This window comes from Equus asinus, chromosome 29 (assembly GCF_041296235.1).
Source record: "Equus asinus isolate D_3611 breed Donkey chromosome 29, EquAss-T2T_v2, whole genome shotgun sequence".
Lineage (NCBI taxonomy): Eukaryota > Metazoa > Chordata > Mammalia > Perissodactyla > Equidae > Equus > Equus asinus.
In genome coordinates, this window is record NC_091818.1 from 31,737,377 (window position 1) to 31,981,169 (window position 243,793).

Sequence of the window (243,793 nt, forward strand, 5' to 3'; positions counted from 1 at the left end):
AAGTGTATCAGGTCCAAGGAAGCAATTCTTTCTCTTGACCCACAGCACATCCACTCAGCCAGGTGAGAGGCAAATAGTGGAAAGTAAGTGAGAAGAGGTGAATTTAGGTGATTAAAAATTTTGTAAGTGAGTTCCTGGTCATGGTGAGTCCATATGCTCCAAGCGTATGGACGTATATCACATGGACCCAGTCTGCCTCTTAATCACCTGATAGACGTAATACAAGATGAGATGGTCTAATCTGAAATCCAATAGTTTGCAAAATTTTACATTCTCAAATGAAAAAATTATAAATGTATGGGCAATTAGATGTTCTGAGAGAGACACAGAAATTGTTATGCGTGTGTACACGCACACAAACATACTTCCTCATGTGATTTATACCAGTTACGAAATACTGTTGATTCCTTTCAGTTTAACAAATATCGATTAAGTAGTTAGGAAGGATGGAAAGAAAGAGAAGATAAAAATGATTTTGAAACATTCTTCAATGATTAACTATTATGGAATGACAAAAAATAATTATGAAGAGGTATGAAACATAGAGAAACATTTATTGCATTAAATGTGAATAAAAAATCAAAAATCCTCATAAACAAGTGAAATTATGTAAAATATACATATATAAGGACAAGGAGATCATATCAAAAAATAAAAGTTACAGTAAATTACATATACATTTATTCTTTGACCCAGTCATCCTATTTTAAGTAATCCCAAAGATACACAGGCCAGAATAGAAAATGGCATATATTTAAGGATATTCAATGTGCTCTTATTATAATAGCAGAAGACCAAAAACAACCCAAATGCTCAAAAAGAGAGGACTTGTTGAATACACTTTGGAATATCCTCAAATTAGAATATTAGGCATCTGTAAAGGGAAAGGCAGATGATTACATTGATATGGGGTGACCCCCAAAATGTGTTGTTAAGTGAATACAGAATAGTGTTCATAATTAAGAAATTGGGGAAAGATCAATATATTTAGGTATAGGTATATTTTGCTTATATTTTTCAAAATTATCACTGTAAAAAATAAAGCAAAAACTGATAAAAATGGTGACCTACATTGGGAGAAAGAGAACAGGATGGAGGTGACAGAGATCGAATCAAGACTTCTATGAAAATACTTTATTGTATTGGCTTTGAAATCATGTAAATGTTTTATACAATTGCAAAGAAAAAACACAACAAAATTGAAAGGAAAGAAAAACAATTCCTAAATATCAAAAACAAACTGAAAGAAATTATTCTGTACATATAAATAATATATAAAGTTGATGGGATAGCCACCCTGACAATTGAATTTCTTCAACTGACTTTAAAACATAACATTTTGAGTGTATATTCTTAATGGAATATACTCTAAAGGCAAAAGAGCTACAAAGGAATCAAATTTCACTTAGTATTTTATTATTAGCAGTAATATTAGTACTGTTATATTGAAATTTTAAGACTATATTATAGGATAAAGCAAAACCACATGTTAATGTAATTAGGAGCCAATATGATCAACATATGAGAAGACATATAGGATAAAATGAAATATGTTAAGTCAAAACACTGTAATTTAATTGTAAATATCAGTATGGGCTCATGACTTATTTTTCTCCTTCTAATAAAAATATATTTCTAACTGTCCCCTATCAAAATGGCCTAGAAAGGTAAGCTAAGAGCAACAGACACTAGACATAGAGTTAAGGGAGTTTTCTAAGTGTTCTCAGAAGATGATCATTCACAGCTCTTCAGTCCGAGTTCTGGAGACGTTGCATGGAGCAGTGTCTGATCTACCATGACTGCTCCTAAAAATAATTTTTGTGTGACTCACTCTTAGTCCTTTCATTATATAAAGCACAAACTTCATGAACTCCTAAAATAAAACACTCAAGAAATATTAGAATAATTTGAAGAATAGGAAAAATGCATTTGGGTGACCTTTTGTTAGTGTTTCTTTCAGAAACTATATAAAGAAAAAAAAAGTTAAAAAAAACTGTTACTATTTTCACACAGTGGGCTATTGTATTTTCCTGTAAAAAATAATTCTCATATTTAAGTACACTAAAAATTTTGCCTTACAGGGGTCGGCCCCATGGCCGAGTGGTTGAGCTCGCGCACTCCGCTTGGGCAGCCCAGGGTTTCGCTGGTTTGGATCCTGGGCGTGGACATGGCACCGCTCATTAGGCCACATTGAGGTGGTGTCCCACATGCCACAACTGGAAGGACCCACAACTAAAGTATACAACTATGTACTTGGGGGATTTGGGGAGAAAAAGCAGGAAAAGAAAATGTGGCAATACCCCACATTAAATAAAATTTATTAAAAAAAATTTTGCCTTATGTTAATTCCTCCTTAATCCAGTAAGAAATAAAATTAAACATCAATATCAATATTAATGGAGCAGTAAGAAGAGTCATAATTCAACTCATAACTGCCCAAATTAGATGGTCATTTGGAGTTTTAGATATAACTTATTGAAAAAGTCATTTTCAGTGTTCTTCTGGAAGCTTATTCCTTTAAGAATCACTGTAAGTGTTATTTAAAATAATTTGTAAATAAGCCTTCAGCATCTGTGCTATGCTCTGCCCAACACTGATGTTCTAACATGATTATTTTGAAACATTATATAAAAGAACAAATCAGTTCTTGAAAATATACTTTAAAAAATAATAAACCAAGATAAAAAATTTTTTAAAACATCCAAAAGAGAGAACAAAAAAGGAGAAAATAATCATCCAGGTTTATGGTAAAAAATATCAAACTGATCTTTCAAGACAATGTCTAAAACCAATATAAAACATAATCAATGTTTTGGATTATTAAAATTTTTTGCTCAACAAGATCATTAGTTTAAAAGCCTGTGAAAGTTTCTGATGACTATGGCTTTAACAATTCAAAATTTCATGGTTACAGAAGCTAGGGGCCTTAAGGTAAATGATCTAAGTGTATCCCTGAACTAAACCCAAATAATTTGAGTTCTAAATAATGTCACGATGTAAACATCTCCTATTGACTTGGTATCTAGATCATTACCTTACAAAACAAAGCAAGCAGCCCCCTTTAAAAAACAAACAAAAATTTTGGCTTCTCAACACATTTAAAAATTCAAATATCTGCCTAACGTAAGCAGAAAAGAAATTCATTAAAAGGACTGTAAGAGACGAACAATAGGTAGCCCAAAGTATAGCTAGGAGGACTGAAAACCCAGGTGTGAGGCTGTGCGGTCAGGAAAACAACTGAACAATTTGGTGAGGGCATTGTTGCTGAACTTCTGACGCCTCAAGCTCTGAATCCTCTATGCTGCCGCTAGCACCACGGGTCTTTAATTTCAAAACACACCCTGGCGAACTACCCATTTAATTCTCATAGTTCTTTGTAGCTGAGAAGCAGTACGATCCAACTGCTGCCACCACATGGCCCCCACCTCAAGCTAAATGATGGAGGCATCCAACTGGAGGAGCCTAGATCATGAGCTCACAATTTGTCTGCAAGAGAGGCTGGGAAAGGAAAGATCCAGCATGTTTAACCTCTACAGGGGGAGACAGGCTCTCCTTCCTACCAAAACTTACAACAGAAGGATTTCAGATGCTGGGCTGACAAAAGGAATGGCAAATATCCATTTCAAGAGGATTCTGGCAGGACGATGGCAATCACCTAGATGGAACGTTACAATAGTCTCTTACAGATTGTATTGTATTATTATCTATTCACCTGTGTTTCCTACACTAAGTGTGAGCTCCTTGAGGGTGCCAGCTATGTCTGAATCACATGTGTTTCTTTAGTGCTTGGTACAGAGTCTGACATTATCAACAATGCTTGTTGAATAAATAGGGGAATGGATGAATGAATGGATGAATGTTTATAACTAAGCACTCTTACTTCTCAGTGGTAATAGGGCTGGGTGGACTGATGATATCTAATTAAATTTCTCAGTAAGCTTCCTTGGCATGGTTGTCCAGAGCAGAGGTTGAGCCTTGAAAATAAAAAGACATTTTGGAACACTTAATGGTTATAACTGTCTCTTCTCTGATGGGACAGAAACTCTGGGATATGAGCCCAGAAATTTAGACATGGAAGAATAAGAATCAACAAGATAAGGGCCTCTTGAAGCTGAAAGATTCTGGAAAATATATGGATCATCTTTCACTTCTGGTAGAGCCTGCTTCTTGTTATCCCTTCCCCAATGATCTGTCCCAATTTGTGTCAGAGTTGGCTCTTTGATAAAAATTAATGATCAATTCAAAAAATGATTCATTACATGTCCAAACCAAAAGTTCTGATTAGCATGTGACTAATTGGTTCCATTCTCTTCAAAAGAAAAATCAGGACGCATAAATTGTACTTTTGGGGTCAAAGAAAGCAAAACATATGACTTTGCAAATTCATCTCAGAAAGTTTTCTGAATATTTTGATTAGATATTTTCAAGTATTTCATCATTCAAGATTAGATAGGCTAAAAATAAGTATTCAAAGGTGTCTCATGGGTCATATTAAGGGAGCTTGAAAAGGGAATCTGTTTCTCATAAGTTTTAGAAGATACATAATTCATTAAACAAAGTAATTTGCAAATCATGTAAGTTTAAACCTGTAGAATTTTAGGAATAAGCATAGAAGTGTTTTCAATCCAGAAAACTGTGTGTTTACTTAGTTATCTTGCTGTAGCTGAAATACAAACAAAAAGGCATGCTGTGTAGAGAATACAGCTACCTGTACAGTCTATGCAACTTACACAGTGAAAATATTTAAGCACACAAATATAGCCTTAGCAAAATATTTGTCAGTCTTTTATTTTAAAACACATCCTGGTGAACTACCCATTTAATTCTCTTGTTTCTTTGTAGCTAAGAAGCAGTACAGTCCAAAAATCTCAAAAATAAACTGGAGAACAATTTGTACTTGCAGCCCTATCCTATGCTTGCGTAATTTTTGTAAGGTAAGTAACTGTTATTTTTCCCAAATTGAATTTGTATGACTTCATAATTTACCTCATGACCAAAAGGGAACAGAAGTTTGGAGAAATATGTTACGTGGGATTTATTGTCTGCTTGAAGAGTCTACTCCTGGTTCTGTCCAGCAGAAAAGTGTAGGTCAGTGGCCTTAAAACTCTGACTCAGGCACTGACATAAGGATTCTCTCAATGGTAAGAAAGCAGGAAAGGAAGATCTGGGCAGGGGGTTAGACAGGCAGCTGGTATTTATTAGGATTGGATTTAAAAAGATAGGAGTCCAGTGAGTGTGACTTGCAGATTATTTGTCTATCTCTCTTCTTTCTTTCTTCATCCACTTTCCTTTTCCTGTGATTGAATTCCAGCCTTGGAAGATTTTTCAACCAACACCAAAAGACATAGGAAGAGAGAAAGTGAAGGCGGCAAAGAGATTCAACTTTTCCAAGGAGTTTTGCTGCAAAGGGGAACAGAGAAAGGGGCATTTGCAGTGAGGCGTGCAGAAGCATGGGAAGGTTGTCTTTTTCCAAAGGAGAGAGAAGACTGTTGTTGTGGTGATGTCTTTGAGTAGACAAAAGAGAATCAGATCCAAGATACAAATGGGGAGGTGTTGGCTTTAGGTAGGAACCCAGACAATCCATCCATGGAAAACAGGAGGTAAGACAGGATGAGAGCTTGTGGAAGCTCTGTTCATATTGTTTCTGTTTTGTCAGATAGATAGGAAGCAAAATCATCTGAATAAGTGAGAATTGCTAAGGGGTTGTTGAAAGTTTGAGAAGAAATGTTTAAGTATAAAATCATCAGTGGAGATAAAAAGTGAATGGACTGGGCAATACAGCATTTTCAGGCAGCATTTGAGGTTGGTGGTCCAGTTAGCGTAGCTGGGTATTTTTCCCCAGTCAGGTTCAGCAGCACAGATGTAGGCCTTAAAAAGGCTAAGTTTGATTTTAAGCACAATTGAAGTTTTACTATCAAAGACAATGGAATGGAGTAGGGGGCATGCCGACTGAGGGTGTAAGTAATGGAGTTATAATGATGGACCATGGAATCCAAGTCAGGTAAGAAGGAAGGTGAATACAAGAGATGGTTGGGGGACATTAGAGAGTTAGTAGGGCTGTGAATTGTAGGATCCAAGTGGGTTGAAGGATTATTGGACAAAGGATGCTAAAGAACATGAGCTGCAAAATTGAAAGTGGTGGTAAAACAGTGGACCCTTGACGCTGAAATTATGGAGGCTGTGCGGTTACTGGTAATGATGAAGTCTAGGGCATGACTACTGGGCCCTGGGATGGGGGAGGCGGGAAACAAGGCCATTCACAGAAAGCATATTAGGTAACTGAGAGGCCAGGGTATTGGAAGGATCATCTATTTATACACTAAAATGACTATAAATCATTAAACTAGTATTAGAGACAGTAACAAGGATTCATAAGCTAAAATCCTCAAGAAATGGGAGTAGAAACCTGGAAGTCTATAAATGGTTAAAACAAGGAGGGTTTAAGTATGTAATATGCACTCAGACTATGGCATGAGTTTGAAAATGGTGAGCATGGGTAATTATGGATATGGAGGGAGAATGATTTGGGAAGAACAAGGAGGCCCATCTGTGCAAAGAATGTAAGAGAGAAAACAGCCACCTTCTGAGGGCTGCAGAGAAACAGTGCCCTGGAGAGGAGCATGAGAAGTTTAAGGGAACATTTGGAAAAGAGGTTGAGGGCGTCGAGGATTTGCTGATGATGGACTGTGAATTACAGAGGGCACAGTGGAAGGGTCTTGAATGATGGAAATGTGTAGAGATGGAGTCAGATTAGAGAACATACAGAAACATACTGGGGATAACAGTCCAGATAACAAGGGAAGATGTGGGAACTTTGAGTCCCTTGTTGTGATTGAAGTAAGTAGATGAGAAGCGTGATAGAAATGGTCTTACCATGTGTTAGCTAGTAAAAACTTGAGTGCTAGAAGAGTGGAGATGGCCTCTGCAAGAGCGTGAAGGGCTTTGTGGAGCCACCTTACTCCTGCCATTGGCAATATAATGGCTTTCTGTCCACCTTATGCTTTCACTGGATATCATCTCGAGCTAATAAATTTATGACATCACACTGGTTACCTCTGGGTAAATAGTAAGCATCCTGTAACATGTATAGGATTAGAAGCTACAGCCTTAGTGACATTTATGGAGATCCAGTGGGGCATGTAGGAATTTTACCTCCAAGGAAAAGAACAAATTGACATCTTGAACTCTTTACCCATGACCTACTGAGTAACTCTGGATTTTGAAGGCAGATTGTCCCTTCTGGGAGACTTTCTTTGACTCATTTACCTTTCCAAGGGAGCCAGGAGCAGTGAAAGGCTCTATAAGTAACCCAGGCTATACCATTAGCTGGCCTGCCGCCAGTCCCCATGACTCAAGGAACCTTAGAGTGCTTGTTCTCTTTGTATCAGACCAAATGCAGTGTGCATGCCATGGTAAATCCAATAAAGTATTATAATGGGAGCTACTGGATTTGCGAGAAAAAAACCAAGACCTCTTCAATGCATAGCTACCATCATTTGGATAAAGAGTTCTTGCATGTGACTAGGCTTTGCTGGAAACTGAATTACTGCCTGAGAGATACCTGGTGTTCGTGCAAATTGGGCAGTGCATCATACAGTGTGAGCTTTCTCCATTTGCCAAGCCTCAAGTCTAGTTGTACCCAGCCGCATTTCCTTGTTAAGTGAAAGTGGTATTTATGGGACCAGGCACTCAAGGAACCTGAAATGCTAAAGTATATTATCTCCAACTTGCTTCTCCATCAAGCTTCCTTCCAGTCATCCTCACTCAAGCAATTTTGGGGGCTCTTTATGTTCATTGACTGAGTAAGAGTATTGACATGGTATAAAAAGATTTGACCTATGTTCAGTGAGGACTCCAAAATCTGGCTCCATCTACCCTGTAGTTTATGAAAATTCCTTCCAGACTCTAGAAAATGGTTAAGTGTTAGCCTTAATTCCATATTCTGTTGCCACATTTTCATCTTTTTATGCACCTTCTTGGATAACTTAACAGAAACTTGAAAGAAGCTAAAGTAGACTCTTATTGTTGGTAGTTAAATTCATTCTATAAAGTCCCCACAAACACTAAATTAGTGAATAATGAACCATTGCTCCTAGAGAAAATACACGTTAGGTTCCTGTGAACCTCTGGTCATGACATTTTCATCAACCAATCAATATACAGCTTTGGTTTTATGAGTGTTTCTGAATAAAGACATCTTATTTAGAATATATCATTAATTCATTATCTTCTAGCTCACAGCCCACAGCACTATAACTCGTGCCTTAACAAAGCTTATCTAACACACATATTTTCTCTGTCAGCCCATCACAATCTTCTTGTGCTAAGGAACACTAGACAGTACTTTAACACTACACTTGGAAGCCATTTTAAACAGCAAAGTCACCAAGAAAAAGCACAAAAATGCAAAAAAAAAATGTGGCACTAAATAGACTGTGAAAAGGTAACTTATTAATGGTATGAGAGCTGAAACAAGGAGGCAGGCATTATCCCGTTGACCTCCAGCTGGTAATATGCATGACAACTTTTTCGCCACTCTGCAATGGTCTGTAAGTGACTGTGAAAGCATCACATTTAATTTTGAGATTACAAATAAATGTTAGTGAGTTGATGAATTCACAAATGCAGAATCTGCAAATAATGAGAATCAATGGTATTTTGGAAAGAGTCCCTGGCCATGTTTGCTGCTGTTTCAGATGTCTTTGAACAAGCTAGACTTCAACCAAGGTACCTTCTACAACTGTCCTCCAAACTACCCACACGGGAAAAATGATGTGAATACTCCTAGCATCACACAGATAAAAAAGGTGGGGCGGGGCGGGATAAGCCTATTTACCGGTTATTGGACAAAGATAAAGGTAAAGGAAATTGGTAGCACTAATTCTTGTGTTTCCTAATTTCCTGCCATGCTGCCAAACTAAGACATTCTCAAGATCCTCTTCCTTAGGTTGTGCATGCTTGGAGATGGATGTAAGTTGTTTGTCTTTTGCACATCGACTTGGCTAGTGCTAGGTCCTCTTTAGTTACTTGTTCTAAAGAGAAAGTGATGGACTGGAGTCTGATCTCATCATTCAAACAAATAGTTGTACCTTAGAGTCCAGCCTCAAGCCTCTGATAGAATGTGCTTCCCACCCAAACACTTCTACCAACTTGTGTCCATCAGAAAAGGGTATATTCCCTAACTGTCCTCATTATGATGGTAATAATAATAGCTAACGTCTAAAGAGAGTTTACTGTGTGCCAAGTGCCACGCATTGTTTCATTTAATCGTTATAGTAACCCTATGAAATAGTGTTAGTCTCTTCATTCTATGAAGGTAAGGAGGCTGAGGCTTATAATTGCATTTAGATAATTTACTCAAGATCACAGAGCTATTTAGTGGAATAGCCAGGATAAGGAGCTAGATGGATGTGTCCCAGTAGACACTAAGCTTGTTACTTCAGAAGCAGGGTGTATCAGCAAGGATAGGCTGGGTCCTGCAGCAGTAACATGCAACCCCAAATCTCACTGACTTAAAATAACAGAGATTTCTTTCTCATGAATTCTACGTATCTATCCTGGATCAGCTGTGGGCCTGCTCTGTGCTACCTTCGTTCCAGACTGCTCCAGGCTGATGGAGCAGTCACCATCTAGATATTGCCAGAGTAGAGGGAAAGAAGAGAGTGCATCAACATCACACTGGGTTGGAAAGCTTCTTCACGGAAGTGACATTACTGCTTCTATTCATATATGATTAGCTTTAGAAAATCACACAACCAATCCTAACTGCAAGTGGTCAGAGAAGTATAATCCTACCAAATCTAAAAGAAGCGGGATATGTGGTGAATAGCATTAATGACCACCATACAGGAGCTTGCATTTTACCCATTTTATTGCCTTATTTAACCTGAACATTTCTCAGAGAAACAAGGTTTCTCATTTCTGGCTCAACTTCTTTTTTATTCTTCAAAGATGCATTCCATTTACCTAAGAACAGGAACAATTTTATGGCAGATCCTGCTAACCGTAATGTGATTTTAAAATAGTGAACACATTTCTAAATCCTTATCTAAATGGTTGCATAGTATTCCAGCATATTACTATCTCATTACTCATTAAACAATCCCCTACTGTTAGACATTTCAGTTGGTGTCAATCTTTCACTTTGTGTGTGTGTGTGAGACAGATTGGCCCTCAGCTAACAACCATTGCCAATCTTCTTCTTTTTGCCTGAGGAAGATTGTCCCCAAGCTAACATCTGTGCCAGTCTTCCTCTATTTTGTATGTGGGACTCTGACTCAGCATGGCTTGATGAGTGGTGTGTAGGTCCACGCCCATGATCCAAACCAGCAAACTCCGGGTGGCTGAAGCAGAGCACGTGAATTTACCACTATGCCAGTGGGCCAGCCCCAATCTTACAAGTTTTTTTTTTAACACAGAGGTGTTATAAAAATTTTCTATCAGGGCAATATATGTTTTTTCTTATTGGTTTGAATATTTGATGTGTGGTTACTAAGAGGCTTTTTTCTGTCATAAACGTTGCGAATCATTTTCATGGTTTCCTCTTTGCTTTTTAAGGGTAATTTGGTATTTTAGGAGAGGGAGGTTTTCAAGAAGTTTGTTGGGACAGCCACAAATGGGTAGATGAACACTCCATTTCCATCCTGTGCATCATCTCAATAGTCAAAGCAAATGAAATCTGATTATGAGCTTTGGAGTCTTAACACCCCACAGATGTCCTTATCTTCTAGGATTTCTGTTTGATTATTTTTTTAATTGACTCCTTGGATGTTCTGATCCGTATCTCTAAACAGTAAGGGAAAATAAATGAAACATAAGAAAAAACAAAATTTACTGTTATTAAAGGAAAAAAGAGATCACTAGATTAGGAAGACAGATAGGGAGAATGGATATCCCAAAACAACGCCAGAGACACTACGATAACAGATCATATTACATTTCTCCAGGTCATTTCTTTAGTTTCTTTATTTCTCATTCCTTATCCTCTAGCATTCAAGTATACTTGTGTTTCAGCTTCAAGGCACAAACTTCAAATGCTCGTATTAGCTCACATTAGATGACATCCAAGTACAAGTCTAACATTTCATTCTTTGGTGAAAAAAGCAACTTCATTATCTTACACTCTCAACATATCCGTCAAACATTGAGATGTGGAATTTAAAGAGACTTCGCATGTTAAATATTTTACCTGATGCACTATTATACCACTTGAATTTTTTACAAGTGTTTGCAGTTGTTACGAGAAATAATAGTATGTGGTTAAGATATATAAATGACCTTAGGAAATAGTTTTTAATTGAAAGCTTAATATTCTTTTTTTTTCCTAAAGATTGACACCTGGGCTAACAACTGTTGCCAAACTTTTTTTTTTTTCCTCCTTTATCTCCCCAAACCGCCCCTGTACATAGCTGTATATCCTAGTTGCAGGTCCTTCTAGTTGTGGGATGTGGGACGCGCCTCAATGTGGCCTGACGAGCGGTGCCATGTCCGAGCCCAGGATCCGAACCCTGGGCCCCCGCAGCAGAGCACGCAAACTCAACCACTCGGCCATGGAGCCAGCCCCAAAAGCTTAATATTCTTAACTATTTTGTGTGATGCTAGGAAATTTATAAAGATAAATACAATGGCTTTAAAGTATGGTGGTGGTTTGGAGCAAAGTGGAGAAAATATTTTTATGTTACTCTAAATGATATCGTTAAAGGGGTTTCAAAGTTAAGTGGAATCTTGATTTGACCATAATTCATACGACTTCTTTGAAATACATTACTGAGCACTACATTGTTCATACTTTTTCCTCTAGAAAGCAAAACATTGAATTGATCCAGAGGCTTTATTCAAAAATTGCAATATAGTTTAAAAGTAAATTTGATTTAAAAGAACAAATTTATTTGAGGACTTGAAGGAAATAAAGTCATTTATTTACAAATCACTGATGTCAACATGTACCTTGCAGATATATTACCACCAAAGGAATTTATTAGATATTATATTCTTATAGCAAAAAGTGCATTTTATTGGAAAAGTGAAAATAAATTATGTTTCATCACAGGATGTAGGAGAGAAATATTCCATAGGTGTCTTGAATGTTGCTCAACAGAAAACTTTCTGAATCATCTCATGAATAAGAAAAATCTGTAAAAAAAAAAAAAAAGGTTGGGGGATAAAATAAGTCATCTCCTGAGAACTGTTTCATTACTAGATTCAACTTCTCTTGACCTTATGCTGATTATATGATAAAGTTTTATGAGAAGGTATAAAAGTGTGTAGTTGCTACCTCTGGTGGGGGTGGGGGGAGTCAACAGCAAGTTGACTGCTTAAACTACTCTACTCTAAATAGTAGCACAAAATTATGGCAAAGGGTTTCCAAAGGATAAAAATCATAAATATTTTTAGGACGCTGATTGATGAACATTTTGCAGTATTTTGAGATATTTCAAAATGGGTAGTATATTTTTCTCTAGATGAAAGCTATAACTTAAAGTTAAAATGACCATAGTCAGCTCTGAACCAAGTTACAGTGGTATTAGGTTAGGGCATTTTAAAGAACCATTTCTTTTTTGTGTGCCACCCCTAAAATGTCGTGTACCCTTTCTTTTAATAGAGACTCATTTATTACATAGCTTAACTTGACATATCCTAATGAGGCCTCTTGAGACAGAACTGACCATCTGAAATAATAATACAATAACACCACACAGACTCAGAAGTCATTTATCTAGTAACTTCTGTTATCAAGAAAACAACAAATATCAGATAATAAAGATATTTGACTAGCCAAAATAGACCACATATAGACCAAACTTTACGAACTCTATCCTCATGGAAGAAATCTTTGGGCCTTTACTCTCTGGACCTAACATTAACTTTAGACATAACTGCTTTGTTTATTTGCTTTCCCTATCTATAGGAAATGAGAAGAAATAAATTAGAAGTCAAAGGCATTAAAGGCAACAAATTGACAACAGGAGGAACTGATAACATATAGCCTGAGCATAAGGCATGAGACAAAAAAAAGATTAACGCATAGATTCAAGAACCAACAATAACAATAATAGTGATAGTAATCTGTCTCCATTTAGTATATCTTAAGTGGCTCTTGTGTCTCCCATGGTATAAGTAAAAGAAAGGCGGAGTCTGGGGTGGGCAAGTATTCCTATATGAGAGACACATCATTCTCTATGGAGAAAGTATATCTCCATAAACTTTCACCATGAGACATTACTGAAGGTTTTCACTCATCTGTGATGACCATGGAAATTTCTCCTTAGCTTCCCAGGAATCTTGACATTGGGAAAAGGGATGACCTAGTCAGGAGATACATGCATCCAGTCACTGGAGCTCCCACATTAAAATTAATAAATTGACCTGATTTTTTATGTCTTGTGTAATGTAAGTCCCCATGAATCAAATTATCTCTGATTTTACTAATGAAATCCAGTTTTTAGACCTCAAGTCTAGAGAAATGAACCTTAGTTCCTAATAAAATTACTAAACCACACCACCATGCTACTGCGTCCTCTGAGCACCAGCCTTCTCCTGCGTCCCTCAACATAATGATAATTTCTCTTGAAGCAAAATTTCAGCAGAAGGATTCTGATTTAAAAGCTTTTGCTATATTTCCTTGAGGAATGCTTCATTTTCTTAAGGAAATCTTAAGAGTACCTCTCCATTTGCATGAGGCAAAAGCATTCTTTAGTAAATCACAGACTGTGATATTTTTACAAATGACCCAATTATTCCTCTTTTAGAATCTTTAAACATTCACCATTAAAGAATGTGAATGTGAATGTTTAAAATGTTTATAGTCACACATACAGACATCTTTTTATAATTATGGAGAAAATCCAAAAAAAGCTGCTAGAAGCAAAAATAAAACTTTTAACTCACAACAGAAAAAAGTTATTTAGGATTTACAAGTACTTTTGTGATTTTTAAACCAGCTTTTGAGGAGGTAAAATTCTGAGGTAGCATTGCAAGCACTTTGTCCAGAATAACCCTGTGAGCCTGAAACCTATACCAGTAAACAGAAACCACCTGAAGTGGAGATTCTAGCAATCTTCTAGCATTACAAATATTAGTTAATGGGCTTCCGTGATTTTTCCTTCAGAGTACAGTTCTAAGCACTGTGCAAAGTTGCTTGAAATAGTCATGGTTCCTCTGTATCACCTCATACGTAGTTTACAAACACAATCATACTTTAAAAGCACACCTAAAGAGAGATCAAGAACAGATCTGCCTATCTTGTTTATCTCTAAGCGTACTTATGAGAGCAGCATTTTTACGGAGTCAGAGCAGTGGTGTGGTCTTCTCTTTTCTGATTTATTAGACAAGACTTCATGGTGATGTTAAGAAGATAGGAAAGAAGAGTGACTGTTGAGTAAATTGCTTGCCATTTCTTCTTTATATTTGACTCTGTAAGACATTCAACAAAGATATGGTTGCACAGAGCTACACGCAATGAGAGGCAAAGAGTGGGTGTCATTCTATAAATGTGGGTGTACATAATCACACCCACAATATCAGAAGATATGCCGACTCAGACAACCACCTAAGATGTGGGCCCTACACTCGAGGAAATAAAAACTAATGAAAAAAATCAAGTGCTGCCTCTTCCAACAAAACCCCCCCCAAAAGTTTTCACTCATCAGAAGCCATGTTTAGAAGTTGATCCCATGCATGATAATTTAAATGGGTCTTATAGACAGAGTGCTGGACTGCAGAACTAGAAACTGAGAGCCAATGACAACCCTGCCGAGGGCATGGCAAACTGTTGGAAGCCCAATGTCAGTCTCCTTTGAGTTCCTATTAGTTCTGCTTCTTTGTCAAGCCTCTGTTCGTTAGCAAGAGAAAGTACAACGTGGTTTGTTCAGATCATTTTTAGTAACTAATAAACTATTACTTGAATCTTGGCTCTGTCCTTCACTAACTGGATACTTAACCTCAATACGCATCACTTTTCTCATCTGTTAAGTGGGTATGGTCATACATACCTCTCCAGATTGCAGCCAGTACTAGAGATAGCGTATGTAACGCACCCAGTGTAGTATCTGCCATAGTAGGTTCTCAACAAATGGAAGCTGTCGCTAACAGCATTTTAGTAAGAATTCATCCCTACCTGTTTTTTGTTATCTGAACATTCTATCCTGACTTAATGAACACATAAAAAGTCGCTAACTTTCCTTTCTAATGGTTACCCACCTGTAAAATGAGGCTAGCAGGCCAGAGAGCATTTTTAAATCAGAGAGAAAAATTACATTTGTAAACGGTTTGGAATCACTTGAGAGAAAGACATTCTGAATTGCATCCTTGGTACTTTAGTAGAACTCAAATGTTGCCTTGAGATGAAAGTTTCTCTTCATTTATATAATATAAAATATTCTTCTGTAAGCTTTAGTGTATTCCCAAAGGCTTCCTTTATTGCTGAGAGATTGTTAAAATAACACACAAAATCTGTGGCAGAGAAATAAACCATGATGCTATTCACTCGTGACTTCCTAGAAGGATCCTCTGAAGAAAACCTGTAAGAAAGTTCCAAAATCAAAGAACAAGAGAAATAAATAGCTCAGAAATAAGTAGTTTTCTTCATCGTATGCTTCACTGTTTCTTATACAAGGACTCAATGATTAGACAAATTTATTCATAAATATCTATTTTTTGAGCAACTATATGTTGCCAGACTGGATATCTGTATAAATATTCTTATGGGAGAAGTTAGTAAAAACCAATGGTTATAATAATGAAAAGAAACTCAATAACAAAATTATTTTATAGTCAGTATTCTTATGATGTCAATGGATTATTTTCTAAATTTATGACTCATAAAAGTATTTGAACTCTTCAAAATACACCCAGTAACTTAATTTCATAAAAACCATTTCAAACACATACAGAACTCTTTCTAAAAATTTATTTTAAAATATGAAGAAATAAAATTGATATATTAAAAGATTTGGGGACTTGAAAATCAGAAGACAAAGTCTGCGTTTCATACTGTTTAAATGAAATTTAGAGACAACTAAAGGGAATTTTCCACCTTATCTAGCCCAAATAAGAGGACAAAAGGGTGGATAGTCCAGACTACAAGCAGTGACCTATAAGATTAAAAAGAAGTCTCTTTGTCGCAATTTTATCATCACTTGTAAGTGATAAAGTGCCAAAAGACAGGCTTGTGGCAGTAGCAATACATTTTCTTCAAGGCAGTAAAATCATCAACAAGGTGTCTGTATATGTGTATCTCTGCTTGAATATGAAAGCAATTTTCCAAAGCCCTATAGCTTAATTCTATTGTTTTCATCAAGAACAAATATTCTAGATCACAATTTCAGTGACTGATTGTAACAGACACAGCTTGAAAAATGGATGAGGAAGCTCCCCAAATGATTACTGGACAAGGGTCCAATACCATTAGTAGCAATATTTGCATTTATCTAAAAAGAGATTAAACGCTAACAGCACTGCTGCACATTTGTCTGCATAGCATCCTTGCATGCTTTTTCTATTAAAGCAGAGAAAGGGCAAGATTAGAATAGAACAAAAAAAAGAAAATCTAAAGAAAAAAAAGAAAGAAAATCTAAATAAAATAAATCTAAGTAAAAGTTTAGGAGAATGTTATACAGTAATACAAAAATTAATGTACATGTTAACTAAAACACTGAATTTTTTAAATATTTCATTATTTAAAAATAAAACACCTCTGCTAAAAACACAAATGTCGTTTAATTATATCATTTTCAAGAGCTTCCTTTTAAGCGACATTTTCAAGTCTAAGGCAAATCCAAAGTTGGAAAATATTAACATATCACCTTCGAGTATTTAATCCAGTTATGACCAAAGGCAATTTTAATTATTTGGATTCTCAACAGCTTTTATGGATAATTTTATGGCCAATAATTACTTGTGTAAGATTGTTGCTTAGAAAAGGGTAATAACTTTTATGTGTGAAGAAATAAGCAGTTTGTCATGGGTCAAAAATTAATTGCTCTCTCTGTTCTTTTGTACTACTTAGTGTGATTTAGGCTTTGGAGGTTTTCTTATCCTTGGAAGGGTCTTTTTGGCTGGCAGTGCCACAGTGGGGCATACATAGAAGATGATTTCAAATCAGGGCTTGATGATCCTCATTTAAAAACATGCATAAGTGTGTGTACTTAAGAAATTGTCAAGGGTACTTGAGTGGTTGTTTTAGACACACACAAGGGATAGAAAATGACAGGCAAGTTAAAAAGATTGTAGTTCACAAGGGAAAAGGAATAGCAGAATATTGATGGCCTGACAACTTTAACTCAAGTACTTTGGAAGATACTAGGGAGAAAATGGTGGTATGGAATTTTCAGAAAATACTGTGTTTCAATTAATTGAGTTTTTAGAACAATTTTAAGAAAGACCTTCTTATTTCAATCTCTAATTTTGAAGATGTTTCTAACATAGGATGCTTTGTTTCATAAAGTAGCATGTTAAGGAATATAGTCCCATATTTAGTTTGCTCTATGATGATTTAGATCTTGCAGAAGCTCATTTGGACATCAAAAATTAATGTAAAAATTCTATAAACGTATAGAAAAAGGTATAGAAGATTGGATTTAACATGGGTAGACCCAGAACATCCTTAAAGAGTTGATTATGTCATAAACCCCTAGTGTTATCTTACTTTTTGGAGATTTGCTGCCTGATTTTTAAAAATGGTATTGGGGAAACATTCTTGTTCGTTGAGTGTTTCTATCTTTCAAGGTTTCACTTATTTAGAAAAATATGATATGGAGAAATAGCAACTTGGTTTTTTGAAGCATTACATTAACCACACATTTGAAAATTCTTGTTTACATAAGTAACAGGCCCTAATGGTGAAGCTGAAACAATAATCGTGGTTTTTCAAGACATTATCTGAAAAGCTATAAAAATCATATAAGTGATTAGGCAGGAGCCTGGCTAAATGGTTTAGCAAAAAGTAATCCCAGAAAGAAAAGGGTAGAGTAGAAGAAGCTACAAGTACTCTCTCACATCCAACTCTATGAGTCTATCCTTCATACAACAGAATTTAAATGCCTTTCTCTTTTGGGAAAAAAAAATGCTTCTAAATTCTCCATTACTCTACCATCCTCATACCAATTCCTCATACCCACTCTAACTCTGACTGTTAAGAGAAATCACATTAAAATATAACGCAAAAGTTGGAAATAAGCCTGTAAGACATTTTTTCTATCCACTTCATTTTATAATAAAAGGAACTGAGGCAGACAGAAATCAGATGATTTCTTCAAGACCACATCAATAATTCATTGTATAGCCAGAAACGGAACCCCAATCTGTCTCTACTTAGTACATGAGTTTTTCATATTTAACAAGGAAAATGGTTCTGAGTTAGTCTATGACCAAACTGTATGTAATAGTTTAGGCAAAATCTATGAAAGTGTTCCTGCATTATGGGCATATACCGCTTCATATTATGGTTTTCTTATGCCCTCATCTATGCATCCCCTACCTCATGAATGAGGACGAATAGCCCAGATTCCAATATATCAATAAAGGATTTGTCTCTCTAGATCTAGATGACACTCTGAAAGGTGAGTGTGTCCCTGGGAGAAAAAGAATGTTATTCCTGATACAGGAAATGAGTTCAACCTTTAGACTGGAGTAAGGAGTGGATTACTTCTCTCTAGTTTAAATATTCTGATGTAGAACTTGCTAATGTGTGTTTATTTTCATTTATGAAAAGCCAAATGTTATTTTAATTGATTTTTGTTTGATTTAGTACATTAGTCTTAACAGTTTGAAAAATAGCATACTTAAGAAGATAAGCTGGGTCCATTGTAAAATAATAAATCATGCCAATAAATATATGTGATGTTTTTATTTACCAGTCAGTAGAAAAAGTGATTTTAAAAAAATCAAATGTTGATGTATGAGCAAATGTCCCAGGATTTCACAACCTGAAATGAAGTATTTCATTTAGTATCATTAAGAAATCTGGGATTGTGAGTAGGGGGAGACTCTGCGTGCTACATGTGTCCCAGATTTGAGTTTATATGCCTAACTGAGCAGCCATTTGATAAACATACACTGATAATCTCTATATAAGAAAGATGTTTTCAGAGACTCTCTTTTTCTATTAAAAAGATCAGATTCAAGGCAGAATGAAATGGGTCATTTGGAATAAAATTAAAAAGAATCACTTCTGGAATGCCAGAGTAAGGACCTCAGAAAAACCTGCTCCTTCGTAAAACCAATGAGAACCCCAGCAAAAATTGTCAAAATCAACTTTTTCAGGACTCCGAAAATCAGCCAACGTGTTGGAACAATCTAAGGAGCATTTATTCAAGGAAAACAGTGCAAAGCAAGCTTTGTGGCATTTTAACTTCCTTTTTCCAGCTCCCTCTCCCTAGTTCTAAAATCACCCCAAAGACCAGCAACCTTACAACCATGCTAACTGAAGAAACAAGCAGCCCAGCAGCTACTGAATGAAGCCAAACAGGTTTAGAGCTTCCCAAAGGCCCCAGTCTCAGATAATTGTGACTATTTCACCTGTCTGGAAGCTCCCTGGAAAGGGGACAGCCATTCATGGGACTTGTCTTTATTTGACCTAAAGCAGAAATCAGTGAATGAGGAAAGTCCTATCCCCAGTCGTTAGTCTAAAAAAAAGCAATTGTTTAACATCACTGCCTGAAGTGATGATGCCAGATGGGGCAGCAAGAGGCTGGCCAAAACCCTTAAAACGAAAATCTAGGTACTAAGATATCAACAGAGGGCAAGCTTCAAGATATTTCTTCAGATCTAGAGGGCTACAAGCAGGTACAGGAAACACATAAAAAGGCCTAATCTCTTGGCTCTGGCTGACCTTGAGTTCTGCACAGACAGCAGGTGAAGGCTGAGGCAGAGTGATAAAGTGCCTGAATGCTCCAATCACGCTATGAGTCAAACACAGAACTCCTCAGTAAAGGCTGGGAAAGTTATTGGGCCAAGAAACTTAAGGAAACTCTGTCCAGACATTAGCTGACCAGGAGAGACTTCAGTGGCTACGCACTTTACAAAATTAGTCCAGGAAAGTCACTAAACAAACAAATGGTAGCAACACCAGCAAACTCTAGAGAAGGAAGTGAATCTAATTTCAAGAGTATCCACCTTATGCCCAGAATTCAACAAAACTTATGAGCTACACAAAGAAATGGGAAAGTATGGCCTGTACACAGGAGAAAAAAACAGTCAATAGAAACTGTCCCTGAGGAAATTCAGATGTTGGGTTTATTAAAAAAATAAGCTCATATAAATATTATCAAAGAACTAAAGGAAATGATATCTAAATAATTAAAGAAAAAGATGAAGACAATGTCTCACCAAATAGGTAATATCAATAAAGAGATAGAATTTATTTAAAAATCCAACCAAATAGAAATTCTAAAGTTTAAAAGTATAATCACTAAAATTAAAAATTCACTAGAGGGACTCACCAGTAGATCTGAGCTGAAAGAAAAAAGAATCAGGAAACTTGAAGATAAGTTAATTGAGATCACCCAGTTTAAGGAATAGTAAGAAAAAAAACAGCTTCAGAGACCTGTGGGATACTATCAAATGTACCAATATAACCATAATGAGAGTCCCAGAAGGAGAGAAGAGAGAGAAATAGCATAAAGATGATTTTAAAAAATCACAGCTGGAAACTTCCCAAACTTAATAAAAACATTAACCTATACATCTAGGAGCTCAACAAACTCAGATAACTCAGAGATCCATATCTAGACATATCATAGTTAAACTTTTCAAAGCCAAAGACAGAGACAGAATCTTGAGAGCATCAAGAAAAAAAATTATAATATTAACAGCTCAATTTTCATCAGAAACCATGGAGAGCAGAAGGCAGTGGGACGACATATTCAGAGCACTGGAAGAAAAAACTGTCAAGCAAGAATTCTATATCCAGAAAACTAGCCTTTAAAAATGAAGGAGAAATTAAGACATTCCCAGATAAATAAAAACTTGGAGAGTTTGTTACTATCACACCTGCCCTGCAAGAAATATTAAAGGATGTCCTTCAGACTGAAATGAAAAGATACTGGAGAGCAACTCAAATTCACACAAAAATAAAATCACCAGTAAAGTAACTCCATAGGTAATATAAAACACAGTATAAATGTATTTTTGTTTGTAACACTTTTCTTCTCTGATTTAAAGAGCAGCTGCATAAAACTGTATTTGTAAAACTACATTGAAGTGCCCATAAAGTATAGAGATGCAAATTGTATAACAATAATAATATGAAAGGTGTGAGGGAAGGGATAGAACTATATTTAAGCAAAGTTTTTCTGTACTGTTGAATTTAAATTGGTATTAATATGAACTAAATTGTTTTAAATTAAAATGTTAATTTTAAAATTACTAAGAAAATAACTGAAAAATAAAGTAAAAGAAATAATAAGAAAATTTAAACGGTACTCTAGAAAATATGTTTTAATGAAAAAGAAAGCAGTAATAGGAAAATAGAGAAAAAAGATGTGGCATAAAAAACAAATAGCAAATGGCAGATGTACATTATCAGTAATTACATTGAATGTAAATAGGTCAAACACTCCAATCAAAAGGCAGAGGTTAACAGAATGGATGAGAATATATGCTGTCTACAAGAGATACACAAGATTCAAAGACATAAATAGGTTAAAAGTAAAAGGATGAAAAAATATACTATGCAAGCAGTAATTAAAAGAAAACTAGAGAAACTATATTAATATCAGACAAAATAGACCTTAAGACAAGTTATTATTAGAGACAAAGGAGGACATTTTAGACCAAGTAAAAAAGTTCAGTCCATTAGGAAGGCATAACAATTGTAAACATATATATACCTAACAACAGAGCCCCAAATATATGAAATAAAAACTGATGTAATTGAAAGTAAATATAGACAAGCCAAGAATAATAATTGAAGACTTCAATGCTCAACTTTCATTGATGGATAAAACAATTCGACAAAAGATCAACAAAGAAATAGTAACTTGAACAACACCATATATCAACCAGACCTAACAGACACCTCCAACCAACAGAAAAGACATTTTTCTCAAGTGTCCATAGAACTTTCTTTAGGATTGACCATAACTTAAGGCCATAAAATAAGCATGAATTAATGTAAAAGGATTTAAATCATACCATATATGTTCTACAACAATAATGGAATAAAATTAGAAATCAATAACATTGGGAAATTCACAAATATGTGAAACTTAAACAGTATACTCAATAATCAATAGATCAAAGAACAAATCACAGTGAAAATTATAAAATACTTTCAAATAAATGAAAGTAAATTTACAACATACCAAAACTTATGGATGTAGCTAGAGCAATGTTTAGAGAGAAATTTATAGCTGTAAATGCCTATATTAAAAAATAAGAAATATCTCAAATAATAACCTAACCTTCTACCTTTAAAAACCATAAAAATAAGAGATAATTAAACCCAAAGCAAGTAGAATAAATGAATGATAAAGACTAGAGCAGAAATACATGAAATAGAGAATAGAAAAACAATAGAGAAAAAATAATGAAACCAAAAGTTGACTCTTTGAAAAGATCAATAAAAATTATGCACATTTAGCTGACATTACAGAAATACAAAATGCTACAAGAAAATGCTAAAAACAAATTTATGTCAATAAATTCGATAACCTAGATGAAACGGACAAATTCCTAGAAAGACTCAAACTATTAAAACTGACTCAAGAGGAAATAGAAACTTTTCATAGACCTATAATTAGTAAAGCGTTTCAATTATTAATTTAAAAACTTCTCATAAAGAAAAGCTCAGGCCCAGATGACTTACTGGTGAATCCTGCAAAATGTGTAAATAACCAATACTAATTTTCCACAAACTCTTCCAAAAAATAGAATAGGGAACTCTTACCAACTAATTCTGTAAAACCAGTATTACCCTGACCCTGAAACCAGACAGAAAACTTCACAAGAAACCATCATAAGAAAACTGCAGACTAGTATCCCATATGAATACAGATTAAAAAAAACTCTTCAGCAAGATATTAGCAAACTAATCCGGCATCATATAACAAGGATTATGCACCATGACCAAGTTTGGTATATGCAAGGGATGTAAGATTGGTTTAATATCCAAAATTCAGTTACTGCACTATACCATATTAATAGAATAAAAGACAAAAAAATGATCATCTCAATAGATGGAGAAATAGAAAAATGCAACCCTCCATGAAAACAACACTCATCAAACTAGGAATAGGCATTGATAAAAAACCTACAATGAACATCATACTTAATGGCAAAGGACTGGATGTTTCCCCTCTAAGATCAGGAATTAGACAAGGATGTCTGGTCTTACCACATCTATTCAACATTTTAATGCAGATTCTGTCCAGAGAAACTAGGTGAGAAAGAAATAATAGATATGCAGATTGGAAATGAAGAAATAAAATTATCTCTATTCACAGACGACATGATCTTATATATAGAAAATTCTAAGGAATCCACACCAATAAAGCTACTAGAACTGGTAAATGAGCTTAGCAAGCTTGCAGAATACAAGATCAATTCAGTATACTAGCAATAAACAATCTGAAAATGTAACTAAGGAAAAAATTCCATTTACAATAGCATCAAAAAAATAAAATACTTATGAATAAGTTTAACAAAAGAAGTACAAGACTTGTACACTGAAAACTACAAAACATTGGAAAATTAAAGACAAATAAATGGAAGGAAATTCCATGTTCATGGATAAAAAGACGGTATTATTAAGATGGCAGTGCTCCCCAAATTGATCTACAGATTCAGTGCATTTCCTATGAAAATTCTATCTGCCTCTTTTAAAGAAATTGATAAGATGATCCTAAAATTTGAAAATGCAAGGGATCCAGTAGTCAAAGCATTCTTGAAAAAAAGTTGGAGAAACTACATTTCCTGATTTCAAAACTTACTACAAAGCTACGGTAATCAAAACAATGTGGTACTGGCATGAGGTACACATGTAGTTCAGTGGAATAGAATTGAGAGTTTAGAAGTAAACCCTTACATTTATGGTCAATTGATTTTCAAAACATGTCAAGATAAATCAGTGGGGAAAGAATAGTCTTTTCAACAAATTGTGTTTGGACAACTGGATATTCACATGCAAAAGAATGAAGTTGAATCCTACTTCACATCATATGCAAAAATTAACTCGAAATCAATAAACCTAAATCTAAAGCTTCATGAGTTTGGGTTAGGCAATTTTTTCTTAGATATGACACCAAAGGCATAAGGGACAAAAGAAAAAATAAATTGGACTACACAAAAATTTAAAATGTTTGTGCTTCAAAAGACACTATCAAGAAACTGAAAAGACAGCCCACAGAATGTGAGAAAATACTTGTAAATCATGTATCCGACAAGGGATTTATATCCACAATATGTAAAGAACTGTTAAAACTCAATAATAAAAAGAAACATAACCCAATTGAAAAAATAGACAAAGGATTTGAATACTCTTTTCTCCAAAGAAGATATACAAATGGACAATAAGCACATGAAAATATGTTAAACATCATTATAACTGAGGAATGCAAGTCAAAACCACAATGAGATATCACTTCACATCCAGTAGGATGGCTATAATCAAAAAGACAAATAAGTGTTGACCAGGATGTGGGGAAATTGAAATCCTTATACATTGCTGGTGGGATTGTAAAATGGTGCAGCCATTTTGGAAAATAATTTGACAGTTTCTTAAAATGTTAAAAATTGAGTTACCATTGACCTAGCATTTCACTCCCAGCTATACACCCAAGAGAAATGAAAACAATACATCCACACAAAAACTTGTACATGATTGTTTATAGCATAATTATTATTAATAGCCAAAATGTGGAACAACCTAAAAGTCCATCAACTGATGCATGTATAAACATAGTCACATGATGGAATATTATTTCTCAATGAAAAGAAACGAAGCACTGATACACGCTACAAAATGCATGAACTTTGAACATATTATGTAACTGATACAAGCTAGTCACAAAAGACCATATATTTGTGATTTCATTTATAAAAAATGTTTAGAAAAGGCAAATCCACAGAGATAGAAAATGGATTAGTTGTGGCCAAGAGTGGGAGAGAAAGGAGAGTGACTGCTAATGGCTGTGAAGTGTTTTGGGGGGGGGGGTTGTAAATATTCTGAAATTAGATAGTCTTGTTGTACAACTCTGTGAATGCACTAAAAGCACTGAATTGCACACTTTAAAATGGTTAGTTTTATAGTATATGAATTGTATTTCAAAAAGCTGTTATTAAGAAAAAAATCTTGAAAAATTAAACTCCGGACCCAGGGCCTAAGTGAAAACAAAACAAAAAAATAAATTGGGCAGTGGAAAATTTAAAATATTAATAAAAGGCATGCATCACCCCCAAAACAACAAAATATAGTAAAAATATAACATAACATATCATAATATAATGTAATACGTGCAGAATGTAATAATATGAGTATAGTAGAGCATGACCTGACAAGACATGACATGACTCTGGGTGGATACTGAAGATGTAACTAGGAAAGGATCACACTAGCCAACTTGGAAATCAAGCTCATAACCAGTCTTCTGGGAGTCAGAAATGTAAGAACAGTTGTCTGTCTTCTGCCCTACTCTGATTCTCTTCCTTGATGTTATCATGGGATGAACCTATTTAGAACTACCAGTAATTCTTCTGTGAAAGCTCAGTTCTTGCGAAGCTAAACATGGTGAGCTAGAAGCGTAGGCTTTGGACTACCCTCCAGTGTGGGTCCAACAGCTCTGACAGATTACCCACAACAGAATGGACACACATGCCTTCAAACCCAAACTAGCACTTTTTTTAAAATGACGGATAACAGTAAAATTAGAGTCTACCTAAAATACATTTTGTATTTAATTTCCTTACTCATATATAAATATATGTACATACACATAATTTAGAATATCTACTATACATTCATATACTCCATATACACATAATTTTACATAAATGCACAAGCATGAGCATACACATACTTATGTCAAGAACAAATTTTTTGTTTTTCTCTTCTGCTTCGTTCCTCCTTCCCTTATGCTTCCCACTTTATTGACCTCAAATACCCTCCCTCAAATAATCCGTGTTAAAAATCGAATATTATTCATGTTTTTTGCTCTATGCCTGTAATCCTATATAGTTACGCATAGTCACGCGTTGGGGATTATCTTGGTTTTTAAAAGTGAAGTCATGATGCACTGTTTTCTCTACATCTTGATTTTCATTCTAAAATACCTTATGGAAATTCTTCCAAGTCATCTGATACGGCTTTAATTCATTCTTGTAAAGCTACATAATAGTCCTAATTGTCCATGCTGTGACTTGCGCTGTAACACTTTCAGCTATTACCTCATTCATGGACACTCACTTTATTTCCACTTTTTTGCTCCTATGAAAAATGCTGTAATAAACAACTTCAATTCTTAGAAATATATGTCCTGTGTATGTTTTTGTTTCTAAGGTGTAAATTCCCGGGAATAAAATGAATGATATATGTATATGCCATTATGTGTGTATATAGATATATATACATAATTTATATTTATATATAGAAATACTAATGGATGTTGCCAGAAAGACTGCAACACTTTATATTTCTAGCTCAAAGCATTTACAGATACTTTTCCCACATTCTCACCTATAATAAGAACTGTAGTTCGTTTTCATTTTTGCTATGTGTATGTTATCTATTGAATTAGTTAGCATTCTGTCCGTTACAAATTTAAAAAGAAAGCTACCAGACTGCTTAAGCAAGAAGGGAATAAATTTGTTCACAGAGTTACACAATACTATCAAGACTTGGTTTCTCACTCTTTCTCTCTCAGCATTCCTTCCTCCCTGCCAACCTCATTCTCAGATTGGCTCTCCCTTTCTGGTCACAGACGGTAGCCAGCAAATCCTGGAGCTACATTCTTCCAGCTTGTCATCCAGCAAGAAAGAGACAGAGCCTTTCCTTAGGATTCCTATCAATAGTTCTGAGGTTCATTCCTACCGGATCAATGGTACACGTTGTTGAACATAACACTGTGTGGTTGAAAAAATGTGATGATTTGATTCGCTTAGGTGTGGATCACACGCCCCACCCCAGGACTAGAGGCAGACCCTCAAGCAGACTGAGGCAGCGGGAAAAACAGCTCCCCCCAAAACCTCAGTGTTTTGCCAAAAGAAAAGAGAATAGCAACACAAACGTCCGCTACATCTTTCTTAGTATGTGAAGTACGATTTTATCTTGTTCATATTGCAATTGTTACAAAAGGACATGTTCATCGTAAGTTAATTAAGGTTAACCCCTTTAAACAGCTGTAAATGTCAAAACTACTTACAATTTCAACCTTTTGTTGAAAATTCTGCTAAAGTATATTTTATCTTAAACAATAATCACATCATCTTGTATGTTCTTATTACTTCAGAATGATCACGAGGAGACTCTGTTCTTGTAATATGCTACATTCCAATATAATTTGAGCCTATGAGAAATATTGAGCTATTGGCTTTTGATGATCTTTTCTTAATTTCTTAGTCTTATTCATGTCTTTCTTCATTTCCCCTTTTTCATGATATTACTGTACCCGTGTCTGGCTTTTTCCTCTCCAACTCTCCCGCCCTTGAAAACTGCCACTTATAATATGCAAGTTGTCTGGAAAATAGGAGACAAGGGAATAATATGCAAGTTGTCTGGAAAATAGGAGACAAGGGAATAATATGCAAGTTGCCTCGAAAATAAGAGACAAGTTTGTCTGAGTGAGAACCTAAGGAGGTCCTCCGTTTGGAAAGTATACTAGCTGTAGCACAAAGGCTCAGGGTCAGGCTAAGTCAGTTTTGATCACAATTGTGTACGAGTATCTATAGGCTCACTTATTTATGGAATGAATAAAATTATTCAGGGTACTCAGAGCTCTTTTGTTGCTCACTCTTTGGTCCTTAGCTCTATCAAAGACAGTTAAGTTTGTCAAGAAACTAACTTAGGATAAGTGAGGTTTTAATGTATGTGTGTGTCTATATATGTACGTATAGACACAGAGAATATATTGTATATTATAAATATAAAGACATAATAGTCAGGAGCAGAGGCTCTGGAATCTGTCTAGGTTTAAAATGTGGCTCCAGCACTTACCAGCTCTATGATCTGGAGCAATACGCTAAACTGCTCTGTGCCTCATGGCCCTATGTGCAAAATGGCAATGATAACAGTGTCTATTTCAGAGGGCCGTTGTGAGTAGTAAGTGAGATCATCTTTGTGAAACCCAGCAAGGTTCCTGGTATGTAATGTGTTCAATTAGTGCTAGTTGCTATTATTCGTTCGCTTTTTTCTCCCCACTAGATTGTGAGCAATTATATTCCCAGTACCTAGCACGGTGCCTGGTACATGATGTGTTATACAAAAACACTGAATAAATTACTAAGATCTGCAAGGTACTTTTCCTTTATGCACAGAGATATGTACCTGCATATCGATACCATCTCAGACAGGGACTGCTAATCTTAAATATTACAGGAAGAGGAATCAGCAGGTATAAAATGAAAGGAAACTATATATGCCTGGGTTTATAACAAAGCCATCATAATTCCTGAAAATTGTGCCTAGAAATTCCTGAACTGGAATTATGTTTTTCTGTTTCCTTTTAACAGGCTACTCATTTCCCTTGTCAAAAATTCTTCTTATAGCAATATTTTACATAGAGAAACCATAATTTTCAACAAGGTAAAGCAATTAAGAGAGGAAAGAATGTTTAATAGGTTGAACAAAGATAGTGGAGTTTTTCTTTTTTAAAAAGAAATTCAGATTCTGTTTTGAGAGCTGTTCAGATTTTACATAACATCGCACCAAGTTACCTGGGGAATCCTTCCTGAACATGCTGACCCGGGAATGTCTTTGGGATGTCTCCACTGCATTTTATACTGCACTTTCTCCCCCAATAGCTACACTCCCTCTAGCCCTCAGAAGTAGCAGACTGTATTTAAAAAATCAAACAAAAAGAAAATCAAGATTATACAGAAATGTTAAGAACCAAAGCTTTGCCTTCAGCTTTCAATCCTCTTATTAATACCCATGTCATGACTCTTCTTGAGGAAAAGGTTTAGTGTCACTGTCCTCAATCAGTGTTCCTTCATTCACTTTCATTAGGAGCCATGTTTTCCTGACAAAGGATAACAAATGGACACTGTTGGTCCCTAATGTGCTTTTGACTACAGATCCTGCACCATTTCTCTGGGAAGCAATTGCAATTATTTGTCATTTTAATATGACTTGGCAAGGAGGTCCAAAAAACATGGCTATTATTCATCAATATGTATATTTTGTACTTACATTAATATTAGAATATCATTATTACTCGTCTCACATTGTATGAGCAAGATAAAATTACACCATGTAAAAAATGCATTAAATTCTCTTCAGCTGCACTTACATAGCAAAAGTAAAGGTAATTTAAGAGCTTACACCATTTATATGCTAAATGCTACCATTTATTATTATTAGTGGGGAAATACTTTTACCTTTGCACTAATGGAAAATATATCAATGTTTCCACTGTTAATTGGAAATAATATAGCTAATACCACAACTCAAACCTTTTAAAGTGTATCTATTCATCCTTTTACATCCTGAAATGTTCTAGTGCCCAGTTTTTCTATCATGTTAGCATAATGTAAATGTAATTTTGATATTAGACTATAATTCTTTAATTCTGCATTCTTTTGGAGGCTTTTGCATATAGGATTAGTTTTGAAACCATTAAAATTTAAGAACTAGCTTTGCAAATAACTACTAATAATTTATCAGCCAACATTCTCTCAATGGATATAGTTAATATTGTATCATAATTGTAATGAAACACGTCGAATTCCTATCCAATTCTGAGTATTTTTAAGTTTTTTCTGTAATTTTATCAATCCTTTTTTCTAATCCCAAGCTAGAGTTAAGTAAAATTCAAATGTGTTGCAAATAAATACATGAATAATTTTTTAAAATTGCTACATGCCAAGCAAATGGGAGGAAAGGGCAAGTTTACTAGAATCTGTTTCTCTGCATTAAGGGCGGCACACACACACACACACACACACACACACACACACTGCAATAAGAACCAGACAAAGGCTGATCAAGTAGATTTTCATGCATCTAACATGAATAAGATCTTTATTGTCACAGCTCAAAGTAAAATTAAACTTTTATTCATTCAACAATTATTTACTAAGTTCCTTGCAAAAGACCAGGTACATTTTTTAATCACCTACTGTGTACAAGAGACGATACCAGGGCCTGATTCCAGTTCATAAAACTTAGAAACTTGGGGAGCCAGACAATGGCCTCTTAGCTGAGAAAGTAAGCTAGGGGCAAAAATTGAGGCAAACATCACACCTGTTTGTCTGGATGGGTAGGATGGGCAGAACGGAATAGGAAGAATAGAAACATTTGAGAGAGCATTGCCAAAATTCCAGTTATAAGACAACCAGAATGAAGTAAATTGAGCTAAAGAGAAATATGTATATTCAAAGATATGCATCCCATTCTTATTTATAAAATAAGAAATTTGTTAAACAAAATATAGATTACCTATACAACAAATTATCTAAAATTGTCTTCAAAAAAAAAACTGTAGCTATGAAATCACTTAAAATCATGTCTTAAAAGTATTTTTTTTAGGAAGATTAGCCCTGAGCTAACATCCACTGCTAATCCTCCGCTTTTTGCTAAAGAAGACTGGCCCTGAGCTAACATCCATGCCCATCTTCCTCTACTTTATATGTGGGACACCTGCCACAGCATGGCTTGACAAGCAGTGCATAGGTCCGCACCCAGGATCTGAACCAGCAAAGCCCAGGCCACCAAAGTGAAACATGTGAAGTTAACTGCTGCGCCACCAGAATAGCCCCTTAAAAGTATATTTTTAAATGCAGAGATGTAAAAATACATCAAGAGAAAACAGATTTTTTTAAAGGAATGTACACATATGTATAAAAACACGATATATACATGTTTTAACAATATGCTACAAAATATTTAAGTGACAAGATTATGGGCAAGTTTAATCTTCTCTGTACATTTTTCTATAACCCACATTTTCTGCAATGAATGTATTACTTTGTCAGAAAAAAAGTCATTTAAAAGGCATACTTAAAATATTAATTAGAAGATTATTTTTTAATGTGTAGAATTTAAAACTTTTCTTTTTATAACTCAATACTGGATTAAATTATGGGTGTCTATTGAATTTACTAGAAGGCTTAAATCTGTGCTAAGTAAAATTTTGGCCCTTTTTAACATTATTTTAAATATTGACAATATATTTAGAAATATTTGTATGAAAGGCTAAGCATTGTGGGAGGTATATTAAAAACTTGCTCGCATCCTAAAGAAATCACAATCTCTAGAAAATACAAAAACAACTGTTATTTTTGTAAGTAAACATTAATAATGTAACCCAGATTGAAGGAAAATATTGGGCCACTCAATGACAGCTTTATCCTAGTGTCAAATCTGAAAGAGGGATTCAGAGTAATGAAAAGTGATGTGAGTTTTTACTGAATATCTCTTGGAGAGACAATGAAATATGAATTACACTACACAATACATGGTAAAATTTACCCCAAAATGCTCGTTGAGCATCTCTTCTTCTCTTCAAATTTCCACCCCTGGGTTTCTCTTCTCCTACAACTCTTTATGGCTTTCTGCTTCTCTACATAATCCCTCTGCCCTATTTCCTCCAACCGTCTCCTTCCTCTCAGATCCTTCCCCTCCTATCAACTCCATTCCATTTCTATATGAAGATCAGTTTTAGTCTTGCTTGGATCCTTCCAGTTCTCATCTCCACCATTTTTAAAGTAGTCAAAATATAAGAGGATGCATTAAGAGCCTTTCTAGGCCACTATCTTTTGTGAAACAAAGTGCAAACAATAATAAAAACAACCAAGAAAATTCCGATTTCAATAGAATAGGATATGGTCACAACACTAAGCAAAAATTCTGAAAGGTAGCTAACAGATTCAGTAAAATTGGGAAAGAATTAAGGGAGATACTGAGTGGAGGCATAGATCTTCGATATCACATGTATCTTGCTTGCCAAAATCTCCTCTTATAGGTGAAATTGCAATGAAGGGCCCAGAAATGATCTTTTTCTTAAAACAGAAAAATGTTGAGAGAGTTTTAGGAATCTCCACATATGTTCTATCCAACACAAAAATGCCAGAAAAAGTAAGGCTGAGAGAGACAGATCTTTCATACAAAAGGAACATGAACAAAATCCTTAAATAAAGAAGGTGTGATCCAGGGCTGGCCCGGTGTTGTAGCAGTTAAGTTCACACACTCTGCTTTGACTGCCTGGGGTTCAGTGGTTCGGATCTCAGATGCAGACCTATACACCACTTATCAACCCATGCTGTGGCAGCATCCCACATACAAAATAGAGGAAGAGGGGCACAGATGTCAGCTCAGGGCTAATATTCCTTGAAGAAAAAAAAGAGAAAGTGTGATCCAACAACTTAATACCAAGCCAAAATGTCACACACAGTTAAAAATAATAGACAGGCATAAATTTTCATAACCTTGGATTAAGCAATGGTTTCTTAGATATGACACCCAAAGCACAAGTAGCCAAAGAAAAGTAATAAATTAATGTTAAGTTAAAATTAAAAACTTTTGTACTTCAAAAGATGCCATCAAGAAAGTGAAAAGACAACCCAAAGAATTGGAGAAAAGTTTTGCAAATCATATATCAACACAATGAGATCCCACTTCACAGCCACTAGGATTGCTATCATCAAAAAGAGGTAATAGCAAGTGTTAGAAAGGATATGGAGAAAACAGAACCTTCATACATTGCTGGTGAGAATGAAAAATGGTGCAGTCGCTTTGGAAAACACTGTTGCAGTTCTTCAAAAGGTTAAACATAGAGTTACCAGATGACCCAGCAATTCCACTCTTGGAGTATACCCAAGAGAAATGAATACATATGTCCACACAAAACTTTGTACACAAACCTGCATGGCAGCATAACTCATAAGAGCCAAAAGATTGAAACAACCCAAATGTCCATCAGCTGATAAATGGATACATAAAATGTGGCATAGCCATACAACGGAATATTAGGCACTAAAAGAAAAGAAAATACTGATACATTGTTACAACATGGATGAACCTTGAAAATGTTATGCTGCAGTGGAAGAAGCCAGTCACAAAGGACTACATATTGTGTGATTCCATTTGTATAAATATCCAGAATAGGTAAATCTACAGAGATAAAAAGTAGATTAGTGATTTCCTAGGGCCCAGAGATGATGAGGGGCTTGGGAGTGACAGCTTGGAGGTGTGGAGGATCTTCTAGGGGCGATGAAAATGTTCTAAAATTGGTTGTGGTAACATTTCCACAACTTTGTGAACATGCTTAAAGACAATTAACTGTATGCCTTAAGTGAGTGAATTGTGTGGCATGAGAATTACATCTCAATAATACATCTGTTACAGGAAAAAAAATGGGTAATTTCAATATCTTGAAGATAGATATTGACCTTTCAGTATCTTGGGGACCATAGCAACTACAAGGCTTTCTTAACAAAAGAGAAAAAAAAAAAAAAACCTTTGTGACAAAAATCCCTCAATTGCTGTTTTACATGTGTCATTTCTGTTGTCCTTCCATTCTACCTCAAGATCCCTCCAGATCTAGATTTCTCTAACAGTTCAGTGCCCTCGGATATCAACACATCATTCCCGAGTCAGGCTTGGGCACAGGAGCCGCTGCCCTGAGTCTCTCTCTGGCCCGGAAATATCATTTTGCTGCCCTCACACCACACTGTGAAGTGCTTTCAAGTCTTCTGCCCCAATTTAGCCATGCAAGCCCTTCCTCCTCTAAGTTGTTTGTTTTTTATTTTTGCTTCTCAGACCTCTACCTAGGAAGAGAAAGGACAAGTACTCTGTGCGTCTGGATTTCCCCAAACCTATCAGAATTTTATTTCATTTATTTTCCCTCCCAAAGCCTTAACCAGGTGGCCTACAAAAAACAGATTCCAGGACCCCATCAATCGCTCAACACTCCTTGCTTTCCCTTCCACACTCCTCTGCCCATTACCCAAGGAATTATTATTATGTATCAAGAAAATGAAGATTAGATGTTTACATGCCCAGACATCTATCCCATAGAAATTCTGAGATGATAAGTGGATGTTGTTTTAAGCTACTACATTTTTAGTAATGTGCTATGCAGCAATAAAAAGCTAATACAGTATTTTCCCTTGAATTGTGCTAATTGTAGCTCTTCAGATACCTTCTGTGCTCCCTTGACTTACCAATTTATTGCTGAAACTTCAACTCAGCTCACAGTCTAGGGGCTCTAGAGTCAGTCCTTCTGCCACGTGTGTTGATGTTTGGCACAGAATCCTGCTAAAGCTCGAGGATATAACAAGACCAGACACATTTCTCCAATTTCTCTGAAGAGATGAAATTATGGCTCCATCTCAGGCCAAGAAAATATTTTCCCACCTGTACATCATAAAGGCTGGGCTTGTACATTCAACTAAATGACATTAGGAAGTAACCCTAGGCTAGATGAACTCAATAAAATAAATACGTAATATTGGAGAGAAATAAGGGAGTGATGTTCACAGGTTAAAATTTTGAGTTGTGCATATTAGCCTTTTCCTCAGCTAAATGACTTAAAAAGCAACTTCTTAAAAAGATCTCACTGTCAAAAATACCATCATCAAGGTAACATCAGCAACATGGAAAAGAAAGCTGTTCTTTTGTCTCTCTCCCCCTGAATTAGAACTGAACAGACATTCATTGGCCAACACAGGATACCCACACAGCACAATAGGATGCCTGAGAGACCCATTCAGCTATACATCTTGAGGTGTATGGAATAGGTCTTTGGGGAGTAGAGGAGATGGGTGAGTGCTCCCCTACCTATTGTTGGCAGCAGTGAGCCAGGTCGTGGATCCTCACACAGGGGCCAGTGTGACTCTAAGAGGAAGCAGAGGCAGCCCAGCCTGTGCATGAACACCATCCTGGCCTATGGGAGCACTCACCATGCCCAAGCAACCCTACCAGTGCCAACTCTCCCCACTGAGCAGCTACAGCTTGGCCCCCATGAAAGGGCTCCTCCTACCAAGCACAGCAGCTTAGCTAAACCAGCAGTGAGCACAGTGCCAACCTGTGCCTGCACAGCCTGCCCATTGAGCACAGAGGCACAGAGGGCCCACCCCCACAAGAGTAACCTGACAAGCAGCTATGGCCAGCCCACACAAACGCAGGGCAGCTGTACCAGCACAACTTCCAGCAGACAGGGCAGGATTAGAAACACAGCTCCTGCTTCCGCCCCAGCAGTGGCAGGTGGAATCTGTGACCTGATATCCTCCAGCAAAGGATCAGCTCATAAAACAGTATGAAAAGCTGCAGTAACACTTCAGAGCAGAAGGAAAAGGACAAGTCTGTAGAAACCAATCCTGAACTCATAGAAATTTACAATCTAAATGACAGAGAATTCAAAATAATTGTCATAAAGAAACTCAACAAGTTACAAGAAAACTCGGAAAGACAGTTCAAGGAGTTCAGGAATAAAATTAATGAGCAGAAGAAATACTTCACCAAAGAGATTGAAACTCTAAAGAAAAGCCAAATGGAAATTCTGGATATGAAGAACACAATGAATGAGATTTTTTAAAAACCTAGAAACCTTAAAAAGTAGAGCTGACGTTATGAAGGACAGAATTAGTGATTTAGAGGATAGAAATACAGACATGCTTCAAGTGGAGGAGAGAGAACTAAGATTATTTAAAAAAGAGGAATTCTTTGAGAAATATCTGATTCAATTAGGAAAAGTAACATAAGGATTATAAGTATTCAAGAGGGAGAAGATAGGGAGAAAGGAGCAGAGAGCTTGTTCAAAGAAATAATAGCTGAGAACTTCCCAAACCTGTGGATAGAACTGGACTTACAAGTACATGAAGCCAATATAACTCCTAATTACACCAAGGGAAAAAGACCTTCTCCAAGGCATATAATAGTAAAACTGACAAAAGTCAATGACAGAGAAAAAATGTTAAGGGTAACAAGGCAGAAGAAAATAATCTATAGAGCAATCAGGCTTTCAGTAGATTTCTCATCAGAAATCTTACAGTCTAGGAGAGAATGGAATGATATGTTCACAATACTGAAAAACAAAAACTTTCAGCCAAGAATGCTCTATCCAGCCAAACTACACTTCAGACACAATGGAGATATAAAAGTGTTCCCAGATAAACTAAAGCTGAGGGACTTCATCACCTCTAGGCCCTTCTTACAAGAAATGATGAAAGAAGCGCTCATACCTGAAACGAAAAGACAAAGCTTTGCAAAGCTCTGAGCAAGGAGATAAATAGACAGACAAAATCAGAAAATTGCAGCTCTTTATCAGAACAAGCTAACAAACACAATTATAAAATAAAAGATAAAGAGAAGTAAAGCATCAAAAGAAACTATAAACACTTCAACTTAGTCACAGACTCACAACACAAAGCAGAAAAATTTGTGACAATAACTCAGAAGGGGAAGAGGAGAGGGATGGAACCTGCTTAGGCTAATGAAGATAAGGGGCTATCAGAAAATGGACTATCTCATCTATGAGGTCTTTTATACCAACCTCAAAGTAACCACTAAACAAAAAATCAGAGCAGAGCCACAATTCATAAATAAAGAGAGAACTGAGAAAACCATCACAGAAAACGACCAAACTGAAATGGCAGTCAGAAATACGAGGGAAGAGAAACAATGTTAACATAGAACAACTGGAAAACAAGAAATAAATGGCAGTATTAAGCCCCCATATATCAATAATCACTCTAAATGTAAATGGATGGAATTCTTACAATCAAATAACACAGAGCAGTGAGAGGGATTAAAAAACAAGACCCAACAATATGCTGCCTGCAGCAAACACATCTCAGCTCTAAAGACAAGCTTAGGTTCAGAGAGAAGGAATGGAAGATGATACTCCAGGTAAATGGCAAACAAAAGAAATCAGATGTTGCCATACTTATATCAGACAAAGTAGACTTCAAGACGAAACAGGCAATGAGAGATAAAAGGGGAAGTATATAAGGATAAAAGGGACATTCAACCAAGAGTACATAACAATTATGAATACATGTACACCTAACACAGAAGCACCAAAGTATATAAAGAAACTATTAACAGACCTAAAAGGAGAAATTAACAGCAAAACAATAATAGTAGGGGACCTCAACACCCCACTTACATCAATGGCTAGATCATCCAGACAGAAAGTCAACAAGGAAATAGTGGACTTGAAGGAAATACTAGGTCAGATGGACTTGATAGATATATACAGAAAATTTCATCCCAAAACAACAGAATACACATTCTTCTCAAGCACACATGGAACATTCTCGAGGATAGACCACATGTTGGGAAACAAGGCAAGCCGCAATAAATTTGAAAAGATTGAAATCATATCAAGCATCTTTTCTGACTACAGGGCTGTGAAACTGGAAATCAACTACAACAAAAAAGCTATGAAAGTCACAAATATGCCGACACTAAACAACATGCTACTGAACAACCATTGGATAAATGAAGGAATCAAAGGATAAATCAAAAAATACCTGGAGACAAGTGAAAATGAAAACACAATTTACCAACTCTTATGGGATGCACCAAAAGTGGTTCTGAGAGGGAAATTTATCACAATACAGGCACAACTAAACTAAACTGACAGAACTAGAAAAAGAAGAACAAACAAAGCCCAAAGTCAGCAGAAGGAGGGAAATAATAAAAATTAGACCAGAAGTAAATGAAATGACTAAAAAAAAAAGTAGAAAGGCTCAATGAAACTAAGAGCTGGTTATTTGAGAAGATAAACAAAATTGACAAACCCTAAGCCAGACTCATTAAGAAAAAAAGAGAGAAGTCTCAAATAAATAAAATTAGAAATTAAAAAGAAGCAATTACAATGGATACTGAAGAAATACAAAGGATTATAAGAGAATACGTTGAAAAACGATATGCCAACAAATTGGACAACTAGAAAAAATGGATAAGTTCTTAGACTCATACAACCTCCCAAAACTGAATCAAAAAGAAATAGAGAATTTGAATAGACCTATCACAAGTAAAGAGATTGAAACAGTAAGCAAAATCCCAAAAAACAAAAGTCCAGGACCAGATGACTTCTCTGGAGAATTCTACCAAATATTCAAAGAAGATTTAATACCTATCCTTCTCAAACTATTCCAAAAAATTGAAGAAGACAGAATACTTCCTAGAATACTTCCATTCTACAAGGCTGACACCACCCTGATCTCAAAGCCAGGCAAGGACAACACAAAGAAGGAAAACTACAGGCCAATATCACTGATGAAAATAGATGCAAAAATCCTCGACAAAAATTTGGCAACTGGAATTCAGCAACTCATCAAAAGGATCATACATCGTGATCAAGTGGGATTTATACCAGGGACACAGGGATGGTTCAACATCCACAAATCAATCAGTGTGATACACCACATCAACAAATTGAGGAATAAAAACCATGCGATCATCTCAATAGATGCAGAGAAAGCATTTGACAAGATCCAACAGCCATTTATGATAAAAAACTCTTAACAAAATGGGGATAGAAGGAAATTACCTCAACATAATAAAGGTCATATATGGCAAACTCACAGCCAATGTCATACTCAATGGGCACAAACTGAACGCCATGCCCCTGAGAACAAGAACAAGGCAAGGATGCCCACCATCACCACTCTTATTCAACATAGCATTGGAGGTTTTGGTCAGAGCAATTAGGCAAGAGAAGGAATAAAAGGAATCCAAATAGGGAGTGAAGAAGTGAATCTTTCACTGTTTGCTGACGACATAATCTTATATATAGAAAACATCAAAGAATCCATTGGAAAACTAATAGAAATAATTAACAACTACAGTAAAGTTTCAGGGTACAAAATCAACTTACAAAAATCAGTTGGTTTTCTATACTCTAATAAAGAACTTACAGAAAGAGATCAAGAATACAATTCCATTTACAATCACAACTAAAAGAATAAAATACCAGGATAAAATACTAGGAATAAATTTAACCAAGGAGGTGAAGGACTTGTACAATGAAAACTATAAGATATTACTGAAAGAAACTGATAATGACATAAAGAGATGGAAAGAGATTCCATGCACATGGATTGGAAGAGTAAACATGGTTAAAATGTCCATACTACCCAAAGCAATCTACAGATTCAATGCAGTCCCAATCAGAATCCCAATGACATTCTTCAGGGAAACAGAACAAAGAATCCTAAAATTCATTTAGGACAACAAAAGACCCCGATTTGCTAAGGCAATTCTGAGAAAAAAGAACAAAGCTGGAGGTATCACAATCCCTGATTTCAAAATGCACTACAAAGCCATAGTGATCAAAACAACATGGTACTGGTACAAAAGCAGGCACACAGTCATTGGAACAGAACTGAAAGCCCAGAAATAAAACCACACATCTACGGTCAGCTAATATTCAACAAAGGTGCCAAGAACATACAACGGAGAAACGATAGTCTCTTCAATAAATAGTGTTGAGAAAACCTGACAGCCATATGCAAAAGAATGAAGGTAGACCATTATCTCAGACCATACATAAAAATAAACTCAACATGGATCAAAGATTTGAAGATAAGTCCTGAAACCATAAAACTCCTGGAAGATAATAAAGGTAGTAAACCCATTGACATCAAACTAAAATGGACCTTTTTGAATACCAAGTCTTCTCAGACAAGGGAAACAAAAGAAAAAATAAACAAGTGGGAGTTCATCAGACTAAAGAGCTTCTGCACGGCAAAAGAAACCAGAATCAAAACAAAGAGACAACCCACCAATTGGGAGAAAATACTTACAAATCATATATCTGACAAGGGGGTAATATCCATAATATATAAGGAACTCACACAACTGAACAATAAAAAACAATCTGATCAAAAAATGGGCAGAGGATATGAACATTTTTCCAAAGAAGATATACAGAAGGCCAATAAATACAAGAAAAGATATTCAACATCACTAATCATCAGGGAAATGCAAATCAAAACTACACTAAGATATCACCTTATGCCTGTTAAAATGGCTATAATCACTAAGACTAAAAATAACAAATGTTGGAGATGGTGTGGAGAGAAGGGACCCTCACACATTGCTGGTGGGAATGCAAACTGGTGCAACCACTATGGAAAACAGTATGGAGATTCCTCAAAAAACGAAAAATAGACCTACCATATGACCCAGCTATTCCACTACTGGTTATTTACCCAAACAATTTGAAATCAACAATCCAAAGTAACATATGCACCCCTATGTTCACTGCAGCACTATTCACGATAGCCACGACATGGAGGGAACCCAAGTGCCCACTGACCGATGACTGGATAAAGAAGATGTGGTATACATATACAATGGAATACTACTCAGCCAGAAAAAAAGACAAATTCATCCCATTTGCGATAACGTGGAAGGACCTAGAGGGAAGTATGCTAAGCGAAATAAGCCAGACTGAGAAAGACAAACACCAGATGATTTCACTCATATATGGAATATAAACAAGTACTGGGACGAAGAAAACAGTTCAGTGGTTACTACAGGAAGGGGGGTGAGGGGGGCACTGGGGGTAAAGGGGAGCAGTTATGTGGTGACAGTCAACAAATAATATACAACTGAAATTTCACATTGATGTAAACTATTATGAACTCAATTAAAATTTTTTTAAAAAATAGAAATACCATACGATCCAGTTATCTCACTATTGGGTATTTATCCAAAGAACTTGAAATCAACAATTCAAAGAGATTTATGCACCGCTATGTTTATTGGACATTATTCACAATATCCAAGATGTGGAAGCAACCCAAGTGCCCATCAACGGATGAATGGATAAAGAAGATGTGATATATACATACAATGGAATACTTCTCAGCCATAAAAAAAGACAAAATCAGGGACCAGCCCCATGGCAGAATGGTTAAGTTTGCACTCCCTTTGGCGGCCCAGGGTTTCGCCAGGTCGGATCCTGGGCATGGACCTAGCACTGCTCGTCAGGCCATGATGAGGCAGCATCCCACATAGCACAACCAGAAGTATCTACATCCAGAATATACAACTATGTACTGGGGGGCTTTGGGGAGAAAGAAGAAGAGGAAGAATAAGAAGGAGGGGGGAGGGGGAGGGAGACGGGGAAGCGGGGAGGAGCAAAAGAAGAAGGAGAAGAAGAAGAAGATTGGTAACAGATGTTAGTTCAAGTGCCAATCTTAAAAAAAAAAATCGTCCCGTTTGCAGCAACATGGATAGACCTTGAGGGTATGATATTAAACAAAATAAGCCAGACAGAGAAGGACAAACACCACATGATTTCACTCATGTGAAAGATAAACAAACACATGGATAAAAAGAACAGATTAGTGGTTACCAGAGGGGAAGGGGGTTGAAGGGTGGGTGAAAGGGATAAAGGGGAACATATGTATGGCAACTGATAATAATTAGACTATATTGGTGGTGAGCACAATGCAGTATATACAGAAACTGATAAAAAATAATGCGCACCTGAAATTACACGATGTTATAAGCTATTATGACCTCAAAAAAATAATTGGGAAAAAAATTAAAAATAAAGAACATCAGGCTATTATTACAAAAAAAATAGCCATCATCAAAAGAATTCTTATCGTTATCATGTGGCTCATATTTCAGTGCTGCTTGTTTTGAGAGGTCAAAGGAGAAGAGCTACAGAGGAATTTTTATTTTCCGTTTTATTTATTTTACTTAATTTTTTAAAGTTCAGTACCATAAAAAGAGTTTTACTACCTGAATGTCCTGTTCTCCTCTTTAATACAATGCAAAATCATCTTAGCTTAGTTTTACTGAAATTGCTCTACATTCTTGCTGAAGTTCTTCAAATCCCCAGGAACTTTTAGTTTATTTTTTTAAATCATTTTATTAAAAGCATAACACTTTATTTCTACAAATATTTTATTTGACTCCCTATAACACTTCCAAAATCAGTATTGTCTAGAATTATTAATTAATGTATATAGTACAATAACATACATGCCAGTTTGTTTTACTGTATATGCAACTCTGAAATCACATTAGAATAATCAGAGCCAAACATTGAATTCTGCCATTTTAAGGTGATGGTTTAATAAATCATTCAGTAGGTATCATGTTCTCACAGGGTACAACACTGTGGCACAAAGGTATACATGTGCTTATAATTATATGGAACAAAGTTGTTAGTCTTAAATATTATCTAGAGTTGACAAAGCAAATACAGAAGACTAGATGAGATGACGTAAGTGAATAAAAGAAACTCACTGAGCTCCTGCTTTGTTTATATATTTCATAGAGACCCTGGAACTGAATCAAACTGTCATTGAGTTAAACAATAATGTTAAAACAAAGGATGTTTTCAGATAAGCTCAAGAGTTAAATATCTTTCTGCATCAGTCCAGAAAATGGTAACCAGGAAGTCTGAATAAATTATGTTTCTCCAAGCATCTTCCTCATGACCGGAGAGTAGTAACGACTTTGGGGCATTTATGTACAGAGTACACAGTGAGTATACTGGTTCCCAAAATAGTGATCTGCAGAGCACTGTTAAGGAATAAAAGAATCCATGGTCAAACAAGTCAGGGAACTGCTGCTTGGTGTACCTCTTGGCGTTTCACAATACATGAAAATACATTGGCATTTTAAAGATGTTGAGAAGTCCTGTAATAGACAAACCTCCGTGATTTTGTTTAACAGTATTTTCAAAACCTTTTTGAAGAAGGCACACTTTGGAAGGCACATTTATTAACAAGCTTAATAGTGTGGAAAGACCAAACAAGCTTTAGGTCCACCATGGTGTAAAGTTAAAATTAGCTTCTCACTAAATTATTATAAGAGTAGAAAAAAGAAGAATACCAAAAAAATGAAGATAAGAATTCAAACAATGAAAACTAAAACTGACAATCTAATTTCAAGGTCTGGGAGGAATTAGTCATTGTACAGTCAAGTAAGAGCATAGACCAGCTTTGAATACTGAAACAGAGACCACCTGGAAAATGGTAACAATATGTTCCATGTCTTTCACACCAATCATCCCAAGATTCAGATTCTTAAGAGTCTTAAGACTCTTTCACAGTTAGATCTAGCGATTGTACCTTTCTACCTCTGGGTGCTGTGCTTCATGATAGATTATGATCATTTCTCCTCTCTTACCCTCACTCTCACAGCCTCCCTGTCCACCAACTTTTCCCATCCTTGCAGAAAAATTTCATGATTTAACAGGAGGTACATGTCTTCGTACTGAAATATGTATTCAAGCTGTATAGCCAAAGCAACATTTTGAAGGCAGCTGAAGGAAGAATTCTAGTATAACTGAATACTAGAAATTAGAGTTTGATGTACCCTATCAGAGTCCCTAAAAACCAGGGAGCTGGGTAATGCTGCTTCTGTTGAATAGAAGAAAAATTGGGCTGGAAACTAGAGAATTGACCACAACTTGTGAGTTTCAACCTACTCTACAAATAGAGATCTAAGAGGAATTAAATTACCAAACAATTGGGCAAAGAACATGATGGAAATCAATTCACCCATAAGATTTGTCTACAAATATTGAGGCAGGAAAGATTCCTCCACTTGAGTATGAGTATAAGGTGAAGTAATGTGGGGGAAAGAGGAAACTGAATTAAATACTTCAGAACAAAAGGAAGGAAGGAACATCCATGTACCTTTGAAACTGATGAACTATGTGATCCATAAGGAAATTCTGCATCGAAGGGCGAACCTGTTTGGTAGCCCCATAGAATGCAGGAAGATATATCCATTACGAAACAAGAATTGGATGTCAGGATAGCCTGCGAATAAAACATAAGATGGTGGAAAAAAGAGGCTGAAAAAGAAAACAAAAAAAGAAATGAATATAGGGCTATTCAAAATAAATAAAAGTAAAAAGCAAAACTCAGGGTGCAGAAAATCAGAACAGTGATGTAGAGAACAGTTATTCCAAATGCAATGGGAAAAAAAAAGTGCATATAATGGGGGGAAAAAACGCAGTAGATATGAAGGACAGATGCAAGCAAGCCAACAAACAGAGGGCAAGAGGGTTGGAGGAGGCAGAGCCACTTCCCCTTCCTGCTGTTGTCCCCACACGGAAGAGCTCCACTCACAGAACACCCTGGCCTCTGCTCCTCATTCATTCCCTGCTTCCCTGATGAAAGGGACCTAGCTGCCCACAGGAAGCTAATGTTCCACTGTCTCATCCAAGCCGTAACATTTAGAGCATTCAGGTCCATAAATTCAGAGCATCTTCCCCCTGATGGGGAAGAGAGATAGTAAATTTATCTTAATGGTGGTATTGTTATCAAATGCTTTGGGCAGTGAACCCTGAGAAATCGATAAAAACTTGAAAGCAGGGATTAAAATAATACTATGGAGAAGACAAATTGCGCCAGGGAATGAAGCCTCATCTTTGGACTGCAGTTAAGCACATGGACCTTGGCAGTTTGTGGAGACTTTTTTGGGCCACATGCCTGCTTTTTACAGTTGTGGATCTATATTTCTTTTATGTCTTCAGCACAGTACCATGGAGCTTCTGCATTTTGAAGTCACTGAATCTTATGATGGTTTCATCCACAGGCATGGACTATTGTGTCGAGGCAAGGTTGCATTTGCCAGACCATAAATATATGACTCATGGGTGTGACCTTCCTGAAACAATATCAAAGGCCTCAGAAAACACATGGGCTCTAGAAGCAGCATAGTCTGAGCAAGGGTTCTGGACACAGTGTGGCCTCAGCAGATGTTTCCCACTTAGGTATCAATAAGCAAACACCAGCTACACAGGGTCAGTAGGCAAATGCCAGCCATAACGGCTTCAACTGAGGTTCAGGTAGCCCTAGAGTGGAGGCTGCTGCAGCCTGGACTTAAAATTCATAGGTACAACTTGACCTGGTACTAGAAGTTAGACTGAGACAGGATTAGATATTTCTACTGTGGGTGTAGGCAAAACAATATTTACTATAGGGCAGCTGAGTTCTACATGTACAGTCATGAGCCATACGACGTTTCAGTCAATGATGGACCACATATACAATGGTGGTCCCATAAGATTAATATTATATAGCCTAGGCATGTAGTAGGCTATACCATCTAAGTTTCTGTAAGTACACTCTATGATGTTCGCACGATGACGAAATCGCCTAACGATGCAATTCTCAGAATGCACCCCCATTGTTAAGCAACGTGTGACTGTACTATGAAACATTTCCAGACTTCTAGGTTTAAACTGTTACTGTTGGATTTGGGGGGTATCTGGAATTCCTGAATAGATGAGTGAGGAGCTCACCATAACAAAAAGATGGGAAGCATCACAATTTCTTTAACAAAACAAGAATAAACTTGTGTTATAGACTGAATGTTTGAGCCCCCCCAAATTCATATATTGAAATCTTATCCCTATTGTCATGGTATTTGGAGATATGATCTTTGGGAGATGTGAACATCAAGAAGGTGGAGCCCTCATGACTGGGATTAGTGTCTTTATAAAAGAAACCACAGAAAGCTCTCTCATCCCCCTTTTACCACATGAGGACACAGCAAGAAGATGGCCATCTATGAACCAGGAAATGGGTCCTCACCAGACACAGACTCTTTGATGCCTTGATCTTGATCCAGCCTTCGGAATGGTGAAAAATAAACTTCTGTTGTTTATAAGGCACTCAGTTTGCTGCAGTCTATTACGGGAACCCACTGATAAGACATCTTGCTATTAAAAAAAGACAAAAACAGATAAAGGTAGAAACAATAAATAAACAAATATCACCTGTGAATAGCATGCAAAACCTTAAGTAAAATATTAGCAAATTAAATGAAGGAATGTTTAAATATGTATATAGCCATATATGTATATGCATAAGTGTGGATATATATACATGCACACACACATACGATGGCCATGTAGGACTATTCTCATAATGCAAAGAAGATTTAATGTTGGGAAATCTACTAATATAATTTAATACGTGAGTGGAGGAAAATAATAAGATCCATTTTTACTTTTAAAAACAAACACTTCCAGTAAAATGGAATTAGGGTAATTTCTCAAAAAGATAAATAATATCTGTCTGAAGGACTTTTAATAAAAATAGTGAAAAGAATTCACATGGAAATCTTACTTGCCCCCAAATTCATAGAAATGGTAGATAAAGCAAATATTTTTGAAACTCAAAAGACATAGTTCCCCTAGAAAAAATATCTGTACCAAAACCAATAGCACCAAGTTGTAATTGGGGGCTAAGATTGAGTATCAACTGATCTCAGGGACCCCAAAGTGGCAGTGGTTATTTGGAAAGTCAACTCCTTCAGGGAATAGGGACCAAAAGTGCTTCTACAAAGTACAGGCAAATCTCTTGTGCTGAAGAATTCCAAATAATTTATGTAGACATCTCACCCTCAGGTAGCGGGAGCATAACTTCCCACTCCAGAAGGGTGGGCTGCACATAATGACTTCCTTCTAAAGAGGACAGTATAGAGAGGACATAAAAGAGCAACTTTACAGTAAAGACACCTGGCAAACGCTACCTCAGCCCAGTGATCGAGGTCAACATCAACAGTGATAAGCCATATTCAGGGTATGTACTCTTGACATAATGTGATGAAAATAACGCATTACCTCTGCAGTCTTCTTCCCTAAAACCCATAACTCAGTCCAACCATGAGAAAAACAGCAAACAATCTCAACTGTATGCTGGGAACATTCTACGAAATACCTGACAGTGCTCCTCAAATTTGTCAAGGTCATCAAAAACAAGGACAGTCTGAGAAACTCTCACAGTCTAGAGGAGCCAAAGGAAACATGATTAAAGATAATGTGCTATCCTGGATGGGATCCTGGGACAGAAAAGGCACATTAGGTAATCTGAATAAACTATGTACTTCAGTTAATAATAATTTATCAATATTGTTTCATTAACTGTGAGAAGTACACCATACGTGTAAACAATAGAGGAAACTGAGGGATATATGGAAAATCTCTGTATTATCTTTGAAATTTTTCTGTAAATCTAAAACTATTCTAAAATAGAAGTTAATTTCATAAAAGTTCCCCCACAATTTGGGACAACTGAATAACCAAATAATAAAAAAATAAAGAGTGATTTCCCCCTGGATAACAAACTGGCACTATTTCTAGGAAATTAAAGAGTTAAATGTAAAAATTGAAGTTGTATTTTAGTAGGATAAAATACACATGGATATTTGTATTATGTGGGAAAATATTTTCCAAGCATAACACCAACAATATTAATAAAAAGATTAATTTATAAATATTAATAAATAAATTTGACCATATAAAGAATTAAACTAATGTATATATGAAATTACAATAAACAAATTTTAAATATTTGCAATTTAGATGCATTAATATACAATGCACTCATGAATCAGTAAGAAAAAAAGACATATTCAAATAAGAAAAGGGGTAAATATCAGAGCACAAATATACAATTTACTGAAATAGAAATCCACGTGACCATTAAGTATACACTGAAGATTAGCATCATAAATAGTTAACAAAATTTTAATTACAAGAGCAGTGAAATTTTTTCCACTTATATTAGCCAGGATAAAAAGAAGGGTGAACTCAGTGTTAGCAAGGATGTGAAGAAATAGCCATTCTCATACACTGTATGAACAGAATGCATAGGCTTTCACGGTTATTATCATAGTTAATCTGTGTGAAACAGCATCATTATCTCGTTTTACTTCATGCAATTACGTGACTAAAACCAAGTTACAGAGTGAGTTCTGTACCAAATTCTTAACATCTAAATATTTATAAAAATCTGTTAGAGAAAAGTGCTACTGGGGCTTCAACCGGTTTACTTTAAATAACAATGCTAAGTATATGCTTAATGAAGGTATTTGCTCTCAAGAACGTGTACACTTCCCCTCAAACAAGAAATAAATTAGCTAACTTCCATACTTTGTGTTTTCTTTCTTCCAAAATTACTGTGCATTTCAGAGTTTTCTCTTGTTTCTATTATCAAAGTCATTTGCCAGAAAAATAAAAGTGCCTGTCATAACAGGGGCTCAAAAACATTGGATGGATAGATAGATGGATAAATGAAAGGGTAGATGGATGGATGCAAGGAACATTGAATGGAATGCTGGATGGATGGATGGATGAGCAAATGAATCAATGCACCAAACATGTTTCTCAAAAAAACCACTATGTTCACATCCTCACTCAAAGCCATTATCTTCTAATTGTGACATCATAATCATTGAGCCACAGATAATTGGAAAATTCTTACCAAAAAGAAGCAGCAAAAAAAGCAGAAGCAAACCATTAGCATTAATTTTATTATAAAAATAATTTTAACAGTACCATTTTCTGAAACTAAATGAAAAATATGATATTCTTAAAGAGAAGTTAATAATAGCTGTGCTTTGCATTAAACATTAAAATGCCTTTCATGGTGAAAGTAGTACAAATATTTTTTAAAACATAAAGGCTTTACAATTATTTAAGTAGGATTCCAAATAGATTTACATAAATCTTTAAATTGATTTACGTCTCAATTCATAATGCATCTAAACATAATATGACAGGTTTCAAATATTTTGAGGAATGTTTTATATAATAAAGGAATTTAAAGTTTACTTTAGAAGAAATCATCAATACTTTCTAAAATAGACCATAAAAATCACACAGGCATCCTTCTGATCCTCATGGGTATACTTTATTTGTCCTTGAAAAAAACATATCCAATGTACCTTTCAGAATGATTTATTAGATGTTATTGTTGTGGTGTTCAATATTGTTCAATACTGAACTATGGTGCTGATTACCACTCTCCACTCTGCCTTAGTTCCATCATGTGCTTTTATTTACCTCCTGAGGCAAAAACATTTTAATTGGTTCACAGAAGCTTGAACTCTTATCAATGACAGATTTCATCAAAATGGAACTAACCCAGGAGCTGTAGTCACAGGGCACAAAAATCGTGATCTACTTTGGGTTTCAAAGGTTTAAGACTTATAAACCAACAGTTAAAAAGAAAAAAAAGGGAAAATAAAGCCTCTTTGTAATCTAAGAACTTTTCTCATGAAATGCATGTATATATGCATGTACACACACACACACACATATATAAAAATGAATGCAGATGTGTATAATTTTACAGAAATGTTAAGAAATGTAAAATATATTAGATGTCTACATAAGGCTGTAATGTGGCAAAAAATGATTTATAAGTCTAACTTAGGGAAAGTAGATGAAACAACTTAGTGCTTCTCCTATTTTGTTTTGTTAATGTACTGCTTGCCACATTATCCACACATTAAATTTATGGAACACTGCAATCAATTTTGAAATAATTTACTGTTATAGTAAATCCTGCCAACTGCATAAACTTAGAAAAATAGTGCATTATTTTAATAGGTCTATATTTCTTTAAGTATTCATTTCACAGTGCTTCATTATTTATGAACAATAGCACAAGAAATACTTTGCTAGTTGCACAGAAATTGTATTTATTTAATAGATTTTAGTCCCAGACAGATTTCACCAATTCCAAAACTGAAGCTAAACAGTGATTTGCACAGAGCCAACCATTAACTGTAACACACAGGCGAAACAAATACTAACCACAGTGATAGACACTCACTTTTGGCTGTCACTTTATTCTATTGCAATAAGAACTCTTAACATGAGATCTACCCCCTTAACTAATTGTAAGTATACAATACAGCATTATCAAAGGAACAACAGATAAGTGTTGGCAAGGATGTGGAGAAATTGGAACTCTTGTACACTGTTGGTGGGAATATAAAATGGTGCAGCCACTATGGAAAACAGCATGGAAATTCCTCAAGAAAATTAGAAATAGAACTGCTAGATGATCTAGCAATCCCACTTGTGAGTATTTATTCAAAAGAATTGAATTCAAGATCTCAAAGAGATATTAGTACGCCCACGGCCATAAGTTCGTTACAGCGCTCTTTACAATAACCAAGATATGGAAACAACCTAAACGTCCATCAATGGATAATTGGCTGTCACTTTTGCCAAGCAAGATGGGAAAAACCGTAAGCCACTAAACACAGAAGCACCAACAGAGATAAACTCAAGTTCTCCCAGCATTTCTTTCATTAAAGTCTACCAGTTATCACTGTGCAAGTCTTTCACATCCTTGGTTAAATTTTTTCCTAGGTATTTTATTCGTTTTGCTACAATTGTAAATGGGATTGTTTTCTTAATTTCTATTTTTGATAGTTTGTTATTAGTGTGTAGAAACACGGTAGGTTTTTGTAAATTGATTTTGTTTTTTGAAACTTTACTGAATTTATTAGTTTGAACAGTTTTTTGGTAGAGTCTTTAGAGTTTTCTGCAAATAGTGAACATTTATTTCTTCCTTTCCAATCTGGATGCCTTTTATTTCCTTGCCTTGCCTAATTGCTCTAGCTAGGACTTCCAATTGTATTCTGAGTAACAGTGGGTATCCTTCTCTTGTTTCCAACCTTAGAAGAAAAGCTTTCAATTTCTCTCTATTGAGTATAATGTTACCCGTGCGTTTGTGGTATATTATCTTTATTATGTTGAGGTATATTCCTACTATAACTGATCTGTTGAGGGTTTTTACCATGAAAGGATGTTGTATTTTGTCAAATGCTTTTCTGTATGAGCAAGATCTTTTAATGAAGTCCATTTTATCAACTTTTTATTTTAGGGATGTGACTTCTGTGTCCTCTTCATGAAAACTTTCCAAACCAATACCACAATGGAGTTATATCAAAAGAACCCAAGAGCCAGCTTTAACAGTTTTCCACTGGCCAATACTGTGACAGTTTTGAGCATTGAAAAGAATGATAATATGATTGTTGAATGTTCAATAAACCATTGAATCAATAAAAATCCATGGATCCATAATAATACCCAAAAAAGAAAAAAAATCAGACAAAAACTCATTGTTTCCTTTTACATTGGCTACTAAATCAATTTTTCTTTGAAAATTGGAAATCAAAGGGGAAAATTAGATGCATGTATCTGTCTTTCTAATAGGAACTGTATTTCAGAATAACTGTAAGACCCGGTTCATGAAAGAAAGCTCTACTTTACATAAGACTGCTGGATAATAATCATGGAAGAAAGGAGAAAATTAGAAAAGAATCATCACTTTGCAATGTCCAATGAAAATTATGTATCTAGACAATAATTACAAACTGATTTTAAAACCATTACACAAATGGTTGATGAGAAATGGATGTGTATATTGTGACAAAGTGTACAACACGGATCATTACCTGGTTGTAAAGAGAAATTTTAAGGTGCAGTGAAGGGATGAAGCTGTATTTTCCTTAATCTGGTGGCCAATTTTTAGTTTCAATGATGGTAGAACAACCAGATATTTGTGTTTCCAGATATAACGGAGTATGAAATATTCAACATCACTTATGATGCATTCTATCTAAAAATGTTTAACTGGTATCTAATCAAGACATTGGAACTAAATTATAGGTTACAGAAAATACAAGGTATTGAGTTATAAAGTTAAATGACACTTGAAGAAATGAGGTAGTCTCCAAAACATAGAATATTCCACAAGACAGTTGGTCAATTTCCCATGTCAGGAAACTGTTTTGATCAAAAGAGACTTATGAGACACCACAATCAGATTCAATATATGACTCTGGATTCAATAACGTTTATACAAATCAACTGTGAAGGACGTTTGGGGAACAATAGAGAAAATTTAAATATAGATTGGCTATTAGATTACACTAAGGAATTGTTAATTTTATTAAGTATGATAATGTTATGTAATTTTTTGTCTATGTGATAAAATATTCTTTTTAGAAATCCATGTTCATATTTTATGTGTAGAATGTTATAACCTCAGTAAATTCCTTTTAAGTGTCTTAGAATTACTATAATTAAAAAAAAAACCTGCTCCCACTCCAGCTACGCCACACCCTCCCATGCTCCCATCCCTGGCCCATTCTCTAGCACACGTTGCATTGTTTTCTCCATGACAGTTGTCATTAACTGGAAAGACTCGGTTGGTTGTTTGGTTGGTTGGTTGCCCATCTACCTACTCAGAATGCAAGTTCTACAAGATGTGGAATCTTGACTGTGGTCTTCACAACTGTACTCTTAGCCCTTGAAGATTACTTGGCTCATAGTAGATGCCCAGTAAACATTGTTAAATGTAAAAAAAGGCACAGTTGTACTAAATCACAACTAACTTTTTATTTTTGAAAATCTTCTTTTGTAGATTTCCTTTGCTTAGTTTGACGTGTGGTTTCCTTTGGAAATATGTGGACAAAATTGGGAAGGAGATGCTTTTTTATTTAACGTATGAATGGAGCTTACGTTGTGGACTTCCAGTTAACAAACAAAGTGGGGAAAAGATGGAAAGACGTAGGGTTTTAATTCAATGTTCTTTGAAATCACGTGTGAACAGCCTGCTGTGCGCTGCTGGAAGACAGTCCTATGAAGTTGAAAGAGCTGAGTGTTCTAGCACCTGTTTCTGAGCTGTAACCTGTTTACACTTTTCATAATAAGATGAAACTCAGTGTTTTCGGAAAGCCAGTACATGAGAGTTCTAAACATATCCTGTTGGAATTAAATCTTCAGTCCTAAAAATAAAGCCTGCAGTGCTCAGATGGAAGAAAATTAAAACATTTTATTTAAAAAAATATGACACTGAAAATCATAATCCAAAGTAACAGTACCAGTGTGAATAGGAAGATCTTTTCTATCTACAGGAGGCATATATTACATTCAAGATCAGATTTAAATTTATAGACTGCAGACTCTTTGGCTCAAAAAATACTAGTAACAGATTTTTGTCATATATAAAGAGACTGGATTCCAGAAAAACTAATAATAAGACCATATGCTTATCATTTTATGACTTGACATGGAAAAATCTGCCTTAAATAATAAAGCCCACCCAAAGAAGTACACTAGGTGATGTGATTCATGGCTTATTCTGTATCTTTTACTCTAATCAAAGCATGGAGAAGTAGGAATTAACATCAGTGACACTGTCATTGCAACAGAAAAGCACTGTTGCACAGCCATGTTTTCACCAGGTTACAATTTCTTATAACCAGAATTCTGCTTCTCTTCTAGGTTTAGTTGTCATTGAAAGGGAAGATCTAAGGAGAGTTATTGAAACACTGAGGCTAAGATCTAGTCAATAATGAGAAGTAAAATCTAGTTTTCCCCCAAACCAGAGTAACCGAATCTATTCAACAAATATTTAGTGAGCTTTTACTACTTGCTACATACTATGTTAGGAACTGAGAATACAAAGAACAAAACGAACATGGTCCTTGTCCTCAAAGCATACATTGTAGTGAAAACTTCCCTGTTCTCATGGTGTGCCCCAGCAGAAGCCACATGGGTGGGGCAAAATGTATTCTAAATCTATGCAGAAATAGATGAGGAAGTTTTTAATATAAGTGCTTTTCTTAAGAGGCACAGGGTAATCCATTAAATAACCTGTTAATGCTATGGTCTGAATATTTGTGTACCCCCAAAATTCATATGTTGAAACCTTAACCTCCAAAGGGGAGAATATCCCAAAGGTGAGGGCCTTTGGGAGGTAATTAAGTCACGAGGGTGGAGCTCTCATGAATGGGGTTAGCATTCTTATAAGAGAGATCCCACAGAGCTCCCTAGCCCCTTCCACCATGTGATACAAAGAGAAGTCTGAAACCCGGAAGAGGGTTCTCATCGCAACATAACGGCGCTGGAGCCTTGATCCTGGACTTCCCAGCCTCCAAAGTACCAGCCAGTGATATCTGGTTATAGCAGCCAAATGGAGTAAAATAGTTAATATGCTAAATGTGTGTATCACCTGGAGATTGATGAAGCAATGTAAAAGAAAGTGTTTATCAAAGTTTAAAGCACTACACAAAGACAATGAAAATATTATTAGAATCATCATCCAGCTTATTCATTGATGTCAGTATAATTTTGATCAAAAGTGGACAGCTTAAAAATACCATACACCTGTCTAAAATATGCAAATATATCAAATTAAAATTAAGCAACTAACATATCAACATCAAATAGAGTTTGTTCCAGGAATACAGAGACCTCAACATAACGTACTATAGTAATATAATTACCTATATGGATGCCAAAACGTTTCTGAGAAAATTCATCATCCATTCAGAATAGAAAAAAATTTTCTTGACTTGATAAACAGTATCAGAAACTAATAGCAAACTCCATACTTTAACTGTGTTCCCTCCAATGTTTCCAATATGAAAGACAGCACCTACCTCCTAGCTCTTTTGTGAGGACTACATAATTTCATGCATATAAGGCACTTATAAAAGTGCTTGATGCAGGACCATCTTTTTTACCTTTTACATTTAAAAGTGTTAAAACTTGGGCTGCTCCGTGGCCCAGTGATTAAGTTTGCACACTCTGCTGCGGTGACCCAGGGTTTCACCGGTTTGAACCCTAGGCGGCAACATGGCACGGCTCATCAAGCCGTGCTGAGGTGGCGTCCCACATGCCACAACTAGAAGGACCCACAACTAAGAATATACAGCTATGTACCAAGGGACTTTGGGGAGAAAAAGGAAAAAAACGTAAAATCTTTTAAAAAGTGTTAAAACTATTTTTAGTTCACGAGTCACCAAAACAGACCATGGACCAGATTTGGGTCATAGTTTGCCAACCTCTAATCTAGAACTCTATAACCAGCAAAAAAAAACTCCACCAAAAGTTAAGGGGAAAAAAGGCATTTTCAGACAAGAAAGTCTCAATAATGTTCAAAGGATTGAAAACATACGAAGCAATTTTCTGAAAGCAATGGTATTAAGGTAAAAGTCAAAAACAAAAATATATTCCCCAAACCACAAACATGTGGGAATTAAACAATAACTTCTAAAGAGCCATAGGTCAGAAAAAAAAAGTAAGAAAATTAGAAAATATTTAAATGATAAAGAAAACTTTAATCAGTAAGATTTGTGGGATACGCCAATCTTAGAAAAGAATTTTTTTCATTTTTTAAGTGAAGTATAAATGAGATAACATTATATTAATTTCAGATGTACAGCATAATGATTTGATATTTGTATATATTGCAAGATGTTCACCACAATAAGTCTAGTTAACATCTGTCACCATACTTAGCTGCAAAATTTTTTTTCTTGTGATAAGAGCATTTAAGGTCCACTCTCTCAGCACTTTCAAATATGACATGCAGTATCATTGACTATGGTCACCGTGCTGCACACTACATCCTCATGACTTATTTGTTTTATAAATGGAACTTTGTGCCTTTTGATCCTCTTCACCCATTAGCCCACCTCCCAACCACCAATCTGTTCTCTGTATCTATGAGCTTGGTTGGGTTTTGTTTTGTTTTGCTTTGTTTTATTTTTATTTAGATTCCACGTATTAGTAGATCATACTGTATTTGCCTTCTCTGTCTAACTTATTTTACTTAGCATAATGCCCCCAAGGTCCATCCATGTTGTCGTAAATGGCATATATATGTATGTGTATATGTGTATATACCCATCCTCTTTATCCATTCATCCATCAATCGACATGTAGGTTGTTTCTTTATCTTGGCTATTATAAATAATGCTGCAGTGAACATGAGGGTGCATATATTTTTTCAAGTTAGTGTTTTTGTTTTCGTAGGATAAATGCCCAGAAGTGGAATTGCTGCCTCATATGGTAGTTCTATTTTTAATTTTTTGAGGAACTTCCATATCATTTTCCTTAGTGGCTGCACCAACTTACTTTCCCACCAACAGTGCACAAGGGTTCCCAACACTTATTGTCTCTTGTCTTTTTGATCATAGTCATTTTAACAGGTGTGAGGTCATATCTCATTGTGGTTTTGATTTGCATTTCCCTGACAGCGATTTGAGCATCTTTTCATTTACCTGTTGGCCATCTGTAGATCCTCTTTGGAAAAATGTCTATTCAGATCTTCCACCCATTTTTAAGTCAGGTTGTTTGTTTTTTTGCTGTCGGGTTGTGTGAGTTCTTTATATATTTTGATATTAACCCCTTATCAGATATACGTTTTTCAAATATTTTCTCCCATTCAGTAGGTTGCCTTTTCATTTGGATGATTTCCTTTGCTGTACAGAAGCTTTTCAGTTTGATGTCGTCCCACTTGTTTATTTTTGCTTTTGTTGCCTTTGCTTTTGGTGTCAGATCCCAAAAAATCATTGCCAATATCAATGTCAAGGAGCTTACCACCTATGTTTTCTTCTATGAGTTTTATGTTTTCAAGTCTTACCTTCAAGTCTTTAATCCATTTTGAGTTAATTTTTGTGTATGGTGTAAAATATTGTTCAGGTTTCATTCTTTTACATGTAGTTGTCCAGAAGTCAATGGATTAGCTTAATTAAAAAGCTTAAATAAAATAAAATCTATCAGGGCTAGCCCCATGGTGCAGTGGTTAACTCCAGCACTCTCTGCTTCAATGGCCCAGGTTCATGGGTTTTGTATGTGGGTGGCCAGGTCCTTCTTCCAAGTCTATCTTAGTCTGGAAGTTCCACTGAACCTGTCCACCATAGATGACTCTGGGTACTTGAAATATTGATGGCAGAGCTTTCAGCATCACAGCAACACGCAGCTGCCACAGTATGACAACCAATAAGCAGGTGTTATGGTTTCCTGACCAGGATACGAACCCAGGTGACAGTGGAAAGAGCCTCAAATCTTAACCACCAGACCACCAGATGGAATGGAATAATTCTTTCCAAGATACAACTTATCCAAATTGACACAAGAAAAATTTTTAAATTAAGTAGCCCATATCTATGAAAGAACGTTTATGTCATCATACACTTTCCCACACAGAAATTTCTAGCCTACAATGGCTTAAATGCTGAATTCATTCATACATTTAAGGAAGAAATAATAAAAATCCTACGCAAAGTTTTTCAGGAAATAGAGGAGGCAAAAATTTTCCCAACTCATTTCATAAAGCCAGTGTATTCCTAAAAAACAAAAACATAATAAAAACATTCCAAAAATATAATTACAGACAAATATCCCTTGTGATTATGGAAACAACAATCAACAAAATATTGGTAAATCAAACTCAGTAATATATTAAAAGATTAATACATCACAACTAAGTGAATCCCCTATCCAGGAATGCAAGGTCAGTTTCACATTCAAAAATTGATCAATGTAATTCAATACATTAACAGAATAAAATAGAAAAAACTCAGATGGTCACTTCAGCATATGTAGTGAAGTATTTGACAAAAGTCAACACCCTTTATTGATTTTTTTAAAAAACACTATTTCTACAATCATACTCATAGTGAAATATTAAACTGTTATGATTGGGAAAAAAGCAAGAATAACCACTTTCACCACTTTACACAATAATATAGTAAAGGTTTTAGCCAGTGCATTAAGGAAAGAAAATGATTTTAAAATTTCATAAATATTGGAAAGTAAGAAGTGAAACTTTCAATTTTAGCAGACAATATGATTATGTACATGCTATGGAGAACTTAGCAAGGTTTCAGGATGCAAGATCATCGTATAAAAATCAGTTGTATTTCTAGATAATAGCAACAAATTGGAGAATGAAATATAAAAATAGGATACTATTTACAATTGCATTTAAAAAAATCAAATACCTAGGAATTAATCTATCACAAGCAATGACAGATCTGTAAACAGAAAACTAAAATCATCGCTGATGGAAATGAAAGATCTAAACATAGAGAAATAGATTAAGTTGATTGTATATCTTGTTAATATATCTGTTATCCCCTAATTGATCTTTGGATTCAACATAATTCTAATCAGAATTCCAGCAGGCTTTTTTGAGGAAATTAATAAGCTGATTCTATAATTTATACAGAGATGCAAAGAACATAGACTAGTAAAGAAACTCTTAAAGTAGTAAAACAAAGGTGGAGGAATTACACTATCTTATTTCAAAAGTTACCAATATTAATTAATCTGTATATTAATCTAGGCTGTACTATAAGACCATAAGAATAGATCAATAGATCGATCAGCCAGAATAGAGAGTCCAGAATGTCTCCTATGCATGTAGAATCAACCAATTTTCTACAAAAGCACGAGTCATTTCAATGCGGATGGTAAAGACTTTTCAAGAAATGTTACTGGGACAATTGGCACTCCATACTCAAAAATTAATTTGAGATAAATTATAAACAAAAATCTGAAAAGATACTGGCACAAAACATAAGATGTTCACAATCAAGGATAGGCAATGTTTTTTTAAAAAAAAAAAAACATAAGTATTAACCATAAAAATATGATTATCTAGACCTCATTAAAACTAAAAATGACTTTTTATCAAAAGACACCATTAAGAAACTAAGTAGGGGGGGCTGGCCCCGTGGCCGAGTGGTTGAGTTCGCGCGCTCCGCTGCAGGTGGCCCAGTGTTTCGTTGGTTCGAATCCTGGGCGCGGACATGGCACTGCTCATCAGACCACGCTGAGGCAGCGTCCCACATGCCACAACTAGAATAACCCACAACAAAGAATACACAACTATGTACCGGGGGGCTTTGGGGAGAAAAAGGAAAAAAAAAAAAAAAAGAAACTAAGTAGGGAAGCCCATGCTTGGAAAATATATTCTCAGCACATGTAACTGGAAAAGAACTCATACTCAGAATATCTAAGGAATTCCTAAAATCAATAAAAATATGAGCACCCCAAATTTTCTAAAAGAGCAAAAGATTTGAACAGACACTTCACAAAAAAATAATATACCAATGACAATAAGCACATGAGAAGTTTCTCTAAATCATTAGTAATCAAATATAAAACAAAATCACTATGTGCAGATGCATTGTACAGGAACATTGTGAATATATTTAATACCAGTGAACTGTACATTTCTGAATGGTTAAAATGACAAATGTTGCATTATAAATATTTTACTACATTAAAAAATATGTTGTACAAGAAATAATCATGAATTCTTACAACACTGATATAAGTGGTCACAATGGAAAGTAATTTTGAAGGATGGGGGCACAGGAAACCACCTTTAATCTACAAGCTTCACCATTTACCTGTGAACATCCAATTTTCTCATTTGTAGCACTTTATTTACCACAAGAAAAATACAAAAATAATTATGATATGACGAGCAACCCTTGACCTCCCCACCTTTCAACCCCTCTGTCTAGTCATAGTAAAATATTCCAACAGTGAAGTCTATATCTGAGTTAAAAATATTTCCCAATCTTCCATCCTGCCCCATCCCCATCCTTCCGCCCCACCCCCTTCACCCCAGCTCACTTTACCCTCATTACAGCGTCTACAAAGGAGTCCCTAGCTCATTGTACAGTCATCAGAAAGTTGGAGAAACATTTTCTGTAAAGTTTGGCCAATGAGTTTTCTGGAGAAGGGAAGGGTTCTTTGTATCACTTAATGAGCTTCAGGACAGAACCAAAGTCCTTGCTTCTATTCATGGCTCTGGTGTTTCCTTGACCCAGGTTCCCCAGAAATATAGATTCTTTTATTGGCCTACACTCCTTCAAAGACAGAAACTTGTCTTATGCACCTTTTTCTTTCCTTCCTTCATTCCTCTTTTCCTCCTTTTCTCCTTCTCATCTCCCTCCTCTCTCCGCCCCCTCCTCCACCTCCTCTCCCTCCAAACCACTTGCTTCTCCTTCTGCTTCTCCTCTCCTCCTCCTCCTTCCTCTTGTTTTTGAGGCCACTTCTCCACTAGAAGTACCAGTGATTCCAGAGGGAGCAGTTGAAAGGCTGAGAAATACTTTTGACAGCCTTGGGGACAAGGGAGAGGGACTGAGCATGGGATCCTCACACTGGGGAGGAGCGGCTTGCTCTAGGTTGGGAACCCAAAGTTTGGCGTTCCTGAAGTAATGGTGAATGGGGAGTTAGCAGGCCCTCGCAGAAAGCACAGTCCAGCTTCAGAGCATCTCAGTCTCTGAAACTAAACTGAGATGAACCCAATTGCTAGGGATCTTAGGGACCTGGCAAAAGTCCATGTAAAGCCCTCTCTAGAGGAAGAGAAGAGCATCCAAGGCCTCAAGTTATTTCTATAAATGATTCTGAAACATCCAGCACAAACTAAACAATAGCTAAGCACTGATGGAGGCATGAACACATGAAGGAAAAGGAGCAGAAATGTCACACAATATAATTAGACCCAAAGGAGCTCCAGACATTAGTGCCAACAAAACAGATTTTAAACTAAGAATAAATCAATCAAATAAATGGTAATTCTTTTTATAAAAATCACCTGTAATAAATTGACTTAGGAAGGGGACCCTAGGAGAAATGATAAGTGAGGCAAGAGTCTTCAAGCCTTGTTCCTAGGTACTGAAGGGATCACCCTCACAAGGCCTTGGGGTGAGACAGTCATGGGGGCAGGGAGGGTGAAGGCCGCTAACTGGAATGAAGAAGCGTAGATTGGGATGTGGAATCTCACGTTGCCCACACCCCGCTCTCGGTGGTGTGTCTAAAGAGGGGTTCTAGTATCTTGTGCCTTCCTCTGGATACGATTGAGGATTATTGACCCAGAGCTTCAAACCTTGAAGGGATCTCCAGGACTTGAAGAATAAGACAGGACTTCCTTGACAACTTGGAGAAATATAAGATTTACAAGACAGCCTTGGACCTAGAAGCTTCAGAAGATGGCAGTTTGGGCATCTCCCAATATTCAGACCCAACAATTGCACCACGAGCTTTACTCATCAGAGTATCATCTTTGCCTGCTTGACTGTGACCTTCATGATATCTGGAACAATGTCTCTCTTACTATGCTTTTCCCAATATTTATCACAAGTGTAGTATGGAGCAATAGCTCAATAAACTTTTGTTGCATGAATATATGGTCACAAAAACTTTAAGAATTAGGTGAAGCTCCCATTAGCATACTTTGATGTTAATTAAATTGAACTGTACTGAAATTAAGTAACCTATGCAAAGTCACTCAAGACAGTGAACAAAGTGGTACTCAGTTCAATTCAACAATTAATAATAATAGCTACTACTTATACAACATGACTATATACCAAGCGCTCTTCTAAGAATTTTACGTATATTAACTTCTAAGGCCCATTATAATCCTATTTAGTAGGCCTTTTAGGATCTTCAGTTTAAAAATAAGAAAACCGAAGCACAGAAAGATTAAGTAATTCTTCCAGGCTTGTGTAGCTAGTAAAGGGTCAAACTTGTATTCAAATGCAGGTGGTCAGGCTCCAGAGTTCAAGCTACTAACCACCACTTCCAATTCAATGGAAAAAATGTTAAGGACTCAATCCTAGATTTCTTCTTTCTAGATGGGTTCCATTATACTATGCTGTCCCCTTTCTAAAATGCAATCAGTTCAGTTGGAACTATGTCTTGACTCTAAATCTTGTTCTCGTTGCAAAAGGCTCATCTTAAATATTTTTGTTTCCATAACTATTTAGTTAGAAAGTTAAGCACTGTATTTTTTTCAAAACATATAGAAGTATTGATGTGCTGAGTCAAAGTGTGCAGTTACCTAAATGAGTTGCTTTTTAGTGAAAACTAGTCAGTTCCATCTTATTCAACTGTGACAAAACCAACTAAACAGACAATACTTTCTCACTGCATGAAATTTTACTTAAAATGTGTTTGATTAACTTGCTAGCTATGCTAAATAATCTTTTCCAAAGGACTTCAGATTTTTCAAATTTAAATATAGTGCATTTCACAGTTATGGGACACAATGCTCATGATGACATACAAGTTTGACCCTACTATTTTTGCAAATGGTCTAGGGACATTTAAACCACTAGTTTCAGTCAAGAGTCCACTGCCTAAATCAGGTGCTTCTCCTGTTTAAAGGTCATTGGCATGTTTGTAAGAAGAATAAGCTGTGCTTTCTATTTTATGCATAAATATTTTTAAAGACATTAATTTGCTATGTCAGTATGCCAATTTCAGGTAAGCATCAAATATACACTTCATATCTGTTGTTTGATGAAACCAATATGTATAAAATCTCCTATTCTGAAACTGTTTAGAGATCAATATTATTTTTAGCCAGATGTGTGAAAATTATCTACTTAAATCCAATACAAAGGATAAAGAGTATTTTCACAGAATAAAGCATCATTATTCAAATTTAATTTGAAGGAGGTAGACTAAAATAATACAGTATTTGAAAAAACTACATATTGCAGGAAATACACAGTGAACCCAGTTGGAGAAATTTCTCCACATTATTAAGAAGACTAATGCAAGAGGAAAGCATTTTAGTGCATAGAGAAACGTATTCCCTTATGGGATGAAATATCCCATTAGTGCAAATGTGGCCATGGAGTCTATATGAAGGCGAACCTGAGGTCAAAAGCAATGCGATCTGTGCTACTCAATTCACCCCCATTCCAGCTAATATTGTACAATTGAAAGCTTTCATGGGCTCATCATTTCTTGTCACCCAGTGCAGTTCCTGAAGGTTAGGATTGCTTTAATTGAACTTAAAACCAAATACAAGGCAAGCACCACTACACTGGGCATTTGTTTGCTGATTTTATGGCTTCCTTTAAGCAATATGGATATTCCACAGAGAAAGTACCTACATTGTAATAAACAGTGATTACCATGCCCTTATCTTCCATTCACCCTCCCCATCTACTGCCCATTGTTCTCCACGGATGCAATAGGAGGTCAGCCTGTAAGGACCACAGCAACGTGGTTGCTTGCTCTGTGGCTTGCTGTGGGGTTGGCCAATTGGGAGCCCCCATAGGAGATAATAATGTAAGGTGACAGTTTTCCTCAAAACACATGATTTTCTCCTTTCAAGTTCCAGTACTCCTCTCTCCTCTCTTCTCTTTGGTCCTGGAGGTGGCTGCATCCCTGCTGATGTTAGCCCCAAGGTACTGCACTATCTCTTGGAATTTCTCTACACTCTGATCATCCCTTTTCTATGAAACATACGCCCCAGTAAATGATTCCAATTTGAGTGTGCCATCAGGTTCTACTTAGGGTCCTAATCTATAAAATTAACAATATAAGAAAAAATGTTTTGTGGCCGGCCCAGTGGCGTAGTGGTTAAGTTTGCAGACTCCGCTTCAGCAGCCTGGGATTTGCAGGTTCAGATCCGGGATGTGGACTTAGCACCACTTGTCAAGCCATGCTGTGGCAGTGTCCCACATAAAACAGAGGAAGATTGGCACAGATGTTAGCTCAGCAACCATCTTCCTCAAGCACAAAGAGGAAGATTGGCAATAGATGCTAGCTCAGGGCCAATCTTCTTCACAAAAAAAAAAAAGAAAGAAAAGAAAAAGTGTTTTAAGTTCTCATATGTGACACCATAGCATTTAGAAGTTGTGTTCAAATTCTTCTGTGGGTCAGGAATGTATAACCTCTCTTTTGCTTGTAAAATACTTTAAAACATTTTAACTAAAATGACAAAAGAACTTACTAAATCCTTCCTTTAGCCTTTCCTGGACAACATAAAGGACTCGATATAAACCTCTGACTTAAATGGCTAGCCTTCCTTCTTTATTGAGCACCTATTATATACTAGGGGCTCTGCTAAGCCACACAGGTACAACAATTGATAAACAGCCCCTGCCACTAAGGAGCTCAGATGTACAAACTGGTAATTATAATGCCATGTGACAAGGATGATGATGAATAAGAGGAAGACATTACAAAAACTCAGCCTGGGAATACCAGCGAAAGGAAGAGGGATTTTTTTTTTTTTTAAGATGGAAGAAATTGCATCCTTTTATGGCCTGGAGGGAAGGAGCAAATTCCTGGAAGAGATGCCAGAGTAGTGAATTAAAAGTAAGAACACTATTGGTGGTGAACCTGATGCAGTCTATACAGACATTGACATATAATAATGTACACCTGAAAAAAAAAGAGAACAAAATTAAGATGTCATAAGCTAATTACACATCTTTTTTTTTTTTTAAAAAAAAAGAAATACCTAGCCAAGAGATCCCTTTTGTTTCCTTGGAAGATGCAAGGTAGAGCATTTTTAATTACTAAAATCAGTTCCAGTGCTGCAATCCAGAAGGACTCTATCTCAACCTGAGGATTTACTATCACTTAGCCATCTGTGACCAATGGTCCCTACAGAATTCTTCCAAATTTATTCTCCAAAGTTAAATCTATGATAGAAAAAATAACTGGCACTCTTTCAGTGGGTGAACATCTGGATTCATTTTGAACAGGTAAGAGCCAGATACCTGATATTTTAAAATTTTAATGACCATAAGGAATACCGTGAAAATATATCATTCTATGGCAATGAAGTAGAAAAAATTAATTAAATAAACTGGAAGAATGCTGAAATTGGGTGGAATGCCAAAAGGTCTACAAAATTGTGGAATACAGTTTTGAAGACTTATTTGTAAAACAGCAGGCCGTGGAAAAAAAGCGAAGTTCAATATAGGAATCATAGTCCTCAAGTTTGTCTAAATTGAAAGAACAGTAATATAAAAAATTTTCTTGAAAATGCATTTCAAATTTGAATGTCTGCAAGTTAGATAATATGCATATGATATAGTTGGCAAAGGGGTGGAGTGGACCTCATTTTCAGAGAGCAAAATATTATTATAGAAAAATCATTTATTATAGCCTCCCTCAGACCAAGGAACTAGGAGCGTGAGAGTTGTCAGAAGTACCAGGTTGGATTTACCACCAGCAGCCTTGAACACCGAGAAAATCTGTCCAAATGTCCGCTTTATCATGGGCCTTCCTCTCAATCCACTGTAGGAGTCAGTGCAGATGGACATGTAGTTCCTAATCTCTAAACCTCTTTTATAACTAACAGTGATTACCATGCGCTACATCTTACATTCACCCTCCAGATCCACTCTCAACTGTTTCCTGCAAAAGGGGTGGAGGAAGAGAGTCTGTCTGCATAGGCCGCGAGAATAGAAACAAAGCAAGCCCCTCCCAGAGGGCACTAGAGACTGAATGCATGTTTCTCCAAAAGTCGTATGCTGAAACCTAATTCCCAATGTGATCATATATGGAGGTGAGAGCCTTGGGGCGTGATTAGGTCAGGAGAGTGGAACCCACATGAATGGGATCAGTGCCCTTTTAAGAAGAGACCCCAGAGAACTCTCTCATCCCGTCTGCCAAGTGAGGACACAGCAAGAGAAAGGATGTCCGTGAACCAGGAAGCAGGCCCTTATCAGACACTGAATCTGCAGGTGCCTTGATCCCAGACTTCCAGCCTCCAGAACTGTGAGAAATAAATTTCTGTTCTTTATAAGCCACCGAATCTATAGCATTCTGCTATAGCAGCCTGAACTCTTATAAAGCGCTATGACCCCTGTGAGGTCATCCACACAGGAGGGCTAAGGATTAATATGTGAGGGGAGGGGAGATCTCAGCAAGAGGCAACAGCCGGTCTAGAGGTGAAGGGTCCCATGAGAAAACGCAAACTCTGGGCTCATAGCACCTAATAACCAGCAGGGGGAGCTCTGAGAGTCACTTCTGGCCTTGCCATGGAGAGCTGTGAAGGTCCCTTCCTTGTTCAAAATGTAATGGAATTATCTGCACATTTGCCTTTGTATAAGTTTCTGTATATTTCCTCAGCAAGAATTTATAAAAGGTCTCTTTCCAGGTAAAGCGTATGAACTTTTTAAAGTCTGTAATATACATAAACACAACTAAAGATCTTTTCTGGAGAGAATGGACCAATTTTCACTCCCACTAACGGTCTATGAAGTGTTGCCAACAGTGACTAGCACCATTTTTTAAAATTGTAGCCAATAGGTGACAAATTGTGTCTCATCGTTATTATAAATGGTGTATCAATCTAGTGAGATTAAAATTGTTTTCAACTTTCAGTCACTTGTGAGAGAGTGTGTATCAAACAATTGTTGTAGACAGCTTTTCTTTAAGCTGGCTATATCAGTATAATTTCACCTCTTTACATACTAATGTCACGTCATCCTGAGTACAATGGAACTTAGTCATAAGGTTATCCAACTGTTTGAAGGAGGCGTTAGAGACTGTACAGTATTTACATTTTGATAGAGGAAAATTATGAATATTCTCTTTTCTAGATTAGTAAGTCAGAAAGCTTAAGAAATTTGTGGAGAAATGCCCTAGGTTTAGTTTAAGATAGCCAGTCTTACAGATATTCTAGATTCAGTGTACAAAATTCATTTATTCAAACAGGGCAGTGTGTGTATAACACTGTTCCTTTCCTTTTCAAAGGCAAAATATGGGAATAAACTCATTATTCTAAACCATGAGCAGCACTGATACCATCTTTTTATGACTTGTCTTGATTCAACACATAATACATCTTTAAAAATACTACTTTCTTTTTCCTTGTAAGGGATCCATAATCATTTTGCAAGAGAATTTTCTTAACCACATAATGTTTCTTAACAACTCAAAGAGATATTTTAAGACACTTAAATATCTTTCAAATGTTCCCTCCAATTTTTCTTAAATCCTGAAGTTTCTAATTAACACAAAGTTCTTTCTTACAACTATTTTCTTTCGTTTTTACAATGAATAAAAATTCACTGTCAACATGAGTGCGATGCTAATGTGGATAATTTCAAAGCCATTATTGCTTTGCTCAAAAGTAATAGTCCTTCATACTCTAATAACTTAGCTACGTATTACATTTTGACCTTTTCATTTATTGAGCAATCACTTTGAGTTGACTCTGTGCTCTGTGGTTATGAGTATGAACAACACAAAAACTCTATAATCAAAGTGTTTATAATTAGGGTTATCAGATTTAGCAAATAAAAAACCAAAATGCCCAGTTAAATATGACTTCCAGATAAACAAATAATTTTTTAGTATAAGTATTTCCCAAACATTTCATGGGACATACTTATACTAAAAAAAAAATATTCGTTGTTCATCAGAAATTCAAATTTAACTGGGTATCCAATATGTTATCTGGCAAGCCAATTATGATATAATGGAAGAGTAATTAAAGCCATTATTTCTTCTCATCAACGTAGACAGTTGTATTAGTGCTATAAAACAGGAACTTAAAAACCATGCTATGCAAGTTGAGAGGTGGGAGATCAGAGAAGGATTCATTAAAGAGTTGTTCTGAGCTGGGTCTCAAGTAAGCCAGATTTAGATAGATAATAACAATTGATGTTCCAGAAAAGGTGGAAAGCATGAATAAAGGTGGATGGGAAACAAAAGGTCAAAAATATCCCAGTAATGTAGTTTATTTCAGCTGGCAAAGAAGTTCATTCTGGGAAATATGTTAAAATGGGTGTCACAAACAAACTATGCAGAAGTCTCAAGTTACAAATTATGGAGGAAATACTGCATTACATTTCTAGGATATTAATTATAAATTCTAGGGTACAATAGTTCAATAATATACCATAGGTTGGTAGTGTTATTTCTGCCTTGAAAAAAAAAGACTGATATTTATATCAAGAGTTATAGTTCCCTCTACTGGTCAAAAGTAGAAAAAATACTCAGTTGATACCAAAGATAAATGTAATGGTTAGACAAAGACTGGACTTTCCATTCTAAACCATCTAGTGATATTGGCAATATCTTGGACTACCTTCTTTCAAGCTAACCAGGAGTTTTTTTTTTTTTTTCTATATACCACAATTCACAAACGTATTAGGGACAGAAAAGATTCAATAAGTTGGGGGAATTTGTTTAAAGCCATTAAATGGAAAATGCCAAATGACATAAAAGAAGCTTACCAAAGTACTTTCTTCCTCACCACGGTTGTCTTTTCTGCCTAAGCTGACTGAAAATCAGGGCAGACACTAAATCTCTTATTAAATTCATTTGCTAACTATGCATAAGAAAGAGCTATGCATAAATAAGACTCACTCTGCGAGCTTGTAAAAATACTGTTTCCATCCCCTATCCTTTGAAACATCAGCGCCAGAAGAGGATCTCTCCAATCTGTGCTTTTACCAATTGCTCCCCAGTGATTCTTCATAGACTAGTTTGGGAAACACTTCTCGGAAGCAAATCTTCCTTAATAAACTAAAACTCTTCAGCTAACTTGTTGCTGAACGGCTGACTCCTGATTATCCTCAATTAATTAGCACCACCTGTTTAACAAAAGTGAATCGCTCCCTACTGTCTATTAGATCAACTCTAAAACCTCTCTCTGGCAGGAATTCAGGCTCTCCACCAGCTGGTCTCGTCTCGTCTGCTCACATCCATATCCGAAGCCCGATTCCAGCTAGGCTTGTCTCTTATTGGTCCCCACTCTGCCATGCATCCCCCAGCAGAACAATTACCCCTAAAGGAAAATGTAACTTTCCCACTTTTTTCAAGGCTCCGCTCAGGTCTCAATATCTACTGACGTCTGTGCCCTCCGTGGTCTTAACGCTCTGAATCCCACACATTGTTCAGGTTTTAGACTCGCTCCTAAATGCTGTGTCGTATTCACTGGTATCTTATCAATTTATGAGCCAATACATGTGTGGGCATCCCCCGCAGGCTAATAATTTGGCAACCTTCTAATTCATACTAGTTAAATATTAGTTCAACCTTTATGTAAAGGAGAGGCTAACGTGGTACGGGAGGAGGACACGGGAGGACCCCACAGTTCAGCCACTACTGCACTGGTTCCAAAACTTTCCTACCCTGCTCCCCCAAACACCAGCCCTGAAGCAAGGCACGCCCTCTAATGATCTCACCGCTCTCCTCGCCAGCACCAAGAAATTACTCAAAAATCTTTATTCCAATCGCACACAGAGCATACTCTTAGAAAAGTGTTGGTAATATGATCTTCTGGGTCTTAATTTTTCTCTGATGCTTAGCACACCCTACAGACATGATAGTGCAGTTGTGGGGTCGGCTGACCCCATGGCCAGCTCTCTGTATATTAGAGGTAGTCTTGGCTACTCAACTAAAATGTTTGGAAATTTTCTTTTAACCTTTTGCAGACTTCATGGGACCTATCACGACTCAGTGTACATTAAAGCTCTTTAATAGTTATTGGAGGAGTTTACCACAATCATGAGCATCAGTATCAAACTGCTCCCTACTATTCCTAGTCCAAAGATATTCAGCATTTTGATAATGTTATGTTAATGTTTTCAGGCTGCTAGGGTACGACTCTTTTTAAAATATTGCTTCAATCAAAGCATGCCTTACTTAACATAAAGTCACTTTAGCAATTCCAAACCTAAAGAATTCATTAATACTTCCATTCCTAGCTACCCAACTGACTAGCTAACCTGAAAAAAATACTAACAACTAAAGCATTATAAATGCTATATAAATATTAGCAATCATTTCAGATACATCAAAGACAATCTTTTTTTAAAATAACCTGTCATGTACCCATCACCCAGCCCAAAACCATCACACCACAGCCAATCCATGGCCCCATCCAAACTCCCATCTGCTTCTATACATCCAGTATTATTTGAAAGCAAATCCCTTATATCATCCATATGTATTTACATATGAATCTCTAAATGGAGTGACCTTTATTTAAACAAAACTATACGCCAATATTACATCTAAAACATTCCTTAATATTATTAAATATCTCGTGTTCAAATTTCCAGTTGTCTAATAACTACCATAAATAGAATTTATTTAAAAAATTCAAAATCTATTTCTTAAAAATAAGAGAATCGGGATATTACTCAAAATTTTTTTTAAATGTAATGCCAAAAAATTTAAAATGCCAGGCATATTTGACACAGAACCAAACAGTACTTCAGTAATTAAAAAGTAAATGTACTTGCTACAGCAGAAGTCCCCTGAATATTCACACACAATTATATTCACTTCTTGGACATAAAATTTCTGTCTGAGATTATGTCCCTGCTATTGTGAGCTAGAACATCAAGCTGTTCTATGTGTATTATATTCAGGACTGGACTTCAGCCAGAGCCCCGCCTAGTGCATGAAATGTGGACTATATCCAAAAATAATTTGTTACTTGATTTGAGCACCTATTATCCATTAATTAAATAAACACATACACCAAAATGGAGCAGAGCATATATAACCACTTTATCTGATGAGTTCGTACCCTAGTTGCACTAGTTCTTTTAATTGCTATAAAGCAAATTAGTACCAGCTTAATGGCTCTTGACAATACCCGTTTGTTATCTCACAGTTGGGTAGGTCAGAAGTCTGGGATGACATGACTGTGTTCTTATGGTCTCACAAGGCTGAAATCAAGGTGTCAGCAGGCTGTTATCTCAAGGATCTGGAAGAATCCACTTCCAAACTTATTCAAGATGTTGGCAGAGTTCAGTTCCTCTGCAGCGGTAGACTGAGGTCCCCATGTCCTTGCTGGCTGTCAGCTGGGAGCGGCTCTTAGCTCCTGGAGGTCACTTGCATTCTTTGGCACATGGTCCCTTCCATCTTCAGAACTAGTAATGATGCATCGAATGTCCCTCCAGCTTTGGATCTCTGACTTCCTTTTCTTCCAGCAGTCACTTAAAACTCTGCTTTTAAAGGGCTTATGAGATTAGACTATGCCCACCCAGATCATCTCCTTTTTGCCATCTAACATAATATAATAATGGGAGTGGTATCTCTTCATAAGCAGAGATTTCAGCACACTCAAAGGGGAGGGAATGATACAAAGGCAATGGTTAGAGGGGTCATTATTAGGGTCTGAGTACCATATGTGTCAAATGTATGACTTAGTAGTTATGCTTTATTTTAAAAAAAAGTATGGAGTATATACTTATTAATTCAACAAACACTTATGACACAGCAACATTATACTATGTATAGCTCATACCAAAAGATACCGTAAACCATGGCTGTGCCCTCAAGGAGACTAACTTATGAATAAATCTTTACTGTGAATGCAACACACTCTAGTAGGCACAGTGGTGGCTTAAAGGAGGGAGGGATGGGTCTGAATCGTGATGTAGGATTTAGGTGGATAGAACTATAAGATGATGATATCTAAGCACCAAACCAGATCACAGAGGGCCATGCATATCATGCTAAGAAAGTTTTACTTTACTCTGTAGTTGAGATACAGTCATGGATAGTTACACAAGAAAATGATGTGAGATTCCTCTAAATGACTGACACCCAGACTATGAAATTAACTGGTTCCATCATACCCAGACTGACTCACTGTTATCATTACTGCATTTGAGAGAAGTGAATGCTAATGACCTAGTGGCCAAAAATGTTAGCGCAATTTTCAAAGGAACCTAATTTATAACTGGATTGTTGCCTAGGCACTGGGAAAATCTGATTCAGCCTGGGATCTCCTCCATCACCATTCTGTGATAAATTTCTAATTTACCGTAAGCTACTATGTCATACTTCCAAATTCCATGACTCTCCTGCCCGCCCTCTACCAGACTTTTCAACTACCCACAAAAAAAGGTTTTCTTTTGTAGACTAGAATTAAACCTTTGCACACATAAAAAAAAAAAAACTGCACATTTTATACCTGCTGTTGCTTCCTGAGAAAAGGTTACAGGAACCTCAAGTAAATTTTAATGAGTTAGATTCTTAGGTCTCAGAACTGATTTACGTGGGGAAGCATTTGAGATTTTGTAGTAAGTGCATGGTTGACATGAATTATCACGTAGGTGTACACTGTTCTACATACATCGTGCTCTTACTTTAAAGACTCGCCAAGTTACAGAAATGGAATAATTTTTAAATGTCACCGTTGGATCTCTGCGAACTATAAAGAACTAAGTATTTAGAAAATCAAATGCCTGCTTCCTAGAAGCGACTCATCATTAAGTGTCTTCTTGTCGATGAAATACATTGTTTAAAAAAATAGAAGGGAGGGAGGAAGGAGTATTTCCTGATTAAGATGAGAAGAAAACAACTGAATAACTCCCTTCCCATTATTTTCTGTACTTGTACATCCATCCTCATCTCTCTCATGTTACCAGACATGTGTATGACTCATGAGATTCTATTTGAAGTTTCAGCTCAGCTAGTCTTCCCCCAGAATAGTTTTCTGTCAAAATCTATGAAGTAGAGAAAGAGAGGAGACTGAGCATTCAAGTGTCCTGACTTACAAGAAGACAGGGCAACAGTATTGAATAGAAAAGATCAAAAATTGAAATATTAGTAAAAATGTAAAGGAGCCTAATGTCATCTTCCCAATGGATATAATTTCAGAAATTCATATCACTGTAAGGTAATGGGAAATTTAGGACTTCTAAAAATTAACTTCTCAAATATCTAAATTTCTCAAAAAGAATTTTATTTTATTCAACCAAAAAAGATATTTTCTGAGTACCTACTATGTACCAGCATTATACTAGGCATGGGAACTACAACAGTGAACAAGATACCTCATTAGATTCTATTTTAACCGTGAGGTATTAGGAAACCTGTCCAATTTTCAATACCAACCAGCCATAGAAAGCTTTGTTGTTTTGCTTTTGCTTTATTTTTTTCAGTTTTATTGATATTTAATTAATATTTAATTGTGGTGAGAACATTTAAGATCCACTCTCTCAAAAGCTTTCAAGTAGGGGCCACCCCATGGCCGAGTGGTTAGTTTGCACGCTCCGCTTTGTTGGCCCAGGGTTTCACCGGTTCAGATCTCTGGCATGGACATGGCACCACTCATCAAGCCATGCTCAGGCAGCGTCCCACACAGCACAACCAGAGGCACCCACACCTAGAATATATAACTATGTACTGGGGGACTTTGGGGAGAAGAAGAAGAAAAAGAAAAGGGGGAAGATTGGCAACAGTTGTTAGCTCAGGTGCCAGTCTTAAAAAAAAAAACTTTCAAGTATATAATACTGCATTATTAACTATAATTATCATAACGTACATTAGATCCCCAGAACTTGTTCATCTTCTAACTGGAAGTTTGTACCCTTTGACCAGCATCTTCCCATTTCACTCCCTCCCGCCCACCACCACCACCGCCAGCCCCTGGTAACTACCACTCTACTCTTTGCTACTATGAGTTTTGCTTCTTTAGATTCCACACATAAGTGAGATTATATAGTTTTTGTCTTTCTCAATCTGATTTATTTCACTTAGCATAACGCCCTCAAGGTCCATCCATGTTGTTGCGAATAGCAGGATTTCCTTCTTTCTCATACTGAATAATGTGCCATTATATATATGCATATACCACATGTTCTTTACTCGTTCATCTGTTGACAGACACTTAGGCTCTTTCCATATCTCAGCTATTGCGAAAAAATGATCTTCCCAAACAGATGCTATGTCTTCTTCCTCTCAGGAATCCAATTCATTTTTGCCTTTTTTAGAGTCCTTAGCCCATTCTTCCTTGTATTCAAATTACTTATCTAATTGTCCTTTTAATCACCATTGTCATACCAACTCAGTTTACTATACCATACCCTGTCCCAACATAACCTTTTATGAACTAAATCTCCTGAAACAAGGACTCTGTTTCTGTTTCTACTGTAGTCGTCAGCACAAGTGTTAAGGAAATATTTGTCAAATTGAAATGTTTCAGTTAATTACATTTAATTGTCTACAACTTCAGTGACTCGATGAAGATTCCAAGTGTATGATATGAGGAGAGAGTAGAGCTATGAAGGAGCTTCACATTGTTTCATAGCACCCAATTCCTGTGGTCTTGTAGAGTTACAGAATTTACAGAGTTTCCTGGGGTTAGCAAAATTACCAAAAAACATAAAGCTCATTGAATAGTACAAAGGAATGATATATTACTTTCTGACATAATATTAGAAAATGGATTTTCTACAATTTAAGGGATGTCATCTCCTATTCCAAGAATAACTCCCAGAGTCAGCTGGTATCCACAAAATAGGTCAGACAAATTTCTATGAGATAAGGTACCTGTGCAATTTGACACATTGAAAAGTCAATCTCTCCTTGCCTCAAAAAATACAATAAGTGAATAATTTTTCTCAACATATGTAAGAGTATTTAAATCTTCATTTCAATATCAGCTAAGATATTAGATATATTGGAGAATTTGGAGAATTAACAAGTAGACACTTTCTGGAACTTTGGATAATTAGCAAATAATAGTCTTCAAGAATAAAAATAAAATTAAAATTTAATCTACCAACAGGGTCTAAATGCACAAACATTTGGTGCAAACTAGAACACCTATCTTTTGGCTTGAGGTCTGCTGATTGGCAGACAGCCTCTACTCTTTCTATGGGAGATGGTTTAGGAGTGATTTTTTTGGTGGTAAGTACCAAAACTTACATTTTGCATGAGAAAATAATAATAATATCATTCCCACTCTGAACCACACTCTTCTTCTAACACACACTCTCTGAGATCAGATAGAATCCTTGTTGCATCAGCAAACATTTTAACAATGTCCTCTTTTAACTTAATTCCCTGAATATTTATAATTATTCATATTTTGGAAGAAACTCTACCAGAGTACTGTCAGCCTAAGCCTTTATTCAACAATGCCCAGCGGGAGAAGGCTCCCAAGTGGTACCCTCTCTTGGGAAAGGAGGGTGGGATGTTGCACAGAGCTCTACAAGGAGAGCATCTCCAATGTCAGCTAGTGCAGCTAGTGCTGGGAGTAGAGGAATTCTCCTTGCGTGTTAGCAACCATTGTATGGGCAACTTGATTTTATCAAGAGGGGTGGAGAGGCACAGTTACCAGGGAAAGTAGAATGAAAGTGAGGATGCAGAGGCACAACTGTCAGGGACAAAGACATGCAAATGACTGTGGGAAAGACTGATGTCTCAAGTCCTTCAGGGTTTCTTACAACATTAATAAGCATGTCAAAAGCAAAGTCTAAAAGAAAATAAGAAAATCAGCTTTTAACAAAATACAACAACAAAACTTCACAGTAAGTAGATGGCTTCTAGCTCAGTACATTATATTTATTTCTACCAGTGGATTTTGTTAAACTCTTATCCAACTCCAGCTGAATAGAGGATATTAATTTTTGTCAACATTTTGCAAAATGATGGAGTTACTGCTTGTAGAAATCAATTTCACATAATGGTTACACTAGATCTTTTTATGATTTGAAGCAATCTCAGCCTTGGTTACATGATTTTCATAGGTACTTCCGTTTTGGTTGCCATGTAAACTACAGAAGTAACTTTTATTTTATGCATTTGAATATTTACTTGCTCATTTCTTAAATAAATATCTATTAAACTACTTTTATAAGTAAGATGTTTTGGTAGGATATTATAGAAAATGAAATATTTGGGAAGCTTTGATCTGCTTGGAATGAAATAGAGATAAAATAAAAATATGTTAGCAATATTAATGCGAATCATTGGCACAAGATAAGCATCTTTATGTTTATTTTCCATATTGTGGATTTTAATTTATTTTACAATTAATACACTTTTATCATTTAAAAAAACTAGGAAAACAGATAAAATGCATTTTAAAATCCATAATCTCACATGCTGATAATAAAGAGCATTAAGACTTCATTTTATATCTTTCGATCCTTTTCCCATACATATAAATGAATTATGTGTGGCAGGATAAAATAGAGCATCCATGGTTCTGTGCTGGCTCAGAAGAATACTGTGTCTGGCAGCAGAGTCCTTTGGTGTTTATAGTGCAGAATGCAGTTGTAAGAGATGGGGAGATATAAAAAATAAAGCAAAACTGTAGGACTACTTGCCTTTTTTCTGCTTTTGTTGCTTGTGCTTTTGGTGTCATATCCAAGAAATCATTGCCTAGACTAATGTCATGAAGATTGTCACGTATGTTTTCTTCTAAGAGTTTTATAGATGCAGGTATTACATTTAAATCTTTAATTCATTTTGAGGTGGGTTTTTTTGTGAATGGTGTAGGATAAGGGTCCAATTTCATTCTTTTGCACATAGATATCCAGTTTGGCAAATACTATTTATTGAGGAGACTATCCTTTCCCCCTTGTGTATTCTTGGCACCCTTGTGGAAAATCAGTAGACTGTATATGCATTCTGTTCCATTGGTCTATATGTCTGTTTTTATTCCAGTACCTCACTGTTTTAATTACTGTACCTTTGTAATATATTTTGAAATCAGGAAATGTGATGCCTCCTGGTTTGTTCTTTTTCAAGAGTGTTTTGGCTATCTGGGGTCTTTTCTGATTCCATATCAATTTTAGGATTGTTTTTTCTGTTTCTGTTAAAAAAATGCCATCGGGATTTTGATAAGGATTGCATTGAATCTGTAGATCTCTTTGGGTAGTATGGAGATTTTAACAATATTAAGTCTTCCAACCCATGAACACGGAATGTCTTTCCATTTATTAGCAAGTCACAGAAGGACAAATACTCCATGATTCCACTTATATGAGATATCTAAAATAGTCAAACTCAGAAACAAGAATAGAATGGCGGTTCCCAGGGGCTGAGGGGAGGGAGATATGGGGAGTTGTTGTTCAACAGGGTCAAAGTTTCAGTCTTACAAGATGAATAAGTTCTAGAGATTTGCTGTTCAACCTTGTACGTATAGTTAACAATACTGTGTTGTGCACTAGAAATTTGTTAAGAGGGTAGATCTCATGTTAAGTTGTCCTTACCACAGTTTTAAAAGAAAAAAAAAAAAGGAAGCAAAACTTCCTGGAATGATTACATAGCAAAGGGCTTTGAAAGAGAATGAAATAGATCCAGAATATGGAAAGAAAAGAGAAAAGAAGACTGCAATGAGAGAGTTTAGATAATCTGGAAAGAGGGAAGATAAATCATTGAGTATCAGATGTGATTTGTGTGATTGTGTAGAGAGAGAAAGAGAGGACACAGAAGAAACTAAGGAATGTGTGCCGAGTATGCCACTATATCTTCTCAAATTTTTGGAGAACATCATACTGCTATTTATTTGAACAAAGACCAATAGGTGACTCAGCTTCATATGAAGAATATGTTTGGGGTTTCTGCCCAGTCATAATCATTCCCCTTTTTCCAGTGATAACATCAATTCCCCAAAACTAAAGGGCTCCTGGCAGCCGCATTTGTCTGACACAATTCTATTCCTCTGACCATACTTAATACACTAAGGATGGACATCATATGTTCATATATTCTTAGCCCAAAGCCTTTCCAGGAATTTGGAACTTGAATTTAAAGAATGCTAGGCAGTTGCTAGATGTAATTTGATTATAATATATAAAGTTTGGAGGCCTAGGAAAGACATAAATCATCTCATGGATCATGGAACAAAGCATCTAGGAAGAGAAAAATAGAGATTGAGAGATGAAGAATGCTTACAACATTTTAAAATGTGGTTTAGTCTTTTCCTAAGAAGTTTCTCCTAAGAAGTAGCCTTGAAATCTTTGAGACAACTCTTAATTTTTTTAATAAATTCCCTTTCTTTTGCTTTGGTTAGCTCAAGTTGTTTTTTTTTTCCTTTGCAATCAAACACATGCGTGCACACACACACACGTTCAGTAACCTGCTCTTTCTCATTCAGTAATATACTAAGAATATTTTTTCATATTAATAAATATAGATTTACCTAATCTACATTAATAACTGCATAGTTTTGTGTTAATAAATGTCCGATAACTTTTTAACCAATCCTTATTTTTATAAATTTTTTGCTCTCAAAAACAATGCTTACACGTATATCTTGTATACTTATTTGATAATTTCTTTAGGATAAATTTATAGTAGCACACATGCTGGGTAAAAGAGTATGTACTTCTTTTCAGGCTTTTGAGACATGCTGACAAATTGTTGTCTAGGAAATATGTAGCAGTTCATAAAAAATAGCTATAAAGATTTAAAATTATTGTCAATAGGAAGGGAGAAAAGTATCTTGTTTTAAGGTGTGGTCCTTTGATCACTAGAGCAGGAGAATATTTATTCACATGTGGGTCATTTTATTTCTCCCTTAGTTACTTTTGTATGCTTATAGTCTCTTTTTTTTTTAAATTGGTCCTGAGCTAACATCTGCTGCTAATTTTCTTCTTCTTCATCTCCCCAAAACCCCCCAGTACGTAGTTATATATTCTATTTGTAGGTCCTTCTTGCTCTGCTATGTGGGACGCTGCCTCAGCATGGCTTGATGAGCAAGGCTAGGTCTGTACCCAGGATCCGAATGGCCAAAACTCTGGGTCGCCAAAGTGGAGTGCACAAACTTAAGCACTCGGCCACAGGGATGGCCCTGTATGTTTATATTCATAACTCATTTTTGTAAGGGTGTATGGTTTTTCCTCATTGATTTGTAAAAGATCTTCTTAAATTATTTTTTTATTGAGGTATAATTGACATACAACATTGTATTAGTTTCAGGTATACAATGCTTGTATTCAATGATTCAATACTTTACTGCAAAATGATCACCAAAATGTTAAAATATTAGTCCTTTGCTTTAGCATATGTGTTGCACTTATGGTTCCCTTCTTTGTTATTTGATGTTTAATTTTCTGCTGTGGTGGGTTTATGGTCATTTTGTTTTAAATTTTTCTGAACTTATTATATAGCAATCTTTATCTTCTACATTTCTGCCTTTGAGAATATACTTAGAAATATCTCCTGTATTCCAAGATTATATAACCATTTGTTGGTCCTCTTAGACTTTTCAGGGAGATGATAATCATATGATCATCTCTGTTCTATTATTTAAAAATTTTTGTTGTTATTTTTTCTTCTCTTCTTCTTCCTCCCCGCTTGCCTGCCTGCCTCCTTTTGTCTTTGTCTCATTGCATTGACTAGAATTTCCAAAACAATAGTAAAAAGAGAGCATAGACTTCACTTATTACCTTGCTCCCATATACCTGTTCTTGAATGAGGAGTGGGTCCCTGGATATCAGCATCAACTTGGATCGTATATCCAACAGCTTGCAAATGATCTGGTAATTCTTCTTGCTTCAGTGTACATTTTATCAAAATAAATAGTCATAGTTCTCTTTGTTGAAGTACTAAGAGAATTGCTATCTTACACACCAACTGTGGAATTGCAGAGTCCTTCCCAGTGGAAACCAGACCTCTTTCTCAGTCAATGAGTTCAGGATCTGAAAACTGGCTCAGGTGTAGTCACTGAACAAGGATGTATGATTTCCCACTGGGGTACCAACCTCAGCCTCTGGTCATCCATTCTTTATTTCTTTTGAATACGTATATTAAGCAATACCTTTATTGACTACTGTTGTGGACACTGTGATGCACCACTCAGATCCCCCTTCGATGAAGGACTTGAAGTCCAGTATTCTGGGAGTACAGCCTTCAGCTGCCAGCACTCTTCGATATCACCTTAGCTACAGAGGGACCCTCAACTAAGGTCATGCCCCTTCCAAGAGTGGTCCACATCCAATGACTGCTTGATGCAGTAATATAAAGGCCTAACATCTCACCTCAACTCAGGACAACTCTAAAGGGCCATCTTGGCTACAGAGCTCCCATGTGGTCAGCCAAGACAGCTGTTGCATCTGCAAAGCAGGTTGATCTCCTATTTCGATACTTTCCCTTCCACAGGTGTTGATTCCACGTGCACTCCTAGTAAACATATAGAATCCTAAGCTCTGTCGCAGAGGCTGCTTCCCAGAGAAGCCAATCTGCAACAGTTGGTACTAGGAGTAATCTGTGAAAGCAGGAGATAAGATGGGGTTGCGGAGTTGGGTTATTTGTACCTGCCGGCAACGAGGGCTACATCATTGGTGATAGGCAGAGCACAGAAAGTCCCAGGAAAAAGGTGGCAGTCCAATTTTTAAAACTTTCACTGGTGAGGAGCTGGGATGGTATACCAGTAGAAGAGAATGCACTAACCAGTGTGGTGTATCAGGCATTTGAGAAATATGAGGGAAATAGTAACAAAAACAATGAAATTGGATGGGTATGGTTAAACTGTATTAAATGCTAGAAAAAGATAACAAAAAGCTGACGTGATTAATGGTTAGTTGAAAGCTAAGTCTGAAATCCAGATGGCTTTGTTTGTAGCATACCAAGCACTGGGAGGGCAATGAAGACTGACAATTATGTCCAGGAATGAATTGTCAGTGTAACTGAGCTCTAGAGAAAGTTTAACTCAAAACCAAGACAGGTCAAGGTCAGGATCTGATCGGGAAAGAACGGGTCCTATGTGGAAGGGGGACATCTGGTTTGATGGCCTCAAAAATCTTGAATCCCCAGATTCCTCTGAACCTTCTGAGCCTACACAAGTACCCCACTCCTATTAAAGAGGCAGCATGCCCCAACTTACTTGAAGATAGTGCAGAAACCTCTCTTTCACAAGGTAACATGTGCCTCTGTCAAGATCTGCCCCACTTCCTCGCCTGGTGTCTAGGCCTATAACTAGGATTAAGTTAAAGCATAACCCAGTAAAGGATATGCTGGTCCTCTTAAGGGAAAAAAGAGACTATACTTCAAAGGAGCTATAAAATTTAACCTATATGTACTAGAAAGAACCCAGAAAGTTTGCATGGGATTAGATTCTAAAAGAGTTTGATAAAGGGAGTACTTTATAAAGTTGAATGCTTATTCCCAAGATGCAGGATTTAATGTCTTGGCAAGGACTCCAGAATATGGAACAATTTATTCCTAAAAGTGTGGAAAAAGCAATGGCCAACACTAAGGGAATTTGAAATGCTACACTTGGCATGGAACATAGTAGAAAAAGGGAAGAAAAGGCTCAGAGAAGTGTGCATGCTAGAGCTGATTTTTCACAGAAGGTCAGAAAACCTATCAAATGATTATGTTCTATGAGAAATTCTGGAAGAGACATTATTTTCAGGCCATAGGAAATGCACTGGTGAGAGATCACCAGCGTCATTAGAAACTTCAGTAGTCTATCTCCTGTGTAATCTGGGACTGACAGTAGGGGAGTCCTTTAAAGAACTAGGCTCCCTGATAGTGAATGGGGTGATAGGACTCCCTTAACATTAGAGTCCGGATGAAAACATATAGTCATAGGAAAACTAGTGGGTGTAATTATAATGGATAGAAAGATTAGAGGGCCAGCTAGGTGGGCCTGATCCACAGAGAAATGTAGACATGGTTTAATAGAACATGGTGTCCCTAGGGGCAAAATGGATGGGCAGCCAACAAGGATACTACTCAATTTGCCCCATCAAAAGAAAGGATGGAGATTGAAGGAAAAAGCCCCAATTTTTTTTAAAAAAAGTGATTATCTTTAGACCAGCTTCCAGACATAAACCAGGTGTCAGACGTGGAATGCATTGACTGAAGAAGAGACTGGATCCCTAGGAAAAAGGACCTTGCAACAATGCAGCAAGAGCACATAGTTATAATTCCCTAGTGCTTCCCCAACCGGACCCATGGCTCTTTACCATGCACTGGGGAAAGGGAAATATCCAAACATTTCTAGAACTCTGGGGGAAGGGAAGTATCCAAACATTTCTAGAACTCTGGGGAAAGGGAAGTATCCAAACATTTCTAGAACTCTATTAAACACAGGGTCCAAGTTGACACTGACACCCAGAGACCTGAAACATCATCATCGACACCTATTATTTCAGAGGCATATGAGGACAACTCAATACAATAAATCCTAGCCAAGGTATAATTCCCAAGGGGTTCACTAAGTCCTTGAACAAACCTGATAGTCATTTCCCTAGATCCTAGAAGTATAATTGGAATTGACATCACTTAGAGATTAGCACAACCCCCACATTGGATTCCTGGCCTATAGGGTAAGATCTAGCATAATGAGAAAGGCCAAGTGGAAATCTCTGAATGTGCCCTCCCCACCTTGGGCTAAGGTAGTAAATAAAAAACAATATCATATTGGGCATGGCTTGGGGGCAGAAATGAATGCCCCTCTTAAAAGATCAAGGATGAGGGAGTGATGGGTCTCATCATTTAACTCACCATTCTGGCCTTGAAAAATTAGATAGTGCCCAGAGAATGATAGAAGACTACCACAAACTCCACCAAGTACTAGACTCACTTGCAGCTGGGTTGCTAGATGTGGTGGTCAACTTTGATGGAGCAGATTAAGAAGGCCTCAGCTATATGCAGCTGTTGATTTGGTGAATGAGTTTTTTAAAATCTTATGGAGGATCAAAATCTCTTCACATTCTCATGAAGCAGACAATGGAATAGATTTACAAGTTCTCCCAAGGGGTCTAAGTCTTCCACCTTTTGTTAAAATATAGTCTGAAAAACATCTGAACATCCCTCGGAACATCACACTGATCCGCTATATTAGTAATATCATGTAAAACATACCAGGTAGCAAGAGGAGGCTGGTATGCTGGAGGCCTTCATAAGACATGTGCACTCCAGAAGGTGGGAGATAAATTTTGCAAATACTCAGGGGCCTACCACATCAGTAAAATATATAGGGGTTTAGTGAGCATATATACAGTGAGCAGGGGCATGCCAGAATATCCCACCTGCAATAAAGGACAATTTATTACCTCTTGTAACTCTCACCAAGAAGAAGGAAGCACAAAGCCTGTTGGGCCACTTTGGATCCTAGAAGCAGCCTATTCCACGCCTGGTATATGCTCCAATCCATACACGGGGTGACATAAAAGGCCTGGAATGAGAAAGGGCTCTATAGCAGGTACAGGCTGTGGTGTAAACATCCCTGCTGCTTGATCTAAACAATCCATTAGAATCTATGGTATTAAAGCCATCAATGTTGGGAAAAGTTGCCATGTGGTGTTTCTTGTAAGCCCCAATGAGATAATCATAATACAGAGCCTTAGAGTTCTGGAGAAAGATCATCCAATCTTCAGATATGCCACTGAGCCCTGGTAAAGATGGTGTGCCTGATGATGAGGCAACAAGAGATCATATGGCTGCAACTGACCATCTTGTGGAGATTTCTGTTAGGCTCAACAAGTCTTAATGTTGGGCAAGCCCAACAACAATTCATCATAGGTAGCAGTGGTACATCTGGGATCAAACCAGAGAGGACCAGAGGGCATAAATAAGTTCCATGAGCAGGTAGCCCAGACCTCCATTTCATCCCCACTGTTGTACTAGTACCTGTCTCTAAGTTCACACTGAGGAATTCCTTATGACCAGGTAATGGGGGAGGAAAAGGCTCAAGCTTGATTCATGGATTGATCATCTTGGAATGTGGGTGCAAGCTGAAAATAGATAACACCTGCACAATAACTCCATTCAGGTGCAGTCTTGAAAAACAGTGGAGAAGAAAATACCCTCCTAGTAGGCAGAACGTTGGACAAGGCACCTGGCCATCCATTTTATGTAGAAAGAGAGATGGTTTGAAGTTAGAATATATGCACACAGACTCCTGGGCAGTGCAAATGGCTTGATCAACTAGCCAGGGACCCAGAAGAAGAAGAAAGATTAGAAGATTGGATACAAGAAAATCTGGTATAGAGGCATGAGGATGGTCATGTGAAAATGAGCATGAAGTGTAAAGACATTCATGTTAATGTCCACCAGAGTGTATCCATCATGGGCAAAGCACGAAACAACCAAGTAGACATAATGACTCAACCAAATGACATCAGTCAGCCTCTGACAATACCTATTCCGCTACAGACACAATGGACAAATGGCCATAATGGCAGAAATTGAGGATAGTCATGGAGCAAATGTGGACTCCACTTACCAAAGATGATCTAGTTGCTGTTGCTACCTACTGTTCCACCTGCCAGCAAGAGGCTAACTCTGAGTCCCTGATATGGCACTATCTCCTGGCAATTTGCTAACAGCAGGACCACAATAGACCCCTTCAACCTTCAAAGGGACTGGAATTTATTCTACTAGAAATAGACACCACAGGCACCAAGAAATTATGAAAGACTTTATGCTCCAGCAGAGGATCCCACATAACATGTCAGATCAAGGGACTCATTTTACAGCAAAGGAAGTGTGATAGTAAGTTCACGACTATAGGATCTACTGAACATATATTGTGTCACCCAAAAGCTGCTGTCCTGCCTTGGAATGACTTATTAAAGGCACAGCTGAAGTGCTAGCTCAGAGGTAATGCTTTACAAGGATGAGGCACCATTTAAAAGGGTGCAGTATAAATGTTAAATCATGGACCTTTATATGGCCTTATTTCCCCAGTAGGAATAGTACATGGGTCCAGGAACCAAGGTGAAGAAGCTGGAGTTGCTCCGTTAACCATCACTCTCAGTAGAGGATTCATTTAGACAACTTGTGTTCCCATTTTTGCAAATTTAGACTCTGTAGGTACAGAGATCCTGATTCTCAAAGAAGGGAAATTTCCTCCAAGTTCACTGCAAAAGGCCCATTAATGTATAAGCTGTGGCTGATGTTTGGGACTTTGGTCTTAGTGTGTCAAGGGACCACTGGGAAAGAAGAGGAATTATCACTCTAGCATGGGTAATTGACCCTCGCTTGAGAAGGCAAGACTGTTTGTACATCATCAGGGCAGGGAGTAATATGTTTGGTGCCCAGATGATCCATTTGGCCACTTGATACTCCCATACTCAATTTTGATAGTACACAAAAAATATAGGGGCCAGCTCCGTGGCCAAGGGGTTAAGTTCACCTGCTCCGCTTCGGCAGCCCAGGGTTTCGCCAGTTCGGATCCTGGGCGCAGACCTAGCACCACTCGTCAGGACTCGCTGAGGTGGCATCCCACATAGGACAACCAGAAGGACCTACAACCAGAATATACAACTATGTACTCGGGGGCTTTAGGGAAAAGAAGAAAAAAAGAAGATTGGCAACAGATGTTGGTTCAGGTGCCAATCTTTTAAAAATATACATATAGCAACCGCAACCTTGTAGCCATCGTCCTAAAACCCCAAGGGGAACCAGCTTTAAAATGAAGCATATACTATGTATACTAGGGCAGAGGAATAGTAAGAATATAGGTCCTTGATGACATTGTCAAACGACTGGATCAACCAATCTTGAGCCTTATCCTACTTCTGGACTTAGAGTTATGTGAACCACTACTGATTTTAAGACTTTGAGTTTTCTGTGACTTGGAGATGAAAGCATCCTAACTGTTGCACTAACCAATTAGTTATTTTTCAACAAATATATAATGAATACCTACTATGATTCAGGCACTCTCCTATATGCAGTGAACAAAGCAGAAGCTATTTCCTTCCCCTCATAGAGCTTAGTCTGGCCAATTATCTTTATTTTAATTTTCTGTCTACCTTACCTATCATCACTTTATGCATTGCTTTAATCTTTCCTTTGCATTCTTTTTTTTTTTTTAGATTTTATTTTTTTTCCTTTTTCTTCCCAAAGCCCCCCGGTACATAGTTGTATATTCTTCGTTGTGGGTCCTTCTAGTTGTGGCATGTGGGACGCTCCCTCAGGGTGGTTTGATGAGCAATGCCATGTCCGCGCCCAGGATTCGAACCAACGAAACAGTGGGCCGCCTGCAGCGGAGTGCGCGAACTTAACCACTCAGCCACAGGGCCAGCCCCTTTCCTTTGCATTCTTGAAGACGTGTTCAAGTTTGTCCACTTCAGTACTGATCTGATTTTCTACAGCACTATTTATGCTTTTTATTGCATTCATCACAGATCGTTTTTAGTTTCTTCACAATCCTCTCCCCATGTGTATCCATTTTGTATCTTTCATCTCCATTTTCTTCCTTACCTACTGACGTTTTTACTCATATTATCTATCCTTATGATTTTTTAATAAATAAAGGGCATTTCTTTTTGTATTCTGCTAAGGATGCCAATGATGTCCTGAAATTTACTTCCTAAAGTATTTCCCATTGGAAGCAAGTTGTCATTCTATAGCATCAACTCTTCCCTGGTTCCTTAGTTACATAAACTTCAATTGTTATACATATTTTACATACAACATACATATATATAACCACTTTGCATAAAATTTCTGTGAAAAAAATTATGAAAGTTTTTTCAATGAATAAAAGCATGCTTTCTACTATCAAAGAATACAAAGTCTCAAAGAAGATAAAAAGTCCAGTTCCTTAAAAAATCATTACTCATTTCGCTGACATAAAGGAAAAAGGTAAAATCTTACGATCTCTCACAGAATGGATGAGGACCTGCATAATGGAAAAGAGCATAATGGCAGATTGGAATTGAATATTAACAAAATAAGTCTGAGATATGCCCTCATTCTCTTTTGTGCCAGAAAAACTATATTCTCCACTCCTCACTTACCGCTCCAACTAGAAAAAGTGCCAGATTTGAAAACCAAAGAGATCCTGCCTGCCGGGTTTAAACCCCGATAAAGACAGAATCACAATAGAGTATGATAATTCATGGAGAGGCTAGTGTACATATTATCTATTATCACAATTTAATAAAAATAACATTTGTACTGTTCTATGCACTGCTTTTGTCCTCTATACTTCTTCCCCTACTGTACTACAGAGCAAGTATAGTTGTAATTAAAATTTAATCTTTTCGGTCCCCATTGTGTGACAAAAAGGAGCATATAAGTTATACTTATGGCTTGGTCTGGGCTCCAATACCTGCTTTTAGTGTAACTTTTGAAAATTTATCTTAATTGTGAAATGAGGGTGAAATGGGGATAAAATGGGGTAATTCCAGAGTTTTAGAATAAGAATCAATGAGAATAAATCAGAGTAATTTTGAAAATCTCTTTGAACTATAGAAATATGTTAATAAATGAGAACGATAAATTAAAACTTACACTAAATGGGAGCTGGCCCAGTGGCATAGTGGTTAAGTTTATGCGCATCAGTTTGGCAGCCTGGGGTTCAAGGGTAGGATCCCAGGTGTGGACCTACACATCACTCATCAAGCCATCCTGTGGCAGTGTCCCACATACAAAATTGAGGAATACTGTCACAGACGTTAGCTCAGCAACAATCTTCCTCAAGCAAAAAGAAGAGGATTGGCAACAGATGTTAGCTCAAGGCCAATCTTCTATATGAAAAAAACAAAAAAACAAAAAAACTTACACTAAAGGAAAATGATTTTAAGAATATCTCTAGTTTATTAATAAAATAAAACAAAATATGTCCATGTATTGATAATTGCATCATTTAACATATAGCTCTTAACTTGGGTTTCTGGTCCGAAATGAATTCTATTTTGTCAACTTTGAACTGAATTTTCCATCTGCTGATCTACTCATCTAATTGATGCAAATGATCTTAAATATGTTTGTTTCATTTCTTAGTATTTGTGTTGCCTACATTTTTGGTATGGCTCAAGAACTGTATCATTTTCAATTACTTTTTCTCAGATCATCCATATCAACAACGCAAGACTAATTGACTTAGAAGAGCTAGCTGTTCCTACAGTCACTGAGGAGAATCACAAGAAGCCATAAACCAATCTCTCTGTCAGCGAGTTCCAGCTTCTTACTACCACCTTCTGTGATCATGCTGTGACTTTGACAACCAAAATAGCTTGGCCGGTTTACATAGTGAATCAAAGGCAGAACTAGGAAACGGATGGAGCCCAGTGTTGTTCTCTGTTCCCTTTACACCAGGGCATATGCGGTTACCCATTCCAGGCTGACTCTGCGTGACTTACTGCAACATGAAAGGGATCCCCACAGTGGTGTTATTTCTGGGAACACTTAACTACAAAGAGATCTCTCGACAGAGAGCTGTGACCAATGTTGTGTTTACTAGCATTTGTAAAGGAAAAAATACACATAGGCATTGGATATTGTATTGCTTTTGTCAGTATAAAAAAAAATTGGAGTTTTTACAAATATAAAGGATTATGTTAAAAATCATAAACTTAAAATGAGAACTCATGATGATCTAAAATATTAAAGCAGATATTGGCCTTGTAGATATCAGAATATATACTTACCTATTATAAATATTATTTTTGGTCATTAATTGCTTTGTAAACAAAATGGCACACATATGTCCTTCAGTTTCTAGAAGTGTAATATACATTAGAAGAATTCAGCCAATTTTGTTCCAAAACATAATTTTAACAATATACATATTTTTTAAAAAGAAACCCTAAAATCAAAGTTTCTTAGGATGCAAAAGCAGAGAGAGAGCTTTTAGAGCAGGTGAGATGCTTATAGGTGCAATCACTTCAAATGGTTTTTTTCTTTCACAAAATTCAAACTACAATACAATGGCACCACCTGTTGATGAAATGGCAGAATTGAAATCCTAAAATTACAAACAACACAATATCAAATACTCACTGGAACTACAAATCAAGGTATAGAACATAGGTTATTGACCATTGATTAGATGACATGTATCAGTGAGATGGCTAGATGGTAATTGGTTTGTTTACATCAGTTGTTTCTTTGACTTCCTGGAATTCCATGGAATGGCACAGCATTTCTTTAAGACCTAATCATTGCTTGACCACAAGAAAATGTATAATTAAGATTAGTTTTCTTGCATATATTTAAAAGTAAATTTTGGAAGAAAATATTGTAAGATGGTTTTTCATATAACACATAGTCATGTTGGATTGAACAGTAGGGATCCGAAGAATACATTTTGGGGAATCTAGACTTTGTTTTCTGGAGATATGCTGGATTGGACAATACCCAGTAAGCACATTTAAAAATAACTTTTATAACGTGGAAAACAAACTCTCAGGAGCATACTTATACTTGCAAGAAAGTAAGAGAGATCCCCATAGACAAAACCTGAAAAAGAACCCCAAAAGAAGAGCAATAAGCCAATGAACTGAATATACCACAGCTGTCCTGTAGGAAAGTGTGTGTGTGTGTTGAAGAGTGAGATTGCTTTCAAAGTTCTTGGGTTTTAAGGCATTGAATCAAAAGACAATAACTTGAATTTGTGTGATATCACTAGTTGAAACTGAGCCTTTCAAGTGTCTATACCTTTAGTAAAAATGAAGAATAGAAAAAGATATGCCCACTAACTCAGGAAAATAACAAAGAACCTTGTCTGTCTTGACGTGGGATCTAGAGGGATCAATAAAAAGTCATGTTTGAGAATTTATGATAATGGAGTTTTTGTCACACAGGCTGAAGTTCTTATTTCCATGATCTATGTGGTCCAGAAATGTTTCAGCTGAGAATGTAACATAAAATTGGTCTATGGCTGCGTTACTGCACAATATCACTGAAATGCCTGGACCAATCAGATTAAAAATCTATTTGAAAGACAAATATTCAATCTAGATTATACAGCCATACAAGATTCCCACAAATAAAACTTCACTGAAAATAAAGTCCTAATCCACAATCATAAAACTAACAAAGAAACATTTCATCCTAAGTGAGTCAGAAAATACTATTACAAAAGTTCTGGAAAATCTAGAAAACAATTGAATATTTTGATTTGTATAAATAAAAAATATAATCATTGGGATTTAAAATTCAATAAGTTGGTTAAAAGCAGGTAAGACAGAGCTAAGCAGAGAATTAATAAAAAGAAAACTATTTCACATATAATATGTAATGCTGCAGAGAAAAATAAAGAAATGAAAAATATGAAAGATAAGTTGAGATATGGAAGATAGAATAACTAAACCCAACATACGTCTGTTCAGATTTTGAGAGATGGACAATAAGTGCAAATGACTGAGAGAAAATATTGAAAATTAAATGGCTGAAATGTTTCCCAAGTTGATGAAAGACATAAATCTCCAATTTTAAAATGTACAACAAACACCAAGCAGGATAAATATAAATGAACATAACTAGATAACACAATGAAACAGCAGAAAACCAAAGATAAAGGAGTGCTTCCAAATGCAAACAGAGAGATAAGAGAGGTTCCCTAAAAATAAATGACAATTAGAGAAACTACAGACTTCTCAAAAGTAAGAATAAACAGCAGACAACTGTAGAATGTTATTTTTAAGGAATAAGAGAAAACAACTCTCACCTTATTCATGTATTTTATTATATTTAACAAACATCTACATGGCACTTTCTATGAGCCAGCACTGTTTAGAGCTTCACAAATATTAACTCATTTAATTGATACAGTTTAATCCTCAAACCCCATAAGGTAGGTACAATTTTAAGCTTTCATTTTACTGATAAGAAAATTGAGGAACAGTGAGGTAAAGTAGCATTCTCAAAATCACATGGCAAGGAAGAACTTAAAACTTGGCATTTTATACCCAGCTAAATTATCACTTAAGAATAATGATAAAATCAAGACATTTTTACAGATATATTTAGTGACCACAAAAACCTTCTCATTAGAAGAATTCAAAATATATATGTGCTTTAGGAAGTAATGAGTTAAATCCAAAAAGAAGCAATGGTAAAAAAAAATAAATAAATAAGTGGTAACCATGTGAATAAATCTAAACAAACCTCAAAAAACTATTTTAAAAAAAACTTAGAAACGCAGAAAAAAGTGCTATCTATAGAATAAAACATGGGACAGGCCATGAATAAGGATAGTTTCGTTTCTACCTTATTAATTCTTTTATTTCTTGCCTTGCTGACTAGGATCTCCTTTACTATGTTGAATAAAAGTGATGATAGTGGGCATCCTTATCTCGTTGCCAATCTAAAAGGGAAAATTTTTTCTGGTTTCTCCACTAAGTATGATATTGCCAGAGGCTTTTTTATTTTGGGGACCTGTAATGGATGCTATTAGTCTCCACCCGATTCCTTTCATCAAACCAATCAGTGTAGCCATCCCCCAGCTACTGGAAATTGTTGACAGTTAAAGTTTACAGCTGCCCCTTCCTACAAAGAATTACCGTTGACCAAACTTGAGCCACTGGGGCAACAAACGTCTAATGACTGACTGACAAGGGATTACAAAGACTTACTACTTTTTTAAATACCATTGAGACATTGAAGAAAGAAAATTTCAGCTTCATATTTATTAATCAGCAAACTAAGACAAAGTATGAGAGTCAAAAATTCTCCTGGGCAGCATTTTTTTAAAAAACACATTTCTTGCATTGAATGAGCACACAAAGCTGATGGCCAGTTATAGAATTTATCTGTAAGAGTAGCAGAACTTCAGAGAAGGCCAATTTCTCCTTGTTTAGGTCATCCAGGGCCCTGATAATAAAGAAGTGGGATCCAGAGACTTGGGATGGGGATATCTAGCCTCAGTTCCTCTCTACATGTGTCTGTCCACAGAGAGCTTGAGTGTCCTCACATTATGACAGTGGGTTTCCCACAAAGTGGAAGATCCAAGAGATCAGGCAGAAACTGTAATACCTTTCATGACCTAGTTTTGGAAATCACGTACCATTACTTCCACAATATTGTGTTGGTCACACAGTTCAGCCCCATTCAGTGTGGAACGGGACTACTTAAGGGCATGAATATCAAGAGGCATGGATCATTGGTTCACATCTTGAAGGCTGGCTCCCACAGACCACCCTTTGGCCTCTACTAATTCAAGTGTCTCCTACATGTGGAATGTATTTGCCCCATGCCTAAAGGCATTAAAAGTCTTATACCATTACAGCATCAGCATGAATCTATGAATCTCATAATCTAAATTAGATACAAGGGTGTATGAGCTCCCTGGAGTGTAGTTTCTGAAGACTTGTAAACTAAGAGACAAGTTACCTGATCCACACACCCATGATAATGGTGGGGCAGGGGTAGGATAACCACAACAGACTCTTTCATCCAAAACTGGTAAGACGGGCTATATGGGAGTTATAGGCCCATAACATTTCTGAAATCTAGAAGGACACATGTTCATAGTTCCCCTATTAGGACTTAAGTCCTGGGAATGATTGCCTCTAGTTCTGGATCTGCCCTCTGAGCTCTTGGTTCTATCCTTTTATTCATTCTTCCTTTACCATGTTTGCAGTTGGGTAGTTTTCTTAGCCTTCTTCCTATATAAATTTGAGTGTTCAAAGTCCAGTTTTTATTTTTATTGTCTCTGTTCCTTTCGGTCCAAATTGGTGCTGTTTCCACAAGTATGAATATTTTTAAAACTTTGTGGGTCTTCTGTGAACCTTACCAAAATTTAATGCATTCGGTAATAGTCACATCACAGGTCTCTTTGAGATAAGACTTTTTCTAATTGGACTTCCCGATGAAGCTGCTGAAGTATAATACACTTTAGATTCTTGGAAGCCCTACTGTTAAAATAGAAGATCCATGAGACACACCCGTAAAATCTTTAGAGGGTCTTTTGTTTGACTGATTTTTCCTAAGGTCTTTGCAGTCACATTCCTCTTTTCATCCTTAGACCATGTTCTCCTGACCTTTCCCTGTATTTAATCTTTGCCTGGAAGCCATTTCTTAATTTTTAACATCACTTGTCATATAGAAAGTCTAGGAATTCTCTAAACCAGCAAGTCCTAGATCTTTTATGCTTAAGAGTTATTTCCTGAACATCTCTCTCTTCTCTTGGTTTTTACTTCAGTCAATAAGAAGAAGCCAGCTGGCACATTCAACACTGTGCCTAGAAATCTTCTAAGCTAGATCATTCAGTTCACTAAGGAAACTTTCTACTTTCCAAATTACTGCAGGAGACAGCATGTTACATAGGGATCCCCTTCTCTCTAGTTTGCAATATTTTTCTCACTTTCCTTTAAGCTGTCACTCTGTCTCCTTGGGACCACCTGGCTTCCACTAGCAGTCTCTTTGCTGCCATTTAGGCTGTCATTAACATCCCTTTCAAAGGCCTTTCACCTTTTACCCATTGCATAGTCTCAAAGAAATTCCCAGATTTTTCAGATTTTTGTTAGAGTAGCATCACACTCCCAGTACTAAAATCTGATTTAACTATTGCTACATAACCAATTACCCCCAAATTTAGTGATTTAGAATAACAATAAACACGAGTTACGTCTTAGTTTTTTAGGCAAGAACTTGGGTACAACTTGACTAGGCACTTCTGGCTCAGAATTTCTCATGAGGTTCAGTCAGATGTTAACTGGGACTGCAATGATCTGAAGACATGAATGGGGCTGGAGGAGCCACTTCAGGATGGCTCACTCACATTGCTTTCAAGCTGATGCTGGCTGTTGAGGGAAGGTTTCAGTTCTTCTCAGTTTGGGCCTTTCCACCAGACTATTTCAGTGTGCCCATGACATGGTAGCTGGCTTCCCCCTGAGTGAGTGATCCAAAAGAACTAAAGGAGAAACTGCAAGACTCTTTATGACTTAGCTTCAGAAATCTCACAGCGTCATTTCTGCAATATCACATTGGTCACCCAGCTCATCCCTATTCTTTGTTGGAAGAGACTATAAAGAGCATAAATAGCAGGAGATAAAGGTCATTGGGAGCCATCTGGGAGCCTGGCTACCACAGACATACCTAGCATTTAGCAGACTTTTCATATTTTGATTTTTATTTACAGAATAAGAGTAGGAAGTATAAAAGGTCAAGTGGAAGCCCCTAGGACTGCTCCCTCCAACCAAGACAGAAAATCAAATACAATATTGCACCCTGGGGGGAATGTCAAAGATTAGTGCCACATTGAAAAGATGCAGGGGATAATTATCCCCATCATATTCCCCATTTAATTCACCAGTCTCACTCCTGTCAAAACTGAATGGATAAATGTGGATGTCAATAGATTACTACAAACTTAGCTAAAGAATATCCGTTACTGCAGCTGGTGCATGGGCTGTGGTATCTTTACTACAGCAGATTAATATGTTTCTTAAGTACCTATCTGGAAGGAGGATCAGAGGCAGTTCACATTCACATGGAATAGACAACAGTACATATGGACTGTCTTGCCCCAAACTTGCATTAATTCTGCTGCTCTCTGTTAGAATATGGCCCCAAGAGATCAGGACTATCTAGAAAGTCCCATAACATTACATTGGTACAGTATATTGGTGATGTATTATCTACTGCTCCATAACAAAGTGCCCCAAAACTTAGTGGCTTCAATAACAATTAATATTAATTATCTCACACAATTTCTGTTGGTCAGGAATTTGGGAGCAACTTAGCTCAGTGGTTTTGGCTCAAGGTCCCTGATAAGTTTAAAGTCAAAGTGTTGGTCAGGGCTTCAGTCATCTGAAGTCTTGACTGGTGGTGGAGGTCAAATTTTCACATTGGCTCACACAGGGCTGGCAAGAGGGTTCTGGCTATTGAGAGAAAACCTCAGTTCTTTATCACACGGATATCTCCATAGGGCTACTTGGGTGTCCTTATAACATAGCAGCCGGCATCCCCTAAGAAACCAAGGAAGAAGCTTTTATGACCTTGCCTTGGCAGTACCATCTTGTTTGGGTTACTATAACTATGTAGTATATTTTGAAATCAGGGAGTGTGATACCTCCAGCTTTGTACTTTTTTCTCAGGATTCGTTTGGCTATTTGGGGTGTTTTCTTGTTCCATATAAATTGTAGGATTCTTTGTTCTATTTCTGTGAAAAATGTTGTTGGAACTTTGACAGGGATTGCAGTGAATCTGGAGATTGCTTTAGGAAGTATGGACACTTTAACTATGTTAATTCTTTCAATCCAAGAGCATGGAATAGCTTTCCATTTCCTGGTGTCATCTTCAATTTCTTTGAACAATGTTTTATAGTTTTCAGTATACAGATCTTTCACCTCTTTGGTTAAGTTTATTCCTAGATATTTTACTATTTTTGTTGCAATTGTAAATGGGATTGTATTCTTTTTTTTTTTTTTTAAGATGGGCACCTGAACTAACATCTGCTGCCAATCTTTTCTTATTCTCCTTCTTCTTCTCCCTCTTACTCTTTCTTCTCCTCATAGTCCCCTAGTACATAGTTGTATATTCAAGTTGTGGGTCCCTCTAGTGGTTCTATGTGAGATGCCACCCCAGCATGGCCTGATGAGTGGTGATAGGTCCACACCCAGGATCTGAACCAGCAGAACCCTGGGCTGCTGAAGCAAAGCACACAAACTTAACGACTTGGCCATGGGGCCAGCCCCTGGGATTGTATTCTTAATTTCTCTTTCTTCTACTTCATTGTCAGTGTATAGAAATGCAACTGATTTTTGTATGTTGAGTTGTATCCTGCAACTTAACCATATTCATTTATTATTTCTAAAAGTTTTTTAGTGGAATCTTTAGGGTTTTCTATATTGAAAATCATGTCATCTGCACATAGTGACAGTTTCACTTCTTCCTTTCCAATTTGGATCCCTTTTATTTCTTTTTCTTGCCTGACTGCTCTAGCTAAGACTTCCAATACTATGTTAAATAAGAGTAGTGAAAGAAGGCATCCTTGTCTGGTTCCTGTTCTTAGAGGGATAGCTCTCAGTTTTTCTCCATTGAGAATGATATTTGCTATGGGTTTGTCATATATGGTCTTTATTATGTTGAGGTACTTTCCTTCTAGATCCATTTTCTTTAGAGTTTTTATCATAAATGGATGCTGTATCTTGTCAAATACTTTCTCTGCATCTATTGAGATGATCATGTGCTTTTTATTCTTCATCTTGTTAATGTGGTATATCACATTGATTGATTTGTGGATATTGAACCATCCCTGCATCCTTGGAATAAATCCCACTTGATCATGGTGTATGATCTTTTTAATGCATTGTTGTATTTAATTTGATAGTATTTTGTTGAGGATTTTTGCATTGATGCTCATCAGTGACATTGGCGTGTAATTTTCTTTTTTTGTGTTGTCCTTGCCTGGTTTTGGTATCAAGGTAATATTGGCTTTGTAGAGTGAGTTAGGAAGCTTCCCCTCCTCTTCAATTTTTTAAAGAGTTTGAGAAGGATAGGTGTTAAGTCTTCTTTGAATGTTTGGTAGAATTCACCAAGGAAGCTATCTGGTCCTGGACTTTCATTTTTGGGGGTTTTTGATTACTGTTTTGATCTCCTTACTGGTGATTGGTCTATTCAAATTGTCGACTTCTTCTTGAAATAGATTCAGATTTGGAAGGTTGTATGAGTCTAAGAATTTATCCATTTCTTCTAGATTATTCACTTTGTTGGCATATACTCTTGTATATAATCTTTTGCATTTCTGAGGTGTCTATTGTAATTTCTCCTCTTTCATTTCTGATTTTATTTATTTGAGCCTTCTCTCTTTTTTCCTTGGTCAGTCCAGCTAAAGGTTTGCCAATTTTGTCTATCTTTTCCGAGAACCAGCTCTTGGCTTCATTGATTTTTTTTCTATTTTTTTAGCCTCTTTTCCTTTATTTCTGCTCTGATTTTTGTTATTTCCTTCCTTTTATTGATTTTGGGTTTTGTTTGTTCTTCTTTTTCCACTCCCTTTAGGTGCACTGTTAGATTGTTTATTTGCGATTTTTCTTGTTTGAGGTAGGCCTGTACTGCTATAAACTTCCCTCTTAGAACCCTTTTGCTGTATCCCATAGATTTTGGTATGTTGTATTTACATTTTCATTTGTCTGCAGGTATTTGTTGTTTTCTCCCTTGATTTCTTCATTGACCCAATCATTGTTCAGTAGTATTTTGATTACTCTCCACATTTTTGTGGTTTTTCTGATTTTCTTACTGTAGTTGATTTCTGCTTTGATACATTTGTGGCCGGAAAAGATGCTTGGTATTATTTTGATCTTCTTAAATTTATTGAGACTTGTTTTGTGGCCTAATATGTGATCAATCCTGGAGAATGTTCCACGTGCATTGGAATGTATATTCTGTGGTTTTCGGATGGAATGTTCTCTATATATCTATAAGTCCATCTTGTCTGATGTGTCATTCAAGGCCAATGTTTCCTTATTGATCTTCTGTTTGGATGATCTATCCATTGGTGTAAGTGGAGTGTTAAAGTCCCATACTATTATTATGTTACTATCTATTTCTCCTATGTCTGTTAATAATTGTTTTATATATTTAGGTGTTCTTATGTTGGGTGCATAGATATTTACATGTATTACATCCTCTTGTTGGATTGTTCCCTTTATCATTATGTAGTGCCCTCCTTTATCTCTTGTTACAGTTTTTGTCTTAAAGTCTATTTTGTCTCATATAAGTATTGCTACCCCAGTTTTCTTTTCTTTGCCATTTGCATGGAGCATCTTTTTCCATTCCTTCACTTTCAGTTTGTGAGTATCTCTGGGTCTGAAGTGTATCTCTTGTATGCACCATATGTATGGGTCTTGTTTTTTATCCAATCATTCTTTTGATTGGAGCATTTAGTCCATTGACACTTAAAGTAGCTATTGATAGGTATGTACTTATTGCCATTTTATTACTTTTTGGGGGGTGTTTTAGTACTTCTTCTCTGTTCCCTTCTTCTTCTCTTGCTCTCTTCCCTTGTGGTTTGATGGCTTTCTTTAGTATCATGTTTGCATTCCTTTCTCTTAATTTTTTGGTTAGTTATTATAGGCTTCTGGTTTGTGATTACAATGAGGTTTATGTATAATAACCTACATATATAGCAATCTATATTGAGTTGCTGGTCTCCTTAGTTTGACCTCTTTCTAAAAGCTGTACTCTTTTACTCCTCTCCTCTCACATTTTATGTTTTTGATATGATATCTAACCTCTTTGTGTGTGTTTGTGTGTGTGTGTGTGTGTATCCATTACCCTCTTATCATGGAAATAGGTAATTTTAGTACTTTTGTCTTTTGATGTCCATATTATCTTCATAAGTGGCTGATCTGCTACCTTTACTGTATTTTTGTCTTTACCAGTGATTTTATTGCCTTTCCTTTTTTGATAATTTTCTTATTCCTATTTGTGGTATTCTCTTTCACACTTAACTAAGGTCCTTTAACATTTCTTATAAAACTGCTTTCTTGGTGATAAACTCTTTTAATTTTTGCTTGTCTGGGAAACTCTTTACCTCTCCTTCCATTCTGAATGATAATTTGCCAGGTAAAATATCCTTGGCTGTAGGTTTTTTCCTTTCAGCACCTTAAATATATCATTCCATTCCCTTTGATCATGTAAGTTTTTGGCTGAGAAGTTAGCTGATAGCCTTATGGGGTTTCCTTTGTATGTCATTTGTTGCCTTTCTCTTGTGGCTTTTAGGATTCTCTCTTTATCTTTAATTTTGGACATTTTAATTATAACATGTGTTGGTGTGGGCCTCTTTGGGTTTATCTTGTTTGGTGCTTTTTATGCTTCCTGTACCTGGATGTCTGTTTCCTTCCTTAGGTTAGGAAAGTTTTCAGCTATTATTTCTTCAAATAGATTCTCTGCCCCTTGTCTCTCTCTTCTCGTTCTTGGACACCTGTAATGCAAATGTTAGTGTGTTTGATGTCTCAGAGTTCCCTTAGACTATTCTCGTCTTTTTTTATTTCTTTTTTCTTTTATCTGTTCAGCTTGGGTGAGTTCCCCTAGTCTTTCATCTAGCTCATTGATCCATTCTTCTGTATTATCTACTCTGCTATTGAGTCCCTCTAGTGAATTTTTCATTTCCAGTATTGTATTCTTCACTTTTGATTGGTTCTTTTTTATATTTTCCAGTTCTTTGTTGACATTCTCAGTGTGCTCATCCATTCTTCTCCCAAGATGAGTAAGCATCCTTATGACTTTTTGCTTGAACCCTTTGTCAGGTAGATTATTTATTTCTGTTTCATTTAGTTCTTTTTCTGGGTTTTTTCCTGTTCCCTTGCCTGGAATATATTCCTTTGCCTCCTCAATTTGCTTATTTCTTTGTGCTTATATCTATATATTAGGTGCATCAGCTATGTCTCCTGATTTTGAAGGAGCAGCCTTATGTAATATACATCTTTTGTGGCCCAGCAGTGTGCCTCCCTCTTTCACCAGTTCCAAATGTTCCAGGAGTGACCGCTGCATGGGCTACATGTGTCCTTCTGTTGTGGCAGAGTTGATCTTGATGCAGGTGCCCAGGGAGTCTAGGCTGTCCCCCCAACAGGCTGGTTGTAGTGCTCAGCAGCGTGTGGCTGCTATGGGCCCTTCAGTCAGGTTCTCTGGTTTGGGGAGCCCCAGCACAGTTGTCTGCAAGGTCTAATAGTACATTCCTGTTGCAGTTTTTCTCTTAAGTGAGTAGGCCCCCAGCGTGGCTTGTTGTGAGGCTCAGGGCCTTACATTTGCTGTAGGCCTCTGGCCTGCAATGTTATTATCAGCTCTTTCAGGATTGCAGCTCTGTGAGGCTGGCCCCAGGCATGGGAGTACCCAATTGCTTCAGGCTTTGGAAGGCAAGGCCAATCCCCTATGTGGCTGTTTAAGAAGCACAGGTCTTCTGCCTCTGATAAGCCCCACAGCCCACAGGTCCACACCCACTATCAACACAGTCCTGGCCCATGTACACTTCCTGATCTCCTGGAGCAGACCCAGTCACCCCAATGCAGAGACCCCCCCTACACTCCACCAATGCCCCACACTCTCCACCCACTCTTCACACATGCCTTGCCCCACAGAGGTGGACCCACTCACCTGCCTGTAGAGGATCCAGACACCCTGTATATGTAGGCTGAAAAGTTACCCAAGGGCTTCCTGTTGGGTGAGGCTAGTCCCTAGGGTAATCTGCCTGCCCTGGCCGAGCTGGATTAAATCAGTGCCCTAGTGGATGAGGCAGACCTTGGGCTAATAAGCCAGGGGAAGAACTCCAAAGGCATCTGCCAGTGGCTGTGTCAGCATGCTGGTACTGGGTCACAATAATGGCTGCTGCCAATGTCTCAGTCCCTAGAGAGGTCTCATCTTGTGCTGAGATGCACCCAGAGCCTATCAGGTGAATCTCCTTTCACCAAAGGACTGTGCACCTTTCTAGTGATTTTAGGTTGCTTTCTGAAATGGGTGAAGTTGTACATGGGCCCTTTAAGAGCTGGCTTTTTTTCCACTTATGTCTGATAGCTTTTCTAGGGGTATTCCCTGTTGTAGTTAATAGCCAGAAAAGCCAGATATTATGAGACTCATAGTTGTGCTGAGTCTGAAGAATGCTATAGTGGCAACACGCCCCTGCTCAGGGCTCCCAACCCCTCAGGGGAAGCTGTATACTTTAGGATTGCTCCTGGCCAGCTGTGAAGCTCTGCTGCTTGGGAAGGTGACTTTTTTCTCTCCAGACAGGAATTTCTGCCTCTTCCACCTCAGTCAAGACTGTCCCTTGTTGTGAGTGTTCTTTTTATCCAGTTTTCAGTACTCTCTTAGGGGTAGTTGTCCCAAAAATAGTGTTAACTTCATTGTGTTCATGGGAGGAGATGAGTTCAGAGTCCATCTACACTGTCATCTTGACACCCTCTCCGACCTTGCCTTGGAAATGATAACTCTATTCAGTGAGAGAGAGGAATACACAAATATAGGAATGGCAGGAGAAGAGAGTCACTGGGGACATTCTTGGAGGCTGGCTACCACACATGACATCTTATTAATTAGACCTGATAACTAACAAGTGGCAAGTACTCTAGATGCCTGGTAACAAATGTGATCCAGAGGGTAAGAGATAAACTCTACCAAGATTCAGTGGCCTACTAGGTCAGTGAAATGTTTGTGTGTTCAGTGGTTTGGGCATTTCAGGACATCCCTCCAAAATAAAGGACTAGTTATTGTAACTTGTGCCTCCTACCACTAAGAAAGAAGCACAATGCTTAGTAGCTTGCTTTGCTGAAGCAGTAGTACTGCTCCAGAGGCAGTACATTCCATACTTGAGTGTAATCTTCTGTCTCATTTATCATGTGACACAGTAGCTTGAATGGAACCTAGCACAAGAAGATACCTTACTGCAAGTTCAGGCTGCAGTAAAAGCAACTCTGCCCCTTCCTCCATATAATCTTGCAGATTTTGTGGGTCCCAAGATATCTGTGGGAGAGAAAAAAGCTGAGTGGATCCCTATCAAGCCCCAATAGGAAAGTTGCAGGACAAAACAAAGGTCAATTCCTCATATGTCCCCAACCTCAGTGTCCTCTTTGAAGTTCTGCCAACTGTCCTGGAAAATCCTCTATTTGTCTTTACACTTGCCATTTCCTCTGCCTGATGTACTCTTTCATGATATCTTGGCTCACTCTTTCATGTCCCTGCTTACATGGTACCTTATCACGTGTCAGGAAAGTACTGTATTTAAAATTGCAATCCCCCAATCCTCACCCAGCACTCTATCTCCTGTCTCTGCTTCATTTTTCTCCAGAGGATTTACTGTAACACACTATATACTTCATTTATCTGTTTTTTGTGTGTGATCCATGTTAGAATGTAAATTTGATGAGGGTAAGGATATTTGTCAATTTTTTTAACTGCCGGATTCCCCAATATATAAAGAACAGTGACTGCACATAGCAGACATTCAGTAAATATTTGTTGGATGAATCAATGCTAGACCCCAAATTTTAATTGCCTAATGAACAGCTTCATCTCAACACCCCCAAGACACTGATCATTCATTACCTCTCATTCCTTGCAGCAGGCAGAAGAATGCACCCCTCCAAAGAGATCCATGTCCCAATCCCTGGAATTTGTGAGTATAACTTGTGTAGATTATGTGGAAAAGGCGAATTAGGTTGCAGATGAAATTAAGGTTGCTAATTAGCTGACTTTTAAATAATAAGATTATCCCAGAGTAGCTGGGTGGGTTCAATGTAATCACAAGAGCCCTTAAAAGTGGAACAGGGACAAGAGGAGAAGCTCAGAGTGATGTGATGTTATAAGAACTCAGCTCGCTTTTGCTGGCTTTAAAGATGAAGGGAGGAGGTGACAAGCCATGAAACGCAGGCAGCCTCTAGAAGCTGGAAAGACAAAGAAATGAACCCTTCCCAAAGCCTACAGAAAGGATAACAGCCCTGCCACTGCCTTGAATTTGGCATGGTGAGACCCATGTCTCACTTCTGAACTACAGAAGTATGATAATACATTTGCGTTGTTGAAGCCACTAGATTTTGTGGTATTTTGTTATGACTGCAAGAGGAAACTAATACATTTGCTCCCTCTTCTTTTCATACCTGCTTGTTCTGCTATCCTCTCTTTATTACTAGGCACACAGTTTTATACAGTGGTCATCACTTCCTTTCAGGAGCAGTGTCGCCCCCTCCTCAACTCCAGTTTTCAAGTAGTGGCTTCAGGAAACTTCAGCCTTCAGAAGTCAGACTCCTACTCATCTAATCTTATTTCCACACCTGGAACCAATAAGGCCTAAGCTTTAATCTCCTTTGTGTTTCTGTTGTTTCTGGTCAACAGAGATGCTTATCTTGTATTTAAGCATAGTTATGTTTTATGAACTTTTTCAAATCACCTGCCTTTCTTAGTACATCATCAAATTTTATCCATTCTACTTCTAAACTGTCCATGGAGATGAAGCTGTTCATTAGGTTGGTTAATGGCACTGCTACTGCTCTGGTTCAAGCCTTAAGCATCTCTTCATGGATTATCACAGTAACCTCCTAACTGGTTTAGCTGTTTCTAGGCTTTCACATCTTAAATCATTGTCTTCACTGTATATTGCCAGTTATCATTACAAAATGTAAGGATGATTTTATCACTCCTCTGTTCAAAAGTCTTAACTAGCTCCTGTTATATTTAGAATAAAGTTCATAGTTGTAAGAACCAAGTAGTATTAAGGCCATAGGCTCTGGAATCCAATCACATGTGTTCTGAACCTTGTTCCGGCACAGGTTCTGGGTTAGAAAAACTTAGATTTGCATCCTAGTTTTTCCATTTACTGCATGACCCAGGGCAAAGTCCTTATCCTTCTAGAAGATCATTGTAGAACTTACTTCACAGAGTTGTGAGAGCTCTGTATTGTAATACATGGAAAGAGCTTGCAAAAACTGATCAATAAATATTAGCTGCTATAATTATGTAAGATAATATTCAATGTTCTTAAGATTCTGGCCCTTTATATCACTTTGCTCAGGCTGCCATAACAAAATATCAGAGATTGGGTGCCTTAAACAATAGAAAATTTTTTCAAACTTCTGGAGGCTGCAAGTACAAGAAGATCAAGGTGCCATCAAGGTTGGTTAATGGCAAGGTCTCTCTTCCTGGCTTATAGACAATTGCCTTCTTGCAGTGTCCTCACATGGTCTTTTATCTGTGTGCACGTGGAGTGAGAGAGATCTCTGGTGTCTCTTCCCCTTCTTATTAGGACACTAGTTCTATTCTATTAGAGTCCCATCTTTATGACCTCATTTAACCTTAATTACCTCTTCAAAGGCCCTAACTCCAAATACAGTCATATTGGGGGTTAGGGCATCAACATATGGATTCAGAGGGGATGAATTCAGTCTACGGCACCTCTTTAACCTGACGTTCCTGACTCATCTCTCTCTGATGACACAAATGCCAGGATCCTGCCACAATAGTATTTCATACCTAAAATGCGTATTCTCCTTTTCTTCTCTAGTCAAAATTCTATCCAGTTTAAACGTCTCTGAAGTTTTTTCTAGTTCAAATGCAGAAATAACTCATTTTCCATCTTTGCTCCTATAGTTCTTGGTTCAAACCATTAATATGGTAACATAAGAATAGTATTTTTCAATGTGAATATTTCTTTGACATAAAATCTTCTCTGTTAAATCCAATAGTGTAACTATTAATAAGCTTATTTTATTAAAGTGACAACTGAGCCTCAAAGAGTTTGTTTATTCATTTTATTGAAATTGAGAACATTGAAAAATGTGCTGCTTTGTAGATGATGGTACCATTCACTGACTATGAAACATTGATAGAGGAGCAAGTTTTATAGGAAAAAATGTTTTATTTGACACATATTGAGTTCCAGGTGCCTATAACACATCCAAGTGTCCCAGTATTATATACTAGTTTAATATAGCCAGTCTTGTATTAACATGCACATTGGGATTTGATCTTCTCATTTCATAATGTTGGTGCAAGTAAGTGATAAGTGGCAAATAACCTCTTTTATTCTATGTGTTAGTGAAGAATAATGCTAAGTTATTTGTTTCTATATACTTGCTCAGCATTCTTTTTCTTCCCACTCTTCTAAACAGCCAATTTTTAAAATCATAGACACAGACAGAAATGGAAGTGAATGAGATAGATTATCTAAATTTAGTCCTCTTAATTTATAGATGAGGAAAGCACAGTATAGCTAGTTAAATGACTCATCCAAGGTCACAATTAGTACCCAAATAAGAGTTAACATTCAGATTTTCTAATTCCAATCAAAAGTCTATTCCATTATACCAGTGATTACCAAATGGTATTCTGCAGAACAAAAACTATGTGAGAAGCTCAGTGAACAAAATGATTCAAAGGTGTCTTTTAACCCTGAATACAATCTCCTCTCCTGGAAAGTTGCAGTGATCAAGTTGTTTAACTTACCCCAGCATTTAATGATAGGACCCCTTTCCACCATGTATTAATGCTAGTAGGAAATGCTTTGGGAAATGATGCACCTATGCTCTACTTGAGTATGACAATGGTGGGTTTCAAAGGAACTTAGTATGCTTGGTAGGAAAATTATTCTTCTGAGACGAGGTTAGGATGATGCAAAGGGAAGAGTTTCATTTGTTTGATAGATTTATGCTGTTTTGCAAGACAAAGGGCACATAATGAAATAGTTTTATTAATAAATGAGTATGAGATTGTTCTAGTAACCCGCCTAGAACTTACTAATCTTATGGTAGGGTGGGTTTTTGGAAGATTTGGTTTCTCCTAGGTAAGTGGTGGTGTGAGCACACTAAATTAGGAGTCGAAGGCGTCCAATTAGAGAATGTGTTCTTTTCATGGTAGCTATTAGGAACCAGCTAATGAGGCAGTTGTGCTTTTATTCAACAGGGAAATTTTGGGAAAGACAGGAAAATAAACACAGAGTTAGGGTTTGATAATGAGTAATTCTGTTGCTGTGAAGTAGTAAAGATGGCTAAAGAGAATTAATCATGACGGAAATCTTAGCCCCGTTTTATGGAAGTGCCCTGATTTGAATTCGAGAGAAAGAGAAGTATTTCTCATAAAACTTACATATGAACAGGAAGTTTCTGATTTTTCAGACTAAAGGTTATTCATGCAACCTACATATATCTTAATGATACATATCAGTTTAATCAAAACCATAGATGGTCCTAAGAAAAAACATAATATGCTAAAATATGGACCAATAAAAAAACTTCAAAGAAAATTAACATAATTTTCAAGTCATTCTAATAAAAGAGAAAGGCATTATTGTCCTTACCAGATACAGATGCAACAAACTTGACTGCTTCCAATATTTATTATTTTTATATAATTACTGAATAAGAAAATTTTAAATGAATATTAATTTGCATTTCTATTATAGTTTAAGCAAGTTCACAATTTAAATGTTATAACTCACGAATAATTAAGCAACATAAATAATTTAACATTTATCAAATATTCTTTGCTGAAAATATGTACTGCTAATCAAAAAATTTTAAACATTGCAAACAAAGAATAAAACCTAAAGGTGGAAAGGACATACATATCAATGTCTACCCAAGATTTTGCCAGCTTTACCATAGCTGGAAACTAAGAAAAATCACAGATCAAGAAATATTCCATTTATAAGAATACATTTTGAAACTACAGCTTTTTCTGTATATCTACAGATAATCAAATCTATAACTATTATCTGTATATTAATGGAAACAAAACAAATGTGAAGTGGTATTATATACACTATGCCATTAATATTTCCACATGTTAATGGAATGAAAACAAATGTGGCAAACACCTCTGAACTTAGAGGTCTGCCACTTACAGGCTCTATCAACATACACCCTTCTGTGACTTTCAGAAAGTGAAACAATTATGTGAATTGTAAATCACCATGCAAATATCAGATATTTAATTGGACCAGTCAATACCACTTCCCCTGGTCCCTCACTTGCTGAAAGATACTCAATTCTTAAGTTCCAGTATAGGCAAGTTTCATTCCTTCAATTAATACTTATTGAGATCCAGCAACGTTCAATGCTCCATAATAGGTACTATGAATAACACAGGTCCTTGGTTTCCATAAATTTATATCCCAGAAAAAGAGTAAATAATCCTTGGCAAATACAACGATGACAATTGTCATAAGCAAGTTACAGATAAGGTGCTATGAAATTTCAGAAGCTAAAATTTTTACTTTAGATTATAACGACAGGACGAAGTTTTGTTACAACGTGGCATTTATACTATGCCTTGAAGAATGGGTAAGATTTGGTTTGCAAAAATAGGGTAAAGGGTATTTTAAAGAGAATAAAAATTAGGAAGAAGGCCATGGATATGTTCAGGTACTTTGAACAATTCCTCTTACCTACAACAAAGGTTGCTGAAATTGGAAATAAAGGATAAATTAGTAAAACCATCTTACTTGCAACCTAGAAGGAACCTACCAGATTTCGCCCTTTTTTTTCTATTCAAAGGTCACCCCATATAAGTTCTCATCTTTTTAAGCTACACAAATAGAAGTTTCGCGCCAACTAAATTTAACCAAAAGCTTGTCAGTGATTAAAACCTGGACATTAGTCCAGGTGTTGCCTCCACACTTTCTATAGTCTCAAAAATTGGAGATGAAAATGCTCTAGCATTTACAAATAGGCTGCTTTGAATCTCTTTTCCTATAAATAGCTTTGTTATTCTGCATTACCTGGAAGAGACATTTCTAATGCACGTTAAGCCACACTTTTCACTTGTGTTTTTAATGTCGGTTCAACTTCATACGATTTATGGAGGTCCAGAGGCTGATAGCCTTCAATTTATGGGAGGCTCTACAAAGACATGGATGTTTCCTCACTCGGACTCAACCATCGTCTTGTAGGGTAGCATAATCAATATTATACATTTTAACGAACGGGCTATGTTCTAGGCCCTAGGGCTTGGGCCTCAGAGCCTCCAGCTAAGACGAGAGCAGCGCGCAGAGGGAAGTGTTCCAGGATGGTGGGAACATGCCAACGCCCACGAGACACGGGGTGCCCGCTAACATCGAAGCGACCACCCTACGAAAGGGCCAGGCACCGAGCTCCCAGAGGCTACCGGCCTCCACAGTGGTCCGCAGCTATTCCCGCCCCCCACTTCCACTTCCGGGGACGTGACTCCCAGGCCCTCCGGGGGTGGGGGCGGTAGCGAAAGAGGAGCCGGAAGTAGCCAGGCACTTCCGGTACGGGAAATTCTTTGCTGCCGCTCCGCCCGGCTTGACAGGCTCGGTGCCTGCCAGCAGCCCTGTCTCCTTTCGCCTTCCCCGAGTCTACCGTTCAAACTCCTTTGCCGCTGCCGTCCCGCATCTCGTGTCTCCGAAACCGCCCCTTCCCCATGTTCCGGGGCAGGAGTCGTGAAAGCGAAGACCCGCCCGCCGGTACCCCATCATGTCCGAACTGACTAAAGAGCTGATGGAGCTGGTGTGGGGCACCAAGAGCAGCCCCGGGCTCTCTGACACCATCTTCTGCCGCTGGACGCAAGGTACCCTGACTGGGCTCTCCCTTCCAGCCGCCGCTCCCTTTGCCCTGCGAGAGTCTAGCTGTGACTCCTCTCGCGCCAGCCCCTTCTCGTGCCATGCACTCTGTCCCCCTTCCCGTGCCCAGCTCTGAAACTGGTCTAGAAACGCCCTGCCTTCCCTCGGGGGAGAGGTTGAGCAGGAGAAGGGTTACAGCTGTCCTCTAAAGACCCGAAACGCCTCTCCCACTCCCTGGGCTGCCCTTCGGCTGGAGAGGAGAAGGGGTGGTGGTTGGGCCGCAGTGTGTGACATGATGGTGTGCCCTGTGGCCCGGTGTCAATTTCTCAGGAAGTGCTGGGGCCGCCTGGATCTTGACCCCCTAACAAGGCTTCATGTTACTGGTGTTTGGTCTAATTTCGCAGAGAGGGAAGTCCACAGGAGAGTCCAGGCGGCCAATTCCAGAAAGCAATTTTGTTGTTTGTATTTTAATTATGTGGCTGGGCGTGGTCTTCGATGCATAAATACAACGTTGCCTGCTGTAAAGTGTTCTCTTGACGCGAAGTCTTCCTGGTTTTGAGACGGTTTAATATCTGTTTCAGTTGGAAGGAAGACTGCCGGTCTAATTACTCAGACAGGGTTTTGAGTTATATAAGAAGTTTTATTAATAGTATGAATAACAATGAAATAAAAATTTCCATTTATTAAATTCCTGCGCTGGACACGTTATATTAGTAATTATCCTAGTTCTGAAGTTTTAATATTAAAACACAACAGACACATTACTTAAGGTGACTTAAGAAAGACTATGGTGAAGTTAAGTGAGGTTAAGAGCATAGTCTTTGAAGTCAGAAGGATTGGTAATGTATGTATGTGAAATATCACAGTCCAGTAAATAATAGCTATTTATTACTATTATTAAAACTTTTATTTAGAGAATCCCTATTCTCAAAGGATTTAGGAGCATTTTAGGTAGTAAACCTAAATCATGATGTGTATTTTGTAACAAAAAATCAGGGTTTAAGTAATCTCTTTTCCCTCCCAGATGTGTCTTTTTTAAGAGCTGGTAAAATTAGAAGCATAATGTGTTACAGTCAGATTATTTAGTCCATCACTTTTGTTTTGCAGATGAGTCGTGAAGGCTAAATGACCAGGTGACATTTGCACAAATTGTTAGAACTGGGAGTGAATTGGAAGTCTCCCAGTTCCTAATACAGCTGTTTTCATTCATTTCCTTTGAGTTTCTAAACCCTACGTGTAATTAGTTTGGCTCTTTTTACACATTTAATTATGTCACTTTAATACTTTCTGGAATCTTGGACCCTCACATTTGCAGATTTTATTTTAAAACTTGCTTTCCTCTTTGACTTATTTATCCTAATAGTGAACAGCCCTAAAGTACGTGAGACAGTGAAGGACTAAGAAAAATTTTACTTCCTGTGTAATTAGTCAGCATTAATTGAGCATTTACAGCATTAAATAAGGTAATAGTCGGCCTCATTTATATTAGTACTGTGATGCAGATTCAAGGAGAATTTAGAGAGGCAGTTCCAGTAATGGTTAAAAGCAGGCTTTGGAATAGTCATATTTGGGTTCTAGGTTCAAGATATTTAACTTATTTAAGCCTCAGTTTCTTTCTCTGTAAAATGCAGATAATAGTGGTGTCAACCTTATAGGGTTGTTGTGAGGATTAAAGGCATGTAAATACATTCAGGCACTTAGCACAATATCTGACATATAATAAATGCTCAGAAGATGGTAGCTGGAGTTAAGCGTTTAATTGAAGACTAAGCCAAAGATCACTCTGACTGTGCCCTGACAATTACAAGAAATTGTTGTTTATTTGATGGTTAGTCATTATTTAAAATAGAACTTTATAATAACATATTAGAATCCTCTGCCATCTTTTAGTTATACAGAAATTCCTTCAGTATTTGTTCAATCAATACGATTTCAAAATAAAGGATTTCTTTCTCTTTTTTTTTTGCTTTTCAGAGAGTGCAGTTATCTTGGGGATATGTAATTCTTCAAGAATTACATTGATCAAGATTTTAAGGCAACTAAATGTGTATTTTTAAGTTACCACCTCTGAATCAGGGGGATGTCGTTACTGGTTTTGCTGTGTTAACTTGTATGATTTATTCATTTTTAGAGGCAGAAATCATTGCTAAAGATTGCTGTGGCAGTCATTTGGGATTATGGGAGTGGGCACAAGACACTGCTTTGCTGTACTTGCCTTACTGCATTTGTAATGTGACATCAACTTTGGCTTTATCTCATAGTCTATAACTGTGCTTTTAATTGACAACTGTCATCTCATTGATCTTTTGGAAGCAAGTTTTAGGTGTAAGTTGTTTGGGATAAATATTTATAAAATTATGTCCAGGGATATTCCATTTATGAAACTATATTCATTGATCATGTTAAATTCTTTGGATATGTTAAAGCAATAAGCTGCAGGAGTTGCTGCAGCACATAGTTGGGTTTTTTTTTCTCTTTTAATTGATTTGGCAGTTTTAGATAATATGTTAAAGCAGTTAGCTGCAGGAGTGGCACTTTTTTTTTTTAATTCATTTGGCAGTTTTAGATAATTCTCTTCTGCAAGTCTCTTTTCTTTAAAGAAAAAGTAGGGTTTTTTTTTTTGTGGTCATCTTTTGCGTGCCAGTTTTTATTTTAAAGGCAATAGGTCACATAATTTAAAGGTTTGAAGTTGTTGGTATTTTGAATGTGGAAATTTACCCTCTACTCCTGCCTGCTTCCTCCGTGATCTATTGCCTGTAACACTTTTTAAAGAAAATCATGTATTTTCTATCTCCTTAGTCATAAGCACCATTCATCCTACCTTCCCTTCTTCCCACAAACTCCAACAGTGTTCCAGGCCTCTGCAGCTCAGACCCGGTAGAGTGGGAGGGAAGGCAAATAATAAACATAATCTAGCATAAATGAAGTATATATAATAGTTAGAAGGTAAAGGAATAGGGAATTATGGGATGGGGTAGCCTGGATAGGCCTCATTTTAAGATGAGATTTGAGCAAACACTTAGTAACTGAGTTAGTCATGTACATATCTGAAGAAAGACTGTTCTAGGCAGAGAGAGTGGCCATTATAAAAGACTTAATGCCCTATATGCCTGGCTTTTTATTCAAGGAACAGGAAGAAGATTAGTTTGACTAGAGAAAGAATGAGGGGAGGGGAGAGTATTAAAAGATGATATAAAAATATTATAAGGCTTTCAAAAGGCCATTGTAAGGACTTTGGCTTTTATTCTGAATGAAATGTGAAGTCATTGGAAGCTTTGGCGCGAAGGAGAGACACGACAAGACGAGTTTTTACAGGATTAATCTGACTGTTATGTTTGAGGATAAAATGGATTGAGTGAGACAGCAAGATCAAATGAGAGACGTTGCACTAATCTAGGGGGGGAAAGGTGGTGGCGTGGACCAGGATAGTAGTAGTGAAATGGTAGGAAGTGGTTGGATTGTCCATATCTCAGCAGAACCAAAATAAAAGTCACCTAGATCTAACAGAAGTGAGTATTAATCTTGTAATAAATGGAAACGTTTTGACCTGTAGGGAATGTGGTTTTGATTGTCTAGCTCAGTGTTTGTCAGACTTTTTCTGTAGAGGGCCAGTGGCCTCTATTATCTCTGTCTCTGCCGTTGGAGCAAAAGCAGCCCTAGGTAATATGGGTGTGGTTCTGTTCCGAAACTGCATTTACAAAACAGGCCAACCCCTGATCCAAATTATAAACTCTGAGAAACCATTTTTTCCTTTTTTCCCACCTTCCTCCAAGCTTTAAGTTATTTTATTGTTTTACCTAGAGATTAGCCAGAAAGAGAGAAATCCAGTTTTGCTGTTTATAGCAGTTCAGTGTGTTTTTGGGGAAGTGGAGCTGTAATTGATTGAAACTGGCATTTTGGACTTTGAGTATAGAACAATTTTTGTTGTGTAATATAAAAAAATGAGGTTTAACAAATAACTTAGGAAAGTGAGGGATCAGTTAAAATATAAATATAAAATGTATTTAGGAGTTAACACATTTGGATTAAAGCTCAAAAGTATATTTAGATGTTTATTATAATGTGATTTAACATTTTACCAAAGTAATAAAATGATACACCAGTATCATTAATTTTTCTTCCAAAGTGAGGATAAATTAATACTGTGGATCATATCATTTCAGAGATTGTTGTTGTTGTTGGAAACCTTGTATTTCTCTCAAATATAGATTTTTCTTTCTCCAAACTAAGTCATAATTCACCTAAAATTCCATTTTTTTAAACTAAAAATTTGTAAGCTTATGTGACAATATAATTTCTTGGTACTTTGAATACATAATATGTTTTTTAGTTCAAAGTATCTATCATAATATCTTATATTTGTATTATGCTTTATAGTTTCTGAAAGTCTTATTTAATCCTTACAACAACCATGAGAATACCAAACGATAAATGTAGTTATCCTCGTTTTTATAGATGAGGAAACTAAGGCTCAGTTTGGATTTTACTTAACCAATATCGTCTAACTTGTAAGGATAAACCAAGTCTTTTTGTGGCCTTTTGTTCACATGGGAGACTAGAGTGGAAGAGGCAGTAGTTGTGAAACTGGTTTGAATAATGTATATATGCATAGTAAGTCGTGTGAAAGACTGGAAAATTGCAGGGGTTCGTGGCTCAGGTTGAAATTAGTTATGAGCTATAAAGCTGAGAAAAACTTCTATGCCTGCAGTACTGTAGAAGCTGATACAAAAATTGTACATTTAGGATCAGATGCTTTAGATGGCTAATTTTGGATCTAATCAAGATTTAAAAAACAGCCATTTTATCATGTTAATTCCTTTTAAAACTAGGAAATAATTTGAATATGAGAACATTGGACAAGAAAAATAACTTTATGTCCTAAAAAGTCCAAACTCCAGTGAAACCTTATTATAAAAGGAGAAGCTTACTTAGCATACTCTTGTTTTAGGATAGAATACTTAATTTCCATTTATCTGACTTTATTTCATTTTAAGCTCTAGTAGCCTTGTTTGTTATCACTTATACACTCAAACACGTATACTGTAATTCAACAGAATTTGGCATAAAGCAGATCTGCCTAGAGTTCTCTCCATGGGGTTTTTACATCTAAAGTACAAAAACAACTCATTATGATGCATTTCAAACTATAATCTCCACCCATGGATCTTGAAAATTGCATAACATTATTAGTAATTTTAAGGAAGGCAAGAATCCGTTACTGGTTGGTATTTATTACATACCCTGAAAGTTTGGCAGAGCCTAGTCTTACCTCTGCACTTAGACCCAACACCAGGGACCCTTTCCTTATTCCCAGCAGGAGAAGAGCTAGACAAAGACTGGAGGCCTCTTGGCTTCACTTCTTGTTCCTAGACAGGACTTCAGATTTGGTTGGCTTAAATGATAACCAGCACCCTTAGTTCTCATTTTTCCTACCTATTTCTCATCCTCCACTTAGCTTGTCATCTGTTCTGTTTCTCTCAGGCTGCTGTGTCTTGCTGGAGAAAATTGTGTTTAACATCAATACAAATGTAGTAATTAAACCTTAGCTGAACCCTCAGTGTTTCTCTTAGTTCTTTATCCTGTCAGCTTTATGTTTTCAGAACTAGCATTCTCCACAATTCCCTACCCGTCTTGTTCCCTTCACTGGATCAATAATGTCTCTTCACTTCCTCTTTGCCTATATATTTAACTTAGAAGCCTGCTAAGATTTACTTTTTTTCCTAGGCCAATGGCTCTCAGGGTTTTTTTTAACTCAGGGCCCCATTACACACTTAAAAATTATCAAGGACTTCATTATGGAAAATAAAAGTATTAATGAGACCTATGGCATCGTTTTACGTTTTTGTAAATCTTTAACATCTAGCTCATTAGAAGGCAGCTGGATTCTCACACTTGCTTCTCCATTCAGTCTGTTGCAACGTATTGTTTTAGTTGAAGTGTATGTTGAAAATCCAGCCTTCCACAGATATGTAATTGGCACGGTAGGAGTTTTAGATAATTGTGGATATTCTTTGATACTCCATCAAAACTCCAGCAGTGGTAGTTTCTTAGAGGTTTGTTATAGTACAGAATCTGAATGCACATCAGTGACCTTTTTGTTCTCTGTTTAGTTGAGAGCCATTGATTTGTCTTCTACTTTGAATGGCTCTTTTACCCATGCCTTAATTTCTACTAGCATGCATCGGTCATTTGGAAGTTGTTGGTCCGCTGGTTTATGCAGATCTTCCAAATGTTAACACATTTTGTTATACGATATCAAAAGTCATATTTGTTCCTGTCACCACTGATCTCATCAGAAAAATCTCTTAAGTTTTGAGAAGCTGTCAAGCTCGCAGTGTTGGGCACAAGTTTTCCAAAATTTTAGTTCTTGCTTGAAAGCTTGAAATTTAATCACTGGCAAAAATCTTGTCAATTGTTTTCCTTGAAGTATCAGTCTCACTTCATTCACTTCTGAGAAATTGTCTACCAAATACCCAAGTTTGAATAATCATAATTTGTCAGTAGCTCTTCGAAGTAAAAACAGCACTCCACAAAAAAGCAGTTAGTTCAGCTCTCGATTCAAAAAATTACACGTGTGGTTTTCCTTGAGACAACTGTCAGTCATCATACAAGGTATGTAGCTGAGGTGCTTTATGGGTAGTTTCCATTTTGTCACACAAAATATTTTTTTAAAAGGATATTATATCCAAGGTCAAGATGTAATAAAATTAGCATCAGTAAGGGCATTCTGAAGTTAAATTGGCTTTTTCTGTGTGTTTAAGAGAGGGTGGTGATGTTCACTAGTACAGTGACTGCTGGTACAGCCTGATGTCACTGCCTTGGTGTCTGCTAAGGCCCCAGCAGTTTAACCCATTACTGCTTTTGTACCATCACTGTGAATGTCAGCACAGCGAAACAGCCAATAATGTCTGTATTACTATGAAAATGATTTTAACCTCTAGCAGGCCCCCTGAAAGGGTTTCTAGGACTTCCAGGGTCTAGAGACCACACTTAGAGGACCTCTTTATCCCATCCCACCACCACCACCTCACACTTTGTCAGCTCTTTCAGGACTTGGAGTCCTTAAACTTCGTCTTTCCCGTATAATCACACTTTTCCTTTTTTTAAAGTCATACCCTTCAGTCTATAAAAATAATAATTCTTTATCCAGCTACCTTTCAAGCTTTCATCTTTTCCCTCACTTGTTGAACAAATAGTTTGCATTTACTCTTCCTCCTTGTGTTCTGAGTCACACCTCAGCTCTTTAAAATGTGACTGCCTTCTCTGTTGCTCCAGATTCCTTATTTCAATATTCCCAGTAACATGCTTAATCTAGTATTTTAGGTTTTTACTGAACTCAGCAGCGTTTGTAACAGGTGACCACTCTTTGCTTCCTGATTTTGCTCTCTAGGACCTCAGTGTATTTTTCTCTTACCTTTCTAATCTTTGTCGGTCTCCTTTGCTGACTCAGCCCTTGCTCACTTTTTAATGTTCCCAGTTTCATTATCTTTGTTCTACATGTTCTCATTCACTTTAACTGCCATGTTTAGGATGAGTCAAATTGCTATCTCTAATCCTAACCCCTGTCTAATCTCCAGACCCCTATTTACCACTTTTTCTAAATGTTGCCAAATTGTTGGCTCATGTTCTTGAAACTAAACTTGGCATTCCTAGAAACAAACTCCCCCATTATCTTCCCTCCCAAAACTTGAACAAGCATTTATTGAGTAGTAACTATATAACATACTAGGAGAACAGTGTTCAGTAGAACAGACAAGGTACCTGTAATGCAAGACAATCAATAAACAAATAAACAATAGTAAAATGAGAGATTATGATAGTACTGCTCGTGCTGGGGGATGCAAGGAGAGACCTACTTAGACAGGTGTGTCAGGGATTATCTCTGAGGAGTTAACTCCTAAACTGAGTCCTTAGGAATGAGAAGAGTTCAGCTTTATGATGAGAGAAGAGGAAAGGAAATGCATGCAGAGGGAACAGTGAGCATCAATCCTAAAGGAAAGACCCTGGGATGTTCTAAGGGCTTAAGGTCACTGTAGATGATGTAGGTAGGAGTAAACTGAGGGAAGGTGGGATTGATAGGTCATAGTGCCTTTTAGGCCATGAAAAGGAGTTTGGGTTGCTTTCTAATTACAGTAAGAAGCTATTGAAATGTTTTAAGCAGGCTGTGACAATATCTGATTTCCATGTTTAAAATATTCCTCTGGTAAATCTATGGTGAACAGATAAGGCTGAGTTGCGGGGGCAGGTGAGGAAGAATGGGGAGATCTGGGGGGAAACTGTTAACAGTATTCTAGGTAAGTGATGATGGTGGTTTGAACCTGAAAGTGGACTAGAGATGGGATAGAAATAGACAGATACAAGATATGTTTTGGAGCCTTGAACCAAGAGGTCCTTACCTTAAGGTGAAGCCTAAAAGATAAGTTGGAGTTTTACAGAGAAAGAAAGGCTTAGCAAGTGTTTCAAGTGAAGGAAACAACATGTTCAAAGGGTGAAAAAACAGAGAGAACATGGATATTTGAGGACCTGAAAGAAGCTCAGCATGCCTGGAGTCTAAAGAGGGAGCGTGGCAAAGGATGAGGTCAAGAGTTAGGCCGAAGCTGGATCATACAGAACCACGTTAAAGAATTTAGACCCTGTCTATTTCTGGAGTTCTAATCTGGGCTCTGTTTGGGAATTACCTGATTATAACCAATAATGAGAATCTGGGAGTAGATGAGTTACCCAGGGAGAAGGTATAGAATGAAAAGAACGTAAATCCCAAAGCCAAGACCTGAGGAACAGTACCATTTAAAAGGAGTAGATCAAGGAGACTGAGAAGAAACAGAGAAGGAAAACTTGGAACAAGAGAGTATTAAAACCAAAGGGCAAAGGTTTTTCAGAAGTCAGTGGTCAGCATTTCAGATGATTCTCTGGGAGATTAAAAAAGAAAAGACTTGAGAACTAGCCTGTACTAGTCATTGGTGAACTTGGTGAGAATGAGTTTGGTGTAGTCACAGGTTGAAAACGAGATTATTGTAGATTGGATAAATCGTGAGGTAGGGAGATTGAGACAGTGATATAGAGGACCAGGTGGGCTTTGAGAGAGTAGTAGTTGGAGTTTTTGGTGGAATTTTTTTTTTATGGTCAAATGATTTCTTTAAATTAAGACTTTACTTTTTTAGAGCAGTTTTAGGTCCACAGCAAAATTTTGGGGAAGGTACATAGATTCCTCATATACCTCCTGCTCCCACAACATGCGTAGCTTCCCCCATTATCAGTGTCCCTCACTGGAGCAGTACATTGTTACAATTGATGAACCTACATTGATGCATGATAATCACTCAGAGTCCATAGTTCACATTGCAGTTCACTCTTGGTGTTGTACATTCTGTGGATTTGGACAAATGTATAATGACATGGATCCGTTGTTATGGTATCATAGTATTTTCATCACCTTAAAAACCCTCTGTGCTCTGTGTATTCATCTCCTATCTCTCCCTCGACCCCTAACCCCTGGCACCATAGTTTCTCCATAGTTTTGCCTTTTCCAGAACATCATATAGTTGGAATCATACGGTATATAGCCTTTTCAGATTGGTTTCTTCATTTAGTAATATGCATTTAAGGTTCCTTTATGTCTTTTCATGGCTTGCAAGCTCATTTCGTTTTAGCACTGAATAATATTTCACTGTTTGGATGCACCACAGTTTATTTATCCATTCACCTACTGAAGGATATCTTGGTTGCTTCCAAGTTTTGGCAATTATTAATAAAGGTGCAGTAAACATCAGGGTGCAGGTTTTTGTGTTGACGTAAGTTTTCAGCTCCTTTGAGTAAATACCAGGGAGCTTTCGGTGGAAACTTAAGGAGGATTTTTTTGCTTTTGTTTTTAAATATGTGAGACACATTTTTAAATACTATTAAAAAGAGAGATTGAAAGGTAAAGAGAAGAGATGGGATGGAATGGGATCCTCTACAGTATTTTTTATCTCACTTGCCATCACCTAGTGTCTCAAGCTAGAAACTTCAGAGTCAGCTCGAATTTCTTTTGTACCAAGCCTTTGCCCCACTTACACATACTCATCAAACCTTAATTTTTACCTCAGAAATATTGTTTGGATATAGTTTCTTTACACACTAATGTTGCTTTTATTAGGTTAACACTGGCTCTGTATGGCTGTTGAAACAGCCTCGTCCCCACTCTGTTCCTTTAAAAAAGAAAAGAAAAACAAAAACAAACGAAGTATGATCACATTACTACTTTAATTAGTACTTGTCATGGTCTGGCCCTTCCCAGTGTTAACCCCTGTCAGCTTCCCCTCCTCCCATTTCCCATCTCCCCCGTACTACCCTTTGGCTATGTTAAATTTCCCTCTGATCCATAAACTTGCCCTGCTCTTACCAAACCTTTTTCCCTTAATAAAGATGTTTCTTAACCTGAAAGTCATTCTCCCACCCTTGTCTCTCTGGCAAATTCCTAGTCAAGATCAGGCTCAAAGTCACCTGTTGTGACTTGACTCAAGCAGAGTAAGTAATTTCTTTCTGTATCCACGACACTCTTCATACATCTGTTGTAACATTCATTTATTCCTTTATTTTAGTAATTATTTGTTTACATGTCCATCTCCACCTGGACTGTCGGCTCCTGCAGACTTGGGCCTTTGTCGTTCATGCATATCTCCTAGATGCTTGGTATTTCATTAAATGTTTGTTGGATGAATGACTGAATTATAACCATTAGTGAAGCTTTACATATTCCTAGCATGTTGGATTGGAAGTGGTCATTTTAAAGATAAGTACACTGAGGCCTATGGAGGTGAAATGACTTCCTGAAGGTTATACAGATAGTCACTCACTTCTCCTGACTTCTGACCCCGTGCTCCCCGCAGTGTGTCAGTGCTCTCTGCCGGAACTTCTACTCACTGCTTTCAGTCAGTACTGGTTGGGTAATATTTAAATAAAGATTGAGCCAAGAGGAGTGCATTCACTGTCTATGATGCCATTTAAATTTTGGCTTATGTAATGTGACTCAAAGATGGGAATGAAAAAAGATACTGTATGGAAAGGGACCTAAAAATTCTGTTTGAATTCAGTAGATAGACTAGTCTTCCTTCAAGTAAATTAAATTATTTAAAAGTCAGATTTAGTCCTTTTACTAATGTCCACAGTTTATCCCCCAGTCCACTTACAGGGCTCCCTGGGTGCAAAATTTTGTGTTTGCAAGTGTGTGTGTGTGTGTGTGTATGTCTGCACGCACATTTATGTGCTTTTCGGAGGTGAGTATAGGTTCCATATCTTTTTCAAAGGGTTCCTTAATCCCCCAAAAAGTTAAGAACCACTGCAACCAACTGACTTGAAGATGTTTTGCTGTTGTGATAAGTGATCTTTCTCAAAGTACATTAAAAATTCTTTTAGCTGCTACTTGAATTATATTTGTAATCTTTGCTACTTGCTTTCGTTTTCAGGGTTTGTGTTTAGTGAATCAGAGGGATCTGCATTAGAACAGTTTGAAGGCGGCCCCTGTGCTGTTATTGCACCTGTTCAGGTAACACAGACTGCTTTACCAACTCCTTAGAGGGACGTGTTCAAACGTTTCATACTTAGCTCTTTGTTTTCTGGTATCTGTACTCTGCGTAATGAGGCATGATCAGTTACCTCTTAACTTTTTGTTCATATAAATTGCTATAAATATGCAAAATAAAAATGAATTCAGAACATAGGTAGGTTACACAACAATACCCTTTTGACTATCTTTATTTTCAAGAAAACATGATAGGTGTTCCCTGACTTTCAGAAAATTAGGAATTACTGATGATGACATCTTTCTAATACAATGATCCTGTTGAGTAATAGCATTTTATATAGATAGGTACGTTGTAGCAATGGTATTATTTTCATTTGTTCTGTCTGTAAAAATGATTTTCCTAAAAGATTGAAGATGAGTTAGTATCTTCATGGCCTAAAACTTTATAAATTTTTAAAATACATTGTAAGTATATAGGACTTTAGGCTATAGCTTTGACCTTTAAGATAAAATTAGTAGCAACTGACTTCAAACAGAATTTCCAAAATAAGAAAAGATTTTTTTCTTTGCACAAAAGATAGGGTTAATCCAAATATATGTGTTTGAATATATGTATTACACTGTTTGAATTTCAAAGGCTGATTTGCTGTAAATGGTCACTTTGTTAAAACCAAGATTTGAATTCTCAGTTTACTATAATACCTAGAAATATCTAACAGCAGTGTAATTTCAGCACTGTTATAAAAGAAGCTGGAATTTATTGTTTATGTTTTAATCAGCATGCTTTGAAAATACATATTTAATGTGATATATATTATTCATTGGGCATAAAGAATGCATTCCTGAACTGTTAGCCACAAAATAAATTTGTCTCTCAAACCTTATACTCCATGCACTTACATTATTAAATTAAAAATGTGTAAAGGAGGAAAAAGTCTCTTTTCATGGTGGGTTCCAAAATATAGCCTTTATAAGTCATTGTTTTATTTCTTTAAAGAATAAAGTTGATTTTTTTTTGCATTAGTAGAACTATAAAAAAATTGAGAAAAATTTGAATGTTTGAACTTTGCCTGGGAGTTACTGAATATAAAGAATAAAATTTGACTAAATTAGTAATTAGAGCTCTTATGCTGAGTAACTGGGACAGATTTTCGTTGCTAGTAGGAAGCTTATTATCTGAATTTGAAGATTCCTTGTCCTGTCCGTATGCAAATTAAATTATATTAACACTGCTTCTCTTGGGCCATAATAGTACCCTAGGGTTTTTATTGAAAGTCTGTGAAGCTAGTTAAATGCAAAGTGTACCACAGGAGTTTCCTGTTTTATAAAATTCGATGTATTTCCAAAGTGATAGTTGTTTTTGCAACTGGGGTTGCTATGTAACAAGGGATAATTGTAATGTTCAAAATCTTGATGTGTCTTTGAGATAGTAATTTAGTTGCATAGTCACATAAATCTTTTCAATTATAGGAGAATTTTGTTTATTTTAGTATTTTAATGTAAAAGTCAAAACTAAATCATTAAGAGTAATGAAGGGAAATAAGCAAGTCTGGATCTTAAAACTTTTTTAAACTAGAAAAATTAGAACGTGATATTACTGCTAGAAAAATAGGCATATTATGGAACTGAATAGATACTACAGTGGTAGACTACATTCCATGTAACAGTTTACCAAGAATTTATCACCTACTATGATGAAGGAACTACAAATCAATGGTCCAATAAAATGACATTTAATCAATGTCACTGATATGACTGGTTGGAAGTTTGAGGGGAAAACATGAATTTAGATCATCTTATACCATATACCAAATATATTCTTGATATAATATTTAACCACAGAAGAAATAAAAATAATGTATTGTCAACCCTCTAAGAGAAAAGATGAGTTCCAAGCTCAGAAAATATTTGCAATGAATATTAGCAATAAATGGATATTGTCTTTCTTATATAAAGAACTTTTACAAATTGGTTAGGAAAACACTAAGACCGTCGTGATAAAATGGGCATGTGTATGCAATTGTAGCACGTGGAACGATGCTGGACAGCCAGGGAATCAAGATGTTCAACCTCACTAGGAATCCAAGAAAGTACAGATAAAACTGTCACTCGATTCTGTTGCTTACTCTTTCTGATTTTTAAATATGAAATAATTGCCAGTGCACTTAAGGGTAGGATAATGCTGGCACACTTAGGTGTTGCTATTTAGTACAAATTTGTACTTTGATCTGGGGAAGGAATTTTACATTATAATTGGAACCATAATAATGCATAATCTTTGATGCATTAATTGTACTTCTATAAATCTTTCCTAAAGAAATAATCCTTAATATGGAAAAGGTTGTATTCAGCAAGCTTTTATATTTAGAGAAGTAAAAAAAAAATTAGAAATACCCTTATGTACAATAATGTAGTTTAAACATGAAATATTGGTTGTCGTTTTGGGGGAAAATCAAAAGCACTTGATTATAGCATTTGTAGACTTTATTTCTATGAGAATATTATAGAACATTGCTTAGTTTTTTGTTACAATACTTTGAAATGATTGCTTATTAGGTGGCAGGTACTGTGCTAAGTGCATTACGCAAATTATCTCGTAATCCTCGCTGCGACCTTTTAAAGTTTGTGCTATTATTATTTTTAGTTAGTAAAGTAATGGATCCAGGATTCAAACCGAGGTCTCTCTGACTAAAAGCAGTCCTGTTATCTGTACACTGCTGCTTTCAAACACCTGTGAGGAACAAGCACCACAGTGGCCTCTTTTTCTTGGATCTGCCCCCTAGAGATTCAGATACAATAGGTGAAGCCTAAGAATCTGCGTTTTAAATTAACAAGTCAGGTGCCTAGGATGTAAATAGCCCTTGAACTACACTTTGGGAAGGAAACACTGTAGTACCCTGAACTGCTTCCAATCAAATCACCAATGTAGAGTAGTTGGCTCACTTAAGGAAGGGTTAGAACTCAGTCTGTTTTTTCTTATGATTCATAGTTTTTTGAATTAAGCCAGGAAGTTAGGAGCTCCTTATAATAAAGTGATGACACTCCTCGTGGTATTCTTATATCACAAATCAGAGCTAATAAAGCACAACCACTTTTGCATTTCGATTTCTTTTCCCCCAAGGAATCTAAGAGGGAAATGGACTTGTTCCTGTTCTGTAGGACCTTCACTTTGTGAATGGGGCAGTAAATGTCTTTAATTTCCCAGTTGTGTCTTATTTTGAGTCAGTTCTTCTATTTGCTGGAAAATACATATTATGAAAGAAGAATTTTATTGATGTAGAATCAAGTTTATAGTAGTATATTCTGAATAAATAATTATATTCAGTTACTATTGGACGTGAAGGGAAACTATTTGAAATTTTTATGGCACTATTCAAAAGATCAGAAAGGAAGTACAAATTAGTTTTTTTCCATTTTAAAATAAAAGAATGATGTAAGGTATGTTTATAATGCATTCTAATAGTTATTACTTTAATTGTATAAAGGCATTTCTTTTGAAGAAGCTCCTGTTTTCTTCTGAGAAGTCTTCTTGGAGGGATTGCGCAGGTATGGTAGCTGTCTTTTATAAACTTTTCCTCCATCCTCTATTTTATAGGTGACTATGCAGCATTCACTGGCAATAGTTTAATTGAAATTATCTATCTTGCAAAGTAAACTATCAATGAGATATTTTTCTCCTGAGGATTATTTTATTTTCCTGAGGAAGATTGGCCCTGAGCTAACGTCTTTGCCAGTCTTCCTCTACTTTATATGTGGGCTCACTGCTGCAGCATGACTGACGAGTGGTGTAGGTCCATGTCTGGGATCCAAACCCACAACCCGGGCCGCTGAAGTGGAACACGATGAACGTAACCACTACACCACTGGGCCAGCCCCCCTGGAGGATTTTTTTTAATGTTTCAGAAAGCTTCATGAATAGTGACTCTAAATTTTAAAATGTATTTTTCCAAATTTGGTTTACCTAAGAAGTATAAGATAGGATAACATAACTAAGGTTAAAACCTTTGGCCTTTTGCTAAAACATGGTACATTTCCCTGAACTGTTAAATAATAGCATACCATAAGGAATAGTCATTTATTTTGGTTTGTTTTGTCTTATTTAGCTCTGAGCAAGAACTCAGAATTGTCTTTTTATTCATGCGTCTTTTAGTACAGTGCCTTACACAGTGCAAATAATACTGCAAAACATTCTGAATTAAGTTGCAAATGAAGCTGTCATAGCTTCTGCAATATGATAAGTCAGAGAGCTATATGGTGCTCCCTGATAATAAACATTGGCATTCCACTTGACAGTTTACAAAGATCTTTCCTTCACTTACACAATTTCATGTGAACCTGACAATAACTTCTGGAAGAAGGTAGGATATAATATAAACTCAGTTTTGTATACTGGGTTGTGTATAAGAGCAAAACAGTTTCCATTGCACATCATACCAATAGAATCTAGTAGTGATTTTGAAGTTGAGTTAAAGTGTCACTGTCATGTATTTGTTATTAAAAGCTGAAATGCAAACTAAATTATAGTAGAGAAGAAACTTTTAAAGACATAGTGTTATTAACATCGTTTTATTAATAAAATTTATATTCCTTGGACAAAAATATATTCACACTGATAAAAAATTTATATAGCATGATCATAAATGTCATAAATGTTGAGGTAGTTTATAAAGTGAATGGCATAATTCCTGCCTTTAAAGAACTTTTAATCTATCAGGAGAGAGAGAAACCTCCCTATAGCATAAAATTTTTCATAGAATATGTACACATCTTATCCCCTTTGAAAGTTTAAGAAAGCAGTATTACTTCTAGGAGTAATACTGCTTGAAAAGGGAAGGGCGGCTAAGGTTCAGGAAGAAATTGTCTGAGCATTTGTGCTGTTTTCCATAAAAATCTAATGCTCAAATCACTGCAATACAGTGTCAGTAGCTTCTGTAGGATGCATTGTAACACCATGGCCTCTGCTAACCTAACGGAACTAGAGTTGTATCTGCTGATGCTGCGTTATCTCCTTATCCTTAGCCCTGTGGGACAGAGAGATCAAAGGCATTAGACTAATTCAGAACTGGAGGAAACTAGAGGTCTCCACAGGCCCTTACACTAGCCTGGTTCCGCAGAGAGGAACCCTCCTGGCTTTAATGCTCCATTTGCAGCCCGAGAAAGGAGCGATCAGTATCAGGTTATTCCGAGTAGCATATTCTTTCTGCTGTTTAATTCTGCATTTTTCTGGATTCTTTTTCTCATTAGTGGCAATATTTAGTCATGGTGAGACTTTAACCCTCAAGCACATTGTTTTTCTAAAATAAAATTTAAGGTCACTTGTTTTTGGATTTTTTTCTCCACTTAAAATGCTTGGTTTTCATCATTAATTTGATACATTCTTAGTATTGTTATTCATGGCAGGATTTTTTCTTTACAGAGAAAACCATTATAACTTATACTTTGGTTATTTTTAGAGGAAGAGCGGAAGGAACTCCTTTGTCATACCTTATGTGACATTTTAGAAAGTGCTTGTTGTGACAACTCTGGATCATACTGCTTGGTTTCATGGTTAAGAGGAAAGACAACGGAGGAGACCGCTAGTATTTCTGGGAGTCCTGCAGAGTCTAGTTGCCAAGTGGAACATTCTTGTAAGATACATTTTTATTTCCTGAAGTAATTTCTTGTACCTTTGTTTTAATAAAACTATTGAAAATTTGGAAGAAAAAAAGATTTTAAATTTTCGTATGTCTGTTTTTTAGCCTAAGCTTAATTCATGAACCTTAGTATTTTTCATTTCCCCTTCAGTTATTTTAGTTACCAGAGGACATTACGTTTGTATTTTGCTTTCATTTTTGTAAAAAAGAAAAGAAAATGTGTCCCTTAAACTTTTTAAAAAGTTCTAGTTAACTTCTGCTTGATGACAATCTCTTTTGAGCTTTGGAACCCTCATTTAGAAAGTTTAAAGAAAGTATTTCTATATACTTTAGTTTCAGATGCCTTAATATTTTGTTATTGGAAAAAGAAGGAATTTTTTTTGACCTTAGAAAATTTCTTAAATATCTTTAGTTGCTTCCTAGAGCAAAGGTGGAAACTTTAGTCTTCATTGCACATTCTTTTCCTCCTGAACTTTTTGGACATTGTTACTATATATGGATTATTTTAAAGTAGTCTTAATTCAAAATTTTAATTATGTCTTCATTCAGGTTTTTCATACTTTGAAGATTTCTCTTTAAAATAAATTAAATAATAGCTATTCTCATTCCAAAAAGTATATATTTTGAGATTTTTAGCCTTTGAAAATTCTTCTGTAATTGACTTAAAAACTGCCAGAATGAGCAGTTAATGGAGACTTCTGGTGGTATGGAAACTAGATAAAAGAATCACTTTTCTGTTTTTCTTTTCAGGAATTATATTGCTAGTAGATGGCTTTTGATAATTGGTAATTCCAGGTGCTTATTTTGAATAAGTGGCTTATTCTGCCTGTAATACATTCTGTTAACTATCATCTCTGCAGCAATTGTTTTTAAAGAAATTAGACCCCTTATTTATAGGAAGTAAACTTGGATTGCTTGTGACACACATCTTGCCTTCCAGATAGAACTATTTATGAGGCACCATTGCCTCCATGGGCTGAAATGTCCCTGGGATGTCAGCATCTTCTCTCTCCTACCTCTGCAGTTACAATGGCAAATTCTAATAGTAGTACATATGCAAAGAATAATTTTTAAAATTTGAACGGTTGAATGATGTTTCCTTTTCAGGCCTTTCAAACGTAGACTTTCAAAAAGAATAGTTGATAATGACAGTTGAAGAAAACAAGTGGAAAATATTCACAAGGATGATAATCAAAAATGTCCTTAAGATGGGTTTTGAAATATTTTCCAGGTTTTACTGGGTTGCACTTAAGCATGTTTAATAGTTTCATTTAGATTATTAAAATTTTGACAGAGAAATAGTTGAGCTAATTAAAAGTTGTTTTAAAGAATGTGCTTAAAGTCAATCTATGTATTAATATCTAAGAAAATAGTAAGATCTTTTTTGTTACATTTTTCCTTAGTATCTAGTAGTATGCTATATGCTTGCTGTGGAATATGCTGTACATTTCTGTAGTGATAAGTTCAATTGCTCTAGGTTAAATGACCTCATAATGCATTAACTTTGGTATTTCAGTAACTAATCTAGGTGGGCATATTGATTTCCTCTCCAAAAAACATGTTTTAGTAATTTTCCAATTTACTTTGCCTAATTTTAAAAGTGGAAATGAAATAAAGCCATATATTAAATCTGTTTTTAGTCCTGTATAACTTGAAAAATTTTGTTCACTGAAAATTTACCTTAGATATTGACAAATGAAATGAACTTACATTAAAATTTTTATTCCATGTAAAAATCTATTTTACCTGTTCTTTCCTTTATTCCCAACTGTGTTCTTTTCTTGTGTTTTATATTTTTCCACCATCTTGGCTGCTAAGCTTTTTGTTTTGCTTGCCTCTTTTCTCTAAATTATCTTTATGTCTATTTCATAGTATATACCCACTAAAATTATTTAGATAAGCACTGCAGAACAATTAGTACAATTTGGAAAAGTTTGGGTAGAATTTTTATTTTATCCTGAAAGTTTAAATGTGAAGTGTTTTCCCTCTTGTCAATTTTACATTCTGTGCCGACATTAATTTCATTGGCTTGTGTGGTGTGTATGGTTTTGGCTCTTGGTAACGCACACTTGTTTGCAGTAGTGAATACTCAGGTTCAATTTCAGTTTGTTTCCTACACAAATCAAAAAATTATTTAAATTAATCCATTTGGACGTCTGAAGATTTTTTTAAAAGTAATTTGAAACATTTGAAAATTAAAACTAGACCTCGAAAGGGTAGCATGATGTGACATTTTAAATTGTGAATCGAAAGCCCTGATTTTGAATTCATAAAAAACCAATTTCTCTAATTCTCTAGTGAGAAATAATGTTTGAAAATATTAAGCTTTGCTTTGTAAAATGTCCATGAACATTGCGATAAATTAGACTAGGCGTTGGATTCATGTATGATATCTTTAAAGATCTTATCTTGGTGGAGCCACGGCTCTCTGGGCTCAGATCTCAGCTCTGCCGATGATTGCTGTCTGCTCTCGGGAGGGTTCTTCTCTGGGCCTTAGGTTCCTCTTCTGTAAAAGGGGGAGAATCGGGTTGTTATGAGGAGTAGATGAGGTAAGATCGGTGGAGCATTTAGAAAGGGGCCTGGCACTTAGTAAAGTGCTGAATAAACATTACCTTTCATTTAAATGCTTTCTTTTGATTTTTTAAAAATTTATCATTGTACCGTATTAATAAACATAATCTAGATAACTTACTGAAAACTTCTCAACAGTCATATGAATAAATGAGGAAACAAACTTAAAGCTGTCGTTGAACCTGTGTAGTTTCAAAGTGCTGTGCCTTTTTAATACACATTTGATTAATAATTAGGCATTAAACATAAATATTTTGTATCATAAAGGAGGAAGATTAGCTATGATGATTTTACTTGATGAAAATGGATCTGTGAATTGAAAGATTATTTAAAGGTGCAGAACACATTTCAGTGATGTGTGAAGCACTATGATTGTCAATAATTTCTCATATTTTATAACTATCCTAGCATAACTGAATTGAAAATAAATGTTTATTATTTAGTCACCCTTTTACATTCTCAGTATTATATCCATTTTAGTTATATTTATGGTAACCAAGATGTTGAAATATAAATTTATGTTATAGTAAAGTTGAAAATAAACTGAGAATTTTAAGGGAGTAAGGAAAGAGGGAAAATTTTGATTGCTTGAAAATATTTACAGCCTGCTGTGTGTATCTTGTGTCATTTATTTGCCATGTGTAGTGCTGAAAAGTGTCTTTTATGTATAGCTGCCTTGGCTGTCGAAGAGCTTGGCTTTGAGCGATTTCATGCATTAATTCAGTAAGTAACATTGGAACATTTAAAATACTTACCTTATGGACACATTGCCATTTTTAAGTCTATTCATACTGTGGAAAGGTACTTAGATTTATATGCTTGAGGATTAATTTGTTTTCGGATTTAAAAAAATAATAATTTGTAAATGTATACATAAATTATTTTGATTCCTAAATTAGCTAACTACTGAAATACACTTTTTTGTAACATTAAAAGCTTTTTCACCGTTACAATGAAAAAAATCATTGTAGCTTAATGTTTCTCTGTCATGAGTGAATATAAAGATTTCTGGTAGGATCAATATTCAGATTATTATTTCTTGTTTGCCAAAATTGCTTTCTATAATTTTCGTTAAAAGTGCAATGTTTTCCTTAGAGCATTCAGACTTTTTATTGCAAAGTGAAAGGTAAGGATAGCTATGTTGATAGAATTATGGGTGGCATTTGATTTGGAATATAACGTTAATTTCTTTTAAAGAAGCCTCAAAGCTACACCTTATTTTTGGTGTTCGGATATTTATTAAATTATTTTCAGGCTTTAAAAAGTCAAGTTTTTGTTTGTTCTTAAACACTTCTTAGAAGAGAACCATTTCATTCTCCAAAGAACTGTATAATTATTATAGAATATATCGATGCCACAGTTCACCTAGGAGATGAAAACTTTCCCTGCCAAGTAGGCATTCTGTCTTAATAGTGTATATTGTATAGTGACAGTTGTCTGCAATACCTTTTGCTTTTAATGGCTAAATTTGTATTTGATAACTTGAGACACTTGCAAAAGTCTCCTGTTTGTACATATAATATTTTTGTGAGTAAGACAATTTTAAAATTTTCCCATTTATGAGTGTAGTCGATCTCATCATGGTACTAATACTTAATTCTTTTTCCCCCCCCCAGGAAAAGATCATTCAGAAGCTTATCAGAATTAAAAGATGCTGTCTTGGACCAGTATCCAATGTGGGGAAATAAATTTGGAGTATTGCTTTTTCTGTATTCTGTGTTACTGACAAAGGTTTGTTTAAGAAGATGCTTCTTTTGGCTTTTATTAGCTTGAGTTTAGTACTGTTTTTCCTGCTGTGATGAGTAATTTTATTCTTGGTGCTGTTTCTGAATCTCAGAATAAAAATCATATCTTATGCTGATTATAAGGAATCGGCGTCTCTTTCGTCACCACTCACTTTCACTTAATCACTTTTAAACTTGCTTTCACCCCTGATCCTCTGGACTATAGAGTTTATCAATAATGTTCTAATTATGAAATGTACTCAGCTCTTCTGATTTTTATGTTCCTTCATCTTAGCAATGTCTAGCATTTGAGCCCTTCACACCTACTGGAAACTCTTTCTGACCCCCACTCCCTTTCTTAACTTATCTGATACATCACTGTGCTAGTTCTTTTTTTATGTCTCACAACTCCTTTCTTCAGGAGTTTTTCCTGATAGCTTTGTTTCCTTCTTTACCAATTATCTCCTGCACCTTTCTCTGCCCCTCTAAATTTTTATATTACAGAAATTTTCAGTTCCTATGTCCTACATGCTCTTTCATGGTTATTTTATTCCTCAGCTTACCGTTATGTGGTTAATTCCAGTCTGTACACTTCCAGGCCTGCCTTTATTCCCCAAGTGCCAATCTCATACCCTTAGTGGCCTGTTAGTCTCACTTGAGTATCCTACCAGATTTACCATGTCCGAAATAAATTACTTTCATTTGACAGATGTTTACTGAGCATTGAATCTTTGCTAGGGACTGGACTTAAAATGTGGAATACATTTTTTTTAATAGTTCCTCTTCAGTGTTGTAAAAAGTAATTTGACACATTAATAATGACTGCCGTTATGGCAATGTTTTTTGGTGTGTGTGTGTTTGTTGCAAGCACAAAGCATGGTGGGAAATAGAAGGTATGCCTAAGTTTATTTGGTGGAATCAAGCCTAGACTTTAGATAACAGGGATCATGTGATGAATGAGGAAAAGTTTTCTGGATGAAAAAGCTGTGGGAAGGCTTTCCAAGCAGTGGGAACCGCAAGTATAAACACATAGTGGATTGGAGGTATGACATGTTTGAGGAACTGTAGGCAGTTCAGTTTTACTGCAGCATCGTACACTAGAAGAGCAACTATGGAGGATGAGACTGGGCACTTAGGGGCTCAGAATTTGCAGGCCCTTGTGAACTGTGCAAAAAGCACTTTAGCTTTCATCTGGCCAAAATTAGAACAAAACAAAAATCTTGAACAGGAAAGTAACAAGATCTTTCTGTTGACAAAAATATTCCTTAAATTGGGATAAGAGTCGTGCTGGAGAAAGTTGGTGTGTGGAGTATAAGACTAGAGTCAGGAAAACTAGAAAAGTGGCTGTTGGGATAGGTGAACCTAAGCTAGGATGGTGACCCTGGAAATGGAACAGAAAAGGGGCATGTTTAGAAGCGTGTTTTAAATTTAGGAATTTTAAAACATTTAGGAACATGTTTAAGAGAAAGAACCAAAAGTACTTGGTACTTGGTTAGATGTGGTGAATAGCAATGATGATAGCATCTAAGAAGACTGGTTTCTTTTGAGTCCATCTTGACTGTTCATTTTTCGCCCAGGTTTTTATGCTCAAAACTTTTGATACCTCCTCTGTCTCTTGTCCTTTACCAGGAAGAAACCATCAGGTCTAGTTGGTCGTCCTTGAGCTGGTCTTTGAAATGCTGTCCTACTACCTCCCCAGTGATTATGTCACTTGTTCATATTATTCATTTTAGTTTTATCATAGGCTGCTTTGTTTTATTGTTTACAAGGAGGGCAAGTGCAAGATCTCATGCTTGTATCTTCCTACAATATTTGGGCAGTCATTAAATATTTTAATTGTTCATTAGTCATCATTTTAATCCTTAGAAATGATCCATAATCTGGTAGAAGCAATGGTTACAGTCGGGTGACTAGCACCATGAATGGTAGTTTATCTTTGTCATTTTCAAGTTGATGGGATTAAAATGCCTAAGTCTTCTTATACTTAGCCAGGATCTGGACATTGGGATTTGGGTAACGTTTTGGGGAATTTAAAATATCAGAAGATTGGTTTTCAGGAAAATAAGAAGCTTCTTGCCCTCCTGGTTTACATTTTATTTTGTCAGTATGCATTTGAATTACCCATGTTTGTGAGAATGCACAATCAGAAACAAACCTTCCATTTTGTTATGTACCAGTTAGACCTTCTGTGTATTTAAATTTATATCTCTATCAGCATTCATGTGTGTATTATTTAGTACCAATAAGTTTCTTAGGTGAACTAAGAAAATACATCAGATGCCTTACCAGCTATATTAGATTTGAATTTAATTTAGCCTAAAGTTAAATGAATATTAACTTGGATTAAATAATTTTCCTCTCCCTCCTCTTGAAGCTTAAACATTCTGTCTCTCTACCCCTTTAACCAACTACCAACATTAGATCTATTACCCATGAGTCAATTAGAGTTCTTTATATAAAACCCATGAAAGAAACTAAAAGATATTCTTGGAAGAACTACTTCTTACCATTATCATCTCAAATGTACCCCCACTTCAAATCTGGGTAATTCTTTGGGAGAAAAGTTACTTAAATAATTATTTTATTTGTAGTACAAACTGGTCAGTTCTTAAACTACCATAATTTTCATTTTCGTTTTTTAAAATAAGCCAATGAATTCTTGGTTTCTTTAGGGCATCGAAAACATAAAAAATGAAATTGAAGATGCAAGTGAACCTTTGATAGATCCTGTATATGGACATGGCAGGTAATTAACTAAAATCTATTATCTCCTTATGTGGACTTCAGTTTTTAGGAACTTCACTGAAAATAAAGCACTACTGAGTCAGATAATTTTGCTTGTAAGTGTTGAGAACATAGAGACTATGAATTCGAGCAGTCTTGTGCTTTATGCCTTGCTTACTTTATGTATGAAATGTTAATCTCCACTTCAGATTTATGTATATATTGCATTTATTGTGGCAAGTATTTTATTTTAAGATGACAACAGGAAGGTATTTTAACAAATTCTGCTTGATGTTTCCTTTATGAAATTTTTTAGTAGATGAAATTTACCCATTTTGACTTAGAAATTAATATATCCTTACCTCTTTGTAAATGCTTTCCTGCTTGGGAGAAAAAAATGTTTTCTTATTTTTCTCTGAGACCACTGTCCCTCTCAAGCTTTTTATAGCTGTTTCTACTAAAATCAATAAAACAGTGAAAGTTAACCCACTCTAATACTTAAGTCCTTTTCTTAGGTCTTTCTGACTCAGAGGTTAAAATTCACTTATCTTCCATCAAACACAAAATAATAACAATTGTATATGTATTTGTAAAGACGATTTTAAATATTAAGTACTTTATCAGTTTAACTATCATTTATTTTTTTCATCTGTTTAAATACAGTATCTTGGATAAAATTGTTAAATTTATATGAGTACGAAGAGCAAGAGATGCCGGTGGTGATACACTTCATGATACATTTAGCAAGGCTGTTGTTCAGTTGAGTGTATAAAATGAAAAATGTAAAGTTTTCTGTAACTTTGTTTCTTAAACAACATAATTTAATGTAAAAAGTCATTACTGTTTGCCTTACTGTAGGGATCATTTGATTTGAAAGCTTGTTTACTTATGTTTTACTTACTTTTTATTAATAGCCAAAGTTTAATTAACCTCCTACTGACGGGGCATGCGGTTTCTAATGTATGGGATGGTGATAGAGAATGCTCAGGAATGAGTAAGTATATTTTTTATTGTTTACCTCTTTTACGATTTAATATTGCACTAGAATACAGGTTATTGTTATTCATTTATTTAATGGCTCTACATTACTTAGAGGTTAAGATAAATGCTTTGTAGTACAAGAATCCTTTACAGTTTTCAAGGCACTATAACATGAGGAGCAGAGACTTTGGAGGCCGATAAACGTGAGTTCAATTGCAAATCCTGCCAGTTAACAGTAACTGTATGCAAGTGTATGACTTTAGTAAAGTTACTTAACTTCTCAAACCTTCAGTTTTCTCTAGTATGAAATTGGGATTGTAGGACTAACTTCTTTAGAAAATGTAATAAGTAGATCTTTTATATATATTAATATTTGTCCAGTGGTATCTGTATTTCTTGTACATATTTGTCCAGTGGTATCTATATGTCTGGGACACTATTGCGTTTTGCTTAAAATTTAGAATTACAAGTATTGTGATTTAAAATAGTTGCTTTGAAAGTCTGGTGGTTATTCCTGTATTACTTTTTATGTGCATAATTGCCTTTAAAACGCTGGGCAAATTTAATGTTGTCTGAGAATTTTAAACCATCACCACCTCCATTTCTGCTCTCAATTATTCCTTTCCTATAGCTTCACATGTTGCCAGGGACATTGAAATGAAACACATTTGGCCAATCCATTCAGTTAAGGACAGCTGATATATAGTTCTAAATAAAATTCCCTTCTTATTACTGGGTCAGTCTAAATTCATTTATTTACTCACTCAACTTATCTTGAGTAACTGCCATGTGCCTCCTATTGAAGTATGTAGCATGGGACAGGAAGCTCCTGTAGTTCCTGTAGTTGACAGGGATGTTTGTTTCTTTCTTCGGTAGTTAGATGAAACTGTCACCAAGTGACAGAAGCAAATATTATAATTGAGAAAATAATAGTTGCTGCTTTTTGCTTCAATTTAAATGAGTGAATTTTGATCTTAAATTTGAATTTTTCTTAAATTTTAGGAATATGTGTGTAGTTAATTAACAGATACATGAAAGGATGCAATAGTAAGGAAAAAAATCAGTAAAAATTACAGAATTTCAGAATTAAAAAGCACCTTATCACGATCCAACCCTTTATTTTACTGTTTAAGAAATTTAAGAACTACCCTCCCTCCCTACATTACGTAATATATGCAGAATTATTCACTTAGTGATGAGGTTGGAACAAGAACCTAGTTTTGCTAATTTCTGGTAAGGATCAAAATTTAAACAGTAAAATTTATGGACAAAAAGACTACACAAGTTATCTTGCTCTATTTTTGTGTAATTGAGCCATCCTGTTCTTAAACCCTCATTCTGATTGATAGCTGAAAGCATTTAATCCTGCCAGTTAACAGTATGTCAGTCTCTCCTGAGTAATATGCACATTTCTCCCCCAACTACCCACGATTGCTTCTACACACCCCCTCTTTCTTCTTCCCCGTGATGGTTTCTAGGCCCTTAGGTGTCTTATATCATCTCAGATGATTAGGGAAAGAATATCTGGTTCTGGCTGAACTTTGGTGGAGGTGTCTCATCCCATTTGGCTTCAGTCCTTGATACTTCTGCTGTGTGCTGTGTTCCTAACTCTTTCCACCTGGTCTTCTGTGCATTGCTCTGGCTCTCAGTGCTAGTTGTCATGGTCCTTTTTGCTGTGCATTCTGCAGACGTTCCCAAACCCTCCTACTCCCAGAGCTAGAATATTCTTTCTGTCTCCCTAAGCTTTTCCTCACCCAGCTTCCCATAGGCTTTTCTTCTTGCTGTGAAGTTGTTACTTCCTTTACAGAATATTAGTTATCCAAGTTTTGGCTCTTGATATGTACAAATTCATCCTTTTCTGTTTATTGAAATATTGGCTTTCAAAGCTGTTGTCTTGCTGTGGACTTTTCTTTTAAGTATAGTTTAAAAATCAAAATAAGCAATGACTTTGAAATAATTATCTTGGGCAAGGAAATAGGCAGGCTATTTCTTGCATTTTTCTCTCAATCAATAGGAATGTTGACTTGCATTTGAATCTGTTTTCAGTCACCAAGCTTAACATAAAAATGCATACATTCATTCAGCATGTACTGGATGTTTTTCTCCTCTGACAGCATGGGAGGAGGTTGGAATATATGTAACACACAAAGGAAAATTATAATTAAAGTGTTACTAGTTTTAAAATCCTTAGGCAAGCCACGTTACTTCTCTTGGCTTCAGTTTCCTTATTTATAAAATATGGAGATAATGCCTTCCTCAAGGGGTGTTGTGAAGATTAAGACCAAATTTCTAAAATGCCTAAACTGGCCCCTAGGAAGAATGCGGTTTTCCCTCAAAAGTGTACACACCTAGTTTGGGGAAACACGAACATGCACACAAATAAGCATAATGCAAGGTGAAATGAAGCATGTTGAAATAAAATGTTATGGACGTTCAGAGGAAGGAGAAAACTTTTCCTAGTAAGTTTATTTTGGGGTAAGCAGAGAGACTATAAGTGGAAGTTAATATTTTAGTGGAGCCAGATGGAATGAGCAAGAGGGCATTTTGGAAAAAATATAGGTTGTGTTTAGGGACAGGGAGGCAGATCCATCTGATTAGGGCAGTAGTTCTTAATCCTGACTACGTATTATCACTTGGGGAGCTTAAAAATATGTCACTATTTAGGCCCAAGCTGAGAATAAATAAATAAATTAAAATCTCTAGGTGATGGGGCCTCAGCGTGATAATTTAAAAATTATCCCTAGATGATTCTGATATGCGGCCAGCCTTCAGAACCAATGGATAAGAGCATTAGATCTCTGAAGGAGACTAGTAAGAGGAAAGATCCTAAACACAGGGTTGGGTAAGAACACAGAGGATCTTGAATACTAGGAAGTTTAAACATTAGTTGACAAGCATTAGGAAGAGAGTCCTTGAAGGCATGTGAACAGAGCAGTAACATAAGACTTATAAAATAGGAACATGAATCTGTGAGTTTGTAGAATGTGTCGGAGTGGGCTGACAGGTGGAAAGCTGTAGCCCCTGGTCTAGGCAGGTGAGACGTAGTGAGGTGGGACCAGGCGTGGCAAAGGAAAAAGAAGAGAGCAATGAGCATTTATGAACTTGTGCTAAGCAGCGTGTTTTGGATATGTATCTTCTTAACCTCAATGTATCGTTACTAAAACTGAGGCTCAGATAATTTAGTAATTTGCACAACATCAAACAGCAGAGGCATAAACTACTTTTGACCACAGCCAAGGCCAGTGCTCCTTCCACCAGAGCACATTCTCCTGCTGTCCCTCTGTACCTGCTATGCCTCTGTGAGAGAGAGTACAGGGAAGTAGAATCTGTAGAATTCAGCAGCTATTTAGATACATGAGGGTAAGGTGCAAACAACTAGTGGGTTTTCAAATAAAGCTTATTAAGTAAATGAACATGTGAAAGAAACATCCCGGTAAGTTGGCTTGAAGTCACTGTGTATGTTTTGCTGGCAAAAAAAGCAATCTTTGTCCTCAAGTATTTCCTTTTCTTTAAAGAACAATTATAACTATTGATGATTGTTAAGAATGCTCATTATGTAGCAGTGGCAAACATTTATTTAACAATGCCAAGCACTGTTCTTAGAACTTAATGACTTTTTTTTTCCATTTACTCACTTCATTCTTGTAACTACTCTATGAAGGTCATAGAATAGAGGAAATGGAGGCACAAAGTGGTTAAGTATCTTGCTTCTCTTCACATGGTTTAGTAAATAGCAGAGCTGAGATTTTAACCATATAGGCTGATTCCATACAACCAGCATATTTAATCATTAGGTTTACTGCCTCCTATCCTACACTTAACAGTCTTGAGTGTGATAATAAATATGTGAGATGATGTGGAAAAGCTTATCTTACTAAATTTCTCCGTAGCCCTGAGAGATAGTTATTTGCCTCATTTATAGAGAGAAGCTGAGATTGAGAATTTAATCCAAAGATTCTTTCCCATGATATAGAATTAGTGAATGAGCCACTTCTGTATACCTCATTCTAGGAGAATGAGTGCTAAGAATAGGCTATGAGTTTAGCAATTAACAAGGTCTTTGCTTTAGAAGAGCAGTTGAGATAGAAGCCAGATCATAAGGAGTACATATTTTAGCAATGTAAGCACAGAAATTTTTCTGGGGAACAGATGGAAAGAAAGGAGCCTATTGTCTGTTCATAACAAGGCCAAGAAATGGTATACATAGGTTTTGTTTTATGGGATAGAAGTCACCTAAATGGTTTGTCGGCCAAGGGAAGAGAATTGCGTTTAATAGAAGAGACAGTAAATGGGGTCAAGAGTAACAGTAACCTTGGAAAGATGCACAGTTCTTCTAAAACATGAAGAAAGAATGCGTTGAGGAAAGAAAAAGGCATTTTCAAGTATGATAGATTGAAATGGGGAGAACTCTTGAGATTTTGAAGTCTGCTGAGAATGAGTGGACAGAGGTAAAGTTAGAGGCATATAAAGGAGAGAAAGGGTTTGAATCGACTGCTTTAAGAAGGAATATAAAAAGGGATTATGAGAGAAATTTTTAAATGTGCAATCAGCAGTAAGCGTTGAGATGAGCTTATAGAATTATTTCAAGTGGATCCAACCAGTAAAGCTTATAGTTAGGGTTTTTTCTAGCACTCATCATAAATCTTGCAGTAAGAGAGAATATTATGTATTATCCAGGAAAGGCTAAGAAGGTTCAATGAGAGATAAATGGGGCAGGTTTCTTTCCTTTATTTATTAAGGACATCAATGCTTGATCTGTCACATTTATAATAAACATATTTTTTCCCCAAGGTTGTCTTTTGCCTTTAGTTTACTTAGGGTGACCATTTATATTGGTGCCATTTTTGGCTGTTAGAAACAGTGCTGCAGTGAACATTTTTGTATATAAGTGTTTCTGTGCATAGTAAAGTATTCCTGTAGGACAGATTTCTAAAAGTAGAATGTGTGTTAAAAATTTAGGCATCTTTTAATTTTTTTACTAATACCTTTATTGAGATATAATTCATGTACCATACGTCTCCCATTTAAAATGTACAATTCACTGGTTTTTAGTATGTTCTTAGAGTTGTGCAGCCGTCACCACATCAATTTTAGAACATTTTTATCTGCCCCAAAAGAACCCATGTACCCATTAGCAGTCACTCCCCATAATTTCCTCCCCTCCACCCCTAGCAACCATTAATCTGCTTTCTGTCTCTATAGATTTGCGTTTTCTGGACATCTCTAGTAAATAGTCATACAATTTCTGGTCTTCTGTGACTGGCTCCTTTCACTTAGCATGTTTTCAAGGTTCATCCATGTTTTAGCATGTACCAGCACTTCACTCCTTTTTATTGATGAATAATATTCTGTTGTATGGATGTTCCACATTTTATTTATTCATTTGTCAATTGATGGGCATTTGGCTGGTTTCCACTTGGCCATCATGAATAATGTGGTTAGGAACATTAATGTACAAATTTTTGTGAGGATGGAGGTTTTCATTTTTCTTTGATATCTACCTAGGAGTGAAAATCCTGGGTCATGTGATAACTCTGTGTTTAACCTTTTGAGAAACACTTGTTAAACTTTGACAGATAATACCAAATTACCTTCTAAAGTTTGCTTTACCAACTGGAAAAGTATTAACTTATGCTTCCAGCATTGTAAGACAGTTCCTATTTTTCTGCGTCCTGGCCAACACTCAGAACTATCCATCTATAATATTTTGTCAGTTTATTGACAAGTGATAGCCTATTTTAATTCACATTTCTTATTTTAATTCACATTTCTCTGATTCCTGGTGAGCCTGCGCCTGATCATCTTTTCATGTGTTTGTCAGCTTTTGGTATTTCTTTGTCTGGGAATTGTGTCTTTCTATCCTTTTGGCATTTTGTGGAGAGGGGTTATTTTCTCTTATTTGACAATTTCTAGGAGCTCTTTATAAATTCTCTCTTAGTTCTTTGTGTGTTAAATCTGTGTTACAGATATTTTCTCTCAGCTCTTTTTGTCTCTGTTAACTTTGCCGGTAGTATCTTTTATTATCAAGGTTTTCATTTTTATGAAGTTAAATCATTTGATCTTTTCTGTTATGGCTTCTGTTTTGTTTTTAATTTTTTTTTCATGTATCAGTTTTATGTTTCCACTACCCCAAGGTTAAACTAATATCCTCTAGTGTTTTCTCCAAATATGCTTTATTTTTTTAATGTTTAGCCCTTTAATCCATCTGGATTATTTATTTGTGAGTAGTATGAGGTAGGGATCATCCTTTTTACTTTTTACCAAAGAATTACCTAATATCCTAACTCAGGTCAGTTCTCCACACATAGGAGCACCTCCTTTGTCAAGTACATTTTCCCATATGTGTGAGTCATTTTTTGGACTCTTGTATTCCACTAATCTATTTGTGAGTCATTATGCCAAGACAACACTGTTACATAGTTTTATAATATATTTTTTTATTTGTTAACAGATTTCCTAATGTACTTTTCCAAAATTATCATAGTCATTTCTGGATTATCTATTCCAGTTGAACTTTTTCACCGTTTTAAGATACAGTTTTAAGAAACCTTAAAGGATTTTGTTTGAGGTTACATTAAATTTGTAGATTATTTTAAAGAAGTGATATCTTTATAGTATTGTCTTTCCATCTAGATTTTTTTATGTCTTTAATGAAATTATATACCATTGATCAAATCGTTCCTGAATCCGTGTACTTTATTCTACCTCAACTCTTAGAACTATCTTTTACTTCTGCGATAGAATAGAAATAAAATTGCAGTGAAACTAATTATCTAACTTTATTCTTGCCCACCCTCTTGGTCCTTCAAGTCGCTAGCATGGTATTTTTAAAACAGATCATGATACTCTCTTGCTTAAAAAAAAAAATTCAATGTCTGGCTTTCCATGCACTTAAAATGGAATACAAACTCCTTGCCAAGGCTCAAATCCTTCTGTGGCCTGGCACCTGTCTACCTGCCTCTCTCTTCATTTTGTACTACTGCATATATATCGAGCTGAGGTTTTCTTTGATTTTGTTTTCCTATAGATCTGCTTTCCCATGGTCTCTCTTCTATCTTAAATAAATCCCTCAGTATTGGCACACTCTTTGTTTTTGTGCGTATTGTACATTTATTTTTGTATAATTGATGATTATTTTTATTTTAATGTTTACTTCATTTTATGGGATTGAAATAGAGTCGGTAAATCAGAAACGTGGAGTTTTCCTTGTTTCTTTTTTTCTTTTTAATTGAAATCAATATCACAGTCCATCTAGGCATAGTTGATGAACTCATCATACATAGACAATAAGAGAATCTAAACTCTGGAGATTAAGGTCATTTTGAAATTTTAGTATTTTTTAAATAATATGAATTGCAGTTAAGTGGCTAAGCACTATACAAATTTTGAAAAGTATTTGGTTTATCAGAATTTATGTGAGAAAAGATCAGAAGTACTTTTTTCTGCAAATTTTATTATTTGTAAAAATACATTTAATTAGCTGGAACCAATTTGCCAGAATAAATACAGGACTCCTAGTTAAATCTGAATTTCAGATAAACAATGAATCATTTTTAGTATAAGTCAGTCCCATCGAGTATTTGTAATATACGTCTACTAAAAAATTTTTTTGTCTGAAATTTAAATTTAACTGGGTGTCTTGTGTTTTTATTTGCTAAATCTGACAACCCTAGCTAGATGCCAGCTCTAGCAACCTGACTTTTTAGAAATACAACATAAACCAGTAAGTGAGTTTTAAAAACTCCTCACTTTCAAAAATAGATTTCACAAAGTACATGGCTCAAATTTACTGTACCTTTACCTATAAATGAAATAACCAAGCCTTCCCTAGGATTTTATCGCTTTTTATTTTAGCTATTCTAACATCCTTGTAAATAAGTCAGTTTTTTCATTTTTTTAACTACAGATTCTTTACCTTACTTACTCAGGGACCCTACGTAATTTCATCACATCTTACTTTTCAGGCGTCATGAACCTATATACTTGAAGGAAGTTATGCTGCTTCCTTTCATTTCTTTGTTCATGCTACTCCTTATACCTGGAAACCTCCCATCTATACCTGTCCAGTCCTTCAGTGTCCACTTCCCATGCCGTTCCTTCCTGGGAGAGCTTCCTGATTCTCACAGCTCACAGTGATCTGTCCTGCCTCTGAGCACTTGTTTTTATGGCACTTACCACATTCTGCTTTGTCACCTATTGTTTGGGGTTTTGTTTTTTGGAAAATTTTAGTAAGAACATTTAGCATGAGATTACCCTCATAATGAATTTTTTTTTTTTAATGAGGAAGATTGGCCCTGAGCTAATATCTGTTGCCAATCTTCCTCTTTTTTTTTCCCCCTCTCCCCAAAGTCCCTGTACATAGCTGTGTATCCAAGTTGTAGGTCATTCTAGTTCCCCTATGTGGGATGCCGCCACAGTGTGGCTTGATGAGCAGAGCTAGGTCCACGCCCAGGATCCAAACTGGTGAGTCCCGGGCCTCTGAAGCAGAGTGCACGAATTTAACCACTAGGCCATGGGCCTGGCCCCTCATAACAAGTTTTTAAGTGTAAGATACAGTATTAATTATAGGTACCATTGTTGTACAGCAGATCTCTAGAACTTACTCATCTTACATAACTGAAACTTTATATCCATTGAATAGCAACTCCCCATTTCCTCCGCCTCCTAGCTCCTGGCAACCACCATCCTACTCTCTGCTTCTATGCATCTGATTATTTTAGATACCTCATATAAGTAGAATCATGCATAGTTCTCCTCTGTGACTGGCATATTTCACTTAGCATTAATGTCCTCATTTGTGTTGTTGCATATGATAGGATTTCCATCTTTTTAAAGCTTGAATAATATTCCGTCATATATATATATATCATAATTTCTTTATCCATTTATTCACTGCTGGACATTTAGGTTTTTTTGACATTTTGTCTGTTGTGAACAGTGCTGCAATGACTGTGAGAGTGCAGATGTCTCTTTGAGCTCCTGATTTCAATTTTGGATTATTGGAAGTGGAATTGCTGGATCATATAGCAGTTCTATTTTTACTTATTTGACGAACCTCCGTACTGTTTTCCATAGCAGCTACACCATTTTTTATTCCCACCAACCGTGTCCAAGGGTCCTAATTTCTACACATGCTCACCAACACTTACATTTTGTTTTTTTGATAATGGCCATCCTGACAGATGTGAGGTGATATCTCATTGTGGTTTTGATTTGCATTGCTCTCATGATTAGAGATGTTGAGCACCTTTTCATATACTGTTTCCTTTTATATACATTCTTTGGAGAAATGTCTATTCAAGTCCTTTGCTAGTTTTTAATTGGGTTATTTATTGTTTTGCAACTGAGCTGTGGGAGTTCTTTATATATTCTAGATATTAAGCCCTTATCAGAAATATGGTTTGCAAAGAGGGTCTGGTCTTCATCTTTGTGTTCCCTGTGGTATCTTTGTATTCCTGCACTATGCTTAGCAATTGCTCTTTTCAGTACTTGGCACTCAGGGTGTGTGTGTTAAATAAATGTAATGCAGTTATCTGATTCCCAAGTCAGCATCAAATCTGAAAGGCCCAACAGGGATTCCTGTAGACACCCTGACAGCAGTGAGAAGTGATAGCTGACAGTGGGGAAGAAGAAGAAGAGTATGAAAAAGCAAACTCAGGAATATAAAACTCTGATTGAAGCAGAGAAGGATTGATAGGGACTGATCATGATTAATTTTAAATGCTAGGCTAAGGAAACAAAGACAAAAAATTCTAAAATATAATGACATAATTATTAGAATTTTCCACAAATGTAAGTAGATTTCTTTGAGACTTATTGAGAAAAGTTTCATATAAGTAAATTCTACAAGTTGTAATATGTGAGAATATTATATCCTCACTACAATTACAACTTTGTACAGTAGTATCTTAATGACACACTTTAGCTATCAAAAGAAGATAAAAATTTTAAGTATACATTTTGTTTAAGGAAATAGGAGTAGTACATTTTTTAAAATATGACCATCCAAACTACATGCCTAAACATGTAATTACTGACCTAATCTGAATAATTCATTACCCAAGTGTTATGAACAGCTAATTTGCTATATTTAGCAGCATGATATTATAAATATACTAATCTAGATTTTGTTTAAAATTCCAAGGAAAGAGACGATGTACTATCTAACCATAACACTAGGTGGTGGTAACTGATTTTAGAAATCAAGGTGTGAAAATGTTTCTCAATGTATGTATTCTTCTTTGAATGTGAAAACATTTAATGCTGCTTACATTTCAAAAGGAAGAGGAGGGAAAAATTTGCAAGGCTGGTGAGCACCATTTCTACTTATTTGAGCTACCCATCTCTACTCTATCTTTTTCCTTTGAATGCTCTAATCCAATGACTCTGAAATTTTTTAGGGTCATGCCCTTTATGTTCTCAAAGATTATTGAGGATCCCAAAGAGCTTTTACTTGTAGGGGTTATAAGCAAATAATGATCAATATTTTTCTTGTTAGAAATTAAGACTGAGAAATTTAAAAAGATGTATTAATTCATTTTAGAAAAAAATAATATACCCATTACTTGTTAGTATAAATCTTTTTTTTTTTTTAAAGATTTTATTTTTTCCTTTTTCTCCCCAAAGCCCCCCGGTACATAGTTGTATATTCTTCGTTGTGGGTCCTTCTAGTTGTGGCATGTGGGACGCTGCCTCAGTGTGGCTTGATGAGCAGTACCATGTCCGCGCCCAGGATTCGAACTGATGGAACACTGGGCCGCCTGCAGCGGAGTGCGCGAACTTAACCACTTGGCCACGGGGCTGGCCCCGTTAGTATAAATCTTTTAATGAAGAATAACTGTTTTCCAAAACAGGAGAAGAATTAAGAAAAGTGACATTGTTTTAAATTTTTGCAAATCCCTTTAATGTCTAGGTTATTAGTAGACAGCTGGATTCACATACTTGTTTATAAATTCAATCTGTTGGTATATGGCATATCATTTAGCCTCTGGAAAACTCCACTCTACACTCATGAGAGACTAAGAGTGAAAAAGACAATTAACATCTTTTTATGAAAATCATTTTGGTCTCTAAAATGGTCTTGTGGACCCCTAAGAATCCTAAACTACAATTTGAGAACTATTGCTGTACCTCCTCTCTGCCTGTAAGAAGCTAGTGATAAAATACAAATTATATGTATATGTGCCTTCTATTAATTTTGAATTTATAAATCCAAAAGGTTAAACTATTAGCTCTTGGCTTACACCATCTGATTGTTGTACTTAAGGATACATAGTAAAATGTTTACAACAAAAATGACTGAGTTAATATTATTACATTAATTGATGAGGAAAACATAATATCCTCAAAGAAAAATGGACAACAGGAACATATGATAAAAAGGATGCAAAGTTATATGTTCATTGTGTTTACAGTGGACATCATTTTTAACCAGAAAAGAATGCTTTTTAAAAATATATATGGACCCGGGGCTGGCCCCGTGGCCGAGTGGTTAAGTTCGCGCACTCCGCTGAGGTGGCCCAGTGTTTCGTTGGTTCGAATCCTGGGCGCGGACATGGCACTGCTCATCAGACCACGCTGAGGCAGCGTCCCACATGCCACAACTAGAAGAACCCACAGCGAAGAATATACAACTATGTACCGGGGGGCTTTGGGGAGAAAAAGGAAATAATAAAATCTTTAAAAAATATGTATATATATATATATGGACCCAAATTATTATTCTAGTTCTATTTACTATACATTAGCTGAAAGTTATAGTCTGTGAGGAGACTTTATTATCATCGCAATTACTTCTCTGTTGTGAAATAATCTCTTGTCTGTTCGTTTTCTATGCCTTACCTTATCTTATCCTCACCACGATGTCAACTCTCATTTCTATGCTGATGATTCCCAAAGCTCTGTATCCAGCCCTGACCTCTCGTCCTATGTTCCTGAGCCTTACTTCCAGTTGTGTATCCGTCTCTGGCTAGAAGTCTCAAAGTTCCAGTTGGTCTAAAACCAAACTCATGTTCTCTCTTCATAGGACTCCAAAACCTACTTCTTCTTAATCCTTTCTTTTAATTAGTCACCATTTATCAGGTACCCCAGGCTAGAAAAGTTTAAGGAAGCTTTGACAAATTCTTCACACCATAAATACATTGATTTCTCATAGCTCTTTGCTGTTTCCTCTGCCTTGAATCTTACCCTCTTCTTCATCTGGAAATTCACACATATACTTCAAGATACAAATCAGATGTTACCCCTTCTCTACGTCTTCCCTAACACAGTAAGCAGATGCACTTATATCTCTGAAGATATATAGTGTGTGTGTGTATGTGTGTGTGTGAACAGAGAAAGAGCAAGCTTTTTTTCATCCAACTCCCTTGATAAACTCTTAGCCTTTGTAAGGCAGATACCGTGTTCTCTTTGTCTTTATTTCCCCAATCTTAAGCACACTGCCCATGTTTACTTAGTAGGAGACAGGGGTGGTATCATATGTCCGTGTTTTAAGTATTGTGCAGGCAGGTTCACTGCTACCCAGTGATAAATTTTACAAATTATGATTAGCATATACATTTGTTTTTGTTAATCAGTCAATTCAAATTAGCCGTTTTGCATGGATATTATTAAGTGTCTTTTTCTTCTTTTATTTTTGCCAACAATTCCTTGGATTTCAGGGGGGGAAATGCTTTTATTTAAAAAAAGTTAACATTGAATATAAAGTTTTATAAATGCATTCAGTGTACATCTGAATTGTCATTACTCACCACAAACCTGATCTAATGGTATTTTATAATGAGTAGTGATGACTTGATATGAACTCTTAACACTGCTAGGTTTTCAAGTATAGTTTTAGGTAAAAGTAAAGGTTTTGGTGTAGAGTATATATTTACATATAATTACTTTTCAGATTTTATATCCCAATGCAATGATAACTTTTCTCCTCCCCCCCCCCCCCCCAGAACTTCTTGGTATACATGAACAAGCAGCTGTAGGATTCTTAACATTGATGGAAGCTTTAAGATACTGTAAGGTAAGTTGATTTTTAAGGCACTTTGAGTGTTTTTTATTCACATATCCATTGTTGTGGATAGTAGTTTTCTCCTGTGACAATATTTTAGACTACTACTGTTACTATATACTCTCTTCAATTCCTTTCTGATCTGCCTTCCTAAAATGACAGCCTTATTAAGGGTTTCATTAAGCTGGCCAATCCAGCTGAGTTTCCTATTTTTGAGGTTTGTTCCTTTTGAGGGTGGGGGGAAGAACCCAGTACAAAATCATTTATAAAAATAGAGACATCTGTTATTGAATATAAATATACTTTTTGGTAAACTGAGGGAAAATAATGTACTGTTTCTTCCTCACTATCAGTATGCTTCACTGAAGTAACCAGTAATACTTCATCAGGCAAAGAAAAAAAATTTGCCAAATGCCTGAAATTCTAACTTTTGTCTATTCCATCTGAAAAATGATTTCACATTAAAAAATAAATTTCAAGCATTTCACAACATTAAACTCTTTAACACATGTGCTAGGGTTAGGCACTGCCATGAAACTCTAATTTATTGCAATATATTTCATTGCTTTCCTACACAATCTGACATAACTATTGGATATTCCAAATAGTTTTAAATCATTAATGATGTACACTTAATAAGATGTCCTGATTTTGGAGAAAGCAAGAAGTAGATCTAATTTTCTTTTCCTTTTTAAAATGGTGGTTCCGTAGCAGTGGTTCTGGTGGTGGTGATTATTTTTAGTAACAATAGTAGTTACTGGTAGTGTCTTGCCCTCTTGACAGCACATGGACAGGGGTGATATGGGTATGATAATCAGCTAGGTTTCACCCTGCTCTTATTCATTACTAGTGATCATATTGTTAAATAGTAGCAACTCTTATTTTCAGTGACTTCAGTGACACAATCTAAACCTGTTCTGAGGCAGCCTGGCAACCAGAGAATCAAGCTGCATCCCCTCCCCCCCAACACACACACCAACATTCATGTATCCTAAAAATGTGTGTGTGCACAAAACAATGGTAGCTATATACAGATGATGGATATGTTAAGTAGCTTGATTGTGGCACTCTTTTCACAGGTGTATACATCTGTCAAAAATGTCAAATTGTACACATTACATATATACAATTTGTATGTCAAAGATATTTCAGTAGAACTGGTAAAAAAAAATAAAAGTATGCGTGTTTTGCAGGAGGATAGGGTGTGGAGATTATATATTTTGAAATCTTCACCATGTGGCGTGTAAGGCCCTGGTGATCTGGATCATGCCTGTCCTTCCAGTTGCATTGCTCCCTCCATCACTGCGCTCCAGCCAGTTTCTCAGGTGTCCTGTCAGTTTCTCAAACATGCCATGCTCTTTGCTGTGTGATAGGCCTTAGTGCTTGCTAACATTTCTGCCTGGAATACTCCAGCTCTTAAATGGATGGCTCACTCTCCCATTCAGGTTCTACTTCAAATGGTGCCTCAAAGACCCTTTCCTTGATCATTCCCTCAGTGATTCTTTTTCACATTATTTCATAGGAATAATCACTCTATAATGATCCTTTTTGTTTATTTATTTTTTTTAATCTTGAATTTGTTTTCCTGTTGTCATCCCTAATGGAATATGGGCTCTTTGAAGGCAGGAACATTTGTCATCTGGGTACATATTAGGTGCTCAATAAATATTTGTTGATTGAATGAATGGACAATTTCACTAGAATTGTAAACTTTTCTAAATGTGTGCTTTTGCTTTTCTTCAACTGTTAGGTAGAACAGAGGAATGTCTGTTTTCCCCCAGGATCTTATTGGGAAGGCAGTGGCTGCTGTATATTCTCCTTTTGCATATTGTTTTAGTGTTCTAAGTAACTGTGGTGTTTTGTAAGATTTAAAGATTGTTTTAGTGGTGGGATCAACACACTGCTACTCGGACAGAAGAGAGGCAGAACTGTTTGTTTCTTATAGCTCCAAACGAGGGAGGGCTACCAGACAGGGCCAGAGGGGGTTATACCTGGGCACAGGGCAACAGCAAGCTGCAAGCTATGGGGGGGGGGCTTGTGTATGGGAATTGGGATGGAGTCAGCTAGGTTTCCTGGGTTCCCTGTGGATGGGCTAATTTGAATAGTTTCTGTGAGCTCTGGGGCTTGGGGTCCCTCCCTAGTTGTCTGTTACCTGGCTCAAAGGCAATTAAGGTGATGATAGTAACCTGGAGTGTGGGAGGCCTGTAAGGGAACTGGTTAGGGTGTGGACTTAACTGTACTTTTTAAGGGAACTGACTGGCCTCTAGCCAGGGCCCCAAAACTGAGTCAAGACAGCATTTTCTTGAAAAAACACTACATTACACTGTGCTGTTCATCTGTATATAACTGTAGATAGCCTTCTGCAAATCTACATACATTTACTTTCTGCCGGATGTTTAGAGAAATGGCATTAAGGAAATGATTGTGTTTGTATTAGTTTTGTAAAACTGAACATTTCCCTCTTCTTTGTGTAGCAAATTGCCCTTTAGAAATGAAATTAACATTTTCATATTATTTTGACTGTATGTATTCATTAATACAAATAAAATGATATCTCTCTCTCTATATATATACACACTCATACACATGCAAGCAAAGAAGAAAGTAGCTCCAAGTGCTTTTGACTGTGCCTCTTTTTAAATAGATAATCTAACTCACCCACCATAGAATCTGCCATTTTGAAGTGCACAGTTCAGTGGTTTTCCTTATATTCATAGAGCTGTGCAACCATCACCTCTATCTAATTTCAGAATGTTTTCTTCTCCCCAAAAAGATCCTCTAAACTCATTAGCAGTCACTTTCCCCTTCCTCCTCAGCCCCTGGCAACTTTCTGTCTCTCTGGTTTTGCCTATTCTGGACATTGCATATAAATGGAATTATACAATATGTGGCCTTTGTGTCTGGCTTCTTTTTAATGTTCATCCATGTTTTACCATGTATTAGTACTTCCTTCCCTCTTATGACCAAATAATACTCTACTGTATGATGTATCAGTTTTGTTTATCTGTCCATCAAATGATGAATGTTTGGGTTGTTTCTGCTTTTTGGCTATTATGAATAGTATCGCTATGAACATTTGTGTAGAAGTGTTTTGTGAACACATTTTCATTTCTCTTGGGTGTATACCCAGGATTGAAATTGCTTGGTCATATGGTCATTCTGTGCTTAACTTTTTGAGGAACTGTCAAGCTGTTTTCCAAAGTGGTTGCACTATTTGTGCAGCTTTATTTATTTTTGTTATTATATAAAACAATTCATGAGTTCAGCATTCATTTATCCTTTCATCCTACTTTATATAATTTTAATCATTGTCTTTTACTTCAATCTTAATTTAAATACACACACCCACATGCTTTTTCTGAAAGAGAAATTAAACATCTAAACCTTCCCCACAAGAGGCAGTGTGACATAATGGAAGGCTACCAGATTAGAAGCCGGCAAACCTGAGTTTTAACTCTAGTGCTATCCTACTTAGCTGTTTGAATTCAGACCTGGCACTGATCCCTGGTGTTTCTCAGTTTCCTTATGTAATATTGAGGGACTTGCACTGCACCCTTCTCAGATCCCTTCTACTCTGAGCCTGTGATGGGAGCTTTTCTTTTTTCTTTGGCTTTTATTCTCTCTTTTCTCCCCAAACCATCCTTCCTACCCTGCTGGTTCACCATTGCCGTCAGCGTACCCAACGCATCCCTCCCATCATAGGACAAAGATAGCAGTTTTTCTATGCGTGAAGACAAAAGAGTTCCTACATTCCACTTCCCGCCTAGGGATAATCACAGATTCCAAAAGGCCATGGTGGTGGTTGAAGGTGGGGCATCATATCAGGACTGCTGGCTGGTTAGGGAAGAATTGGCTCTGACCACTGCAGGTAGCCACTTGGAATTTCTCCGTAATAGGCAGTCTGTGTGAGACAAGAAAATTCAGTGAATTTGATTGGTAAAGTTGGTTATTTTTAAGTTAAAGCTTTTGTCCTCATAAGGGTATGGAATTGATTGATGTGAACATGATTGGATTTCATAAGTCTATTTTTTATTTGTTGAAGCTTTCATTTTCTCAGTTATACACACAGAATGAGACACTCAGATTTTTGGTACTGTAGTTTTTATGGATTAAATACATAACCTTAAAGGCAGCTATAATTAGGACTTTTTATACATTTTAAAGAGACTTCATATTGTAAAACCTGGAACTTACCTTCCACCATGAAGAGTCGAGTGACAAGATTCTTTTATATTTTTAAACGTTTTAGGTTGTATCTTTTTCTTGAGAGAGATTATTATATTGCCCTAGATTCTTTGAAGACAAGGATGTTCTTAAGGTTTTTTCCCTTATTTATTCCTCAGTCTACTCATTTGTTAATTTATAATTATTCTCCTTATAAAGTAATTATCATCAAGCTTGTAGTTTTAGGGTTTGAGGTAACAAGCTGAAATTCTAGAAGTGGTCATTCTATCTAGGAATGTTAGCAAAAAAATTAAGAATGATTCTTAGGGCTGAACTAATTATTTTTAGCTGTGTTAAATCTGTCTTGTTGTTGTTCTCATGTAAAGGTGTTATATAAGCTGAGCCCTGACAGTCCTTATAACATTCGTTTTTCCATTCAGCGTTTATGGGTAAGGCATTCTGATGCAATACATTATTCCATTTAAATATGAATTAGACGCTTTAGTTACGCTTCTGATATTCATGGGCAAATATATAACAGGCAGTATAAAATTGTCATTTGTTTATTTATTTTGCTACATTTGTTCTAGGTTGGTTCTTACTTGAAATCTCCAAAATTCCCTATTTGGATTGTTGGCAGTGAAACTCACCTCACCGTATTTTTTGCCAAGGTATGCTTACAGCAGGATGTTTTTATGACGTCAGGCAAACAAGTAATATGCGTCTATATTTAGTTTGGGTCTTTGTGCAGACTTTGGTGTATTCCCACTAACAATTGGATTGTTCCAAAATCTAAAAAATTAATACTAAATAACATGTTGTTATACTGTTCTAGTTTTAGAATCATTTCAATAAAATCTGTCGTGATTTGGTTATAATTTCTTTATCTTTTCTGACTTTGGAGCTTTGGCTTTTGATTTTTTTCAGAAATTACTTGTTTTATGGTGAAAATAATTGAATTTAAAAGCTTTGGATTGCACTTTTGTAGAGAGGATAAAAATCCAATTTACATGCTATAAAATAATTTTAGTTACATCACCTAGGAAAATATTTTAAAATCTGTTAATAGTTCAGTGGTCTAGAAGTCAGGTGCTCTTTTAAGATGGAATGTTTCCTACAGTTTTTGCGTGGTTACAATATTGAAATAGATGAAATGCATTTAAATATGTTATTTTAAAATTCTTACAACTAACTGTTTCTAAATCCCAGTCTTTAACTATAGTATTTCTTTTTCCACAGTTGATTGGTTAAGATTTAGCTTTGAAGTCAGACAGCCTTCATTTGAATCCCAGTCTTGCCACTTCTAGCATCATTCAACCTCTTTTCCTATGTCTTTAAAATAGGAATTAATAGTAGTACCTAGCTCTTAAAATTGTGGTCAAGCTTAGATATAAAACATTTAGCAGTACCTAGTACAGGTTAAATGCCCAGTAAATCTTAGCCGTTGTCGTCATCATTGTTTTCATTATTCTACAAACATTTATTCAACATCTCTGGTATGCTTAGAGAGAGTTACTAGATGTTGGACTCACAGGGGAAAATATATAATTGTGTTTGTGAGGTTTCTTAATTCTAATGTACTTTCTTGATTACTCCATGAGCTTTTTTAGCTTGTACCTGTTAATGTATATTTGTGTGTGTGTGAAGTACGAATTATATAAATTGTACCAACGACTGAACTGACAATGCTAAGTTTTGTGGATCTATTTCATTATTTGTTACTGTATTTACTTTTATTGTGCTGGTAAAAGTCCAGCTAGTGGATTTAGAGCAAGATACTTTTTCTTAAAGAGGAAAGGCTATAAAGTGCAACTCTAAAAGTACAGACAGACCTTACTGATGTTACATTTAGCCTGAAAGCTTCTGCTGTTTATTTCCCTCCTAAAGTAGAGGGGAAGAAGTTAAAAGCATAATGTGAACTACAGAAACTGAATAACTTCTCATTCCTGAGTGAAGATTTCATCATTTGACTAATTTTTGTTTCAAGTGATATAAATGTCCAGAAAAGACAATTTGTTCCAATTTACATACAAAAATGTATTTTCAAGCCAATTATTAATTATTTTTGTCTCAACCCTATTCTTTAGCATTAGGAAAACTAATAAATTCTATGAAACTGTGTAAGTTTTACTATAAAAGAAAAGATGAAACTATTTTAAATCGTAAATTTTATGATTGATATTTAAGAACTGATTTTGTTCAAACAGCAGAAGAGATTTCACAGAAGGTTGATCAAGGAGCAGTGTCAATTGAGCTGTGTAAATTTGCACACATTTTGTATTCAAGCATCTAAATGTTACGTATGTTGATAGAGTCGTGGGAGTGAATTATACCCGCCTTTCTCTGAAACACAATTATCCCTGGTGTCCCCAGAGGGTTGGTTCCAGGACCCTGCAGATCCCAAAATCCATGGATGTTCAGGTCACTTTTCTAAAACAGCATTGTATTTGCATATAACCCATGCACACCTTCCTGTATACTTTAAATTACCTCTGGATGACTTATAATGCCTAATACAATGTAAATGTTATGTAAGTAATTGTTATACTGTCTGGTTTAGAGAATAATGACAAAGAAAAAAAGTCTGTACATGTTCAGTATAGACATGGCCATCGTAGGCCTTTCGATCTGTGATTGGTTGAATCCACAGATGCAGAACCCACAGATATGGAGGACCACTGTATACACTTCTTACCTACCTGTCCTGGTAGTCTTTGTTGTTCTTATAGTGCTTGGCCCATTGTGCTGCTGCATTTGTCACACAATGCATAGTTCCTACGTCCCACACTGTTTGTTGGGGCAAGTGAGCCTTGTTCAGGACAGGGACTCCTCTCATTCATCTTCTTATCCATAGATCTCAGCCACACGCAACGAAATGTTGAGTTAGTGACATGAAGTGTGCAGAGAGAAACACACAGACCGCTCCCACACCAGCTATAGGCCTGACCAAACAAACTCAATGTATGCCATGTAAGTCAGACCAGGTTTTTAAGTCTGTCTTCATTTATTTGTATCCCTGATGCTACTAATAGTCATGATAGGAAAATATACACACACGTGAAGTGATTATACAGAATTTTATAGTAAGATTTTAGGTTCTTCAACTATGATAAATCTCATATGTCCATACCTTATGTCTCTTTTGGAACGCTTGAATTTTATACTAATTGTTATTGTTTGATACCCACCTCTGAATTCTCCGGATCTGGTATACAATCCAGCATGTAGTGTAGGGGATTCATCAGTTTAATTAAGCCTTTGCATGAATTTTCCACACTTGGGTTCCAGTGACATTTATAACTTCTAAAAATACTTCTTCATGACTCACTCTGAAGCCGCTTAAAAGCATGGGTACTTCCTTTTCAGTCTATTTTAGAAGAATTGAATTTGGATTGGTTGAACATGTTATCTTTAAAAGGAGTTGCAAGTAAGAATTTTCCCCTTTGAAGTAAAATAATATAAAGCCAGAAGATCATGTAAATGGTAAATGAGATCAGTAATACTGGATAACATTTATTACGTCTGGTTTAAAATTTGTTTTAATAAACTAGCATTTTTGTAGTCTTCGACATTTAGAAAATACGGCAAATTTTGCTGTTCATTACATTATAGCAGGATCTATTATTTGCTCACTCTTTCTTTGATATTTCTAAAATTGACCAAGTGATTTTGGCTGTGAATTTGGTTTTGTTATTTTTTATTTTTGAGTTTTGGTCTGTTTGTTTTTGGTGGATTTGTTCGCTTTATGTTCTATGGCACGAAACAAACAAGCGTTGGGTTTTTTTTCACCAGCAACTTAATGTAAATGTTGATGTCTTTTTCTATAAAACTGGTATATTTGTTCGCCTAGATATGTATTTCATGTGCTGAGTTCTTTATACTGATTATGATTAAGTAAAAATCTTGTTTTAAGGTCACAATTTTCAAGGCAATCTGTAAATTCCCATTGTAAAATGCCTTGGAAAAGTAATAGAATTCTTCATGTGACTTATACACTGGAGGTGATAATAGTTGCCACTGTCTTCATTCATATAGAAACTCATTTGTCACGTATTTACTGGGCATATAGCATGTCTCTGGCATTATGTCGGGTGCTGTGAATACAGTTGTTAGCAAAAGTAGACATAGCTCCTGTTCTTATGGAAGTGTGTGTTCTAATGGGGGGAGAGGGGCAGCATTAATCAAAGAATCACACTTATAAAATTACAACTGTGATGAATGCTGACAAAGCACAGGTCTATAAAGCTATACAAATTTCTCCTGGTTTTGGAAGATAAGGAGTATTTCCTTGAAGAATTGATGTCTAAAATGAGCACTGAGTCATCAGTAAGATTAAACTAGGAGAAGAGAGAGAAAAGAGCATTCCTTACATAGGAAATAGAGCAAACAAACGGCTGGGGGAGAGACGGCTATGGTGTGAACAAGCTGAAAGAGGAGGGCTGGAACACAGAAGTTGGGGGTGGGGAGCAAGGTGTCAAATGAGGCTGTGGAAGTAGGCAGGCCACGCGACGCTATGCTAAGAGTAATGACAACCACTAGACTTTCTAAAAATCAGTGGTGGTGGTAGTTTTAGGGAGATAGGAAGGAAGGGGAAAGGATTAAATTTGCATTTTGAAAAAATCATTCTGGCTAATTGTGGAAGACCGACATATGTAGAGAGTGGGTGAACAAGACTTTTGTAGTATTTCAGGTAAGCAAAGAATGTAGTTTGGTCCAGGGTTACAAAGGTAGAGTTGGATAGAGCTACATAAGGTAGAGATGGATAGAAGTGGGTAAATTTGAAAGACTTATTCCTGAGTTAAACTGACAGGACTTGGTGATAGATGCCCTTACTGTTGCCCTTCACAGTGCTGTATATCTTCTCAATCCAGCAACTAAAACGACCCCGTTAAAATGGAAGTCACTTCATGTCACACTCCTGCTCAAAATCCTGCATTGACTCCACTTTCACTAAGAGTAAAAGCCAAACTCCTTAGAACAACCTCCTGGGCCCTACCTCCCCCCATCCGACTCCGTGTTTGTTGCCTCTCTAATGTCATTTCCTGCCACTCCCCCTCCTGTCTTTCTTGGCCACACTCGCCTGTCCTCTCCCTCAGAAATGAGGCAGGCCCTTTGCATGTGCTATTCCCTTTGCTTAAAATGCTCTTGCCCCAGATGTCTGTATAAAGGATTCCTGCTTTCTTCAGGTCACTATTCAAACATCACCTCCTTAGTGAGGCCTTGCCTGGCCACCTTTTCTAAAATTCCAACCCCTTTCTCTTCCCTCTTTTCATTAATAGTCTCTCTTTCTCTCCAAATAGATATGTATATATATGTTTTTAATTGAGGTAAAATTCACATAAGAAAGTTAACCACGGCAGGTAAACAATTTAGTGGCACTTCGTGCATTCACAGTTTTGTGTAGCCACCACCTGTATCTAGTTCCTGAACATTTTCTTCTTCCCAGAATAAAACCCCATATTTATTAAGCAGCTATTCCCCATTCCTCCTCTCCAGAGCCCCACCAACCACCAATCTGCTTTCAGTCTCTATGGATGTGCATACACGGGTTATTTCATATAAGTGGACTCATACCATATGTGACTGGATTGTTTCTGGATTCTTTCATTGAGCATAATGTTTTTGAGATTTGTCTTCATTGTAGCATGTATCAGTACTTCATTCCCTTTTTTGGCTGAATGATATTTCATTCAGTGTATATAACACAGTTCATTGATCCCCCTATCAGTGGACATTTGGTTTGTTTCCACCTTTTGGCTATTGTGCATGGTGCTGCTGTGAGCATTCCCACACAAGCACTTGTTTGGAGTCCCTGTTTTCAGTTCTTTGGGGTATTAACCTAGGACTGGAATTGCTGGGTCATATGGCAGTTCTGTTTCACTGTTTGGGGAGCTGCCAAGCTGTCTCTACAGCAGCTACAGCATTTTACATTCCCTCCGGCAACGTACAAGGGGTCCAAGTTTTCCACATCTTTGTCAACTTTTGTTCTTTTCCTTTTTTGTTTTTATTATAACTGTCCTAGAGGTTGTTAAGTGGTCACTGTGGTTTTGATCTGCATTTCCCTAGAGACTAATGACATTGATCATCTTTTTATGTGCTTTTTGGCCATTTGTATATTTTCTTTGTAAAACTGTCTATTCAACTTCTTTGCCTGTTTTTGAATTGGGTTGTCTGTCTTTTTGTACCTGAATTGTCAGAGTTTTTAATATATTCTGGTTACCAGGCACATACTGTATATTTTACTTGTTGTTCTATCTCTTGTCTGTCTCTCTCACTAGTACGCTCTATGAAGGTAAGTTTTTTGACTGTTTTGTCTCCTTTCTCCCAACACCTAGAACAGTGCCAGCCACAGTGTTGGTGCTCAGTAAATTTTGGTTGAATAAATAAATTGCAGGAAACCCTGAAGATTTATCTCATCAAAGATTGTGATGTAGTCATGTTGGTACTTAATAAGGGGTTTAAGGGGGCTTAAGAGTTCTAACTTGTCTTTGATTATAATAATGCAGTAGATCCTTAAGCTTATAAATCAAGAACTAGCAGTTATAATGCATTCAATATCCTATATAGAGACAAAAACAGAACTAACTTGTGCCCTTCTACCCGATCAACTGAAATGCACACACATACAGCCTCTTTCTCCAGATTAGTCAATAAACACTTTGATGAGTATTTATAAATAAACATTGTTATACCATATACTCTAACATAATTAAGATTTATGTTCACGGTTTGAGGGTGGATAAGAAAATTGTTTCTATTCGGTTAATAACTTCTTAACTGTCTGTTTTGGTTTTTCCTTCTGAAGTGGATAGTTTACTTTTAGAATTTAGGCAATTAACTATATATTGTTTTAAAAGAGATGTAAGTGTGTGATTTTAAGTTTGAGTGCCAAACTAATTACTTAAAAGTTATCAGTTGATGTTTGAGATGTCCAGTGGCCCAGAACTTACCTTTTTCTCTTTTATTGGAACTGTCTTCCTGACCCATGGAGAATTATTGTACATGTTTTGTCGGATTGGAAAAGGTTTTTTACAATTCAGTTTTATTTGAAAATCTACAGTAAAATAAATTTAATAATTAACTTTTATGAACAGGTTGTAAATCTTCAGATTAATCGTTTATAACCATCTTCTTTATTAAGTTTTTAAATTTAACAATCATCTTACTTTTCTATCTGAGATAAAGTGATCTTTTTTATCTTACTAAACCATGTGTGTCTGTGAAACAACATCGATATTGTACTCTTTGATGTATCTTAGAGAATGTGGTTGCAAAAAATAGAAGCAAGTCATTCTAAATAAATGGGAGTTTTATACTTAATATTGAGGGGGAATGCACAGAATCTATCTGCAGGGACCTTATAAGGACTCAGAATCATCAAACAGCAGGGGCCCCACAGAACTCTCTAATAAGAGGATGTGGGTGAGGTGAAATGCTGTACGTAAATGGACTTCTTCAAAGTAGGAAACTTAATTTCTATTTAGTAGGGTGGAGAATTTTCCACGCAGGTCATCTGAGCTATGGCAGAACAAAACCTTCGGATCTGTACATTGTGAGGGAGCATGCCCTGTGGGCATGGGCAATGTCTTCAGAAATCATAACCATGGTACTTTTGATGAGATTAGCTGAAAACTTGCAAACCTCCTGCACAGGTAAAGGAAATGATTTTCAATAGTAGATGCTTAAAGAATTTAGAACGTATATTTAAACTTATCTTTTTTTTAATTGTTTCCCTTAATTTCAAGAGAAAACATAGCTCTTATTGTTAAAACATGGCTGTGTAACATTTGTTTTATAATATGTTACATCTTGCCACCTTTTAGGAGTCAGGCCTTTTCATACTGAGACATTTTAATATACTTTAAATGCGCAAATATTACCTGATAGAATATTATGACCTTTGTCCTCTTACCCTTTTCTTCTCTCTAACCATCATTTTACCCTTTGATTCTTTGTCTTCCTTTTTTATATTTGGGTTTTAAGATTAAATTATTTGGGTCACTTTCATAATTTCCTCTTGAATTAAAATTATGAAATTAATTTTCAATGCAAATTCAAGAGGTGGGCTTTAAATTTGAAAATATAATACTTTTAATAATATTAGAATTATCTGTATAAAATGGTAGACAGAATAAATTTGTCTTTTTTGCTTTTATTGTGCATTTGAATCTCAGTGTGGAATGACAGCTGCTGATCTAATATAAAAATTGGGCCTACCGATAACATCTAGTTTCATCTTCAGAAGATTAGTGACTAATTTCCTTCGTAACCCATTTCAAACTTTCTATTGAAGTTGGGGAGATGAGTTTTACATCCCTTTTTGTACTCTTTTATGGTTATAAAAGGACTCTTTGTATGTGTGTGCAGAGTATCACCTTTGACCTTTCCTATGACAAAGCAGTTTTCCTTTCAGGTAAGAACACGTGAAAACACATTACTGTTTTTAATCGCAGATATATAAAGAAACTGAATTTAATGCAAAGGAGAAACAAAACATTGAACTGTTCCCGCGTGAGCTGACTATTCTTACAGTGGTATCTGTTACTGGGAGTCTAGATAGAATTCTTTCTACAGAGCAGGCTCCTTTTGTGTATGGCTCTTTGGTGTAACATTAGGAAGACTACTGCAGTTAAATGTTAGAGCCCTTTCTTTAGGTGTTTAAAAACTGAACAGTACTACTTTGCCATTAATGCACTGCTCTGTGTGTAATAAACACAATTTTAAGGAAAAGAAGTAAAGTGGTGCTTTATAGACTTTATTTGTTACAAAGAAAATTCACCTCTACGTATCTTTAATTTTGGGGTAAAAATCATGGGACTTGGAATACAATGAAATTCACAGTTGGGCATTTTGTAGTCGAGTTTTCCTTTGTATTAATGTGATTTAATCATTCCATCCATTTATCTTAAGTAAATTTTAGAGTATGTATACATCTTTAAATTTCATGCCTTATCTATTACAGAAAGGAAATGGATTTAACAGCTAAAGTATTTTAATTTTATAGTTTAAATCATAAGTTGTCATGTGACTTTTAACACCTATCTTCCAAAATAAAAAAAGTGACTTCAGACAAAAGATACTGAAGTTAATCTGTTATTTGAACTACTTGGAAATTTTGGGTGGAAGTCTACATGGGCTAACAATTTTCAATTATTTGAATTATTAAAAGCTTATGAATTTTTAACCACAAACTCTTTCCTAACTGCTTAGCACACTTTGGAGCTAACCCTTATCAGCTATCATTGGGTTATGCCAATGATTTGTGCCATCATAATATTAAAACTTTATTTTTATTATTTTGATCAGAAATCTTTCAAAATATATTATATTCTTACCTCCTTAAACACAGTGAAAATTAATTGCCCTTATGTACTCTTTCATACTATTCTGAATGCCCTCATGCAGCCGTTTCTGTATCTGGTTTATAATTTTTATGAATTTTCTTTTTCTCTCAGTTATCTCAATCATATCAGTGATGTCAGCCTATTTACTGAACATGGTCCCTCTTTCCCTTTGAATTTGTTTCTTAGAATTTTTTGTTACAGTAGAACCCAAATAATAGTCCAAACAAGATAAAATATCGTTGATAGAAAGGCCCAAAGGTGCCCTGTCATGAGTCTGAGTTTTCATTAGAATCAGCATTGGTAAATCCATACCTCCAGCTGTCTGTCTATAATTTTGAAAGTAATTGTAGCAAATAGAGTTGATAGCAGAATAGGGCACAAGGTCTTATATATTCATGCAGGATAGTGTGAACAAGTTTATGATTTTATTTTTCTATGCTTTTGTTTATGTTATCCTCTGCCCAGAATGTGATCAAAATCCTTCTTAGCATTCATGGTCCAGCCTTGACATCTTCTGTGTTGTGACTACTGATTTTCTCACCCCCCTGTTGCTCTTAGAATTTCTTCCAACTTCCTACCTTCTTGTGATCTGTGATACTACTTAATTTACCTTTTTTCCCCACAGTACCTAATAGATCTACATTAGGCTTTGTGCTAAGTACTGTTGAAATGCAAAGATTAATGATACATTGTCATAGTTGACTATTTACATTTGCTGAGTGTTTTCTGTGTGTCAGGCACTGTGCTAAGCATTTTACGTGCGTTCCTCATTTAATCCTCAATGCAACCCTTTGAAGTAAGTACCATTTTCATCTACATTTCATAGTCTGGGGCCAGTGAAAAATCACATCTCCATAGTTATTTGCTAGTGAGTGCTAGAGCCAGGATTCAAACTCAAATGTTCTGACTCCTGAGCTTTTCACTACTTCTCCGCGCTTAGGAAAACAAAAACCGAAAAATTATACTAGGCAAGAGTAGAGACTAGAAGAGGGAAAAGGTGGGTGCAGAGGAGATGTTACTTGAATTAAAGAACGTGGTAAGTTTTAGACTCACATGAAATGAGGGCTGTGTTCTAGGCTTGGAAAAAAGATTAAGCTAAAAGACAAGAGATGTGTGATGGGAAAATTCATGCTATATTTGGAGAATAGTAATTGGTTCTTTATGGCTGAACCATACTAGTTGTGCTAGGATATTCGGATGAAAGCAAAGGTTAGGATCAGACTTAGGACCAGCTGGAATAATCATTGATTCCCAAACCATCTTCCCTATACTTACGTTGGTGTACTTACCTTGATGTGAAAGCCGTGACTATCCAAGGCATGAATGTGTAGCGTATTAATCAAAGGAGAACAGTTTTCTTAGTGAAGAGTAAAAACCTCTGTGAGGCTGTAGTAAAACTTAACAATATTAGGAATGTGAGTGCTGTGACTATTTTTCACAGTGAAATCTTGTTTAAAATAGTAGAAAAGGAAGTAGGATTTGAGAGGGAGGGGCAGAGGTGTCCCTCACTTTGCATTTTACTAATCCAAGCCCACCATGCTTAAATTACTATATTGTGCGGACTGCACTTTGAGTAATCTTTTTAGGCTTTCATTTTCATATGAAATATATGAGGTCTAGATATGTGGAGATTCCCTTATATACAGCTTATATGGTTAAAATCAGTGTCAGTGGGTAGCAGGAGGGAAGAGACGAGAGGAAGAAGTCGGCCAAGTATGAATAGGAAGAGCAAATGGAACACAGGTGGCACAGCAAAGGAAAACCCCTGCCAGAATGTTAGGTTTTAATTCCTTTTGGCAACTTCCTGAAGTGACAAACAACCCTAAAATTTCAGCAGTTTACATGGTAGTATTCAAGAAGGGGGCAATGAGAACAGTCCACCCCAGGTAGGAGGGATGTTGACCTCTGAAATTGTTTAGATTTGCCTACATATGATGATAATAAAAAGGAATTCAACAAAGTCAGTTTTATTATATTTAAATTCTCTACAAACAGTGTACCCTGGTTTTTTGTTTTTTTTTTTAAAGATTTTATTTTTTTCCTTTTTCTCCCCAAAGCCCCCCAGTACATAGTTGTATATTCTTTGTTGTGGGTCCTTCTAGTTGTGGTATGCGGGACGCTGCCTCAGCGTGGTTTGATGAGCAGTGCCATGTCCGCGCCCAGGATTCGAACCAACGAAACACTGGGCCACCTGCTGCGGAGCGCGCAAACTTAACCACTCGGCCACGGGGCCAGCCCCCAGTGTACCCTGTTTTTGTCGGAACTGGGGCACACCGCTCCCACCATACCCCCGTCCCCAAACACACACAGTGAAGCTTCTTTCTGTCTTAATTTACATGTTGGCTGCTGGTGTGCTCCGCGTGCATTTTCATTCTAAGAGCTGGACTGAAGGAATGTGCACTTTTGGCAGAGGGAAAAGAGAGACACTTGGCAGAGCCAGAGATGGCGCTTAGAGCTTCTTCTAGGAGCTAGCATAATGTCACTTCTGCTTATATTTCTCTGGCCAAAAGAAGTCACCTCGCCAAACCTGATGTCAGTGGAGCTAGGAAGCAGACCCTTCCCACAGAGAGGCACTTCAGGTCCTATAGCAACAAGCAGTGATGTATAACCCTCTTACAAAGACAAGAGCCAGAAGGAATTGAGAATAATACCATCTATCACCAGAGGTTACTTTGTCTCTGGGTAATTTAACCGAGTTTAAATTAATTCAAATGATGTATAGTCTTTACTTAGAAGTAAGGAGGAATGTTTGACTATCAGATTGATATTTTGTGTTTGTGTGTGTGTGAGGAAGATTGGCCCTGAGCTAACATCTGTGCCAGTCTTCCTCTATTTTATGTGGGATGCCGCACAGCATGGCTTGACAAGTGGTGCTAGGTCTGTGCCTGGGATCCAAACCAGCAAACCACAAGCCGCCAAAGCAGAGTGTGTGAACTTAACCACTGTGCCACTGGGCCAGCCACCTGTCAGACTGATTTTTACCCAAGTGATTGTATAGTATTAACTTCTACCATTTAAAAAAAGTCAGATAACTATTTTTCTTGAATTATGTCAGTGTTCATGTGCCTAGAGAGTAATGGCTTATGTTAGCTGTTTTCTTAATGAAATACAGTAGTTAAAAAGCTAACAGCTTTTCTCGGCCCAGTTCTTCCTATAAACGAGAGAACACAGAAAGTGATTCTAGATGCACAGGAGGGTCATTACACAAAGTGGACGTCTTAGGCCTTAGGGATGAATTCTCTGGCAGAAACCAGTGAAGAAAGGCTGGAAGGATTGTTAAAGTGAGTTGTACAGTTATGGTAAGAGGGAGAGAAAAGAATTCCATTCATTAATATTAATACTTGTAATGATTACAGTAGATCATATCCATTGGAGACTTCTCCTACTGCCTTGTTTCCACTTGTACGCTTAAAGAGTTTGTTTTTATGGAGAAAGAACCTTAGAGGGCGTTGCTTCCTGCTTCCTACCCTGACCTCTCTCTGGATACGACACAAATCAGTGCCACACAGCAGTGGGCTGTTGTGGAGAGAGCCTGGGACTTCTGCACATTGCTTGGGAAATAATGAAAAAGTAAGAAAAAAGACCGCTGTCCTACCTCCTTTCTGTTGATGGCGTCAACTGAATTCTCTTTCCAGCACTGGCACTGAAGAACGTTATATATACTTGAGGGCATTTGATAATTGATTCAAAATCTATTTCATAGTGGTTCCCAAATTATTTTCATAAGTATAGTGAAGTCAATATGAAACATAAAGTGATTTTAAAGTGAAATTTTACTTAAAGCTTAAAGGTAAATTATATATATACCAGTTAACTTTATCTTTTTGGGGGAAGAGCTTTTAGCAGCACTATAAAATGTCATCTGCAAGCTAAAATGTAATTTATATATGCGTGATCATTTCTGAAGGTTATGTTAGGCTCTTGGAGGTTCTTTGATTACTCATGGGAGCAGATTGCTCTCGATAATGGTGAAAGGTGAAATGAATAAACTTTAAAGACCTTTTCAGTAATGAACTACTTAGACCTAGCCAGCTAACTGAACACAGGCCTCCCTTATATTTCAGTAGGTGTTTAGGATAGCTAATGTTACAACATTTTAAAAGGTTTATGGTGAACAGTGAATAATTATATTGATAGTACAGACAAGGCTACATGAAGAAGTATTTGTTTCATGACTGTAGGATATTAGATAGTCCCATTACAGCTTTCCTTTTTTTTTTCCCTTCTCTTCTGTAGCACTTTTAAGGAAAGTGGGTGAGGCTAGATAATTTTAAAAGTTATATTGTTTGGCAGTCCCTGTTGACCAGTAAATTGACTAAATAGAAATTGTTTGCACTAACATTCCTCTGATAAAAGCATCTAATTATATTTGGCTAATGTAGAGAACTGCTTTTAGAGTAAAAAATAATTGTGATGGTAAATCACAGCTTAAATAGCTAACTAAATATTTGCCTCTTATATTTACAATCTTTTCCTAGTTGGGGGTACTTGAAAGAGTTTCAGGTGCAATACACATTGAAATTTTCTCCTAAGTGCTACAGCTAGGGATGAAAAAGAGAAAATGCTTAGAAGTGCCCTTGCTGACTTGGATAACTTGGAATTACATCGTTGGAATCTCTTTATTTATTTATAATCCAATGGTTTTTGAGGATGGAGGTTAATGTATGTTTGAATTTTATTTTAGAAGGTAATTTTCTTCAGATAATTTTAATAATATTCATGGAAATAAGCATATATTTTTCTCTCATCCATTACATTGTGACCTTAAATGTACAGCTAGGTCTTTCTCTATTATCTAATGGGCTTACCAGTATTCGAAACATTATGGGTGTGTGGATGGTTATATAGGAAAAAGAAATATGTAATCTGAAAGCTATTGCTGTATTAGGTATTGGAAATGGAAAATCTGAGGGGTAGAATTCTGTTCTTCAGATTATTCTTCACACTTATACCATTATTACATGAGAGTTCTATTTTACTTTGTTCTTTATAATTAAATCATTTCCTTTATGTGCAGTGAGAAAAGTATAGCAGTTATATTTCTCTCACTAAAATATTTTGTGTTGGGCCGACCCCATAGCATAGTAGTTAAGTTTGGCATGCTCCACTTCGGCAGCCCGGGTTCACGGGTTTGGATCCCAGGTGCAGACCTGCACCACTCATCAACCGTGCTGTGGCGGCATCCCACATATGAAATAGAGGAATATTGGCGCAGATGTTAGGGCCAATCTTCCTCAAGCAAAAAAGAGGAGGATTGGCAACACATGTTAACTCAGGGTGAATCTTCCTCAACAAAAAATTAGAATAAAATATTTTGTCTTAAGATTCTAAAGAAATGTTTCCCAATTGAATGGAATTCTCTGCTTGCTGTTCAAACTTGCTGTCCAATATGAAATATATTTAATATTAATATATTACCAAATTTGTTACATGGATTCTGCCACAGATCTTTAAACTAGGAGCTTCGTTCGGAATTGTTTAAGTTAAATAAATTGGTAAAAATTAGAGTTGGAATTTTAAGACAAATTAGAAAGTTAAAAGGAGTTAACATGAAACACTTTAATGGGAATGGAAGGTAGTTTTGTAACTTTTCCTGATTTCATCTATAAACATTTAAACATTTAAATTGAAACAAGCTTTAAGGGATTGTTTTCTACACTAATCTAAAAAGCACTGTAAACACTCAAAATAAGCAAGCCAATAATCAATTTGGAAGACTGTACTGGTTTTAATTTGGGGATGAACACTTTTGGAATGTTTTCATTAGAGTTTACTGTAATCTTTTTTTTTTCTTTTCTTTTCCTTTTTTTCCCCCATCTAGTATAAACACATCTTAAAATAAGCAGTATGATTAAGAACAGTTAATTCCCAAGGAGTTTAGCAAATTAGCTATTAAAATAGAGACCAAAGGAGCAAACCAAGATATTTGTTTTTCATCATTTAAGACACAATTTGCTTTATTTATAATGACAGTTATAGTTGATGGTTTTATTATGTGGAGCCTGACCAGTACTACTGGGTTGTATTTTGGGAAGAAAAAAGGAATTTCTCTGTAAGTAGGTCACATATGGGTTTTTTGCTGTTTCCTCACATACAGGGTTTTGAGATACTTGTCTCACACCTCTAAACTTTACCCAATAAGTTGCTATCTGAATTCCTTTTTTGGAAATAGTCTATCCCCACGTCTTTGCATTAACGTGCTTTCATCTGTTCAGCATGTTCCCTGGTAGGTTCTCCAGCCCTAAGCTCTAGTGCTTACGTGCTAGTTCTCCCAGCCTGCAAGAAGCGTGCCGTTGGCAGACATTAAGTGTTCATAGTGTGCAAACATTAAGGTAACTCCATGTGCTCTACTTGGATGTTAACCATCACTTCCAAACTCTAAATGTTCACAGTTAAATTCATTCTTCCATCAAAGCTGATTTCCCTTTGTAACTACTCCTTTTTCCTCACAATTCTCAGTCCTTTTCGAGTCTTCCGGTTCCCCTCGTGCTCTGCTATGTCACATCTCTCTACCTTTCATGATTCTGTTCCTTCTAGCTGAATTCTCTACCTTCTTTTCTCTTTCAGATGAGAGACAAAATATCTTTTCTGTAAAACCTATTAAGGTGATTAAGACAGCTTTATATCCCCAGATGTGTCAAAAACAAGGAGTGTTTAATAAGTGTTAGAGCATTTGGGGAAAAAAATATATTCTCTAAATCATAGGTCAGCAAACTATGGCCCACAGGCCAAATCAAGCCACCACTTATTTTTGTGAAATATTTATTGGAACACAGCCATGCTCATTTGTTTATGTATTATTGTGTTATCTTGCTGCTGAGACCGTAAGGGCCTGCAAAACCTAAAATATTTGCTCTCTGGCCCTTTACAGGAAAAATTTGCCAACCCCTGCTCGAAAGGAACACTTGTTAAACCAGAGTACATCAGGAGTTTTACCCATCTTTCTATATCAGGCGAGCATATATAGCCTATTCAAAGAAGAATAACATTTTCTAAAGCCGAAGTTTGTTATATATTCATAACCAGAGGCAAGAGATATGCAGTGAAATTTTCATTCGGTCTGCTTTAATTCCTTTCTACATTAACGTAGTGTACTTTTTTTTTTTTTTTTTGTAGCACTTGGAACTTAGAAATAAGGCATCAGGTAGTTCACTTTAAATTCTTTTTGTGCTCCTATATTTTCTGAAATCTTTAATGCCAGAGAAGTCAATGTAAACCTTTTTCTATGGCTAAAACTGGAATCTTCCTTGTTTCCTCAACTTTATAACAGTGGTGATTTCCCAAAACTTCACTTTGTAGGAATACTGAAATAATGCTTCAATTGTATTCTCCACCACTTCTTCCCCTAAAAAGATTCTTTTGGTTTTTGACCAAGAAAAACAGTATTCCCTTTTCTTCTATTTAGATCATAGTTTTTAAATGATATTTGGAAAATTTGAAGTAATGTTTTAAAACTCATTTCAAGCTTTTCCTCATCACTAAGTTACAAAGGTTGAAATGCAACAGACGGTGAATAGAGAAAATGACAGTATCCTCATCTCGAGCCCCTGTGCGCTTCCCCTTTCGTACAACCTCATCTGCCGCTGTATGCCTGCTCCTCTGCCATTATTTCCGTGACTCAGTTATGGTGTTCATCCACAAATTCCGAGTCATTCTAAAGGGAAGAATTGAAGAAAGAAAAAAGTAAGGTTGGAAATAGTTAAGGGAGCCAAAGCTTATAGGGGAATACATGTAGAAATTTTTGAAGTTAAGGTTTCGGAGTGATAAAAGAAGCTAAGGAATAATAATAATAGTAGCCCCAATGTTTGTAATTGTTCCCCAAAACCTAAGAGCTAACACTGCAATCCTAGCTTTGATACAAAGTTAATTACAGAGCTAAGGCTGTATTAGTGATCTAAAGGAAAGGGTTTTAAGAAATATGTTCAGAAAAGATTAAATGAACAAACAAAACCCAAGAATCTAGCAATATCTACCTAAATTACACATATATTCCTCCTTTGACCCAGCAATCCTACTCTGATGCTCTGTCCTACAGATATAACCGTACATGTATGAAATTACATGATCAGGCTTATTTGGTGCTACATTGTTTATAATAGAAAAAGACACAATCCTAGTAACCAGCGGTAAAGGGCTGGATTGTAAAATCAGAAAGCCCATTGAAAGGGCACGAAAACATGTCACTTGACGTGCATATTATCTGCAAAATACTGAAAATGCAGGAAAAGGAGACCCTAAAAGTTGCTATTAAGGATGGTAAATGGAAAATGACTGCATTACGGAATTTTAGTTTGTAAAATACCAGATAGTTTAATTTTATCTTTTATTTTAATATATGAAAAATACATAAAGGCTTGTATATATTGCCTTCTTTTGATTCCCATTCCCTTTTGATTTATATTCCCATATAAACTGAACGTTAAGGTGTTTAGGCATCTAGTCTCCTGGGTGGATAAGAACTACTCTGATTCTTAACTCCTACAGGGTAAGGATGGAATGATTAGGGTGAAGGTCAATTAGTACATTTCTTACAAAAATTTGTTTCCACAGAGAAACAGCATTTTAAATTGTATTTAACATTTATACCCCACAACTTCTTAAAAAGGATTCAAGATGGTAAAAAGGGATACTTGGAAACTTATTTTCTAATAAGGTTTGTCTGAGTGAACACAATTACGGATGAAGGCTTAGACCAAAGCTGCGAATAGAGGATCACGGCTGGAGCCTGGGTTCTAGATTCGTGTTAGTCTAGTAAGAATTTCATAGTATCTTAAATATGTGGCATAAAGGTTTGTGAAGAGTCTAAGATAACACTAAATTTCGTGCTTATTTTTGATAAATAGTAATGTTGCTTACTGTGTAAGGAAATTAGTCATGATAGAAAATTAGTTTTATGGACAAGGAATAATTCTGCCTTTTGGGTATTTCCTCTGAATTAAGAAAAGTTCAATTCTGGACATGCAGAACTTGATTGTTGATCTTTGGCTAGGTATTGATATAACATGCTCACTAAAGTAAAATGTCAAATATATTGATCTGTAATTGTTAGCCATCATTTATCTATGGATTTAATTTTTAAATACTTGAAAACTAGAGTATATTTTAAGATATTTCTTCTTACTTGCACTGTAATGTAAAACAAATGTATATCATTAATATTTGCAGATTTTCATTTTATAGTAATTATATTAAAATTTTCAAGTGTTTTTTTTGTAAAACTTCACATCATTCTCACAACAAATCTCTGTAGTTAAGTATTATTCCCATTTTTGGAAATAAAATTAAGGCCCAGAGAGTTTGTGACTTATCTAGTCACCTACCTATGATAGAAGTATAACTCCAAGTCTTCTGACTGCAGATGCCGTCATTTCTTCACCTAGCGTCCTAATTGTTTTGCTTATTTTTACTGTCATCATATTGTAGCTGGTTCATAGTGTGCTTTTTCTCTTTTCAGGATATGGCTTTAGTTGCCCCTGAGGCTCCTTCAGAGCAAGCCAGGAGAGTTTTCCAAACCTATGATCCAGAAGGTAAGAGATTTTATTATTTTATTAACATTGACTCTGTTTCATATCTTTATATAGTTGAAATATATTGATACTTACCTGAGTTTTATTCAAAAGAGTTTTGGATTATTGAGTGAAATGTGGGTTGCATTTCTTGAAAATTTTAAATGGGAAGTGCTGAAAACGGGAACCAATAAAGTAGGATCCTTAAGTGACTGTCAGGTCCGCAGATGTTGTAAGGTTTTCATGTTACTTGAGGTACTGAAGTAATAGTTACTTGAATCTTGACCTTCAGCAGTCAGTGTTAAACAGGAAAAAATAGCGGCTTGTGAACAAGCTCATTGAAAGGTAAGTCGTTTCCTTCTTTCTTTCTTTATTCAAATGAATATTAAATAAACCTTTTTTTAAAAAATTGACATATAACATTCTGTAAGTTTGAGGTATACAATGTGTTGCTTTTGATACATTTATATATTGCAAAATGATTGCTAAAGTAGCATTAGCTAACACCTCCATCATGTCACATAATTATCATTTCCTTTTTGTGGTGAGAACAATTAATATCTAGTCTCTTAGCAACTTTGAAATTTATAATACAGTATTGTTGACTTTAATCATTATGTTGTGCATTAGCTCTCCAGAGCCTATCTATCTACAGTTGCAAATTTGCACCCTTAAACAGCTGTGGACATTTTTATAATATTATTCCAATCTGAGGACACAGGACATCTTTCCATTTATTTGTGTCTTCTTCAGTCTCCTTCATCAGTGTCTTAATAGTTTTCAATATATAGGTCTTACACTTCTCCTTAAACTTATTCCGAAGTATTTCATTGTTTTCAGTGCTATCATAATGGCATTGCTTTCTTAATTTCTCTTAGTTTGTTGTTGGTGTATAGAAATGAAACTGATATCAGTATGTTGACTTTGTATCCTACAAATTTACTGAAATCATTTATTAGTTGTAACAGTACTTTAGGGGAATCTTTAGGGGTTTATATAAGGTCATGTCATCTGTAAACAAAGATAATCCTTTTTGATAGGAATACCTTTTATTTCTTTTTCTTGCCTAATTGCTATGACTATGACTTACAATACTATGTTGAATAGAAATGGCAAAAGTGGGCATTCCTGTCTTTTTCCTGATCTTAAGAGGAAAGGATTTTAACCTTTCACCTTTGAGTATGACATTAGCTGTGAGTTTGTTGTATATGGCCTTTATTATGCTGAGGAATGTTCCTTCTGTACTAGGAAATTTTTGAGCATTTTTATCCTGAAAGGATGTTGTATTATGTCAAATGCTTTTTCTGCATATTGAGATGATATGATTTTTTTATTTCATTTTATTAATGTGGCATATCACATTTATTGATTTGCATAAGTTGAAATATCCTTGCATCCCTGGACTAAATCACCCAATCATAGTATATGATCCTTTTAATGTGCTGTTAAGTTTGGTTTGCTAATATTTTGTTGAGAATTTTTGCATCCATATTTATAGGGATGTTGATCTGTAGTTTTCTTTTCTTGTAATGTCCTTATCTGGCTTTGGTATCAGGGTAATGCTAGCCTTGTAAAATGAGTTTGGGAGTGTTCCCTCCTCTTCAGTTTTTTGGAAGAGTTTGAAAAGGATTGGTGTTAATTCTTCTTTCAGTGTTTGGTAGTTTCACCAGTGAAACCATCTAGTCCTGGGCTTTTCTTTGTTGGGAGGTTTTGGATTACCTCTTCAATCTCCTTTTAGTTATTTGTCTTTTCAGATTTTATGTGTCTTCATGATTCAGTCTTGGTAGGTTGTATGTTGTTAGGAATTAATCCATTTCTTATAGGTTGTCCAATTTGTGTGTGTTATTGTTCACAGCAGTCTCTTCTGATCCTTTGTGTTTCTATGATATCAAGTTGTAATGTTTCCTCTTTCATTTCTGATTTTATTTATTTGAGTCCTCTCCTTTTTTCTTGGTGACTCTAGCTAAAGGGTTGTCTGTTTTGTTTATCTTTTCAGAAAGCTAGCTCAATGTACAGGGCTTTTACCTCCTTGGTTAAACTTATTCCTAGGTATTTTATTCTTTTTGCTGCAATTATAAATGGGATTGTTTTCTTAATTTCTCTTTCTGATAGTTTGTTATTAGTCTATAGAAACACAATAAGTTTTTGTATACTAATTTTGTTTCCTGAAACTTTACTACTATTAGTTTTATCAGTTTTTTGGTGGAGTCTTTAGGGTTTTGTCTATATAATATGTCATCTGCAAATAATGACAGTTTTACTTCTTCCTTTCTGATTTGGATGAATTTTGTTTCTTTTTCTTGCCTTATTGCTCTGGCTAGGACTTCCACTGTTGTGTTGAATGAAAGTGGTGAGCATGGACATCCTTGTATTGTTCCTGATCTTAGAGGAAAAACTTTCAGCTCTTCACCATTGAGTATGATGTTAGCTGTGGGCTTGTCATATGTGGCCTTTATTATGTTGAGCTATGTTCCTTCTATACCCACTTTGTTGAGAATTTTTTGTCATAAATGGATATTGAATTTTGTAAAAGGCTTTTTTTGCATCTAGTGAGATGATCATATGATTCTTATTCTTCATTTTGTTAATGTGGTACATCACATTGAAGTGTGGGTGTTGAACCATCTTTACATTCTGGATTAAATCCCACTTAATCATGATGTATGATCCTTTTAATGCAATGTTGAATTCAGTTTGTTAATATTTTGTTCAGGATTTTTACATCTATGTTCATCAGGGATATTGGCCTGTAATTTTCCTTTCTTGTGATGTTCTTGTCTAGTTTTGGTATCAGGTAATGCATCATAAAATGAGTTCGGAGATATTCCCTCCTTATCTCTTTTTTGGAAGAATTTGAGAAGAATCGGTATGTATTTCAAAGTTTAGAATTTACCAGTGAAGCCATCTGGTCCTGGACTTTTGTTTGTTGGGAAGTTTTTGATTACTGATTCAATCTCCTTACTAGTAATTGTTCTATTCAGATTTTCTATTTCTTCATGATTCCGTCCCAGTAGGTTGTATGTTTCTAAGAATTTATCCATTTCTTCTTGGTTGTCCAATTGTTTGGTGTTTACTTGTTCATAGTAATCTCCTGTGATCATTTGTATTTCCATGGCATCGTTTATAATGTCTCCTCTTTCATTTCTCATTTTGAGTCCTCTTTTTCTCTTAGTGAGACTAGCTAAAGGTGGTAGATTGTTCATCTTTTCTAAAAACCAGCTCTTCATTTCATTGATCTTTTCTATTTTTTTTCTTCTCTTTCACTCTGTTCCTTGTTCTTTCCTTTTTTCTACTAAATTTGGGCTTCATTTTTTCTTTCTAGCTACTCGAATTGTAAAGTGAGGTTGTTACTTGACATAATAACCTCACTTTACGCCTCCAATAGAGTATGTCGAAGTTCACTATATATTCACCTTTACCAGTGAATGTTATACTTTCATCTGTTTTCAGATTACCAATTAGCTTCGTTTTGTTTTAGCTTCAAGAACTCCCTTTAGTATTTCTTGTAGGGCAGGTCTTGTGATGATAAATTCCCTCAGCTTTTGTTTGGGAAAGTCTTTATTTCTTCTTCATTTCTGAATGATGACTTTCTTGGGTAAATTATTGTTGGTTTACAGGTTTTTGTTTTGGGCACTTTGAATATGTCAGCCCAATCTCTCCTGGCCTGTAAGGTTTCTGCTAAGAAATCTGCCTATAACCTTATCGAGATTCCTTTGTAAGGAATGAGTCTTTTTTCTATTGCTGCTTTCAGAATTCTCTGTGTCTTTGGTTTTTGAGAGCTTGATTATATGTCTTGGTGACGATCAATTTGGTTTGAATTTCTTTGGGGGCCTCATGTACCTGAATGGCCATTTCTCTCCCCAGATTTGGGAAGTTTTCAGTCATTATCACTTTAAATAAGTTTTGTGTCCTTTTTTTCCCCTCTCCTTTTCTTCTCAGACTCCCATAATATGGGCATTGTTTTTTTTAATGGTGTCCCACAATTTACTTAGGCTTTCTTCACTCTTTTTTAATTCTAATTTCTTTATTATCTTCTGACTTGATAATATCTAGAGATCTGTCTTCAAGCTCATAGATTCTTTCTTCTGCCTGATTGACCCTGGTGTTGAAGTTACCTAGTGTATTTTTCATTTCATTCATTGTTTTCTTAAGCTTCAGAATTTCTAATTATTTTTTACGATTTGTTTGTTGAACTTGTCATTTTGCTCATGTATGGTTTTCCTAAGTTCATTGAGTTGTCTATCTATGTTCTCTTCAATCTCACTGAGCTTCCTTAAAATAGTTATTTTGAATTCTCTTTCAGGTAACTCATAGATATCCATTTCTTTGGGGAGAGTTACTGGAAGATTACAGTATTCCTTTGGTGGTGTCATGTTTCCTTGGATTCTTGTGTTTCTGATGGCTTTGCATTGATGTCTGCACATTTGAGGTTGCAGTTACCTTTTCCAGCCTTTTAGGACTGGCTCCAGTGGGGAAAGACTTTCACCTGGAGGTGGCTGCAAGAGCACCAGCTAAGTGGGATGCAGTGTCTTCGGTTGTTTAGGAGGCACAGTGGCATAGTCTTTGTGCAGCTTCATTGGCTGAGGTTGACAAGGGCTGTACTGTGGAGATCTTCTGTGGCCAAGATTGCAGAGGTCATACATGTGGCAGTGACAGGTAGTGCTGTTGGGATCCTTGGAGGTGAAGGCTCTGGCTACTCAAGTCTTCCTGTTCTTACTTTTTTTGCCCATGGGGGGAAGTTTTAACCAAGAGGATCCTTCTCTGCTCCTTTCCTGGCATGCTGGCACTCAGAACAGTATCAGAGCCTGCGTCCCAGGATCAGGCACGTCCAGAACTACCACAGTACCTGGGGCACAGGTGCACTTGTTGCAGCTGTGGCACTGGTGTCTGGGGTGCACATGTGTGCAGATCTCCCATGGAACTGGAACCTGGTTTTCAGGGTTCACCATAGTGTCTCTGGTTGGCATGGGGGCACACAGCAGTGGCACAGGCCCTGGGATGACAAGGTGCAGTGGTAGTTTGGGCCCAGGGGCAGATACAGTGGCACACAGCCTGGGGATGGTGGGTTAAAGTTTCAACTCTGGCCCTAGGGGGCAGTCACAGGTCACCAGCAGCAGGACCCCACTGTTGGTCTGTTAAAGCTGTGTATCAGGACCCAGGAAGCTGGGCTCAGAGCAGTGGCACATGGCCCCAGCAGTGATGTGTCAGAGCCTTGTCGTGGGACGGGGAGTGGGGCTCAGGGCAGCAGTGTCTGCCCTGGTAATGGTGGAACAAAGCCACAACCTGGGGCCAGAGGTGGGGAACAGAACAGTGGCAGCTCCAGTCTCATATATGGTGAGGTGCTTTGATGCCCCATCCTGGAGAGAGGGTTAGAAGAGTGACTGGGGTCTCTGAGAGCAGGTCTCACTGCAACGACAGCTCCAGCCATTGGGAGTAGATGCAGGGTGGGGGGACTCTGGGCAGCTCTGTTAGCTGGGACCAGCATTGGTGAAGACTGTGGGGTCCACTGTAGCAAAGGCTGCAAATGGCCACAGAGCTGAGGCTTGCTCGGGTTCTCCTGTTCTTTTCCCCACGTGGTGAACTTCTTCTGGAGGGACCACTCCTAATGCCAAGCTGCCCTTGACTGGGGAATGGGGTGACACAGGTAATATGCTTCCTGTACTTTTTTATGCAACCATCCTCAGTATTTGAGCTTCGCAGGGTTTTTGCTCCTACTTCTTTATAGTCCAAAACTTTGTCTCTGAGCTATTTTCTTCAGTTTGTAGTTGTTTACATTTATTTTGTTGTTGTTGTTTTGTGTGGAAGACATGTGTTGGGGACTCCTAGCCCTCCATCTTGCTGATGTCACTCCCTGGAATATTTCTGTATAATTGATTGTGCCAGGAAAGATAGAGAAGAATAAATCATCTTTATGATTCTCCTTTGAGCCTGAGCTCAGCTATTCTACCAAACTAGCGAAGATAGTTTTGAAAAGTTCACATATATATCACTATAATGTCCGCTACATCGTCATTAGTTAGGTTGTCTTGATCATCTCTGTGTTTATGTACTTAGCTCTTATAGTTTAGTCATAACCGTTACCTAACTCACTGACTTGTCAAGTATAACTTTAAAATCAAGTCACACCTTAAATTCCATTGTAAATTGCCATGTAGGAACCCACACTATTGGATCAGTGAAGTCCTTGTGAGCTCCTGAATGCATCCAGTTATCTATGAATACTTTGTTCTATCTTGAATTTTTTTTATTCTTGGGGATCTCCTCTTTTCATCTCTGAACATTTGAGTCACACGAATTCTAGGAATACATCTTTTCTCTTACCACTTACGATAACTTTAGGCTAGTTACTTTTAGGTGTATAAACCTGTTTTCTTATATGTCAAATGAGCATAACCACACCTATTTCTTGGAGTCATTATGAAGATTAAATGAATAATGTTGTGGAAAACACCTTGCGCAGTGGTTAACATGTAGTAGGCACTTAACAGATGGGAGTGCCTTTCTCTCTACACCTCAGGCTAAGTGGTGCTTGTATTGGTGAGTAGACTTTGAATTAGCTTCTTCCACTGTGACTTTTCTCTAACTTAAGAAACATAGAAGTTCCTTTCCTCTTGGAATTAATAATCTTTTAAACTTTCGAAAATGTTTCATTCTAAATCTTTTGTTGGCAAGTAAAAGAGATTACCTCTTTACATTTTCCCACTACTGAATGAAAGTAGCCTTATAATAAATCAACAACTTTATCTTGAATCATTGTTATGTGTAGCACATGGACTACGTCATGGAGGGTGAAGGACTTGTAACCATTCTCTTACCACTTTGAATCCTTTGATAGAAAAGAGGGGCAATGAACAAATCATTTCTGTTCCTAAAAGTTTTTAATAAATTTTGAGCTAAGGATCAAACTTAATAAAGTACAGTTTTTGGAAACCATAACAAGTTAATATGAAAATAAAATTGATATAAATAGTGTAAGATTAAAAGAAATGTTGTGATTAAGGTGAACTTTGATCAGTTAGAGAGTTATGAAGACCTGAGGAGGGAAAGATTACGTTGGCAAATGAAGCAAAAAGATTAAGTGATGTATCTATGAACACAAGTAGATTTGCTGTCTACTCTTTGCATATAAATTGCTAAGTGTTTGACTTGAACAGAAAGACAAGGCACAAGAAAAATAATTATGTAGCATTTACTAAGGAGAAGTCATGCTAGAGGCAAGAGGTTATTGGAATAACGAAGGAAATTAATGGTCACGGCTTGGATTTATATGTTAAAGAAGTATATTTCAGAGAATGAGTTGAGCGATCTCCTCTTAAGGATTTTATTTAAGGTATATGGTTTTTTTCCTGCCACCTCTAAGCCCCTTCTAGATGCCTACCTTTTCTGTACCTTATTTTCCAATGGAGAGAGTACCACTTCACGATCATACATGCACATATGTAAATGCCTGCTCTGTTTCAGGACATAGTTGAGGACTATTTCTACCCATACTAATATCAATTACAGTATGAAAGGTAGATTCCTTCCAGAACAGAATACATTATATGATGAAATATGTAAGATGGCATGATGGGTAAACTGGTCATCCTCCCAGAGTTTCCACAATCAGATCTTTAAAGTACTGGGTAATTTTGATTTGAAGTGATGGTCCACGATATCAAGCACACTCTTATCCCTGTGTAACCACCATTCCAAACTGAACATACGGCTTCCCCATAATCCACCTTTTTGGATCTGCCACATTTGTTTCATTAGTGAAAATTTTAGAACAGAAATTGAAACTGTGAGTGAATGAGCTCCTTGAGAAAAAGAACACAAAAGGAGAGTATCAGATGATCTCAGGAGATAATAACTGTTAATGAACAAAGGTGTAAAGAAATGCCTTCTGAGTAAGAAAGGAGTGTTCACAGACGTAGAAGACGTGGACCTGAAAAAAGCTAATGTTAGAAGGCTGGTTAAAAAAATCCACCAGGAACGCAAAGATACTAAAACTAAAGTTTAGTTTCTTACTGTCGATAGCAGTAGATCTGTTTGTTTCCTTTTTGCAATTTTGTTAAATCATTAATGAGGTCGCAGGCTTGTACTGTTCAGTTTGTTTTACAAAATTACAAGCAAAATTATAATTTCTTTTGTTACCAATACTATATCAATACTACTACCAATTTATAATCAGTGGCAGTTTTTCAAAAATGAGTCCTGAGAGATACATTTGAAAATAAATTGGCTGTGTTTTTACTAGAGAAAGAAAATTATTGATTGAAACTTTTCATTTCTATAGTTTTATCTGTGACAACTTGAATTATTAAGAAGAAAGCAAGCAAAACTTGTTTAGCCTTGCTTGTTTAGTCATATATAAAAAGGTATCTTTTTATATATGACCTATTATGAAGAAAATAAACTCCACTTTCTCATCTGAATATCACTGTTCATGGTTTAGCTATATATAGTCGACTCTAGGACATAGAAGGGTTAAAAACAGAAAATTCTTCACTTTTAGTCTTTAAAGTCACTTGGAAGCTAATCAGCTAATCTGTTAATTGAATTTATTTCCCCAAACATATCATGCTTTTATTTCAAGATTTAGACAAATCAGGCTTTCTCAGAACACCTAGTATACTAACAGTTCTTACAAGCTTCTGGGTCATTCTGGTTTCCATTTAGCAGAGGCTGGTGTGGGGACAACTGTCCTTTGTCATTCTCTTCAGAATATCTGTAGAAAAATTGACCTAGAAGGAAGCTGAAGAAAAGGGAATTTGAGGGCCGAGTGGTTAAGTTTGTGCGCTCCGCTTCAGTGGCCCACAGTTTCGCCTGTTCGGATCCTGGGCTCAGACATGGCACCACTCAAGCCATGCTGAGGCGGCGTCCCACATAGCACAACCAGAAAGACCTACAACTAGAATATACAACTATGTACTGGGTGGTTTCGGGAAGAAGGAAAAGAAAAAGAAAAAAACAAAAAAAGATTGGCAACAGATGTTAGCTCAAGTGCTAATCTTTAAAAAACAAAAAAAGAGAGAGATTTGAGTTCCGGTACCCTTGAGTATTTTTGTATTGATCTCATTCCCCACCCGACTATAGCGCCCACCTCTGACATCTACCCATGTGTCTGACAATGAGGTAGACCTGTAAAAGCTCTGTGAGCAGCATGCTTTAGGCATATTATGAATTATATGTTCTTGCAGGCTAAGCACCGATTATAGCATTGCCTCTATGAGACTGCATTTTCAGTGTTCTAAACAGTTGACTTATTATGATCTTTTGAAACATAAACTTGATTTATAAGTGGGCATCTGTCTAAAAATAATAATAATGATGATGATGATGATGATGATGTCTGGCCTTTGCGTGGAATGTTACAATTTATAAAGCACTTTACTTGCATAGACTCATTAAAACCTTACCGTAAACCCAGGAGGTAGGCAGGGATTACCATCGCCATCTCGTCCGTAGGAAAACCAACTTTGTGACAGTTGAAGTCACTTCTTCAGAGCTACCTATCTAGTTTTGAGAACTGAGGCCAGATTCTAGGTGTTCTTCCAGAAAATTAGCCATCTTTCCTCCTCTCTCCACTACCAGTGTCTTTTTTAAAGGCTGAAGTCATAAAGAGGTATTTTTTAACCTGTCTAAATTTATCTACTTTTAACTTTTTTTTCCTTCTTCTTCCTCCTCTCCCCAAAACCCCCCTGTACATAGTTGTATATTCTAGTTGTGAGTGCCTCTGGTTGTGTCATGTGGGACGCCACTTCAGCATGGCCTGATGAGCAGTGCCATGTCCATGCCCAGGATCCGAACCGGTGAAACCCTAGGCCACCGAAGTGGAGCGTGCAGATTTAACCACTTTGCCACAGGGCTGACCCCTTAACTATTATTAATTTATTGAAATAAGGATTTGATATTGACTCTCATTCTCATTGAGCAATTAGAATAATCTCCATTTCAGATTCTTTTGGATCTTAGGAGCTCAATAATTATTTTGATTCCAAGCATACAAATAAAATGAGGTAAAAAAAAATATTTTTAACTATTAATTTCTCCTTTGTAATACTATCAAAATTTTAATTTCAGCAGGACCTTGACATATCACATCTAATTACTTGGTTCAGTTTAATGAGTAATCCCAAATTCAGAAATGAAAATAAACACTCGTATGTATGCTCAGAGCCTAAGCAGACCTATACAAAGTGTTACATGTGGGCTTTGGAGAAAGTTCCTAGTTTTATTTTGTTTTTTGCATCTCTTTTGTGGGGGAAAGTGTTTGGATATGTGCTTTGTATCCAGGTACACATTTTACAGGAATTTTTTTAAATAACAGTAAAATAAAAAGTAGGATGGAGGTAAATTGATAAATGTGATCAAAGATACTGGACGAGAGGAATTTTGGAGTCCTTCCACCTACCAGCAACAAATGGCTGTATCTAAACTGCTAAAAGCACTCCAGTTGGTATCAGACAGCCTGGATTCAAGTCCCACCTGTTACTCATTAGTGTGTGATGTTGGGTGAGTTCCAAACCTCAGTTTTATCATCTGTAAAGTGTACTTAATATCTACTCTACATAATTATGCAAGTACTCAATAGATTGACCATATTACTGTTTTTTAAAAAATCCAAAAGTGTGTGGCATTGACCTTATTCAGTATCTTCAAAGACACTGAATTCTACATAGATGGTATTTGAAATAATAGTCATGTTACTGCACAAAGAGCACAATCTGCTCATTGCAAGGCGACAGGCAATCGTCAAGAGGCAAGATGGTGGCAGAGAAAGGGCACTTTATTAAGAAATAAGCTAGCAAATCAGATGATGGGGGGACTAGTGTCCTAAGGGGGGCACAGAACCTTGAAACAGATATATAGGCCAGTGCGTTATAGGGGAGGGGTTAGGTATGTTGACCCTCTGGTGTTACAGACTGGGAGTCGCCACACCAGATCTTTCAGTTGTCATTGATGACAGCTGTCAGCATAGACTCTGTCCAGGGGTCATCACTTTCCTAAGGAACTCAAAAGAACAAAGTTATCGTCTTACTGCAGCTGGGAGGTACATACACACGCAGGGGTCATAATATCTACAGGGCAGGTAGATCTCCTGGAGGGTGCATATCCCCTGGGCTGGTCAGTTAGAGGTCATTCAAAGTTACAATATGGTCTCTTTTCTACAATATGGCTTCCCTAATGTCAACCTTGTGTTGAGCCGGTATCAGTCACAGGTTTTCGCGTTACGTGTAACGGGGTTTGGTTTTGTTTTCCTCTTTCTCTCTGTCTCTTCCCTTCTCCCTCACCCCTCCTCCTTATAGAATTACATTTCAGAAAACAACACTATTTTGGCAAGGGATCTATATTTTGATTTTAAAATGGCCCTTTAAATACTTTTTTTTTAAGTTGCTAAAATATATGTCGACAGCCATCTTTTGTCAGTGGGCTGCATTTTTTTAATCTTTAAGAATAATTTTATTTGTTGTAGATGAATATATGCCAGTCCTTAGACAGTCTTAGAAATTGCCTTTTAATTCAGTCTTTTCTGATCCTTTTAAAGGACATTTTCTTCTCTAGACCTTTGCTGCTCCCCTCGTGTCACTTCTGCTCTTCACCCCGCTACTGTGGCATTGTCGTCACTGTTTCTTTCATGCTGCACCAGCCAGTTTTCCTGTCCCCTGTCATCATGTTGTCTGTGTTTTGCAGCTTTTCCATCACATCCATGATACAAGTGGTTGTGCGGGAGAAGCCATAAATTAACTGCTCATTTCTTTCTGAACTTTATACATACAGTTCACCAAGCTGTTTTTGATACACCCCTGGTGCCTGAACAGTACTTTGATTAAAGCTGAAATTAGAATTAGCTTGAATAATTAAATGTAACAAGTGTTAGTGAGCAGCTGCTGCGCTCGGCCCTGGGGGTATGGAATCCCTGCCACCTGGGAGCTCCTCCTCTGCTGGGAGCCAGGAGCGAGCCAGGGTGCCACGGAGGCGAAGACACCGGGGAAAGCTGGAGTGAGAAGCTGTCTTCATTGTGCCTAGGGGCAAAAGTCACATATGCTTTTCAGTAAGAATTATATTAAATTGTAGGTATATGTTATTAAAGCCTTAATAACTAGATCTTGATTTTCTTTTCTATACCCAAGAAACTTTACTCTCTCTCACCTACAGTGGTTTAAAATGTCCTGGTGCCAGGTGCTCCGCCCCGCCATCTGCTCAGTTCCTGGCATCGCTCTCCTTCCACAATGTTTGCTTTAGCTAGCGCCTCTGTGAGAGGAGACTGGCCAGGCCTTTCCTTGTATTCCCTAAATTGACTGCTGGTGTTAAAAAAAACAACAACTTAATTTCTAAACAGCTTTTTTCCTCCTTTTCAAATGTTTTAAAACACTATTTACCTGTATTGGAATATTTACACAGTAGCTACCTTCCATCTCAGCAACTGTGGCCTCTTTTGTTCTGAACCCCCACCTCAATTCTTCATTCTTCTGAGCTTTAAAGCCTGTAGAAGTCCATTTTATATTAATGTGTTTAATTTACCAATGCATTCAAGTTCTGCTTTTTCTTTTAGGGCTTGGTCTGCTTGACTAGTCAACAAATTGTCCTTTCTCAGATTTCCTCTGCTGTTGGTATTGAGGTCGTCTTATCATCATCATGTCTCGATTTCCTTATTCTCTAGGGCATTAGTAGACTAAATACTAGATGACCAAAGTTTCATCTGCTTTTGAAGCTCACTTTGTTGTTTTCCTAGTTGTTGTTTACATCTTTATACAGCCAATTGCTCTTTCTGGGGGTGGGAGCTGAGTCTCCATTTACGGTAAGAGGGAAGCGTGTCCGCCATTCATTGCTCCTTGAGAACATGGTAGCACACACTGGCTCTGGCGAGGGGATATACATGAGAGCCCATGAACACAGAGGCCTGTCCGGATCATTCTCCTTGTCTGCTACTGGCCAAACAAAGCCTGTTTTACATTCGGAGATGCTGAGCTTTTAGCTCTGACTTGCAAAATAATTATTTTCTACCTTTCAAATTTATCAAACTTAGGCTCACAAAGATTGAATATTTTCACAAGTACCTTACAACAAGTTCTTTATTTTCTATACCTCAAATTATTGGTGACTTGACAAATTGGAATTATTCTAAACCTTCACTTTAAAAAATTGTACATTTTTAAGTATCCTACATGATTCTTAGCCTTTTAGTCAAGGCCAATCTGTCTTCAAATGGGTAAGCATCTGCTTATGAGGTTCTTGAATAGAAAAGAACCTATGAAAATAAAAAATAACCTACTTTAAATAAAATAATAAAGAACCTATTTTAAAATCATACCTTCCTTATTTCCTTTCTGATAGAGAAAGAGTGCATGCCACATCCTGAAAGAGCAACTGTACTTTATTCTGTAGTTTGGTTGTAGAAGCAGGGTTTTTGGACATCTTTTTCTCCATGACAAGATTTTCTTTTTAAATTTTCTAATCCCTGAAAAGGTTAGTGTGTTGGAAGTTGATTTAAAGCTGCAACAGTCTTCAGGAATGAGTAAATGGGTAGAGCACTGAGGCACTGTACATTTAAGGGAACAAACAACTTGCTTGTTTAAAACGACTGTGATTTCAAACTGCCCTAGAAGCTTTTTATGTGTGTCATGTTCTGTTTCATCATGAGAGTTTGGGCCGCTTACCAATGCTATTTCCTCATCAAGCCAAAGAAAAGGAGTATTTTCCATAAACTACTCTACAACGTTTAATTCCACTCAGCATTTCAACTTTGAACTTTGTTCTCCCATTAAATCTGTGGCTTTTATTTAAATCAAGTCTGTTATAGGGATATCTTTTCTTGCTCTTATATAGTCAGTTATTTAAGTAACAGTGGATCATTAACATTCTTTCAAAAAGTTAAAAAACGTGTTAAAAGGAATTTGTTCATAAAGAATTATTTTAATTGGATTTCGTAAAGGGAATTTAAAGGTGCTTGTTGTTTATTGAAAGATATACTTAATTACTAAATATTTCTTATATCTTTAAGTAGAAAAACCTTTTATCATTTAAGTTTGTAAGCCTGTTTAAAAAGTAGTTTGGCTTTAAGGTTTCCTTGGAGTTCTCAGGTAGAAGTTATATATATTTTTTTATTAGAAACTAACCTTGAAAAACTTTGCCAATGTGCCCAAGAAAACTAATATACAGGAGTGTCTAATAATAGGCATTGTGCCTAAAATAAACTTAATATAGTGTTCCTTAACTCTTTATATCCCTTCTATGTGATTTTTTTACTGGAATTTTTTTTCCCCCAGATAATGGATTCATACCTGATTCACTTTTAGAAGATGTGATGAAAGCATTGGACCTTGTTTCGGATCCTGAATAGTAAGCTAAATGGGAAATGCTATTTAACCATTTTACAAAGATTCCATTAAATTTAAAACTTTATACACAATTTTGCCCTTTTTTTAATCTAAACCTCCATGTACAAAGCACAGCACTTTATATAAAGCAAAGATTTAGGAAGAAATCAGCCTAATCAGTATGATAACAGAGACTTGACATCCTTAAAATGAGCTTCTTAAATTTTTTTCCAAATTCCTGCATAAATAGCTATATATCATCTACTTAATTTCCCTTGTTTCATCATAATACATAACACACCTTAAATTATAAAGTTAGAACAATTGAGTTAGATTGTTTTTCTACAAGTAGCTGAAAGATTGGACTGAGTTGTTCACTCTGTACTTCAGTGGTCTAGTCACGTTCATAATATGTGATGGCCCATGAACTAACAGGGCCATATTAAGGGTTAGTAAATTAAATATATTAAGTGTCATATGACCATGCCTTTCTTTGTGTCATGTCATAACCTCCTGGCCTCACTCACACCCATCAAAATGTCCTGGCTTTTGCATGTTGTATAATAAGGTATATTTAACTTGGCACTTATACTTTGGGAGATAACATGGAGAAGGAAAATTTTCTGAAAAGACCATTTTCATTTTTAAAACTCTTCAAACTGCAGTCCACTTCCCTCTGCCTTCTTTCTATTTGCACCTAACACCTTTCCCCAGCCTTGGCTACACCTAAATGGGAAGGGCTCTGCAAAGCACAATCTGCTGTTGGCTGCTACTGCAGCAGTGGAGTCCATACCGCTCAGTGTAACTCAGGGGACTTCAGCTCTTCGAGGATTAGCTTACCTCTCTGACCTTCAAGTTACATTGTCTGCGAATTTTAAGCCTCCACCTCATTTGGTTCTGGAAACTAAGCTTTTTAGGAGATGTTTTTGATTATCTGATGTGCCACTGCCTTTAGATGCTCTTTCTTGTTCTCCTTGGGCTTAAAATAAACATTTTTTTAAGTCAAATGCCTCATTTCATTGTTAAACTCAGGCATACCTACGAAGCAAAGAGAATTTGCCTTGGGAGGTTAACGCCTGCATTTATAAGCCTAGGTTTTTAAGTTTCTTTACCTAATAAGGAACAATATTCCAAAGCCATCGTCATCATTTCAATTCTAAATAGTAACAGATTACTCTGGTTTAAAAATAACCAAGTTTTGGCAAATTAGATGTCATTCCTGCGTATTTGTCATTAGGAGTCTAAAAAGGACAGCTCTTAGGATTTTTGGCAGTCAAATGTGTTATAGTACCAGCAATTTAATCATGAAAGAAGGAAAATAAGTTTTTCCTTTGGTATCCACTGTTTTTCTTTTTTTTCTCCCCATAGTATAAATCTTATGAAGAATAAATTAGATCCAGAAGGATTAGGAATCATATTATTGGGTCCATTTCTTCAAGAATTTTTTCCTGATCAGGTAACATACTTGAATATATTTATTGTCTTGTTCTATTGGGATGATCATCTTGTAATTGTTTCAACATTCTTTTCTACTAATTTAAAGTGTTCTGACATGCAGATATAAGACTAAGACAGCACTGTTATGTAAATACTTTCCCAAACAGAGAGGCTAGGAGGGTATGTGTGTTCTAACACAGTAATGCAGAACTTTGGCGGAGGGAGTGGTAGAAGATAGTGTATTCACCAATATATGTACATAATGATACTGTTTTTCTAAAGAAAGGATAAAGTCCAGAAGTGTGGGGAATAAAAAGAGAGAGATTCTCTTTATCCACTCCCATCCCTATTTTCCTTCTCTCAGGTAACTATTGTTAATAGATTGGTATGTGTCTTTTTCGAACTTTCTAAGTACTAAAGAAAGAAGGTAAGGAGCCTATATGTAGTGGAAGCCCCTACTCGTGAACCTAAGTTCCAGCAGGATTTTAGTTGAGTAGAAGGAAAGCCTTTGAGTAGAGCTGTGCCGTCACCTTGGGACATGTCTTCCACTGGGCTTGATTGGGCCTCAGTTAATAAGGAGCCCTGCTGGTCTCAGTACTGAGTTAACATCCACGTTGTTGACACCCAATGCCACAGCCTGCTCCAGTCTTCTCTTCTCTGTTTCCTGTGAAAGTGAAGAATTTCCACATGATTTAGTTAGGTATATTGAGATCATTTCATCAGATAACAGCATGGTCTAAATTAAAGTTCATTGTTTTAATAAAACTGCTAATTTCTATTCCAACTCTATTATAAAAGGGATGTATTGCCAAGTAGAAAAATTGTAATGAAATGATAGATGGAAAATATCAAGATAAAATTATTAAATTTCAAGGCTATAATTGTTAATTTGATGTCTCAGATTTAAATTTTCTTTAACAGAGTAGACAATATTATTGTCATTCATTCATGGTAATTAAAAAAGAAAGTGAACCTGTATTTCTAAACCTGTATCTATCTGTTATGGTTACTGTGGGTAAAGAAAGTGAGTGAAGTAAAATTCAAAAAGTAACTAAGAATATCACAATATAGCTGTTAGACTTTTTAAAATTTGCTAAGTGCTTCATAAAAAGTAGAGTCATTTTACATTTTGTGACTATAATGTCAGAAAAAAAGATCTCTCACTCATTTTGGCCATTATTCATATACTTGTTTGTACCTAACAGACCAATGTAGTCACACCCAGTAAAGATTCACTCAACCAGGAATAAATGAAGTAAAGTTGCAAAACTGGAGTCAGAAGCACAGCGAGGAAAATCTTTATCTAACTTTGATAATCTTTACAAATGCTTAAAGTAGGTGCTGTGGAAGAACGTTTCTTTGCCATAAGGCAGAGCAGATGCAGGGGGAAAAGAGCCGTGGGAATTTCATAACCATCTCAAGGCAATTTGTTTATGACAAGAATAGCAGAAGCAGATACCATGCATTAAGCATGTACTGTGCACCAGGCACTATGTGCCTTAGAAATTAGGTAATATTTTCCCCCATTTTGGCAATGAGGAAACTGAAGATTAGAGAACTTAAGAAAATTGCTTAAGGTCATATAGCTAGTAAGTAGCTAATTCAAGTCTAACGTAGGTCATCTAACCCCAGAGACTAAGCATTGTACCACTGTGTTATACTGCCTTTTGTTGATATTTCAGTATTTTATGCCAATTATTAATGACTGGAACTAGAGAATAGAAAATGTATTCAATTACAGTAAAGTATTTGAGAGTTAAAGTATGTTAACTCGAAATCAACAGCCAAATTATTTATCTAAGTAACTAATTGCTTTGAGTCATATAATTAAGAAAGTGATCAAATAAATTATTGATTTTTCTGTCTTTTTTTAGAGCATTTTCAGTGGGATACAAAAAATTAGAGGTTGGATTTTAGTTGGGAATCTAAGACATGAAAAGTTAAAAAACAGCTAAAAATTTAAACAATCTTTCAAAATAACTGAAGAGATAGTATAAAGTCGTATATGATTTGTTCCCAAATTAAATATTGAGACACTTGTTATTATAAAGGTCCCAAAGTAATAAAGAATCCAGCTAGTGTTGGAGTCCAGACAAACTTTACAGAGAAAGTAAGATTTGAACCTGGTCTTGAAAAAGAAGAAAAGAGCAAGAGAGAAGGGCATTTTAGAGAGGAATAAAAAAACTCATGAATGTGCAAAGAGCTGACAACAAAAGGTCTTTTCATGGGAAAATGAGAAATATGCTTGTCTAATACAGAGAATTCAGAAAGGTGAGTAGTTGCAGATAAGACTGGAAAGGTAGATTAGACTGTGTATTGTAAGATTCTTGGTTGCAAATCACAGAGCCCCAGCCTGAACTGACATAAGTGGGAAGGAAAGATATGAATTGGAAGGAGTAGCTCAGAGGAATTGAAGAAGGAAGCATCCAGAAGGTAGCACTAGGAGCCTCCAAGATTGGAGCAGTGTCTCCATCTCCCACCCTTTCTCTCTCCAGAGTAGTACCTTCTCTCAACCAATCGATCTTTCTCTAGGAAGCTGAAGCTACAGTTACCAGCAGCTGTCTTCCCTTTGTTCCAATTGAAAAAATTCTAAGGAGGGACTTTGGCCCAGCCTGAATCACATGCCCATCCTTGTATCAGTCGGATGAGGCCAGAAAGACAAGAGGGACAGGCACAGGGACACTCAGGCCCTGAGGGAAATCATGGGAGCCGGGCACCTTCAGTGGGGCCCAGCCATGAATAGGCATGAATGCTAGGTCAAGAGAGTTGAACTTGATCTTTAGCTAATTGAGAACCAAGGTTAAGACAGTGGGAATAACATGATCAATCAGTTTTTCTTAAAGTTTAATCTGATAATGACTTACAGGATATCCTTTCTTTAAACACTATAATTGTGTGTTTCATTTCTCACAATGCTCTCTTCACTAATTAAAAGTTGACAATACTCAAATGATATTTTTTGGAATGGAAAGCCCTAATTCCATATTGTGAACCAATAGATTGGAAGTGTTGGTGCATATATGTTTGTGGTCTGAGTAAATGGGATATTATTCCTATTCTGTAGTTGAGAGGAACAAATTACTTACAACTAGAGAAAAAGCAGAGATACATTGTAGGAAATACTTTTGTGTTTTAGAACCTTGTCCTTTAAAAAAATCATAGTTAAAAGCATAAAATAAAGTCTAGTCAGAAGAGCTTATAATAAAAATCAGCACTTCCCCACTTTCCAGTCTCTTCCCCAGGAGCAGCTATTTCAGCTTTTAGGTTTTCTTGCTTTACCAAATGATTCCCCAATCATAAGGGTGAGGATTTAAGAAACTTGCATTTTACTTTCAATTGCTAATTAGAAATTGACTGATATGAAGATATAATTGAAAGTTTTAATAGTACTTTATTTACACTAGGGCTCGAGTGGTCCAGAGTCTTTTACTGTCTACCACTACAATGGACTGAAGCAATCAAATTATAATGAAAAGGTATGATAATTCACATAGTTATTTGTCTTTACCTGGATTGATAAAAGAAATATGGATATATAACAATGTTTGATTCCCATAAAATTGCTACCTAAGGAGATTATTCCAGGAGTCTCTTTACTGTCACAACATATCTTAGAACTGGTCATATTTTGATTTAAGCAGCATGTGATTTTCAGTGAGATCTTCATTGGAATTTTGGAGCAAGAGTTTCACTGTAACAAATAACTACATCTGTATACATGTTACCCTTGGCTGTGTAAATATGACTAAATCAACATTATAGTTGGGTCCAGTGAAAATTATTAATCCATTTAAATGGAGAAAGGGGTAATAGGTTTTTGAGAAAAATATTTTTAAAAGATGTAATAAACTAATAACCACAATAGCTAGCATTTTGGGGCATTTACTGAGCAATTATGTAGTAAGTACTTGCTTTCTCTGTTTTCACACCACCCTAGGAAGTAAGTATGGTCTGTAGAGCCCCAGGTTACAGAGGAGGGAACTGAAACAGAGAGGGAAGCAAGTTGTCATGGTCAAGCAGCCAGGAAGCGGCAGAAACTTTTCGGTAGTCTGTCTCAGAGCCTGCACTTTACCCACCATGCTTTGCTGCTTTCCTTTGTGACTCATTGACAAAGCCGCCTGAGTCACTTCCGATGTACTCAGTGGGTTTCAATCACCATTGTCTCACTCACCCCCCCTTTTTGATTAAATATTAGCTTGTCTACACATACGCCATATCTATTATATTTGCATTTATTCAAGTAACAGTCACAGTAGATAGAGCTAATATTAGAAGGAATAAAGCCTACCATACCTTTTTAACTTGAAATACTCATGCTGCTTTTATACTTATCTAAACTGAGGGTGGCTACAGAAAATAGGTCCTAATGTACACTAAATACGTAATTTTAGTTAGAGCAAATCTAAAACAGACTAAAATTTACTCCTATGTTCATAACAAAATGTAAATTCGAAGTTTTATTAAGTTAGCTCTAAAGATGTTTTCACAAGAAGATAATTTATTATTCTATGTATATAGCAAAAAATATAAATTGTCAATAAGAAAACATGGACGGTATTTCCTAATATGTGTTAATGAGTGCTTCTTCTAGATTTGGAAGTTTTATGTAGCCTTGTAATAGGAGGTGCTTTATAGTCACTAAGTAGTTATTCACCTACACAATCCTGCAAAGTAGGTCAGTCAAATATTGTCCATATTTTACAGATGAGGCCTCTGAGACAGGGAGATTAAGCGACTCACCCAGGGTCACACAGCAAGTCATTGGCAGAGCAGGGATTGGAACTGAGTTCCTGATTCCCAATCCTGTCCTTGATCTGTTGGCCACGCTACCTGTATATAGTAAGTTTTCAAATCATGCTTGTGACAAGCGTCTGACATACTAACAAAAAGATCAGAAATCAGCGATGAAATATTAACATGACAATAGTATGTAAGAACTATAAAGCAAAGCATGTGTGTCATTAAGTTGCAGAGGTAACGTTATGAAGTTACTCAGGAGGTAGAAACACGGTAGACCGCATAGTGAGGTACTATTACAATTACCTGAGGAAACTGACAAAAGGAGAATGCTCGCCACGCGGGAGGGAGCGGGATCCACCAGGTGGCGCAGGTGGCGGAGGCCGCAGAGGTAGGTCATGGTACTTCACCCAGCACATCTGCTCTAAGGCGAGGAGCAAGTGAAATTCCTTGTGGAAAAAGGTCTGTCTCATCTGTTAATTATAATAACTCAAGTTATTGTACTTTATGGACAGTTTTTCAGAAAAGGAAGATTTGCTTTGGGGAGTTAAAAAGCGTGAGTTGTAGTTTTAATGGCAAATATTTTTCATCAAAACTAGAAACAAACTAATACATTAACCAAAATAAAAATGAAAAACAAATGTATTTCACATTAAAGTATTCTTTAGAGCTTCCTAAAAATGAGTAGATTCATGAAACCAAACTATCCAACCTAGTAATATATTCTATTCCTGTATTTAGTGTGTTTTTAAGGAAACTCTCATTTAAGCCTAATAAAGTTGTTTCTTTTGGCTTCTTAGTCAAATAACTTAGGACTTTTATATTGGAAGAACATAATTACAATCACATCTATCAGCCATTGAATGTATAAAAATAAGTATACATACTTGGGAAAAAGGCAGTCTATATCTATTCCTTTTAGATCATACAATCAATTTCTCTTGGTACAAAAAGAAATTAATGACTGAATGGCTTAATGTACACAGTGACCCCTTATAATGAGTTAGGGTTTTAGTAAGTATGTTATTTCATAGATCCATCTAAAAGACTGTCATTATAAATTAATCAGAAAAAAATTTTTTTCTGATACCCACCTGCCAGTTTCTGTTTTATATGATCATTGTCACTGCATTTAAAGTACCCGGTTAGTTTATATATTAACTTTTTTCTATTTGATTTTTGTTTCTGTCCTGACTTCTTTTTGATTTTTTATGCAGTACAAAGTACATTCAGGAACAGCATTTTCAGAAGTATTTAATACAGCGAATAGCAAATTTCACTGACAAACATCCAGATTGCTTTCAGCTCTGGAAATTCAGCACCTAAATTGAGAGGAGAAAGTAAAGCCTCAGAATATACAGCTATATTTCTGTTACAGCTTTCCATTTCCTGAGGCAGCATGATGATTTGAGGGCCTCAATATTAAAACAGTGGGAATTATATAAATTGTTACATAAATAATTTAAAATTTCTTCCAAGTAGTATATGTTATATATGTCTTTTATCAGAAACTGTATGTGTTTTGGGATTCACATGTGCTTTCTTTTAAATTGTGAACTTAAAAACTAAAAATCGACTGGTCACCTAGCAGTTAAAATTTGTGTCACCGTCTTGTTTCCAAATATACTTTCACATTAATCAGTAAGCAGCTATTCTTGGTCATAATTTCTATCATAATAAAATTAGATGTAAAGTTCCATTTATGTCTTATCTGCTAGCCTATGAAAATTTTTGTATCTTTCTTAAAAATTTGCTAAGAATATTGATTGACCTTGGTGGCTTTATTTTGTTAACAGGTGATGTATGTAGAAGGGACTGCAGTTGTTATGGGTTTTGAAGATCCCATGCTGCAAACGGATGACACTCCTATTAAACGCTGTCTCCAAACCAAATGGCCATACATCGAATTGCTCTGGACCACAGATCGCTCCCCTTCACTAAACTGATTTGCCTAAGTATTTATGAAGAAAATTGTAATAGCAGATGTGGAAAGAGGGATGCAAGACTGGCAATTGGCTAAATTAAGCTATACACTGGTATCATTGATTAACTGTAAATAACAATTAAAAACACATTTTCAGTGTTTAAGATATGTTTAAATTATTTATGTTAAAGGTTACCCTATTTTAACTCTGTGTGAAATTTACTAGCAAAATTAAGCATTAATCAAAGTTCATCACTTTTGCAGTCAGATAATTGGTCATTCATCAAATTACAATCATAATGCTATAGCATTCGTATATTGAGTATCAGAGTTCCTATTTATGAACTTCCACTTTGGGGTTCATTTCATTTAGGCACATTTTACTGTTTAAATGATTCTGGCTTACAGTGTATCAGCCTCCACATTGAAATGCAGAAGAATTAATTTTTATTTCTTTTCTAAAATCTGTTTTCCATTAGCAATATTGATAAATAACAAATGATCAACCTGGGTCCTTTGACAGTTGGCTTAGAACTGGCATGTTTATAAAAACTAGAAACTAAAAAGGAACATTACCATTTATTCACAGATACATAGAGGATGTATTTTAAAAAATGATAGGAAAGAGAATCTGTTTGATAGTCTTAACACTGTTAAATTTCACTGTGTTGCCAAATACACTTTTCCAAATTTGTCCCAAGAACCCTGTAAGCCAGCTTTCTTGTATATTTATAAATGTGATAAATGCATGAGAACATCTGTTATTACATTAGTATACTGCTTTATTTATTATGATCCTAGTGGATGGCCTAAATAAACACTTTTTTTCTTTAACTGTACCCTTGCATTAGTTTTTACAATAGTGACTCAAAATAAATAAATACTTTTAAACGTTTCTGCCCAGTAATCCTGAGAGCACAGTATAGAACAAGTGCCTAATGGACTCACACAACACCTTGAAAGAAGACCAGACCTTCTGCTTCCCAAGAGCTCTATGACTCACCCACACAGCCAGAAGCGCTAGAACCTGGGTGGCAGCTGTGTGGACCAGTGGGCAAAGATACAGAAGCCCCAGCCTGGTTGTTCTAGAGAGATTTACTTTAGTTGCCCAGAAATCTAAAATATGAATAGCCAAAGATAACTCTCTTTCCTTCAGTTGCAAAGCAGTTTTTTTAGTATCCTCTTGGAATTTCAGAACTGAACTTTGCCTTCAACAGCATAGTCGAATATGTATTTCCTCTTTGAATCTCTGTGATTTAATTTGCTTTATTTTTATAGACATTAACAATTATAATAATTAAGTAGATTTTTGCATAGGAAAAAAGTGGCACAAGATTTTCTGTATAACTTTTGGTAACATTGTGTTCAAGAGTGTGATACTAGCTACTAGAATGACAGCTGTAAAATGTCCATTTTTTTGGTTAATCTTGGCTACTTCCAAATGTATATAAAATACATTGCACTAGAATTACTTCTCTAGTCCTAAATTCTATAAGGATTATGAAAAAGCAAAGATTTTCTCATAAACATTGAGCCTACAAAATGCTAAATTCTTCTTACTATTGCTACCTAACAAAGCATCCCAAAACTTCATGGCATAAAATAATCATTTTACAAATTCTGTGGCTCAGAAGTTTGAACAGAGCACAGTGGGGATAGCTCGTCTGTTTCTCAATCTCGAGGCCCAGCTGGGAGACTGGAGGTGGCTTTACTCACGTGACTGGGACCTTAGCTTGGTCTAACTGATAAATGTGGAAAACTACACCAAACAATGCAAATACATTTTCTTTTCACGTGCATGTAGGACACTTACCAAGATAGGCTATATGCTGGACCATAAAGCAAGTCTAGAAAATCCCCAAAAGTTTGGAAATTAAGCAACACACTTCTGAATAACCCAAGGGTCAAAGAGAAATTAAAATGAGAATTACAACATACTTTTCACTGAAGGATAATGAGAATAGGACATAGGAAAAATTGTGGGATGTAACTAAAGCAATGCCTGGAGGGAAGTGAATAGCTTCAAATAAATAATATTAGGAAAGTAGAAAGTTTGGAAATTGGAAAGCTAAGCTTTCATCTCAAGAACAAGAAACCCAAAGTAAATAAAAGAAAGTAAATAAGATAAAAAAGAGGTATTCACATGCAAAAGAACAAATTTGGGCTCACAACTGAAGCCAGAGTGGCCCTGATAGCATAGCAAAACCTGACAAAGATATTACAAGAAAGATTATAAATATTTCCCATGATCATAGACACAAAAATCCTATAGAAATATGAAACGTATTAATAAATTTTATCTATGTGTAGATGTGTGTGGATGTGTATTCGTGTGTAATACCTCATAACTAGGAAGTGTTGCAGAAGTGATAAGTTGGTTCAACATAAAAAATTATTAATATTTTTTCACATTAACAGAATATAGGAGAAAAACCATATTATTAGATCAATAGATGCAGAAAAAGCATTTGATAAAATTAAAAATCTGTTCATGATTTTAAAAATCTCAGTAAAATAAGAGTAGAAGGACCCTTTAAATATGATAAAGGATGTTTACGAAAGACACATTCTTAATGGTGGAATATTAAACACTCTCTCCCCCAAATTCAGGAGTATCACCACTGCCCATTTCATCTCTTATGTACAGCATTGTCCTGTGGAGTCCTAGCCAGTACAATCAGGCAACAAACAGAAAATATAAGACAATTGGAAAGAAAAAAGTTAAAAAATCATTTTTCATAGATAACACTAGTCATAAATAATATGCAAAAGAATCTACACATTTAGAATGCATAAGGGAATTCAGCCAATTACTGGATATAAAGTCAGTATACAAAAACAATTATATTTTTATAGACACAAAATAGGCAATTAGAAAATAAAATATATCATTTCCAGTAGAATCAAAAAGCACCAAATACCTAGGAATAAATTCAATGAAAAATGTACAAGTTGCTACTCTGAAAACTAGAAAGAATTGCTGAGAGACAAAGCAATAAATGAATGGAGCATGCTCATAGATTTCTGGATGCAATATTGAGTCAATTCTTCCCAAATTCCCAAATTCAGATTGAAATTCAATGAAATCCTAATCAAGATCTCATCAGGTTTTGCATGTGTGTGGATTTGACAAGCTATTTCTGTTTATATGGTATTTAGTCCATTAGAGCTGCTATAACAAAATACCAGAGACTGAGGGAGCTTAAAATATTTGTTCAACAACAGACACTTATTTTTCACAGTTCTAGAGGCCGTACAGTCCAAGATCGTGGAGGAGGCAGATTTGGTGTTGGGAGGCCGCACTTCTTTGATGGCCTAGACAGCTCTTTCCTCACATGGTGGCAGGGGCAGAGAAGATTTTTCAGGCCACTCTCATGAGGGCATTAATCCCATTCATGAAGTTCCACCCTCATGACCTACTCACTTCCCGGAGGTCCCACTTCCTAATACCATCACCTTGGGGGATATGTTTCAACGTAGGAGTTTGGGGCGGGACGCAAATAATCAAACCATAGCATATGGAAAATGAAAGAGACCTAAAGTAGCCAAGATAAACTTGAAGTAGAAAAACAAATGTGGAGAACTTAATGTGCCAGATTTCAAGATGTTTTATAAAGCTATAATAGTTACATGTGGTACTGGTACAAGGATAGACAAATAAACCAATGGAACAAAATAGAGTGTTCAGAAACAGACTCACAAACACACCTGCTTTTCAACACCTGCTCTACTCCAACTAAATAGGAAAAGGACAATCTAATCAATAAATAGTGTTAGTCAATTGGTATTTGTTTGAAAGTAATGTGCCTTAAATAGTACCTTACTTCATACACAAAAATTAATTTGAAATAATAGACAAAAATATTAAAAGTAAAACTATAAGCTGCTAGAAGTGAACAAAGAATATTTTTGTGATTTTGCAGTAGTCAGAGATTTCTTAAAGAGGACACACAAAATATAAAAGATGAATAAATTGGATCTTATAAATATTAAGAGCTTCTGTTCATTAAAAGACATTAATAAAATGCAAAGGCAACTCAGAGACCAGAAAAAGATATCTGCATTACACTATGTATATATTTCTGTATCCAGAATCTATAAAGAACTCGTAACAATCAAAAGGAAAAGGATAACCCAATTTAAAACTAGGCAAGGGCTTTGAATTGACATCGCACAAAAGATCTCCATATGATCTATAAGCAATAAAATGGTGCTCAACTTCATTAGCCATCAATAAAATGCAAAATAAAACCACAATGACATACCACTACACCTTCACCATAAGCTAAAATTAAAAGGACCAGCATGTGTGTGTGTGCATATATATATATGTATGCACACACACACACATATATAAAGTGTTGATGACAATGTGGAAAAACTGGAAATCTCAGATATTGCTGAGAAGAACATAATTTGATGTGACACCTTTGGAAAAGCTGTCCAGCAATATCTACTGAAGATGAATATACCCACACCTTATGATCCAGCAATTCTACTCCTCGGTTTAAAAGAAATGAGTGTTTGTGTTCATCAAAAGTCATAAACAAAAATGTTCCTAGCAGTTTTGTTCATAGTAACTTCAAACTGGGAACAATAAATGTCTATCAAAATACCAGGTAAATAAATTGTGTTACATATTCATACAATGGCTAACTACACTTAATAAGGAATAATGAATTTGATGCATGCAACACATGGAAGAATTTCACAGACATAATTTTGAACCATGAAAAGCCTGATACAAAAAAGTACATGTGTGTGATTCCAAATATATGAAGGTCAAGAACACGCAAAACTCAGGCAGGGGAGCTAACTCATAGCCCCACTCACTGGTGAGTGTAACTCCAGGCCCAGCCTGACCAGAAAGCCTGGTCAGAACACCTGGAAACTTCTTAGCTCAGCAATGCTTGAGCTGAGAGTACAACAGGCAGAGGTGATTGTCTGTAGAGCAAAACCAGTGGCACCATTCAGCCAGGGAACATGGGGTGTAGGTCAGCTTGAGGCAAGACCACAGACAGAGAACCAAGCCAGTTCTCCCACTCTGCCCAGGCAGATAAACTAATTCATAGCTCCACCCATTGCAGAATATAGCATTCAGCCTACCAAACAGGGAACCTAAACAGAGCACAGGGAGCTGTGTAGCCCATCCAACAGCTCTGCTTACAGTGGAACTTGAACACAGAACACAGCCCTTGGCTTTCTCCAACTGCACAGCACTACTGGTGGCTCCATCTGGCCAGGGGACTCAGTGTACAGTCTTGCCTGACTCGGGTCCCCAAACAACAAATGTGCAGATCTTCAGGCCCATTCTGCTGCCTCACCAGAGCAAGAAAGCTAATTCATAGCCCCATCTACTGTTGAGTATAGTACACAGTTAAGACTGTCTAGGAAGCTAGCCCAAAGAACCCAGGCAACCACAGAGCCCATCTTACAGCCTTGCTTGGACAGGGAACCAGGCCAGCAGTCCTATTCAACTGTTCTCAGCCAGCAGCACACTCTCCCTCAACTTCAGAGTTTGGGTAGTGGCCTTGCCCAAAACTAGACCCCAATAGCAAGCCCCATCTGCCCAAGGATCTTACCAGCAGACACATACAGAAACCCAAACTGAACTGATTATCTCTGCCTAAGGGAACCTGTAAAGTCTGAAAGAGGAGACCACTTATTCAAAGGTACAGATACCAATGTAAGGAATGAAGGTACTTGAAAAACCAGGTAACCATGACACCACTAAAGAAAACTAATAAAGCTCCAATAAGTGATCCTAACGAAATGGAGATCTATGAACTGTCAGACAAAGAACTCAGAATACTCCTCTTAAAGCAGTTTAGTGAACTATAAGAACATACAAACAACTAAATAGAAGTAGGAAGACAACAAATAAACAAAATTAAGAGTTCAACAAAGAAACAGAAATCATTAAAAAAAAAGAAAAGAAAAGATATACTGCATCTGGAAACTACAATGACTGCATTGAAGAATAGAGAGCTTCAAAACCAGACTCAACCATGCAGAAGAAAGAATCAGTGAGCCAGAAGACAGGGCATTTGAGATTATCCAGTCAGAGAAACAAAAAGAAAAAAGAATGAAAAAGTGAAGAAAGACTATGAGAGTTTTGAGACACAATCAAAAGAAACAATATCTGTATTATGGGACTTCAGGAAGAGGAAAAGAAAGAAAAAGGGAAAGGAAGTATATTTAAAGCAATAATGGCTGAAAATTTCTCAAACCTATGGAAAGAAATGGACATCCAGATCCATGAGACTCAATGGACCCCCAATAGGTGGAAACCAAATAGGGCTACTATGAGACACATTACCATTACAGTCATGTGTTTCTTAATGACAGGGATATGTTCTGAGAAATGCATCACTAGGCAATTTCATCATTGTGTGAACATCATAGAGTATACTTACATAAACTTATATAGTATAGCCTACTACACACCTAGACTAAAGCAAAAACGACAGGAGTTCGTTATTACTAAACCAGGCTTACAAGAAATTTTAAAGAGACTTCTTTAAGTTAAAACAAAAAGGTGCTAATTAATAACAGGAAAACATATGAAGGTATATCTCAATGTTAAATATATAGTTAAACTTAGAATACTTAAATGTTGTAATGGTAGTGGGTTAATAACATAAATCTAGCACGAAGGTTAAAAGATAAAAGTAGTAAAAATAATTAAAACTACAATAATTTGTTAATGATACACAAGAAAAAAATGTAAATTGTGACATCAAAAACATAAATGTGGGGAGAGAGAGTAAATATGTAGATCTTTAAAATGAGTTCAAATAAATTGTTATCAAGTTAATAGACTGTTATAACATGTGCATGTAAGCCTCATGGTAGCCAAAAAGCAAAACCTACAGTACCTTCACAAAAGATAAAGTGAAAGGAATCTAAACATACCATTCTAGAAAATAACTGAAAGACAAAGGAAGAGCGCAAGAGAAAAAAGGAGTAAAGAAATTATAAAACAACCAGGAAACAATTAACAAAATGGCAATACGTACATACCTATCAATAATTACTTTAAATGTAAATTACCTAAATGGTCCAATTAAAAGATATAGAGTGGCTGAGAGGCCAAAAAAACAAAATTTACTACATTCTGCCTACAAGAGACTCACTTCAGATGTGAGAACACACACAGACTAACATTGAAGGGATGGAAAAAGATAGTCCATGCAAATGGAAACCAAAAGAAACTTGGGGTATCTATACTTATATCAAGTTTTTATTTTGGGAAATTTCAAACCCTCAGAAAAATTGCAAGAAGGGTACAATGCATACCCCATAACCCTTCTCCTAGAGCCACAATTATTACCATTTTGCCACATTTGCTTTAGTTCTTTCCCTCCCTCCCTCCCCTCTCTCTCTTCACAAACACAAACTTTTTTTGCTAAACCATCTGAGAGTTAGTAGCAGGCATCATAACACGTCACCCTAAACACTTCAGCATGCATCTCCTAAGAACAATGACATATCACAGTAGGGGAAATTTGCCATTGATATAATACTATTATCTAATATACAGCCCATATACAGCTTTTCCCTGCTTATCCCACTATCTTTTTTTTAAATTTTATTGAGGTCATGATAGTTTATTTCATTGTGAAATTTCAGTTGCACATTATTATTTGTCAGTCACCATATATATCTACCCCTTTACCCCTTATGCCCACCCCCCAACCCCCTTCCCCTCTGGTAACCACTAATCTGTTCTCTTTGTCCACATATTTGCTTATCTTCCACATATGAGTGAAAACATATGGTGTTTGTCTTTCTCTGTCTGGCTTATTTCACTTAACAAAATACCCTTAAGGTCCATCCATGTTGTTGCAAAAAGGACAATTTTGTCTTTTTTATGGCTGAGTAGTAATCCATTGAATATACACACCACATCATCTTTATCCATTCATCAGTCAATGGGCACTTGGGTTGCTTCCATGTCTTGGCTATTGTGAATAATGCTTCAATGAGTATATGGGTGCATAGGTTTCTTTGAATTGTTCATTTCAAGTTCTTTGGATAAATACCCAGTAGTGGGATAAGCAGTATGGTATTTCATATGGTATTTCTATTTTTAATTTTTTGAGAAATCTCCCTACTGTTTTTCATAGTGCCTGCACCAGTTCACAATCCCACCAGCAGTGTATGAGTGTTCCCTTTTCTTCACATCCTTTCCAACATTTGTTGTTTTTCATCTTGGTAAATAGCCATTCTAAACGGTGTAACGTCATATCTCATTGTAGTTTTGATTTGTATTCCTCTGATGATTAGTGATGTTGAACATCTTTTCATGAGCCCGTTGGCCATCTGTATATCTTCTTTGGAAAAATGTCTGCCTATATCCTCTGTCCATTTTTTGATCAGGTTGTTTGTGTTTTTGTTGCTGAGTTGTATGAGTTCTTTATATATTTTGGAGATTAACCCCTTGTTGGATATACGATTTGCAAATATTTTCTCACAGTTTGTGGATTGTCTTGAAACAACCAATTATTAGTAAAGACATTGAATCAGTAATCAAAAACCTCCCAACACAGAACACTCATATGGCTTCACTAGTGAGTTCTACCAACATTTAAAGAAGAATTAATACCAGTCCTTCTCAAACTCTTCCAAAAAATACGAGAGAAGGGGACACTTTCAAACTCATTTTATGAGGCCAGCTTTACCCTGATACCAAAAGCAGACAACACCACCAAAAAAGAAAATTACAGGCCAATATCCCTGATGAACATAGACATACTGAGGCAAAATTCCTCAACAAAATATTTGCAAATTAAATTCAACAATACATAGAAAGGATTATACACCATGATAAAGTGGGATTTATTCCATAGATGCATGTGTGTTTCAACTTCTATAAATCAGTGAATGTGATATACCACATTAACAAAATGAAGGATAAAAATTAGACGATCATCTCAATAGATGCACAAAAAGCACCTGACAAGATTAAACAGATTTATGATAACAACTCTCAACAAAGTGTAAAAGGGAATGTACCTCAACATAATAAAGGTTATGTATTACAAGCCCACAGGTAACATCATATTCAACAGTGAAAAGCTGAAACCATTTCATCTAAGATCACGAACAAGACAAGGATGCCCACTCTTGCCACTTTTTTTCAACATAGCCCTGGAAGTCCTAGCCACGAAAACTAGGCCAGAGAATCATCCAAATCAGAAAGGAAGAAGTAAAACTATCTCTATTTGTATACAACATGATATTATGTGTAGAAAACCCTAAAGACATCACCAAAAGACTATTAGAACAGATAGAGGAATTCAGTAAAGTTGCAGGACACAAAATCAATATACAAAAAACGGTTGTGTTTCTATACACTATCAACAAACTATCATAATGAGAAATTAATAAAGATCCCATTTATAACTGCATCAAATAAAATAAAATACCTAGAAATAAATTTATCCAAGGAGGTGAAAGCCACATATACTGAAAACTATAAGACACTGATGAAAGAATTGAGGAAGACAAAAACAAATGGAAAGATATTCCATGCTTATGAATTGGAAGAATTGATATTGCTAAAATGCCCATACTACCCAAAGCAATCTACAGATTCAATGAAATCTCTATCAAAATTCCAACGGCATTTTTCATATAAATAGATCAAACAATCCTAAAATTTGTATGGAGCCACAAAAGATCCTAAATAGCCAAAGCAATCTTGAGAAAGAAGAACAAAGCTGGAGACATCACACTCCCTAATTTCAAACTATATTACAAAGTTATAGTAATCAAGACAATATAGTATTGACATAAAAACAGACACTTAGATCAATGTAAAAGAACAGAGAGCCCAGAAATAAATCCAGGCATGGTCAATTAATTTACAACAAAGTGGCCAAGAATATACAATGGGAAAAGGACAGTCTCTTCAATAAACGGTGTTGGGAAAACTGGACAGCCACATGCAAAAGAATGAAACTGAAACACTATCTTACACCATACATAAAAATCAAGTCAAAATGGATTAAAGATGTGAACATAAGACCTGAAACTATAAAACTCCTAGTAGAAAACAAAGGAGTAATCTCTTTGACATCACTCTTGGCAATGACTTTTTGGATTTGACACCAAAAGCAAAGGTAACAAAAGCAAAAATAAACAAGTGGAACTATATCAAACAAGAAGCATCTGCACAGCAAAGGAAATTATCCACAAAATGAAAAGGTAACCTACTGAACGGGAGAAAATATTTGCAAATCACATATCTGCTAAGGCATTAATATCCAAAATATATTAAAAACTCATACCAATCAATAGAGCAAAAACATCCAATTTTTAAAATGGGCAGAGTAACTGAACAGACATTTTTCCAAAGAAACATAAAGACAGCTGTTGAGTATGATCTTAGCTGTGGACTAGTCTTATATGGCCTTTATTATGTTGAAGTATGTTCCCACTAAACCCACGTTGTTGAGGTTATTTTTAATAATAAGATCATATCATCTTCAAATAGTGACAATTTTACTTCTTCCTTCCTGATTTGGATGCCTTTTATTTCTTTATCTTGCCTGATTGCTCTAGCTAGGACTTCCAGTACGATATTGAGTAAGAGTGGTGAGAGCTGGCATCCTTGTATTGTTCCTGGTCATAGAGAATAAGCTTTCAATGTTTCTCTGTTGAGTATAATGTTAGCTGTGGGTTTGTCATATATGCTCTGTATTATATTGAGGTATTTTCCTCCTATATCCAATCTGTTGAGGGTTTTCATCATGAATTGATGTTGTATTTTGTCAAATGTTTTTCCTGCATCTGTTGAGGTGATCATATGATTTTTGTCCTTCATTCTGTTAATGTGGTGTATCATATTCATTAATTCGCATATGTTGAACCATCCTTGCAACCAGATAAATCCCACCTGGTCACAGTGTATAATCCTTTTAATGAGTTCTTGAATTTTTTTTTTGCTATATTTTGTTGGGAATTTTTTCATTGATATTCACCAGGGATTCTGATCTGTAATTTTTTCTTGTACTGTCTTTACCAGGCTTTGGTATCAGGGCAATTCTGGCCTCATAGAATGAGTTTGGAAGTGTTCCCTCTTCTTCAATTTTTTGGAAGAGTTTGAGAAGGATTGGTGTTAATTCTTTCAATGTTTGGAAGAATTTTCCCATGAAGGTATCTGGTTTTGCAGTGTTCTGTGTTGGGAGGTTTTTGATTACTGATCCAGTCTTATTACTTGTTATTTGCTTGTTCAGAATCACTATTTTTTCCTGGATCAGTCTTGGTAGGTTTCATGATTCCAGGAAATTATCCATTATTTTTTAAGTTATGTAATTTGTTAGCAGGTAATTGTTCAGAGTAGTCTCTAATGATCCTATTATTTCCATAGTGTTCATTATTATTTCTCCTCTTTCATTTCTGATTTGAGTCTTGTCTCTTTTTTTTTCTTAGTTAGTCTCATTAAAGGTTGGTCAATTTTGTTTATATTTTTGAACAGCCTGCTCTTGGTTTTGTTGATCTTTTCTATTGTTTTTCTAGCATTTATCTCATAGATTTCCACTCTGATCTTTATTATTTCCTTCCTTCTGCTAGCTTAATTTGCTCTTATATTTCTAGTTGTTTCACATGTACAGTTAAGTTTTTATTTGCAACTTTTATTATTTCTTAATATATGCATTTATTGCTATAAACATCCCTCTCAGAACTGCTTTTGCAGCATCCCCTAGGTTTTGGTAAGTCATGTTTCTGTTTTCCTTTGTTTCAAAATACTCTTTGATTTCCCTTTTGATTTCTTCTTTGACCCATTAGTTGTTTAGTAATGTTTTATTTTCCAAATATTTGTAGATTTTCCAGGTTTCTTTATGTTTTTGATTTCTAGTTTCCAAAACCACAATGGGATATCACTTCATACCTGTTATAATAGCTATTATCAAAAAGACAAGAAATATCAAGTGTTGGCAAGGGTGTGGAGAAATGGGAACCCATGTGCACTGTTAGTGGGAATGTAAATTGGTGCAGCCACTATGGGAAACAGTATGGAGGTGCCTCAAAAAATTGAAAATAGAACTTGCGCCAAACTCATAAAAGCAGAGAGTGAAATGATGGCTGGCAGAGTCGGGGTCGGGGAAAGAAAGAGATGTTGTTTAATGGTATATACTTGCAACTAGTAGACAAGTCTTGGAGATCTTATACATAGTCCAGAGGTTATAGACAACAAGGCTGTTTATAAACATTAACTTGCTAAGAGACTAGATCTCAATTGTTCCCAATACTAGAAGAAATGACAATTATGTGACATGATAGAGGTGTTAGTTAATGCTACAATGGCACTTCCACAGTGTTTTACATAAAATATATCTCAGTAAAAAAATGGAACTGCCATATGATCCAGCAATCTCATTTCTGGGTATTTATCCGAAGGAAAAAAATCATTATTTCAAAAAGATATCTACACTCCCCCGTTCATTGCAACATTATATACACGAGCAAAGACCTGGAAACAACCTAAGTGTCCATCGATGGATGAATGGATGGATGGATAAAGAAAATGTGGTATGTATATATGTGTATATATATATATATATATATATATACACACACACACAATGGAATATTATTCAGCCATGAGAAAGAAGGAAAACTTGCTATTTACAACAACACGGATGGACCTCAAGGGAATTATGCTAAGAGAAATAAGTCAGAGAAAGGAAGACAAATGCTGTTTGATCTTACTTGTATGTAGAATCTAAAAAAAAAAAAAAAAAAAATCAAACTGAACTCATACATACAGAGAACAGATTGGTGGTTGCCAGAGGTGGGGGTTGGAGTTGGGTAAAATTTGTGAGGGTGGTCAAAAGGTAGAAACTTCCAGGTATAAGATAAATAAGTCCTGGGGATGTAATGCATAGTATGGTGACTCTAGTTAATAATACTGTATTGCATATTTGAAAGTTGCTAAGAGAGTAGATTTTAAAAGTTCTCATCACAAGAAAAAAAAGTGTAACTGTGTGATGGATGTTAGCTAGACTTACTGTGGTAATCATTTTGCCATATATATATATGTTAAATCATTGTGTTGTACACCTAAACCTAATACAATATCACATGTCAATTATATACCAATTTTTTTAAAAAAGTAGGTTAAGTATAGGGATGTATAAATAATTATAGACCAAGTAAGCAAAAGAGACAGATAAAGCCTAATGAAACCAAGATATTCCTCTTCTTTCAAAATAAAATATTACTTATTGAATAAATAACACAGGATATACCACTGATATTTTAGGCTCACCCTGGAAGTTCCTGCCAGGAAGATGAACCATAAAGCAGAAAGAGTGCTGGACTTGAGATTATAAAATCTGGTTGTATATACTCATTCCATCACTTCTTTTACTCCTGTATTCATTTAGCAAGCATTTATTGACTAGCTGTTAGGCACCAGGCAAGGTACTAGCTAGTCCCCTTACTGTTCTGGAATCTAGTTCCTCTGCTATAAAATGGGAATAACTATACCTATCTCACCAGTTTGTTATAAAAATTAAATGAGATAAGCTCTGACGGTTCTTTACTCCCATTCATATTCAATAATAGTTGACTGAAAACATTCTCTTGCTTAACTCCTAAGAATAAAGATTCTTGATAATGATCAGAAAAAAAAAAGAGAGTTATTAGAAAAAACGAGTCATATGGTGGGTAAATCCAGCATTAGTTCCTACAGTTTCTCAAAGGCTTTCCATTATAACTATAGATACAGTTTTTACAGTGTCTCTGAATCAGTCACTGGATTTGTTTGAAGACCTTTAACAACTCTATGGTACAAATTTCCCTGTTGCACAGGTTCAGTAGCTGAAGTTTAGAGATGAAGTTATTGCCCATAATCACACAAGAACACGACAGGACTGAGACCCCAGGCTGATCCGACCGTCCCTAGTACCCTGCCCCTGAACGCCAGTGAGCCAAAGCGGCGCTAAGCCCAGAGAACAGTCAATGTCACCTATGCCTTCAAAGATGGGACAACTGTGCACAGCTCAGTACAATGAGGTAGAAAAATGTCTGCCCTCATCTCTGAATAGTTGCTTCCAGTGTGGCTTTGGGCAATTTACTTGAACACTTTATATGTATTTTATATGTAAAATAAGGTTGAAATGATACTCATCTTCATTCAGATCTTAGTGAGCATTGCTGTACATACCAAATAAGGTATTAAATATAAAGCATTGTACTAGACAATCAACGAGTGTCTGTTCCCTTCTGCCCACCTCTTCCTCATGAAGAAGATGGAATGTGGAAATCACAGAATTATCGTATGTATCCGGGAGACACTTGCCCCACACACCAAATTTATACCAGCCCAGAATTTCTAAAACTAAGTATCAATTTAATCGAAGAAAAAGCACATTACATGCATTACTCACTGTCATATAACATAGTACTTATTATATTAGGGTAAGTAACTTAATATTCTTAGCACAAAAAAAATATTTTGCCATGAATGTATTTGGATCTGAGTATAAGACTGACCGTACAAATATTTTTTTCACTATGTTCCAAATCGCAATTAATGCTAAACATCTCTACTGAAGAGCAGTGACTCATTCTATCAACACAATGGTTACATTTAACAATAATATTTTCTTCTCTGTCAGTAGCACTTCTCTTCTTGTTAGCACTAACTGATGTTACATATTAAATCAATTGACTAATTCTAAACAAATATTTTGAGTGAGAAAGCAAATGTGAGCAATTTCCAGCTGTCTTGTAGAATTAAATTAAAACATTTTGTCTATAAATACACATATAAGCTTGTTAAAGTTTAATAGAGGAAATATGCCATGTCAAAATCACATTGCTCTGTAAAAACAAACAAAAAAAATAACCCAAACTGGTGTTTCTTTTTATTTACTACATTTCCTATATAGTCTTATTTAGTTTCTGTCACAGTTCTTATCTACTCATTTTTATAATTCCTAAAAGGTAAGTACCATCTTTTCCCATGTGGCAGAATTCCGAAATCCTAACTGAAATACACAGTATTTCCTTGCAAGAGGTTGGAACCAGAAATTAATGCAGTGGATGCCTCTGAAGGCAGAATGGACCCCTGACATGCATCCTAGCATTCACTAGCTACGTATCCTTGAATAAGTTGCTTGGTTTCTATCTTGTTTTCTTCACCTGAAAAATGGGTTGCTGTGAGAATTCTAAATATTCTGCATGAATTTTCTGACTCAAAGTAATTAATTGGTAAGTATTATAATCATTATTATGGATTATCAGCTTACTGATCAACCAAAAATACTACCTATCTAAAGGAGACGCACAAATCCATTGGGACTAGATAAAAAAAATATAATTACATTTAAAATATTTAAGCTCCCAAACAATCAAATTTTTTGGATGGGGCAACAGTTCTCAGCAGATTCCCAGAAGTGGATTTGTGACCTCCCTTACAACGTTAAGAATCACTGCAATAAGCTTTGAGCTTTTCAGAGGCAGCAAGCAGATTTTAGTCACATCTTAATTTTAGTAACAGTTTATGGAACAAAATTGGGAGTCAACAGTGTTGTGTTGAATTGTTGTTCAATATAATATCCATTGGTAATCCATTATAATCTTTACCTGTCTAAGTAAGGGAAATTTCATGAACTGATTTTCCTCTTAAACTGCTGGGGTTATAAGAGATTCCCCCTGTTGTCCTCAGTAAATGTGATTCCTAGCACAACTAGGATAAGAGATGACTATAGAATAAAGCAACATATTAAGATTCAACTGACTAGAACTCCTGTACTCCAAAAACATGAGGATATTGGGTGACCCTAACAAATCCTGATTGGTGAAATTTGAAGCACAGTCGGTTACACGATTAGGTAAAAACCTCAGGCAATGGGATAGGAAAGATTGCTTTAGGTGAAAAGGGTTCTCTCTCTCTCCTAATCTGGAGCCAAACTTCAAGGGGACAGTGGCTTTAGTTTGGCTGCAGAGGAGTTTTATAATTTTGGAGCAGGAGCACCTGGGACCTAAGGGTAGATTCTTCAAATGAGGAGTTGAGTTCTGGTACCTAGATGTCTAGGAGGAGGCTGTGGGAAGTGGGTGAGGTTGGCAGAAAGGGAGATGGGATAAGGTCAAATGCAAATACCTAGTTCAATATTTTTAAGAAGTAAAAGTATCTTAACCAGGATGGGGGTATTTAGAAGCCAAAACCAGACAACCCCAAAGAGGTGGAATGCAAGATGGGGAAACCTTCACACAGCAGGCACGAGGGGCTGTCCAGAAGGACAGGTAGAGAACACTTAGAGTTCACGTTATAGCCCCACTACACAGATGAGAAAGCAAAGGCCCAGAGGTTAAGCTCATACACTGGTAAGTGGCAGAGCAGGGTGTCAAACACACGTCTTTGAGCAGGACCTGCTTGTCCCTGAGCCTAAGGAAGGCTAGGCTGACAAGTAGGGAGTCCATGACCTCCAGGAACAGAGAGCCAAGCACACTATTACCCTTCCTTCTGCAATGGGTTCCTTGCCACCTAGCGTAGTTTTAATACTTCCAGATCAGCTCTGTTGCACTTCTTCACCAGCCACTGTCCTACCACCTCCCACCCCTTTCTTTGCAGAAGAAAATGAAAGGAGACACTTCTGGTTCAAGATGGCACATAGGAAAATCCTGAACTCACCTCCACTGAATCTACAGCTATATATGAAATAATTTCCTCTGAAAATAACCTAAAAACTAGCTGAACAATGACTATACATCACACAAATCAGAAAAACATACATGGAAGCAGGTAGGAGAGGCTGAGACCCAATCTTACCCTAAATCCCACCCCTGGCACAACAATGCACAGCCAGGAGGGAACTCAAAACCTGGAGCTTCTCCCTGTGGAATGAAGGGTTTGAACTCCATATCAGGCACCTCAGCTTTTAAGACCTGCACCTGAGAGATGAGCCCCCAAAACATCTCATTCTGAAAACCAGTAGGGCTCACATCCACAAGACCCACAAGGCTATAGCAGTCTGAGAAATGGGTCATAAAGGGCTCATGTGCTTGGACTCATTCGCCCGAGAGCCCAGTGTGGAAGTGATCAATTATGCCCAGACTTTATGTGAAACAGGCTCATTTGATAATCTTAAAGCATCAACCTGGGGGCAGGTGTCTAACTTAACACACATCTAGGGGCATGCTGGAATACTTTCCAGGCACAGAGGCTGGTGGGCGCCATCTTGCTGAGTCCCAGTGTCTCCTGCAGGGAAACTTTTGCATGCGTCTGGTACCCCAGTTTTTGTTGCTGCCACCAGGGGATGCCCCTTAATCACTTGCCTCTGGAGGCCAGGGTGGCTTGCATTCCTGGGTCCCACAGGACTATAAAAATCAAATAGACAATTCTTGGCAGGCTACCACCCCCAGGACACTCCCCACACAGTAGAGTAAAACACACCCCCAGACTTTCTGTGAAAGAGGCCTATTTGCTTGTCAGGAGGTTGGCCTGAGGGGCAGGCTTCAGGTGTGGCACACATCTAGAGCCATATGGAGGTGCTCTCAGGGAATGTAGGCTAGTGGACACCATCTTTGCACTCTCCCTTTTCCTCACTATGGCTTTCTATATCTCCCAGAAAGGAGCTTATACACCATCTGGAACCCCCATTTTTGTGACTACCACCAGGGAACACCTCCAAATTGCCTAGTTCTGGTGGCCAGCAAGGCTTATGCTTGTGGTCTCACAGGATGGTATTTATTTGCATACTTTAAAAGCTTCTGCCTGAGGGTCTGGCTTCTAATCAGCCTGAATCTTGGTGCTGAGATCCTCCCCTTTGGGATACTGACAGGTCTTGGCACACCCTCACCTACTGAGAGCTATTAAAAATAAAATAGGTTACTGGACAATCACAAAAGTTTGAGAGACAACCAACAGCTAGGACGGGGTAGAATTATAAGGTTCATCTCCTACACAAGGCCACTCTCTTCAGTCCTGGGAGATGTGATGCTTTATCAAATGCATGTAAACCAGCACAGAGAGTCAAAGAAAATGAAGAAAGAGAGGACTATTTTCCAAACAAAAGGACAAAATAAAACCTCATAAAAAGATCTTAAGGAATTGAGGATGAGTGATTTACCTGATAAAGTGTTCAAAATAACAGGCATAAAGATGCTTATCAAGCTCTGGAGAAGAAAAGATGAACAAAGTGAAGATTTCAACAAAGAGACAGAAAACAAAAGAAAAGATCAAATGGAAGTCACAGAGCTGAAGAATACAACAACTGAACTGAAAAATACACTAAAGGGGTTCAACAACAGACTAGACGAAGCAGAAGAAAGGACCTGTGAACTCAAAGACCAGGCAGTGGAACTCACCCAATCAGAGCAACAAATAGAAAAAAGAATGAAAAAAAGTGAAGATAGCACAAGGGACTGATGAGACACCATCAAGTGGACTAACATTCACATTATAGAATACTCTATCCAGCAAAGTTCCATTGAAAATTGAAGGAGAGATAAAGAGTTTTCCAGACAAGCCGAAGTTAAATGAGTCCATTACCACTAAACCAGGCTTACAAGAAATGTTAAAGGGACTTCTTTAAGCTAAAAATAAAAGATGATAATTGGTAACAAGAAAACATATTAAAGTATAAATCTTGCTAGTAAAGGTAGTGGATTAATCACTTATAAAGCTGTAGGAAGGTTAAAAGACAAAAGTAGTAAAAATAACTATAACTACATTAATTAGTTAAGGGATACACAAGATAAAAAGATGTGAAATGTTACATCAGAAACATAAAACCTGGGGGGGGGAATACATGCAGAGTTTAGAATGTGTTCAAACTTATGCTGTAATCAACTTAAAATATAGACTATTATAAATATAGGTTGTTACATATAAGCCTCATATTAATCACAAAGCACAAACTTACAACAGGTACAGAAAAGATAAAGAGAAAGGAATCTAAACATATCACTAAAGAAGATCACCAACCACAAAAGAGGAGAGCAAGAGAACAAGGAAGGAACAGAGAGGAACAACATAGCAGCCAGAAAATAATTAACAAAATGGCAATAAGTACATATCTATCAATAATTACTTTAAACATAAACAGATTAAATCCTCCAATCAAAACTCACAGAGTGGCTGAATGGATAAAAAAGCAAGACCCATTTATACGCTGCCCACAAGAGACTCACTTCAGACATAAGGACGCACAAAGACTGAAAATGCAGGGATGGAAAAAGATTCCACGCAAAGGGAAACCAAAAGAAAGCTAGGTTAGCTACACTTTTATTAGACAAAACAGGCTTTAAAACAAAGACTCTAATAAGAGAGAAAGAAACACATTACATAATGATAAAGGGGTCAATCCAACAAAAGGATATCACGTTTGTAAATAGTTATGCACCCAACAGAGGAGTACCTAAGTATATAAATATTAACAGACCTGAAGGGAGAAATAGACAGCAACATAATAATAGTAGGGTACTACAAAATCCCACTTTCAACAATGGCTAGATCATCCAGAAAAAAAAACTAATAAGAAAACATTGGATTTAAACTACGTGTTAAACCAGATGGAACTAACAGACATTTAGAGAACATTCCATCCCAAAGCAGCAGACTACAAATTCTTCTCAAGTGCACTTAGAACATTCTTTCAGATAGATCATATCTTAGGCCTCAGAACAAGTCTTAGTGAATTTAAGAAGATTGAAAACATATCAAACATCTTTTCCAAACATAATGGTATGAAAACTAGAATTTCAATTACAAGACGAAAAATGGAAAATTCACAAATATGTGGAGATTAAACAACATGCTACTGGATAACCAACGTGTCAAAGAAGAATTCAAAAGAAAAACTTAAAAATACCATGAGACAAATGAAAATAGACAGACAACATACCAAAACTTAATGATACAGAAAAAGCAGTTCTAAGAGGGAAGTTCATAGTGATAAATGCCTACCTCAAGAAAGAAGAAAAATTTCAAATAAACGAGCTAACTTTACACCTCAGAGAACTAGAAAAAGAAGAGCAAACAAGGCCCAAAGTTAGTAGAATGAAGGAAAAAAATCAGTGTGGAAATAAATGAAATAGAGACTTAGAAGACAAAAGAAATGATCATTGAAACTAAGAGCCGATTCTTTGAAAAGATAAACAAAATTGATAAGCCTTTAGCTAGACTCACCAAGACTGAATCATGAAGAAACAGAAAATTTGAACAATCTGATTACTGGTAAGAAGACTAAATCAGTAATCAAAAACCTCCCAAGAAACAAAAGTGCAGGACCAGATGTCTTCTCTGGTGAATTCTACCAAACGTTCAAAGAAGAATTAATATTTATCCTTCTCAAACTCTTCCAAAAAATATAAGAGGAGGGAACACTTCCAAACACACTTTACAACGCCAGTATCACCCTGATACCAAAACCAGACAAGGATGCCACAAGAAAAGAAAATTACAGGCCAATATCTGTGATGAATAGAGACGTAAAATTCTCAACATAACATTAGTAAACCAAATTCAACAATACATTAAAAGGATCATACAACATGGTTAAGTGAGTTTTATCCCTGGGATGCAAGGATGGTTCAATGTCCATGAATCAATCAGTGTGATGCACCACATTAACAAAATGAAGGAGAAAAATCAGAAGATCATCTCAATAGATGCAGATAAAGCACTTGACAATATTTATCATTCATTTATGATAAAAACTCTCAACAAAGTGGGTATAAAGGGAATGTACCTCAACATAAGGAAGGTCATATATGACAAGCCCACAGCTATCATACTCAATAGTGAAAAGAAATGTTTCTTCTACAATCAGAAACAAGATAAGGATGCCCACTCTTGTCACTTTTATTCAACATAGTATTTGAAATCCTAGCCAGAACAATTAGGCAAGAAAAAGAAACAAAAGGCATTCAAATTGTAAAGGAAGAAGTAAAATTGTCTGTATTTGCAGACGACATGATATTATGTATAGAAAACCCTAAAGACTCCACAAAAAAAACCTGCTAGAATTAATAAACAAATTCAGTAGAGTTGCAGGATACAACATCAATATGCAAAAATCTGTTGCATTTCTATACACTGATAACAAACTATCAGAAAGAGAAATTAAGACAAAAAAATCCCATTTACAATTGCCTGATAAAGAATACAATACTGAGGAATCAATTTAACCAGGGAGGTGAAAGACTTGTATACTGAAACTAGAAGCCATTGATGAAATAAATTGAAGAAGACACAAATAAATGGAAAGATATTCTGTGCTTATGGAATAGAAGAATTAATATTGTTGAAATGTCCATACTACCCAAAGCCATCTACAGATTCAATGCAATCTCTATGAAAACTTCAACGGCATATTTCACAGAAATAGAAAAAACAGTCCTAATATTTGTATGGAACCACAAGAGACCTCAAAAGTCCAAAGCAACCTTGAGCAAGAAGAACAAAGCTGGAGGCATCATCCTCCTTGATTTCATACTGTATTACAAAGCTATGGTAATCAAAACAGTATAGTACTGGCCTAAAAACAGACACGTAAATCAATGGAACAGAACGGAGAGCCAAGAAATAAACCCATGCATGTATGGTAATTAATTTACAACAAAGGAGCCAAGAACATACAATGGGAGAATAATTCTCTCCAACAAATGGAGTTGGGGAAACTGGATAACCACATGTAAAAGAATGAAACTGTACCACTATCTTACACCATACCCAAAAATTGACTCAAAATGAATTAAAAACTTGAATGCAAAACTTGAAACCACAAAACGCCTAGAAGAAAACATAGGCAGCAAGCTCCTTGACATCAATCTTGGTGACAATTTTTTGGATCTGACACCAAAAGCAAAGGCAACAAAAGCAAAAATAAACAAGTGGGACTACATCAAATTAAAAGCTTCTGCACAGCAAAGTAAATCATCAAGAAAATGAAAAGAGAATCTACGAAATGGGAGAAATATTTGTAAATCAAATATCTGATAAGATTAATAACCAAAATATATGAAGAACTCATACAACTCAATAGCAAAAAAGCAAACAACACAATTCAAAAATGGACGGAAGATCTGAATAGACATTTTCCAAAGAAGACATACAGATCACCAACAGGTACATGAAAAGATGATCAATGTCACTAATCATTAGGGAAATGGAAATCAAAACCACAATGAGATATCACCTAACACCTGCTATTACCAAAGAGACAAGAAATAACAAGTGTTGCCAAGAATGTGGAGAAAAGGGGATCCTAGGGCACTGTTGGTGGGAATGTAATTTGGTACAGTTACTATGGAAAATCGTATGGAGTTTCCTTAAAAATTTCAAAGTAGAATTACCACATGGTCCAGAAATTCCACTTTGGGGTATTTTTCCAAAGAGAATAAAAACACTAACTCGAAAAGATATATGCACCCCCTTGTTCATAACATTATTTATAATCGAAAAGACATGGAAGCAACCTGAGAGTTCACGGATGGATGAATGGATAAAGAAAAGTGGTGTGTATATATACAATGGAATATTATTCAGCCACAAATAAAAGAATGAAATCTTTCCATTTGTGACAACATGAATGGACCTTGAAAGCTTTATGCTAAGTGAAATAAGTCAGACAGAGAAAAACAAATACAAAATACCACATGATCTCACTTACATGTAGAATCTAAAAAAACAGTGGAATTCACAGATACAGAGAACAGATAGGTGGTTGCCAGAGGTGGGGAGCGGAGGTGTGGGCAAAATGGGTGAAGGAGGTCAAAAGGCAGAAACTTCCAGTTATAAAATACATATTCATTGGGTGACAGCACGGTGACTATAGTTAGTAACACTATATTATATATTTGAATGTTGCTAAGATAGTAGATCTTAAAAGTTATCATCACAAGAAAAAACTTTTGTAACTATGTATGGTGACGGATGTTAACTAGACTTATTTGGTGATCATTCTGCTATATATACAAATAACTAATCATTATGTTGTACACCTGAAACTATTATAGTGTTATATGTCAAAATAAAATGAATGGGCTAAGAGGAGGAGCAGAGAGGCTTCCCTGGGGTCGCCCATCTTTGTGGGAGTGCACTATTCACGGTGAAAGAGCATCCCCTCCTCATGCAGGGTTTGGGAGCTGCTGGAGGTGGTCTCTCCTCGCTGAAACCAAATGAGAGGCATCAAGAGAAACATGTTTTTGGTCAGCAGGTGCCTGCAAGAATGAGGCACCTCCTCAGACAGCAGAAATGTGGATATGCCCTTCTGGGCAAGAAGAGAATTGGAGACGGGGTGACATGGTGGTGGAGCATCCTGCATTTCTGCTTGTTGGGGGCACCAGGGGATGTAGGCATGCTTGAGTTATCTCCAGGTGGTCCAGCTGGGATGGCTGCCCACCAGCATCTAGTATTTCACACATCATGAAACTGTGCAGAAGGGAGACCTTCAGCACAGTCTAAAGAATTCATCCATGTACCCTCTTGAGAGAGTAGCATTTGGGAACCCACTGAACTCAGAGTGTCAATCGTGTGTCAGTGTTAGCCAGGAGAGGAATGACAACCAGCCAGGAGAGAACTGCAAGGCTTTCCAAGTACATCCCTTTCCCGCTCCTCCATCCTTGCTCAGCACATTGGAACATCAATCTAAGCACTTCCCCCATTGCCAAACCAAGTAGTCAGAGTCCTAGTTCAGCCTATACTGGCTTGGGGGGAGGGGGTTGAGGGGAGGTGAGATTGACATTGAGTTTGAAATGGAAACTTTGACTAGATTGATTTAATAATTGTAAGTGAGCTGAAAGTGAAGGAACCTTAAAGTCATCCTTTATTCTTTTTCTCCCCCTACAATCAAGTCATCAAAAGGAGCCTGTCAGCTCTACCTTCAAAACACGTCCATAATCCAACCACTTTTCACCACTACACTGCTTCCATTCTGGTACAAGCCACCATTCTCTTTTGCCTGGATTATTGCAACAAGCCACTTGTTTCCCGGCTCCCAACCTTGCCCCACTACAGCCTATTTTTAACACAGGAGACAGAATAACCTTATTAAAATGCAATTCAGATCATATCAGTCTCCTGTTCAAAACCCTCCAGTGGTTGCCCTTCTCATTCAGAATCAAAGCTGAGGTCTTTACATTGGCCAATATTGCCATACATGGTATGTACCCAACCACCCTCATTTCCTCTCTGATCTTATTTCCTTTAATTACCCTACAAAGTCACTCATGTTCCAGCCACAACTGACCTCTTTGCTGTTCTTCACATTACCATGTGTGCTCCTGCCTCAGTGCCTTTGCATTTGCTTTTCCTCTTCCTAAAACTCTTTTTACCCAGATATTCCAAGCCTCACCCCCTTATCCCCTTCAGATCTTTGCTCAAATGTCACCTTCTAAATAAATCCATCCCTGTCCATACTATTTAAAATTTAATTGCTTCTCTAGGTCTCAGCACTCTCCCTCCCATTTTCTTCTTTATTTTTCTACTTAACTCTTATCTACATCTAACGCACTTTGCTAATTGCAGTAGTGTATATTATGCTCCCAATTATTCACTTTGCTGCCCAATCAGGACTGTTCACTTGACTTGCTTTGGCCAATAAAATGTGAAAGGGAGTGATACATGCTACTCCTGAGCAGAAGCTATTAGAGCCATTGCACAGCTCCAACATCTCTTTTCCTTCTGCCATGAGATCAGCATGTCCCAGGGAGGGATTTCTCCTTGACCTTGAAGGAGAAGCAGAGCAGTAGCTAACCTACAAAGGCCATATAATGATGTAAACTTTGTCATTGTTTGTTTAGGTTGTTACCATCACATAACTAACTCTAAGCTAACTGATACACTTATTTATGATGCTGGTTTCTAAAAAGAAGTGTTGGGGCTGGCCTGGTGGCATAGAGGATAAATTCGCGCACTCCGCTTCAGTGGCCCGGGTTTCACAGGTTGAGATCCCGGATGCGGACATCGCACTGCTTGTCAAGCCATGCTGTGGCAGGCGTCCCACATATACAATAGAGGAAGATGGGCTCGGATGTTAGCTCAGGGCAGTTCTTCCTCAGCAAAAAGAGGAAGATTGGCAGCAGATGTTAGCTCAGGGCTAATCTTCTTCAAAAATAAAATAAAATAATAAAAATAAAAAAGTAAAAAGAAGTGTTCTAAGAGGACAGCCCCAAAGTGTAAATGCCAAGCAAGGCTCTACTTATATTTTGTTTGCTGATGTTCTGTTGGCCAAGGTTAGACACACTGCCAAGCTGAGAAACATTGAGGAAGGTGACTGCACCAGCACATGAGCATCACAGAGTATCGGTCAAAGGAACAGCCTCTCACAGCCATCTCAGGGAGTGTCTGGACCAAATACAGATTGAACATCTACCATCTCAAATTTATCACTTAATCCAAGCGTGAACCCCTCTGAGAGATCATTTCACACAAACCATCTTCGCAGGAGCCTGATTTATAAATGATAATGTGAATTTCTTAATTTTTCTTTGGAAATATGCCTATCTCAAAATTCAGTACCACATATATACAGGCAGCAGGTCCTTTGTGGCGGGGTCAACAGGAGACCAAATTGCAGGTCACTTGAGCAAAGAATTAGTAAAAATGAAACTCTGTCTTGTCAAAAGGGCATTTATAGCAAGCTAATAACACCTAGTATGTTATAAAGCATATTTCTATCTCAATCACTGGAAATGGCTATTAAAGTCAAAGTAATGAGGCCCCTGGCCAATGCTAGACAGAGAAACTGGATTTCACTCTCTAAATTTCTTCTTTAAAGACTTAATATGGGCCTGTGCAATTATTATTCCAGAATCAAATACCACCAGACTACCAAAGACACATCTTCTACTTGTTTGAATTTAAATCGATGGTTTCTGGATGAAATTCAAGGATCCTGTATGCTGATGCATCAGTTGTACAGAGTGATATTTTTGTACTTGTCTCCAGTACCTAAGGGAATGTACCCTATTTGGGCATAAAAATTTGAAAACAAGTTTTTAGAAACATCAGTCTAGCATCACTCTCTAAAACGTAAGGAAAATATAGAAAGATCATAGATGGAAAAATAAATCAGTGATGTGAGCCATGACTAGGGAAAGGAAGAAGAAATCTGAAAAATCACAGGGAAGAAAGATCAACAGGACTTACTTTGGGGGTTGTATTGGATATGGGGCACAAAAAGAGGGAGGAAACAAAGAGGAGTCCAACATTTTTGTTTAGGGTATTGAAAAAATGAAAACTGAAAAGAAAATCATTTGGAATTGAATGGAAGAAATAGGATGATGAGTTATCTATGGACTGTGTTGAGTTTCAAATATTTTTATTCATTCAACAGATATTTTTTTGAGCTCCCACTATGTGCCAGTCACTGTTCTAAGCTCTAAGCTCCAGTGGGGAATAAGACAAGGTTCCTGTCCTCAAGGAGCTTACGTTCTACTTGAGAGGCAGAACGCAAACACAGAAGCATGTAAACATAAAGTAAGATAATTTCTGATAATTTATAAATGCTATGAAGAAAATAAAAATAGGAAATGGGATAGAGAGTGAATTGGGACTGATAGGGGAAGTGGTAACCACATTACTTGGGAAGTCAGAGAAAACCTGAGACCTGAATGATGAGAATGAGCTAGCAAAGGGAATATTTGGGAAAGGCATTCCAAGCAGAGGGAATAGCAAGCAGAAAGGCCCTGAGGTGGGAACTAGTTTCACATGTTTGAAAGCTGGAAATGAGAGATGAGGCAAAAGATTAGTTTGGGGAAGGTAGGCAGATAATCTAGGGGCTTTAAGGCACGGTGAGAAGTTTGGACTTTATTCTGATAGTCATGGTGCACCAGCGGAGAACGTTAAACAAGAAAGTGATAGGATCTGACTTAAAAGATCACTCGTTTTGCAATATATCAGTGTATTGAATCAACATGTCGTACACCTTAAACTTACACAACGTTATATGTCAATTATATCTGAATAAAGCTGGGGGGAAAAAGATCACTTTGGCTGCTCTGTGGGGGATGTATCATGAAGGAGCAAAAGCAGAAACCAGTTAGGAAGCCATCTCAGGATTCCAGGTAAGAGATACTGGTCTGGATTGGCGTGCTAGCAGCAGAGGAGTTGAGAACTGTCCTGTTGGTAGGTATGCTTTGATGAAAGACCCACTGATGGATTCAAGATGGACTGTGAGGAAAAGAGAGTAATGATGCAAGACTAGCACCTGCAGACCCCAGAGAGAGACGCTGAGAAGGAAGTAGAGAGATACACACACACACAGAATTTCACAGGCAGCAAAAGAAAGGATTGCAAGATATTCAAGACAAAGATATTTTCTGGGTATCTAGAAATATAGGACTAGAATTTAGGTGAAAGGTTAGGACTGGAGACGTAGATTTGAGACTTATTATCCTAAATATGATGGTTGAAATGTTCATGCACTCTAATAGACTATGCATAGAGCAGGAACAGAAAGTCATGCCAAAGGGAATATTCTTGTTTAGAAACTAGCAGGATGAAGGAGGGCCATTCACAGAGACAAATGGTCAGAGCAGGGAGAGAGTCAAGTGGGCTGAAGCTACACAGAGACAGACTCCAGGTCTCAGATGACTCTGTCTGCCAACAATGCCCAACACAGGGCCTTGTTTGTTGGTTTGTCTAATCTGAGACTCAAGAGAGCGTTTCTGAAAACTGAGGAAGTGCCAAAGGCCTTAGTGACCCAGGAGGATGAGGTCTTGGAAATGGCCAACTAATTTTTAAAAAGGAACTCTTGGCAACTGGTGAAAATGGAGTCAGTTAAAACAACAATGAGATACCGCTAGACACCTATAGAATGGCCAAAATACAAAACACTGACAACACCAAATGCTGGCTAAGATGTGGAGCAACATGAACTCTCATTCACTGTTAGTGGGAATGCAAAATGGTACAGTCACGTTAGAAGACAGTTTGGTAGTTTCTTACAAAAGTAAACACACTCTTACCATATGATCCAGCAGTTGCACTCCTTGTGATTAACCCAGAGGAGTCAAAAAGTAATGTTCACCCAGCAACCTGCACATGGATGTTTATAAAGCCTTTATTCATAATTACCAAAACTTGGAAGCAACCCAGATATCTCCAGTGGGTGAATGGATAAATATACTGTGGGATATTCAGATGATAGAATATTATTCAGTGCTAAAAACAAATGAGCTGTCAAGCTGTGAAAAGACATGGAGGAACCTTAAACATTTATTGCTAAGTGTCAGAAGCCAATTTGAAAAAGTGACACACTGTATGATTCCAATAACATGACATTCTAGAAAACGCAAAACTATGGAGACAGTAAAAAGATCAGCGGTTGCAAAGCATTAGTGGAGAGGGAGGGAGGGAAGGATAGGTAGAGTACAGAGGATTTTTAGGGCAGTGAAACTACTCTGTAAGATACTACAATAGTGGTCATGTCATACATGTCATTATGCATTTGTCAAGACCCACAAAATGTACATCAACAAGAGTGAATCTTAATGTAAATGATAGACTTTGGGTGATTACGATGTGCCAATGTATGTTCCTCAATTGTACAAATGTACCACGCTGGTGGGGGTATTGATAATGGGGAGGTTGTGCATTGTGGGGTGGGAAGAGGGTACATGGGAAATCTCTGTACTTTCTTCTCAACTTTCCTCTTAACCTAAAACTTCTCTTTTTAGTTTATTAATTTAAAAAAAATGGAATCAGTAGAGTGATGTAGCCTGAAGTAAAAGGAAAGAGATGCCAAACCACAGCCAGAGAAATCAGTGAGATAAGCATGGTTGTTTCTATCTGTTAGCTAAACTCCATCCCTCTAGTTGCCCAGGCCAAAAACCATGGTGCTGTCTTCATTCCTCTCCTTCTCTCATATCCCTCATCCAGTCCACGAACAAATACTGTTGGCTGTACCTTCAAAATACATCCTTAAGCTAGTCACTTCTCCCCACCTCCATGGTCTTCTTCCTAGATTACTGCAGTAGCCTCCTAATTAGACCTCTGCCTTTCCCACCTTGACTCCTCAGAATCTATTCTCAGTACAAGAGCTGAGGGATCCTATTAAAACCTAAGCCCAAAGTCTTGCCTCCACTCAAAATCCCCCAAAGGCTTCCCATCCCAGGGTAAAACCAATAGCATTACATGGCCTAGAAGACCCCACATTGTATAGCCCCCTCATTGCTTCCCTGTCAGTCTCACCTCACCTCCTGGCCCTCTCTCTCTGAGCTTCATCCATACCACCTCCCTGTGCTCTGGGGGTTTGCTGGGCATGGCCTGTGTGCTTCTTGCTCTTTCTGCCTGGAATGCTTTCCCCCAAGATATCCACATGGCTCACTCCCTCATTTCCTCCAGATCTTTACATATGTTGTCTTATTGGGAGGCCTTTCCTGTCTACCCTAAAGAAAATAGCAACGTCTCCCCCACCAACTACTGGCCAGGCATTTGCTATCTCCCTTACTTTGTGCCATTTTTCCCCATAGCATTTTTCACTGTTTGGTATATTGTGTCTTTACTGGTTCATTATTTTATTGTCTGTCTTTCCTCTCTAGAACGTAAGCCTCATGAGGGCAGGGACTTTTATCTGTTCATGATGTGATCATCCATCTATGGTCTGAAAAATATTTGTTGGATGAATCAATGAATGAGCTAATAGAAGAAATTCTGAAATTTTAAAGGTGGATGTAAAAAAGAAATTGGAAAAGTGAGAGACTGAGGATGGTAAAATATCTCTGTCTTAGTCCGTGCAGGCTGCTATAACAGAATACCATGGACTGGGTGGCTATAAACAACAGAAATTTATTTCTCGTAGTTCTGGAGACTGGAGGTATGTAATCAAGGTGCCAGCAGATGCAGTGTCTAGTGAGAACTCGCTTCCTGGTTATAGATGGCCTTTTTCTTCATATGGCAGAAGGGGCCAGAGAGCTCGCTGAGGTCCCTTTTATAAGGGCACTAGTCTCATTCATGAAGGCTCCACCCTCATGACCTAATCAATTCCCAAAGGCCCCACCTCCACATACCATCCCATTGGGGATTAGGTTTCAACAGATGAAATTTGCGGGGGACACAAACATTCTGTCTATAGCAGTCTCCTAGCACAATTTTGCTATGTAATTTCAGAACAAATGGCTTATTGCACTATTTTATTGACTACAGAAGTTCTTGCCTCTTTTGATTATTCTGCACCAACTGACCAACCTGATATATGTTTTATATCTTTCACTTATATTTGACTTTTAAAGCTCATTTGCTTGATGCAACCTTTATGAAGTAAATTAAGTTTTTAGGATGCATGGAGTTGATTATAAATTCCAACAAAGCCTGAATTATAGAAGGTCTTTGTCTTTCAGTTGGTTATTTTTGGATGTCTTTGCTTGCACACTGCAATGCTGCAACCGTAAGGAAAAACAAAAAACTCTACACACTCTCAAGGACTTGAACACAAAACACTCACATTTAGAAAAACCTGATAAACTTTTCAAACTGCATTTATCATTAGTTTACAGCCGAAGAAAGTCACAAAAAAAAAGCCAAGCATGTTTACGGTAAGACATCAACTTGCTACAGCTTAGAAATTACAGAAAAGTGAGAAATCACTTGTCTTTCTTCTCAGTGCCTTAAACAATTGTGAAATAGCTTAAATTACACTTACTGAGCAAACAGATAAAACCAGCTTAAGGCATTTAACAGCACCACTAAAAGGAAAAACATTTATTGTTGCAATTCGGTAGTCCCACAGATATTTTCATTTTTATCTTTATTTACTTATTGTTAATATCATACTTAAGAATGAAAAGGAGGGGCCGGCCTGGTGGCATAGGGGTTGAGTTCACACACTGTGCTTCAGTGGCCCAGAGTTCACAGGTTCAGATCCCAGGCACAAACCTACCCATCACTCATCAAGCCATGCTGTGGTGGCATCCCATATACAAAGTAGAGGAAGACCAGCATAGCTTAGAGACCATCATCCTCAAGCAAAAAGAGGAAGATTGGCTATAGATGTTAGCTCAGAGCCAAGCTTCCTCTCACATACACAAAAAGAATGAAAAGGAAAACTTGGACTACTCCATTGAGCCACTTGAGAACAGGACCTAAATTCCAGGGTTTGCGATGCCCTTACAAATGCAGCTATTTCTTTCCAGCAGTTTTGTTATTGCCATCCTGTCTTTACCATCCCTTCAGACTTCCTTGTTTAGCCAGAAAATACATGGAACCTAGTAAAAAAATGAATGCAGTATCTCAGTACTCTCAATGTGAGAGAACACTAGAAGTTCAGACCCTGTGGTGTGCTGTGTAGCAATAAAACAGACATGAGGCTAAAAGTTGTCTGTTACTGCTATTAAGAACATTGCAAGGTAAAATCTCCTTGTATATCTCCACAGCCTGTCTCTATGGGAACTGAAAAACATCAACACATGACTTTGAAACACAGTGTTCCTCCCACTGAACACAATAAACCACAGTTGAGTTGGAGGAAATCTTTCATAGCTAAGTTGTTATCTATAGGTGCATATTTACTCTCATATTTCCTAAATTAGGGTTAGGGTTAATTAACACCTCTTCTGCCCTTCTATCCTCCTAATAGAACCACAATAATTAACATAGTGTGATACAGACACAGGAATCGACAGAGAGATGAATGGAACAGAAGATCCAGAAATGAGCCCATGCACGCAGACATACAACACACATATGTTGTGTGTGTGTTTAATATGTGGTATATCAAATAAAAGGGAAAAGAATGGATTCTTTAATTCTGTGTCAACAGGTATCTATTTGAGGAAAAAGATTAATTAGATCCCTACCTCACACCCTGTACTAAAATATATCCCAAATGGATTTCACACCCTTGAGTAAGGATTCTGGTTCAAGATGGCAACACTGGAGGCTCCTAAACTCACCTCCTCCCATAGATATAATGAATCTACAGCTAAATATGGAACAACTCCCTCTGGAAAAGATCCAGAAACTAGCTGAGTGACTCCCACATATTGGGCAAACAAAAAAAAAAAAACCCACATTGAAATAGGTAGGTGAAGACAAGACACAATCTCTCCATAAACCCCATCCCTAGCAGAAGAATTTGTTGCAAACAGAAGAAGAAGATAAACCTCAAGAAACAGACCTTAACAAAATGGAGATAAATGATTTACCTAATAAGGAGTTCCAAATAACAGTCATAAAGATGGCCACTGAGGTCAGGAGAACAATGCATGAGCAAGTGAGGATTTCAACAAAGAGAAAATATAATAAGTACCATATAGATATCAAAGAGCTGAAGAATATAATAACTGAAGTGAACAATCCAGTGGAGGGGTTCAGCAGCAGAATAGATAAAGTGGAAGAAAGGATCAGTGAAATCAAAGACACGGCAGTGGAATTCACGCAATTACAGGAGCAGATAGAAAAAAAGAACGAAAAAGAGTGAAGAGAGGTTAAGTGACTAAGAGGCAACATCAAGTGTACCAATATTTGTATTACAGGGGTCCCAGCAGGAGAAGAGAAAATGAGAGAGGGAGAAAGTTCATTCAAAGAAATAATGGCTGAAAAATTTCCTAACCTGTGGAAAGAAAAGGACATCCAGATCCAGGAACTTAGAGAGTCCAAATAAGATGAACCCGAAGAGACCCAAACAGGACACGTTACAAATAAAATGTCAAAAGTTAAAGACAAGGAGAGAATCTTAAAAGGAGCAAGAGAAAAACAGCTTGTTATATAAGAGGGAAGCCCCATATGACTATTAGCAGACATTTCAGCAGAAACTCTGCAGGCCAGAAGGGAGTAGCACGAAATATCCAAAGAGCTGAATGAAAAAACTTCCAATGTAGCAAAGTTGTCCTTCAGAATTGAAGGACAGATACAGAGTTTTCCAGACATGCAAAAGCTGAAGGAGTTCATCACCACTAGACCAGGCTTCCAATAAATGTTAAAGAGACTTCTTCAGCTGAAACAAAAGGGTGTTAATTAGTAACAGGAAAACATATGAAAGCATAAATCACACTGGTAAAAGTAAACATATAGTTAAATTTAGCATCCTCTGATGTTGTCATGGTGGTGGATAAATCACATATAAATCTATCATGAAGGTTAAAAGACAAAAATATTAAAAATAACTATAACTATATAATTGGCTAAGGGATACACAAGACAGAAAGATATAAACTGTGACATACAAAATATGAAACATGGAAGGGTAGATATGTTGAGCTTTATTATGCATTCTAACTTAAATTACCAGCTTCAAACAGACTGTTACAGATATGTTTTACATAAATTTCATGGTAACCACAAAGCAAAAACCTACATAGTAGATATACAAGAGAGAAAGAGAAAGGAATCTAAGCATACCCCTACAGAAAATTGTCAAATCACAAAGGAAGAGAGCAAGAGGAGAAGAAAGGAAAAAAGGAATTATAAAACAGCCAGAAAACAATTAATAAAATGGCAATAGTAAGTCTATACTTATCAATAATTACTTTAAAGGTAAATAGACTAAATGCTCCAATCAAAAGTCATAGAGTAGCTGAATGGATTGAAAAGAAGACCCAACTACATGCTGCCTACAAGAGACTCACAGCTTTAAAGACACACAGACTGAAAGTGAAGGAATGGAAAAAGACATGTCACAAGAATGGAAACCAAAAGAAACTTGGTGTAGTTACACTTAAATCAGACAAAATAGACTTTAAAACAAAGACAGTAATAAGAGACAAAGAAGGTCACTATATAATGATAAAGGGATCAATCCAAGAAGAGGATATCACATTTGTAAACATTTATGCACCCAATATAGGAGTGCCAAAATATATAAAGCAAATATTAATAGACGTGAAGGGAGAAGTAGAGATCAATACAATAACAGTTAGGGACTTTAATATCCCACTTACATCAATGGATGGATCATCCAGATGAAAAATCAACAAGGAAACATTGGACTTAAATTACATGTTAGATCAGATGGACTTAACAGACATTTGCAGAACACTCCATCCAAAAGCAACAGAATACACATTCTTCTCAAGTACACATGGAACATTCTCCAGGATAGATCATATGTTAGGCCACAAAACAAGTCTTAATAAATTTAAGAAGACTGAAATCATATTAAGCATCTTTTCTGATCAGAATGGTATGAAATTAAAAATCAATTACAAGGAAAAAACTAGAAAATTCACAAATATGCAGAGGCTAAACACTCTCCTGAACAACCAATGGGTCAAAGAAGAAATGAAAAGAGAAATAAAAAAATATCTAGAGACAAAGGAGAATGGAAATGCAACATACCAAAACTTATGGGATACAACAAAAGCAGTTCCAAGAGGGAAGTTTATAGTAATAAATGCCTACACTAAGAAAAAAAGAAAGATATCAAATAAACAACCTAAATTTACCCTTCAAGGAATTAAAAAAGAACAAATGAAGCCCAAAGTTAGTAGAAGGAAGGAAATAGCAACGATCAGAGTGGAAATCAATGAAACAGAGGCTAAAAAGACAGTAGAAGAGATCAATTATGTTAAGAGCTGCTTTTGAGAAGATAGACAAAACTGACAACACTTTTGCTAGACTCACCAAGAAAAAGAGAGAACTCAAATAAATAATATCCAAAATGAAAGGGGAGATGTTACAACTGATATCACAGAAATACAAAGGCTTTGAAGAGACTACTATGAACAATTATGCCAAAAAATTGGACAACCTAGAAGAAATGGAAAAATTAAAAAAACTGCAACCTACCAAGACTGAATTACGAAGAAACAGAAAATCTGAACAGACCAATTATTAGTAATTAGATTGAATTCATAATCGAAAACCTCCCAAAAAACAGAAGGCCGGGACCAGATGGCTTCACTTGTAAATTCTACCCATCATTCAATCCTTCTCTAACTCTTCAAAAGGTAGAAGAGGATGGAACACATCCAAGCTCATTTTACCAGGCCAGCATTATCCTGATTTCAAAACGAGACAAGGATAGTACAAGAAAAAAAAATTACAAGCCAATATCCCTGATCAACATAGATGCAAAATCACTAACAAATATTAGCAAACCAAATTCAGTAATACATTAAAAGGATCATACACCATGAACAAATGGGATTTATCCCTGGGATGCAAGCATGGTTCAACATCCACAAATAAATCTATATGACACAACACATTAACAAAATGAAGGATAAAAATCATATGATTATCTCACTAGATGCAGAAAAACCACATGACATACTTAATATACATCCATGACAAGAACTCTCAACAAATTGAGTATAGAGGGAACCTACCTTAACATTAAAAATGCCATATATACAAGCCCACGGCCAATATCATACTCAGTGAAAAACTGAAAGGTTTTCCTCTAAGATCAGGAACAAGATAAGGATGCCCACTCACCACTTTATTCAACATAGTACTAGAAGTCCTAGCCAGATCAATTAGGCAAGAAAAAGAAATAAGACACATCTACATTAGCAAGGAAGAAGTAAAACTGTTTTTATTTGCAGGTGACATGATATTATATATAGAAAGCCGTAAGGACTCCATCAAAAAAACTGTTAGAATTAATAAACAAATTCACTAAAATTGAAGGATACAAAAATCAATTTTCAAAAATCTGTTGCATTTCTATACACTAATAATGAACTATCAGAAACAGAAATTAAGAAAACAATCCCATTTACAATTGCAGAAAAAGGATAAAATACCTAGGAATAAATTTAGCCAACGAGATAAAAGACCTGTACACTGAAAACCAGAAGACTTTGATGAAAGAAATTGAAGAAGACATAAATAAGTGGAAAAATATTCTGTCTTCATGGATTGGAGGAATTAATATTGTTAAAATGTCCACACTGCCCAAAACAATCTACAGATTTAATGTAATCCCTATCAAAATTCCAATCGCCTTCTTCACAGAAATAGAACAAACAATCCTAAATTTCATATGGAACCACAAAGACCTCTAATGGTTAAATGAATCTCAAGAAAGAACAGAGATGGAGGCATCACATTTCCTAATTTCAAACTATATTACAAAGCTAAAGTAATCAAAACAATATGATATTGGCATGAAAACAGACACACAGATTAATGGAACAGCATAGAAATCCCTGAAATAAACCCACACATATATGGTCAACTTGTTATGAGAAAGGAGCCAAGAATATACAATGGAGAGAGGATAGTCTCTTCAATAAATAGTGTCAGGAAAATTGGAGAGCCACATGCAAAAGAATGAAACTGGACCATGTCTTACATTATACACAAAAATCAACTCAAAATGGATTAAAGACTTGAACATAAAATCTGAAACTATAAAAATACTAGAAGAAAACATGGAAGGTAAGCTTCTTGACTTCAGGCTTGGCAATATTTTTTGGATTTGATGTCAAAAGCAAAGGAAACAAAAACAAAAATAAGTGAGACATCAAACTGCTTCTGCACAGAAAAAGAAACCATCATCAAAATGAAAAGGCAACATATGGAATGGAAAAAAATATTTGCAAATCATGTATCTGATAAGGGGCTAATATCCAAAATATATAAAGAGCTTAACTCCACAGCAAAAAAACCCGCGATCAGATTAAAATACGGGCAGAGGATACGAATAGACATTTTTTCAAAGACATACAAATGGCCAACAGATACAAAGGTGATCGATGTTATTAAGCACCAGGGAAATACAAATCAAAATCACAATGAGATATCACCTCACACCTGTTAGAATGGCTATTTTCAAAACTACAAGAGGTAACCAGCACTGGCATGGATGTCAGGTAAGTGCTGGCACAGATGTGCACTGTTGGTGGGAAGGTAAATTGGTGCAGTGTCTATGGAAAACAGCATGGAGGCACCTCAAAAAATTAAAAATAGAACTGTCACATGATCCAGCAATTCTAATTCTGGATATTTATCCAAAGGAAACTAAATCACTCTCTCAAAAAGATACCTGCATCCCATGTTCACGGTGGCATTATTTATAATAGGCAAGATATGGAAACAATCTAAGTGTCCACCAGCAGATGAATCAATTAAGAAAATGTGATAATATATATACACATATATATATATGTGTGTGTATGATATATATACACACACAATAGAATATTATTCAGCTACAAAAAAGAAAAAAAGGAAATCCTGCCATTTGTAACAACATGGATGGACCTTGAGGGCATTATGCTGAGTGAAATAAGTCAGACAGAGAAAGACAAAGATGCTTATGATCTCACTTATATGTGGAATCTAAAAAAAACAAACCGAACTCATAGATACAAAGAACAGATTGGTGGTTGCCAGGGGTGAGGGTTGGGGGGTGGGCAAAGTGGGTGAAGATGGTCAAAATGCAGAAACTTCCAGTTATAAGATAAATAAGTCCTGGGGATGTAATGTACACCATGGTGACTATAGTTAACAATACTACATTGTATATTTGAAAGTTACTAAGAGAGTAAATCTTAAAAGTTCTCATCACAAGAAAAAAAATTGTACCCATGTGAGGTGATGGATGTTAACTAAACTTGTGGTAATCATTTCTCAGTATATACATATATCAAATTATTATGTTGTACACCTTGAACTAATACAATGTTACATATCATTTATATCTCAATAAAACTGGAAAGATAAAAAATATTTTTTTAGAAAGAGTACTAAGTGACTTTATATGACTTTTGGATGGAAAAAGACTTTCTAAGCATTACACAAAGTGAGAAAATGATAGCATTGAGACATAAAATTTTATAATTTCTGTATGTAGAAAACCATAAGTAAAATTAAAAAGAAAACAACAAACAAGAAAAAAAAATGCACATACCTGGCTTACAAAGATGTATGTCACTATCCTGCCCCAATGGGAAAACAGACTTAGGACATAAAAGGTCACACTCACTAATGAAAAAATACCTCTGTAAGCTTAGCTTCCTTCCCTGAAAAATGGGAACAATGATAATGCACAAGGAGCTAAGTGTTGGCCCTGCACTTGAAATTCTAATAAAAATGGTTTTATTCATTACTGTGTGTGTATATGTGTGTTTGTGTGTGTGTCCACATGCACTCGAGTGCATCTATGTAAACCAACTCTCCCACTTTGCCCAGAACTGATTACTTTTAAAACTGAAAATTTCGTATCCCAGCAAAGTCCTAGTCGGCAAATTTGGATGGTTGCTCACCCTACTACACACACATATAGCAACGGACCAGGAAGCTGTACACCAAGGTCTTAATAGCACTTACTTCTGGGTGGGAAGTGTATAGATGCCTTTTATTTTCTTTACTACGCTAGTTGTGTATATTCTAATTTTTTTCCATAAATGTATGTGTTCATTTTATGATAATAAGAAAAAAACCCACATTTATTCCAATTTGACACCAAAAAATTGAATACAGCCTCTAGAATGATTAATAGCTGTGGAATAATTTCCAAAATACAGAATGAGTCAAATATTAGCAATCACAAGATGAGAAAATCCTCTAGCCCCAAGACATGACCTGGTATCAATTTGCCAGCACTAAAGAAATGTTCCCCGTGCATGTTTGCTGCGCTTTCATGTCTTGACAATTAGCATGGAAAATACAGTATAAGTGGCTAAAAAAGGCAAGTTATGCAGTTACATGCACATGCAATGTTTTTAGTGCTGTCAGTAAAAACTGGAGATTCTCCATGCTTCTGTTCCATTTTATACAGTAACATTTGTGACGTCATCATTTCAAAGGCTATGGCTTACGTGTTAATACTTAGTCCATTGGTTACTAGGATTATGCAATGATGTGATGAACTTCATAGCATAAAGATGGATTTTGTGATTTATACTTAAATTGAGAAGTGTTATTCTTTCTATTTAACTTCCTTAAAATTTGAAGTGTTCCTCACTTAAATACATACCTTGAAGTATCTTTTTTTGGGGGGTGGTCGGGGAGTCTAAGAACTTTCATGAGAAGAAAAAGATATTTTCATTATTCTTTTAGTACCCAGGGGGCTGCAAGTTGCATGGAAGACAGATGTGAGAGGAAAGGACAAAGCGTGGGCCAGCCTCTTCTTGAGACTACGAAAAGCTCCTCAGCCTACACAAAGTTTCATCACTACCAGTGGGATCGTCTCACATTTCCTTATTTAGTGCCAGCAAGCTGTTAATGGCTTGACTAAAGTCTTTCCAGTTACTGTATTTTTGAATACTTCCACATGAGATTTAGAACGTCTGAGTTGTTAAGAGAAAAAAAAATATTTTTGGAACACTGGAAGCACACAAGATAGCCTCTGATTCCCTAAGTCTGCTTCTTAGAGCTGAACACAAAACACACACACACACACACACACACACACACACACACACCCAGGGCTGTGGGCCAGGAACTCGTGAAAAAAGATGTAACACTGTGACTCGGCCCTATTCAGAAACCCAGGCCCTCTGATTTAACTGGCTCACCTATCTTACAAGAGGCAATTTAACCATAATTCCAGAAGTGATCAAAAGCCTGTCTTTTGAATCTAACACAATTTTCAGCCTTTTACACTGACTGCCTCAGCCCCCACCATAGAGAATTGTCCGCCTTTATCACTGGCGGCCTCAATTACGGAGCCCAAATCAAGATCTGGGATTCCATTACTGCTCTATAAACTTCCCTCTGGCCTTGCCCAAGACAAAGGGTCTCTTTTCAGCAATTGCAGCTAATCAAAAACAAATTGAGCTTGGGGCTTCACTGCTCTCAGAAAGAAAACAAAAACAAAAGCCAGGCTGCACCACAAAATACTCTTCCTGTATCGCCAAGAATGCATCTCCCGTGTTGTTCTTCCTCTCTCCTCCTCTCACCCAACCCCCCGTCCCGCCACACGCAAACTGAAAAGGAAGGCAACCAGGTAGATTTTTTTGAAGAATTCATGGAAAATCTACTTTCTGTCCACTATTATAATTTTTTAAGAAGCTATGTGAGGTATATACGGAATATCCCCTTAGAGAAGATGCAGCCTTATTTTCATAGAATTGGAGCAGAAAGAAAGTCCTTGGAGAGACATATGAGCTGGCAGCAAGCAGGGTTCTATGAACTGGCAGTAGAAAGTCTGATAGAAAAGAAGCAGGCATGGGGAACAAGAGGTCTGCAAAATATGTACCCGAAGTGAAGTGGTGGGGCTCATGCCAACTCGAGGACCCAAGATTGAGTAACGTGCCAAGGAGTGTGGGCGGTTGACCTCCTGGTTGAAGGGGCTGTCATCAGGCAGCTGATTAACTTGCATAGAGCCCACCTCCACATTCTCTCATTTCCCAAGTGTTGGGAGCAGCATCCTTTTGGACCTCGTGGTAACCTTTCTTCCCACGCTCCCTCCATTCCATTAGCCAGGCCCAGGTATTTGCTTTCTCCTCATTATGCAGCTGTAAACCTATGCACCTCCTGCAGAGCACTCCTCCCAAGCCTCCTGCCTCTGCCTCCTCCTATTTTATCTAGAAACAAAAATACCTCCTCAGAGTGTTCTTGTTATGCTACCTTCATCCACAGAATTTATCACTGGCTCTAAATTGATTAAAGTGTATGTATTTTTCTGATCAAATAAAACTGATTATGGATCATAGGGGATCTTGACTATGCACTCCTTTCCCCCTTAACCCAACAACCTTCATCTACAGGTACAAACAGCAGCACCCACCCTCCTTCTCATCACCTATTAACCACGCCTCCCACAGGCCATTGAGCACAAAGTGAGCAGACGGTGGCAACATCCCTGAGCTGTTAGATTCTGAGCCACAGGGAGTGTCAAGGCAGCAGAGAGGATGATCCATTTTAAACTCAGAATCCAAGCAGAAAGTGATTGCACCCACCCAATTGTTTAAAACAACTGCACAGAGTAAGTTAATTGGACAAAGAGATCCTCGTTGCCCAAAGAGAATAAAGCCTGCAAAGAGTATTCAAACACAGTTTAATCTAGATAGAGAGATGCAACATCAATTTGAAGAGTCCAGCCAACATTTGCAGAACACATTGGGAGAAGCAAAAGCTTCCCTAAAAATTAATTCATAAAGATTCATCAGAGACAGTAGTGGGAGCAGTGACATAAGCAAAGACTAGTTATTTTCTGTGCTTAGTTATAGGGACTTTGAAGAAAAAAAAAAAGTCACAGCACAGCTGGTGCAGAACAAAGGCCTGGAATAAGAAGATTCCAGACACAGGCTCTAGCCCACCCTGGTTAGTGCTGTCACGGGTTCATGAATAAGTAAGAACCGAAGATGGTTATCACAATGCACTACACGTTTGTTACAGCTTTGGGGGAGAGATCTGGAAAAATGTATAGTTAATTGCATATAGCTGTCCTCTCTGGCGAACTTACACTCTTTCTCAATAAACCCTTTTGCTGGATTTGGAAGACACCAGCCCCTTCCCAGAAGGACTGGGTAGATCCTTCCTATATTTCACTGACTCTTTCTAGAGGCCTCTGATTATTCAACTGGTACATTTTCTTCGTATATATAAATAGCATTAGTTATGTATATTCTCATATTTCTTAGTGCTTACATATATATTGATATTTATTTGGCCCCCTAGTCCAAGTAAAAGACTATACTAGACACTATGGGGACACAGAGTAGATATACCATGTTATTCTTGCCCTCAAAGGGCTAAAAATCTAGTAAAATAAAAGAAACAAGACAAGAAATCAAGAGTTAAATAATGACGAAATAAGAGAGAGCTCAGGACTGGTGGTACCTGCTGGGGGAATCAGCAGGAGAAACCCCATTGGACTAGATAGTGTTCTGCAGTTTCTTCCTTAAATGCAAGAGGTAGTATTGGTTTTTCTTACTGAGTCTTGCTGGATGTTTTGGGTCTAGCCACTTTGGCTGCCCAAAAAATGGGAGCTTGGGTGTTGGGTCTGAGTTGTTATGTTCTGTCCCAAAGACCTAGGAAGGGTGTTAGGAAAAAGTCACTTGACCACTAGAGACCCAAGAACCAGCATCTTTGAGAGGAATTTAAATCAGAACTCTGTAGAACATTCCATCGGAAATTCAGTCCAAAGAGGCCTGGATTAGAGAAAAAGAGTAGAGATGCAGAGAAAATGCAGGTACAAGGGTGACTGTACCACCCAGAAGCCAAGGAAGTCAGGGTAAGGGAAAAGATTTGAACCAGAGGATGGGCACAGAGTCTGGGAACATTCCCCAAGTCACAGAAAATAGTTACAGTAGCTTTTATTAAACTCAACTTCTTGAGTTTTACGAGGATGTCATAAGAGGGGCTCCCCAAACTGAGACACCACCTCCCACCTGGGCTGACTCTTTTCCACTAGGAAGGGAGTGATGGTACTTCCCCAGGTTTACCCAGGGCAGACCTTAATGTTCCCTAGAACATTTCTGAGGCGGGAGAGGGGTTCCCTCACCTACCTCTCTGACCTAGACACTTCCCAGTGGCTGACTTTAATGCCATTGGATGCCCAGAACTTTTTCCAACATACACCTAGGGGTACCAGGTGGAGAAGAAAGTCACGAATATTGGGGATCTAGCTGAGAATTAATAGAATGCGTGTGTGAAGGGTGGAGTGTGAAGACCTTGAAGAGAGCATCTCATTACCTTGGAGAAGTCGTGGTCTTCGAGCAGCTGTCCTGGGCAGAATGTACATTGTGTCTGGAGGGAAGAGCAGACTCAACTTTCCCCTGACCCTCTCACCTTCCCAGGGCCCAGCACTAGTTATAGAACTCCTTATATGTATATGGCAACAGTTTCCTTAATACTGACCAGCTGTTAGGGTAACAGTGGTGCCAGGGATGGCAGAGGACCAGCAGAGGCGGAACAATGAGTGATACAAAAGGGAGTGTTCTGGCCAGTGAGCTATGGTGAGTCATCGCAACTGAATTCTGTTGTGAATATGCAGAGCATCTGTCCTTTTTAGTAAGAGGTGCTATTCTGGAGTTCATAGTTGAGTATCAATTGACACAGTCCATATGGCTGATAGTCTGTATACAGTGGGCAGATGGAACCGGACTTGGAAGAATTATCTAGAACAATCGGATATTTGGTCTGATGACAGAATCACCTTTGAAATTAGACTACAGATCATTGGGCCTCCTTCTACATCTACCGAATCAGAATATTCAGAAGTGGAACTTCGGCACACACTTTTTAAAACCCCACACAATTCTGAGGCATATCCAAGGTGGTGAACTACCATTCTAGAACAATGCTCTACAAAACTGGTATACAAGATGAGGACAAATTCTGATATTAGGTGGTCAGTTAAACTGTGGAAATGTTATGGGGCCAGGTAATCTGTGGAGACGTTACATGCTTAGGTAATCTGTGAACCTGTTTAAAGTTAGATATGGGTAATGTTTTAAATGTTTGAAGATATATAATCAAGCAGAGATAACCTTGTCCTGGTCAGCTTGATCTAGTCAGATACAACTCTTATTCCTAAGTAGTTCATTCATTAAGGTAAATAAAGTTGCAACAATAGGATTTGAGTCACCGTCTGGGTAGACTTGAGTAAACAGGTCGATGGCAATGGGAACAAGAAGAGCAACCAGGGGGAACAAGGCTCTACCCTGATAGCAATGGGAGGGGAGGGACAGGAGGAGGAGTGGTGGACACATAGGAAAGCAGAGCCCTTTGAAAAGTGGGACCACTGCAGGAAACATGTCAGTTAAGAAAGTGAACTCCTTCTGGATGATTTCCCCATAGGGAAAGCAAGGAAAAAATGATATCTTAGTGAAATCACTCCAGGGTATAATGATATTAACATCATCTCCTTTGCCAGCCATATACATCCCCACCCACGGAAATGGGAGCTTGGGTAGAAGAAGAGACGATCAACAGTCTGTTGTTGCCACCACTCCCTTCTTTGACCACAATTTCCAATCAGCAGGTCACATTTCATTTGAAAGTTCCTAGTGTTGAGTGCTTAATTCGATCAAGAGGAGAATGGGTTCCAATGGTCCAAATTCTTCTAACTAAATCAATCCATGGACATGTCACTAATTGACAGCATAGTGTAACGTCATGGCAGATATAAGGCCACTGAAAGTCTTGCTGGATCACATTTAATGTTTTGAATGGGCCCAGTGGTCAGCTGGGGTCTTGTTATGGCACAGGCAAAGGACATGGCTCGGGCCCTCACTCCATATTCTCTCTTCTATACCCTTCAACTTCCATGATTGCCTCTTCGCTTCAGGGAGGGGTCATTATACATAAGCTATCATCCTGTTAGTCAGAGCTATAGCATCACAAAGTTTTGGGGCTAAAGGACTTCCTGTGAGTGTACTTTAGTATCCCAGGTATCCGTTGACCAAGTATATCGGTCAAAGTTCTCCAGAGAACAGGACCAAAAGGATGTAGGGGTGTGTGGGTATATACATATATATATATATATACACGTGGATATGGATATATATGGAAAGAGAGAGAGAGAGATGTATTTAAAGGAATTGGCTCACACAATTGTGGAGGCTGGCAAGACCAAAATCTGCAGGGTCAGCTGGCAGGCTGGAGGCCCAAGGAAGAGTCACTGTTGCCGTTCAAGTCCAAAGGCTGTCTTCTGGCAGAATTCCCTCTTGTTTAGGGGAAGTTGGTCTTTTGTTCTATTCAAGCCACCAACTGATTAGATGACGCCCACCCACATTATGGAGAACAATCTGTTTTACTCAAAGTCTACCAATTTAAACGTTAATCTTACCCAGAAACCCCCTCACAGACACGCCCAGAATAATGTTTGACCAAATATCTGGGCACTACGGCCTAGCCAAGTTGACACAAAAAATTAACCACTCAAGTGCTGAGCGGGCTCCCTAATCAGCCTAGAAGGCCACTGTTCCTCAAGCATCAGAGAGTATCAGGCACAGGTAGTCAGTAACAGGAGGCCAATTTTGGGTGGCTAAAAGAACAGGTTTAGATGGACTCCAAACCAATAAGACCACCAATCTGCCCAAGACAGTATTCATTCCCTCTGGAAATCACAGTGCTGGAAAATAGGAGAGAGACCAATAGTGCCATTTGATGAAAGTCCTTGTTCCCAGTGCATGTCAGCATAGAGTCCTGAATGAGGATAGAGGGACATGTGTCATGTTCTAGGTGCACTGGAGCAAAGCGCATCAATGTATTAGGATGAGGGGAGGAGTGGAACCTCACACAGTTCAAACCCCACTCTGCTAGGATATTTGTTTTTAAATGCTTTGAAGGCTGTATCCCAGGCTTTTGCTTACCATTTATTTTCCCAGAAATTAAATTAAAACATCTCTGGAAAAACTCTTAGTCATATTATGGACCACGTCCACCTTTATGAGTTTCACAGGAGTACACGAAGAGGAGACAGTCTATCTTGTAGAAGAACTTGGCAAAAGAACACTATTGTGACTCAATTCAGTGTAGGTAAGGTTACCACCGTCTCGATATTGAAAAGCCATCCACGCAGAGCCAGTAAGATCAACTGTAGCAGCAGAGAAGCCATTGTTACTGCTGCTGAGTGAGCCACTGTGAGAGGCCTTGTCACATCGGGGACGCTTTGGAGTCAGAAGTTCCAAGCTTGGTTCCACTGAGTGAACCAAATCAACTATTTAAGGGATTTAAATGACTTGAAAGAAATTAGACTAGGCCTAAGAGAAATGAGGCAAGTGACAACACAACAGATCCCCCATCTGCTCTCTCCCCAGTAGGTTGCAAACGCCTGAAGGTGGGCTCTCTGTCTTGTTCTCTGCTGTGTCTCCAGAATCTGGCACATATCACCCTGCACTCAGTAAACATTTGTTGACTGACTGTTCAGCTGATTAATTAAAGTCCAAAGCAATCTTCCTCAAAGTATTGACACATCATCATAGTGGTCAGAAAGAAATGGGACTTTCCTTTGGGAAGGAAAATTGGAATGTTCTCAGCGTGATTAGTTTTTGAAGTGAATGTATTTATAAAATGACCCCCATCTCTGCATGTCTGCTTGCCCCCCTGTAAAATGAGACTGGGAATGACATATTTACTTAATACCCACCCAATGTTCGGGGACACATTTGATAGGTAAATATGGCAGAATGGACAGCCCCCAAACTATTCGTTCACAACAGCCCTTTCTCTCCCTAGCAGAGAGACAGAAGGTCCTGGAAGATCGTACCAGGCTGCTTAACCTGCCTGGATCTTAACTCCTTGGGAGCAGAGATTGCATGTCTTATCCCCAGCACCTAGCAAATCGCCTGACATCCACAGAGTATGCTCAGACAATGGTTATCAGGTGCTTCTGTTCTCGCTTCTTTCCTGCTGAGCAGGGAGACTGGAGCGTGCGGGAATTTCAGGAAGCCTGTGAAAACAGATAGCTGGTAAAGAGAGCAAAGATTAATACAAAGCAATATCAGAAAGGATTAAGAGGAGTAACGCAGGATACTGACAAACAGAATAACATCTGAAGAGAATAACTAGAATTTTGAGCAGGGGGAAGTAGTAAGAAGACAAAAGGGAAGAAAGATAGCTGGACCACCAGTGACTACTTATCCTGCCAGATGTGGAACAGATGATGACATATACACATAAAGATGGAGAGCCACAGATTGGGCCTTTAGGGAAATTCAAAGAACATGGAAGGTAGAGTCCTCAATCTTAAAGAGCTTATACGTTACACTTTTTCATTAACAACAGCCTGGACCAAGTGTCATAGGAAAAAATGACAATTTAATAATCAGGCATTATTATCAGCTTGGATAACATATGCATATGTACCTTTAAATAATACCTATAATATAAATATTATAAATAAATATTATATTTACATATAAACATTACATATTTCGACTAAATTTCTCTTTACTAAACTGCTGACTCATAGATGAAAATCCTACGAGTATATTTAAATTTTGCATTTGTCACCTTCAAACAGGAATTGAGGCATTTAATACTCTCAGATGAATAAGCCCAAGTCACCATTTGGAATGCTGCTGAAAAATCTCCAGCTCTTCTCAAAAACCATCTGTCACATTATAAGTGTAAGTGGATCTATAATTAATGCCTGTACTTTCAATCTCATAGAGCAGTGACTCTTGACCATTTTGGGGACATGAATGTTTTGAGGAACTCATGAAAGGTATGGAGCCCTCTCCCAAGAAAAAAGTTTATACAATTTATTTTATTCCATTGTAAATGGTTTTTGTTCACATAGACAAAATATATAAAAGATGTGTACTTATGCTTTTCATGGAAAAATTAGTGTGTACTCCCTGAAATAAAAATTGAACTAAATTAAAACTTACAAACAATAAAAATAAAAGTTTAACTCTGCTCCATTTCAATGAGAAGTTGAATTTTGTTTGCCTTGAATAGGAAGATGAAATTTTAATGAGGCCTTTGTTATGCGATTTTCATGTCAGAGTAATGTTTGACCTTTATTCAATTTGACTTCTCTTTCTGATGGCCATTTAAGTGCTGAAAATTCCAATACACAAAACTCTGAGGTGTTCAATAAAATCAAAATTCTATAGCTCAGTGTCAGAAGAGCCTACGCTTATGTCAGATTGACTAGAACTCCCGAATTCTTAGAATTGAGTTAATGCCCCATCATTTCCTTTGTTATGAAGTGACTTTAGCCAAAATCTGCATGCTTGATGTTGTCCTTGAAAATGCAAGAATTTTTTTTAACTTTATTGAGGTCACCTTGCTTTATAACATCGTGTAAATTTCAGGCCTACGTTATATTTCAGCATCTGTATAGACTGCATTGTGTTCACCACTAAAAGGCTAGTTTCCATCCATCACCATACATGTGTCCCTTTACCCCTTTCACCCTCCCCCCACCTTCTTCCCCTCTGGTAAACACCAATCTGTTCTCCTTATCTATGTGTTTGTTTATCTTCTACCTATAAGTGAAATCATATGGTATTTGTCTTTCTCTGTCTGACTTAATTTGCTTAGCATAATACCTTCAAGGTCCATCCATGTTGTTGCAAAGGAGATGAATCACAAGCAGAGACCTGAGGACTCATGCTATTAGGAGCCGCTGCCTTTCTCATTCCCTGGCTTGATAATGCTCTTATCCCCTTTCTCCCAGCCCCTCAGTACCATTCCCTTCCATACTTGAGTCCTTGCCTATTCCCACCCATCAACAACCTTCTCCACACTACTTAACTATGTCCCTATGGAACAGCCAAGAAGGACCCCAATGCCTCTGCCACCAGGGAGAAAAACAACCACCCATGTGTGCTCTGAATCATTTCCTCCCGAGAGGCACCATTAACGTCATGGTTGGGTTTTGTGGTATACTATTCCATTATGAGCAATCCAGACAGGCTGGCCTTTTGACAATCACATTTGTTCCTATCAAAAAATATGTTCCAAGTTTTACACAACCCATAAAAACTGGCTTTGGGGGCACAATCTGTTCAGAGCCCAGGCACTGCTTGCATATGATGTTACACTTGCATATGACGTTATACTTGCACTAGACATGCGTTTCACCCTCATTAGTTTTAATAGAGCAGAGATCCAGATGTATTTTATTCCTATGGAAATAAACATATGATTTATGCCTATCCATGTCCCCATTGTCAGATACAGTAGTTAACACTAAAAGAAATAAAAATGGAAGGTAAAATCTTCTAACCACTTCTGTTTTTACCACTGCCTCTATTTTCCTAATATTTTGTTCTAAGAGCAGAGTGGAAAGCTACCATTTTCACTGTTATTCTACAGAGCCATCTTGGGCCAACAAAGCTAATTGGGAAGCTGAGAACATAATGGGATGTCTCCTATTAGAGAGCTAACCTCTCTCCAGACTATCTTCCCAGTTTGGTAAAAATCGGGCATTACTGTGCTACATCTCAACTGATTTCTTGATTAGCTTTGGCCCTGTGTCCTCAGAGGCTAAGATCTCCATGGAACATTAAATTGGTCACGGAGAGAATGTCCTTGGATGGGTACACGCTCTTAGATAGAATGCAACTTCTAGTGCATTTTAAAGGAATCGCATCACTATTATCTTCATAGCTAGTTACTAGTTATTGAGAATGAAGCTGTTTTTTTAAATCTACTGGGTAATGTGTGTTTAATTGAAGACATATAGGCTGCTGTCTTGCCTCTCATATAATAATAATCTAGCGGTCCCACCAAAAGCACAAAACTTCATCCCAGCTAGCTCTCTGTATTTGTGGTGGCAATCCTTCAAAACAGTGTTGTTTGGCAAAAACAGGAGTGTTTTTAGCAACAAAATCCAAGACAATTGTATGCTACAATCTGAAACCTGCACATCGTGGGCCAATTAACTGAGCATCTGTTACATCTGGCCCTAAACTATTAACTCACAATCTTGATTACCTTCATGTGTGAAACAGAGGAATCACCCGGGCTGGGTGGATTTTATTTTACTTTATCTTATTTTTTTCACAGAAGTCAGAGATACAAATCTGTTTGCAAATGTTCTTCAGATTTTGGAAGCTCTCTGGATACTTTAGAATTCTTTTTTTTTTTAGTTTCTTGTGAAATTTGTTTTTGAAAAACCTACTTAAGTAGTTAGAGTTTATATACTTAATATAAGAAATTATTTGCATCAGCTGGCGTGATTTTGAATGAAACTAAAAGTAACTCCAACTCAAAATGACTTTAAAGCAATAAAGAGTATTTAGGACTCACATGACTGAGAAGTCGAGAAGCCAGGCAGGTGTCAGATGTGGTTCAGCCAGAACTCTGGCTTCGTTTATCTGTGCTTCTCTCTGTTCCTCCTCCACGATGGCTGCCAGCACGATTAGAGTTAGGCGCCTCCTCTTTCCCAGTAGGGAGGAGACAATCTCATCTCTAGTTACAGAAACCGAACCAATCATGGTGGCTATTAAAATACAAGGCACTGATTGGTTGATGCCTGGGGCACTAAGCTGATCCCTACCAATCACGTGGCCAGAAAGATGCACATGCTGTTTGGCTTATGCCAATCAGAGCTTACCCATAGAGTTGGTGGGGCTCTATCCCACCTGAACCAGCTCGATGTTCTGCAATGGGGGGAAGGAGGAAAGGTAAGACCGGGAAGGGAAATTCACCATAGAAATGGGAAAGAGAACCGATGGATGCTTCATAAGCTACTATTCAATGCCAACTGCACCATTGTCTTTAAAAAAGAACATCTTTTTCTTTTTAGAATTGAGTAAGGAGACATTACAGATATTTTTTAAAGTGGCGTATGATTTTTTTTTTTAGAGCAGAAAGAGATAGAAATAGGACAGTATTTATCTACCCAAAAGAACAATTTTACCGATATTATAATGGTTAGGAACCTGAGTGTTCTAGAATCTGAGTCGCTGGATTTAAATTGTATCTCCATCTCTTACTAGCTGCATGACTTCAGGTAAGTCAGTTCGCATCTGTGTCTCAGCAAATGAGGATAACCATAGTGCCTACATCATTAGGACCAGATGAAATCAGGCATAGAAATAAATATTGCAGCAATTATAAGCACTTCATAGTGTTACCCAGCCATTAGAATGTGGCTTCTCTGTGGGCAGGGACCTCGCGGGCCTTATTCACTGCTGTAACTTCAGTGGCAGACGTATAATAGATGGTTGATGAACACTTGTGGGGAATCTCCTTTCCTCCATCTCTAACTCTCAAACCCAGAGTATGAAAGAGGAAAGAGTTAAGGAAACTAGAGGCCAGTACAGCTGGAGCAAGTTCTTGGTCGACGGCCAGTGCTAAAACCCAGGAGGAATGGGGTTTGGAGTTGTAGATCTACTCTGAAAGCTGTTGGAACAGAGCAGCTGACAGGGTCTGGAAGAGAAGAGGTACAAGTGTTTGTAAAATCCCACAGCACGGGCATTTGTTTTTTCTTTTTGAGCCTGAAAAGCAAAGGATGAAGTGGGATCATCTGTTTCAGTAACATAATCTTAAAATGAAAAATCTGGAAGTTTCTCTGTGGGAAAGGGAAGAACAAGAGGATTCAAAGGAAAAAGACAATAGAGGATTTAATCCAAAACATCTAAAAGCAAATATTGTTTTCAGGGATCTTCAGAGATTCTCTACAAAGGGAGGAAGAAATTGATGACTAAAGGAGAGAGGGATAAAGCCATGAAGATGTTTCAAATACACAGACTGCACACGCGTCTGGGAGGTATACCTACAGGAATTCCTCACTTATACAGATCAACATGCTCAGTTTTCAGCTGGCCCTTTCCACCCCCAAGCCTTATCTCCTGGGCTTCTGCCAGGATGTGGCAGAATATTGACCGAAGAATGGGTCCTGCTCAATGAGAAGAAACAAACTAAACTCTCCTCCCAAGATAAAGCAAATGAATATTCACTTTGGAATATGCAGAGAAACAATATAAAAGAGAAATCACACAGAACAAATGTACAATTTTGCTTTTTTTTTTTTTTAGTGATTGGCACATGAGCTAACAACTGTGGCCAATCTTTTTTTTTTTTTTCCCCTGCTTTATCTCCCCAAATCCCCCCTGGTACATAGCTGTATATCTTAGTTGCAGGTCCTTCTAGTTGTGGCATATGGGACGCCACCTCAACGTGGCCTGACGAGCGGTGCCATGTCCACGCAAAGGATCCAAACCAGCGAAACCCTGGGCCGCCGCAGCGGAGCACGCGAATTTAACCACTTGGGCACCGGGCCGGCCCCGCATTTTTGTTTTAAATAGACTTTTTAATTTAGAATAGTTTTAGATTTACAGAACACTTGCCAAAAAAATAGTACAGGCTATTTCCGTATTTACCCAGTGCCCAGTGTTCCCTGTTGTTAAGATGTTACATTAGTATGAGACATTTGTCACAACTAATGAACCGATATTGATACATTATTGTTACCTGAAGCTCCTATCTTCTTCAGATGTGTTTAATTTTTACCTAGTCTTTTGTCTGTTCCAGGATCCCATCTAGGATATTGCATCACATTTAGTCGCCGTGTCTGTTTAGGCTCCTCTAAACTGCGACAGTTTTTTAGACTCCGCTTCTTTTGGGTGACCTTGATGCTTTGGAGAAATACTGGTCAGATACTTTGTAGAAAGTCCCTCTACTTGAGTTTGTCTGATCTTTTTCTCTTGCTTCAACTGGGATTATGGTTTTGGGAAGGAAGACCACAGAGGTAAAGTGCCATTCTCATCACATCCTATCAAAGGTACAATATCACCACGATGTACCACTGATGATATTAATCTTCTGCACATTTGCCTCCTTTCCATACTGTACTCTTTGGAAGAAGGTCCCTGTGTACTGTCCACATTTAAGGGGTAGGAAGTTATGCTCCACCTTCCTAAGAGGGCAGTATCTACATAAATTTTTTTTCTTTTTTTGAGGAAGATTAGCCCTGAGCTAAGTACTGCCAGTCCTCCTCTTTTTTGCTGAAGAAGCCTGGCCCTGAGCTAACATCCGTGCCCATCTTCCTCTACTTTGTATGTGGGACACCTACCACAGCATGGCATGCCAAGTGATGCCATGTCCACACCCAGGATCCGAACCAGCAAACCCCAGGCCACTGAGAAGCGGGACGTGGGAACTTAACCGCTGTGCCACCGGGCCAGCCCCTACATAAATTTTTTTAAAAATTCTTCTGTATGGGAATTTGTCTCTTCTCCCCACTTATTCAATTATTTATTTATATCAGAATGGACTTGTAACAGTTTGCTAGGGCTGCTGTAACAAAATACCACAGACTGGATGGCTCAAACAACAGAAATGTATTTTTTCAGTTTTGGAGGCTGGAAGTGCAAGATCAAGGTAATAGTAGGGGTGATTTCTGGGGAGGACTTCCTCCTTGGTTTGCAGACGGCTGCCTTCTTGCTGTGTCCTCACTTGGCCTTTCCTCTGTGTGCATGTGGAGAGAAAGATGTCTCTGGTGTCTCTTCCCCTTCTTATAAGGACACTAGTCCTATTGGACTAGGGTCCCACCCTTATGACCTCACTTAGCCTCAATGACCTCCTTAAAGTTCTGTCTCCGAATGCATTCACATTGGGTGATAGGGCTTCAACACATGAATTTTGAGGAGGACGCAATTCAAGCCATAACAGAGCTCGTGATTATTTATTGTATACTTTGGATTATAATCCAATACAATATTATTTTGTTGTTCAAGTAGCCTTTGGGAGCTCTTTCAGTTGACTCTTGTGTCCCCTTGATTTACCCCCATCAGTTTATTTTTTGAGCACTCCCTCATTTTCTCCATCACAAGATGCTCCATGTTAATCTTGTATATTACCTGCCCCAGCCCTAGAATCAGCCACTTTGCCAAGGGACCTTGGTTCCTTTTCTTGGAGAATGGTATTAGAAACCAAGATCTGGTTCCTGGGTTTGCTTGTTGCTGCTGGGTGGTGTTGCCTCTAGGTCTCTCAGTAATAGCACCTGTTTTAGTGCCCACTATTTTGACTTTTCAAAGAGGATCATGATAGTGTCTTATCCCAAACCTAGAAAATAGAAATGGAGTAATAAAAAAGATAAGTTCTTGGGAATCAGATAGACAGTCTGTGACGTATCCTCAGGTTTCACCACTTATCAGACACGTAAC

General features: G+C 36.8%; 1 protein-coding gene and 1 long non-coding RNA gene across 5 annotated transcripts; one reads left to right on the forward strand and one right to left on the reverse strand.

The window, feature by feature from the left end:
- Positions 1-106,521: 106,521 nt before the first annotated feature.
- On the forward strand, positions 106,522-191,256 carry MINDY3 (MINDY lysine 48 deubiquitinase 3). 4 transcript variants are annotated; one of them, XR_011499212.1, is made up of 16 exons: positions 106,544-106,871; positions 118,308-118,387; positions 121,852-121,912; positions 123,820-123,993; positions 127,242-127,293; positions 128,187-128,301; positions 130,967-131,040; positions 131,933-132,012; positions 144,944-145,014; positions 149,757-149,837; positions 167,965-168,037; positions 182,269-182,341; positions 183,688-183,775; positions 187,161-187,232; positions 188,461-188,595; positions 190,290-191,256. XR_011499212.1 is itself a non-coding variant. In XM_014838726.3 (15 exons), the coding sequence occupies exons 1-15, from the start codon at positions 106,778-106,780 to the stop codon at positions 190,437-190,439; spliced, it is 1,338 nt and encodes a 445-aa protein (XP_014694212.1). In that variant the 5' UTR covers positions 106,522-106,777; the 3' UTR covers positions 190,440-191,256. The 4 variants fall into 4 exon arrangements, 3 of the variants coding, with proteins under 3 accessions (XP_014694212.1, XP_044617997.1, XP_070356937.1); XM_014838726.3 differs by lacking the exon at positions 188,461-188,595 and having other exon boundaries at positions 106,522-106,871; XM_044762062.2 differs by lacking the exon at positions 188,461-188,595 and having other exon boundaries at positions 106,546-106,871; positions 127,216-127,293.
- On the reverse strand, positions 182,391-240,086 carry LOC123281986 (uncharacterized). The gene is made up of 3 exons (XR_006521816.2): positions 239,931-240,086; positions 188,800-188,966; positions 182,391-184,420 (listed from the first exon to the last, which is right to left on the reverse strand). It is a non-coding gene; the product is annotated as an uncharacterized lncRNA (long non-coding RNA).
- Between the last annotated feature and the right edge of the window lie 3,707 nt (positions 240,087-243,793).

Excerpts from the sequence above, each read along its gene's own strand:
- MINDY3 (XM_014838726.3), top strand. The coding sequence starts at position 106,778 with ATGTCCGAACTGACTAAAGAGCTGATGGAGCTGGTGTGGGGCACCAAG. Across the intron at positions 118,388-121,851 it reads CTGTTATTGCACCTGTTCAG|GCATTTCTTTTGAAGAAGCT; the intron begins GTAACACAGACT and ends AATTGTATAAAG. Across the intron at positions 132,013-144,943 it reads TAGAGAATGCTCAGGAATGA|AACTTCTTGGTATACATGAA; the intron begins GTAAGTATATTT and ends CCCCCCCCCCAG.